This window comes from Colias philodice, chromosome 10 (assembly GCF_061535455.1).
Source record: "Colias philodice isolate Cphi_HAF_F1 chromosome 10, ilColPhil1 Martin Lab GWU primary, whole genome shotgun sequence".
Taxonomy (NCBI): domain Eukaryota; kingdom Metazoa; phylum Arthropoda; class Insecta; order Lepidoptera; family Pieridae; genus Colias; species Colias philodice.
This window is the reverse complement of record NC_143095.1, coordinates 11504450-11792807: the sequence shown is the minus strand read 5'-3', so window position 1 is coordinate 11792807 and position 288358 is coordinate 11504450. Positions and strand designations below refer to the sequence as shown.

The 288358-nt window shown below is 34.3% G+C and overlaps 14 protein-coding genes and 1 long non-coding RNA gene across 35 annotated transcripts in view; 8 read left to right on the top strand and 7 right to left on the bottom strand.

Moving 5' to 3' along the window:
- The window catches only part of LOC149485496 (flexible cuticle protein 12-like), a 1642-nt gene extending 1084 nt beyond the window's left edge, over positions 1 to 558 (top strand). The window contains exon 3 of the mRNA XM_089700328.1: positions 235 to 558. Coding sequence (XP_089556454.1) covers positions 235 to 430 — 196 coding nt within the window. The 3' untranslated portion in view covers positions 431 to 558. The remainder of the gene's footprint in view (positions 1 to 234) is intronic.
- Positions 559 to 81260: 80702 nt separating this feature from the next.
- Nrx-IV (neurexin-4) lies at positions 81261 to 104107 on the bottom strand. The gene is made up of 26 exons (XM_089700330.1): positions 103889 to 104107; positions 103625 to 103738; positions 101713 to 101909; positions 100106 to 100247; positions 99670 to 99873; positions 98138 to 98304; positions 96883 to 97059; positions 96460 to 96621; positions 95764 to 95980; positions 95086 to 95230; positions 94606 to 94712; positions 94096 to 94221; positions 93547 to 93750; positions 93176 to 93355; positions 91793 to 91930; positions 91428 to 91564; positions 90993 to 91144; positions 90588 to 90784; positions 90106 to 90246; positions 89182 to 89361; positions 88237 to 88370; positions 87259 to 87814; positions 86377 to 86514; positions 84987 to 85078; positions 83488 to 83941; positions 81261 to 83087 (listed from the first exon to the last, which is right to left on the bottom strand). Exons 1-25 carry the CDS (start codon positions 103953 to 103955, stop codon positions 83843 to 83845), a joined length of 4173 nt encoding a protein of 1390 aa, XP_089556456.1. The 5' UTR covers positions 103956 to 104107; the 3' UTR covers positions 81261 to 83087; positions 83488 to 83842.
- A 381-nt stretch (positions 104108 to 104488) lies between these two features.
- Positions 104489 to 128001, top strand: sw (cytoplasmic dynein 1 intermediate chain short wing). Of its 16 annotated transcripts, none has more exons than XM_089700284.1 (17): positions 104489 to 104816; positions 106865 to 106995; positions 107544 to 107734; positions 108900 to 109027; positions 110994 to 111026; positions 111856 to 111876; positions 112615 to 112662; positions 114804 to 114941; positions 115305 to 115461; positions 118615 to 118869; positions 119179 to 119296; positions 124325 to 124556; positions 124878 to 125038; positions 125256 to 125396; positions 125764 to 125889; positions 126443 to 126582; positions 126963 to 128001. In XM_089700284.1, the coding sequence occupies exons 2-17, from the start codon at positions 106873 to 106875 to the stop codon at positions 126964 to 126966; spliced, it is 2016 nt and encodes a 671-aa protein (XP_089556410.1). In that variant the 5' UTR covers positions 104489 to 104816; positions 106865 to 106872; the 3' UTR covers positions 126967 to 128001. The 16 variants fall into 16 exon arrangements, with proteins under 16 accessions (XP_089556410.1, XP_089556408.1, XP_089556407.1 ...); XM_089700282.1 differs by having other exon boundaries at positions 114783 to 114941; XM_089700281.1 differs by having other exon boundaries at positions 114771 to 114941.
- Positions 128002 to 128377: 376 nt separating this feature from the next.
- LOC149485493 (peptide deformylase, mitochondrial-like) lies at positions 128378 to 130655 on the bottom strand. Its single transcript, XM_089700259.1, has 3 exons — positions 130215 to 130655; positions 128966 to 129086; positions 128378 to 128591 (listed from the first exon to the last, which is right to left on the bottom strand). The coding sequence occupies exons 1-3, from the start codon at positions 130548 to 130550 to the stop codon at positions 128401 to 128403; spliced, it is 648 nt and encodes a 215-aa protein (XP_089556385.1). The 5' UTR covers positions 130551 to 130655; the 3' UTR covers positions 128378 to 128400.
- Positions 130656 to 131055: 400 nt separating this feature from the next.
- On the top strand, positions 131056 to 135407 carry Hibch (3-hydroxyisobutyryl-CoA hydrolase). 3 transcript variants are annotated; one of them, XM_089700257.1, is made up of 6 exons: positions 131056 to 131157; positions 131191 to 131211; positions 131601 to 132135; positions 133053 to 133327; positions 133910 to 134051; positions 134553 to 135407. In XM_089700257.1, exons 3-6 carry the CDS (start codon positions 131601 to 131603, stop codon positions 134696 to 134698), a joined length of 1098 nt encoding a protein of 365 aa, XP_089556383.1. In that variant the 5' UTR covers positions 131056 to 131157; positions 131191 to 131211; the 3' UTR covers positions 134699 to 135407. The 3 variants fall into 3 exon arrangements, with proteins under 3 accessions (XP_089556383.1, XP_089556382.1, XP_089556384.1); XM_089700256.1 differs by lacking the exon at positions 131056 to 131157 and having other exon boundaries at positions 131188 to 131211; positions 134553 to 135406; XM_089700258.1 differs by lacking the exons at positions 131056 to 131157; positions 131191 to 131211 and adding an exon at positions 131376 to 131398.
- A 228-nt stretch (positions 135408 to 135635) lies between these two features.
- Positions 135636 to 138241, bottom strand: LOC149485491 (uncharacterized). Of its 2 annotated transcripts, none has more exons than XM_089699641.1 (6): positions 137952 to 138241; positions 137497 to 137593; positions 136870 to 136977; positions 136570 to 136677; positions 135900 to 135959; positions 135636 to 135745 (listed from the first exon to the last, which is right to left on the bottom strand). In XM_089699641.1, exons 1-6 carry the CDS (start codon positions 138143 to 138145, stop codon positions 135704 to 135706), a joined length of 609 nt encoding a protein of 202 aa, XP_089555767.1. In that variant the 5' UTR covers positions 138146 to 138241; the 3' UTR covers positions 135636 to 135703. The 2 variants fall into 2 exon arrangements, with proteins under 2 accessions (XP_089555767.1, XP_089555766.1); XM_089699640.1 differs by having other exon boundaries at positions 135900 to 135956; positions 137952 to 138239.
- Positions 138242 to 142659: 4418 nt separating this feature from the next.
- LOC149485490 (uncharacterized) lies at positions 142660 to 145153 on the top strand. The gene is made up of 7 exons (XM_089699639.1): positions 142660 to 142969; positions 143265 to 143568; positions 143651 to 143747; positions 143850 to 143957; positions 144294 to 144401; positions 144818 to 144877; positions 144984 to 145153. The coding sequence occupies exons 1-7, from the start codon at positions 142660 to 142662 to the stop codon at positions 145023 to 145025; spliced, it is 1029 nt and encodes a 342-aa protein (XP_089555765.1). The 3' UTR covers positions 145026 to 145153.
- Positions 145154 to 145511: 358 nt separating this feature from the next.
- On the top strand, positions 145512 to 148840 carry LOC149485489 (uncharacterized). Its single transcript, XM_089700255.1, has 7 exons — positions 145512 to 145895; positions 146020 to 146373; positions 146483 to 146737; positions 146814 to 146926; positions 147058 to 147221; positions 147676 to 147828; positions 148207 to 148840. The coding sequence occupies exons 1-7, from the start codon at positions 145725 to 145727 to the stop codon at positions 148326 to 148328; spliced, it is 1332 nt and encodes a 443-aa protein (XP_089556381.1). The 5' UTR covers positions 145512 to 145724; the 3' UTR covers positions 148329 to 148840.
- Positions 148841 to 149260: 420 nt separating this feature from the next.
- Moe (moesin) lies at positions 149261 to 190030 on the bottom strand. Of its 3 annotated transcripts, XM_089700302.1 has the most exons (13): positions 189877 to 190030; positions 189038 to 189071; positions 171335 to 171514; positions 158093 to 158215; positions 156935 to 157105; positions 156039 to 156250; positions 155244 to 155504; positions 154845 to 154950; positions 153212 to 153346; positions 152619 to 152765; positions 151877 to 152101; positions 151008 to 151180; positions 149261 to 150576 (listed from the first exon to the last, which is right to left on the bottom strand). In XM_089700302.1, the coding sequence occupies exons 2-12, from the start codon at positions 189047 to 189049 to the stop codon at positions 151016 to 151018; spliced, it is 1737 nt and encodes a 578-aa protein (XP_089556428.1). In that variant the 5' UTR covers positions 189050 to 189071; positions 189877 to 190030; the 3' UTR covers positions 149261 to 150576; positions 151008 to 151015. The 3 variants fall into 3 exon arrangements, with proteins under 3 accessions (XP_089556428.1, XP_089556425.1, XP_089556427.1); XM_089700299.1 differs by lacking the exons at positions 189038 to 189071; positions 189877 to 190030 and adding an exon at positions 182984 to 183157; XM_089700301.1 differs by lacking the exons at positions 189038 to 189071; positions 189877 to 190030 and adding an exon at positions 182984 to 183157 and having other exon boundaries at positions 149261 to 150573.
- Positions 190031 to 192544: 2514 nt separating this feature from the next.
- LOC149485487 (palmitoyltransferase ZDHHC6-like) lies at positions 192545 to 197445 on the top strand. Its single transcript, XM_089700254.1, has 8 exons — positions 192545 to 192735; positions 193019 to 193200; positions 193482 to 193566; positions 194245 to 194372; positions 195054 to 195224; positions 195868 to 196074; positions 196573 to 196760; positions 197328 to 197445. Exons 1-8 carry the CDS (start codon positions 192681 to 192683, stop codon positions 197443 to 197445), a joined length of 1134 nt encoding a protein of 377 aa, XP_089556380.1. The 5' UTR covers positions 192545 to 192680.
- Positions 197446 to 202703: 5258 nt separating this feature from the next.
- LOC149485486 (tubulin alpha-1A chain-like) lies at positions 202704 to 229084 on the bottom strand. The gene is made up of 10 exons (XM_089700313.1): positions 229002 to 229084; positions 216147 to 216369; positions 207518 to 207690; positions 207136 to 207264; positions 206546 to 206716; positions 206001 to 206204; positions 205110 to 205165; positions 204800 to 204896; positions 204167 to 204279; positions 202704 to 203453 (listed from the first exon to the last, which is right to left on the bottom strand). Exons 1-10 carry the CDS (start codon positions 229002 to 229004, stop codon positions 203270 to 203272), a joined length of 1353 nt encoding a protein of 450 aa, XP_089556439.1. The 5' UTR covers positions 229005 to 229084; the 3' UTR covers positions 202704 to 203269.
- Positions 229085 to 233029: 3945 nt separating this feature from the next.
- On the bottom strand, positions 233030 to 265264 carry LOC149485485 (phospholipase B1, membrane-associated-like). The gene is made up of 7 exons (XM_089700317.1): positions 264880 to 265264; positions 242973 to 243228; positions 241172 to 241341; positions 236474 to 236690; positions 235756 to 235901; positions 235003 to 235171; positions 233030 to 234634 (listed from the first exon to the last, which is right to left on the bottom strand). Exons 1-7 carry the CDS (start codon positions 264958 to 264960, stop codon positions 234468 to 234470), a joined length of 1206 nt encoding a protein of 401 aa, XP_089556443.1. The 5' UTR covers positions 264961 to 265264; the 3' UTR covers positions 233030 to 234467.
- A 55-nt stretch (positions 265265 to 265319) lies between these two features.
- On the top strand, positions 265320 to 273111 carry LOC149485484 (uncharacterized). Its single transcript, XR_016316229.1, has 3 exons — positions 265320 to 265452; positions 266753 to 266905; positions 272751 to 273111. It is a non-coding gene; the product is annotated as an uncharacterized LOC149485484 (long non-coding RNA).
- A 3107-nt stretch (positions 273112 to 276218) lies between these two features.
- On the top strand, positions 276219 to 284656 carry DCTN4-p62 (dynactin subunit 4). Its single transcript, XM_089700309.1, has 8 exons — positions 276219 to 276446; positions 279214 to 279478; positions 280041 to 280195; positions 281771 to 281933; positions 282295 to 282478; positions 282900 to 283101; positions 283750 to 283892; positions 284195 to 284656. The coding sequence occupies exons 1-8, from the start codon at positions 276318 to 276320 to the stop codon at positions 284403 to 284405; spliced, it is 1452 nt and encodes a 483-aa protein (XP_089556435.1). The 5' UTR covers positions 276219 to 276317; the 3' UTR covers positions 284406 to 284656.
- Positions 284657 to 285636: 980 nt separating this feature from the next.
- Ppox (protoporphyrinogen oxidase) lies at positions 285637 to 287517 on the bottom strand. Its single transcript, XM_089700311.1, has one exon. It carries the CDS (start codon positions 287345 to 287347, stop codon positions 285920 to 285922), a length of 1428 nt encoding a protein of 475 aa, XP_089556437.1. The 5' UTR covers positions 287348 to 287517; the 3' UTR covers positions 285637 to 285919.
- Positions 287518 to 288358: the final 841 nt, after the last annotated feature.

The following is a 288358-nucleotide window of genomic DNA, read 5'->3' as shown; positions in this document are numbered from 1 at the left end:
ATCTATTTATTACATTATAATAATTCAGCTACTGCAATATAAATATTGAATCTTATTGGCACTATATTGACTGTTAGACATTTTAAATGGATTTTTAGACCTTTCTTAAACTTTATCATGCTAGAAACGCAGTATCAGGGCTTTGTCTAGAAGGATACTAATTAGTAATTATCAACTTATTTCAATATCCATAGTCTTTTCTAAAATGATACTAATTACCCATTTAAATTCCAGTGTAGAGACATCCAACGGCATCAACGCCCAAGAGAACGGCCAGGTGAAGAACATCGGAAGTGAGAATGAGGCTTTGGAAGTCCGTGGACAGTTCTCTTACCCCGGTCCCGACGGCGTCATCTACACCGTCACCTACATCGCCAACGAGAACGGTTTCCAGGCCTCCGGCGCCCACCTTCCCCAATCCCCCCAATAAACGACGACCTGAGCCTTCTTGATATCTAGTCCGATCGACCATCAAGTTGAAATGTCGACTGAAGTTTTTTTTTTAATTTGTTGGGCTATTGCACTAAGATAGACAATACATGTTTTTTTGATTCCACATTTGGTTGTTTTCTTTCCTCGTTTTGTGCATGAATGGCACACAAATTTTGACTACTTTAAGTAAGACGGATGTGAATTTAATATGAATATTAATTCTATCATTTATATTAACAAACGTCTTTGAAAATTGATAAGAACTTAAAACACACTGTAAATTTTGAAAATCATTGTGATTTTCTTCTTCTGAATGTATTAAACATTATAAATTTATTAATCTTGACATTGAAATTTGCTTTAAACCTTTCCAAGATTTTAATTAAAGTTTCAATTTTGAAACCCCTTTTTAACAATAGACGAGACCAATTATCTAAAAACCTAAGTGAAGCCAGATCAAGCCAGTCAGGTAGGTCTTTCAACAATCCATTAGTGCTACCTAGATCAAAGTTAATCGACGACACAAAGGGACCAAAAAGAATCCCATTGTGGTAAATAGTACTCTACAATGCGTTCATGTGGAACACACTCTACTTGATTATTCTAGAAATAATTCAATTTTCAGTTGTTAGATAGTTAATACCTTATTAATGAGAGAAATAACTTAGCTACTTAATTAGATGAATATTTTTTATGGCTATTAACTTTAACGGGACGTATCCATTCTTTCTCGGCATTCCTTTGTCATTAACAATATTCCATTAAAATCTTAAAATAAAACATGACAAGAAGTGATTACTTCTTAAAAATAGCACAAAAAATTGAAACGGTGCGGAAATCTTAGTAGACGCGCATTTTAGGAAAGCTAAAAAGCTTATTACTTATTAAAACATTCATACATACATTCTAGACCCAGTATAGAATGTTTGCATAATATGTATTAGAAATGTATTATATACCTATATTTCAGATTCCAAATTCTTCCATGAAACCCTACCATATAATTTCAAAGTTAAAGTAGAGTACCTTCCCCAACACAAGATTACATCTACGACATCAAAGCGACTTCTCTAGGTGTTAATGCACAGTGTTACTCGCACGGTGATAAGATATCACTCCCTTTGTTGTCTCTCTTCCCGAGGTACTTACACACAAACAAAATATTTCCAACCTCTTTGCTAAATGAAAGATGCTTTGTTAGAAACGGTACAGATAAATACTATTGTAATAATTGTAATGGCTTTTTCTATAATATACTGAAGAAATGTAACATATTCGGTATAATATGTATATCTACATATTTCTTAAGTATTTAAAAACTGTTTGTAGTGATTTTTGCAAAGTAAAAATCACTACAAACAGTTTTTAACACAAAACGCGACTAGCAAACTCTCATCATGCCAATACGCAATGGAGAGGAGCATGCTAAATGTGAAAAAATCAGACCGACTGAGAAATCGAGCCATAAGAAGCAAAACAAAGGTCATAGACATTACATGCAAAATTAGAAGGATGAAATGGCGATGGGCAGGACACACGGTAAGAGGAAAAGATAAATGGAGCAAAACTGTAACACAATGGTATCCTAGAGAAGGTAAGAGGAAAAGAGGTAGACCGCAAAAAAGGTGGGACGAAGAGATAAGAAAAGTGGCTGGCGTCACATGGAACAGAGTGGCCCAAGAAAGACATGAGTGGAAACGGTTGGAGGAGGCCTTTGTCGACTGGCAAACAGATCTACAAAAAATAAGCAAAATTCAAATAAGAGACTAGATTAACGTTTACATTAGATTTTAAGTTTTATTTGTATTAGAATCATATTATAATAATTGTAATGTGGATCTGAATAAAAGGCTTTTTATTTTATTTTTTTTATTTTATATTGTAGTGATTTTTAATTTTTAACTGATTTAAAACGTTTTTACAGTATAATGAGTAAAGCTAGCTGAGAGAAACCTTACGGAAAAAAAGAACAGATTAATTTCAATAATGTTATTACGGCTCTAAATCCAAAAATTTCAAACAATATGAGTGTTACTAGTAACACTTTCATGCTGAAAAAAAGTTTTCATTTCCAGATTTAGGTTAGATATTATCGTAACTAATATTTTCGTATTCACACGTATCTACATTGCTTTCGCGTTATCTCCAAATGGTTTTTTACGATACTTAGCGAACTTTTTGCAAGGAACGGCGCGAAACTTTCAATTTTCCTGTCATTAAGAGCGTATACGCACTCTGCGGGTAGCCGCATTGCGGGTAGCCGTCCGGCTGACCGCAAGCACAATTATGTACGTAATATTCATTTCTATGCGCACTGCGATGCGGCTACCGCAGACCGCACAGTGCGCATAGAAATGAATATTACGTACATAATTGTGCTTGCGGTCAGCCGGACGGCTACCCGCAATGCGGCTACCCGCATAGTGCGTATACGCTCTAAGTCGCTTAACACTCGGAGAGGGAAAAATTGTAAAGCAATGTAAAACACGTAAAAAGAGGGTGGATTTTGGAAGTTGTGTTAAATATATTTAGGAATTAATAGTATTTTGGAATTTTATTGACAGCGTTCTATTCAAGTAACTATAAGCTTTAGTGGATTTTTTGATAAAATTTAAAAATAACTGTATAATAATTATACTCCTTCTTTTTGACAACATTGCTATTACCTTAAAATTTTTAAAATACAATAATTGTATCGGCCGCGGACTGCCCAGGGCTGTATCTCTATAGTGCAGTCATGGGCAGGCTGCGGCTGGTGTCCCACAACACAGTAAAGTTCTCTAAAGGGCCTCTGCGTGTTGGATCCGTGTCCCCACGTAAGCCTTCCAAAGGACCGGGTGCATTCCTTATGATGGGACCCGAATATTGTCTAAGTGAGATACACGTAATAATCATAACTTACATAATAATATTATATCTACTACATCTACCATTTATAAAGTTCGTGAAATACTAAAATAAGATGTAAACTGAAGCTGAAATGCTGAAAAGCGACAATATTAAAACAAGTAAATCATTGTATCGACACGTTGGAGTTATTTTACACATATTCGTGTGTTCTCTGCTACGTTCACTTTCTGTGGTACAAGTTGGAAATACTTACTTATACATAATATTATAAATACAATAGTTCAGATTTTATGATATGACTAGCTGTGCCCTGCGGTTTTACCCGCATTGCTCCGCTCCTGCTGGTCTTAGCGTGATGATATAATATAGCCTATAGCCTGCCTAGACAAATTGGCTATGTAAAACCGAAAAGAATTTTTCAAATTGGACCAGTAGTTCCTGAGATTAGCGCGTTCAAACAAACAAACAAACTATTCAGCTTTATAATATTAGTATAGATTTTTGGGTGTGGGGATATTTAAGAAGTTAGAGGGACATAGCCTACTTTGCTGCGCCGGCCAAGTATGGATTACAAATGTCACAATTCGTCGAGCTTTTGAATTTTGATTCTCATGCATGCCATTTTCTTTTTCCAAAAGTAATATCCACAATACCTAAAAACAAATAAAAAACCCAATTGGAGATATGACAGTGTACACGGACATTGGTATTAACATGAGTTACCTTTAATTATTGAAAGGAAACTAGATTGCCATCGCTCTTAATGCCATCAAGTGGAATATATTCGCTAAAAATAACAAATTCTTGTTTCCACGATCAATAATTTTATATAATTGCCAGGCGATTTAGACCAATTAGAACATGATAGTAAAACAAAGTTTATAAGAAGTTACAAATAAAAAAATCATTTTCCGCTACCGCCTATACCCCGCACCACGCCACGTAGGAGCAATAGATCACAGGCACCTGTATTATTAACGCACTATCACTAACACATGGCGTTGCTTGCGCGTGGACCATGCTAATATTGCAAAAACGTTTTTCCCTATATTTGTGCGTGTAACTTGTCTTAAAGATTTTATGATTGGTGTGAAATGTATGGAGTAAAAACACGTGTTTTGGGTTCAAAGTTTCTAATTTTAAAGTTTTTAGTTAAAAGTATAGTCAATTAAGAAAATAAATATGCTTTGTAACGTTTTATAAATACAAGAGTATTTGCTACTCAATCACAGTTGAAAAGCTGAACAGATCAGGATGATATTTAGCACGAATGATTATTTTATGGAAAAGCACATAAGCTGCACTTTACTGGCGCTAATTCATATCTAACCACAAAACATGAATATCTCAGTCAAAACCGCAATACACAGTAAGTACAAAACTATTTAAAATCAAAATTAACTACATATCTGCCCGTGGCTTTGCTTGCGTAAACAAGCTGTTATATGTACAAATTCTCATCCCGAAGAATTTTCTTGTAAAATCAAATACAATAAAACTGTAATACATACTTATAACTAAAACTATATCACTATAATGCAGTAATAACGAACTCGCACACGAAAAATCGAACTACGTCTAACAAATTGAATAAGAAAATTTTATTTTTACCTTTTCGTCGAATAAACGAAAAAAATAGAGAGGACCCTTTTATTATACCTCTATTAGGATAGGAATGGGCATCGAATTGGCTAATAACCGTTCTATCAGGTGAACGGAATTTACTTTCTTACGCTCCTTTGTTGCTCGGGATGTTCTAGTTACGAGTATATCTATATAAATCTATCGATATGAATATTTTGGCACAATTTTTGTTAATAATTAAAAAGGCAACAGTGTTAAATTATGGATTTTTTTTATTTGGTAAAACACAGGAGAAAATTTATCTGAAAAGTTAAAAACGCTTAAGTATTAAGTATTATCTTTAGAATTCGCTCCAGAGGAAGTAAATCTTTTGAAGTGCTTTTTTTATGGAGATATATCCGTTCTATAAACAACGTACAGCCACAGGTACTGCAATGGAAATATATAATAATATTCAATAATTAACGAAGTTCAAATAATTTTTTTCTTATTAGTAATCAATGAATATCAATTTATCGATATCGCTATCCCATCACTACGCTATCTCCAGTACGCACAAGTTTGTCCACCTTGATCGCAGTTTTAGTGCTTTCCGCACTGTTTGTCGACACTCTGACACATTAGCACGCTTTTCGATAAAACTTTGAACAAATTCGTATTCTATCGATAGCTTTTATGGCACTTCGGAATAATTAAATAACGAACCTAATGCCTGTTTTTGTTGGATACTTATACGGGGAAAATATATTGTTATTTTTATAGGTAAAAAGATGTATTCTGTTTTGGAAGCAACTTTGCAAAAATTAGTGGACGGATGTTAGTTAATACTTTTACAAAAATGCTCAACCCCGTTTAAAATAAGAAGCAGCTTGTTTTTAAATTTTAGCCCTTGGCTTCCAATACTTTCATTCCAAGATAGGTAACAGAACGACTGTCGCATTTATCAAATTAATATGGACATTCAAATCTAGAAAAAAATAAGAAATAAAATTTCTTGCTCTTTTCAAATCTTTTACCTTTTCAATTTTATTTCAATGTTCCTGAACGAATTTTCTGGCGGTTAAGCATTCCGTTATCGAGAGACACCTGCACACTGTCGCAATTTGCATACAGATTCACAATACATGCCTCTCTGCTTGTAATGTGATTGTAGGTATCCGATTTTCCACCTTGTTAATAAAAATTGAAATTTAAAAGGTACATTAATTATTGTATTGAAGAAATATGATAAGTAAGAAACACACAAACTGAAAAGTAGCGTATGGATACAGAAATTAAAACAAAATAATGCATGGTCTATCTACGAGGCAATTACGACTCCTATTTTCACGATATCTTCTTATATATAAAAATGAATCGCAAAATGTGTTGGTAAGCGCATAACTCGAGAACGGCTGAACCGATTTCGATAATTCTTTTTTTATTATATTCCTTGAAGTACGAGGATGGTTTTTATGTAGAGAAAACGTAAATATGTACCACGGGCGAAGCCGGGGCGGACCGCTAGTCTTATATATAAAAATGAATCGCAAAATGTGTTGGTAAGCGCATAACTCGAGAACGGCTGAACCGATTTCGGTAATTCTTTTTTTATTATATTCCTGGAAGTACGAGGATGGTTCTTATGTAGAGAAAACGTAAACATGTACCACGGGCGAAGCCGGGGCGGACCGCTAGTAGCTAATAAAAATCAGAGATGTACATGTGTACATGATTATGACACTCCTAGCTATAGTATTGTTACGTAGCTTTTACATTAAAAGCTTTCATAAACCGTCAAGAAGCGCAATACATATTCTTTCTTTTTTCGTCTTTTCTCTTTTAAAATCCTAATACAAATTCAATAACGTCAAGAATGTTGTATCACACAAAAGCGTCACAAAGCCATTTAAACAATAATGCATAGTAAAATTCCACTACAACGTTTAGTCCGTGGAACGAAACGAATGGCGTAATAAAGCCAGCTGTACATCAGCGAACCAGGTGAGTGATTCAGAGGACAAATGAGGGCCTGAAATATGGTAATGGTTCTAGCGGTTATGGAACATTCTAGTAGCTTTTATGCATGTAATGGACACGATCACGCTGATATATGCTTTGGAACGGTAAATGTGTACTAATTTGTGTTGTTTAAATATGTTTAGTGTGATTGTTATGTTGTCCTGCGATTATAGTGATTGTAGAGATGATAGAGATAATACAAGGAGTAACTTAAAGAAATGTTACTTACTACAATTAGCCTCCTAGCTATGTTACAATTTGGATAGTAATTAATCTCTTTGCTACATTTATTTAGAGAGAAATTAAAATTAAACATAACCATCACACTAAACTATTAATTTTAAATTCAAATGATGTTAAAATATATCGATCTGATTATAACAGCTCCTTCGATATGATCACGGTAAAGGTTTTTCAGCCAAAAAACAGGCAATCGTTTAAAAAGCACTGTTTCTTCTGCTTCGTCACTTTCATTAAGTGCCTTTAATTTCATATGACCAATACAATTATTTATTTATACAACTGTTAGGTAAGATTGTTTATTATCTATAATATCATTTTTATCTCAAGTTGGCAACCCCACCTGAACAGCAAAGGGTATTTAGCTTATCTGTCTGCAATCAGTAAAGGGTGGAACAATTTATGCAGTAACATCTCGGCACAGATTAAAAATGTTAATTTAGGAATTATTCAACGCGATTTATTCTCAGGAGTGTACCTTTAGGCGATCCTCACACTGCCCCGCATCACGCTGCATGTTGCATGTCGAAGCACCTACGCGCGTTCCTGCGGGAGTGCAGATCTGCATCATCGTGCGGGTTTTTTGCGCACTCACGCGCGTAGGTGCGTTTGTAGATTCACGCACGGCGGCTCTCATTTATTCGCCGTTCTCTGTGGTGGTCGTACAATACTGAGCATCACGACGCGCGGCACTGCGGGATTCGGTGTGCCATACCTTGCGTCTCGCCCCGCACCTACGCGCGGGGATGCATGTTTCTCCGCGTGTATGCGCGTGATCCGCATGAACGCGCGTGGTTGCATTTTCAGTGTGTTGGACTGTGCGTGTTTTCTATACAAACGGAGATACTTACAAGTAACGTTAAACACGCAGTCACGCAACATGCAGCGTGGTGCGTGGCAGTGTGATAATCGCCTTAAGGTAGTATACAGGGTGTTGTTTAATACATTCAAACAGAATGGAATACGGAATGCTATAGAGTTTGACATAGTATAGTTTAAATAGGTTCGTGATAAACGAAACAACTGCTATGCATTATAATATATATACTGTAAATATAACTCAAACTCAATATATCAATATATTGTGTATATGCCCGTAATTACGTATTCGTGTTGCAGGCACTTGGCTAGTCTTCAAGTATCATAGAGATTACTCCTCGCGAGTAAGTTATGATCGTTAATACATTAGGATTTGATTATTGCAATAAATAGCGATTATCAAATAACCGTTTGCATAACCACACGGACAAAACGGACGAGATATATTTAATGATGACTAGCTGCACTTCGCGGTTTCACCCACGTGGCTCTGCTTCTGTTGGTCTTAGCGTGATGATATAATATAGCCTCTAGCCTTCTTCGATAAATGGACTATCTACCACCGAAAGAACTTTTCAAATCAGACCAGTAGTTCCTGAGATTAGCGCGTTGAAACAAACAAACAAACTCTTCAGCTTTATAATTATTTTAGTATAGATTACAAAGAAAAAACGGTATATAAACACAAATTATTATAGGACCGTAAACCTACCTTTATAAGCTTTGATAAACCTTCGATAATTATCATCCTGTATACAGATTGGCAAGCAAGAAGATATCTTCATTAATCGCACAGGATCCCTTAATTCATGCTAACTAATGCACCAGCCGATTTATTGGAACAACCCTTCACCTGCGGGCACAGCCGAGTAATTAAAATATATATTCGTTAATTTTAATTAAACTTATAGGAAGTCACCGTGTGACATCACAGTCATTAATTAGCAAAATTATAATTAATGATTTTACTGAAGAGGGCACTATTTTATATATGTATAATGTATTAATCCTGTTAGAATGAGAAGTTAACGGATTACAGAAGGAAATAAAGATGATACATTTAAGATGCCGAGAAAACTTTTGTACACAGTACAGCCGTACATATGACTAGCCGAAATAAAACTGATCGGTCTCGATTACGTCACATTAATTTTAATTGCATTTACTAATCGAGATCGCTGCACAAACACAATTTTTATTCAAAGCCAATACAATAACGCCCACTAAAAATCATTGTATATTACATGAAATGCCAAACATTCCTGTAATAAACCATATTCGAAAATCTCCACACATATACATCACCTTTTAAAATATTCGTCCCAAACACATCCCTACAAACTTTACAACCAAACGCAGCACGTAAATTATTAACAAACTTGCCCCATAAACTGGAAACAGATCATCAATCAGAAGAAAATCGAAATAAATCCGACAAACTATTGATAAACATCAGGTGCAGGGCAGATTTCGACCGCTGGGAATATTCTAATACAGTGCCGTGGACCCTTCGCAATCATTTTATTTTCATGGCCGGTCTCAAAGGCCCAAAGGGTCTACCTCGTGATTTGCCATTCAAAGTGTGAGACGTGACGACGCATCAGGTACAGGGTTAAGATAATGTTGGCGGACACTGGATTTAAGAATCAATTGCTTTTTATTTTGCGCTGGGTTTTCTGGTGGTTCTAGATAATGTACAGTTTTATTATTTATAATTTTTTTTGGTTTGTTACTGCTTTGTTGGGTTAACAAGTACAATATAGTATGCTGTTATAACTTTAACTTATATTTATAAGGACGAATTTTTATGAAAAGGTTAGATAGTTTATTACGTTTCTTTGGATATGTAAAAAAAACATTTGGGACGACAAGATTGAAAACATAATTAGAAAAAATTAAAATAAAGAGAACTTTATTTTACCTGAATCATCGAACTGTATAATCTTTTAAATAAACACAATAAAAAAGAAAAACAAAACAATTTTAGTAACGTTTCTTTGACCCAGTATAGTCATATTATAGTTGCTCATCAGTCCTGCTAAACATTACTTAACATTACTTCTCCATTGCAGCATCTCACAAGCCTTCAGCATCATAATACCGGAAATAAAACAAACCACAAAGCCCGATTTCAATATAGTTGGCGAGGGAAAACTTTATTTCAAAGGATACCGCTCAAATCTGGCCCTACCCTACGTGAGCGGACTTATAAAACTACCCGTAATAAATCGCAATTTTTTATATCACACCTTGCGACCGCTGTTTATGTAACCGGTGCGGACGGAATTTTGAAAATACCCGATTGTTTTTGTGTTATTGCTGTTTTGAATGTAGATAATACTAGCTGTGCCCCGTGATTTCACCCGCGTAGCTCCGCTCCTGTTGGTAATAGCGTGATGATATTATATAGCCTACAGCCTTCCTCGATAAATGGGCTATCTAACACCGAAATAATTTTTCAAATCGAACCAGTAGTTCTTCAGATTAGCGCGTTCAAACAAACAAAGAAACTCTGAACAACAGTTTTAATATAATATGAGTACCTATAGATTATTATAGTTGTACCTACTAGCTATGCCCCGCGGTGAACCCACATTGTACATGACATTATAAAGACTAGTCTCTCTTAATAAACGAACTATTAACATAATACGATTTTCTTTTTTCGAACCAGTAGTTTAGCGTGTTCAGGAATAAACTCTTGATCTTTATATTATTAATAAAGTTAACTTAAATGATTTTGGTATGCATGAACTTGAACTCGATGCAAAGAAAATAGAAAAAGTAATTTTTCTCGTTTTTCTTGCTGAAAATTTATACATTACTAGCTTCCGCCCACGACTTTGTACGTGCATCCCCGTTTTTCCCCGTTCCCGCAAGAATTTCGGGAAATCCTTTCTTAGCGGATGCCTACGTCCTAACATCTACCTGCATGCCAAATTTCAGCCCGATACGTCCAGTGGTTTGGGATGTGCGTTGATAGAATACTATATCAGTCACCTTTAAGTTTTATATATATAGAGATTTCTCGTATAACACTTATATGTGAAGAAAATAAATCAATTAGTATATTTTATTATCAATACGAGTATAATAATATATTTGGTTGCATCAAAATGACTAAAAGCCAAACAACTAATATCAAGGTAATCCAACCAAAAACAATTGTTATAAAAATTTTAATCGCGCTAATAAAACCCGATTGGACAATAAAATAAGATCAAAAACAAGATTCGAGGCAATCTTGTCGTGTACAGTCGTGAAGAAAATCCAATACAATAAAGTGCTTATATTATTATAGTGCGTACATCAGCAATCCCATTAAATTCGTCTAGACAAGTGATTTACGTATACCTGAGCGGACGCGAAATGTCGACGAAAAAATATTTTTGTACGATTTAATTTATTACACGACTGTACTTTTAGCTTTTAACGGGAAATTTATTACGTTTAATGTGAAAACTATGTTGGGGAAAGGGTTTAAATTTAACGGCTTCACTATTTTTCCACTGGTTTAAACTAAGCACGCCACTTGTGTATTAAAAAAACTATTAAAAATACTTCTGCATTTCTAATACCAGTATATACCAGATGTTTAATTAACTACTACTCAATATAAAGATTGCCCGTTGTTTAAAATTTAAATTTAAAGACTCACCTACGGTTTATTGAAAATATCGCGATGTAATAATATATTAGTTTATAGTTCTATAAATTCTGCAGAATATATAGAACTACTAGCGGTCCGCCCCGGCTTCGCCCGTGGTACATATGAAAAGTAGATGTTGGCCGATTCTCAGACTTACCCGATATGCACAGAAAATTTCATGAGAATCGGTCCGCCCGTTTCGGAGGAGTATGCAGACTAATAGTCTACTTAATAAGTTGAAAATGGCGTAAACTAGAGATAAGGCTCTTAAAAATACGTGCGATAGCTCATTTGATTCGGAATGACGTCTAGAAAAATGTATCGGAAATGTTTATTAGCACACAAAAAATTGCAAAAGTTATAGGCAAATTAAGTTTCAAAAAAATAGGTATTTCGTTTATTGTTAATAACTCCGAAATTATTAACATTTCAGAAATTTTGAAAAAAGATTCTTAAAGAGGAGGAAATTTCCAACGAAAAACTCCTGACTCCCGGAATTCTATCTCCATTATTTATAATTTTAATTTAACGCTGAAAATAGGCCTCCGCGCGGCATTTTTAGATAGCGCGCGCGGCTTCAAAACCGACCACGTCACACTAATTATTTTTTTTAAGGTATTAAATATTAATTTAAAAATTTATAAAAATTATGGTGTATTTCGAACACTTCAAAGAATTTGCTCCCGTTGGAAATTTTACTTAAAAATAATTTTTCAACAAATTAGACAAATGTTAACTAACGAAATTTTTTCGAACTTCCGTCCTTATTGCACATTAAAAAAAATGTTTAAATCATTGTCGGTAAAATTTTTCACTTCGTGGAGCCCTTCATATAAATATACTTAACAAGATCGCGCCATAAAATTAAAAACAATTTGATTACTTTGTTTATAATAATTTTTTCAATTTAAGTAAATTGATCAAAAAACTAGAAATTTCTAGTTTTTTGTTAACTTGAAAAAATTATTATAAACAAAGTATTAACATTTTTTAAACTTTTATGGCGCGATCTTGTTAAGTATATTTATATGAAGGGCTCCACGAAGTGAAAAATTTTACCGACAATTATTTAAACATTTTTTTTAATGTGCAATAAGGACGGAAGTTCAAAAAAATTTCGTTAGTTAACATTTGTCTAATTTGTTGAAAAATTAACTTTAAGTAAAATTTCCAACGGGAGCAAATTCTTTGAAGTGTTCGGAATACACCATAATTTTTTTAAATTTTTAAATTAATATTTAATACCTTAAAAAAAATAATTAGTGTGACGTGGTCGGTTTTGAAGCCGCGCGCGCTATCTAAAAATGCCGCGCGGAGGCCTATTTTCAGCGTTAAATTAAAATTATAAATAATGGAGATAGAATTCCGGGAGTCGGGAGTTTTTCGTTGGAAATTTCCTCCTCTTTAAGAATCTTTTTTCAAAATTTCTGAAATGTTAATAATTTCAGAGTTATTAACAATAAACGAAATACCTATTTTTTTGAAACTTAATTTGCCTATAACTTTTGCAATTTTTTGTGTGCTAATAAACATTTCCGATACATTTTTCTAGACGTCATTCCGAATCAAATGAGCTTTCGCACGTATTTTTAAGAGCCTTATCTCTAGTTTACGCCATTTTCAACTTATCAAGTAGACTATAACATTGTGACACGAGAATTTTATATATACCTAAGATAATGATGATATATAACGATGTAATATATTTATCACAGCGATATGTGGAGGGAACATGCGTGATACAGCAATACGGAGTGTATAAGATCGAAGGTAAAGATAAAAAAGAGATTTATTACATTTTAATAACATTTTTCTTTCAATACTGTAAATTCAATACTATATGCATTTTTATAAATTTCTTTATAAATATATCCAAATGTTTGTTCCAAGACAATTCGCAATACGAGTCATCTGGCCATCAACATAACGGTTTCAATTTGCGATTCGAGTTACAATCCAAACAAATCATAAAAACGTAAATATAAGGAATCTATCAGTACCAAGGTGTCGATATCTAAGAAACGGTCAGCGAGGTGCGACGGTCGTAAAGCGGCCCGGCGCGAGCAGATACGGGGCTCCAATATATATTATGTATAGGGTTGGGGTACACTGGGATTCTTAAATATATTGTTATTCAGTTATAAAATGGTTTAAAAATGAAAAGGGGAAATTATTATTTATAAACAGTATTACTCAATTTTTTTTTAATAAATAACGTGTATCGACTATTACTATGTTTTGTAACACCTGTAATAGTAAAATTATATACCTATACTAAGAATTTCAATCGAATTAAACCACAGATAACAGAAAATGAATTAAACATTATGGAATGATGATGAAAGATGACAGCAGCAAGTTGATGAACATGAAATTTTCTTATATCTACACAATTACAATTTACAACACCGTATCATTAGAATTACGCTTGAATCTGACTTAGATTCAACAATAATGTAATTATTAAAGCAAAACCTTTCATTACTCAATGTAGGTATCGTCCACACGCAAAGTAGAACAATCAAATCACCCGGTGTGTCCCAATATTTTCCGCTACCTTATTTTATGGGGATTATACGATCAGGCTCCACCTTGTCAACGTTCTTCCACATACCCAGGTTTGGACATTGCATTTACCACTATACTATTACATACGTAACATAACCCTTAACAACCTACTCATAGAGTTCACAATCGCGCACCTCAAAGAGAAACGCCAAGAATTCCCGTAGAGTGGGGAAAATTGACTTACCCTAGATAAGGACAGTAATAGGCAGGCAATGTTTTTTCTTCCCAAATTACGTTGAGACGTTAACCGTCCTCTTGTTTACCTTTATTTTGTAAGGTTTTATGATATTGCCTATAAGGAATTTTCTTTTATCGAAGGCATTTCGGTTGATATATTCAATCGTTTCGGCTAACTGAATACATTTTGGAGATAAAGTCAGTTATTTATAATCTCAGTAGTGTTATCTATACTTCTATACTAATATTATAAAGAGGAAAAGTTTGTAAGTATGTATGTAAGTATGTATGTATGTATGTATGGTTTTCACGCATAAACTACTGGACCGATTTCAAAAATTCTTTCACCATTAGAAAGCTGCATCTTTACTGAGCAACATAGGCTATATTGCATTTTCAAAAAAATTAGAGATCCTTACCAAAAATGCAATAATGTAACCCAAGGTGTAAAAAAATCCTCAATAAAACTTCTGTCATCGCGTGCGCTGCGGAATCTATTGAAGATAGAACAAAAAAATGTTCTACGATATTATAGAATGAATCAATATCTACAAGAAAGTCCGCGATACCATATGTCCATCTTCAGTAGTTAAGTTACTACAACAACTTTTTTACGTTTTCAAAGTAAATAGAAGTGCCGACAGTAATCAAACCATGTTATCCATACACATATATTAATCCTTATCCCATTAAATGATGTTTTACTATAGACTGTTTCAATACCAGCAAAATACTTTTTAAATGAAAAGAATTGGATATTCCATTCAAAAGATATAACGAATTTTTTAAAGTGTCAATCTACAGAAAATAGTAGGACGTAGGTATACTGTTCGAGCAGGCCGTAGTGCGGGGGTCACGGAGGAATTCTACCAATATGCGTCTTGACGGAACACAGTGGGGTTTTGGTCGGTAGGAATCCGACGTAACCCACGGCCCCTCCCCCGGAGGCCGAAGGTATCTATGAAAGATTTCCCCACTAAAACAAAAAAAAAGGCCGTAGTGCGGGACGGGGTAAAGGTGATTTTCATGTGATTAAAAATTAAACCTATAGTCCGACCTATAGTAGACTTTTCACTGTAACGATATCGCTATCTATGCGGGTGAAACCGCAGGGCATTGCTAGTGTGTTGATAATTTGTGCGTGTCATTCACAGCTTGCTTTATTATTAAAGGAAGAGCAAAACAAAAATGGCATTTCAGTCCTGTATTTAATTGTGTTTTGGGTATCTTAGTCCGTTCATATAATATTTATGTTTCAATGTAACACGTAATAAAATAAATAGTGACGACGCGGTTGGCGCAGTGGTAAAGTAACTGCCTACTGAGCCGACGGTCCCGGGTTCGATCCCCGGTCAGGGCAAATATTTGTGTGATGAACTCAATTATTTGTTCTTGGGTCTGGGTGTTATTATCTATATATGTATTTATTAAATATAATATTTATCGTCGCCTAGTATCTACTAGGCGACGATAAATATTGTGTTGTGGGTAGATACCCACAACACAAGCCTTAATTGAGCTTACTGTGGGACTAGGTCGATTTGTGTAATAATGTCCTATAATATTTATTTATTATTTATTTATTTAAAATGTGTACCAGTAGCAAGCAGAACTAGTGGCTTCACCTGAGTTCACCCGGGATAAAGATTCAACTTTTTAATCGTATAAAATGCAATTTTTCGAGTATTTTCCGAGTCAAATAGCAGAAAGATAGATATAGATATTTTCCCTTCAAAATATTAGTATTTCGTATAAAACCGCGTCGTTCAGTAAAAGCAGTAATTATAGCAAACTTGGCAAGTACCAGCCAAAAATTTCATCTAGCTATTGTCCATACCTGTTGTGTATTGAAACCCTCTGCCAAATGCGCACGCCAAATTAGATCGTAAAGGTTAATGCAGTCGCTTCTAATGGATTCTGTAGGCATTATAGTGTTATAACGAGTCTAGACTAGCGTTTGGAGATGAGGTGGTAATGTCCTGTGGTTTGTGTTGAATTAAGTTCGATTAATTGAAGTGAATATTAAAGGTACATCATTGGAGAAATTTTTTCACACTGGTGTATAATTAATCATTTATAAATCGTCATTATTGAAGTATTATTACTACGTATAGAGAGGACACCACGAACAAAATCTGTGCGACAAGCGCGGCGGCGAGGGGCGGCTATTGAGTCATACACTTTGTAGATATTCTGCCTCTTATTACTTATAAATTAAAACCAATCAATGTAACAAATAAATATTGATTATCTTATTAAAAAATATGAATAAACTTATTAATTAAAATGTTACCAAAAAATTGGTTTGAGACGATTGACTCGTGTTACAAATAGTGTAATAACTAATAGCGATGTCCTCTCTAGTACGTAGTACATAGTAACTCAATGATCGTCATTACTAAAAACAGGCAGAAGACCGGCAGTTATGCGCCTTGTGAATATAATGATACAATATTTAAAAATAAATGTTAATAAAACTTATTTGCTTATTGGCATTCCAAAATACGATATAAGTGCGTATTATGTAGAGCACATATATTGCATTTTTAATATTTATATAACCGTAAGTTTAACTGTTGTATTAAGTGTTATGTGAATATTGTATTGTTAGTGTAACAACCGAATTGTTAACTGATAAACTTATCGTGTCTTTTACCTCATTTTCCATTAAACTGTACCTTCATAGTCCGCATCCACATTAAAAAGAAATATTATGATACAGGGATACATTGCAGTAATCTTACAGGCGTCGAGCCAAAAGATAGCACACGTAGCCTAATGGCCTAGTACGTCTATGTAGGATTTTGTGATTACTAATTCTTGTTACCTAGTTCCTTAATGCAATTTGTAAAGGGTAAAGAAATCTTGCAATGCTAGTAGTTTCCGATTTGGATTTGGGTTTTTATTGCTCTCTCGGTATGTAAAGTTCTGGTTACGATTAAATCTATACTAATAATATAAAGCTGAAGAGTTTGTTTGTTTGTTTGAACGCGCTGATCTCAGGAACTACTTACTGGTCAGGTTTGAAAAATGATTACGGAGATAGCCCATGTATCGAGGAAGGCTAAAGGCTTGTATATCATTACGCAAAGACCAACAGGAGCGGAGTCATGCGGGTGAAACCGCGAAGCACAGCTAGTTACTAATAATAGAATGATGAAGAGCTTCTGTTAACGAATCTAACCAAGTTAGTACACAGTTGTACAAGCTTGGAATTATTTAAGCCCTTCGGGCATGACTTCGTATTATGCGCCAAAAAATATATATATGTCGGAGTATTGATTTATTCAGTTGGTAATAACGCCATCTACTGGTAAAGTTGTGAGTATTTTGAATATTGACATAGTAAGACTTGAAGTTTTAACGAATGAATTTATGACAATGACAAGTGACAATGACATTTTCCTTGAGTCAGTAGTTTGGCTGGTTGGGGGGTGTCAGTTCGACCGACACTTGCCGCCCGACAGCCAACCGCGCCAGTTGTGCGCACTGATTCTTTTTATTATTTACGATCATGGCGGACGTTGAAATTAATCGCGAGGAATCTCCGAAAGCAGCGGTGGGATCTGACCATCATTCCTCCAGTGTATTTAACCGACACCACACCCCGGACACTCCATACAAAATGATCGTTTTGACAGTCACACTGTAGAGACTGCAAATGTGTGTGTTAACGCTTTATGGTTGGCACATTTGTGACTAGCGTAAAAAAAAATTCGCGTTTTTCTGATGAAATACATCCGTAAACAGCACAATATCTAACCATTTTCTACGAAAAACGATAATCACAAATCCAAAATAATAAAATTACTTTAAGTCAATTTGATTAATGTTGTCAATCTTCGTTGCGTATCGTCCTTGCAGAAAAATATGGCCCATTTTATGTCTGATCGCGCGGGGGTGAGGTAAGTTTAATTTTGGCGGGAGGCGGAGAGTGTCCGTTCTGTAGCGTTTAGCTACTATTATGTATTCTGTGCCGACACCCTGCTACTACGAGCGAGACATATTTCCGAGAATCGGCGAACCAATCCGCCGAATCAAATACTCCACCAACTGCAGGCTACGTGCAATACTCCACCAACAAGCTGGCGATGATCGATCGACTGGAGACAGCGTGAGCGAGGCGAACGAGATCGAAGTCGTCATGTCAGGTATCTCTGACAAATCAGGTACGATCAGATTTATTAAAAAATACCGCCACGGACTTTGTAACATTAGATAGACACGTTAATTTGAGGGTAGGTATACCCTCAAATTAATAAAAATAATAAACGACCTTCAACTTCGAGCTCTTTTTGTAGTGACTTTAAGCAGCGTTAAATTGAAACAAATAACCATGTTATGTGCCACAATTGCGGCAAAATGGGGCACTATAAGCGAAGTTGTAAATTCCGTCCGCACACTAAGGTTTCACATTCGGAAACGTTTTAATTAAAATGTTCCCCGCCTGTCGATAAAAATGTTCAGTGCACTTATTGTTGCAAATTGCTGCATACAGAGCAGGTGTGTTTCTCTAAACAACGAGACGAAAAATTAAAAAAAAAAAGGTAATGATACAAAGTCCGTTAATATGTGTGTGTCTAGTCAGAATCGCCGCTTATTAAAATTATTGTTGTAAGATTACAATTACAAGCCGTCATAGATAGTGGATCTAACTGCTCGCTCATTCGTAAACCTATTGCTGACATTATGACCGGTGTACGAGATTTTTTTTTATTTACGCGTTTAACTGGCATTGGCTCCACTTTCACTCATTCTTTTTCCGTATTACTTTGCCTATAGAAATCGATGATGTTCACTTAGAGGTCGATGGTATTTTTTGATGGTAGACTCTCAGGCTTTACCTCATGACGTCATTGTGGGGTGGGATGTTTTTACGCGACTCGGGGTAAACTTAATAATTAAAAATAAAGACGTTCACGTTTCTCGCGATGTTCGTGCGCACGTTTGTGCTTTGCAAAGTGCCGATATAGAAGCAATCGATACCTACCTTACATACATCCAAGATATTGCTCGTTTACGTGCTATTATTGAAAATTTTAATGAGAACTTCGTAAAGGGGAACTCTCAGACGGTCGTAACAACAGGTGAGATGGAAATTAGATTATAAGATCCGAACAAAATAGCGCAGCGTCAACCTTATCGCCTGGCCCCGCGGAACGCAAGGCCAAGATTGACATAATAGTTGACCTCCAGTCTAAAAACATTATCAGCGAGAGTACGTCACCATTTTCAAGCCCGGCGATCCTCGTGAAGAAGGATGGCTCTGACAGGTTGTGTATTGATTTTCGTGAGCTGAATTCGAATACCGTGCGCAATATGTGTGTCATGAAAAGCTGAGTTAATATCCTACGAGTTTACCAGAAATGTCTAATCAATTTGATGATTTCTAATAAGAGTGAGTTTTATTTTTCTAATCGGCTTTAAAAATTAATTATTAAATATTGAGTTATGTCAAAATAAAATGATTAGTCGCCAAGTAAACGGCATTTGTTGAGATACACGATTGTATTTATTATGTCGACGGTTGCGATATGATGATTTTTCCATTATTTTTGTTGTTGGTGTTTTGGTTAGTAGAAATGTTTACAATTTATTTTGTTGATCAATGCTAATAAAGCATCTCTAGACGCTTGTTTCTTTTTCCTTTCCTAAGAGGAGCTGATGGCGTAAATTTAGCATTGGAAGCTCCGCGCTTCATGCGAAAGTTTAGCGTTGGAAGCCCTGCGCTTCACGCGTAAATTAAACATTGGAAGCTTCGCGCTTCGTGTGTTGGCCTTACATTGGAAGCTCCGCGCTTCATGTGTTGGCACTACATTGGAAGCTTTGCGCTTCATGTATTGGCTCTATTTACATTGGTACTACATTGGAAGCTCCGCGCTTCGTGTGTTGGCTCTATGTACATTGGAAGCTCCGCGCTTCATGTGTTTGCTCTAAATACATTGGAAGCTCCGCGCTTCGTGTGTTTGCTCTAACTACATTGGAAGCTCCGCGCTTCATGTATTGGCTCTATCTACATTGGAAGCTTCGCGCTTCGTGTGTTGACTTTACATTGGAAGCTCCGCGCTTCATGTGTTTGCTCTAAATACATTGGAAGCTCCGCGCTTCGTGTGTTTGCTCTAACTACATTGGAAGCTCCGAGCTTCATGTATTGGCTCTATCTACGTTGGAAGCTCCGCGCTTCATGTGTTGGCTGAATCTACATTGGAAGCTTCGCGCTTCATGTGTTGGCTCTATCTACATTGGAAGCTCCGCGCTTCATGTGTTTGCTCTAACTACATTGGAAGCTTCGCGCTTCATGTGTTTGCTCTAACTACATTGGAAGCTTCGCGCTTCATGTGTTTGCTCTATCTACATTGGAAGCTTCGCGCTTCATGTGTTGGCTCTATCTACATTGGAAGCTTCGCGCTTCATGTGTTGGCTCTATCTACATTGGAAGCTTCGCGCTTCATGTGTTTGCTCTAACTACATTGGAAGCTTCGCGCTTCATGTGTTTGCTCTAACTACATTGGAAGCTTCGCGCTTCATGTGTTTGCTCTAACTACATTGGAAGCTTCGCGCTTCATGTGTTGGCTCTATCTACATTGGAAGCTTCGCGCTTCATGTGTTTGCTCTATCTACATTGGAAGCTTCGCGCTTCATGTGTTGACTCTACATGGGAAGCTCCGCGCTTCATGTGTTGACTCTACATGGGAAGCTCCGCGCTTCATGTGTTGACTCTACATGGGAAGCTTCGCGCTTTGTGTAGGTTCTACGTTACAAACTTTGACGCAAAGTTGTGACCAGAGCTAAATAGGTTTAGAAATCGCGCGAGAACGCGCTATTTGTCAGAATGGCCGTGTCGGAGTATTGATTTATTCAGTTGGTAATAACGCCATCTACTGGTAAAGTTGTGAGTATTTTGAATATTGACATAGTAAGACTTGAAGTTTTAACGAATGAATTTATGACAATGACAAGTGACAATGACATTTTCCTTGAGTCAGTAGTTTGGCTGGTTGGGGGGTGTCAGTTCGACCGACACTTGCCGCCCGACAGCCAACCGCGCCAGTTGTGCGCACTGATTCTTTTTATTATTTACGATCATGGCGGACGTTGAAATTAATCGCGAGGAATCTCCGAAATATATATTTTGGATTTGCTTACAATTGAAATAATGCCATTTTTTACATGTGCATAACTCATTTCTCATCTCTGTGCTATCATACTACGATTAATTTTCAACTCAATACTGCTAACTACAGGTTTGATTGAAAATTATATACTTATTTAAAGAGTATTTAATAAAACATGCATTTAGTAGGATAGTGAAAATTAGAAAACCAAATAATTATCATAAAGCTTTATTCACACTATTTGAAATATTCGAAAGCCAAAAGCTGTGAAAATGATTAAACAATGAAACTTTTATTCGTAACATATTTTTTCTCTCGCAAGTTACGAGACAATAATCCTAGAGTATAAATTTCCTCGAGATTTCTTTATTTGCGTTGCAAGACAGTGCGTTGTGTAACAATCTGTGGACATACACATGAACTTAGCGATTTTTAATTAAATTATCGATGAATACATTGTTTTCTTTTATTTATAAGATACGGTCACATAGTTATAAATAATAAAAACTTACTAAAAATAGAGCCTGTCTATTATATACTTCACGAGTTTTCACATCAACATTTTCTATAGGTAACCTTTGGATTCATAATTCATATACAAGATGTACTTATTTATTATGACCATAAAGTTTCTATTTTTTTTACTTAAACCTGCATTATTATGAAATTAAACAGTACTTCAGCAGTATTTATTTAATAGTACATAGCATAATTTTTATCTGTAAAATAAATATCTACTTATACCTAAAAAACATTGAAGAGTTTTTAAATCGCTCTCACTTATTTCTGTAACCATAACCTCCGCGCACCTATCACGACGTGGGAACACTGCCAAAGTAACCTGCTATATACATACATACATACAAACATACCAACGCTCCACAACTTAGACTCACTTAGATTTATTCGCTCCGCCAAATTTTATTTTACAACAAAGGTTGACAATTGTAATTCAGGCTTTGTCTACGCCCTTATTTAAAGGTATCTGGAATAACACTAAGGCATTTTATTCGAGACTGAAATATTTTTTAAGCAAGGGGTGAAAATATTGTCTATGTGTAATACTGTTCTTATTTTATAGGGCTTCATTAGTAATCTTATCCAGGGCCTCTAAAATCTACGCTAAAAATGACTACTTAAAAAAGAAGTTCATGTTTAAATATTAAAGATTATTTTTCCGACCCAAATATCGACCAATAGAATTGCACCATTCGACGTCACGTGGTACAACCTACATGGTATTATACTGATAATTTTTTGGAAATTTTCTCTGGTCGTTGACGTCAAACTGACAGGTTCAATTTAATTGTGAAATTATTGGCCGACATTTGGGACGGAAAAATAATCTCCCGAATACCACACGAGCTTCAAAATTATCTGGCATTTCCCTCAAGGTTCCCTGCAAACAAATAAAGTCGTCAAGTTTTTCAGGAAAAATCATTTTTTAACCTTGACTAAAAACTTGACTCCTTCATTTGTTTGCAACGAACCTATCGGAAAATACCCGATAATTTTGAAGCTCTTGTGGTATTATAAGTGATAATTCATCAAATAGTGACATATTTAGTTTACTAATTCCAAAAAGATAACAAGTACCTACTTATACAAAACCTACAGAATAAAACATCTATAAATTTGGCCATTTTTATTAATTACGGTACCTTAATTCACTAATGCCAATAGCCAAAGACATAAACACAACACTTCAAACAAAGACTGGTGAAAAAACAATATAGCTACATCACCAAATAACTAACTTCTGAACAAAAACAAGCTTTCTTATTTATGTGTACATTTAACAAATTAATATTGAGGCTCTAGCTACCTTTGGAAAGAAATAAATCATGTCCATTAATTGTAATTCTTTCAGTACAACAGCAGTTTTATTTATTAAAAAAAATCATAACTTATCCGTATCACAGACTAATAATAATATACTACGTATACAATCAAGTAATAAGTACTATAAGTTGTCTTAAAACTTAAAGCATAATAATAACAGACGATTAAATTTGAAAATGAATTTCCAGATCATCAATACCAACACAGTTGCTATTCATTATTATTACACAATTCATTTCCCATAATAAACATCTTAACCCGCAAACGCTGCACTTCACAAAATAAATTATAACACGCAATTCATTCCACAAGCAACAGATAAGCATTCCGCTAAAATTGGCTAAATTAAGCGGCCGTGCAGCCAGAATTTAATTTAAATGTCACTTTAAAAATTGCTACCTGACGGCGGAGCACGTGACGCGAAGCACGTGACGCCGTGACAGCGTACAACGCAACGTTCTAAACGCGGTGTGTAATTGGATGAATTTGAATACGTGTGGTGTTTTGGTTAAAAGTGTGTGTAAGTGTAAGAGTTATGAGTACCTAATATTTGTCATAATGGTAGGCATAATTCGAGGAAAAGGTGCAGAGGCTTTAAACATTTTGTTTGCTAAACATTAATATGTATACATTTTTAAATTTCAGTCGATAAAACGACAGTCAATAAAACGAATATAGGTAAAATACAGTTAGAGGAAGCGATTTAACGAAAATAGTAAGCTTATTTTTTCTTAATTACGTATATAATATGTTTATGATTTTGATGCGACGTTAATCGTACCAAAATCATAAATAATGGAATAAATTTTAAATAACACATAAACATGACATCTTTATAACTCAAATCTTTACAGGGACAATGCAAAGCGAGCTTTTAATTTTTACTTTACATAAAAATTATCCCGTAAGCTCTCGAACAAAATACTCTTTTATTTTCCCAACAATAAATAAACTGCATAATCTATCAAGTCGAGAATAACTTTAAAATTCATCTAACAGAACACCTATCAAGCCCTTTTCCGCGCGGTTGGCTGCGTCAAATAAATTACGCCCCCTCGTCTATTGAGTTACGTTGTAATTTTTATTTTCTGCCATTCGTCACGTGATGTCACACTGTCACGTCGACACGTCAGGTAATGCGTGTCACTTGCGAATTAATGATACTCTACGTGTTTATTAGTTATTTGGGCATGCTTCTTTTGGGGATATTGTTCACGTATTTTCTTTATGTCTCATGTGTATTGATGTAAGAAAGTACATATTTGTACTTACCATATCTATTAATAGAGATATTTTAAGACACTATTGCATGAGTAAGGGTCGCGTTACTATACTATAAAGATACTATTATGATCAGATTATTATTTTATCAAATTAAACCTTTTTTAGAAACATATTTCTACTGAATTTAATTATTTGAATAAACAAAAAAAGTAAAATATGAAGGTGAAATTACTCCTTTTCACCACGAGACCAAATAATAATACTTGAAACACAGAACATAAGCAAATTATTTTATAATATCTATTATTAAGGTGATTCCTACGATCTGTTCCCAGCCAATGTCCCGCTAGATGGCGCTGAATTCTACATTTCTAGTTTATTTGAGTTTTTGCGTAATTGGAAAAGATTAAGGTCGTAGGAATAGTCATGGCGGTTACTGAATATTATATTTTATTGAAATATGTCATATCATTGCCTTAAAGTCCACCCAATTCGGTAAAAAAATGCATTATAACATCTGTCATTGCATACAGGGTCGTTTACACACACAGACGTATACAAAAATGATAAAGATTTAACTCTAGATGGCGTGAATGTAAAGCGCGTCACACACGGTGAAGATACTACCTATAATATTTTATCTAATCTAGTAATATTTTATATTACAGTATCTTAAGGTATCCGGTATCAGCGTTCTGACCATCATTTTTCTTTTTTCGCTGTAGAACCGCCATCCTGTTACAAATGACCCACAAAGGAGAATGACCACGGGTGGTATCGGTAAAATTTTAGTTGTGCCACGTATTCGTTATATTGTTAATTCCTATTTGTATTTATAATGATCATATGTATCAATATTAAGTCTTAATTAAACCGGATAAATTGAAATAATAGTAAAAGTAAAAGTTTTTCTTTTGAAACATGTATGAACTTTCGCATTAGTAGGAAGTAGGATTGTTATAAAAATAAAAGTTATATTTGTTGGCGTAAACTATTTTATTGTAATTTTGGGAAATAAATAATGTCAAAATTGATTACCTACAATAAAACGCAGTTTTATTTTATTACCTACATTACACTATTGTTTTTTTTTAATCAAAACATGTATTTGAAGTAGCAAATATGATATTATGCTGATCCAAGCATTTTCACTCAAAACTAATATCAGTAATGATTTGTAAAAGTAAATTATTTCAAAATACATTTCATAACCAACAAGTAAGAATAATTATTCATACAACAACAAATCAAAAACACTATTTACTATGGAAAAAAAACCAGGAAGGTGAAAAACATATTTACGATTTCGATGCACTCGACTTTTAGTAAAATAATAGGTAAAAATATTATTATGGTTTTGATCACAGACATATCTGTGGTTTTGATTTTAGCTACTAGTATCAGAAAGCTGCGTGTTCAATGCACGTCGGGGTCCCACAACTGTGGAGGAAGGAAGGTAGAATACCTCCATCGAATAAGTGAAGTTTCTCGACATACTCGATTTGCCGGCCGGCCTCAATGAAGATTGTCCGAAAGTTGTATATGTGCTCTGTAACGAAAAAATTTCGCTAGCGCGATTCAGAGTGAGGTGTCGTACAATATACCTAATGAAGTTTTTCATCTTTTTATTTTACTGCAAATACAAAATAAAAATTAAACAATGGTAATGTAAATTCTAAACAAACTACTACCAAAATACAATTAGAACAAAAATCATTTGACTTGTTTATTTCACCCAGAGGCCAGAGGCGGCTCGTGACAAAATTGTATACCTAGGTGTTCACTTGAAATAAAACAACGAAAATACAATAGCGTTCGGGATGATTTATTACAAAAAAATGAGCACCACATTTTATAAATGTCTATAACACTAAAAATTACAAAGTACAGGCTATTTCAAAACGAATTCAATGACTAGGTATCAATAATTAGTAAATCACCGAATTTGCATTCGCGAGCGTAGGTATCCATAGTGTTTGTCACTGACGGTCACTGACCTCTATAACTTATAGTTATAGAGGTCAGTGGTGTTTGTTGTGTAAACATGTATGTATTTGAGTAGTTAGTAGCATATTATATTCTGAATTTCTGATCCATGCCTATTCACTCAAAACTAATAACACTAATGATTTGTAACAGTAAATTATTTCAATAGGTAGGTATTTGAACATTTCCCAACAAGACGTAAGAATAATTATTCGTAGGTATACAAGATACAATAACAAATCTAATACACTATTTATTATTTTATTATTTACTAGCGGTCCGCCCCGGCTTCGCCCGTGGTACATGTTTACGTTTTCTCTCCATAAGAAGTAATAGCTAGAGAGCTAGCGCAAAGCTACCTGTATGTATTTGACCAGACCTGGATTTTTGTGTGTTGATTCCCCTATACCTACTATACATGAGATGAGGAGTCACTAAGCCCAGAGTGGTGGACGGGGCGCGCGCTTAGGTAAGACAGGTGGAAATTTTTGGCGAACTTTGAAACCATTTGACCACGTCTGCCATTTTGATATTTGAAAATAGATTATTATTACTATCGGAAAATAACAATGGCAGACCATTATCACGCGGATAACATTCTGGCAGACACTTATGAAAGTGCTGAAAAAAATACAATTTTGAAAGTATTTGACCAGATCTGCCATTATATATACATATATTTTATTTATTAGGGTCTTAAGGTTGATGTTCCGACCGTCCCTCCATACATTTTTGATTACCTCTAAACACTTAACACAGACACTATTTCTTTAAAACTAATCATTTTATCACTTCTCTATAATGAAATGTGTGCGCGTTCGACCTTTTTAATCAATAATTTACAATATTTACTTAGAAAAACAACAGTAAAATACCGGAAAAATTTGACACTTCTACAGTAGTGTGCGTGACTTTTGCCAAGCGAAACACGACATAAAGCACGACATCTAGCGCATAGACTATATACTTATTACAGATCTAGCGCGTCAATGTCTAAACGAAAGGCGATGTTTAGACATTGACGCGCTAGATGTCGTGCATTCGCGTTCGTTATCTTATGCATAATGAGCATAATTCTAATAAATCAAAGTTCTGTGTAAAAATTGAGTAATTTCATTTCCAATCGTTCAAAGAAAATAACAATAAAATAAAATAAAACTAATGACCTTAGAAACTATGTTTTTTTTTATTTATTACTCATTATTGTTCGTCCGTCGTAGGTCTGTAAACTGTATTGTACACTGAAGGTAAATGGTACTGTAGGTACTTTAGTTCGGCGTCGTCGCTCGTCGGCTTGATATAAAATTACATTCTTGATTTCATTGACACGCGCTATGATTTGCGCGCGGAATTTCTTGTGTTGTGAATTTATTTTTGTATGCTATGCATTTTAATTGATTCAAATTGCAATGTTTCTCTAGTATGCATTTGAGACTATATTGTAAATTGTAATAATTGATCGTGGGTATAGTAATTAATTATTCTAATATCGCAATTAGTAATATATGTATTTTCGGTGGGATTCAAAACAAAAAATTGGCCCGTGATTTTTATGAAATTTCACCACATTGCAAATCACATCAATCATAGTTCATACACATGTATGACGAAAGTGATTAGTATTGTGGCTAACATTGACTCATCAGTTCATCACTGAAACCAGTGATAAATCAGTACCTATATCATATTGTGTTTGAATATTTTTAAACAATGATATAAGTATACAATTATTATAAATCGGTAAACTATCAAAGTAATCACAAACTTGCAAACATTGGTAAAATGTCCAGTAGTTTATGAGCCTATTCATTACAATCAAACAAACAAACAAAGTTTTCCTCTTTATAATATTAGTGTAGACAAACACTATGAATACGATCACGAATGCAAATTCGGGGATTTTCTAATTATTGCTAAATAATAATTGAATTCGTTTTGAAATACTCTATAATTTTTAGTGTATAAATAGACATTTATAATGTGGTGCTCATTTTTTTTGTACTGCTAACGCTATTGTAGGTACCTATTTTCGTTGTTTTATTTCAAGTGAACACGGCCATACAATTTTGTCACGAGCCGCCTATGATTGTAGGTACTTTTGTTAGGCTCCTTCGTCGTCCGCGTCGGCTCGAAAGTTCTTGATTTCATTGTCACGCGCTATGATTTGCGCGCGGATTTTCTTGTGTTGTGAATTTATTTTTGTATTATTATTATTTTTTATTTTTTTTTTATTTTATTGATTCAAATAAAATATTTCACTAGTATGCATTTGAGACTATATTGTATTATGTATAATTTATCGTAGGTATAGTTATTCTTATAACGCAGTTATATTTTCGGTGGGACAATTTGACCCGTGATTTTTCTGAAATATCACCACGTTGCAAATCACATCAATCATACACACGTATGACGAAAGTATAGTGGCTATAATTGACTCATCAGTTCATCACTGAAACCAGTGATAAATCAGTATATCATATTTTATTGTGTTTGAATATTTTTTAAACAACGATATATACAATATTATTATAAATCGGTAAATTACCAAAGTACTTCCGAATTTTCAGACAGACAAACAAGTAGTTTGAACACGCAGTTTTCTTATACTAGTAGCAAAAATCAAAACCATAATATTATGTTTACCTACTATATTTTACTAAAAGTCGAGTGCGTCGAAATCGTAAATAATAATATGTTTTTCACCTTCCTGGTTATTTTCCCATAGTAAATAGTGTTTTAGGTTTGTTGTTGTAGGTAGGAATAATAATAATTATTCTTACATGTTGGTTATGAAATGTATATTGAAATAATTTACTTTTACAAATCATTAGTGATATAAGTTTTGAGTGAAAATGCTTGGATCAGCATAATATTATATGGTACTTCAAATACATGTTTTGATAAAAAAAACAATAGTGTAATAAAATAAAACTGCGTTTTATTGTAATCAATGTTGACAATTTTAAATTCCAAAATTATTGATCAATAAAATAGTTTACACCAACAAATATAACTTTTATTTTTATAACAATCGTTCATAATATAAACCGTAGCAGGTGGCGTTTTGAAGTTCTGTCTACTCATACAGAAAAATGGAAAACTTGTTTTTTTTGTAAACAATTTATTACTCATGTTGTTTGGCAACTCGAAGCGTGGTCGTCCGTCGTAGGTACTTTTGTTCGGCGTCGCGTCGTCGTCCGCGTCGGCTTGATATAAAACATTCTTGATTTCATTGACACGCGCTATGATTTGCGCGCGGAATTTCTTGTGTTGTGAATTTATTTTTGTATGCTATGCATTTTAATTGAATCAAATTGCAATATTTCTCTAGTATGCATTTGAGACTATATTGTAATAATTGATCGTGGGTAGGTATAGTAATTAATTATTCTAATAACGCAATTATATTTTCGGTGGGATTCAAAACAAAAAATTGGCCCGTGATTTTTATGAAATTTCACCACATTGCAAATTATATATTATACAATTACAATTACAATTATTATAAATCGGTAAACTATCAAAGTAATTACAAACTTGCAAAATATGCTTTTCCGAATTTTCAGACAGACACACAATTTTATTAGTTTGTTTTAGCAAAGTAGGTACCTATACCTATACGCTTACGTCGCGCGTCGCGTCGTCGAAAACGGTGCGCCCAGAAACAAACATACCTAATTCAGTTACAATCCTTTTTTTGTTCCGTAATTTATTGTATTTATTCTAATACGATTTTTTTTATTCGTCGGCCAGTTCTACTAGGTATAAAAAGATAAAATTGAAATATAATTATTGTAGCGACAGCCATATTATGTTACTATGTTTTCGTAAATATGTTTTTCACCTTCCTGGTTATTTTCACATAATCTTATCTTATATATAAAAATGAATCGCAAAATGTGTTGGTAAGCGCATAACTCGAGAACGGCTGAACCGATTTCGATCATTCTTTTTTTATTATATTCCTTGAAGTACGAGGATGGTTTTTATGTAGAGAAAACGTAAATATTATGTACCACGGGCGAAGCCGGGGCGGACCGCTAGTATATATATATAAATGAATCGCAAAATGTGTTGGTAAGCGCATAACTCGAGAACGGCTGAACCGATTTCGATAATTCTTTTTTTATTATATCCCTTGAAGTACGAGGATGGTTCTTATAGCTAGAGAGCTAGTTAGTTTAGTTTTAGTGCAGTGGCAGTGTAAATGTTGTTGTTGAGGTTACGTAAATTTAACACTTTAGTTAACTACCAAGATATAAAGAAATGAGGATAGGACACAATAACTATTGGTTGAGGTATTTATAAACTCATAATATACTTTTAAAAAAATCACGTTTTAATAAATTTCTAGAATTAAATTAGAACAGCTGATTCAAAATAGCCTAAAAAATCTTAATAATAATAATTACGCTTCACAGCAAGAAGAAATGTACCATATGTACCCGCACAAAGTCGATATTGTGTTGCCTACCGTTCGACTCAATGGCTAGGGTTGTAACTACCTTTAATAATTATTACCAAACTAATAAACCGAGTGATGCGAAATAACCATAATTCTTTTAGAGTTTGATAAAATGATCAGGCAGGTATTTTCTTTAATCCTCTGAATTCTCGGTTACTAAATTGTATCGTTGAAATTATTCTTAATCGCGTAAATTTAATAAATAATCATATGGAAAACACTTTTCATTTGTTTTTTTACTTTCACGCCCAACTACTATACAATAATTACGTTGTTTCGGTATTTTGACGAGAAAACGCAGGAAACATCCGTTGTATCATTTTAGATAGATTGTATATTTTGTATCTGTAGAATTGAAATCAAAGCTATGTATATGTTGTCTCCATTCTTTTCTTATCGGATTGTTGATCCCAATGCGAATGCGTCACTTAAATTTTATAAAAGACAATTAAGAACATCAAAAATAAAGTGATACGTAAATATTTCACAGTGCAATATATTATGTAATTAATAATAATTATATATTTATGAAAAAATAATTACATCAGATTTAATAATAGCAATTGTTTTGAATGTACATAATATGAATAAATGATTACATCATAATAGTAATAATCACAATTGTTTTATTTCCCATTTGTTGCAACCCTAGCATATTTTCATGTAGCAGCAGAAGTACCTACACTGGCGGCGCGGCGGCATCGTGCGACATCAAAGGCATTGCCTTACTAGGTAAGTTTATAATGACTCATTTCTTTTATTATATAATTTACGTTTTACTTTTACAGAATCCGATTCAATGGATTATGAAGACGAGTCACACAACGCCATACGATAGTGATGATGAATGAACATTTCAATAAATGCATGCGTGTTTTTTTATGTTGTTTTGTAATTGTTAATTGTTTCTTAAATAAAGAAATAAACTAAATATTTAAATGATGATTTGTTATTTGCAACACAACTTTATATTTGAGATTCTTTACAAATGTATATTTAGTTTTGTATCATCAAATTTATAAATTTTATTCCATAGTTTTCAAAATTGAATGTAAATGACCATAAAAACATTAATAAAGTAAATCATTGATGTAAGGTCAGGGAACGTAATACATATATACATCTGACCATGTAGAAGCTAAGTCTTGTTGACTGCTGAAGTCTGTAAAGTTTTGTTGTCTGCTGAAGTCTGTACGCAATGAAAATGTCTGCCGTTTCGAAAATAAGTTTTTAAGACCCTAATAAATAAAATATATGAATGGCAGATCTGGTCAAATACTTTCAAATTGTATTTTTTTCAGCACTTTCATAAGTGTCTGCCAGAATGTTATCCGCGTGATAATGGTCTGCCATTGTTATTTTCCGATAGTAATAATAATCTATTTTCAAATATCAAAATGGCAGACGTGGTCAAATGGTTTCAAAGTTCGCCAAAAATTTCCACCTGTCTTACCTAAGCGCGCGCCCCGTCCACCACTCTGGGCTTAGTGACTCCTCATCTCATGTATAGTAGGTATAGGGGAATCAACACACAAAAATCCAGGTCTGGTCAAATACATACAGGTAGCTTTGCGCTAGCTCTCTAGCTATTACTTCTTATGGAGAGAAAACGTAAACATGTACCACGGGCGAAGCCGGGGCGGACCGCTAGTAAATAATAAAATAATAAATAGTGTATTAGATTTGTTATTGTATCTTGTATACCTACGAATAATTATTCTTACGTCTTGTTGGGAAATGTTCAAATACCTACCTATTGAAATAATTTACTGTTACAAATCATTAGTGTTATTAGTTTTGAGTGAATAGGCATGGATCAGAAATTCAGAATATAATATGCTACTAACTACTCAAATACATACATGTTTACACAACAAACACCACTGACCTCTATAACTATAAGTTATAGAGGTCAGTGACCGTCAGTGACAAACACTATGGATACCTACGCTCGCGAATGCAAATTCGGTGATTTACTAATTATTGATACCTAGTCATTGAATTCGTTTTGAAATAGCCTGTACTTTGTAATTTTTAGTGTTATAGACATTTATAAAATGTGGTGCTCATTTTTTTGCAATAAATCATCCCGAACGCTATTGTATTTTCGTTGTTTTATTTCAAGTGAACACCTATACAATTTTGTCACGAGCCGCCTCTGGCCTCTGGGTGAAATAAACAAGTCAAATGATTTTTGTTCTAATTGTATTTTGGTAGTAATTTGTTTAGAATTTACATTACCATTGTTTAATTTTTATTTTGTATTTGCAGTAAAATAAAAAGATGAAAAACTTCATTAGGTATATTGTACGACACCTCACTCTGAATCGCGCTAGCGAAATTTTTTCGTTACAGAGCACATATACAACTTTCGGACAATCTTCATTGAGGCCGGCCGGCAAATCGAGTATGTCGAGAAACTTCACTTATTCGATGGAGGTATTCTACCTTCCTTCCTCCACAGTTGTGGGACCCCGACGTGCATTGAACACGCAGCTTTCTGATACTAGTAGCTAAAATCAAAACCACAGATATGTCTGTGATCAAAACCATAATAATATTTTTACCTATTATTTTACTAAAAGTCGAGTGCATCGAAATCGTAAATATGTTTTTCACCTTCCTGGTTTTTTTTCCATAGTAAATAGTGTTTTTGATTTGTTGTTGTATGAATAATTATTCTTACTTGTTGGTTATGAAATGTATTTTGAAATAATTTACTTTTACAAATCATTAGTGATATTAGTTTTGAGTGAAAATGCTTGGATCAGCATAATATCATATTTGCTACTTCAAATACATGTTTTGATAAAAAAAAAAACAATAGTGTAATGTAGGTAATAAAATAAAACTGCGTTTTATTGTAGGTAATCAATTTTGACATTATTTATTTCCCAAAATTACAATAAAATAGTTTACGCCAACAAATATAACTTTTATTTTTATAACAATCCTACTTCCTACTAATGCGAAAGTTTGTGAGGATGTGTATGTGTGTGTTTCACGCAAATACTACTGAACCGATTACAATGAAATTTAGCACACATATAGAACGTAACTTGGACACATTGAATAGGTTTTATCCCGGAAACCCCACGGGAACGGGAACTATACGGGTTTTTTTTTGAAAATGCGGGCGGAAAGCTAATCGTTCATAATAATATGAACGATTAGCTTTCGTAGCAGGTGGCGTTTTGAAGTTTTGTCTACCCATACAGAAAAATGAAAACCACAGGAGATTGCCCAAGTGACTATGGCACTTGGTATCGCAATCAAACTTATTGTGTCAAGATGAAATATAGCTCAATTTAAAGCTTGATGTTAGTACTTTTAGATATGATTAAAGTTTTTATGTAAATAAGCCGCAGTTCGCGACAATAAAAATAAAACAATAGTTTTATTCAACACTTCAAAAAACTACTTAATCGAGTTTAAACTAACGATGAACGTTAAGTTTTACATTTATTACATAGGTAATATTTTAATTTACAAGACAAATGTGAAAAGTAAATCGTAATTTAAACATTATTTCAAAATAACATCGAACAATGCGTCGAACACATTCATTTGACATTTCAAATAGAAACTATGACATATGACGTTTGCAAGAGAGATAGATATAGGTATGTGTCAAAACAAAACTTTTACTTTTATTTCTATTTATTCGGTATAATTACAACTTAATAGTGATAAATATGATCATTATAAATACAAATAGGAATTAACAATATCACGAACACGTGACACAACTAGTATTTTACCGATTCCATACGTAGTCATACATGTTTCAAAAGAAAAACTTTTACTTTTACTATTATTTCAATTTATCCGGTTTAATTAAGACTTAATATTGATACATATGATCATTACAAATACAAATAGGAATTAACAATATAACGAATACGTGGCACAACTAAAATTTTACCGATACCACCCGTGGTCATTCTCCTTTGTGGGTCATTTGTAACAGGATGGCGGTTCTACAGCGAAAAAAGAAAAATGATGGTCAGAACGCTGATACCGGATACCTTAAGATACTGTAATATAAAATATTACTAGATTAGATAAAATATTATAGGTAGTATCTTCACCGTGTGTGACGCGCTTTACATTCACGCCATCTAGAGTTAAATCTTTATCATTTTTGTATACGTCTGTGTGTGTAAACGACCCTGTATGCAATGACAGATGTTAAAACGCATAATTTTACCGAATTGGGTGGATTTTAAGGCAATGATATAACATATTTCAATAAAATATAATATTCAGTAACCGCCATGACTATTCCTAGGTTTGATGACTATTCCAATTACGCAAAAACTCAAATAAACTAGAAATGTAGAATTCAGCGCCATCTAGCGGGATATTGGCTGGGAACAGATCGTTGCAATCACCTTAAAAACTTATTTTCGAAACGGCAGACATTTTCATTGCGTACAGACTTCAGCAGACAACAAAACTTTACAGACTTCAGCAGTCAACAAGACTTAGCTTCTACATGGTCAGATGTATATATGTATTACGTTCCCTGACCTTACATCAATGATTTACTTTATTAATGTTTTTATGGTCATTTACATTTAATTTTGAAAACTATGGAATAAAATTTATAAATTTGATGATACAAAACTAAATATACATTTGTAAAGAATCTCAAATATAAAGTTGTGTTGCAAATAACAAATCATCATTTAAATATTTAGTTTATTTCTTTATTTAAGAAACAATTAACAATTACAAAACAACATAAAAAAACACGCATGCATTTATTGAAATGTTCATTCATCATCACTATCGTATGGCGTTGTGTGACTCGTCTTCATAATCCATTGAATCGGATTCTGTAAAAGTAAAACGTAAATTATATAATAAAAGAAATGAGTCATTATAAACTTACCTAGTAAGGCAATGCCTTTGATGTCGCACGATGCCGCCGCGCCGCCAGTGTAGGTACTTCTGCTGCTACATGAAGATATGCTAGGGTTGCAACAAATGGGAAATAAAACAATTGTAATTATTACTATTATGATGTAATCATTTATTCATATTATGTACATTCAAAACAATTGCTATTATTAAATCTGATGTAATTATTTTTTCATAAATATATAATTATTATTAATTATATAATATATTGCACTGTGAAATATTTACGTATCACTTTATTTTTGATGTTCTTAATTGTCTTTTATAAAATTTAAGTGACGCATTCGCATTGGGATCAACAATCCGATAAGAAAAGAATGGAGACAACATATACATAGCTTTGATTTCAATTCTACAGATACAAAATATACAATCTATCTAAAATGATACAACGGATGTTTCCTGCGTTTTCTCGTCAAAATACCGAAACAACGTAATTATTGTATAGTAGTTGGGCGTGAAAGTAAAAAAACAAATGAAAAGTGTTTTCCATATGATTATTTATTAAATTTACGCGATTAAGAATAATTTCAACGATACAATTTAGTAACCGAGAATTCAGAGGATTAAAGAAAATACCTGCCTGATCATTTTATCAAACTCTAAAAGAATTATGGTTATTTCGCATCACTCGGTTTATTAGTTTGGTAATAATTATTAAAGGTAGTTACAACCCTAGCCATTGAGTCGAACGGTAGGCAACACAATATCGACTTTGTGCGGGTACATATGGTACATTTCTTCTTGCTGTGAAGCGTAATTATTATTATTAAGATTTTTTAGGCTATTTTGAATCAGCTGTTCTAATTTAATTCTAGAAATTTATTAAAACGTGATTTTTTTAAAAGTATATTATGAGTTTATAAATACCTCAACCAATAGTTATTGTGTCCTATCCTCATTTCTTTATATCTTGGTAGTTAACTAAAGTGTTAAATTTACATAACCTCAACAACAACATTTACACTGCCACTGCACTAAAACTAAACTAACTAGCTATAAGAACCATCCTCGTACTTCAAGGGATATAATAAAAAAAGAATTATCGAAATCGGTTCAGCCGTTCTCGAGTTATGCGCTTACCAACACATTTTGCGATTCATTTTTATATATAAGAAGACTAGCGGTCCGCCCCGGCTTCGCCCGTGGTACATGTTTACGTTTTCTCTACATAAGAACCATCCTCGTACTTCAAGGAATATAATAAAAAAAGAATTATCGAAATCGGTTCAGCCGTTCTCGAGTTATGCGCTTACCAACACATTTTGCGATTCATTTATATATATATATACTAGCGGTCCCCCCCGGCTTCGCCCGTGGTACATAATATTTACGTTTTCTCTACATAAAAACCATCCTCGTACTTCAAGGAATATAATAAAAAAAGAATGATCGAAATCGGTTCAGCCGTTCTCGAGTTATGCGCTTACCAACACATTTTGCGATTCATTTTTATATATAAGATAAGATTATGTGAAAATAACCAGGAAGGTGAAAAACATATTTACGAAAACATAGTAACATAATATGGCTGTCGCTACAATAATTATATTTCAATTTTATCTTTTTATACCTAGTAGAACTGGCCGACGAATAAAAAAAAAAGTGTGTGCGTGTAACCTTTACGCGCGATTGAAGTAAAACTTCTTTGGCGTTGACGACATATATCACTGAAATGATTAAATATTAACTTAAATAAATAAATATTATATTATAATTTAATTATATTTATTATTCATGTGCTTTACAAAGATTATTTAAATGTTATATTAATATTATTCATTCGAAACAGGTAATTGAATGTCATCATAATTTCTTACGTACGAAATTATAGGTTTGTGGTAACTATAATGTGAAACATAAATTTTACTCTCTAAATTTGCTACTTTTCTTGAAAATACAGCATCTATCGTTGTACCGAAACGCGTTGTTGAATGAAGTCGAGAAGTATTCATAGATAAATCAAATTTTTCTTCTAAAAAATCAATTAACGGCTGAGATTCCTGAGAGCGAAAATTAACATTAAAATCTCCAGTTAGAATCATCGGTAATTCATGATAATTACTATTTAAAAGTCGAGAACCTTCAATTGTGAAGTGAAGTAATTGCTGATGAATAAATTTTATGATACCTATTTGTCAGGCTAGTATTTGTAGAAATATAAATAACAACTATAATCACAGGTTGGTCATTCGTATTAACACATCGAACCAAGGCGATGTCACCAATTTGTGAAACCTCATCGGAAATTTGTGATAATATAGTTGGTGAAATATTTTGAATTGGTGTTACATTGTTCAGTGTATCTGTAGATGAATGATATACAGCTACTCCACCAGCAGTTGAGTTGGGTCGTTTGTATTGGGTAACGCAATAAAAATTTTCAATAAGAATTTGTTCGTCATTTTTCATCCAAGTTTCGGAAAATAACAGCAATGTGGACCTTTTTAATACTTTATCATTCAGATCAGAAACATGAGCACGTAAACTTTGGCAGTTGAAGGAAAATAGTGTAATGTTACTCTCATTTACAAGGTTATATAATTCTTCCTGTTGTGTTATTAGGCGAGAATTTGAAAGTCTTTCAAATTCACACTGTAAATCAACTATTCCCCCTGGACGCTTTCTTCCATGATAAAATTTGTTGTCATCGGTGTTTGAGACAATGAACAATCCATTTATATCAGTTACTCGTGATAATGCTACATATAACAGCTGCTGACTGTGACTTTTATTGTATTCATAAACGATTTGATCAAAAGTACCACCTTGAGACTTATGTATTGTAAGCGCACAAGCAGACACTAATGGAAAGTGATTTCTCTTTGCAAATATTGTCTTATTTCTATTCATTGGTACAGATGACGATCTTCATAAAATTGGGACTGCTGTTCTACTAATGTTTAGAGTTTGAATATGATGGGCAGCTTTTTTCCTAATTTTCTCTCCTATCTTACCAGGAAACTCAAGCCATAAGCGTATGATGTTATCACTGTCATCACGTTCAATATACACTAACTTTCCAACACAACCGTTGGCTAAGCCATCAGATACATCAATATTGGTTGTAATAATGTAAAATTTGTTAAGAACTAATATGATTTCATAAGGCGATCCTCCTGTATCAATAACCATTTTATGAAATTGTTGGCGTACATATGCTTCTTGTTCAACTAAATGACAACCTATATACATATCTGTTGCTATGGATACTACTTTGTCTTCAGCAATATTTAAAATAGATTGATTATAATCCGCAACATGTTTATTTTTATTTTTAATTTACTTATTTTAAAAGTAATAAATAAACAAGTATATTTAGAGATTTTCAAAAAATTTTGCAATTTAAAATAATGTTTTTAAAACTGTTGAATTTTTCATTCACTTTGCTATTCACAATTGATCCGTTTGAAAATTTGAAAATAAATAATCCTAATTGATTATGATATTTGCCACTAGCTGGCGTATAAGTCAAGAAGCGTGTAGTATATGACATATACTTACAACCAATCAGAATTATTATTTTTAAATGGCGGAAACTACACAGACTATAGTAAGCGTTACTTCCGTCAGAAAAAAAATCTGAGTTACTCCCTAGTCGCGCCTAAAGAAGTTTTACTTCAAAAAATCGTATTAGAATAAATACAATAAATTACGGAACAAAAAAAGGATTGTAACTGAATTAGGTATGTTTGTTTCTGGGCGCACCGTTTTCGACGACGCGACGCGCGACGTAAGCGTATAGGTATAGGTACCTACTTTGCTAAAACAAACTAATAAAATTGTGTGTCTGTCTGAAAATTCGGAAAAGCATATTTTGCAAGTTTGTAATTACTTTGATAGTTTACCGATTTATAATAATTGTAATTGTAATTGTATAATATATAATTTGCAATGTGGTGAAATTTCATAAAAATCACGGGCCAATTTTTTGTTTTGAATCCCACCGAAAATATAATTGCGTTATTAGAATAATTAATTACTATACCTACCCACGATCAATTATTACAATATAGTCTCAAATGCATACTAGAGAAATATTGCAATTTGATTCAATTAAAATGCATAGCATACAAAAATAAATTCACAACACAAGAAATTCCGCGCGCAAATCATAGCGCGTGTCAATGAAATCAAGAATGTTTTATATCAAGCCGACGCGGACGACGACGCGACGCCGAACAAAAGTACCTACGACGGACGACCACGCTTCGAGTTGCCAAACAACATGAGTAATAAATTGTTTACAAAAAAAACAAGTTTTCCATTTTTCTGTATGAGTAGACAGAACTTCAAAACGCCACCTGCTACGGTTTATATTATGAACGATTGTTATAAAAATAAAAGTTATATTTGTTGGTGTAAACTATTTTATTGATCAATAATTTTGGAATTTAAAATTGTCAACATTGATTACAATAAAACGCAGTTTTATTTTATTACACTATTGTTTTTTTTATCAAAACATGTATTTGAAGTACCATATAATATTATGCTGATCCAAGCATTTTCACTCAAAACTTATATCACTAATGATTTGTAAAAGTAAATTATTTCAATATACATTTCATAACCAACATGTAAGAATAATTATTATTATTCCTACCTACAACAACAAACCTAAAACACTATTTACTATGGGAAAATAACCAGGAAGGTGAAAAACATATTATTATTTACGATTTCGACGCACTCGACTTTTAGTAAAATATAGTAGGGAAACATAATATTATGGTTTTGATTTTTGCTACTAGTATAAGAAAACTGCGTGTTCAAACTACTTGTTTGTCCGTCTGAAAATTCGGAAGTACTTTGGTAGTTTACCGATTTATAATAATATTGTATACCTATATCGTTGTTTAAAAAATATTCAAACACAATAAAATATGATATATGTACTGATTTATCACTGGTTTCAGTGATGAACTGATGAGTCAATTATAGCCACTATACTTTCGTCATACGTGTGTATGATTGATGTGATTTGCAACGTGGTGATATTTCAGAAAAATCACGGGTCAAATTGTCCCACCGAAAATATAACTGCGTTATAAGAATAACTATACCTACGATAAATTATACATAATACAATATAGTCTCAAATGCATACTAGTGAAATATTTTATTTGAATCAATAAAATAAAAAAATAAATAAAAAATAATAATAATACAAAAATAAATTCACAACACAAGAAAATCCGCGCGCAAATCATAGCGCGTGACAATGAAATCAAGAACTTTCGAGCCGACGCGGACGACGAAGGAGCCTAACAAAAGTACCTACAATCATAGGCGGCTCGTGACAAAATTGTATGGCCGTGTTCACTTGAAATAAAACAACGAAAATAGGTACCTACAATAGCGTTAGCAGTACAAAAAAAATGAGCACCACATTATAAATGTCTATTTATACACTAAAAATTATAGAGTATTTCAAAACGAATTCAATTATTATTTAGCAATAATTAGAAAATCCCCGAATTTGCATTAGTGATCGTATTCATAGTGTTTGTCTACACTAATATTATAAAGAGGAAAACTTTGTTTGTTTGTTTGATTGTAAATTGTAATGAATAGGCTCATAAACTACTGGACATTTTACCAATGTTTGCAAGTTTGTGATTACTTTGATAGTTTACCGATTTATAATAATTGTATACTTATATCATTGTTTAAAAATATTCAAACACAATATGATATAGGTACTGATTTATCACTGGTTTCAGTGATGAACTGATGAGTCAATGTTAGCCACAATACTAATCACTTTCGTCATACATGTGTATGAACTATGATTGATGTGATTTGCAATGTGGTGAAATTTCATAAAAATCACGGGCCAATTTTTTGTTTTGAATCCCACCGAAAATACATATATTACTAATTGCGTTATTAGAATAATTAATTACTATACCCACGATCAATTATTACAATTTACAATATAGTCTCAAATGCATACTAGAGAAACATTGCAATTTGAATCAATTAAAATGCATAGCATACAAAAATAAATTCACAACACAAGAAATTCCGCGCGCAAATCATAGCGCGTGTCAATGAAATCAAGAATGTAATTTTATATCAAGCCGACGAGCGACGACGCCGAACTAAAGTACCTACAGTACCATTTACCTTCAGTGTACAATACAGTTTACAGACCTACGACGGACGAACAATAATGAGTAATAAATAAAAAAAAACATAGTTTCTAAGGTCATTAGTTTTATTTTATTTTATTGTTATTTTCTTTGAACGATTGGAAATGAAATTACTCAATTTTTACACAGAACTTTGATTTATTAGAATTATGCTCATTATGCATAAGATAACGAACGCGAATGCACGACATCTAGCGCGTCAATGTCTAAACATCGCCTTTCGTTTAGACATTGACGCGCTAGATCTGTAATAAGTATATAGTCTATGCGCTAGATGTCGTGCTTTATGTCGTGTTTCGCTTGGCAAAAGTCACGCACACTACTGTAGAAGTGTCAAATTTTTCCGGTATTTTACTGTTGTTTTTCTAAGTAAATATTGTAAATTATTGATTAAAAAGGTCGAACGCGCACACATTTCATTATAGAGAAGTGATAAAATGATTAGTTTTAAAGAAATAGTGTCTGTGTTAAGTGTTTAGAGGTAATCAAAAATGTATGGAGGGACGGTCGGAACATCAACCTTAATTCGATTTTTCTCTTATTTCATAAACAACACGATTCCTTTAATCAAACTACAAGGACACTCAAAAGAAACCCCAAGGTACATGCAAACGTGCAAAGAGTGTAACTACATTAGTCTGAGACGTAATGATGTCTATCTAATTATCTGGAAACGTGAGACTCGTACTAACACCTGGAATGTGCTATTGTCAGCTAGAAGGGGAAGAATATAGATTGATACAGCTTTCGATGTTGATAATTTGCTTGAGATGTTCATGGTTATCATATAGATAATGTGAATAATAAATTGATAAGTAGGTATGTTATTTATATAATAAATAAATGAGTAATAATATTTTTTCAGTAATGTATTATAGTGTGTGTGGGTTTTTAGGGTTAATTGAATTTAGTTAATTGAACTAACTCGAATACTAAACTACAGGCCATGTTGAAAAAATTATGGGTCATTTGAACCACCAGGTGACATATCTAGAACGATATAGCAGCATAAAATAATAAGATTCAGCACTATACCGTCACTTGTATATACAGATGAGAATTCGAAAGTACAGGTAGAGATTTATTCCTCTTGTCTCCATGATTTTTGTACGGCGTTGCGGAATAATGGATTAAAAGCAGTATTGAAATAGTATGACACAGATGCCGTACAAAAATGGTGGTCCACAAAGTCGGAATTTATTTTTATTTTCCGACAATTGCCGGGGTAAAGGTCATTTGATTTTGTACGGCATCTGTGTCATACTATACGTAGTCTATACATAAGGAAATGTAAATTTAGTATTAAGTATGGGTATATTACTTTGAAAAGGAGTGACATTAATAATCATAAAATATTAGAATGTAAATGTTAGCGCGTGGGATAATTTATTGGACAGATTGTATAAAATGCATTTGTTTTTAATCAACCAGTTCTTTTTTAACAAAATATGCTTATTTGCTTTAATACGAATAGAACAAATAACGACTGGATATAACGAAGAAACGAATTATTATTCTAAATTTGAACTTTAATTAAACAGTTGGCTTTGAATTAAAGGATAGAAATTATTGAGCAAACATTTGAAATAGGCGAAAGGTTTTTGCAAAAGCTAATTACATAGTTTGATATCTACTGCAAATAAATTACTATTATTTATAACCCATTCACTTAATCACTTTGAACTTTGAAGGCTAGTCAGTCTTAAGAGGTAACATTTGAAAACGGGAAAAGCATATTATAATAATATGTATAAGGAACATCTTTACATGAATATACTTAATTAAGTATATTAAATTCTGCGTTTAACATAATATTTAAGTCATAAACAAAAAATGCCATCGAAATAAACAAAATTGTGTTCCAATTCGTCACACAAAATGCAGAATGGAATGTCTCTTCTTCACGCCTAAACTAATGAACCGATTTGGATGAAATTTGTTACAAAGATAGTTTGAGACCTGAGAAAGTATAACTGATATGATATATCCCGGAAAACCGAACGGGATTTAGTTTTCTATTGACTACGCCTGCGACCTGCGAAGCGGATGGAAAGCGATTGTAAAGAGATTTTTTTTAAGTTCAAACATTTTTTCTAATATATTACTGCGTGACATCCTCAAAAATGTCACGAAATGTGAAATAAAAACATGAACAAATACATTGTAACCAGCGAGTGCGGGCCGGGTCTCGGCGACCCCACGGGTGACGATAAATCAGCGCACCTGACCGAGGGCACTTGTCTAAACGCATAAATCTCAACTGCTTTTAGTGTTGGGCGGGTTGTCGATGAAAGTGTAACCTTTTAGGAGAAAATACTCGCGGTTTGAAAATTATAAACATAAATATATATTTGTTAATGTGTGTTGTGTATTACAGTTATCTTGTCCACATTAAAGCTGGTTGTAATTTTTATTGTAAAATGCACAATGCGCAAATGCACAGTGCTTTTAAAAAATAATGTTAACGATGGATTGGAAAGAAAATGCCCCTAATGGAGAGATATTTATAGAATTCAAACCAGTGAGCTTTGAATTCACAACACCATTTTAGTTTCATATTAAGTACCAATCATACTTACCAGTCATTTATAAAATATCAACAAAACAACTGTATTTTTCGTCTATTTTACAAGGCGTTCAGTATCGATATTCCATACATTAGATACCTTACGTGCCACCTCACTAGGGTCGATGAGACCCCTGAACTCGTAAATATTGAGGTATTGACTCCGCGACGGGTTAGTCGTCTGTCTGTTAATGATAGTGCGCTATTATCACTGATTTCCCGTTCTAGGATTTTCCCTTGAAATAAATTGTGTAAGCGAAGAATTTACGGGTTTGGTTTAGGAGATGTTTATAAAAGGTAGTATGATTTATGTGCATGTTTTATGATTGTAGAGTTAATTTTAATAGATTTCATTATAAACAAAAGCCTTAAGATTGTGTAGGTACCTACTGCAATAATTGACAATAACTCCACCGATTTGTGAATACTTATAATATGACTTCATTGCTAATAATGTTGTTTTTAGTTTATCTATGAACGTTAATACCTACTACAAACTACAAAGCTACAACTAGACGATTCAAATAGTATTATTCGTTATAAACACAAATGTTAATATAAACAGAAATTATTCTATCTTTACACTATCTAATATCTATACTAATTACTAATACATATTATGAAGTTGAAGAGTTTGTTTGTTTGAACGCTTTTATCTCAGGAACTACTGGTCGGATTTGAAAAATTCTTTCGGTGTTAGATAGCCCATTTATCGAGGAAGGCTATAGGCTATATATCATCACGCTAAGACCAACATAAGCGGAGCAATGCGGGTAAAACCGCAGGGCAAAAACAATAAACGACTCCGAAGTGTAAAGGTAGACTAAAATATCTAAAAACATAAAGCGAGAGACGCAATTAGATAGTACTTAACTACTTAGTAGTCCAGACGCAGGTCTCGTAATGCAGGCTATCCGCTGCACGCATATTAATACCTTTGTATTTATCCTCATAGTTCTTACTAGGAAATGTATTATGTACAATGAGATAAGATATTTGTGCACTTTAAGATCGCGTACAAAAAAATGAGAAAAGCCACTTTTAATTTTTGAAGTGAAACTTCTTTACGCGCGTTGAGAGTAAAATTTAAAGTCGCGTCAGTACAATACCGTCACACCATGGAGCAAGGCGACGATTTAGATTTTTTACAAATCTGTGTTCGAGTAGTTGTAGCGAATAAAAATGCCGAATTCTCCTCCCTCCTAATACACTTGCATTCCGCACCCGGATTCGCCTGATAGTGTTCAAAGCCTTATTCGCATGGGAAAGATTTTTCATCACTGTAAAAAGTAACCTACATTACTCTTTAGCCTCCTCACTATCTCTAGCCACAAAAATTATGCAATAAAATTCGCGAAAGAACGAAATTTTAGTTAACACTTTCGCATTTATAATATTAGTAAGGATTGAGCCATTTTAATTTACTTTTTCTATACAAGACTGTGTTGTATTAGAACTCGTCATTTTAATAATGCAAATTTTTTCCATCTCATGCTACTATGGAATTAGGGAGCGTAATACATAACTATGCATAACATGATCGTAATTCCATAAAAAGGGATTCAAATTTTCCTGTCTCCGTCCCGTCCGCGTCGCATCGTGTAGACCGTACATCATTCAGATAAGAATGACGTAATTAAAATAGGAGACAATAAATTTCTATAATTACTATGTACACCTTGTTCTTAATTGTTATTAGTGATTCATTTATCGATTTATTAACTTTACCTTGTGCTAATTATACATCATTTTATTATACACACCTTAAGAAAAGTAATTTACACGCTGTCTAAACATAAAGTTTCTGGATTCATTCCTTAACATATTCAAACAAAACATATAAAAAAAAAACACTATATATACAACATTGTGTACTTCAGACTACGCTTTATAATAGCCATACATACACACAAAAACCATAACCATCCGGGCTGCCCCAGTCGGATAAACACTCAAAACACCATTAAAATATGTAACCTAATCCACCTAAGACTCCGATCAAATTAATGACCCGTACCCCAGAGCAGTATAGAGTAGAAGAATATTGATTCAGTGATAGTTTGGCAGTGCTAACCGCCAATAAAAGTTTTTCGATTAGCACCTGATATTTGGCCCTTAACCAACCCTTCGGAAGCAATTTGTTTCATCTACACAAGCTAAGTTTATTAGTGATGCTTTTCGGTACTTTCAACTTTGTTTGCTATCTATGTAGTCACTCTACGTTAATAATAGAGAAAGATTTGGTGTTCTTGTGCGTGTTTTAGATTTAATTCAAAAACTAAGTAATCATTTTGTTAAATTCTATCACCAAAAAAATCGTCATACTTGGTTCACGTTGCAGACATGAATGAAAAGACGTGAAAAAGTTAATAAAAGACTTGTTATTATAAAAAGAAATACGTAGTGGAATTCGTATCCTCTTTTTTGGTGAAATAGTTATGTAATATAAAATTATCTTTATTTGATTCAAAGCCTAAAAAGCTGCAGACAATGCCAGCGTCACAAAATGCATCGACATACTAATCAAAAGAAGCCCAGAAGTTTCAGGCTAGGTGCAGTAAATCCCACTTTATAATAGGATTTCAGCGGTTCACCGACCAATGACAAAGATTAAAAATACGACCCTTCCAATTTACGACTGGTAACTTTAATTTAGTATCAAAGTCTGCGCCTAAGTCTGCCTAGCGTAGGTTGACTATACGTTAGAAATTTGTAAAAATATGATCTAAATTATTCATACCTTTAAAATCCCTCATTTCATTAAGTTGTTTCTGAAGCTTTTGCAAAGACAATACTCATCATTTCAACTAAAGATTTATTAGTATAAAATAATAGATAATTATGTGTTAACAAAAACAAAACAATCAGTTATATTCTTATTTGTTAAATTTGTTACGTAACGTGAAAGTGTGTCCCATTGTCTAGAATAAACATTTGTTTTGAACATGATACATTTACATTTTTATAGGATTTAATAACTAAAATTTAAGTTTATTGAAAACTGCGACATTTAAAAAGCCTTTTGATCTTCTAAATAAACTAGGTACGTTATTTAAGAATTATCCTTAACACTAGGTCACCCTACTCTAGGTGCCCTAAATCATACCTGGCTAGCAGATGCGGGAGCTAGTCAAGCGCGAACCTGATAGTAATAAATTTGTCCTTCCTTCAAGGTGAAAGCTATAAAAATAAAGGGATCAATGGACTGTGCTGTCGCGTTAGTAACAGTAAATATTGCTTTTCCCGTGTGTTTTGGCCAATTTAGATTTTGGACTACGTATTTAGTGTGATTATTTTTATTTCAAAACCCTTGGTACTTATCATCTCTATAGGTCAATTTTCGTGTCATAATGTTAGTTACCACACTCCTCCTATCTCAGCCTGCTCATCTTTTTGTTTTCCAGAAGAAACTTCATATGTGTCAAAGCTTTTATCGGGCTAACTTTTTTATCCAAGTTTCACTTCGTACTTGTATCGTTCTATGAAAATTCTTCATTAATTTCTATTCAATATGTGAATATTCGACATCAATTTTTCTTTACTCAACGTAGCGTCTTAAAATTGTTTATATTTAACCAGAAAAAATAACAAAAAGGTGATTTCCATTTTTGGGAGTAACTAATATTTTTTAACCAAATCATGTTCATTCATTTTGATCCATAATAAATAGGTATTTGAAAAGCCCTTCAGACGTGAATCAATTCCAACTGATCTAATAAAAAGTTCAAATTTTCTTGCTGCCCATCAAAAAAGGTATATTTCCATGACATGCATAATAATATATTATACGGAACCCCATTCCACGTAACATATTACTCACATGACCGCTGTCTTATTTCAGAAACCACGTGAGATTTCCAACATATTTTTAACGTAACCCCAAAATGAACTCTGTTCCTTTGCAACAGAGCCTAAAATGTCAATTTGTTGAACAAACTTATTTCCGCACAAAGTTGTGGAAAAGTGAACTTTATTACAAGAACAATAAGGATAGATATAGAACTAGTTTAAGTTGGTTAAAACTAGGGCTCATTTGCATGAGACAAGAATATTTGTCCGAATGTCACCTTGCTCAAACCTTTATTTATAAAACGTAAAGGGAATAAATTTTACAACTGTTAGGGGAATTGTAAATAGAATTTTTTAAAAGAAATTTAGTTAACTTGATTAAAACTGAAATGTAAATGAAAGCGTATTTATACAAAAACTTTAACAATTAATCAGTCTTAAAAAATGTAAAAATGCTAACTATAATATCTAATACTAGCTGTGCTCCGCGGATTAACCCGCAGTACTCCGCTCCTGTTAGCGTGATGATACATATATATAGCCTATAGCCTTCTCGATAAATGGGTTATCTAACAACGATAGGATAGTTCCCGAGATTAGCGCATTCAAACAGACAAACTCTTCACCTTTATAATATTAGTATAGATAATTATATAAAAAATAATTTGGAAAATCCAAAAGTGCACGCCTCATAATTTTTTTTTAATAAATATTTATTAATTATTATTTTTGTTTATTTTTTATCGCAGAACCGATGGCCGTTGGGGCAAAAAGGTTCTTGAGTGGCGACCACGTACAGGACGTCGCAGTGTGGGACGGCCTACAACGAGATGGACAGACGACCTGATCAAAGTGGCGGGGAGCCGCTGGATTCAGGTCGCTGGTGATCGGTCGTTTTGGAAATCTTTGGGGGAGGCCTATGTCCTGCAGTGGACGTCTTGAAAGGCTGGTATGATGATGATGATGATGATGATTTTTGTTTATTTAATAACAATTAAACCACATCGAATCAGACCCTGAAAAATGAAAGGGTTCTATTCCTGAGCATACTCAAGCGTAAGAGAAAAAAAAAGACTCGATTAGTATCTAAAGTATTTCGGTCGCTATCGTGTTAACAAGAAAAAGGATCCGCACATACAGACACACGGACGTCCAAGACAGAACTTTTTTAAACTGTTTTTTAACTAGTTTAAATAACAAAAATGACATCAAAAATATCATGAACGTTAAAAATAGTGTTTTTTCTTAATATGTGTGTGTATGTATTATCTTACAAGTGCAATGTATGATACATAAAGACATTTTAAGTTTGAAAAATCAGATGTTTTGCGCGAAGTGACAGTAGTACCCACCTCAACGCTTCGCTTATGAGGCGTGCAAAAGTAGGTACATTTACACGTTAGAAACAAAACTATACAATCAAACAAAACACCCAGGAAAATACCCAATAATTGTCCCCTACCTTTATCCAATATTATATGAATGCTGACTAAGCGATTCTCAAGCAGGGTGAAGACATAACATCGATGCTAGTCATCGCTGACACCGGCCCGGTGTGAAATATCGCTTTTGAATATACCTTATTTGTCTGTACCTTATGATATTGGCTCCTTTTTCTCACGTAGCTTTGAGAATTTTCTTTTAAAATGGAAATTTGAGTATTGAAATGTATCATATCTTTATATTCATTTAAATGGAAAATAAATACACAATCAATGTTGACTTTGTAAAATATTGGTTTTATTGGCGTTCGTTAACTTCGAAATTCGAATGTCTATTTTTTTCGTTTGTCTGGGTTGCCACCTTTCATATATTATGTTAATAACTTAAAAAAGTGTGACCAACGTAAATATTTCACTGAATAATTTAAAATAATGATATAACATACAATATTTGACGTGCGTATTGCATCTTAATTATTAAGAAAATTTCAGTAAAGTATTTCTCAATCGCAAAATGCAAGGTGATTCAAACAAACAGCCACGTCAGATAACGCAGCCACCGCAAGCATCACATAAGTATTGCCATAGATCTCCCAGATGAAAATGTGTCTGGACCGCAGCCTCCGGTATAGATCTCAGTCTACACGTCATATTTCAAGCTTACCTAGCTGATCAGTTTTCATATTTCTTCCCTTTATTTGCCACAGATAAAAGCATGGTGCAAACAATGTTCTCTTTTTAAATTCTAATTTTTTTTTCATTGATGCAAAAAGTTTTTAATCTATGCTCATAGGAGTTGACATGTCAAACTGGTTAGAGAAAAAGTTAAATTTTGAAAATCGAATCGCAATAATTATAACAGTGTTCTTTAAATTATAATAGCTAAGTAATATATTTAAAATACATGAAATAAAAGTATATTTCAACAGGTGTATTAGTTTCAAAGCATTTAACCAAAAGTTCAGAAAAGATCCAACGGTTCACCTCAACCTCTGAATTGTTTAAAAGTTACTGCAGCTATTTCCACGATTGTATTTTCTTGGCACGATCTCAAGAACTTAGAAAGTTTAATATTGGTACTTACCTGAAGACAACATAATTTAGGAGATAGACAATTTAGATTGCTGCTATTGTAAGTACACCAATGAATAGATTGTAACTTTTATAATGTCTCAAAATGTCTTCCACATTACTAATAGTTAGCTATAGACACTATTTGACTAGTATTTACTAGTGTAGTTAAGTGTAGTAGTGTGTTTTATTCATTAGAATAAGTACTTTTTTCTAGAGGATTCGTTTTATTTTAATTAGATAAACAGTGCATTATGTTACTTCATTTGTTTTTAATTAAAATTGGAAATATGTGTGATTAATAATGAATTTGGTGACACGTAATTCAAAATTATTTTAACCTAAAAATGGACAACAACTAAGGACAACAATGATAGCTGTAGGTAATAGTATTATAAAGTGTACACTATACATTTTAAAAAAATGTAAATATTCCACAACAATCCTTTTTAGAATTTTCCATCTTTGAATTTTTCATATATTTTTACGATACAATAAAAATGTGTAAAACTTCAAAACATTAACTGAAAAGTACACGTAACAGAATCTGTTAAAACAACGCTTAGGTAGACAAACACTAGCTATGTTTACCGACTGGACTCGGTTTAGAGTGTCCAAGTTCAAACATCGCGCGACTCTAAACGGTTTGTATTTATTTTAACTACCTACTAGTTGTGTGACCCGGTTTGACTAGTGGTTAAAAATATAGCCTACTAGCTTTCCGCCCGCGGCTTCGCCCGCGTTTTCAAAGAAAAACCCGTTCCCGTAGGATTTCCGGGATAAAACCTATCCTATGTCCTTTCTCGGGTATCAAAATATCTATATACCAAATTTAATGCAAATTGGTTCGGTAGTTAAGGCGTGATTGAGTAACAGACAGACAGACAGAGTTACTTTCGCATTTATAATATTAGTATGGATTAGCATGTACCTACGTTTGATGTAGCTGTCTAATGATTAGAGTGTTTTTTTCACCAATAATGTGCGGGTTTTCACCAATCCTATCGCTTCATTTAGTTCGAAATTTGAAGCGTTTAGCGTTTGAAGCGATACTATTGGTTATTTATAAACACATTTTTCGCTTTAAAAATCGCACATTATTGGAATCATTTCATTTTTTTTATGGCATCAACGTCGGCAACGGAGTAAGCCTGTCTGAAGAGATCGTAAGCAGACCTCACGCCTAAAAATGGATTGCTGGCGTTAAAGAAGCAGGGGATAGAGAAAGGATTGACGAAAGAAGGAAAGGATTGGGAAGGGTAAGAAAAAGGATATGGGCCTCATAATACAAACACTAACAAATTATATTTCATTCATAAATTTGTGATAGAGTAATTTACGAATTAACGAATATGTTAACATAAGAGTTCAAAATGATAGTAGTTTGTAAACTGTACATATATAAAATTTAAGTATCCTATCTACAGAGTGCTTCCGAATAATTTTAACTTCATTTTTTCTAAAATATTTATTTAATTTCTGCAAAAATTGTGCTATTAGTTTGTCATGTTTATAATAACAATGAATTATATAATACTGCGTCTAAATAAATTACGTATACGTAACAACTGTTCACGCTCATTTAACAACCAGCCACTTACTGAAAATTCGTTCAAGCACTCAGGTATAAAAATCACAACCGCAGAGGTCATAAATCGCAGTCGAGTATAAAAGCTTACAAATGATTTAGTGAAGTAAACCGATTACAGGCGAGTGTGAGCACGTAGCTCGATACCTGCTTCGGTTTTAGTAAGGTGTAATTCTGGGGAAATGTACTGTAATATAACATTGATAATATGAGGTCTAATGTCCTAATATTGTTAGTTTCAAAGAGCTACTCTTTACGCATAAGGTCGCTAATTCTAGCACTTTACTGTTCATTTTAATGTTCATAAAAAAAATTTGTTGTCTGTAAAGTTGGTTTACTGACGATAGTTGAACGTGACAACGTCCGATTGTGCTTCTTTGTCGCTCGTTCCGCGCTCTCGCTTGCACTTCAAGCCTTACATGGAACGCCTCAGAGCGAGGTAACGCCGCATGAGTCATGTTTTTTCGTGCGTGCAGCCGGCGCTATCGAATTATAATGTTGATTATTGCTTTTGTTCATAGAAAGGAAAAATGTTCATAATTTGTGATTACAGACGATAGAAAATTTCGTTAGCAGTAGAAGAACAAACACCTTTATAATATCTACATGTATTGACGATATTGTCAGTTCTATTAAAATTTTTGAGCGCATTTTATCGTATCTAGCTTCAACTAATATCTGTTCTATATAAATATACTTACACCACACAAAACAAGATCATTCGCAAAACTGCAGCTTTATTCCAATTTTAATAGAAACGCATCAGCAGATTTGTCAATAGCGTCGAACGGAACGCAGAGGTGAAAACATGTGGAAAATGGCGCGAAAACGTGGATTTATTGCGGTTCCTTTATGGCGGCTGATTGATCCGGATGGAGCTTTGTGCGCCATGATGGATTGCCGATGAATTTGTTCTAATTTAATTGCTTTTAACGGACCTTGGATGTTCAATGTTCATGTCAAAAGGAGTATAAAGAATGTACAAAATAAGAGGAATTTAAATTCCCCTTTTTATTTGTTTTTTATTCCATACAGTGGTTTCCATTCCAGACAGACAGACAGAGTTACTTTCGCATTTATAATATAAGTATGGATTGATACTTGAACTGCATTAAAAGAATCGTCTTCTGAGTATCTTACAACCACAACATTATCATTAATTACCTCCTTACAAATTATTAAGCCAATTTTCAAAAGAATTTTGGTCGTCCAGGATTTTTGAAGATTATTATAATGTCTACGATTCTTAAAGAACATTTAAACTGGACTTTCTTGCATAATTGTTTGTATCAGAATTTTTACATAAGTTTGTCATCACCATAGTTCAATGGGTTCTTTATTACTTCTTCGAATTAAAACACCAGAAACACTCCATGCCCATAAGAAATCCAATGCCAATTACAAACTAACAGAATCTAGCAATTTAAAAAGGGTCCGTATCATCAATCGTTAAAAATAAACGTGGAAACGGCTCTGTTGGTATTGATGGCGTCAATAAGCGCTCGAAGCTTTCAATTAGAGCTAAACACGACTTGATGAATGGAGGACGATTAAAAGCATTTGTTTTTCTAACAGAGAGGAGCATAATACATGCAGGAATAATGTTGTCCTAGTACGTTGTGTGAGGCAGACATTTGGCAACTAATTATGAAGATGAATCGTAATTAATTATTTAGAATTTTTATTTATTTCAGTAGTAAGAATTCAGCAAAGAAGATATTTTATATTTATAAAACAGCAATTACAATAAATACAAGAAATAAGTAAACAATTTGAACCAAACGTAAACTTTTATACAACGGAGGATAAAAGCAGGTAATTTTGATTTTTATGAAAGTAATACATGGTAATACATATTATATTATTATGTATCGTATATAGCATCATATCTATGCTTAAAAAGTACTATTTCCCATATCCTAGACAAAGCCTATTGTGTTACACCATTTATAATATTTCACATTATCCCACGGGATAAAACATCACAGATAACGTAAGTTTGATAGCAGGAAACGACCCACGAGTTCGTATTGTACCGAACAGAAGGCTCGATCATTTGTCTAGCACCTTTAAAAGCTATTCTCAACCATTACTCTTTTTAAAAACCTTTAGACATTCCCTTCGTTTTTCAATCGCCGCCCGTCCGAAGATATCCCGATAAATGCTTCTGTATTCGCAACGGATTTATATAGAGCTGCTAATTGATCGATTTATTTTGTTTTACAGATAATGAACTATGCAACGTTTATTCTATATGTGATTAAACATTCTGCTGTCCATAAATACAAAGAAATAATATTTTAAAACATACAGGAAAATAGAAAGAATTGTCCTGCAACATTAAAAGCTGTATCTAACCACACTCGGTGTATTTATTATAGGTAAAATTATAGTCATTTCATAATTAGTAAGTCGTAAATTTATCATCACATCCCTAAGTGACTAAAAACGTGCTTAGTATCAACCCCCTAGTAAATTTACAAAATCGTGCTTTAAAATAGCGCTATATAAAATAACCTTTCTAGCTAATAAATTGGTATAAACATCTCCATATAAATATTTTTGGTATTCGCAAAATGTTGAGCCATTCGGACAGGTGAATAAATGTTTCTCCCCTTTCGTGAAGAACTATCAGTCACAAGCTTCGCTGTGGATTAAAACAAATGCTTCATTTTCTATTTCATTTACTTTTACGACGAAATCTCAGAAACAAAAAAAAAGTTTTGTTTAATTAACTTTGGTAAGTAAATTTTATTAATTGTGGTAGCTTATTTATTACTGTGGTCATAGTAAATGTATATTAATTTAATACTTGATACTTACAAGGCAAGACAAATTGATTGGGTTAAATAACAATTCTAACAATTCATACCTAGTTATTTAGTTATCTGTAAAAATAAATTAAAGGCTTGTAAAGAGTATTTTATATTTTGTCACAGCATCCTTTTGAAAATACGTAGGCTCAAACTAAATAATATCTGGATTCTTTTCTATACCAGTATAAAGAATACCACAATATAAAAGCTATACATAATGAACAAAACAATTCTATGTAATCACAATCTCAATTATTACACAACGATCATTAACCTAAACCATTAAATCTATCCCGGTAAACCGTGTCGATAAATAATAAGCAATTGAAAACACATAAAAACACGCAATCAGGGGCAATGAACCGCTAGATAGGCAAGGGTTTGATCGTAAATCCGGTACAGGTGCCCGAAACTTCCAGATCGAGTTATTGAATCTCTAATCCCCTTTTATTACTTGCCAATAAAAGCCTCCGATTGTTCTCACTTGAAACTCTGATAATAGGGTATTAATTCGAGCTAAATTCCTTGTTTTTTTGTAGGACTTTGGAAACTTTGTAATAAGCTGGATGGATGGATGAAGGCTTGTGATTTAAATAGTATATCAGTGTTTTTGATACGCAGAATATTATAACAACAAACGGCCTATTACTCGTCTCCTATTTTCGAAAAAAAAATCTAGTTCAAGATAATATACGAAAGTATCTCTGTCTATCTATCCATTACATTTTACCTGCATGCTTTATTTCCTAATTTATTTAACGAGAAGTTTAAAATCTCTAGACTAAAAACAAAATGAAATATCCTCTCTAAAATGAATCGCTATTTCCAGAAATCAGATATCTAAATCCATATCACTGAATCATTCCAGACACACCTAGGTCCCAGCTCAAATTGAAAGTCCAACTTGTAGATAGGTCCAAGTTTTTAGTTTTCATTAGCCACCGCTCCGGTCGAGCGTTCAAGATAAGTTTTATTGCCAAAAACTTTTACCCCGTTCAACGGAATACTTTTTGTTCGTAACTTACCTTCTATTTAATTTAGTGTCTTTTAAAAATTGAAAATTTTACTGTAGTTATATAATAGACGTAATCTAGAAAATATTAGGACATAGCGAATTTTACTTTGTCTTCTTCAGTCTTCAAGATTCCTCCTACAATTTTCAGAAACTATGACTTAGTTCCTACATATAAAAAGACAACAAAGATCCAATAAACCAATATTTATCCAAACAAATTATTGAATCAAAACCCATTTCCCATACCTGACCATTGTTTGCGAAATACCGCGAACCAATCAATCGAACGGAAAAGAAAAAACGCATAACGCGTGCGGACGGTCGCGGTGGGGAAACCGCGCTTTTTGTGTGCACGGAATTATGGCTTTGACGTATTCGTCCTTTTTGCGTGCGTCCAGCTAATTGGCTCTGTTTGCGTTTACTCTACGTCTATTTCAGTATTGAATAATAGTTTCATAGCTGGAAAATGTTTGGTATTTTTGATGTTTAGAAGGCAACAAACTATCTATATATATATATATATATATATATATATATATATGCATAAGATAGGTACTAGTTACTACGTCATATTATAAAAATGGAAAATAAAAAAGTAGAATAACTGCAGCAAAAGTTGTTCGTTATTTTTGTAAGACAACAAACAAGGTGCTACCTTTTTGTAGTACTTATTTAAATAAATAAAACATTACAATTGAATTTAGACTTTCTTACCTCTAAGAAAACAACTGTTAAAGACGCACTAAACATTGAAGTCTCACCAAATCTATCCTTTTCTTTTCAGAAAGGGCTTACCTTACTAATTTGAAGTCTTATTGAGTAATCTACGTTTTACTCAAGAAATGAGGAACTTTTCAATGATAGAGTTCTACGAATAGTGATGAAGATCAGACCATTTTTAATTCAAACTCAGAGTAGTTAAGATTCAAGTGATAACTTCGTTTGATATTTTTATCTGTGAGGTTATCTAGGTAGCAATTGAACATTGAATATGGCTGAGTTCTTTTTTAACGAATGACTTTAAAGTAAGAGAAAGTACCTACTTTTGATTTTGTATTTTGTAAACGATAAAAAAATATCGGATTATTTAGTTTATAGATGAAAATACTCACACAGACAAATATAATATATCACTTAATTTAGAGGAAAAGGTACCTATACTTGAATGAATTTTTAATAGTTAACAAAGCTTTTTTTATTCTATGGTTTAAATCGACGCTAAACCACATTTAACAAATTCCACACAAACCTCACACATCCACATTAAAAGTATCATGAAATAACTACCAAATATTAAAACAATGTGTGGAAAGGAGCAATCCATAAAATAAAGCCCGAGTCGCATGGAGCGTGTAATAGTGCGTAACAGTCGTTCCACCTGCGACGGACGTATGGGGCGGAAATCGGAAAAAAATCACTTGTTAGGCGACGAACAGACTTTTGAACGGTTTGAACGGTAGGTGGGATGTGGGCCTTAGGATAGAATTGGTTGGTTTTGGGGTAGTTTTAATCTATCTTTAATATTGTAATGTATCTTTCTATTTATATATGAATTCATATTCATAAGTGATTGTAAAAATGTTTCAATTTTAACTGAAGTGATTAAAAAAAAATTTAAACATATCAGATTAAGCATTTTTAAATGATAAATATATTAATAAGGAAAAGGTATTGATTGTTTTTAATAAAGTTTATAACAAATATTAATACCTATAATTTATCTCATGTTCCCTTGAAGGAGAAACAAAATGTAGCTTATCACCAAGGAATGACAAAAGTGTCAAATTAAAAAAAAATATCATTAAAAATGTTAGACTTATTCATAAAAAACATCAGATAATGCATCTGAATAATTTCATATCTTAATAAAACTCTCAGTGTGAAAAACGCCAAGTATGTACCAGCCTTCTCGTAAAAAGTCCCGTCACGTCGCATCCAACGGAAGGTAGGGCCAATAAAAATGTATAGAGGGATTTGTTGGAACAAACTCCATATTCCAACCGCGGCATCGACAATTAATGAATTATTACGCTCTATGAATGCGAACGGCCTGCGAAAATCATGTAGGGGCTTATGGTATGGCTTATTTAATATTAATATAAGGTAAGGACTAAGGTCTTAATTTAGATTATAGATTGTACGATCAAAATACTTATAATACAAGACGGGGCACTGATTAAATTATTATTTAAATATACTTAAACATTGTACATAAATAACTTTTTAACGTACACATTTCCTTACCTTCATACGCAATTAGTTCACTTAAAAAATATTCAATTATGCATATAATTTGTAAATAAATTGCATTACAATAATTTTAGATGCATATTATTATATTGTACATGAAATTAAAATGAATACGAGCTGCTAACACATGATATTCTCTAATAACAAAGAATAATTCAGTCTACACAACCCTTTTGCCTTTCATGTACTTGTCAGATTACAGCTTTTGTTCATTAGTACCTCGGATTTAGCGACCAGCACAGGTAGTGTCCATTTTTCCGGATTTATTCATTTCTACATCGTTCTACATTAGTTGCTTACATTTGTTAGCTTTATTACTTGTACCTACATACCTGATTATTATAAAATATCATATTAATTCAACAAAGCTTAATACCTACCAAGCAAAATATATGAATTTGCTCTCGAAACATATATCGCACTCGCACAAAGTTGTATAAGGAATAGACATTAATAGTATATTTATAATTTACTACTGACAAGATTTATTAGAATCTATTTCTATATTTACAGAAAAATCATCATTGTAAGCCGTCAATTATTCATCTCAACACCAAAACAAGGCATTAAATTCACAGCTAATACCGTGTTGTTTAGTCACTCAAATAATCCGATTAGCTGTTTTGTTGCCTTTGAATAATTCATAGCGAACTTCAGGTACCCACGGTGCATCTTTCAGCTTGTTTTCTGTTTTATCTTAGTTAATTTTGGAGACACTTTTGATTAAATACGCGGGTGGGTAAAAACTTTAAAATTGTGCGACATGGTTGCATTGTAAAAATTATGTTTGAAATACCTAAATACCTACTGCGTTTAATAGCCATGATTTATTTTATTTTATTTTATTTTATTAAGGCTCATTAGCAGCTGTACATCGATTGTTTTACATGAAAAATACACAAAAAATATAAATACATGTTCCACAAGTGTGATGATCAATCAAATTGAAAACACTGGGAAATCCTTAAATAATGTTACTAAAAACACTAATTACGGACCACTTTGATAAACAAAGACAAAGACTTGAAAGGAGTCCAATATATTAGATTTTAAAAATATTCATAAAGAAAAAATACTGGTCAACAAATAAACTAACCTCTAACTATACGTAACTCTATTTGAAAAACCTAGCAGATCGTATCAAATAAATTATTGAAAGCACATTTCCTTGTCAAAGAAAGGTATATTGTAATGGAATCGATCAGATCCGAGTGAAGAGTTTGCTCTTACAAGCCAGACTCGGCCAATATAAATGTAAATGTTCGATGCCCACCGATGGCCATAGATTAACTTTCTTGAGTATTTATACTGAGTAGGAGTTAGCTCTGAGAGGCTAAGTTTTATATGAGAATGTATAATAAGTTACCGTTGCGTATAATTTCTGGTGAAGATTAATCATTATGAATATATGTAATATGCTTTCGTTTGGATAACTAATGTCGTGTGCCTGTTATTATATATTGGTTCAAAACTATAAATATCAGTGTTAATTTATTACACTAATACTATTTTTCGATTTAAATTTAATATTAATCGATTTATTTACCAAAACCCTGCCTTCCAACAAATGGTTTTATTACCTACATGCCTTCCTTTTCTGTATTCCACTATATATATATATATATCTTAGTCGAAACATCCTTCCACATCTATAACATAACTACTCTATGTTACAGGACGTGCGTCGGATCGCGTGTGCTCATGCATAAGGAACGCGACCGCAGCACGCCACCTGAACGTCATATTATATATTTCAGCTGCTACGTATGATTGTACTGTCCAGAAGAGGTTTTTTTTCTTCATCAAGAAGACATAAGAATAATAACTGTGAATGTATTTAATATACTTGTGTGTGTGAATGTATTTTACTGTGACAATCACAGTCACACCACGGATGTATTGGATCTCATCATCACTTCCTTAAATAGAATGAAAAATAAATTGAGAAAGGAAATTTGCTAAAAAAAGAAAAGGCTTTATGTGAAAACTTTGTTTTAAAATAGCTATGCATTTATTTATTATAATTTAATCACGTACACACAAGAATAAACGAGTCGAGTAATCATCATCTCATACTTAATACATATTCTTAGTTTGTAAATGTTGTATGACGTAGATATGTATTACCTACTTCACTTCACAAAAATACCATCCCATTATATTGCATACGCCTGTTATTCCGCTAGTTCCAAAATACAAATTCAAAACAGCAAATAAACATAATGCAGCTATAAACAAGGCTGGCTTCCCGCCAAACCGCATCGCAACTTACCTGTTAATTTTTTACTTTTTTACTCAATTTTAGCATTTTTATGATGCGAAAGTAGCATTGGCAAGCAACGAAGCTATTGATTTGCCATAATGTTGCCAGGGCAAAACGTGCTTCATGCATATGTAGGGAGCTAAGGCTTTTTATGCTCTATGTATTAGCTTAGTATACTCTGTGCTTTTACCAATATGGATTATAAGTATGAAAATGCAATGCAGTTCATAATACGGATAGGTCGGCATAGTCTTTGAAACACAAGTTTTTAAAATAGTTGGCGTACCATAAAATATTTAATTTAATTAAAATAAAAAGATAAATATTATAAGACTTTATGCTTGTTGCTTTTAAATAGAGATATAGCCAACAAAATAGTTTTAAGTATCCAATTTTTAAATATTGTATAATATTAAGCAATCGTTAGAAAACGTAACGTCGTCCGTCCGTCTATACCACTAAATATTGATAATTTAGCCAATATTATTTCTGAAATAAAATGCATAAATAAATATGTGTATTACTGTGTATAACAGTGAATAAACAGCATCCGTCACAAAGGTTATCAACAACACCAATCACTCGGAGGCAGCAGCAATTTTGGTACAAAACTAAAATTCATAGTTTAGGCCAGTGACACGCTGACACAACCAGTCGGCGTGCAATATGCACACGAATGATTTGTTTGACATAGATTAAGTGACAGATATGTCATTATTATAAATATAAATATAATGTCTTTTTGTTGTAGTTAATGAAAAAAATTAAGTCGCATGAAAGAAAAAGGTTTCCTGTATTTAAAGCTAACGTTTTATTTTAATTATAGGTAAGTATGTAAATTACTTAGTCAATTTGTAATAAAAATTTTCACAAATTATGTTTTTCTCATTTTCAGATGCAGGGAGGAAATTATAGCAAGACTGTTAATCATATTTTCGGAGTAAGCTTTTTTCCTCCATTTAGAGCACACTCGATTCTAAAATAGAGATCAATACCACCAATATAAGTATTCGTTTTCATATTATAAACTTATCGCGTTATATCTACCTATCTTATAGGTATCTCTTTAACACTGTAGTGATAACCAAGTTTCTATTGTTAATGAAATCTCTTATCAAACGACTGTCTACAGCAATGTCTACGGCAAAAATATCTAAAACTGACTTCAATCCTAAATTCTTAAAAGTAATCAAACTGACCACATCACTAATTACTTATCCAAATCTACAACCCAACATGATCTTTGGTACCAAACTGTAAATCAGTTGAGTGCGCCGACTCTCCGGCCGGCTGTCATATCCATAGCCCAGCGAGTATCAGCACACGAATGCACCTTTGGCCATTCCAACTAATTCAGTTCATTGTTTAATTCATGGTGTTTGCGATTTATTTTTATGGTAGTGGGTATCTAGTATCTACATTTAAATGATTACTGTAAAGCTGATCTATAACTAAATTAACAAAACTTAAACGAATTTTATAGCTTAATATTTAAACTCTAGTTTTTGACTATCTCAGATAAAAAATTTATGTACGATTAAATAACTTCTTGCAGGAGAACGACCAATAAAAAAAAATTTCAAGATATGGATCTAATGAAGCACAATGTTTTGAATTTTACATAATACTAGCGGTCCGCCCCGGCTTCGCCCGTGGTACCTACATGTTTACGTTTTTTTTTTCATAAGAACCAATAGATTCCGCAGCGCACGCGATGACAGAATTTTTAATAAGGAATTTTTTACACCTTGGGTTACATTATTGCATTTTTGGTAAGGATCTCTAATTTTTTGAAAATGCAATATGTTGCTCAGTGAAGATGCAGCTTTCCAATGGTGAAAGAATTTTTGAAATCGGTCCAGTAGTTTATGCGTGAAAATCATACATACATACATAGTTACAAACCTTTCCTCTTTATAATATTAGTATAGATTCTTTCAATATTTTTCCAGGAAATATTAAACATATTATAGAATATAGACTATAGAGCTTCCTCTTTTCAGGTGAAGTTTATAATAAAATTAATATACTACTTAATCGAATCTGTAGTTTTTGTACAAAATAACAAATAGCATCTTCAGATCCTAAAGTTCCGTAATATTTCTCACAAAAAGAAAAGAACTGTTCAATAGTCTTAAGACGCTAAGACAAACAAGACTTAGAAAAAGATAATTGAGTTCAGGTCGATGTCGTCTAGACCGAGTTAATTTTCTGAATACCTGCGTACAAAGGACATTTTTCACCACAATAGAATTCTTAGGTATGTGTTATATTTGAAGTTATTTGAAGCAGGTAGGTGGAAAATCTTTATTCCCAGAGAGGTATTGTGGAATTCACGAGTTCTTTTATAAAAAAAACTGTAATAATGAGATGAATTTGAAGAGAGTAAAATGTTATAAAAATGAAATTAAGTTGCTATTTTATAATTCTTTAAAATTGTTGGTTTATTAATTTGGTGTGAAAAAAAACTCGTGTTAATTGTAATGAATGTTTTATTTATTTTATCCAAAATCCTTACACTTATTGTAAAATAGAAAGTTCTTCCATTAGAAATGTATAAACAACCTATTACCACAGACAACGACGACCTTTTACCAGTTACCACAGATTAGTAAATATTTACTGCTATTACTGCAATGTTTGGAAATGTAAAGCCTAGTTTTATGTTGCCTGCAGCTTCGCCTACGTGGTAACTTGGTAAGAATAAATTTTCATAATGCTAAGCACATCCCCTTGAGGGATATAATGATGTATTAAAAAATTGGACAAAATCTTTTCTTAGCGGAAGCCTGCATTATAATGTAGTTTAGGCCGATACCTTTACGTTTTATATAATATGAAAGGATTTGTTATATCAACAAAAATAATGGCTTTTAGGTATTGTATCTCCATACCAATTTTCAGCAAATTAGTTTTTGTTTGGAAAAACATACGTGCCATACAGTCAGCCTGCTGTAGAAACTTTTTGAAGCTATTGCATAGCTTCTATCGCGGGCCTTGAGCGCGGCGACCGAATGTAAAAATTCCGTAACGAAAAAACCTAACACCCCCCACTCCAACCGGCACAGCGATGCGATGCTATGCAGTAGCTCTACCGCGGCAGTCCTCGAGTGCCACACGTATTTTTTTATTACAATACAGCAACAAATAACTAGCCAGGTTTAATTCAGGTTAACTTTACGGCTAACTCTTAACCCCATTCGCTGGGCTCAATCCGCTACACTAACCACTAGACCTGAGGTGCCGTTAAACGCTTGCTATCTTAAGGGGTGCGTTTCCATTGAAACACGAGAATTTTTTACATTGTGACATGAGTAATACACTAATAGAGAATGTACTACTGACACGAAAATTAACAATTCTTGCGAATATTTGTAGATACAATGAAAATGTAATCATAGAACTTTATTTCATACTTCTTACAAATCTCTACCAAACTTTTTGCAAATTGTTTAACAGATATGTATAGGTACACATTAATTTACTTATTTTCCAATATCATTATAGGCAAACAACGTTTTTTCATTCGAATCATTATTAATTTAATCCCCGTCCATGCCATCTCCATATAAGCATTTACATTAGTCCTACTGTTGGGAACATTAAATCAACAATCCTACTGTTAGGATAAAACAATATGTACCTACTTATCCTGTACTGCTATAAGGCAAGTAATCTTATCTATTATTTATTAAATATTACTTCCTACTTTCATTTGTACTTCTCCCTTACGTCTCGTCTCGTATACACAGTGACAATGGAAACGCAGCCCCGTCAAGTCGGATCGCCGTAAGACGGTAGCGAGCTAATAAAGCCTCCTTCATCGCTCCTCAGCGGCTAATCTCACTCGCGTGTGGCTACACCTTAATGTGACGGTGTAAGTTTGAAGCAGATGATGCCATATCACTTATCTTATTAATAAATTCAATTTAGATGGTTCCCTGGTTCTATGTGACGTGAGCGGGCAGACTTGGCATAAATATCATTGATCACTGATCAGTAAATAATTTTCTCGAATTGACAATGATATCTACCTAATCTTTCTGTTTTAATTGGTGATCATAGAATATTTTAAAACAGTAAAATTATTATACTATTTTACATAATTAAACTACTTACCTATATTAACAAGGTACCTTTGCTTTCTTAATGTCATATTTTTTCGACTTTTTTTTTACTTTCAATACAAGTTAGCTTTACACATCTCTATGATCATAATATAAAGTAGAAAATTATCATCAGCCCATATAAGTTCCCACGGGCACGGGCCTCTTATGAAGGTCATATCAAGGTACAGGCCATATTCCATCACGCTGGCCAAAGATGTCACATGGCGTCGTCCTTTTTGATTCTTCGACATGTCGGTTTCGTCACGTTTTCCTTCACCGTTTAGAATGTTATTATTTATATACTTACTATACTAATCTTCTTTATATAACATAAAAATTAATCACAAAATGTGTTGGTAAGCGCATAACTCGAGAAGGGCTGAAACGCTTTCGTTTTTTTTTTTAATAATATTCCTTGAAGTACGATGATGGTTCTTATGCAGAGAAAACGTAAACATGTACCAAGGGCGAAGCTGGGGCGGAGCAGTGTTTCATAAAATTGTTCAGTTCCGTGAAAAGTTTATAACTCAAATCGCTGGATAAAGGTTAGCCAGACGGACGGCTTTAACTAATCTTATTATAGCGGAGATCGGGAGCATTGTGCGGGTCAGGTGATGTGGATTACCTTCTGTTTGCTTATTGTTGCTTGGATCCTGATGTTTCGATAAACAACCGCATCTTTATAACTATAAGATACTAAGTTTTAACGGGACATTTGAGAGAAAGAATTTTCATTGAGCCAAAAACATTATTGGAGATATTAATTGAAATTAAATTGAACTTAAAGCTTAATTATATCCTTCAAACTGTTTGTAATTTAAATTTATAGATTGAAGAAGTTTGAGTCTATTTATTACAAAGAATTTTTATCATAAATAACATTAGTTGTTTATTGTACCTAAACGTAGTCACAATGCGTGCGTACAAATGTGTTTTAAAAATTGATGAATTATATACCTTATATTAAATATACATACTGAGACGTGCCAAAATATAATCTTAACCTTTTCAAAGCCCACATTTCCAAATATAGGTATACTTCAATAGAGGTACCTTATCAATCAACATAACCTCAAAATCGTGTATTTCCGTGCTCCACGCGCGTATAATAGCAATAATCCTGACTGATGATCATCACCTATCTCTCACTGGCGACAATTTATCACTCGCCAGAGACCGGGCAGATTTATACGCTTTCAATAGCAATTCAATGGAAATGTTCGTGTGAATTACGGTGTTACAAACGCTTATATAGACGTATATGCTTGAGTGTTGAAGTGGGAATTTTTCGAAATGTAAATCGCTGTAAAATTTAATTTGAATAAGCTATTTTTCTGGTCATTTATAAAAGGCCTAAGATGTGAAAGTTTTCATAATATTTTAACCATAAAATCAAATTTTAACACAAAATTCAAATTCATTTATTAATTGCTTGAACGTACATTACATGTTTGTCACAGTTGCCATTACTTAAAAAAATCTGGAATTGCTATCATTCAGTGTAACATGTCTACCTATTTTACAAAATGCATCATTTCTACAACTTTAAAACAAACTATCCACTAACATGAACATAAAAATCAAACACGAACCCTTTAAAAAGATTACCAAAGACATAAATCCTGTCAACAGTCCCAGTGGTAGTCCCATAAATAAGGCCATACCATAACCGTGCGTACCGTTTGCACAAAATATTTGCATGTAAAGCAGAAAGGCAATCCACTTAGAGACTCTTACCTGCACGACGCTCCACTTGAATATGCTGTTCTACGCACAGGAAATGCGTGGAGTCGCTGTTTTTCGGTGTTTTTTTTTTTCGAAAATGTAATTGTTGTACAAACTTATCGTACCTTCCTTATAAATAAAATAACCGAATGTTTCTAACCTATTTTCGAGTTAGCCGGGTATCCACTTAGGTTCGCCGTGGATTGCGAACACTGTGTGCTCCGCGAACGTGAACGTGTACAGTGTACACACTTAGGCTGCAACATCAGTGCTCCTGTCGGAGCGCTAAATTCCGCGCTCCGGTCTCTAGTAGACACAGACAGACGGTCGGTGCAAACATGCCGCGTCCAGAATTAGTAGGAAGTGCAGCTTATATTTTGATACATTATATTGTGATGGAATACAAACAACCTCCTCGATTTTGGCAAGCTAATATGTATAAGGGAAGAAGAAATAATGAAATAATGCATATAATCATCATTTCATCGGACCACTCCATGTTCGCGAACTTAACAAACACACGCTCGCGTCCACGAACAAACTGCGCTCCCCTTTAGCCGGGTATCCACTTAGGTTCGCCGTGGATCGCGAACAATGTGTGCTCCGCGAACGTGAACGTGTACAGTGTACACACTTAGGCTGCAACATCAGTGCTCCTGTCGGAGCGCTAAATTCCGCGCTCCGGTCTCCAGTAGACACACGACAGACGGTCGGTGCAAACATGCCGCCTCCAGAATTAGTAGGAAGTGCAGCTTATATTTTGATACATTATATTGTGATGGAATACAAACAACCTCCTCAATTTTGGCAAGGTAATATGAATAAGGGAAGAAGAAATAATGAAATAATGCATATATTCATCATTTCATCGGACCACTCCATGTTCGCGAACTTAACAAACACACGCTCGCGTCCACGAACAAACTGCGCTCCCCTTTGAGTTCGCGCAAAAAACCGCTTCCGGAGCGCTCCGCCGTGCTCCGATCGTGCTCCAGTCGCGCTCCGCGATCACGACGTATCCATAAAGCCGGGTATCCACTTAGGTTCGCCGTGGATTGCGAACAATGTGTGCTCCGCGAACGTGAACGTGTATAGTGTACACACTTAGGCTGCAACATCAGTGCTCCTGTCGGAGCGCTAAATTCCGCGCTCCGGTCTCCAGTAGACACACGACAGACGATCGGTGCAAACATGCCGCCTCCAGAATTAGTAGGAACTAGGAAGTGCAGCTTATATTTTGATACATAATATTGTGATGGAATACAAACAACCTCCTCAATTTTGGCAAGGTAATATGAATAAGGGAAGAAGAAATAATGAAATAATGCATATATTTATCATTTCATCGGACCACTCCATGTTCGCGAACTTAACAAACACACGCTCGCGTCCACGAACAAACTGCGCTCCCCTTTGAGTTCGCGCAAAAAACCGCTTCCGGAGCGCTCCGCCGTGCTCCGATCGTGCTCCAGTCGCGCTCCGCGATCACGACGTATCCATTATGTTTGGTTTGCGGAGCGGACGCGTTCGCAAACCACGGCGAACCTAAGTGGATACCCGGCTTTATGTTTGGTTTGCGGAGCGGGCGCGTTCGCAAACCACGGCGAACCTAAGTGGATACCCGGCTTTTGAGTTCGCGCAAAAAACCGCTTCCAGAGCGCTCCGCCGTGCTCCGATCGTGCTCCAGTCGCGCTCCGCGATCACGACGTATCCATTATGTTTGATTGCGGAGCGGGCGCGTTCGCAAACCACGGCGAACCTAAGTGGATACCCGGCTTTACGCTTGTAATAATAGGTATAATATACATATGTATATCGATTCTGAATATGTTTCTATTTCAGAAAAACATAATAATCAATATACTTGTAAACTAAAGCTCGACATTTTCATTAAAAAAGGCTAACAATAACACGCGACTCCACGCATTCTCGAGGACACAATTTGTCGAGGACTTACCTCTTCATAAAGGGGGTTGGAATTTTTCTTTATTGTGCGGATTATTGAGCAGCCCTGAGAGGTTTATCTGAAGATGGTCGATTTTACGACATTATCAAACTTCAGACGTTATTAAGTTATTGATATAAAAGCGGATGCCTTTGTAACCGGGATGTAGGGATCGATTTATTCTTTAAAATATTGCTTTCGGCTTTATGCTTATCAGATGTTATGCTAAATGGCCAAGTGCTTTTCAATTTAAATTTATAAAGGATATTTACCAATGATTTAAGTAATTTAGTAAGAAGGAGGATATTAAAAAACATGACTTATATAAGCACACTATATAGCAGCTTATATAGCAGCTATAATAACAGTAATAAAAAATAATTAGGTTAAAATTGGTTTTAATAATTGTGTGTTGAAATATAGATTCATAAATATTATGCACTTATCTTTAACGTGGCAATAATTTTAATAATTATTCTTCTTATTTCTGGCCATTGACATTAAGGCAATTTGTGATTTAAAAAGATAAAAGCGTAGGATTCGATTTTCAAAAACAAATTCAAATTTGAATCACAGACGGGGTAAACTACACATTAAATCTATAAACAATCTTATATTATTTAAAGTTGAAACGGAAAATTGTATTGTCCAGTAATAATATTAAGTGCAGACGAAAAACTAGACGTTAGATCGAGTTGCATTCTTGTAGAGGCGATGGCGAAAGAACAGATAAATTATCATTAGTGTACACGGGCAAGTCGGATGCTTTGTGTGATATACGAAGACTTTGGATATGGTACGTGAAATTGTGAATAAACTTTATATTTACAATTATGTTGATACGTAGTTAATGTATTTGATTTTGAGTGAGTTAGTGAGGGTAATTAAAATAATAATTAATTTAATTTCTGTAGTAATTCCATAAAGTAAAGTAGTAGTAGTACATATGACATATTATTCTTCAACTTATGGCTCACAGGAATAGTTGGATATAATAATAAGAATAAATGAAAGAACCTAACCAACAACTAGTGATTTTATATAATAATTAAATTCAATGTTTAACTAAACTTTTTTTGTATTATTTTTTTGTAATCGGCATTTTTATTTCTATCAATAATTTCGTAAAGCGTAGGCTTAACATAATTTCACATTAGTAATTAATTAATTAATTATTAGTAATTAAAACTTCTAATCTTTATGACAGGACAACATTTTGTAAAGACACACAAAACAGGAATACTAATGGAAAAAATTAAAATTCGTAATACATTCCGAGGAAGTCGGGGACAGCCTGATTGCATCCATTGTAGCCTAGTTGCTCCCACGAAGTTATTTTTTAAACAGAAATTGGCCACTTGTTTGTTGGTAATGTGAGCTAGCTTCATTACGAACATGGTTGTTCCGAATTGCATTTTTTAGTGCTATTTCTCATGTGAATGGATTAAAAATGTTTGTCTTTCCACTAGTGAACTATAGTTGCAAGTTGCAACCTACGCTTTTTTTAGGATTCACATAAAACACAAATACATTAACTCCGTTATAAGCCATATTTTAATATTCGAAGATGACCTGTAATAAAAATGTACACATTAGAAGAAAGCTTTACGTTGATGCGATGAGTATTGAGTTAAGAGGTGTACCTACATATAATATGTTATACATGTACTTACAAGAATTTCCTTCTAAAATTTTTAAGATTTCATCAATATAACATGCAGGTTAGAAATCTAAGAAACTACTAAATCTAAGTTTAAGTTATTTTAAACTTGTAAACCTTAAACCTAGTTCGTAGTTCCAGCACACGGCACTCATGGTGGGAGTGCACAAATGGAAAGCCAGCCGACGGTAAACACGCGTGACGTTGATTTGTCGACCGTTTTTATACACTAATACAATTGTTTCACTTTTCATTTAGTTAAAACTATTTAGTTAGAGACGATAAGTTGAAACGGTAGTTTTTGGAAATAGAATAGGTTCATAGTTCTCTAAAATAAATTCTGCGTTGCGTGACTTAATAACTGCAGAAACAGCAATTCTACAAAAGCATTTCTACAAAATAGGCTTATTTCATCATTTGTTAGATCTCAGGCTAAATGAAATATATAGGTCATAGGTATATTACGCCATTTAGTACATACTAAAGTACTAACTAATTACATTTCCCTAGTTCACATCATCATTAAAATAATGTATTCACGAGTATACACCGCTATGTAAGACCATAAATAAATTATCCCAAACCAATAATTTTTACACAATACAACACAATTCTGCCGATAAGACAGCGTCGTGACGGCACAAAAATAAGAAAAAAATATAAAAACAACATCAATCAAATCGAGAAAGCGGCCATCACTGCGAGTCATTAGGAGTTTCAGGTGTTTTTTTATCTGTAAGCCGAGAAGGCAAGTAATCGACAAGCGAAATTAATGTGGCGGCACTAACTCGGGAGTTCGGCTGCCACTTTTAAAAATCTCTCTTTTACTTAATTTTTACATCGTTGTAAGGTAACCTTTAGGGGTAGGGGTATGTCGATGTTTTATTTTTAACATGACATTATTTCAAAAAATTTTCAGTGTTGAAATAAGTTCTAATTTCTCAGTAAGCAAACTTTGTTTCTTTGTTTACATAAATGAAGTTTTTGCAGAACTTATATAATTATAGGTACATAGAAATACAGGAGATTTAATTTGTACACAAAAGTATATACATATTACATTTATTAGGTATCGATTGAATCATTGAAGTTAGATAAGGTACTTTAAATTGACGATCACTTCTCCATACAACCGCACTTTTGTTAATAGTTTTTCTCATTTCTTTAAAATTTTCCTGTCTTTTTGCCTCTATATCTTTATACCAAATTAACTACTATTTATTTCCACCGCTAACTTTTTATTTTATAACCGTAATACTATGTAAGTATTGCAAAATTTTCTTTATCTTAATAAAATAACATCCCTAAAAAACTATCGACATCTCCCCATCCCTAATCCGCGAAAACCTATTAATAACTTGCGGCTGTGAAAGTTTTAAAAGTGTTTTCCACCTTGTCGGGAGGTGTTGGACGTTTGAACCATTAATTATTTTCTCCAGCCACGGCCTGATGATATTGTTGAATTTTTTATTGAGGGGAAGAATGTATGTCGTGGTTTTGCTATGAGAATTTAGGGAATGGACTGGATTTTGGTTGTGAAATGGAGTTATTTATTGTAAAGAGGAGCTATCAATTTTTTTAATCGTTATCTGTAAACGTAGTTGTATACGATCTACTTGAACAATTTGTTTGAAATTAGTTTTAGTTTAGAAACAATTTTTGAAAACAAATTTTTTGTTTGATTATGACCTGAATCATGTTGATATTCCTAAGTATCTTAACATGTTACAGGTCATAAGCAATGCATGTCTTGCAGGATAAGGGCGAATTTGTAAAAATATAACATAAAATTTACTAAAAAGTAATGTAGAGTTTACCTACTCTATTAACATATCCTACCTACTCTATTCCTGATATTGTTAACATAATCACCATGGAGCACGGTAAAATTGTAATTAGGTGCAAAATATATTAAAATTTAAATTCTCGCGTAGCTAAAGCACCTACTTAGCAATAATTTTTTATTCGCAAATAATTTGCACACCCCAAAACAGGTGTGAGAATTATTTTGAAAACGTTTCCTTAATTTCCTCATTTACTTAATGTCACAAGCATTTCCTTGGAAGCGAAAATTAAATATACTACGGCAAATATTAAGAAGCTGTCTGATATAGGATTGTGAGCTTTATGTGAAGGGTGTAAGGGTGGTGTTATTGGTTTAAAGAATTGTAAGGGTGTTTTCAAGTGGGCGGTGATCGTGACAGGTTTGAGGTAGTGGTAGGTGATGGTACTTGAAATTCTAAGAAACTCTGTTTTTGCTTATTGTTCGCTGCGTGCTACTGAAACGGTGTAAAGTGTATGAATTCAATGAACCTTTTAAGGGGTGTGGTGAAATGGTTTTTCTTTTGGGCGGTTTTGTAATTTTGTGTACAAAATTATTTTAATGTGTGTGTGTGTGTGAAATTATTTAAAAAAAAAATGTTGTGTGGTTTTATAAAACCACGGTAAAAGTGAAACTGTTCGAACGGTTCCGAACACTGCTTTGTGTAGCGCATTTCGCGTGACGGTCGGCTGCCGAGTAGGTATACCTACTCGGCAGCCGCGATACACGCGACATGCGCTACACAGACCAAAAAGTTTGAGACAATGTAATAAAAGTTTCACTTTAATATAACAAAGCACTTATACCTACTGAATTAGCTATATTAATAAGCAAATTTAATTCTCTCATCAGCAATATATTATGTAAAAATTTAATAATAACTAACTAACTATAATAAAAAACTTAAAAAATCTTACAATACCTGTGGCTGTTCCTACAGCAAGCTAAAACAATGCACGCGTTATAAAATATAAAAGTGAAAAAGTTGTTCTAATCTATTGTCCTGACGTTAGGAGCAATTTCTCAGGCGACTTGCCACCAGCGTCCCATAAAGTAGTTGAAATAACGTCTCACAGGTCCTTAATGTTAGGATTATCTTACCTTACCTTGGAAAATACATATAAAAATACACTCGGGGTGGTTTCGCAATATTCTGCTGTGAATATAAAATAATGTGTAAAGATAGAATTTTATTAGACTGCAAAATTGGGAATACAAAATCGGTTCAATGGCTACATAATTAGTAAACACAGATTAGGCTAAAACATTTTCAATTTTAATACTTACCAAAAAGTCAGTGCTGCAAATTAAATTAAAACGTTTGTTTTGTAGAAAATCATATTTTTAAATATTTTTCTCGTTCAAAGTTTAATTACCATTAAAAACAAAGCTAAAACTTTCCATATAAACTACATTAGATCCGTTTTTTCAGATCCGTCAAAACAGGAAGTCGCCTAAAGCGCTTCCGGCCGATAACAACATCCTGCGCGAACTTTGCCGAAGTTTCGCGAAGTTTCGTAAACTTAGCGAAGCAGGTGCCTGTTTCTCGGATAAAAATTTCACCTTTGTTGAGTGGAAATCTTTTTATAAGATTCAGAATTATGTTGCTGACACCGTGTCGTCTGTCGTGACGAAGTTTTATCTCCGTTCCGTCACATTTATCCACTTTATAATGTGAAAAGGGTTCTTAACGATTTTTTATTATCTGTGTTTAAATCGTGTCACGGTCTGTATAGACTCTATAGAGGCTTGTGGAATAACTCTTAGTTTATATGAAGTTTTTTATATTCAGTTCAAATTAATCATATTACTATTCTATGTTCTTACTGATAGATTTTCTATATGGGCACGTCTTGGTATTTGTGCCTCAACAATATTTAATTCTATAACCTATTTTTTTATGGATTCTCATTATGAAAAGCTTAATCAAGAGTGGAGAAATGGTCATTAATTTTATGTGTGAAGTCACAAAATGATTGATAATATTTAGTTCATTATATAGGTAATCTGAAACTGTCCTCTACACAAAGAATTTAATAACAAACTGACGTAGAGTAATTGATTATATCACAATAAAATTAGCGAGATTAAGCATCTCTCATCTAATCTGTCCTACATTAAACAACAATCAAACAAGGCCGGTATTATAATAAATCTTCACAACTGCTTCAGGCCAACTCAATATTTCATGGGGCATACTTACAAAAACCATAAATGTGCCAATTTAGACTCTATGACTATGTTAATAAGGTGAGGGTAGTCGCAAAATGAGTGTAATTATAAAATAGCCGGCGGGTTAGCGAACACACGGCAGATATTAATCCGTCAGATCGTGATTAGATTCGGTAGCACGGAGTAATATATTCTGCAAGGTGTCAGGTGTAGGGAGGGTTATAACATCGATATTAAATAAAATTATATTAATGATGAACCTCTTTTATTTAATAGATATGTGTCATTGAGTCCCGATCACTTCAGAGTTGGATTGTTGCAAGAGAAATCTTCATTTCCGTCTCTAATATGCATTTACTGATAAAATAAATAGAGCCAGATAGCCAGGTAAAAATAAATAGATACAAATTCTCAATCAAATGTTCATGTAGGTATAATCGATATGTACTTCGGTAGGTATTCAGTAAGAAGTAGCCAAATCCCATTGTATGTTTAATAAATGATCTAGATATTAACATAATTTGATGTCAAGACAACAGAGATTCTGTCGATGAATTCATATTATTTTAATCAATTAATGTTAATAACTAGATCATAGCTATATTCATTTGTCCGATTGTATACTTTCAACATAAATTCTCTATAGTTTTATTCTCCCCACAGTAATAAATACAGCAACAATCGATAACCAGGTAACACTAAGCACATCACTAAACATCGTGGTGTCGATAGCCGAACGTGCCGCAGCAAGCGCCGCCCGTCTTAGCGCCACCTTCCGTCGATAACTTACACAACACTTACCGTTGTACCTATCGACAGTTCAAATGAATATTTTATTGACACAGGAGTTACCGGGAAATGTACTACTATGAACTTTATTGTAATGGTATTAAATAAATAAAGTTTAAAGATTTTAAATGTGTTTTATTTATTAAATTAGTATTGGCTGGTGCCCGATGCTTCGCTACTTTTAAAAACTAGTCTATGTGTTTATTCGAAAATTAGAGCTGAATTTCTTTTTTCATCTCTAGACGCAAATATATATCTTAAAGTAATCAACAACTTTCATTTATTTTACTGGATGCACTTTTTACGACCAAAAATTATTAAATGTTAATGTTCATTAACAATTTTGTTTGTATAGAAAATATCCATCTGTCCTCGCAATATACAGGTTTTAAACACATTTCAAAATCGTTTCGGTATATAAGTTTACGGGTTGGTAAGTATCCTAGATGTGGTATAGATTTTTAATCACCGAAATACCAACTCAAAAGGAAACCCTTCACCTGTAATACGTACCTACCTACAGCCTACGGGCTACGTAACTCATTTTAATAACGTAAATAGGCATTAAAAGGCTGTCAAAGTCTCCTTATAATCGGCTCAGACAGGTGCAGCGGGGGCGGGGGAGTAGGGGAGGGGGGTATTTTAATTTGCAACTAATTTCCAACGCTTAACAGTTTAAGCCGATTGCAAAGTTCATAATGAGGCGACTCTGGCTCGGCCAGTGTACGATTTTTGATTATTACGTTCAAAGGGTGGCTTGGCAGGTGGATATTGTCATTATGGTTGTTGGTTTTAATGTAGCGTAGTCAGAAACGTTTCAATCCTTTACTCCTTTCTGTATTCACTATTCTATAATGAAGACTCTTGAAACCAATATAGTACAAAAATACCTTCAAGATACCTACTCAATATTTTTCCTACGTAGGTAGCTTTTATTTCTAGAATGGAAAAAAAGTCAAGCTTATAAAAGGAGTTAAATACCTATGACTAACCAAAGGATAAATTAAAGTAATAATCACAAGCAATATTACGTACTTAATACTTATATTATTTTCATAATATTATCTATTAAATCTATGAATAGACTATAATAAAATTAGTGATCATACGGTAAATTGGCGTATCCACACCTCCAAAGTACAGATGATTACAAGATTACAGAGATCGTAACAAAATGATGATACCTCAGCGTAATAACAGGGCTTTGATTACAGGCAACATACCTTTGGGTTACGCACAATAGCCCAGTGATTGAATAGGTGTAGCTTTACGCAAATTCAGATAAACCTAGAATCAAAAACATCCTGGATGTATTTTGAATAAAAAATAACGTTCTAGAAATGGTGATTTTTAACACGATTATAAAAATACTAGCTTTCCGCCCGCGGCTTCGCCCGCGTTTTCAGAGAAAAACCCGTTCCCGTAGGATTTCCGGGATAAAACCTATCCTATGTCCTTTCTCGGGTATCAAAATATATCTATACCAAATTTCATGCAAATTGGTTCAGTAGTTCAGGCGTGATTGAGTAACAGACAGACAGACAGAGTTACTTTCGCATTTATAATCTACACTAATATTATAAAGAGGAAAACTTTGTTTGTTTGTTTGTTTGTTTGTTTGTTTGATTGTAATGAATAGGCTCATAAACTACTGGACTGATTTTAAAAATTCTTTCACCATTCGAAAGCTACATTATCCACGAGTAACATAGGCTAGGTTTTATCCCGGAAATCCCACGGGAACGGGAACTATGCGGGTTTTTCTTTGAAAACGCGGGCGAAGCCGCAGGCGGAAAGCTAGTATTAGTATAAAAATATATTCAGATGAAATCTGATAGTATTTATCTCGTTAAAAATTCTATCTACGAGACAAAACACTCTTGTTCTTAACAATTAATGGCCAATCACAAAATTTTTTAAATTTAATCGAGAGGAAATAATCCACTACAGGAACAGTCAACTGTAAATTATAGAGATAGTAATTCAGCAGCATGAATATAAATTCTTTGAAAATACGACGAATATAACTAATAATGACCTAACCTTTTTAGAAATACTGACCGACAGGTTGGCAACGATTATTACCCAAACATGACCCAAACCTAATTGTTTTAACTCAATTTTGATGCAGCCGAATGAATAAGAGGAGATGGATTTACAATAAATAAAAAATAACAAAATCAAGGCGAAAATATCCGTCAGAATTCATGTAGCTAATTATTTAACCAACACAAATGTAGATGCAGAATGGTATAGCTGCTATATTCTTTTACAAACGTAGGTATACCTATGTAGCAATATATTAATTACAGCATTTGATAAACATCGTAAACCGTACTCACATTCTACGTGAGTGATCAAACGTACCTACCATTTATATAACAATTGTCTCAATTCCCCTTTACCACGTCGTGGATTGTAACAATAAAAACAACGTCCCGGAGGAGTGATACGCTCCGACACAGGTGAAACAACAACTTTATTGGTGTAGGTACAACTCTCGCGAGCTTACGAAATTGTTAAATCTCAATTTTATCTGTCCGACTCTAACTTTTGAGATAGGTTTCACAATTCTTTGTTTCCACTAATTGTAAGAAATAAACTTTTTAATTTAATGCTCATTATGGAATGAGCACACAAAATTTCAGAGATCGGTTTTCAACTGTTTAAAAACAACACTACATATTATATCAAAAAAATACGCACGATACAAAATTCATCTCGAATAGTGATAGACCAAGATCAAGAATAAAATAGTCTATTAGACTACAGGCCCATGTTGAAAAAATTATGGGTCATTTGACCCACCACCTGACCTATCTAGAATGATATAAGAGCATAAAATAATAAGATTCAGCACTATGACGACACTCGTAAGCTGTCCACCTGAGTGCAGATGAGAATTCGAAAGTTCAGGTAGAGATTTTCTCCCCTTGTCTCCATGATTTTTGTACGGCGTTGCGGAATAATGGCTTAAAAGCAGTATAGAAATAGTATGACACAGATGCCGTACAAAAATGGTGGTCCACAAAGTCGGAATTTATTTTTATTTTTCGACAGTTGCCGGGGTAAATTTGGTCATTTGATTTTGTAAGGCATCTATGTCATACTATTTCTATACTACTTTTAATCAATTATTCCGCAACGCCGTACAAAAATCATGGAGACAAGGGGAGAAAATCTCTACCTGAACCTTCGAATTCTCATCTGCACTCAGGTGGACAGCTTACAAGTGACGTCATAGTGCTGAATCTTATTATTTTATGCTCTTATATCGTTCTAGATAGGTCACCTGGTGGGTCAAATGACCCATAATTTTTTCAACACGGGCCTGTAGTCTATATGTTTTAAATTATAAAATATAATTTTCTTCAATAGATAGATGGCCATCTGATAATTTTAAGATGATTTCTCTCCAACAACTAAGCATACTTGAATATTCGCACACGGTGTTAAAATTAACAACTATTCTCAACCTTTACAATATTAGAATCAAGATCACTTATGCTCTTGAAAAAATCAACCTTCTCATAATAAATCTTAAGAGCTCTATTATCTTATCAAATAAATGTTAAATCTCGAGTAGTAGTGATGTAAGAGAATGTATCGACATATATGTCAAGAACGTTGAAATTTTAGCGCAAGAAAGAACTCAAAGAGAGGCCGATTGAAAACCATTTAAGGCACAATCGGCCCGTTAAGCACCTGTACCACTTAACCCCTTTGCAAAGCGCTGACTGCCGACATTGGACGCTTTTACGTGAGAAACGTAGGCTTGGCCGCATCACTTGTCGATGCTTTTTATTTATGATCCTTGTAATGCAATATGCATTTTATGATACTTATTTCGTAACATTTTCTCAAGCAACATAATATTGTAGTTTTTAGGGAAAATATTTTTTAATATACCTATAAGGTTAAGGTCTACCTATTTTTATTCTACATCTAACTTGAATTTTAATTGGTTTGAATATCTGCTCAATATTAGTTATAATCGCTCTTTTCAATGAACTAACCAATAACACCTAATATTATGATAAAAAGTTAGAATTATTTATGTTCAAATTAATACAAAAACGGAAGGATTGTGGCAGGAAATGTTAGGTGGTCATCATTACAAACAATCACAGCAATGCTGGTGCTATACATAATTTCCCTGCCTTTTAACACAATATAATATCTATACTTTAATATTATAAAGCTGAAGAGTTTGTTTGTTTGTTTGAACGCGCTATTCTCAGGAACTACTGGTCCGATTTGAAAAATTATTTCGGTGTTAGATAGCCCATTTATCGAGGAAGGCTATAGGCTATATTATATCATCACGCTAAGACCAACAGGAGCGGAGCAATGCGGGTGAAACCGCGGAGAACAGCTAGTTACCTATAATCTATAAGCTTTCCACAACAAAGTCACCAAACTTAGCATAAAATCGAAATGCATCGACGCAGGCCATCCTTATGTATCGAGTGCATCGGTCTATCGGCTCTCGAGCACGCGCCGCCCCTCCACCTCGCGGGTCACTGGGCCAGGTGCTCGCGGCTTTGTTAGCGACCTAATTGTGGCTAATGCTTTCTATGAACTGTTGAAGGATGTATGAGTATGAAGCGGTGATTGGAATTAATATGTTGCTAATATGTCAAGCGCTTAAAGGTATACCTAGCCATAGGTGCATATAAGAATTACTCGATTTTATTGAGCTAATTATGAACCCTTAATTAAGAAGAATGTTGAAAATGCTCTATAGTAAACTAGATTTTCGCCCGCCTAGTCAAAGGAAAACTCGCATAGTTCCCGATCCCGTGGGATTTTCGGGATAAAATTTATGGATTAGTGTGTTTTCATTGACTTACCATGTAAATATTGTAATGAATTATTGAATAATCAATTTATAAAGTATTAATTGACCGTTACATAAACATGAAGAGTACCTAGCTTATGAAATATAGTTTCAAAGATGAAAATCGGTCAAGTCAATTAGAGGATTATCGTAGCATAGACTGTAGTCTGTATGTTGTATCTTTTGTAGGTTTTTATATACCTATATACATACTAAAGCACGTCCAAGGAGAAGCGATACCAAATGTAAACAAACCACAGTCAAGGTCATTCGGAATAGCAGGGGTGCGTAACCTTTTTAAAGTTGGATTTAAATATATTTTTATTAAATATCCGGCAAATTGTAATAATACAAAAAAGGATAGTCTTTTTTATAAATTTTATCATAATTTGAATTATTGTATAATGTAGATGTAAATTAAATAACGCGAATAATAATAATTTTCTGAATCTGTGTATGGCAACACACTTGCCCCCTGTTACGTATAGGGATTTGAAACAAATAGTCGAAATGTGAGTGTGTAATAATATACCATATAATATATATAATATGTAATAATAATACCTCTGCCTGCCCCTTATGGAATACAAGCGTGATGATATTATGTTGTTTATGGAAATAAGAAAACAATTTTTTTTAAAGAAATTAATATTTATTTAGTCAGACGCCGATTCTTCTAAGTCTGTAGTGTCAGAATCAGAGTCTGTAACACTTATAATAAATTTGTAAAACAGAATAAATCTTTTTAAAATGGCCGGCCGAATGTTGGCGAACCCGGCTTGACTTGTCATGTGAACAACCGGGAGAACGAGACATTACGGCAACTGCACAAGATGGAAAGAGATAGATATTAGTTTGTCAACGCCACAGTTGATTTCAAGGTGAATGACTTTTCGTATCGCTTCTCGTTGGACGTCCTTTAGTTTATGTACTTTAAAGGCGATTATCATATTATTTCTCGGTCGTGGGTACGATTCCCACCCGAGGCAAATATTTGTGTGATGAACATAGATGGTTGCTCTGTGTCTGGGTGTTAATTTATCTATACATATAAGTATTTATTTAAAATTATATAATATATTATGTATGTTTATCAGCCATCTGGTTTCCATAACACAAGCGAAAGCTTAGTATGGGATCAGATCGTGCCGTGTGTGAAAATTGTCCTGAAAATATTTATTTATTTATATTTCTTAACACTCCCTCCATAATAATTGTGCCTTTGAGCTACGCTTGTAAGAAACGTTAATACTGCTACCATAGATAGTAATATTTATGAATGTACTGGTTCAGTCTTCAGAATTACCTAATCAACTTCTTGTTTATTTTAATGGGAAGGTAATAAAATAAAACACCAAGTTTATTTATGAATTTATTGTGATTTCGTAGTAAAATAAAAACTCTACTAACACGCTACGTGACCTCCGTGCCGACTATAAGGCACCTATCTGTCGAATCCACAAGCGAATATCATCATTTTATAATATTTTAAGTATAGAAAAATGATACTTATTTGTAAAAAGTTAATTTTATATTAACAAAATCGCGTTATAATAATTTTATTAATGCGTACATAACAATGAATTTGGTTCATTTCACAATTTATTTGTTCTTAAAATGGTTAAGGAATTACAAAAATTGCCAACACTCGCTTGTGGATACCACAATGACAAACACACAACTAACCATGTTTATTGTATTTCATATAAAAATACTTTTTACATTAAAGTAGTTATTATCGTTTAGTGTGCAGTCATTTGCAAATAATATTGTACGATGGATACGTCTTTTGTTACATAAAATACGACAAAATTATACAAATACACATAAAAATACACTAAAATAAATCGAGATTCACAAATATTCTAAAACACTGTCATGCAAAATTATTCCCTACAATGTTGGTATTTCGACTCAATCACGCAATTAAAACGTTCAAAAATCGTTATAATCACAGAAAAAAAATACTTTTAAGTAGCGGTGACATTCGTTTCTGGACGGAAAATAAAAGAAAAGCTCAGCGAACCCTAAACAACTAAACCTAAACACAAAATATCGTGACGATACAAAATAAACTACGCTTATTATAATTTGTAATTCTATAAACTAATAATTTTATTGTAAATCTAATACATTCAAATATATAAATACGAAAGTAACTAAATATACATCGATACAAAAATGTGTTACAAAATACAAAAGATACAAAATGTCAAGCCAAATGGCACGTAACGGGAGAAATTTGAAAAAACCATACAAAAATGCTATTTGTGCTTTATTATAAGTAATTTGAACTTTTAGTGCCAATATTACTAATGATTATGATGATTATATTTTCATGATTTTTTAGAATACTATATGTTATGAATTAAACGCAATTCTTTAATATTAATGAAATGTTTATTAGAATTTTAATGATAATGTTTCGTCAATACAAAAAGGCACAAGCGACGGATTTTGCATAATGCAACTATGTATTTCATAATATAAAATGACCCATATTCTTAAAATAGGATCCCGAAAATACGTGTGGATAAAATACTTTTTAACGAGATTATGTTCTTAATTAAAAAAAAAAAATATTTTTTGGAATTGCGTCGTGTCGTTTACACGATCCTTGATATTAGAAAGAGATAGTAGATTTTTTTTTTAATTACATGATATTTATTTGCTTTTGATAATGATAAATGATAATATGATACTTATATAAATGTATGCGTGAAATAGTGATTTAAACTAATTAACAGAATATACTTGCTGTGCTTGGGTTTGTCTGTATTTTTAGATGATTTTTGGCTGTTTCTAATTCTAGGTGTTTTAATGCGTGTGTAGTAAATTATTTGTCTATATGTCAACTATGATGTCATATTCGGTAATACATAACAGTCTTATATTTTGAGATTATTGCTTATATAGAATTTAAACGATAAGCTTGATTCTCGTTGAAATGTTCTGTTCTTATTCATTTATATGTTAAAAAATATAAATGGAATATTAACTATGTGTCAGTTTGTGTTTAGATACTGTGTAAATACTGATTTTATAAATTCTGAAGTATATTGAGCAATACAACTGAATTTTATGAAGAAATACGAGAAATTGATGAATAATTAATATTTTTAACAGTATCAGGTATTCAGTGGTCTATGTTATTCGCTTTTTTAAATTGTGGTTTTTAATTTATCCCTAAATACAGGGTGTCACACTATTGGTATACTAAGCGCGAAGGGACTTATAGGTTTGCATACACTGATCATGAAAAAAATACTTAAACAACAAAATTACGTCAAAAATTTTTTGCTAAATTTTTCCTGAAAATCCATGTTTTCTTCTCTGGCTTCGCGCAGCCGGCAAATAACGCTTCTCTAATTTGAGCATTTTGTCAATGAAAACATAATCTTAAACGATAGCCCACGTGCTGGTGGCAAAGCTGGGCGGGTCGCTTGTTATGGGTGTACACATAGAGTTTTAAGATTTCATCTATTTGAAAAAAAAATGCGTCTGGAATTTTTTAAGTATTTTTTACGTACTCAGCGTATGCAAAACTATAACCTCCTTTGAGCTTAGTATACCAACAGTGGGACACCCTGTATAATTGCCCAAAGTGTTAATTGTTCTTCATTATCTATTGTAATAGTGTTATGTGTTTTCCTGTCCCTACATCCTTTGCGGTGCTGTCTATATCCCTTTCGCCTCCCCTCTTTTCTTTTTAGGCAAGGTCTTCATCCTTAGCTATATAAGTTATATATTATATAACTAAACAAGTATATTTCTCCCTCCTCCTACTCGAGTACAAGTAGTAACTCACTATACAAGTAAAGTTACATAATCCCCCCTCCCCACTTGTAGTAGTGTCGTGTCTAAATGAAGCACTCCCCCCATATTCCGCTGCTCTATACTATAACAAGCCCCCCACCCTAATCACTCTTGTATGATGTGCATTAAATGAAGAACTCCCTCCGCTTGGTGACCCTCGGCCCTGTAGCTGCGGCAAGCGCTGCTGCATCGGGTCCCTCCGCGCCCTCCGCACCGCGCTCCTCCTGCACACACACACACACACACATATATTATTTAGTGTGTCCCTTAGACACATAAAAACTGTAAGAATAGAAAAAAAGACGGGTTGCACTCCGGGAGTGCCGGCAGAAGTGAAAACTTGATTATTAACGTTGAGCATGTTTGATATTTTGGAATGGTATCCGTCTTACGCTTTTTCGATCAGGTCACGTGTCCTGACGCGAGTTTAAGATTTTATATACATTACAGAAAAAGTGCTCAACGCCGCTAAAGAAGTTTTCACTTCAATAAATTCGCTCTGGCGGGTCACGAGTGGCCGAGTTAGTCAGGCGTCCGCCCCGGTTTGGCGCGAAAGGATGCGGGTTCGAGTGATCGAATTTTTTCCTATTCCTTATAAATTTATACACATTATTTAGTTCAAACAATGCAATAAATACCCAATACCCGAATATAACGCCTGTGTCCCAGCAGAACGTATGAACGTATATGCACTGAGGATGATGACGGTGAATGCAATAATTTAGTTCAATTGCAAAAAACTTTATTAGTTACCGTAACACAAGTATTTTTACTTATCACGGACACCAGTCTCTCATAAATGTTAGTTTATTAATTTATTTATGATAAGGTACCTTACAGCTAGTGATATAATTTTTGAGATGAATAAATACTAAGCTACGCCAATTAAAAGGTACACCAATAGGTAGTAAAATAATATACGTATGTGAGCAAAGACTAGTGTTAACACATATAGATTAACAATGTATGTGTTGATTGTTCATTTGTGATGAGAAAATAAATAAATTTATATTAGTAGCCACTTCGAATAAATAGAAACATGCAACATGCTAACGTTCACAAGGCGGGATTTGAATGCGCAACTTCTTATCCCTCTAAATGACGGCAGACGCAAATACAAATCCCACCTAACAACCGATTTTTTTTATATTTATACAGCATTTGAATGTCATAAAACCAATTTTATATTTATAAAATTTTACATTTACATTGTTTATTTCAGGCATTCCTATATTATAAGTAAAAACAACATATTATACAACAACATACCTGAGTGAGATATTCTCCCTTGTGTCGAGATAGCGTTCGAACCAAGACAATGGCCACAACGATCAGTAGGAGGAAAATGAAGGCCAGCACCGCTAAAAACAAAAAAATTGCCTTTATCACTACCGAATCATAATCATACACTAACTTATTTCTATTTGTATCAATGTTGATTTTCTTTTCTTAAATACGAAAAGCTCATTGTGATATTATTATGTTTTTACGATATTCGAGGAAAATTTTTCAATCATTTTGAACTGATTAGAATAAGGGCCAATTTTTCAATGCTTGGATAAAACTTATCCGTCCAATAAAGTATTACACGATGATATTAAAATGTCACGTAAACTGTCAAATACAGGTAATAAGAATACGTTTTTAAAATGGTAGTTTAATACATTATTCGACGAATAAGTTTTATCCAAGCATTGAAAAATCGGCCCTAAGTGAATAAATTTTGATGTGAAACATCTATAGGTTCACTTGTAAACCGAACGATGTTTCACATCTGCCAGGCGTCCCATGACGGCTCACATTTTTTTTTATATCACTGACATAAAAAAAAAGTCATAAACCCCTGAAACCATGTTTAGTTTATACATGTCTTATTTTTATACTAGACTAATATTAGAACAGTGTTATAGTCATTTATCATGTTGAAATGTTATAATTAGACATATATCAGCGCTGTTTTTGTTCAGCATTTTGCTGAGGCTGTCATTTGCTTCATTTAATTTTAAGATAAACTATGTTGATGTGTTTTTGGCAATAAATTTATTTTCTTTCTTTCACATGCAATCTAGCAAGTATAGTTTACAAATTCCACATTGTTTTACATTATCTACGTCTACGATGTAAGAGCTAAAGGTCTTACTAATAAAATGTTACTCATTCGCTTTGCAATGGATTAGTTATTGCAATAACCTGTCTTGTTTTTATGATTGACGTTTCACGTGAGCAAGAGCAGGACATAGCTATGGTAGAAAATGGTAGAAATTTATCCATTGTTTAACTTTTTATTAGTAAGGCCGTATATATTTATATTTATATATTTATATATTGTATTTATATATTTGACTGGCCGGTTGGCTTGGTTGGTAGTGGCCCTGCCTTCCAAGACAGAGGTCGTGGGTTCGATCCCCACCCGGGGCAAATATTTGTGTGATGAACATAGATGTTTGCTCTGTGTCTGGGTGTTAATTATCTATATAAGTATTTATTTAAAATTATATAATATGTATGTTTATCAGCCATCTGGTTTCCATAACACAAGCGAAAGCTTAGTATGGGATCAGATTGAGCCGTGTGTGAAAATTGTCCTGAAATATTTATTTATTTATTTATTTACTATATTAGTATACGATTTAAGAGCTAAATAAATACAAATACAAACTAGCAAGTATGGCCTCATCCGTGCGATGGTAGTCGAGATCCGCGTCGCTGTCCACATAGGGCGGGGGGCGGGTCTCCAGCGGCGCGGGGGGGTGGGTCACGGGTTCGACGCCGCAGAAGTCCTCGTGGAGGATACCGCCTGGGGGGACATATGGGTCGTCATGTTTGAATTATTTATTATATTATTGAAGTGAAACTTCTTTATCGGGGTTGGAAAAAAATTTAGTGTAACATGTTTTCGTTACGCGTGACATTTTTCCGTAACGCGCCATCTTTTTCTTATCCCTACCACGCGTGATTCGACGTATTTCTGTAAAGTTGCATATAGTAAATTATTTTTGGAAAAATAAGGTCATAAAGAAGTTTCACTTCTTACGTGTTTACACATTTTTTGTTTTGTATTTATTACTAATTATAACGATTACACTGAATCCTGTTAATCCACCAGGAAGAGTTAGATAGAGCGAACTCAAGAAGCGCAACTCAGCGCATGATACAAGTTTTTCGCTAAGTTTAGAACCCACTGTCGTACATTATTTGTAAATCATGTAACAACTTACTGGAAAAATATGGGACAAAAAGCTATCGCGCACGTTACCGGCTAAAATGCTACAGGAGTTGTAGTAGAGATACATAGACCTACGTAGAGCTACGAATAGACAACACGAACAAATAGGAGTGCACATTAACAGGCGGGTCCGGCTACGGCACCGCTACATATACAATTGCGGCGGAGCTACGGCACGGCTACATAACGCTACCGTAGAGGTAAGTAGAGCTAGCGCGCACGTCGAGGGTGGATCCTACTGCGGCACCGCTACATGTTAAGCAGCAGTAGAGCTCCAATACAGATACCGTAGAGCCGGATAGCGCTACAACACACCGATAGAGCGCACGTTGGCGGGCGGGTCCTGCTGGAAGAGCAGCTTGAGCGGGTAGATGTCGTCGAACTCGACGCGGCTGACGCAGCCCGCGAAGCCCTCGCTCATGCTCTCGTTGCGCCGATGTAGAGCTGCGGTAGAGCACACAGAGCTGCGGTAGAGCACAGAGCACGCACCGATAGAGCGCACGTTGGCGGGCGGGTCCTGCTGGAAGAGCAGCTTGAGCGGGTAGATGTCGTCGAACTCGACGCGGCTGACGCAGCCCGCGAAGCCCTCGCTCATGCTCTCGTTGCGCCGATGTAGAGCTGCGGTAGAGCACACAGAGCTGCGGTAGAGCACAGAGCACGCACCGATAGAGCGCACGTTGGCGGGCGGGTCCTGCTGGAAGAGCAGCTTGAGCGGGTAGATGTCGTCGAACTCGACGCGGCTGACGCAGCCCGCGAAGCCCTCGCTCATGCTCTCGTTGCGCCCGATGTACATGTACTGGATGTTGTTGAACTGTGCGTCCGCGCTCTCGCGGATGTTGAAGTGGTACTCCTGCGTCTCGTAGTTGTCCACCTGCAAAAAAAAACCATAATACTATGTTAAAAGCACGAGATACGCCAATAAGCATGTCCAGTTAGGGCATGAGCCTACGAGAGGGTTTAACACGGCCCGGTTTACGTCCGGTAGTCGGTATCTAGGAGCCACTATCGGGGCGTGTGCAAATCGTCTTGTGTACTTTGAACGGTTTGTACACAGCGCTGCAGCTGGTAAAAAACCGAGCCGTGTGCCGTCTGCCTTATACAAATTCGACACTCATTAACACAGATATCCTAAATTTATTTAAATAATCATCAAACATGTCTCCTTATGTTGTAGTTTCAAAATTACAAGTTATTTTAAATTAAAAATAATTCCAATTTTAGTATAAACTATTTAAGAGGATAATTCTACGTTACCTGTATTTAGAGGGTAGTTAGTTACTAATAATACGTTACCTGCAGAACCATAGTAGCGCCGCTGTCCTTGCGCGAGAGCCGCACGTCGTGGTACTGGCCGAGCCCGAAGTGCTTGCCCTGGAATATTATCTCCTGCCGCTCGAACCCGAAGTCGAACACCACGCGGAGACTCCCTGGGGGGAAAAAAGACGTGTGGCACTCGGGGACTGCCGCGGTAAAGCTATTGCATGCTATGCCTTCAAGCCACACCTCCGCGCCCCTCGGAGTGGGGAGCGTGAGGTTTTTTCGTTACGGAATTTCTCGATTCGGTCCCCGCGCTCAAGGCCCGCGATAGAAGCTATGCAATAGCTTAAAAAATTGTTAAGAGAGAAAGAAACATTCTTTTTTTTTTAACAGATACAGCACTACGCGCTAAGGCAACAACAAGACAAAAATATAGAAATTAGCAATAATACATATTATCATCAAAAAAAAGGACAAAAAATAAAGATGCAGTAATTTCAATTTGAAGTGATCTATTTGATATATTCTTAAAGAGTGACATGTTCAAATATATAAATTAATTGCCATTCTAAAATTGTGTTAAAAGCTTTTTTATGTTTGTTCTGAACAAATGTTCAATTTTTAATTACAGTAAACTTTTTATTACAGTGATATAGTCACTTCACTACACAATCTATATATATATAACTCAAAGGTGACTGATATAGTGATCTATCAACGCACAGCCCAAACCACTGGACGTATCGGGCTGAAATTTGGCATGCAGGTAGATGTTAGGACGTAGGCATCCGCTAAGAAATGATTTCCCGAAATTCTTACGGGAACGGGGAAAAACGGGGATGCACGTACAAAGTCGTGAGCAGAAGCTAGTATATTATAAGAAAGTAACTGCCTAAAATTACCTATAACATTTTATTAAATTATATCAATTTTGCCATTCCTTTCTCTTTCTCAAACCTAAACACATAACCTTTAACTCACCCGAGTTAGACACCATGAGCGTGAGGTACTCCCCGGATATATTCGAGTAGAATCCCAGCAGGAATCCCCTGGGGTTCGTGGTGGTGAAACCCACGCGTATCTTCTCGTTGATCGTGGACCGCCATGAACCGAGGAAGTCGTATTTCACCATTAAGTTGGGACGCAGGTTTACACCGATTTCTGGAGAATAATTATAAATTAAAGTAAGTTTCCTTAGCTGTCAGCTACTGCGTTAGAAGATATAGATTAATTTGCTTTCACACGTATTAAAAATTTTAAGTATACAAGCAAGTTTACAAGCTGTAAGTCGTTTTTAGTTAAAAAAATTATAGATTCATTTTCTTTTACATGTTTTTTTTTTTTTAATTTGAAAACATTTCGCTGAATATTTTCCCGATTTCGCAACATTTTTCATTGCTGCTCCTACTACCATTGGTTTAACCAATATGTTCAGATTGTGTTATGGCAATTCTACATTGCCACAACGCTTTGTGAAAGTTTTCATTGGAGCCAGACAATTTTGCGATGTGGTTCTCTAACTCCAATGCATTATTAGCTATTTTTTTCTCAATGAACGCCTTTGCTCTTTGAGCGTAGCATATTATAAACCTTCTATAGCAACCATACAAAAAAAATAATTATCAATACGGAGTATATCCTGAGCACGTTTAACAACCAAACTGTTCAGCTATATAAAATTGACAGATTACATTTTTTTCTAAGGGCTGATTTATCAATGATTATAAAAACTTATTCGTCGAATAATGTATAAAACTACCATTTTAAAAACGTATTCTAATTGCCCGTATCAGACAGTTTACGTGACATTTTAATACTATCGTGTAATACTTTATTGGACGGATAAGTCAACTAAATCTGAAATGTATTTATCACATGAACAAATATAAGTGTATATTCACTTACCATCAGCACAAATAGGTCCTTTGAAGGCGGTCCATCGACAGTCACAAGAATACGTGTCGTACCGCTCGAGGCACGTGCCGTTGTTGAGACACGGGGACGATATGCACTTGCCCACACAGCCTTCCGATATTCCGTAAAGACCTGATGTATTAGATTTTTTTATTAAATTAACATGTTATTCGTATAGAACTGGTGGGAGAAATGTTTGTTAAATGTTAAAAAGTTAACTAACAGATTTGAGCAAGAGTACGTATACGAGTACGTGCGCGTTGATGGAATAAATAAATAAATTATTCGCTAAATGTAGTCAGATTTTGTCACGTTACGACTAACGGTAATCAAAGTGAGTGAGTGAGTGAGTGAGTGAGTGAGTGAGTGAGTGAGTGAGTGAGTGAGTGAGTGAGTGAGTGAGTGAGTGAGTGATTGATTGATTGATTGATTGATTGATTGATTGATTGATTGCCAAGCTAAACTGAACTCACCGCGTCTCGCAATAGAGCGCAAGTCGACGGGCTTGCCGTTGAGCAGCAGCGCCCGCATGCAGCCCACGAAGCCGTCCTTGCGCTCCAGCGTGGCGCCCAGCACCAGCGCGGTCGTGAGGTGTAGGGCTCGTACCGGCTCCTTGGCTGTGCGTATCTCGTTCTTTAACGCCCCGTCCACTACTACGCGAGCTTCTTTCCTACACATCAAATATATGTGTTCAAATATAAGTGAACCATGGAGTCGTTCATATACAATAGGCGATAAAACGTAAGGAAACGTGACGTTACGTTACGTTACGTGACGTGACGTAACGTTACGTGACGTGGCGTTTCAACAAACACGAATCCAGCTTATCCAGATCTAAGTGTTTTGTTCAAATGACTTAGTTGTTCTGATGCACATACCTGTTCCTCTCAATGGAGACGGAGTGCCAGTGGTCATCAGCGAGCCTGGAGCTGGTCTCCACGGAGACACCGAGCGGCGTGTCTCCCACTTGGAACTGGAATTGAAGCTGGTCTCCGCCGATGATGGACAGCTTTATGTAGTCTTGCGGACCCTGGGGAGAGATGTTTTCGATGTAGCATGTGTCTTAAATCTATATATTACTGGAGATGTAATATTAAGCCCGGATTTTTTATCTTTTGTGTTTATTATGCGGAAAACTATCAAAAAGATATGGGCGAACATAATAGCTTCAGTTTTTGTACACAGAATTTTATGAAGGTATAGGAAAAACCTTCGAAAAAATGCGTAAAAGTAACATACAAAAAAGAACCTCCTCCTTTTCGAAAATCAGCTAATTATGTATTTATTATTTGTAAAATAATAATAAATCTTACCTTAGCATGCAGCAAAACAGCATTTTCCTTGGTCGTTTTAAACTCAAAGTAGATGTCACCACTATGGCCGAGGTCGAAAGTGGGCAGAGTGACCACCGCGTCAGATATACGGAATGTTATCTCGTTGCTGAACAAATCTGAATAAGAAATATAAATTAGAAACATAAAACATTGTATAAATTTTTTTTAATTATTTGCAGAATTAGTTACTTTAGTTTTATTGCATTCAAATCCTTTATACATTTCTTAAGAATAGAAAAAAAATCAATCACACAGTCGAAAGATGCGAGTTCGAATCTGGCCTTTTTCCATTTTTTTTTTAGGTTTTATACTATTGATCGTTCCTTATTTTGATAAACACTTACCATCTCCTTCACACAAAAGAGGGCCAAGCGTGTACCGGCCTTCTTTTTCGTCCAGATGGCTGCCTGTATCTCCGAAACGCAACTGCTTGACCGGCAAGTACTCTTTCTCCGTTATATCGCCACCATCCATTTGGAACTCTAAAAAAAGATGAAATTTTTTTTCAGAAAAACTTGGAATGTGTTTGTTTGAAATTTTATCTTTCAATATACATATTATGTTTTCACTCGGGCGCGGAACTCGGTTCGACTAAAGTTCGATTCACTGCAAATGTTTAGTTCACAATGTGTCCCCACGCAGGAGGAATTTGCAAGTCATGTTGGTGTTTTTATAGCATCAGATGTTTCGCTCGTTGGATCTGCCTCGGGTGAACATATCATGCACGTCCCAAGTACCGCACATGCGCGAGCGCACCACTACAGCACACACATACCGTGCGCATCGTGCGGCGGCCGCTCCGCGTCGCAGTTGCACCACTTGCTGGGGTCCGCGCACGCGCCGAGCACGCCGCACGCGCACATGCGCGAGCGCACCACTACAGCACACACATACCGTGCGCATCGTGCGGCGGCCGCTCCGCGTCGCAGTTGCACCACTTGCTGGGGTCCGCGCACGCGCCGAGCACGCCGCACGCGCACATGCGCGAGCGCACCACTACAGCACACACATACCGTGCGCATCGTGCGGCGGCCGCTCCGCGTCGCAGTTGCACCACTTGCTGGGGTCCGCGCACGCGCCGAGCACGCCGCACGCGCACATGCGCGAGCGCACCACTACAGCACACACATACCGTGCGCATCGTGCGGCGGCCGCTCCGCGTCGCAGTTGCACCACTTGCTGGGGTCCGCGCACGCGCCGAGCACGCCGCACGCGCACATGCGCGAGCGCACCACTACAGCACACACATACCGTGCGCATCGTGCGGCGGCCGCTCCGCGTCGCAGTTGCACCACTTGCTGGGGTCCGCGCACGCGCCGAGCACGCCGCACGCGCACATGCGCGAGCGCACCACTACAGCACACACATACCGTGCGCATCGTGCGGCGGCCGCTCCGCGTCGCAGTTGCACCACTTGCTGGGGTCCGCGCACGCGCCGAGCACGCCGCACGCGCACATGCGCGAGCGCACCACTACAGCACACACATACCGTGCGCATCGTGCGGCGGCCGCTCCGCGTCGCAGTTGCACCACTTGCTGGGGTCCGCGCACGCGCCGAGCACGCCGCACGCGCACATGCGCGAGCGCACCACTACAGCACACACATACCGTGCGCATCGTGCGGCGGCCGCTCCGCGTCGCAGTTGCACCACTTGCTGGGGTCCGCGCACGCGCCGAGCACGCCGCACGCGCACATGCGCGAGCGCACCACTACAGCACACACATACCGTGCGCATCGTGCGGCGGCCGCTCCGCGTCGCAGTTGCACCACTTGCTGGGGTCCGCGCACGCGCCGAGCACGCCGCACGCGCACATGCGCGAGCCGGGCTGTGCGCCGGCCCAGTAGTCCATGCGCTGGCCCGTGCGCGACACCCACCACGCGAACGGGTGGAAGTTCGCCTCCTCGCCTGACATACACGAAAACAACAAAATTAGATTCAAAAATTTCAGATTAAAAAAAAATAATTTTCAAAAAATGGCAATTTTTTGTGAAATACGGTTCAAATGCACGACAAAATACATAGTACACAATTCATTAACTAAAAAAATCCATCCTCAAAGGACCAATCCCCCCTTTTGCCCCCAGACAAACACTCACTGGGCGAGTTGAGCAGTCTCGAATGCCGGCACATATAATCAAGCCGCTGTGAGCACGTGTGCGACCTGTTGAGCAGCGCCTCTAGCTGCGCCCGCGTCGCGTCGTACTCTATGTCCTGTCTGAAGCTGCCGGGCTCCTGGTACCCGTCGACTACAGACCCGCCAGCTGCCGCGTGACGCACCGCCGTTATGATTCGACCGTCCGCTGGAGGAAAGTAATAAAGTTATTTATTTTAGTAACAGTCATTTACAGAAAAAAATACGCAATAATAATGTAATTAGTTTCTAAAACAAATAAAGTTAAATAAATAAAATCAAAATGTATTTGACAGAAAATTGATGAAATAAAACAAGCGTGTGTGCTTAGCAAACGTGTCAGAAATTTATTTATTTTTTTCAGTTTCATATTATTTTTCACTGGTCGTTACGACTACCAAACGTAATCAGAACAAAGAAGTACTAACACAAAATAAAAGGACCTGACATAAGATTCAACTATAAAGTTTTTTTTTACTATAAAAAAGTATTTAAACACGTCCACAATACTCACAATAAGCCTGACAAGTGACCGGGAAGGCGGGCAGAGGTCCGGACCCGTCCACGTCCACGTGTATATCCGCGGAACGGGTCAGACCCGCTGCGTTCGCGTACGCTTGGCACGAGAGCGGGTGGACCGCTGCAAAATATACAAAATGATATAGAAATAGCAACTTAATAGAAATTAATAATATTAATCATCCAATTTCAACTGTTACACCGTTTAAATTTGATATAATGCGTGAAAAGGGATATATTATGTTAACGATATGCTATTCATCCATCCAATAGGTACATAAAAAAGTATATAATAGAACTTAAAAAGTATACTTTTGAAGAACTTTGTAATAATAATTAAAAAGGCAACCTTCAAAGTGTAAACTGCAACATATTACATTTGAAATATTACGTGCAATGTTCGCACACTTTTCCAATTTTATTGTTAGCATTATAATAAAGAAATAATATCTTTTTCGGTTCTCAACTGAACATTTAATCTATTAAAATATAACAGAATACATACAAGAATGGCAAACAGCGCCCGCGTATCCCGTAGCTGAACAATCGCACGTGAACTCGTCCGCGGTCTGCACGCACACGCCGCCGTGCTCGCACGGATTCGGGTTGCATCTGTACACATTATTCAATTGAAATCAATATTGCATTAAATCTATAAAAAACAAGAAATAATAGTAAAAGATGATTTATTTGTCCAATAAATATCATCGGAATTAAAAATTTTATTATGACCATGTCTTTTTTCTTCAAATATAACAATGAACATTCAGAATCCTACATCTGAAATGTATATTGTATCTGCATTGCCCTTTAATTTGTGTTATCTATGCGTCGAATCTATCCTATGTAATATTCTTTTCTTCTTTTTTCTAACCAAGGACACTTGGTTTTGTAAATTTAAAGAAGTATTGTAACAGCGAACACATAATATAACGTTTGCAAAACGGCTTTTTTGAGTCTTTCCCCGAGGTAACCCCATCCATACCTATCAATCATGTGGCAGGCATCGAACACGATCTCGTTGGGGCAGCAGAACTCCTCGGGCTTCCAGTCGGTGGGCAGGCGGTAGTTGCCGTCCAGGGCGATGCGCCGCATGCACCCCACGAACCCGCGCGGCGGCCCTTTGCCCCCTGCACACAACAAACATATGAATTTTATTTCGTGTTTCAATTATTTAACCTCTCAACCACCGAGCGGCCAGATCCGACCGCGACACAATAGATTTTCTATTGTGTCTGTGATTCCGGGGCCTGATGGACTAATACTAGTCGTGCCACGCGTATTCTGTAAAGTTTCAGCAAGTTTGACTTTTTGCACACATAGACGAAATAAAAATATTAGAAAGAACAAATTAGGAAAAAACATGCACTATCTATTTTTTTAAGACACAAGCTTGAGATATATAATATATTCACTCTGAGTTTGTACAAAAAACTATTGCCCCAATTCCACAGGCTGTGATAAAATGTGAAGTTTTCTACTTTCGTATGAAATTTATAAAAACTAATTTAGAAAAAAAAATTTACTAAGTATAGCAAAAGCCCAGCAACATAATACAACATTTTCTCAAAAATTAAATTTATTTTACAATACAAATAAACGAATTATACGTTCCACCTCCATAGTTCCACTCAAAAAAAATATTTTTTTGTTTTCAACTCACCAGCAATATAATAAGTGCTGCCTGTAAAGAACTTAAGTTTCTTCGTAGTCTTCACAGGTCTATAGTCGACCGCTAGCGTGAGCGTGTCTGGTGCCAGCGTGAGGACCAAGGCATGCCAACGTCCATCATTGTATGTGTCTGCGTAGTTATCTAGTTTGATTTTGGGCGAACCCTCTGTGAATAGCTCGACTTTCACTTTACCCTCTTCTAGGAATACCTGTAAGGATGAATTTATTAGTTGTTTTTTCCGTTAAGTGTTTTTTTAAATTTATAACAGTTATTATCCTAATACAAGGTGATAGATCTCTAAAAAGAAATATTTAAATCAATTCCGCCATTCTTGAGTTATAAAGTGTGTATCTTATATGATTTTCTTTTATTAAGATTAGTTACTATGCTAAGCTGGATATGATTATATAAAAAAAAATGGGTGACGTAGTTTCTCATCTATGACAAGAAAAATTTTAATGGTATATGATTAATAAAAAAATTGCAATTCTTCACACACACATAAAACAAAACTAGATAGAATGACAGCCTGAAATAACACAATCAATGTACCAATGAGTTAAATCACCATATAATTAGCACGTACCTATTTGTACCGCTTCATTGTTTGTGTATTATTTTTGTTTGATTTTGTTTTGTTTTGTGTGTGCAATAAAGTGTTTTTTTATTTTTATTTATTTATTTTACCTTAACATATCCTTCAGATTTAAACTTATGGTATATCAACAGTCCATGCATCTCATAGGTGCGGAACTCCAGAGACACGTTGAGTGTATTCCCTCCGGAGTAACCGCGTAATTTCGCGTAAGAACCCTCTTTTAGGAACGTCACTGGCACTATTGGTGGTTCCTGTGTAGAATTAATTATTTAGTTTTTTTTATAAGAAATATGAAAGAAACAATATTCAAATACATAGTTAAGTTACATAGTTAAGTTACATAAGTACATCTAAGTATATGTTACAGTCAAAGCTCATTGACAATCATAACCACTTTTGATTACAAAATATCTCAAAACGTTTTTGAGCAACCTCCTTAGTAAAAAGTTGTTTTGACTGTCTATGAGTTTTAACAGTAACATATACATATAATTTAATAATACTATACTCACAGGACAATTATACAGCGTGTTCACTTTCTGATACTTGAACGGCTCCCCTGTATCGTAGCCCTCCTTAAGTTGCGCTATAATGTTGGTAGCGTTCAGGTACATGTTCTCCACGCACCCTGTAAAGTTCTGCTTCACTACTAGACCCTCTTGCGAGTTGGGCACTCCTCCGATGTACATCTGGGAGTATAATAAATAGGGTTATTACCTATGATATATAAAAAAGCTAGATACGTTACCCGCTCTCTATTTTGGCAAGAAAAAACTCAGCTAAGTGCCCGAGTTTCACTTAGTCACGCACCATTCAGCGTCGTGGCTGGACGTTCTTTTTATATTTTAATCGGCAGTTGTTATTACGAAGTACATGAGTGAGACATGTATTATGTCTCGTGCGTGAGAGTGAAAGAGAGAACAACTGTATTGGTGATAATGCGTTAGTAAGTAGGTATGTATTAATTACGCTGTTTTTTAGTGCAATGATGTTGGCGTATGCCGCGTCTACTAGTATAATAGAGTCATTGGGTATTATAGTTTTTAACCGACTTCAAAAAAAAGGGGGTTATCAATTCGGGAGGTTACCACCGACATCAAACCTATTTAATAAATAGCACATCTAAATAATATGTAGTAATTAATAATATCATTGTTTATTATTTTTTACTTTTCCGTATTTGAAGTCAGTTTTTTTTAACGTAGTTATTTTTTTTTACCCTTAAAATGAAGCTTCAAGTTTGTTAGTCGACTAGACGCTCGTTCCGGCTCACACAGGACACGACACAGGTTAAAAACGAAGTAAAATATAGCCTATGTTACTTCGTGCTACTGTAGCTTTTTATTAGTGTAAAAAATTATTATTAATGGTGCAGTAGTTTTGGAGCCTATTCAATACAAAGAAACAAAAATATCTTTCTCTTTAGAATATTAGTTTAGATGTATTTAAGAAAAATTCACTAGGTAGCATGCACTTTGTAAAACACATTCATATGAGAAGTATATATTTGAGTATATATCTTTAATCTATGTTTATGCCAAATAAAAAAAATGTTTTTTATCCCAGAAGTTTAGGAGTTAACAGTAATCATCTTTTTCATAGTATTGTAGTTGAATTCATAGTAGTCGAATTCACATGCGATCGCGATTTGCACTGCAATCGTCCACTGCAATTCTAACCTTAAAAAAAGGTCCTTCGAGCCGGATTTTTCAGCAAAACTACCGTAATTTTATATATTTTTGTTAATTTATTCAATTTTCAACTCACCGCTCTATTAAGATTCAGTCTAGAGAACTCTCCTCTAATTCTGCCTTGCACAATAACTCGATCCACTGAGAATATGATGTTCCTTCTATTCCTGGAGATGACTACATCATGCCAAATGTTGTCGTCGAGCAGACTGCCTACAGAGAGAGATGTGGCTGCGCCGGAACCTACAAAACATATTTAATTTTAAAGTCAAACTTCTTTAGGCGCGTTGAGAGTAAAATTTCAAGCTCGCGTCATAATAATACCGTCACGTCATGTAGTAAGGCGATGATGATGATTGATGGTATCTTTGAATCTTGCCAAAGAAGTTTCACTTCTGACACGTGTGCTTCGCACACGCGCTCTATTATTTTTTTGTTTCCCAATTATTTACGGGACGACGTGGTCGCTAAGCGACAAAGTTTCTTGAGAGATAAATAAAATAAATGTTTCCCTATAATATACCCATGTAATTTTCCCTTACCCCTTAACCCTTTCCTAAACTCAGCAAATATTCTAAATATGAAAAGTAGACAAAAACTATTTATGGCTAGCTTTCTATTCGACCTCTTAAAGACCAAACGCCCAGCTTACTTATTTGAGAAGCTTATGTGGCGAAAAGATGGTGGTTCTAACCCAGTAAGACTCGGAACCAATATTTTCTGTATACCAAAACATAGAACTATGGCCTTCCGCGGCAGTTTCAAATACTTTGCAACAAAATGTTGGAACGACATTCCTCCACCCATGCGCAACATTAGTAGCAAATTAAGATTTAAAACTGTTTATCGGGAGTACCTTTTAGGTATCCAAAAATCTATTTAATAATAATTTTCAATAGTTTTTATTTTATTTATTTATTTTCCTCTTTTGCATAGTTCTGTTACTGCCGTGAACCATTAGTAACGTGTACCATCTGATTGATTATGTTTTTAATATTGTCTAAATTGCTATTTATTGATATTTTATATTTACTAAAATTGTTTTCGTTATTTTTCCTTTATCTCTCCATATATTTAACATTATTTATACTTGTTTATTTATTTAAGTTTTATTTTTTATTTTTCTGCCCTCTAGAGGCATTGGCAGAATATCAGCGTCGGGGTTTTTCAACCCTGACATATATGCTGAGCCAAGGCCTGTTCGTAGAACACTGTGCACATTAAATGTATCCGTTTCTTTTTTATACTGTGTTTTTTGTGTCTTTTGATTGATTTTATGTTTTGTGTTTGTAATATGTATATTTTCTTGTGTTCTATGAATAAACGTGTTATCTATCTATCTATCTATCTATCTAATTGATAAAGTCAAAACCTTCCAAACTGCTAGTAAATAACTTTATTCGGTATACGGTATATTCTATTATCTATATTATGACGGTCGAAATGGCTTCCATATGAAGTGTAATTAAATAAATGAACGTTTGAATTTGATTCAAGTATCAAGTATTTTCACAATACTTTTTTTGAGGAAAACATAGTATAACATCAATTCCCAAATAAAAAGAAACTATACGCCATTCATAACCTATTTTTTCCAATTTAACTTACCAAGATCAACATTAAGCACAAGTCGGTTATCCCTCAATTGCAGCGCTATATAATCCCCCTGAGTGCCTCTAGAGTACAGCAGAGCCCCGGAGGCGACACTAGTCTTGAACCGGAATCGAACTGTTTCCCGGGACGCTGATATGGGATCCCGGAGAAGGTCTATCTTCACTAGTGATGTACCGTTGAAGAATAGCGTATCGGCAACTAGAATATAAATAAATTATGTATTATTTGTCATTTTACAATAGTTGTCAGCGGCTGATTGGTGATTTAATAACTTTAACAGAAAATGGCAAAATACGTTTTATGTGAAGTCACAATTTAAAAAAACAAGTAGAAAAGAAAATTTGTTTTTAACCGATTCATCAGTGATCATCAAAAGTGTAATACTTTGGATGATCGCTTTAAAGATATATCCAAGACATTAAATACATACCATAATCACAGCCGTACAGTTCGACTCTCATCGATATCTTGTCCCGCCATCTCATGGGATTGATTCTTATATACTGAGCTATTATAGGCACTTCGAATTCGTTCTTCACTACCGTGTTACCGTCGTGGTTACCTTCGAACATCTGTAATTATTTATGCACACGTTTTAATGAGTGTATTGTTTTGCATAATCATTTGTTTTACAATACTTACGTACAATATACAGTGTTAAAGAGGGTATGGTTTGCTTTTAAAGTTATACAAATTTTATTTCCAATATTTCCTCAAAATAATAGTAATATGCTGAATTTATCAAAAGTATATGTTCCTCTTTTGACCACATAAATTTGTCTTCTCTCAAAAGGATACTCCGCTAGCGCTACTATTGGTCATTATGCTTTATATAGTGTGCCCACGTTCAGTATACTCAATAGAACTTATAAAAACGTGTTAGATAGCCCATTTATCGAGGAAGGCTATATATCATCACGCTAAGACCAACAGGAGCGGAACCACGTGGGTGAAACCGCGGAGCGCAGCTAGTCCTTTATCAATTACTACTTACTCAATAGATAATTTACCACAACTGAAACTTGGCAATTTATTTTATTTAAAAGGCACTTATTTTATTTAAACTTAGCACCAAATACCTATTTTTATATTCTACTTTTAGTTTTAGTGTTAATAGTGTTTACAAAAACAATAGTGTGCATATCTAAACTATGTTAGTTATACCAAAACTCATAGTACATGCTTAATATTAGAAAGGTCAAAGTTAATATTAAAAGTATTTACAAAAATCTACATTACTATACACATTGGATTTATACCAACAATGTTGAGTTATATTTTGTAGAATAACTATTCAAAAATGTAATTTAAAAACCTATGAGCTGCAAGTAGACACGTGTAGACATAGACAAGACAAGACACAGTATGAATGAGCTACTGTATTTAGAGAATTGATTGTTGTTATTATCTGTAAATTATGATTGAAAATATCTGCAAACTATATTGACCATAATGATACATTGAAACCAATCTTATACACCATTAAATAAGATTGCAAATCCAACAAAAAAACCCCTTCAACCTGCGCGTATCCTTCCGCGTCGGTCAGATCCCTCCAACTCTCGCCATCATCGCAGTACTGTATCATGTACTCGGAGACGAACTCGTCGGTAGCGAACCGGCCCCTCGTGGCCACCGCGCGCAACTCCCGCCGCTTGTGCAGGTTTATCGTCAAGTGCTGGTAATACGAGCTCTCTTTCGCCGTCCATGCTGATGTCCCTTCACCGTTTAGTGTTTGTTAGTAAGTTGTGATACAGTGCAAATGCAGCTTTATAACCGATTGGCTATGGTAAATAATGATTGCTGCATTTAAACTGTATGAAAGTACTGTTAATAGATTTAGTATTTGATATTACTGATAAGTTATAGTTAAAGAACTACTTCAAATGTTTAATTCTACATTCAAACTCTAATAGCGAAGCAAACTAAAGAAGGTACATAACCCATCACCTATACAAACATAAATCACTAACACAAGCATCTAAACGTGCAGATACAACCACCACGATTCTCGTTTTAGCCCCACCACCAAATTACCTTGACTTCACCCCCCGCCGCTTTATACTGCGCGTAGTCAAGTCCGTTACTACCATAGCTGATATGATACTCTTGGACGTATTCCTGCGAATGCGCTCGTCCCTGTGTCGATATTCGAGTGACATTCTTCACCGAACCCAAATCTATGACGAGTTGTTGGTCAAAGTCATTCTCGGACGCCGTCCACGCGTTCAAACCTTTTTCCAATTTTGCATTTTAGTCTTTACATCTAGTTTCGTGTCTGTTAGTATGTTTGGACGTTAGTGGAAATCAAATACGCAATTTTCATAACATTTTATTTAACCCATATACATGTTAGCCCTTTAACCTACGATCTACAAAACAAAACCACACACTAACACACACCTAATGAAAATAACATTTTAATAAGGTTTTGGCTTCTTTTTTAAGAAATCACTAGTAAATTTTGGGTCTGGTTCAACCAATGGTTTTGCATCCTCGAACAGTTCTTCTATAGTTAAGCATTTAAATGGAACAATTTCACTGTTTATCCCATCTTTAACTTTTATTGCAACGGCCACACTATATAAATCATTTAACAATGTTTCTTCAAAAGCATAATCTTCTATAAGTACATCATTCTCATATAAAACTGTGCTTGTAGTTATTTCACCAACTTTTAACTCTTCTTTTATGGAGAAACTAAGAGCTTCCAGAGAAGTTGTAATTCCCACACCAATGTTCTTCACATAACTTTCTTTCAAACACCAAATACGGTAAAAACATGCCATCTTTTGAAGATCAGAGTGATAACTATGAATTTTCTTCCATTCATGTTCAGATAGTTGCCTTCTCATTAGGCGAAAGAAATCTGGTATATCCTTGTTAACAGGAGATTCAATTGTCATAACATCAATACCAATATTTTGTGCAGTGTTACCAGCTAAGACAACAAAGTCACCTTGATGGGATACATTAAAATGTACTGATGTATCAGTGCCTAACAAATACGGTTTCCCATTTTCATCCCTACCAACTTGTATGGATTGATAGGGAATATCAGTTGCGATACTGAGATACTTCCTAATCATGAGTCGTCCAACTAAACTCGACTTAGCATCTTTGAGAAAGACAAATTTTGAGATTCTATGCTTTTCCTCAGGTTGAATGTAGCTTGAAGCAGCTAAAATCTGAGCTTCAGTAGGATTCCATTCGCTGGCATTAAATGCCCATCTTGTATTCTTTGCTGCCATTTTTATTTTGTGGATGGGAAGAATTATCTTGTATTCCTTATATGTGTTTACGTAATTAGTCAACAGGGATAGTTTTTTATACCATGTGTGAACCTGTTGACGAATTAATCCTGTTTCAGGGTTTATCTAGCACTCTCAAGCTAAAAACTTAAACGCAATAAAAAAGAAAACAAAATTTGCATGCACAATTTAAATTAAAACAATCTCATAAGGGGAAATAGCATAATATGACTGAAAGTTTATTTTCCCATAACCTTTTTGCTTTCATGTCAGGTTACATAAAAAGTTTAGGGCAAATCCATAATTTAAAATCTATTCAACCTGTAAAACATTAAGCTATAAAGGATTATGGGAAAATATGTATGTATGTGTAGGTAAATCCTATAAGATATTAAAAACAAGGATATTCTAAAACTACAATGAACAATGCTCAAACTACTCACACAATAGCAAATTAAATCAGTGACCTTGCACCTAACAAAACTATCAAATAATTGATTTTGAAATATCAAAAATACAAGTTCCAATAAGAGTTTTTCAATATTGTAATATTTTTAAGAACAGTATTCAGTCAGATATAAAACATTGGCTTTGTAATAATTCTTGAAACAATTATGTGTTATGAAGAAATATGAGGAACTACATAAACAAAATGCATATTGGTATTTGATTGGTAAAAGCTAGAGGTATAAACTTACCATGTAATTTAGCATTATCCGGTCCTCTTTCCCGTAAGCTAGAAGTAGCAGTCAATTTAGCGTAGTCTAACAGAGGTTCATTACATTCGTAGTCGTAATAATAACGGACTGAATCTGAAAATACGTACATTTATAACATGAAAACTGTTCATAAAAATTTGAAGACTCAAGTAAGAAATCAAGTGCAAGCAACATAATAATTTTCGATTTTAAATAGCAGTTAAATGAGTTAATTGTTTAAAGTTTATATTGATATGTACTAACCTGATTTTGTACTTGATATGCTAAAACAAAGCACCACAACAAAATAATACACAGGGCTGCTCATCATAACTTCATATTTAAACCAAATTGAAGCAATAAATACAAATTATGAGTTAGTCACAAATTCAAATAAAATTGTTTGATCATTAGATTCGGCGTTGTCAACTTGTCATATCGCTCACCAAAGGACAACACCCAACTCCGGTTTCACCGGTTTATAACGTTTTTACTGAATAAATCTGCGGATGCGATTGGTTAAAATTTGGTAACATGAAGTTTAACCAATAATAATTTACATTTATTACCATAGACAATTTTACATAGCATAATTTATTTCTGTTATTCACGAATACAATTGTTTAACTTATGGAGTGTGCATAATATGAATATAATATTGGAAATGGCAATTGGCAAATATTATGCTATGATATAATACGAACATCAGTTTCTTAGCTTCTAATTACCAATATTATTTTTTTGGACCAAGCGCAGCGGCTCAAGATAAAATCGATACGTGAATGGAATTTTTATGTATCTACTTTATAGATCGTAGAACCTCGTAGAACGCACTCGAGTTTTTTTATCTGTGTAAATGAAAACATCATGTATTTGATGACTTCATGTCTGATGTCAATAAAATTTTGAATTGGTTGATTGTAATTTTTTTCTAAATAAATTAGCAAGAATCAGTATTAATTTGAATTAATAGTATAATTATTTAAGATATTCACATTCAGTGCAAGCCCTTGTACTTCGTTTATCTAATTTTAAAGTGGGTGAACGCCCTTATCCCATAACAGGCTTTCGCGGCTCCATAAGAATTTCCATTTTCCCGTGACACAAGAAAGTTTTTTTGCCACGTTCTGTCGGCTTTTTTAAATCCCTGTTACATCAGAATGTTATATATTTAAAGGAAGCCAATAATCAGGTAAATAACAGTTCTTATTAAACTAATTTTTACAATATAAGTCAGATGTTGGTTGCGGTATCATGCAGTTGTCTAAAAATCAATACGAGTGCATGTCATGTATTGTGTTATTCAATAGTTCCTCTTTGATTATTATTCTGGTTTTGTTGCTGAAATAAATGTATTCGACGTTTTATATGTTTATTAATATACGCAGCGAATTATGTTTTTTTTATTGAGTTCAATATTTTTTTATATAAATAAACAATACCTTCTGCTATAATTCACATTTCTAAGGGCCGATTTTTCAATGCCCAGATAAACAGCTAGATAGACTTTATTCTTCAGTTAACAAAATATTCAATTTTTCAATAGACGAATAGGACTTATCTATCCAATAACTACGTTATTTGAGGAATAAATCTATTTGCCGCTCCAACGGCCAGATAGCGCGCTATTCGACTGTTAGGCGTTTGAGTTGACAACTGACGCGTCAAATTTGAGATATTTTCGTATGTCATAACATAGAGCGTAGAATTATTAACAATTAAACCTCTTTCTATATAATTATTATCAATTAAAATCATATTGAAATTGGTGTTTTTGATAGTATTGATGACCATGCCATTGAAAATTTGCCGAACGCTGCCTTTAAGTATGTCGTTTCCATCGTAAAATATATAAATTGAAACACAAATTTAACCAAACTCTTTACTCGAATCAAAACAACAATCAACAATCATAGAAGACAAGTGCACTCCTGACGTGAGTCATAATGACGGTTGTTGACAAATTGCAAGATTTGACTCTATCCCGCTCTAACTTGACTAATTTAATATGTTTGTTTCGCCACTCCGAGAGCAGTGCTGCCAATATGGAAATATTTGGTCAGATAGTTATTCATCAAATAAATCACGATTGAAAAATAGGCGAGCCGTAATGAGTTGGATAAATAATTGAATAAATCTATTCGATGGGTATTTATTAGACTGTTTATCTCGCGATTGAAAAATCGGCCCTAATTGGATTAAGGGTTTATCAAGCAAAAGAGGTGTCCAAAAAAAGACCCAGAATCGACAGTAATGAAATGTGTACCAATGGATTGACAATAAAATATAATATGATGTAGCTGTAGCAGCAATCCTGAAATCGTTATAGTATAGGAGCTAGGAGCAAAATAAAATAAGCAGGGAATTTGTTTCTAAAATAAAAAAATAAGTTTATTATCTAATCAAATGATATCTTCATTAGTCAGCTGACATCAGCTGACCATCATCATCATCAGATCAGTCATCAGCTGACCGCTCTAGCGTAAGGTCTTTGTCACTAGTAAGACGAGAGGAAAATGACCTCTTACGTTTTGAAATGTGATGTATGTAATATTGGAATTAATGAAGTGCTTGCGTTTGTTTATATCAAGATAAAAGTAATTGACAAGGATGCTCTATCAAGGATTTGTTTAATAGTTTCGTTTAACTGAAGATATTTTGAATGCAAATAACTGCTTTTTGAATCGGTTCAATTAAAGAGAATGGAACAAAGCAAGGATAATGTATCAGTGAGTGATGTGGAAGATATAACCAGGCTATTGAAACATACAGATGAAATAGATGCAGGATGAAATTGATATTTATTGTTTTATGGCATTCAAATGCTTTATAAATATAAATTTACAAAGAATAGAAAAAAATTGTGAGGTATCCGCCCCGGAATGGTGCGAAAGGATGCAGGTTCGAGTCCCGCCTCGTGATCGAATTTTTTCTATTCTTTATAAATTTATAGATGCAGGATGTTTGGCTATTGTTGTGGCAAGGGACCTTAATAGGTTGCCGTCTGTGACCATCAATGATGGTGTTAGCGTGAATAATATCATGAGGTGCGATGTAATGTGCTTCACCCTCGATTTGGAAAATGATAAATTACTAACATAGTTTTAAGAAAATGTCACCTGTTTTATTGTATAAATAAAAAATTTTATTATATTTAATCTTGTTTTTTGAAGATATCATCTGAACTTACTATCATACCAAATTACCAATTTTAAAGTGTAAACCGAATTTCGTTGGCAGATACAAAAATGTCGAGCATGTCAGACCGTAAAGCTGAGCTGGAGCGCAAGAAGGCCAAGCTCCAGGCGCTCCGCGAGGAGAAGGATCGCCGCAGGAGGGAGAAGGAGCAGAGGGATGCGGAGGAAGTGATGGTACATTCTTTTTATTTATTTTAATCAGAATAGAGACCGAACTATCATTTGCTTGGTACTGCATTACTCGCTATTGGTAACTTTGCAAGGCAAGACGATTATTGCATACAGATGATGAACGATAAGATATTTGATAAGCTGTTGGGTAAGTTTTAAATAAATAATTATTTAAAAAATATGTAGTAGTATGTGAAAGTTTCAAGTGTTAAAAAAAATATATTTTGGAGACATTCCACTCTGTTATAAAATTGATTGTTGTGACTTTAGTGTTCATTTTTTTCATCAATGCTTTCCCTTATGTTAATTCAGTGGTTGATGCATTAAGAAGACTGACAGACAGAGTTACTTTCGTTTTCTACTTTTATTTATTTAACTAGGTTTTGTTTAGAAACGCTTTTCAATTGTGAAAATACAGAAAAATCATAATTTACCACTAGTTCAGACAGTAGTTTGTATAGAGAAGAACCGGCAAGAAAAACCAAAGTTGCTCAAATAAAAATCATTAGTTTAGATGATTATTTCCCTTCAATTTTAAAAATCATCATCAGATACGTGCAGCGAACACGTCCAGCCTCGACAGCCGGCGGGATCTCGACGAGATGCTCTCTTCCCTGGGCGTGGCGCCTGTGAAAGATGTGCTGTCGTCACTATCTTCGATGACGTCACTAACCCCGCCGCAAACCGCTTCCCCGGACGCTAGTCTACCCCATACGGATAAAGCCAGCTTGCCACCGCATGGGTATGACTTATTTTTTTATCTTTTTGCACCATTTTTTATGTTAGCAGTTTCTGGAATAAGTTTCAATTTAAATTTCGTAAAAACGTTTAAATTTTAATACTAGTAGAAATGGAATACAATTAAAAAGTTGAATAGACTATACTACATTTTTTACCCATGCCTTTTTCGCTAATGAAACTTAAAAAATCACATACACATCTTCTTATATATAAAAATGAATCGGAAAATGTGTTGGTAAGCGCATAACTCGAGAACGGCTGAACCGATTTCGATAATTCTTCAAAAATATGGCAATTCCGTCACGTCATGGAGTAAAATGACGATTTCGGTATTTATTTATAAATCTTGTCACTTCTGTCACGTGTGCTTGGCACACGTTCTCTTTTTACTTGAGTACTTAAGTACAATCTAAGACACAAGTAAGGGCGTTTGTCCACTACAAGGAATTTTACGGTCCGGCATTCCGATTTTTTACGGTCCGGTATGGCACGCCATTAATCTATATACTAGCTTGTGCACTATACGTAATTTTACTGTCCGACATTTTACTTTTCCCTATTCCGGATGGTTTTTTGTGTCTACGAGTCGCTGTAGGTATAATTGTTTTCGAATGCCCACTTGCTTGGATTTTACTGTTTTTACTGCATATGCCAATTGAAAGCAAGCTCTTGTTTTACTTTCTTTTAGTTGGCAATGAGATTTGAGAAGTCGGTATTGTTATTTTATATACATTGACCTATAATTATTATCTAAGTAAGTGTTGGTAAGTTAAAGTTCAAGTGGGAATAGCTTATTAGCTCCTCGTCACCGATTAAAATAAATAAGTGAAACACGCATTTTAAATCTCTTACGGAACTTTACTTTTTATTATAACGAAGTAATATAATATTTCACCTTCTATATTTTTTACTCGTTTCTTGTAAAATGCAAAAACAATCATTTATGATAGCATTATACCGCCAAACTTCCTTGAACTGTACCGCACTGATCCGAGTAAAGACGGACAGGTGCACAAGCAATTCATCGGTTTTTTCATGCCACACCGGACCGTAAAAAATCGGAATGCCGGACAGTAAAATTCCTTGTAGTGCACAAGCGCCCTAACAGTTCAAAAAAGAGAAAACTTACATATTAAAATATTTACACCTCATTTTTTAATTTCTAGACTGGTGAAGAAATCGACGCAACTATTGGTTGTCTCGGTTCAGTCTACAGACATTCCCCCAAAAGAGAACGTCACATATGCGAAGCAGACCCAGACGACCACGTCGGGGGTCACTGAACTGCGTGATGGTAAGTTTCCTTCCATTTTTTATACTAGCCTATAGGTTTTTTTCCCTCCATTTTTTTACTATCCTTGATTATCGTAATTTTTTTTTAATTTGTGTTTTTTTCGTTAGTGAAAAGAATATGGCAATACAATTTTGCATTTCTGTGCAAAACATTTTTTTTTCTCTTGGTTTTGTTTATAAAAAGTTAACATATATTTCTAAAACTATTGCAGTACAATTTAATATTCCTTAAATATTTATGAAATAGGCAAATATGTATAAGTACAATTAATGATTATTTGCAATAATTTAATACTTTGATTCCTATAAATGTGTGTACAATAAGTATGATTGCATTAACATGCCTCTGATTGTCAAATGATGTACATATTTTGATTTTCAAAGGCGGGGACCAATTCTCAAATTACTAATTCCTGTCCAAATTTTACTAATACTTTTTAAAAAACATACTAACATAATATTATACAGATAAAAAATACTATGCATGAGTGATATAGATACCTACATAAATGTATTCTATTATATATTTTCTATAAAAGCAATTAATTTGAGAATTGGTCTGATATGAATTTGACTTAACTGTGATGTCTGGGTGATGGTTTTGTTGTTTTCATTTGCAAATGTAACTTGTGTGTCTGTCACTAATCGAATGAATTAAATCACATTCATTTAACTCATATTTGAACAATTAGTGCAAAACTAAATCTATCAGAATTTGCATTTTGTGTACATCTGTCTCTTTCTCTCATATGGAAATTACTTTTACTAGAGTGAGATGGATTGCTTATAAGTTGTAAATCATTGTTGGCATATAAGCAGTCCTTCTCGCTTAGTGTAAAGCATTATTTTGTGATAGAAAGAGATGTCATTATAGTGAAATGCAAATTTATTTGTATAGATTTGGCTTAGCTATTAATTTATAGTTCCACTATAGTTATTAATTTTTATCTTTTTGCTTTTTATGACAAAATGTTGTCAATCTATTGTTCATATGTTGTCAATCTATTGTTCATTAGTAATTAATTAATTATCTTAGTAATGGAACTATTAATTATGAAAATAATGATATTTAATACAATAACAGAATAAGCAATGATCATATTATATCGTAGACATCGCTTATAATTTTGTGTATAGTCTCGTGTTTGCAAATGAAACCTTGTCGAATAACCAGCGACGTTGTAGTTACAAAGCAGTATTTACTTTTCACACTTCTTGCCTCAGTAGTCTGAATTTGTTAGAAGAAATTATTAGAAATGACATTTTTAGAAACTTAGTCGCATCATTGTTGATTTTTTTGTTGCGTCAATAAATTCCGACTACACGTACTCACGCAATTCTGGAAAAGCTTTCGTGCTATTTTTTTATATTAGAAAATTTACCGTATATAAATGCAGTCAAGGTTCAAATTTGAATAAAAAGTTTCAACATTTGTGTTCAAGCTTCATTGCAATAGCTTTAATGTGTTTAGCTGTTTTTTTTGTTTATGTCACATTTTTTAGGACAATAACATTTTTGTACAGTCTATCAGATAGTTATTTTATTTGGTAGGTTTAAAAAAAATATTTGTTCAGTTTACACTTATTTCTCATCACATCACACTAGTCTGTAAAAATCTAAGAAATCAATGCGAATGCCAAATCCTTGTTTAAACAAATTTCTCCCAGTAAATTCTCTGAATATATGCATCTACCCTCAAAACTTGTCTATTCACAAAAATTTATTCAAGTAAAGTTTCATATTGTATTTTTACAAAATATGTGTTATTCCTTTTTTTCTGGTGAATTATTTAATAATACTGTCTCCAAAAAATTAACAATGGCTGCATTTATAAATCGAACTACCCGACGTGGTGACGTCACAGTACTATGAGTACAACAAAAGTAAATACTGTATGAGTGTCTGGTGCTGTTTGTGTTTGTGCTACCATAAAAAAGGCTGCTCTTCCAATGCATCACCGCTTGCAGGATACATGGAGGACTGGTGGCGGCCACGGAAAGGTAATGTACACTTTATTAACACACTATTACATGGGATCGTGGTTGTGTTTTGCTTGAACTGTGTTAAAACACAGTTCAATCTAAAGATTGAAGAAATTTTTGGTATAAATTATTATGGGTCATTATTTATTAGGTATGTCAGATTCTATGACAGTTATGATGACAGTTCAATAATTAATTTTTTGTTTGAGTGAAGTACTAAGAAAAATAAAAGATTTTTAAAATACATACTTATTCATTTAATATAATATTTTTATAAATAAAAAAGGGCGTTTAGATTTGCAAAAATACAACCACCATTCCTTAACTAAATAACACTACACAGTGACATGGTACATCCATTAAATGGTATTCAAAATTATCCATCTTATCAACACACTAATTTTCCTCATAACGTGGTGATTAGAATGTAAAATTTATTCTAATATTCATTGAGGCAGAAAAATTTGATATATTGTAAAACGTAAATGGGGAAAAAAATTGGTTGTAAGTATTTTCCATAATAATAGGCAGAACTGTATAATCATTATTAGTAACATTTTATATTTTAAATGTAAAATATCAGGAGGAATTCTAAAAATACAGTCACCACCTCTTATCACTTGAAAACTGCATGAGAATCTAAATTAGTGATCAGTTATTTTGGAAAAATAATAATTTCATCTGAATGTTTCGATTGGGCATGTTGAATCAATGTTGGGAGTTGCATGGTCTAACACTACCAGAAGTTAGTTAATACGATTATGATTAATGGATAATTATAAAATATTTTACTATTTAGAATCCTAAAGCTATTTACTGATTTTATTGTTAATTTTTGTCCCAATAGCCCACGCGACAGACTACTACGGTAAGTCATTATTCCTCCTGTACGCTTCCGTAACACATTACTCTATCTGTCGGTGAATAACATGGTGCCGGTCTAGTCTAGATCTCATCGGATCTGTATATAGAACTACTATCACGCTTTTAGACTCTTACTAACATTTCCCGTACACCAAAGTGCTCGAATCGAAGTTCGGAAGTTTCGAGAAGTTTGGTGTCCCACAGGGGTCGATATTTGGACTAATGATGTGGTAATTACCAACCAGAGTGGCCTTCCAGAGTTCTCCACGTGGTCTCTGAACCACAGGCCACAGTATATAGCACAGGAATATTATATGTCTATTATGGTGGTGGTATGGGGATCGCCATATCATTTCACTCACACTTCCAATTATACTAACAATACATTGCACAGGTTTAACGCATTCGGACCCATTTTATTCAACTTTCAGACTGGATTGGTATTTAGTGATCACAATTATAATTATACTTTGCGTTTCAATAAGGATTGGTTCAACCAAATTTTTATCAACTACATTCACCATAGTCCATAACTATATGTTTTGTTCACGCGCGTAATTCTTCTTGAAATGCATCCGAATGGATTGTTCTTAAATATGCAGTCTCAGAGTTACATCAAATGGAGTCAAAGACCATGCTGTATATTACATAGCAATTGTTATTACGCTCCTATGTGTAGTCATTTAATATTGTTTTTGGTCGAAAGATACTGACATGATTTATTTTTTCCTCCCTTTTCAAGACGAGTACAATCTAAACCCGGGTTTAGAGTGGGAGGACGAGTTCACAGGTAGGTCTCAAATCCGAACCACAGACGACCTTAGCCTGTGCCACTGTCACCTTAGCATGTATGTTCGACTTACCCCTCTTCGTATATGTAACGCTATTTATCAGTAGTTGCTAACATAACATGGCATTATACTCTTAAGTGTCAATATATACAGGTTCTATATACAGGTTATAGTTTTAGGGAGATTATTTTTTGTGAATTAGTAACTGTATTCGGAAGAAAAACTTGGTGGGCGCGAAAGAAATCTTAATTTACAGGCTTTTCAAATCGATTTTGCCTCATTACAAATTCTTATGGTAAAATTATAATAAAAACTGACTATAATATGCTAGATTATACCTGTATGTATTGGCATTTGGTGACAATTCTTAATTATACATTATATTTATCTAATATACAAGTATAATGTTTTGATTAATATGCATGCAACAAAAATAATATATTTTTTATGCATGACATTTATGTCATTGTCTCATGTTTAGGTATTTTTATATTTTATTTATTTATTAAATATATCTCTCAGTGGAGAGCTCGGGAAGTTTTTTTTTTTCATTATTTTAAGATAATATTAAGGCTTTCTGTTACAATTTGCTTTTTAAATCCCGTGTGTGAACTTTTTTCTAGATATTCATTAAAATTTGAAATCTACATTTTATACACTCTTGACACGTATCAAGAATGAATCTGCCTGCTTTTTGCATTAGCCACATTTTTTTTATATTTTTTCAAATGTTATTATTGCATACTATACCCGTTGTAAAACATCTAAGTTACTAGCAGAATGATTCTAAGAGAGGTGATGATAAATCAAAACTAATTTAAAAGATGTTGTTGATAATTGTGAACCGACTCAGGTCCTGTTTTTTAAATTTATTTCTATATAAAATTCTTCAAGAATTTTCATGAATCGACATTCAACGCTACTAATCTGCCCCTTAGCTTAGAGTGTACGAAAGAATACTTTCTGTTATTTTTTTATCAAGAAAAAATACAAAAAAATGTACACTCGAAACGTTGTAAAAATTTAGTGCTTCATGTGTTAACAAAACGCAGGGGTTCATGCTGAATGATCTATTTGGGACATCTTCTTCAAAATTCAAAATTCTTTCTTATTTATAACTTGAATCATTAAAGAACAAAAATAATTGAATCATCAAAGATAAAAACACTGGATTTAAATATAATTATTGGCTTGGTGTTTTGGCTACTTAATCCTAGCAACTATAATAGGAAGTACATATAAAGATTTCACTAAATACTTTAATGACTCATGTTATAAATTACTTTTGGATTAGGTCAAGCTTTCAAATAGTTACATATCACAGCTAAATTTCTTACCAGTTTGAAGTCTACGTCCATTCCATGGTTTTGGAGATAGAATTGATATAATGTTTGTAATAAAATGAGAATAAATGAAGGAAAAGAGTAAAGTTATATCTGTCATCAATTCATTGAATCTTAATGGATAATTAATTGGAAGAGACGTAGACTTTGCAGTTTATATTATTCGTAAATCGATTCCACTATATATTATTTATAGGCAAATTAAAATGAATAATGACAGAAGTTTTCTACTTTTCGTAGATACGTAAAAGTTGCCATAAATAATGTATGCTTTCTTTATATTGAATTTATTAAAAATTATAATATAAACTGCACCAAATGTTTTGATTTATTAAAATCTTTCATTTCGCTAGTAGTTAAAAGTAGAGCTATCTTCATATGCATTTTATGACACAGTTATTCACATATTATAACACGTTGTTTCGTGAAGTTTGTCCTAATAAAGATAATAATCGCTTACCGTTCAACAAACAGTTAAAATGATTATAAGAAAACTTTATTAAACTTCACGAAGCATACACCCCTGGCTGACATACTCTTGACGGCATCGAAAGGTGTCTAATCCTTGTCAATCGGTTGAATACTAAAATTTTAAACATGCGGGTAGTCGTAACATTAACAATCAAACTACCCACTAAAATTGAAAAAAATAAAATAAACGTAAGACGAGGTAGAACCGGCAAAGAGGTAAAGTAAGTCAGCCAGCGCATGGCACAAGGCCGCAGCCCGCCCGCCGCAAAGGGCCATTCTTATTCACCGTCCAGTGCTTACATTCGACGGGGACGGCGCGCGGCAAGGTGACGAAGAGGACGCGGCGTTCCACGGCAAGCTGCCGCCGGGCATCCTGCCGCACGGCCTGCCCACCGTCAAGGAGGTGCAGCCGGCCGTCACCGCCGCGCCGCAGGACAAGAAGGAGGAGGAGAAGGAGAAGAAGAGTGAGTCCGATGTATAAAATAATAACAGTTTATTAATCTAAAGACGATAATGATTCAGCGTTTTCTGTTCGGGGTCTAAATTTGGAATCTTTTTTATCAAACTTTCTAAAACCATTCTTAGTTATAATTACAAAATTTCTACTTTTTTAAAAGTTATATATTTTATAGAAGTCTTTATAAATTAAGAGTTCGTAAGACTTTTAATTTACGAAACAAGAAATATTACTCTTCGTAAATTAAAGGTATCATCTTGGTTCTATAGCACTGTACCATTTTTAGCAGCCTATTTACGGAACAATATTAGTAAATCTACTACTATGATTTACCCTTAAATATTATCATTAGCATTGTATTCACTCCCAGTCCGCGAGCTGAGCAACGACGAGAAACAGACGATAATGCTGTCGGCGGAGTTCCAGAAGTTCGTGAGTCGCGCCGGCCGCGTCATCGAGCGCGCGCTCGCGGAGAGCGTCGACATCTACACGGACTACACCGGCGGGGGGGATAACGAGAATGCGCAGTTAGTTGCTCACTACCCTTGCTTGTTTGAAAAATATAAGCTACTTGTTTTTAGGGTTCCGAACCTTAAAAGGAATAAATGTAACCCGACACTATGTTGTCCGTTTGTCACTTGGCCGCTTTTATTTTTATTGTAATAATTGCTTTTTCAAAATATTGACTTTCATTTTATATTGTTTGAGTTAAAAAAATCGTATAAGTAATAGGGTAAACCACCCAAATATTGGCACTTTAAGCAGCTACTTCACAAAACCGGTGTTTGCATGAACAATTATGTTTTAATTAAGAAAAAACATTTATACTGATATTCTAATCTATGGAGAATATTATAATGTACTTTTCAATTCAGACTAAAAAATATTTACTAGATCTTAAGTAGGGCTTTCAAAGTGTATACTATGACATTTTAAAGTTAATTTGTACCCAAGAAGCTTATATCTTATACACTGGAGATTTCGGTATGAACATTTGACGTGTAACAAGAAAATTGTTGTGTTCTATCACTTTCACACCTAACTTGGTATTGCCACTGTTAATACGAAGTTTTCCCAAGGCTACTATGTATGCTGTAATATTCTGTGCAAAAGGTTAGTTTTTGTACATGAGTTTGTTGATAAATTGCCAACAACGTCATTCAGAATCATTGTTGGATGTGACAATTATTATTTTTGCTAAATAAAATAAATATCTGAACCAATTATTAAAAAGCGATATTCCCTGATTATGGGTAGTTACCATAATAAAATTGTAGCAACTCTCACTTTGACAATATGACATAAGTGTCAAAAAAATTGCGTCGCTTCGAATATTTAAGTTAATAATTAATATTGTTGCGTATTTAATAAATATTTTCCGAATATTAATAATGTATTGCATTGTGAAAAATTGCAGAAGTTTTTGGACACCAAATTCTGGCCTATAATTTCACAGGCAAGTGTATATTTACGTTATTTACAATATTCCTCAATACTCATGCATTTACCTGTTTAGAATCATTTTAATGGCAAAAATCGTCAAATTTATCATCATTTTACTAAGCAATCATGTTAAATTAGTTCTTTTCCTAATACTTTCATCATTTTTCAACAAGTTTTCAACAAACAAATTTAACAAGTAAGGTAACCATGATGATGGGTTTTTACGGATAGCGACGATAATATATTGCTAAACAATATTATGATGAACATTTAGAACACCATTTTAAAAAATTTTATACAAGTAATGAAACAACACACGACATCGGTATTGCACTCACATATTGTGGTTTGTTCTTTTTTACATTGAAATTTATAATTTTTAACCTAATATTTTTTGTTTTACGTATTTCAGCTTTCCAAAAATGAAATAAAAAGAAATAAATGGCTGTCCATAGTGCCTATCAAGGGTAAAATTTATCAACATGCCAGAATATGCAGTTTGCATTTTAAGCCTGAGGATTAAGGTCCAGAAAAAAAATACCTTTTGAAAAGTGCTATACCTTTTTATTTACCACATTCTTGTTACTGCGTCTCAACTGATAAAGTAATTTTAATTATATTATAATTAACCACCATGAAACCATTAGTAACCGTAAGTACAGCTCCTGAAAGACATACGAATTTCTGAGAACTGTAATATCGCATCGTTACCACACATCAACACTAGCGATGCAACTCTCCCTTTGGAATATTGAAAAGTTTTAGACTGAAGCTTGAGTAACCAAAACGATGTTTTAATGTATGTAGCACTCATATTCTTCTTCTTATATATAAAAATGAATCGCAAAATGTGTTGGTAAGCGCATAACTCGAGAACGGCTGAACCGATTTCGATAATTCTTTTTTTATTATATTCCTTGAAGTACGATGATGGTTTTTATGTAGAGAAAACGTAAATATGTACCACGGGCGAAGCCGGGGCGGACCGCTAGTTTTAATTAAAAAATCGTAGTATGAGATCAAAAGTTATCAAGCGTTATTTAAAACTATCATTCTCTACCAATTAAAATGGTATGTACCTATAAAGATGATAATTATTCATGTAAGTTGACCAGTAATATTATAATATAAATACTGTTAAAAATATATGTCGTTATTATTTATAGACCATGATTTTTAGTTTTTTTTTTATTTCGAAAAATCCTGAATATACAAACCAGTGTGGTCACCTACAGAAAGAGACAAAAAACAACACTGACGTCATTCAAGGTTATATTTTCTTGTGACAAGTTAATGGTCATAGTGCAATCTCCAGTGTATTAGATATAAGCTTCTTGTTTGTACCATTCATAAATTGACAGAAATTAATTTTGAAATAAACAAAACAAAAGACTTTGTTAAAAGAAATGTCACATTTATTTGTAGAGGAACATACCATTCCAGTTGGAACGCTTATTTTTAAATATGGTTTTAGACAACCAAAAAACCTACTTAAATAAAACATAGAACAATTTTAGCTTACGATTATCTTACATTTAATTAAATCACAGCTCTGGTTGAATGAGATCATAAGTAATTTTTAAGTTTCAATTAACATTTTTGTGTGCCAATAAAATGGATAAACAGATTTTTAACAGCCCAATTGTTGGCATACCACAAATAACTAAAAGTTGGCGGTTAAATTTTAAAATAATGTTTAAAAAAGGCAGTTCATACATTCAATAATATGACAAAATGAATATGCATACGAAAAACACAACGGAATTGCAATTTCTTTTGAGTTCATGATAGCTCTTACCTTAGTAAAAAACGAATATTTTGAATATTGTTGCCACACAAGTCCCGGCTTGTCAAACAGATGGTTGATACGCCGCAATATTTTAAGAAATAAAGAACATTGTTTGCTAGTTGAGTAAAGAATGATACGCTACTTATTAATTTCTACTACAAAATTTATACTGGCTATAAAAAAATCTTAATTTTCTTAAAAAACTGGAGCCTGCCAATAAATTGGTAGAGTGCCAATAATAGGGTGGTTTACCCTATACGGGCATTTCTCCGCAACTCGACGTCAAGCGCCTAATCGTATTAGTATTCTAATATGTCATTCATAGGGGGAGATACTTTAATAATAATTTTTCGTACAATATCCCATTCGGTATTGATTTATTAAAGATTTTTTATCAAACTAATTTCTTCAAATAAAAAAAAGTGTTAAGAATGTTAATGTTAACCAGGGACGACAAGTCGGACGCGCGTCTGTCCCTGGTGCGCACGTTCCACGACGAGCGCTGGTCGCGCGGGCGCTGCGTCACGTGCGTGGACTGGTCCTCCGCGCACCCGGAGCTGCTGCTGGCCGCGTACCACAACAGTGACGACGCGCCGCACGACCCGGACGGGGTCTGCCTCGTGTGGAACACCAAGTTCAAGAAGTCCACCCCGGAGGATATCTTCCACTGCCAGTCGCCGGTCATGAGCGCCACTTTCGCCAGGTATGTATCAAGGAACTATTGTAATGGTGATTATGAACCACATATAAAAGAATAGCATTATATAATGGTAATTATTATGTAATGCTATTACAATAAATATGGAGAACTGTAGCAAAAAGAGATGCTTTGCAGGTTTCAAAATAAGGTATTCGAACATAATAATTATTAAAGAATTATTGACAACATAAGTATACAGTCATGGTTCTGTAATAGAGAAATTCCTATTGTTTTCTGCAACTATCAGCAGCTTACAAATACATTTCTTACCAAATCAACCTTATTTATTAACTTATTTCTAATTTTCTGTAGGTTCCACCCCAATCTAATCCTGGGGGGTACATACTCTGGTCAAATCGTGCTGTGGGACAACCGTGTGCAGAAGCGAACGCCTATACAAAGGTCGCCACTATCTTCATTAGCACATACTGTAAGTATTTCAAAATTACTTGAATTTTATGTGATAAATCAAATACAACTTGACCATTGACTCGTCTCGACCCTTGTGCATTTTTTATTTTCAAGTTGGCAAGTTGGTTCATTGGCTGGCAACTCTTTAACTACTACACTTCAGCTCCCAACTCAAAGTATTATTTTCATAGTAAAAGTTTAAAAATTTAAAGTGATTGTGTTTGCACAGTGTTTTTAAACTCACAAGGAATCACATCAGTTGTTTTTCAAACAATACTCGAACTGCAAATACGGATTTTCGTACGAAGATAAGTTACATTTATATACCCACTTTTGAAAAGTGCTGTAAAGAAGAACCAGAACTACCCTCGAAATTAATTCTAACACATTTGTCAAACTCAACTGACACTGTCTTTGTCAAATCCATCTGACAACGTCATTTCTTGTCTCTGATAGAGCGGTGGGGTTGCCATCTTGTAAAAATTTACCAAGTTTTTGGGAATATTTGAAAAATGAGCACCTGCAAAAAATGCACAAAACAAATTAAAACTAGTGACCTCAAAACTTGTTCGAAGTGCAAAGCTGCATTCCACTACCAATGCTTAGGAGTAACTGCAGAAAATTTCGCCAAAGAATCGAAGTCCTATAAATCTGCGTGGAAGTGTACTGACTGCAAGATAATTGACAGGCCTGGCGAGGGTCCCCTCACCAGCCCCTCACTCGCCGCTAATCTAACCAGTGCTAGCTCTCCTATTGCATGTAGCTTCGAAGATATAAAACAGTACTTTAATTGCAAACTTGAAGAAACCCTGAAAAAACACCACTGTGATATTCGCCGCGATCTCTCTGCTGAAATCTCTGATACCCGTTTGAAGATTCAGGAGCTTACAGAAAGTGTCAACTTTATGTCTGCTAAGTACGAACAATTGAGGGAAGCTTTGGAAAGTAAAACTAGAACTATTGAGGAATTGCAATCGGAAAATAAGGAGTTGCACCTTGAAGTTGGAGGCCTGCGCACTCAAGTTGGGGATCTATCTTCCCGACTGGAACAATTTGAGCAACAATCACGTGACTGCAACTTAGAAGTCCAGTGTGTCCCTGAACACAGATCAGAAAATCTTAAGACTGTGGTTTATCAACTCGCTGCCACTGTGGGACACAACCTGACTGAAAACCAAATAGTTAACTTTCACCGAGTTGCAAAACTTAACAAGGACTCCGCTAGGCCCAGGTCTATAATAGTAAAGCTCTCTAGCCCCCTGGTTCGCGATTCATTTATAGCTGCTGTCAAGACATTCAATAAAGTCCACACTGACGATAAGTTGAACTCATCTCACTTGGGTATTGCCACCGATGAAAAAAAGCCCATCTACGTGTGTGAACATCTAACCCCTGCTGGCAAACAACTACATGCCGCTGCTAGAAAGGTTGCTAGAGAAAAGAAGTTCGACTTCGTGTGGGTGCGTAACGGCAAAATTTTTATGCGTAAAAACACAACCTCTAAGAGCTTTATCGTTAAGGACTTAAGCTCTTTAAATTCAATTTGATTTATCTTCTTTGCTTTTATTTTCACATATTTCGATGGTTTTATTAATCAACGATAATAATAAAAAGTGTAACCTTAAAATATTGTACCAAAATGTCAGAGGACTCAGGACTAAGACCGATGTTGTACTGACCAATGCATTAAAACAGGACACTGACATCATAATATTAACGGAAACGTGGTTGAATGATTCAGTGTACGACCATGAATTATTGGACAATAGGTATTCCATATTTAGACGTGACAGATCATCCACCAGCAGTATTAAACAAGAGGGGGGAGGGGTTCTTGTCGCTATTTTAAGTAAGTATGAACCAGTTCGCTATTTTAAATGGGAAACAACTGATGAAGATCTCTGGGTAATCATTAAATTTAAAGACGGCGGTATTACTCGTACTCTATGCATAAATGCATTATATATACCTCCTCCCGCTAATTACGAACGCTTCGACAGGATTTTAACTAATATTTCACACATTATTCAGCATAAGCTGCCCTCTCACTGTCTTCTTCTGTTAGCTGGTGATTTTAATCTACCAAATTTGTCATGGCACTTCGACCACAGTACTCATTCACTTTCACCAAGTTGTAATAATTCATCAATAGAAAATCTTTTTGTAGATACTCTCTCGTTTAATAATCTTCACCAAGTAAACTCTGTTCCTAACATAAACGGAAAGACGTTAGATCTTATTATAACGAATGTCACCAACGTTTTCATTGTTCGACAATGTGATGATCCTCTTGTAGGTACTGACAGATACCACCCTGCTCTAAGTATTACCATGAAATTTAAGCCGCCAAAACGAGTTAAGATTAAAGCATTACCATTTCTTAATTATTCCAAAGCTAATTTTTCACGCATCCTCCAAGAGTTGGATACTGTAGACTGGAATACGCATCTTAAATCTAATTATTCGGTTGATGACTCTGTTGATAATTTCTACTCTGTCCTAAACAACATTATACAAAAACATACTCCATTATCTAATCCAAGGAAAAATAACTACCCTTCATGGTTTAGCCTTCCCTTAATTAAAGCCTTAAAAGAAAAGGCCAAATTTCATAAGAGATTTAAGGCGTATGGAAATCCCAGAGACCACGTCACATTCAAAATGTTGCGCAAGCGATGTGACGATATGCTTTCTCATTGTTTATCTCAATTCAAAGCAAATGCTAAATCCCACATTAAAAATAACCCTAAATATTTTTGGACATATATAAAATCTTTGAGATCCAATAGCAATGAAATTCCGGATGAGATGTATCACAATAGTCAAGTGGCTAGGGGCGGGCAGCAGATTTGTGATTTATTTGCGAAATACTTCCTAACAATTTACAACAATAATGCCAATAACTCTTCAGTACGTGTCAATTCTCCTAGTCTTGTGGGTTCCCTTGGCTCCTGTACCCTTGCTAAATCTGAGATTTTAAAGTCCCTGAAGAATATCGACGCTAGTAAGGGTCCTGGACCCGACGCTATACCACCTATGTTCATAAAAAATTGTGCCTCCCAGTTAGTTACTCCTCTGCATATAATTTTTAACAAGTCACTAGATGTCGGTGTTTTTCCAAGTAAATGGAAAACAGCTTACGTCAAACCGACCCACAAGCATGGCGACCACAGTGATGTGACTAACTATAGACCGATTTCTATTCTCTCCTCCTTTGGCAAAGTTTTCGAATCAATGATCCAAAAAATATTATATTCCCACTTCAAGTCCCAAATTAGCTGTCATCAACACGGGTTTCTACCAGGGAGGTCCACTGCTTCGAACCTTATGGCGTACGTCACTCATATTTACAGAGCTCTTGAAAGCAAATTTGAAACACATGCGATTTATACAGATTTCTCGAAAGCGTTCGACGTTGTCAACCATGAGATCCTCTTAGATAAACTTGGTCGGGCTGGCATTTGCGGTTCTCTCCTCAGGTGGTGTGAGTCCTACCTGCGAAATCGCTCCCAACTTATTGCCATTCGAGGCTATACTTCACAGCCTATTTTAGTTCCCTCTGGCGTACCGCAGGGATCCCACCTCGGACCTCTTTTCTTTATTGTATTTATTGATGACCTTTGCTCTGTAATAAACTCTGAGTACAAACTTTATGCAGACGATTTAAAGATCTATAGAACCATTCGTGATAGCGAGGATGTTAATGCTTTGCAGAACGATATTGATAATGTTACTAAATGGTGCGAATCAAATAAAATGATTCTTAATGCCTCCAAGTGTTACCACATCAAGTTCACTAGAAGCTCAAAATTGAATAGTGTTTCTTATAAAATAAACGACGCTCAAGTAAAAGAGGTCTCGAGTTTACGAGACTTGGGTGTTATAGTTGATAAAAAATTGGATTTCAGAGAGCATATTGATCACATAACCCGTAAAGGGGCAAGATTTGCGGGATTTGTGATCCGACAAACTAAAGCCTTCAAGGATCCAGAAATTCCCGTCATACTCTTCAATTGTTACGTTCGCTGTCTGCTTGAATATTGTAGTCAGGTCTGGTGCCCATCTTACACAGTCCATGTCAATAGAATTGAAAAACTTCAAAAGAAATTCCTATACCATCTTACGTATACCAATAACCTCTGCCGACGCTTAACCACCTATAATTCTAGGCTTGAACACTATAATATGACTTCCCTAGTTATAAGGCGTAAGTCAGCGGACATGGTCTTCTTATACAAGGTTCTTCATGGTTTGGTGGACAGTCCTGATCTGCTTGGTCTCCTAAATTTTAACGCGCCAAGAATTGGTTCCCGTATCCACAATCATAAGACCTTTAACTTAAATCTATGTCGCACTAAATACGGCCAAAATTCACCTATCAACCGTATGTGTACCACTTATAACACTGTCTGCCATGATCTCGACTTGTTTAATGCATCGGTCAGTACAATCAAAAAATTTTTCTTTTCTCTACCAAATATGTAACTAATATTATGTTTTAATTGTTATTTTTAATTATTATTATTATAAGTGTATATAAACCTATATAATTGTTGCATGTTGTATTCGCTCTTAGAAGGCCGTCCAACTAAAAGTCACAAAGATTATGATTGTATTTTCACTATTTCTTAATGTTGGAACGTCCAGTTAGCGGACCGAATAAAAAAAAAAAAAAAAAAAAAAAAAAAGTTGGGTTGTAATTTAAAAAAAAATACTTATTTAGTTTAACTTGTTTGTGGCGCTACAATTTTTATGTTATTGTGTAATAATTTTATGATATTCAAACATGATTTCCGGGATAAAACCTATCCTATGTCCTTTCTCGGGTATCAAAATATCTCTATACCAAATTTCATGCAAATTGGTTCAGTAGTTTAGGCGTGATTGAGTAATAGACAGACAGAGTTACTTTCGCATTTATAATATTATTTATTTATTTAGAATTTCCAACAGAGGATACAGATTACATTAGTATGGATTTTTACAATTCTATACTACAAATACTATAATTTTACAACTGTGCATTACTATCATATCTATTCCTCAGCACCCAGTCTACTGCCTCTCCGTGGTAGGCAGTCAGAACGCACACAACCTGATCTCCGTGTCCACGGACGGGCGCATGTGCTCCTGGTCCCTGGACATGCTGTCACAGCCGCAGGAGACCCTGGAGCTGCAGCACCGCCAGAGCAAGGCGGTAGCGGTCACCTCCATGGGCTTCCCGCATGGGGATGTGAACAATTTCGTGCTGGGCAGTGAAGACGGGAATGTGTATACGGGTGAGTTGTAGAAAATTTAAAAAGTTTTGTGACAAGCGTTTGATATGGTTACTCTACCTTTTGTCGATATGAAATTACGTAGGAATGTTGATTGCGAGGCGTGTATTTATAAAACTGTTGTTTGGCAGTTGCTTGTCATATTTTAACCAATAAATCGTTTAAACAACTTTTTGGATATTAATTTAATTTGGGGTCCCTCAAGGGTCAGTATAAGGTCCTCTGAATTTTTTTTTTGTGAATTTGTTATTAATGTGTGCACCCCGGTCGTGGAGCGGATTATTGGCCGTTCTAAACATCTAAATATCACAAATGTCGCGTCAGGTTGCCGCCACGGGCAGCGCGCGGGCGTGACGGAGTGCGTGGAGGCGCACGCGGGCGCGGTGACGGCGGTGTCGTGCCACGCGGCCGCCGGCCCGCTCGACCTCTCGCACCTCTACCTCACCGCCTCCGTCGACTGGAGCGTCAAGCTGTGGAGCCTCAAGGTACACCACTCTGCATTTATGACGTCATCAACATCGTCATGATTGTCTTCAACATCAGCTTCAACATCCTTGTTATTTTTATCATAATCATCAGTAATTTATCACAATTGCTCTACGTTATAAGCTGATGAGATGTCTGATGTGCTACTGTGGACTAAAACAACACATAAACTAATAAAAAAACACTTCTATTTAAACAAACGTTTGTCCCCTGCAGGAGTCGAAAGCGCTGTACTCGTTCGAGGACAGCGGAGACTATGTGTCGGACGCGCGCTGGTCGCCCGTGCACCCGGCGCTGTTCGCCGCCGTGGACGCGGCGGGCCGGTTGGACCTGTGGAACCTGAACCGGGATACTGAGGTGAGTGGCCAGGGGACTGACGGGAGAAGATACGTGGATATAGTGACAGGGGACTGTTGAAAGGAATTGTAGGAATGATGCCAGGGGACTGATGAATGCTGTACGCAGCTGTGAGCTCGCGGTGATAGTACCAGGGGACTGGTGAATGTTGAGTGCAGCTTTGGACACGTGGGAATGATGACAGGGGACTGACGATTGTTGAACGCAGCTGTATACATAGCTAGAAAACTCTTTTTAGCTTCAGACAAATCTGGATACATAATGCTAATTGCTATAGCAAATTTCTTTTAATCAACGAAACCAATGACAAACGAATTAAATGTACACTGTACACAGATTATTATAAATCTTTGAATGTACGTGGCAGGTGCCGATAGCGTCCATAAACGCGGAGGAAGGTGCTGCGTTCAACCGCGTGTCGTGGTCGCCGAGCGGCTCGCTGCTCACCGCCGGGGACGACGCCGGCAAAATATGGGTCTACGAGCTCGCTGAGGTGAGATTTTAGCGTCTACCTGCCCTTTTAGCAAAAAAACACGCCTTTTTTCTATTGAAAATAAATAAATAACACCCGCCTGTCCCTTCACGTAGTCGTGGGAGCAACTTGACTTGCCTATCTTCTAAACTCACCCCCTTTATATTGAAAAGAAATAGATAAATAACCCCCCCTCCTTCCCTTTCCCGTAATCATGGAAGTTGTTAAGAGCTTGTCGTCCTAGCAATTTTAACACCCCCGATCTATTTAGTACTATTTATAGTAATAACAGCTTGATTATTGGTCGTTTTGTGACTTTTTTTCATAAAAAAATTGTTTGTCTGTAAAGTCGGTTTACTGACGATAGTTGAACGTTACAACGTCCGATTGTGTTTCTTTGTCGCTCGTTCCGCGCTCTCGCTTGCACTTCAAGCCTTACACGGAACGCCTCAGAACGAGGTAACGCCGCATGAGTCATGTTTTTTCGTGCGTGCAGCCGGCTCTATCGAATTATAAGACGTTGTCACGTCAAAAATCTTCCTATTCATATATTATGTGTGTCTCACGCTCGCAGCAAGTGTACCAGCCGCGTCACGACGAGTGGACGAAGCTCGTGTACACGCTGCAGGAGCTGCGCAACAACCAGATGGACGAGGAGACCGACCGGCTCAGCGTCGCCAGCGGCCCGCCCTCGCTCGGTGCCAACCCGCTCAGGTGCAATCACACAGACATACACGCACACACACATATAACAAGCAACATGCGACACACACACACACACACACATACGGCACGCACCCGTACGTATACAAACACATGATATAACACACGCACATGCACGTATACACGCACGTGATATAACTCACACACATACAACAACAAACATACGACACGCACAAATACACACACACACACGCATCACGCATCCGCGTGTGTCCAAACACATGATATAACACACGCACATGCACGTATACACGCACGTGATTTAACTCACACATACAACACGCACCCGCGCGTATACAAACACATGATATAACACACACACACACACAACAAGAATCCACGTAAATATGGATTAACTTAAATGATTCCAGATAACTGATGCGCTGGGACATTCGCTGCGGGTGGAAACTATAGGGCACAGGAATGACTGATTGATACGAATGAGACTAAACAGAGACGGTCGGATTTTGTTCATTTTCTAGCAGCTCGTACGTTTACTTCGTTTTTTAAGTCTGAAATATTCTTTTGGTGCGAATATTTTAAGTTTTATTTAATTAGATTTAAGTGTATGTTTTGCAATCTTTGAGATTAAGTTTTTTGTATAATTTGGGAAGTAAAAATTTGGCTACGCTTGTGTGTCATTTTCAATGTGAATTGATTGATGTGTCGATATTTCATTGTTGATTATAGTTTATACCTATATAGCATATCTATCGTGTCGTAGAATTTTAAATTTTTAATAAAAAGACAGTAAATTATTTTTATATAAATGAATAATTAATAATGAATTGTTGACATTGCAAGACGAGTCACCCCAGTAATGGATGAAAATAAAATCTACTCAAGTATTAAATACTATAATATTCTTATTAGTAAATGTTAAAATTATTGTCTCCAATCTATCTCAAATTATGCTGCAAAGGTTAACACAAATAATCTATAAACTAGTGAATATTTCATGTGCTATTATTAATAATGCAAGCAACTGTTTTTAAGTAGACCATAGACGTTACTACTATAACAATCCATTTAAGTAATAAACCATAAAAGTCGATAAATTTACGTAAAAAATACACGCATATTAAACAACTATCACCATCTAATCGTTAATTATTGAATATGCATAATTAATAGACAATTTGTATTCTGTTATTTGTCTATACCATAAGCACAAGATCTTACAAATTTTACGAATCATAGACAATATAATAATACTATCGTACTCTCTATTGGATATCCTTCAATGATAATAAAATCCTAGTTTAGAACAATGTTTATAAAAAGATGTAATTATTGTTAACAAACATGTTATATGTGTAAAATTATTTATTTTAAACAGGTATAAGTTTAGTTGATCTAATACTGTATTAGTACTTATGCTTGGAACAGAATAAATGTATTGCTTATGCATTTGGTATTTTATTTAGCACCTCAGTTTCCTGCACAATTTTTATCCTGTCTGTTTTTTAAAGATTAATATTAAATAGATTTTCTGTGGTTCAGTGATCTATTTACTACCAGCGGTCCGCCTCGGCTTCGCCCGTGGTACATATTTACGTTTTCTCTCCATAAGAACCATCCTCGTACTTCAAAGAATATAATAAAAAAAGAATTATCGAAATCGGTCCACCCGTTCACGCGTGATGCCGTGACCAAGGAAAACGGGTTTCATTTTTAATATACATATAATATAGATTTTAAAATTATTTACGGACTTTATTAGGGCAATACAAAATAAAATTAACTTAACAAGTAGGTAGTTACAGATTGAATAAATAAAACACCCTTTTAACATAATAATTTATTATTCTATGGGCTATAAGGTATAGCAACCTTTCCTTTACTCAAGTTGATTTCCTCCCAACATACACACTGTAGCGTCTTTCTGTCCATAATATCAGTATATAGTTTGCCGTTCAAGTGATCCATTTCATGCTGAACTATTCTGGCCGGCCAGCCACTGTACTGTTGTGTGTTTTGTTCGCCAACTTCATTGTAACCTATGAACATGAATTATTATGAAGTTAAAAAATATAGCATATGAAGAGTAGTTTTCTGATGATTGGTGAAAGAATTTTCAATATCACATTTTAGAACTTATATGTTACAAGAACACAGTACCTATCTTAGATTCTAAAATTCTGATTTATACCTAAGCAAATAAGTTTGTAATATTGTTGGAGTACAAATAAGGTGTTAGAAGGAGAATTTAAAATCTTAAGAAATTTTTCATCCAATAAGTAAATGCACGTATTGCTTTAGAAACTGTATTTAATAGGTAATGTTTGTTTATAAGTTGGGATTTTGAATGGTATTTGGTACTACTTACTGCAAATCAAATATTAATTTTACATGAACCAGATAAATTAATTACCTGTTACTTCTACAGATTGATGTCTTGCAACATCTGCTTGAAATGATTTAATACTTTCACATCCTTCAGGAAGAATTACTTTATTATAGACCAGTACTTTGACAACTGGATTAATGAAAACCTGAAACAATGACATAATATGTGAAATTCAACCTTATATTGTACAGCATAAAAGTTAAATTGACCACAGACACATTTAACCCTTATTAAAACGCTGGGAGCTATACTTCCCACGTCTCAGATTGAAGTAAATCGTGTTTTATTTTTATATGCTTAAACCTAATGCAGTGTAATATTTATCTACGCAATCTTAACATTTTAGAGAACTTTTTTTCATGGAAACACTTTTCAGAAAATTATTACATGTCATGGTAAACACACGTCAAAGTCAGGTGACGTGATTTTGCAGCCGAAAACGACCGTTATTTTTTAGTTTTTGGTGTAGTGCTCAAAAAAAATTAGATAAGTAGATTTGAGTTCTAGCTATGTAAACTAGACTATATTACGGTTGCGTGAAACGTAAAAATATGCCCAGAATCTTTCTTTTATACCTTGGTAGAGTCGATTGAAATTAAGTCTTTAAGTGGGAAGATATCATCCCAGTGTTCGTCACTGCACACGACATTCGGAAATTCTATATATAAAATCTGTGTGTCTAAAAAATCTTTTTTAGTTGGTATAAGCAACTTATTTATTGTTATTCGTTATTTCCTGATCAGATAATTAGAAATCTTAACTCAATACATTAGTATTTACCTATTGTTTTTATTTTGTTGTAGAAAAATGCCATTTTTATGTTGAAGTCATTCATTTTTCAATTCCCGAATTCTTCCCTCAGTAAAAGAAACTTGCATTGATGAGTACTTTCACCTCCTTTATTAAAAAACTTGATCTTTATAATTTTTTACGATAACATTAAATTCACAAGTGGAGTCAGGGCAACTAACTAGTGTTTTAAAATATTGATGTCTGGAGTGGACACTGGGAGCTATAGTTCCCACCTTTCCAAACTTTTTACAAGAGAGAACAGATGACGGGATATATACTTCCCACCGAAAAAAGGGTACTTCCCCCCCACTAACCCCTTTTTTGTGTGTATTTTTGAAATCTACGACCCAAAATTACCCAGGAACGTATCTTACTTTTATGTTAGCTCCTCCACAGGCTCGCGTTTGAATAAGGGTTAAAATCAGTTTTTATGAGAGAAAATTATGATCAATTACTGTTTTCTTTAAGTGTACTTACTCACAGTAAATGGTACTTCGTACATATTTCTGCTTTTCACAATTTCTGGTAGTTCGGATTTAATTTGCTTCGCAGTGTGTCTCATGACGAAAATTCTTTTATTGATGCCCACCTGAGGAGCTGACATTCCTACACTTCCATACTTATTAAGCATATGTTCCAATATAATAATTAATTTTTGTATTTCATTAGTTTTTATAGCCTCAATAGGAACTTCTTCGCATATTTTACGTAACCTAGGGTCGCCTATCTGCACAATGTGTTCATATGGAGGATTTACTTTACCGCGACTGGGTGATAATTTAGCATACCAATTTAATGTTTTTCTTAGTATCCCCATTTTTTAAACTAACAATTGATTTTCTCTATTTTGGTGCTAGGTTTTCTACACCCTCAAATTTTCGGATAAATTTTCATACAAGACGATAACATTAATTATGACAATTGACAGGCGACCCGCGACAGCTGATAGATTGACAACTGGCCCAGTTGTCAATCAGAAGGGCACTGGCATTATTTGTACAGATTATATGCCCTCGCCATTGTTCTCGCTGACAAATTTTCATGGAATTTGTTATAAACTGTGTATTGTTATTTTAGTTATTTTATGTACTTCCAAGCAAATATTAACGCATAAATCAGTCTTATAATGGAGAGTGGGGATAACGCGGTAATAACTTATTCTATATTTTAAATGCAACATGTGTACATGAAAATGTTAATGAATTACAGGCACGTATATTTAAATCGCCAGAATGTTAAATACATAATCAATCTAACTTATCCTCTGTGCATATCCTAATATTTAAAAGCGCCAATTAAAACAATAGACAATAGACGTTAAACAATTTGAACTTTGAAATTCGGAGATCAAATTCGCATTTTGAAATGTTTCTTTGACACTTGACAGATGACATTTTACCTACTGTAGCTACGCAAGTCACAAATACTCGTACTAATACCTAATCTGTGGTCACAAAGTTTTAAAGTTCGATTTCAAGGTAATGAATTTTAATTAATTAATCTAAATACTTTTTATATTTGCAGCAAATTTGTCTTCTTATAAATGTAAACTCATTCTAAATTTTTTATAATATCTTATATAAAGTACATTTTTATTTTGTGCACATAAATATGGTTGCCGCACGCATTATTTTTGTCAAGTAGTGTTTTATTTATAACTGAGAGGTCTGTTAGTATAAACTTCATCGGTTAATTAAAGCTTAAAGTAATTGAAACACAAAAATTAAAGTTGGTGATTAATATAGTCTTTGGGTTTTGTTATATTTATTTGTAAAGTTTGAACTTTACCATAAAAGACGATTTAAGTTATTATGTATATCTAATAATAGTTGGACACCCATGTTAAGATAAAAATATTGTATTCCAGATGTTAAAACTAAGAATAATACCGCAAACCACATCGATTTTAAAACGAGCGATGTGCACACAGGAACAAGACGTTCTATTTGAAAATCTCAATAATGCTGGCATTATCACATTAAACAGGCCAAAGGCATTAAACTCCCTCAATTCTTCCATGGTAACTAAATTACTACAGCAACTACAAGAATGGATGAATACAAAGAGTCTAGTCATAATAAAAGGTGCAGGCGAGAAGGCCTTCTGTGCGGGCGGAGATGTCAAAGCAGCTATAGACAAAGTTGAAGGGCCCAAATTCTTTTACACGGAATACAATGTTAACTACCTAATTGGGAAGTACAAGGTGCCTTATATTGCGTTTATGAATGGGATCACTATGGGTGGGGGTTTGGGATTGTCGGTACATGGTCGGTACAGGGTCGCTACAGAGAAGACAATGATAGCTATGCCAGAAACTAAGATTGGATTGTACCCAGATGTCGGAGGATCATATTTCCTGCCAAGGCTTCCAGTCAACCTTGGATTGTATTTGGGCTTAACTGGTAAGTTAATAACAATAATATTATTTTATGTGCTGTGATTGGTTTAAATAATTTTGAACTGACTTCATTTATTACTCTGAAGAATACTATATTGTAAAATAGTTTTTAACCTGGCAATAAAAGTAAAAAATTACATTTATAAATATTATTTTATTTTAATTTAATTAAATTTAGTGATTTGGACAGAAGATGGCTTTTAAAAAATTATGTAATTTGCATATCATATCAACAATTATTTGGTTATGTTTGTTTTCTTATCTCAAATAATGTTATCTAAAAGAGAAACATGTGACGCGATGTGTTATCTTTTTTCAACATTCTAAATAAATATTATTTGACAAAGTCCAGGATTCCATTTGCAAATTATTATTTTATATCTTCACAAAATTTTATGAGATAATTTTATCAAAAATATATAACAATTTTAACAATGTTTAAAAATACCCTTACAATTAGTTAAATAAAATACATAATACATTATGTTATCTTATACTAAATTGCTAATTAATGCTGTCAACATTTTATATTTCAATTGGCTCATCACACTAATGGTGACTTTCTCCAACAAATGCTGAATTAAAGGTTCTTCACAAAAATATCTCACAATACACTTATTGTGATGTGAAAAATGGATGTTTAGTTTATCTAATAAATGAAATAAACGGTAATATTGATTACCATTACCCATCAAACATGAAACAATTTTTTTTTTGACGTGACAATGTCTTATAATTCGATAGCCGGCTGCACGCACGAAAAACCATGACTCATGCGGCGTTACCTCGCTCTGAGGCGTTCCATGTAGGCTTGAAGTGCAAGCGAGAGCGTGGAACAAGCGACAAAGAAGCACAATAGGCCATTGTCACGTTCAACTATCGTCAGTAAACCGACTTTTCAGACAACCAATTTTATTACAGGTGACAGATTAAAAGGTAAAGATGTAGTAAAGTCCGGTATTGCCACCCACTTTGTACCCAGCAAGCGTCTCTATGAACTAGAGAAGCTACTCTCTCGGTGTGCGAGCGAGGTGGAAGTCCAGTCCCTCCTGAACAAGTTCCATGAACCAGCGGAGGATTTCACACTCGCACCGAACATAAAACACATCAATTACTGCTTCGCCGCGTCCACTGTGGAGGAGATTATTGAGAGACTGGAGAAGGTGCAGAATGAGTGGTCTGTGAAGACTATTGAGGTGAGATTTCTGTTACTAAGTACTATTACATAATTTTAATTTATCCTAGAGTCTAGGACCTAGACCTTCAAAAAGAGCACCTATAAATACCTAAAAAACCGGCTGTTAGCTAAGGCTTCTCAAAATTATCCCTAACGATTTCCCTCTCTTTTATATCCTTCTTCTTTCCTGAGGACAGCAACACATCCACTTCCCAGTGGAGTGGATGCTTATGGGCGGCGTGTTTCGCTTAACACCAGGCGACGCGTCTGCTCGTTTGCTATCCTATAGCATAAAAAAATATACTTATGAATAGGTACTATAATTTCTATATGAATGTCCTATGAACATAACAGGGTCTGTTTTCTATGGAATACCAAATTTGAGTAATCGGTAGTATGACGATTATTGAAATATAAATACTTTTGTTAATAATATTTAAGCATTTATTTCCTAATACATAATACGGATATCATTGGTTACACTGTGTATGAAAAGTAACAGTAATACAACAAATTAGTTAAAATTGTTATCAACTTTAAAATTGATATCGTTCATTTTTACGTCCATTTTTTTTTAATACATATAACATCTTTCCATCAGACATTACACCAAATGTGCCCGGGTTCGCTCAAGATAACCCTCCGAGCGCTACAACGCGGCGCTCAGCTCGATTTACCACAGTGCTTGCGCATGGAGTACCGTCTCTCCTGCCGACACACAACCGGACATGACTTCCCTGAAGGTATACAATATACATGCACACACAGACACAAAGAAACGTGACAAAACACGCACACACAGACATGTGATAGCACACACAAAAAATACACTTTACACAAACACAGATATTTGGCGGCTCACACACACACGGACATGTGATAGCATACACAAACACTGACATTTGACACACACATGACAACGCGTTATACGTACACGTACGCATATGCACGTTCACTGCACACACAAAACACAAACACAGATATGTGAAAACAGTCACAGACATATTGTGATAGCACACACACACACACACGTATGCATACACACGTTCACACACGCACAAATACACGATAAGACGCGTAAAAGTAAACGCACACATACGTACGCGCGCATGTTCGTTGTAAACTTATGACAAAAATATGTAACAACACAGCAATTTTAATAATGTCCCTGTAAATACAATTTTTTTTGCATTTAACATATATTATGACTCATGAAAATAAAACTAAAAACTTAATACTTCCAGGTGTGAGAGCTCTACTTATAGACAAGGACAACAGTCCAAAATGGCAGCACAAATCCCTAGCCGAGGTTGACGAAGATTACGTCGAGGAGTACTTCAAGAAACTGCCTCAAGATCAAGAATTGCAGTTCTTTGATTCTAAATTATAGGCATTACATATTATAAAAAAAAACCTTCCAAATATGCATAAACTCAATTGTTACTCATTAAATGCCCTTATAGGTCATTAAAGAAAAATATCATTAAAACTAATGAAAAGTTTTATAAGCTTATCGCGAGTATCTGCCTCAATAAAACTTCCAAACGGATGGACCAATTTAAGTAAGATTTTTTCCAATCGAAAGTCAGTTGTAAAATTCAGCTCTTGTTTAAGTACAAATGAAACTTTTGTCTCGAAAAAAGATTGGGCCTAATAGCAGTGATCTCAGGCAATATCTATGAACTACAATGTTTTTTTTTCGCTATATAGTCGTAAAAATCAATAAAACGACAGATTTTTCACATTTAAATATTAAACAAAAATGCAGCTTTGATACAATGAATTTAATTATAGGTACTTAAATACAATTATATTAAATATTTTCATATTTTTTTAATTTAGTTCCTAATATTGTTGGTATACGAACAATTATTGCACATTAACCTTAAAAACGTTAATCATATAGAAATAAGCATATTAAAAAATCAGACAATAAAAGACAATAAAATATTTTTATATCAATTTTTGTATACAATGTAATTTGCCTAAAAATTAGAATTGTTATGTATTTGAAAAATTTATTGGCTGTTTTTTGGAATTTATTGTATATATTGTATATCGTGTTTGCATTTATATTTTATAGATATAGTAATGAAGCCATATAATCAGTTGGACTGATCTATTAAATGTTTTTTACGTATTCAATGGTGTTTTATTTTTTAACAGAAGTTCATGGTTATCTGTATATTTTTTTTTTCATATAACTTTAGGGATGAAAGCGAAGTATATTGTATCAAGTTAAAAGGCATAAAATAAATACACATTCTTATAAAGATATTTTATTTCACTATACATACTCTACTATACTATTACCACAGACTAATAATAATATACTACGTATACAACTATTACGATAGAAAGTAGGTACTTATTAATTGCCGGAGCTACGTTCATATTAGTAAAACAAAGAGAAAACACTATATGACGATTTGACGAGCTGAAACAAAAACATAATGGTTCAATTAAATTATGCATAAAATACATAGTTCAGTAAAAACCCCACTCTGGCCTATGGGCATAGGCTCCCCTCCCTATATGCTTCAACTTTGCAACTATTAAATTAATAGCAAGCAATTTCATATACTATTTACCGTTACATAAGATGCGTAGGAAAGCTCGACAACCCCCAAAGCTCGTAAGGCCACATTCTTCTGAAAATATTTAGAATTTTATTAAAAATTATCGTAATGAACACATACGCGTATATATAGACGCATGTGGTAAATCTATGACTAGATATTCTCAACAAAAAAGGTGATTACAAGGTGATTACGCTCGAGCTCTCACAAAAAAAAAGACGGGTTGCACTCCGGAGTCCGGGAGTGCCGGCAGAAGGATTTTATACCCAACGCCGCTAAAGAAGTTTTCACTTCAAAACTACGTAGGTAGTTAACTAATAATTAAATTATGAAAAAATAAAATGAATAGAAGCATAGACTAATAATAATATACTACGTAGAACGTATTACGTTTAAGTAGGTAGTTAGTGTTACACGGATCATTTGGCACTTGTCTAAATTGGGAACTCCGAACTAGTGCCGTCATCTTGTAAAAATCTGTTTCATGAATTCCCTGAAACGAAAGAGATTTTTTCAATTCAATTCAATTTATTTTATGAATGGCAGTGCTGCAGCCGCGTTGCCACAATAGATTTTTTGCATCGGCAAACTTTGTTTCACTCGTCCGTCATTTGACAGTTTTATCCACAGTTTTATTTAAATCCAAGTGCCAAAAGATCCTTGCGCTACCATAGGCTGTTACCTGCCCTTGCGCGATAGAGAAAGAGATGAGGTGTCGCACGCGAGCCGACGAGCCTCTGGTACAGTTTTCCCACCCAGAACTGTAGATAGCTGTAGGAACCTTGCTTGCCTTGAACAATTGTATTTGTAAATTAGTGTAACGATTAGGGCATTATAAGAATGTGACCAACCTAATTACTCCTAAATTCATTATAGGAAGGTGCTTATTAGTGAATTTTAATATTGGTTTAATATGTATTAAAATTCACTATTTTGCACCTTCCTATAATGAATTTCAATATGCCCGCTATATTGAAATTACCTCAACAGTGACATCTCCCATGTTCCACATGAAGAAACCAGTCCCTATCAGCATGGCGGACCCCATCACGCCCGAAGCTAGAATGTTCATGGGTGTGTGCTCTGATGTCTGGAAATTATAAACATCACTATGGAACATGGATGGATACCAAATATTTAGTAGTTCAAGCCTTTATTATAGCTTTAATTAATTATATACCGGGAAAATTCCCGCGAGATTACAAATTATCAAAAATTTAGGATTCGTAATTTTTACTTGCAATGTAATGAATTATTTTTCGCGAAACCGTAAAGTTGTAAAATTGGTTGGTTGAACGAATATGATAGTTTTTATTTATTTTAAAAACTACACAGCAAATATAGATCTCCGTCGGCTCAACCTGCGCTTGATGAGCGTTTGGGGAAAATCTCAGTTTAACGAGCATTTGTATCCGTTGAATCAGTGAATGTCATTTCACAATTTTACAAGCTTACGGCGATATTTAAAAATACGACTAAGTAGTAGGTAAATCCCCATTGGAACCTAACTACCTATATTACAATTTGGGCTTGCCATACTTAAAAATATTTGACCAGAGCACAAATTCTATAACTATTCCGCTTAGCTATTCCGGGGCCTTATGTTTACCATAACGCGAATCATGACCAGGACGATAGTCATCATATTTATCATTAGCTGGAGACTTAACACTACGTAGAACGCTTGCTGGATATCATCCGTGCATCTAAAACAATTGAATCATTATATTTTAATTATATCCTCTAACAATATGAGTAAAGTTAGACAAATACATTTTATAAAGTTTTCTCCGGAAATTCTTGTTTCAGCGCTCGATTCGCAATTTATTTTACTTATCAGGTTCACACATTTTTAATTTTTTACCGAAATAAAAATGAGCGCTATTTTTAAAATGCAATTTCTACTTGTGTTGTGTTGTGAGTTGTAAGTTGTGACTTTTGAGTTAAGTAGATTGTGCCGGACAGGTTATATCTATTACCATTCTGCCTTTTTTTTCTCAATTATTAGAGATCAAACGTTTAAATAATTATAAAAAATATTAAATTTAAGTAATTAACTACTACCTTAATGTATCTATATGCAACTGTATGCCAGTCTTAAGAGCTTGCTCGTATTTCATCTCCTTTTCAGACTGACTTATGTCTTCCTCAAATATCGTGGTGAGACTGTAAAAGTAGCTTTGTAGATTTGTATACTGATAACTCAAATAAATAATTGATGTTATGACCACGAGAAACAAGGCCATAACTCGCACCATAAAGAACCACCAAAATATATAAAATACAACTCTCCATATATTCCCAGCAACGTTGTCGTCTTCAACATCTGGAAAGGCTGTGACCACGGTGATGAATTTTCCATCTAAAAAAACAAAATAAATAAAAAAACAAAATAAGGTGATAGTTAATATGTACCTACCTAACTAGTTATAATATTATATGACATGGACTAAATCGAGATTTTTCATGCTCGCACTTTATGAATACGGACTACTTACCTAGTAGCAAATAATTATTATAAGAAAAAAAAATCATCAGATTTAGTTTAAACAGTGAAATATAGTTAGAAGGTACATATGTTTATCTGCGTATATCGTATTTAGGTGGAGTCAAGAATTAACTAATAATAATTAAAAAATAATAAACCTCCAAGTATAACCAAAACCAAAGCTTCCAACCCGTAAGAGAAAAGAGCTCCCGAGCACAATGCAAGGAACAGCACCGCGTATAATTTGGACCTTTTTATAGCGGCATTCTCTACATTCTCATTATTGTAATGTTTCTTCAAAGATATCATCAATGTATATGCTATTTGCTTCACAGTATCCCTATTCAGGTACAAACTAATATAGTAGAAACTAAGCATGAAGTGAGAAACGCCCAAAGTCAACAAATCGTTCTTCTGCTTTGGCGAAAGATTTTTCTGTGTGATAAACGACAAGTTTTCTATAACGACGAAAATAAGTAACATGATATTTATTATTTTCACGTATATTGTATTGAAGCGGACAAGGAAGGGCGGTAAATTGTAATCATTATTGTCAAAGTTTGGTAGCCCACAAATGTAGGCAAATTTGTTGATTGAAGAAAAAAAGGTCGCTAGTTTAGTTGTTTCAGGAGTTTGGTCCCCCATTGTGCTTTAATTTCTATAGGTTATAACAATAGAAATATGTACGCGGAAAGTGTAAAATAAATACATTTTCCGCTCTATTTATATACGGAAGAATTCAATACACAGGGCTGTAATCGATTATATCCAAAATTATATCTGCTTGAGGTTGTATATGTTTTTCGTACCAATGTACCAAACGCATCCGCTAGGCTCGTTTACGCAAAGGCATAGTACCATTATGTATAATCAAGGGTATACGGTATACCTAATGCTTCTGTTGTCTCTTGAATAAAAATTTAACAAATTTCGAATTTTAAATGAATTTTAAAAACAAATTTAACAATTTTACGGCTAATCGGCGTTAGTACTTATGCCGTTTTTGAAGATCGAATGTTGTATTTGTATTGCACCTTTTTCTTATAACATTATTGAATACTACCAGGGTTGTGGTATATCTAAGTAATTGGTATGTAGCACATTAACATCATTTTTTTATTATGAATAAAACAATGTTAAATACGTCCACTTGCTTATTGAATTACTTAGTACTTAATTCAGTAAATAGATATTTGATTACTTAATGTTTATTTGCAATATTCGATTTTAAAAACAACTAAGTAGCAATTATTTTAATTGTGAAAGCTTTTTAAATGATTTAACTATGTGTTATAGCAACTTGCTTGTAATCTAATTACCACCTGAAAGCTCGTCGATGAGCTACCTACTATTGACTACCTACCTATATTTTGTTTTACAGTAGTTAAGCCTATTTATTGGCTAGAGATAGATAGATAATATTACATTTTTTACCTATTAAATTAATATTTCATTTTTAATCGGTTTTGAGTTTTTGAGTTTAACAAAAAAATAATAAGAAAAATCAATCCTCTTTTGATCACAAGTTTAGGTAATTTTCATGACGGCAGTAGCAGTGTAAAATGTAGATATTATACCGTAGATATTTATTGATTACTTACATTTTTTCCTCAATAATTATTAATTTTGATTATGATAAAAGAAGGCAGCAACAAATAATTAGTAGCGTAGCTAAATAGATAAGTCCGGTTTACACATCCATGGTCGTACCTTGAAAGTCTTATCCTATCATATTATCCTATCCTACCTACTAATATTATAAATGCGAACGTTTGTGAGGATGTGTGTGTGTTTGTTACGTACTCTTTCACGCAAATACTACTGAACCGATATAGAGGGTAACTTGGATTAACACATAGGATAGGTTTTATCCCGGAAACTCCACGGGAACGGGAACTATGCGGGTTTTCCTTTGAAAACGCGGGCGAAGCCGCGGGCGGAAATCTAGTAGGTATTATAAATGCGAAACTTTGTGGAAAAAAGAGGTGTGAGGTGTAGAATTTGTACATGTTCCATGATCTTGCGTCTGAATATCTAAATTCAAACTAATACAAGTACTCCTGTGTCATATTATGGGTTCAACAAAGCAGAACGCTGTCTTTTGTTATCGGCTGCGCGATTCTCTCAATAGACAGACTTAGAAAATGAAATGATTAAAGCGCGTCACACACGGTGAAGATACTATAATATTTTATCTTAAGATACTGTTATATTTTATATTACAGTATCTTAACGCATCCGGTATCAGCGTTCGGACCATCATTTTTCTTTTTGTCATTGCGTACTAAGACCCCTGTAGAACCGCCATCCTGTTACAAATTACGCGAAATTTTGTGGGTCATTTGTAACAGCTGGTGGCGGTTCTACAGGAGTCTTAGTACGCAATGACAAAAAGAAAAATGATGGTCCGAACGCTGATACCGGATGCGTTAAGATACTGTAATATAAAATATAACAGTATCTTAAGATAAAATATTATAGTATCTTCACCGTGTGTGACGCGCTTAAGTATGGGTTAAATCGATCTCATTCAAGAGATCAATAAATCGACCGAGAAAAATAAATATTTATTAACACAATACATTGTAACATAAACAATATATAGAAGAATTCAGCACATGCTATAATTATATAATACCGATACGCCGTCGCAGTATTTTATATACTTAATAATATGTCTTTAAGTTAGTCCATTTGTTTGTCAGTTTATATCCATTATTTTTTGCTCAACGTGGTTATTTAAGCCTCGGGTTATTTGAAAACACAATTTTAACCCTATAGAAGGCGCTGCTGATTGCTCTGTATGCATATCACCAAATTTTATTATTATGCCAAGTACCTAGCTATTCTACTTTCTAGGTTGTAACGTATGCCATGTCTGCTAGTCTCAATTTATAGCATTATAACTTAAAAGTTATATAATATAATGAAGTAGGTACATGCTTAGGTAATTATAATTCTAATAGCGAGCGTATACCCATTGATCAGTACTGTATATTTAATACTTTAACTCCGTTAATTTCTGCTAAATTATATGATTTTATAGTCATAATTACTACGTTAATCGGTATTTATTTGAAAGCTTATCTAGTATCTACCTAGTACACTTGTGACAGAGATTTAAACTGATTTTTTTTTCCTTTTTGGCAAAAAATATTCTTATCTAAATAGTTAATAAAAAACTGAAAAGTTTTTTCGGTTTGTTTGCACGCGTCAAGAAGCTTATAATATTATCTAGATCGCGCGGCCAATCTCTTATACGGAATTATCTAGATCCTGTAATAATTTCAAAATTGTTGCCACTGCTGAATATGTACATGACATACAATTCATGAATAAAATATTTTAGTATTTACAATTTCCTATTCAAACGTGGCATAAAAAGATTCTATTAAATGTGGTAGGTACATATTTAAAATTGATATTAAAATAAATATACAAACGGTCTGATGAAGCACCCTTTGAAATTGACTGCTTATAAATAATTAAGAAAATTAATTATACAGTAACCAGCTAATTATGAAGTACTGTCTAGGATCATGCTCGTCAATTACTACCAATTAGCTAAATTAACGTTATTCAACGAAGTGTGTAATTACTTGTTATATTTTATCCTTTAATAATGTATAGAAACAGGGCAGGCGGCAACGTTTGATTTTAAAGAATATTATGTAGTTGAAAACCAGCAGTAGCTAGCAGATACAAAAATTCAATATCAAAATTATTGAAGATGATTCATGAATGTTGTAAAACTATGCTTTGGATTATTTACCTACCTATAGGCTATTCTATAATTTAGTTTCAGAATACCTAACCCACATCCCACAACCACATAAAAATATTTATACAAATACATAAGTTATCATTCATTCCGCTGGCACAAGCTAGTAATAAATAGAAGAGCAAGGCAAGAATTAAAGTAAATTTCTTTCTTCTTGCCTTTCTGTGTCAGAACTCAGTTCAGATTTCAGAAGTTTTGAGTATGTAACTATAGAAATGCTTAATATCGAAATCGGTTATTCTCAAACTTTCGTTTGAAATACATCTCTGGCTTTAAATCCACATAAATAATCGCTCATAAATAACCTAATCCAAAATTTTCGTGGTTTTAAAACTGTCAAGATGTCTGAAGTACAATATAGAAAGAATAAAACGTCTGAATTCTTTTCCAACTCAAGTATCCTAATGTACAAATGTGGATTATCGTATTTATGGGTGGATAAAGTTTCGTTAAAATATTTTACATTGTTCAACAGGATTTCAACGTTTTTCATGCTTACGTTGATGACCTCTGAATACATAGCGTTTTTCACTCAAAAAAATCTAAGTGATAAGCAGGCATCTGATCAAATAATGTTTGCTATTTCTCATCCAATACTCATGTCATATTCCTTCAGCATTTTATATTACAGGAAGGATATTAGGAAGCTGTTATTCAAGCTCTCTGTGGTTTTAAAAGAGGGATACAACGATTTGGAGATAGAGACACAAATGATTAGAAAGGCGAAGTTGTATTCGACATTTTATGTTATGAGCTTTAGCGCTGCTTTGTTTTTTTACGCTTTTGATGGTATTATCATGTATTATGCAGGTTGTTAAAAAAGGTATTATGTAGTCGTAATTCGTAAATTGTATCCTCTATTTCTTACTAAAAAGAAAACTTAACCATTTTAACAAGGAATAAGCATTTGAAGACTGAAATTATTAATTGGTGACAAAAATATTGAAAACGTGTAAATTTTAGTGTGGCTATCATACATTGAATCCATATATTTTTTTAATGCTTAAAAGGTGTGCTACGAAGTATCTATAGGTATATCGCCACCGCCACAAATAACAATGCAACCGCTTTTCAATTAAATAATTTTCAGAGAAATTAAATTTTTTAGGCGACACTTTCACAACGGTAATTTTGGCATGGCCGGATGTACAACAAAGGGGAATATTGCCAGATTTTATAAGGATTGCCGTGTATTTCCTGTGGTGGCTTTTCATGTTCCGTGTATCGGCCGTCTATGTATTAGTTATTTCTTTAACGATAACGTTGAGTTATCAGTATAAGAATTTACAAAGCTATTTTTACAAACTTGAAGATATTTTTAAAGATGGCAATGTGGGAAATTTTGAACAAAAGGAGAAGGAATATGAACGTGCATTGAAAGTTGGTATTTCATTGCATTCTGATACTATTTGGTACGTAGAACTTCGATTAGAATTACAGCTTCAAAGCTTAAAAGCTTTGACCATGCTTTGATTGGTTTTATTCCATTTTTAGGTGTGTGAGGGAGTGTCAACGAATTTGCAGCTGGGTGTTCAGTGGCCAAATTACTTTCAATTTTACTGTATTTTGCATGCTTATGCTCCAAATGGTGGTAAGCTGAATTCATAGTTTCATGGGACAACTTTTTCACATATATTTTCATACTTTTTTGTGTTACGTAGCTACACTTTTTTGTTAATCTTTGTTCTTTAAGAATTCTGAGCGTACACTAATGGGTGTCTTGGCGACCTTGTCAACGAGCGCATCTCTCTTGATGGCTACTGGTTTCTTCATGTGTAATGCTGGCGATATTACCGTTGAAGTTAGTGTAATATTTCCTCTTTTAATGTACCTACATATTATATATAATCTTTCTATACGAAATATAAGTATAATAATCATAAAAAAATCCATCAAAATTGGATGTGTTGTGAAGTAAATAACTTGGCATACTTATTTATTATTACTTATTATTTATTTACAAACGCTACTTGGAAAAATCGGCTCATTTTCCATGCTATATGTTTCCAAAATAGCATACGAGATATTTTAGATATATTTTTATACCATGGGTAATGTTATAGTGATTAATTTATGTAATTGCCAATTGTTAACTCAAAACGTACGTTTTTATTCTGATATAATTTTAAAATTTTAGGCAGCTGCATTGCCAACGGCTATTTTCTTTTCGGGCTGGCAACATTGCCGCGGCGCCACTTCTGTTCGCATCAGGAATTTATTAGTTGTTGCCATTTGTCAAAGCCAGGTAATTCAATTAAAAATAAATTAAGTTTCTCTACTCAAGGGTGAGATAATGGAGGGCTTCGGTTATCGCATTTCTCTTATTTTTATCTTATTCTATTAATATTATTTAATATTTTTATGAAAAACTTTCAGGGGGAGGTCGGGTAGAGTGAACACCATAAGATATTTAAGGCTCTCGCAAAAAGTAATGTATAAGATACAAAAATCAAATAACTATCAGAAATCAGTATTTAATCATTGCTCATATTATAATAATTAATACCATCATCAGTTGCCATTAATTAGTAAAGATACATTTACGGCAAATTAAATTGAAAATTGCATGAAAAAACCTACTACCGGACTTCCCCTATATTTAATAAAATTTATATTGATAAATCCCAAATTATATTATTTAACTCAGTTCTTTCATTACAGAAACCCGTGGAGATACAATGTTTCAATGTTATTAAAATGTCGTACCAGTCATTTGTTTCGGTAATTTTTTTTTGTTTATTTAATTTTTGAGATTGGGCCATTGACTTAATACATACCTATAGCTTTTATGTAACTACATATTATGTAATATCTCTTCATTTTTCAGATTGTTAAAGCTTCGTATTCAGTATTCTCAATTTTATATTGAAGAGAGCGACGAAAACATGAAGAATATAATACATAAAGCATTCATAACATTTGTATCTATAACCTTTAGATTAGATAATTAAGTAACATGCTTTCATTCTACAAATCTCTATTAAAATCTACAATTTATCCGTAAGAGCCAAGAGGAAACTGATAAAATACATAATATGTAGAAATTCATGCACAGCCACGGCTGCGGCTATAAACTGTGTCTATAAACATATAGCTTCGTATTATAATTTATTATGCATTAAATAAAATACAATAGTTTCGTCACTGTCTTTTTATTTTCAGTAATTTTTTCCTAGTTTATAATAGAATAAAAATTTAAGAAGAGCTGTTTTTTCTAAGTAATAAGATTAAAATATATCGATCCCACAATCCCGTGATTAGCAGTAGTGAGCAATGAGCATGGAAAATGGAACGTTATGATTGACATTTGATAGCTATAGGCCTATAGCCTATATGACGGAAATTGTCATTCAAAGTTCAAACATTGTCAATATTATTGATTGCATTACTATATTTTATTTTAATTAAAATATAAATTGAATTAGTACATTTGGGATAAAATGTTTATACATTAAGATTAAAATCTACGTGCTTCGGTTATAATTAAACCGATGTTGTTTTTAATTTTTCCCTTGCGAGGTTATTTTTTATTTTCATTTATTATAAACAAAGTATAATTAATAAAAGAATGCGAACATATTCACGGAAACCTCCGGACCATCAACTCATCGACGGTGTGCTGGAGTTGTGTCGTCTCTGTCTTCGAAAACCCATTAATCCTATGACGATTTTCGATAATGACGACAGAAAGTTTTGTGGATCCCTGCCTATGAGGATAATGATATGTCTTGGTTTGGAGGTTTGTATGCTTTTATTAATTAATCCAACGTAAGTAAGCGGGGTATCTGTTGAAGTAGATTCAACGGTGAAGGACTAATCAATAAAACAAACATGCTATTACGAAATCCCAAATCATTTTGCAGATTACCAATGAAGAGTGTTTACCTAACATGATATGTTCACATTGCTGCAGGGACTTAGATAATTATTATGATTTCAAAAAGAAATGTATGCTATCCTATAGAAAACTCAAATCACATCTTATAGCTGTAAAAGAAGTAGAGGTTAAAAAAGCAGCCGAATTAAAGTTAAAATTGGAAAATTATTGTAATTTCAAATCTGATTTACCAGAAATTGATGGGGAGGAGGGGGTGAACGATCTTAGTGATGAGGACAATGAGATTATATTGTCGTTGACTGACGAGGATGCCTTGGAAGTTATTAACATATTCAATGAGACGACGGCTTGTGCTGGAGACCAGCCTGAGGATGAGCAGGTATTTATAACATATTTATTTAATCTAGATATTAATATCAAAGAAAATTTGTTGAATTTTATTTCATACAAGAAAACTATGATAAATTTATGTTTAACCAATGCTTTAGGTACAGGAGCCAAGCGTCACAACTTCCTACAACATAAATGATAGTCTAGACTTTCTCAATTCAGTCAGTTCTGAACCCATTCCGCCTATACCTGAAGATGTTACCAGTTTCCTCTCAACAATCCTCGTTCAACTGGGAGTGCTGATAAAAGATAGTACAAACGAAAAGATAGTGGTCATTGACCGTACATTCAAGAATGTGAGATTGGAAACTAGCGATGGTCCTGTTATCCTGGAGCTTTTTGAGGAGGATGAGGTGATAAATAATATTTAATTAACAAAAATAATTAATTAACAATGGATCACAGATAATAATTTTAGTTTTTCAATAGGAACCAAAAAAGGAACCTAAAAAAGAAGAACCGGAGGAACCAGAACCGGAAAGGGAAATTGATAAAAACAGCACAGTTGAATTTGTTTATAATGCCACCAATGGGATACTGAGGTATGTTATGGAAAGATTTTTAAGAATTTTCTTTGTCAGTTAATCATTTTTAACAGCTTTTGTAATGTCATATAATTTTCTAAGACAAATATACAAATTGTGTGTATATAATATAAAAAAATAATTTGCAGTGGCAAGGCGATGTGCGTAACATGCGGCAAACACTTCGCGACGCGCGCGGCTATGGCACGCCACGAGCGGACGCACTCGGGCGTGCGGCCCTTCGCTTGCGACGTGTGTCAACGTGCCTTCACACAGAAGGAGGTGTTACGCCGCCACCAGCTCACACACCAAGGTACACACACACACACATAAACACACAGCGCTAAAGAACTAAATAAGAGGAAAAAAATAAAAAAAAAGCCCCATACACGCAGTGACACACACACGCGCGCTAACTATTGGAGTTTCTTGCCGGTTGTTCTCCATAGATACTGCTTTTCGAATCGGTGGTAAATGTTAAAAATATAATGACGATTCGAAAGTGCTTGTAAAAGAAGTCTAATTGAATAAAAAAATTGGTTGTCTGTAAAGTCGGTTTACTGACGATAGTTGAACGTGACAACGTCTGATTGTGCTTCTTTGTCTGTCGTTCCGCGCTCTCGCTTGCACTTCAAGCCTTACGGAACGCCTCAGAGCGAGGTAACGCCGCATGAGTCATGTTTTTTCGTGCGTGCAACCGGCTCTATCGAATTATAAGACGTTGTCAAAAATGTTTGAGTTTGAGTTGAACACCACGCTCTGTACAGCGGAGCGGCCGTTCAAGTGCGCGCGCTGCCCCAAGGGCTTCACGCAGCGCGCGGCGCTCCGCTCGCACGAGCTGACGCAGCACACGCCGCACCTGCGCCCGCTGGCCCTGCACCGCTGCAAGCAGTGCCCCAAGGTGTTCCTGCACCCCTCTGGTATGTGCCAACACTCATTTTATTCATATCTTCAAATATAGTCATTGTGATAAGCTATTTTTTATCATTAGAGCGCATTGGGAATCTTATAAACAACCTATTCACAATAATTAGTAAGTAAAAAAATAAAAGTTGATAAAATAAATTGATTTTCAATCTAATCAAATTCACAAATTTCAATATTGAGATAGACAAAAATAAATTGGTGTCTTCATAAAACATTATCATTCCATTCTCAGCATTGAATAGCTATTATCCGTCTGTATTTATCTAAATTATCTTTATCTATGACATATTATATGCGTGTCAAAAGCTATTTCGATGAAATTAAATTGGTTTTTTCATGTAACTTTAAATTAAATTTATTAATTTCATCAGGTTTAAGCCGGCACATGGTAGCTCACACGGATCGCTACTACGCATGTAACATGTGTGCACGCGCCTTTAAAGATAAAAGCTCGCTCCTAAGGCACCTCAAGACGATCAAACACACCACCTAGCCTCTACTTCACAGCGATCTGCTGTTTACATACGGGATTATAGAACGTTCTAGATAATAATAGACAATTAGAGGGACAATTATTAGTTATGCATGGAATGGTGCTGGATTTGAACTTTTAGCTTTTCATAAATTTTTGGCGGGAAAAATGACAGCTCGGAGACGCTGAAGATGGAATTATATCAATACAATTTTTAAATGAAATAATTATGTATTAGTGATATTAAATTTATTTTGTATCCAAAAATTTTAGAATAGAATATTCTCGATGTTGTGCTAATTAAAATAATGTCTGTGAATTGTACAAAGGTAATAAAGGAATTTCATTGTAGTGGATGTTTGATACTCAACTGTATATTTTTCATATGTATTTATGCAGTAGCCATTTCGTGATAAATGTTCAGTAAATGTAAAATAGATTAAAGTAGATATTGATATTTGTAATTTGCCAAAATATATTCCACTTTTGTCGATATGGTATCGAATTCAGTATTGAATAAAATGTGAAACTAATTTTTGGTATTTTATTTTAAAATCCATTTATTAACAACTCGTCCCCACTCAACGTTTTCTATAGCATGAGTAGATAGACACATTTATTACTTCCCTTAAAGTTAAACATACGTATTTTTTAGTTATATTTTCTCACCTCAATATGTACTACGAATTGGTTAGGTATCTTACCAAATTAGATAAACACTAGATTATGCTCCACACTGCCCTTTAAAAAAAAGTAAGGCGGTGGCATCACTACGCGGATATTTTTTTGTCCAGCGAACATTCACAATGGCGCGTATTGACGTTTTGGTGAGAGAAGTGAGAAGGAAATATTGCTAATATTTCGTTTTCTCTCTTTCGTATGTATGTATTGTTAAGGTTGTCTTTAATCAGGATAAAAAGAGGCATTTCAGTTAGTAGTTAAATAAAACACAATTTGTTATACTTAAACATTTTATTGGAAAAATTTTCGTCCTAGACTGAAAGGCAACGTGGTTTTGTATAATTTAGTATGAAGATTAGTCTTTAACTCATATTTAGGCGAGGGCAAAGTACGAATCCATTAATAATTTTCTTTTATAAAATATATTCCAAATGTTAAGTAGGTAAAGTTTTACAAAATGTATATGATTATAAATATGTATAGAATGGTCGATGTATCTAAAATTTAAGTATATCGTTTTTATAAATCCAAAATATTAAAATTCGTACTTTGCCTCCAGAGAACTGACATCAACGGATGGCACTTAAAAACAAACAAAATATTGCAACTATTTTCACAATAAAACGCCACCGCATAGTTACTTATTGGAATGCCTTTTACTCACTTAAATTAAAACATTATACACATCATATAAGCATACAATTAAATATAGTTTCGCTATCTTCAATTTTGTTCAAGAATTAACGGAAACGGGCCGATTTCACACCAACAATAAACTGAACGAATATACAACACATACTATTGTATATAATATCAGAAACTCGGAACGATAATTACACTTGAAGCTAAACTCCTATATCTAAAATATAAATGATTATAAAAATAAATAAGGGACATCGCCTCCCCCCCATCTCCGGGCACTCGTAACACTTTTGAGCAATACTAACGTACAAATTTTATATATCCACAAAAATAACTGTGTCTGACACGTTACGAATTTGAATATAAACACAGCGATAAGATATGAAAGTGTCAAGTGTTCCCGCAGCTCGCAGGGTCCCATATTCGCACACGCACTACACCTAACCAACGGCCGGAGCGACGAGTCGCTCAACAATTAATCATTAAAATAAAAACAAAAAGTGTGTGCCTCGATTTTCATATTTGAATACGATATAGTCGTCGGTAGATATTCGGTTATTATAGCACATTATAGTCTAAAATAAAATTACTATTAAGTAATAATCAATATTTACAAGCCCTAAGGCGACGGCTCAGTGAGCGGCGAGCACCAACGGTCCCCCCCCCACTCTGTGCGCATTCGCTGAACGTTCGTCACAATAATACTCGATGCGTTATCGTTTGGACGAGTGGCGACATTCTATATTCGGGAGGCCAGTGAGAGTTATTTATGTATTTATTATCTTTGACGAGCCATCGTAACCCATGTAATATGTATATGAAGCGATGTATCTGTGTGTCTGTTCGTGGTTCGGATCGGTTTGGCACTACAAGTGGACAACTATACTCTTAGCCAAAGACTATAATTGACGAACGCCGTCGGTGACTTGTTGGGCCGATCGCGCTGCTGGAACACAAATTACAATGTTATTATTATCACAAATATCATCATTTTCATTTTAAATATGTTATTCAAACTAAAAGTAACAAGGAACTTCTAATTCAAATCAAATAAGTGTCACAAGTGTACGAGTAAGTCGTACAAACATATTCATAGTAAACAATAAAGTATGTAACCGTTAACTGTATACAATTTGTTTCTTCTGAAAAGTTCCTAGTCACCAAGACCTCGTACATTTAGTGGTCCTTCGAGCCGTATTTTACAAGTGTACTTGAAAGGTTGTTAACAATTCCACAAATGACGTTATGCGTCATGTCTGATGAATGGCGAGTGGTGACTCAAGAGTTAGTGAGTGTTGATCGGTGACCCATTTTGTTTAAAATGCAGCGTCTTGCACTTGTTGCCAGGTGACCGATGAGCTGCGATCTGTCACTCACCACTCCGGTTACATGTTCTCGAACTGATCGACGCGACGCTTGGTGTTGCCCTTGCGGATCTCGCGCAGAGTCTTGTACTTGTCGCGTCCCTGGCGCACGTTCTCGCGGTGGATCTTGTCCATTGCCGTTTCCTTTGTTTCGTCCCGGGATTGCGCCAGGTCTTGCTTCAGCGCCTGAGTAATGTATAACATTATGTTAATTAAGTGTCATTTTGGATACGATAGTGGTAGGTGTAAATTGTTATTCTGTTATAATAAGTATGTTTGGTAGAAGTAGTATATTTGAGGAATTTGTAAAGATATGTTTGCTACTTCGTGTTTGGGGAAAATGTTAAGGATATACTTGAAAAGTGCATGTTGCATGTTTAGTGCAGTTTATAGTGTCTTATAGAAGGCTGATCACCTACTTGTCCCTAAAAAAAATCGATCAGTGAAACAGATGTATGAATAATGCATCTGCCCCTTACCCCACTATGGGGACACGGGACTTCACACATAGTGTCTTATGATATATTTGGCGGCTATGTAGCGTTTGTATACCTTGTAAATGAAATGTATTGCAATTTAGTATTGTATATAGTGTCTGGTGTATAATATGTAGGGTGTTAGTGTACCTTATTAATGGAATGTTAGTTAACTGTGCTTTTGAGTCTAGCGGCGCACACGTTAGTGTTATAGCGAGTGTTCCTGTCGTGTCCCGTGTACTTTTGCCGCGTGCACGTTAGTGTTGTATCGTGTTCCTGTCATGTCCCGTGTTGTGCCCGTTAGTGTCGTATCGTGTCCCTGTCACGTCCCGTGTTGTGTCGTATCGCGTCCCTGTCACGTCCCGTGTTGTGCCGTATCGCGTCCCTGTCACGTCCCGGCGCACACCTTGAGCTGGTTGTGCAGGCGCTCGGAGCGCTCGGCCAGCGTGCGGCGCTCCTCCAGCGGGTCGACCAGGTCGTCGGGCGCGCGCGAGAGCTCCCCGCCGCCCGACTCCGAGCCGCCGTCCGAGCCGTCGCCCGAGCCGCCCTCCGCGCCCTCGCCCGCGCCCGCCTCCGACACGTGGTGGTGCTGCGGCGTCGTCGCCGCCAGCAGCAGTGCCGCCGCCTCGTCCTGTAAGCAGATATACGATATAGTACTGACACACACATACATATAGTGCTGTAGCGACGAGTGCCGCCGCCTCGTCCTACAAGCAGATACAATGTATATGGTCTAAGATCCGAACATAAGCCGATCTGCAACGGCGTGATAATAGAATGAGACCAATTCTATAATAAACTAGCGGTCCGCCCCGGCTTCGCCCGTGGTACATATTTACGTTTTCTCTACATAAGAACCATCCTCGTACTTCAAGGAATATAATAAAAAAAGAATTATCGAAATCGGTCCACCCGTTCTCGAGTTATGCGCTTACCAACACATTTTGCGATTCATTTTTATATTATAGATTTAGTATATTAAAAATGTATTAAAAATGGGTTGACTGGGAAAATCCTGGACAGGATACTTGTTTTTTACTTATGTATAAATTCGTTGAAACTAACACCTTTAACATTACAAAAATGGCTTAAAATCGATCCTTTTCCCAATGAAACCGTAAACAAATACACAAGTTTGTCCCTTGTACCTGCTTGCGGCGGGCCTCCTCCACCTCCTCCTGCAGGCGGCGCGTCTCCGTGTCCTTCAGCTCCACCTCCTGCTGGATGCGGGACACCTCCTCCTGCTTCGCGCGGATCTCGTCCTCCAGCTTCTGCCGCTCCGCTGCTTCCATGTTCTGGGGATAACATTATGTTATGTTATTATAAAATCTATTCGAAAAATGTATTCTGCAAAAATAATAGTATTGTGCAGGTCGTTAAATGACCGCTACAAATTACCAACATAAATATCCACTTGATTTAAATGCCAGCAATGGACCCAGTGTCATAATTTAAGAAAACTATAAATTTACAAAAAAAAAAGGTATCCTTTCGAAGACCATTATTTTACTACGCACAAATAATTAATCAATGTACACAAAAACGAGAGTATTCAAAAATTAAATATCAAACAGAACATTTTTTTTCTACATGGCCACATTATTTCTGCACCTAAAAATGTCCATAAACACATCTGTACAATACCCCAAAAATCATCCCACTGATCCCTTTAATTTCGTACATTTTGCTTCTCGAAGCGTCAATCTTCGTTGTCTTTTAATTCTAGAAGCTTGTTACATACCTTGGTCTCCTCGAGGCGCTGCATCATATTGTGCAGCTCGTTCTGGCGCTGCTCCAGCTCGTCCTTGGCGGCCTGCAGCTGCTTCAGCTGCTCCTCCAGCCGTCGGATCATCTCTTGCGCTTCGATTAGATTCGCCTGAAAATTGGGGACAGTTAAAGCATATTGTAATTCTAATCTATCTTACCAGAAAAAAGACGGGTTGCACTGGGGGAGTGCCGGCAGAAGTGAAAACTTGATTATTAACGTTGAGCATGTTTGATATCCATCCGTCTTACGCTTTTTCGATCAGGTCACGTGTCCTGACGCGAGTTTAAGATTTTATACCCATTACAGAAAAAGTGCTCAACGCCGCTAAAGAAGTTTTCACTTCAAAAACTCTAGACAGGGTTTATCTTTAAGCGCGGGTTCTCTGGTTTTGTCGTATTTCACATAGACAAAGTGACAGATCCCTGGTTTAAAGTTAGACTGAGTTTAAATTGTTTTGTGGTAATACGATATAAGTTTATGTAGGAAAATAGAGAAAAATAACCTTTATTGATCCAATAATTAGGACGTGAAAAAAAAATTGGCATGTTTAATAAAACCTAAGACATATATTTAAAACGACATTTCTTTAAATTATAACACTATCAAATTATAATAGTCTATCTATAAAAAGGAAATTTTTGGTATGCTATTGTAACATTTCCAATTATTTTTTAAACTTTTATACATAAACTAGCCCCGGCCCGTGGTACATATTTACGTTTTCTCTACATAAGAACCATCCTCGTACTTCAAGGAATATAATAAAAAAAGAATTATCGAAATCGGTTCAGCCGTTCTCGAGTTATGCGCTTACCAACACATTTTGCGATTCATTTTTATATATAAGATTATTATCATTGAAAATTTAAGAAACTAAATCTCATTTCTTTTAAGGAAAATTATTTGCTTAAAAAAATTACTTTTCCCAAAAATCATGATGATTTTTCATATATTTATAGTTATATACTTCCTAGTATAGCATTGATTAATAATCGTTAATATTACGCAAGCAGCTATCTGATATCGCCGTTATTAGCAATGATTAAAAACATATCAGATTCAATAAATATTTTTACGATGATATTAAATTTGGACGAAATTTATTTTTAATCAAATTGGCATATTTGATAACAGTACACATGCACGCATGTAGATGTGTTTAATTTGTGTTAAAGTTTATGTTATACGATCTAAGTTAAAATTGATGACGATGGAATTTCCATCACAAAAATCAATATTTTAAAATAATGAATTATTTCTCTTTTATTTGTAATGCGGCACCCAACAACTTTTTATTTGTCTGTTATTTGAAATTCCGTACCATAGACTATTTTCTCTTACTCCTTTCATTCCATATATAAACTATAATCTATACTAATATTATAAAGCTGAAGAGTTTGTTTATTTGAACGCGCTAATCTCACGAACTACTGGTCCGATTTCAAAAATTCTTTCGGTGTTAGATAGCCCATTTATCGAGGAAGGCTATTATATAGGCTATACATATATCATTACGCTAAGACCAACAGGAGTGGAGCAATGCGGGTGCAACCGCGGAGCGCAGCTAGTATAAAATAATATAAAATATAATGTAAAATATTTATACCTGTGAGCGCTCCATCTCCTCTTGCATTTGCCGCAAGCGGTCTTCGTACTCTTGTTGTTTCTTCTCGGCTCTTTCGCGTGCTGCGATCTCCAGTTGTAACTTCTCTCTGGAATTACGAGTCAATGTTATAATTTTTTCAATTCATATATTCATTTTTATAATCGTTTGAGATGTAAAATTACATCCTAAAATAAGTAAAAATTTATTTGTAAAAAGCGACACTTAAAAATATTCTCGAAGGTTGCTTTTACAAAACACATAAATGATACATTACTAATTCATAAGATTAAATTATATATTATCGTTTTAGTTGGTTGTTTACACGTGGATGGTGTCGGGCTTGCGGCGCCGCATGTACAGCTCGTGGTTGCGTGTGTCTGTGCGTCTGTCCGCGCTCACCTCTGCGCCTGCTTGGCCAGCTTCTCCTCGCGCGCCTGCGCCTTCATCTGCTGCACGTCGATGGTGTCGGGCTTGCGGCGCCGCATGTACAGCTCGTGGTTGCCCATGCACAGCGCCAGAATGCGCTTGTTGACGCGCACTCGGGGCGCGAAGAACACGAAGTCCGGCGCCTTCTTGTCGATCGGCTTGATAATGAACTTGCGGTCGTTGAACGAGATGTTGCGGATCTCCGACCACGGGAAACCGATCTTCGGCGTCAGTCTGTGGACGAGGTGAAGGGTTATTTATTGTTGTTAAATCATAATTGCATTACATTCGATGGTAATTGGACAATTATCTACTATATAAAAATAAGTCGGGTTTTCCTTCCTGACGCTATAACTCCAGAATGCACGAACCGATTTCCACGGTTTTGCATTCGTTGGAAAGGTCACGGGCTCTGTGAGGTTTATAGCAAAGAAAAGGTGTCTCTGGTGGCGAAACGGAGTTCGCCCGGTTTGCTAGTTATTTATATACATAATAGCTTGCCCTGTTTTGAATTTAAATAAGGTCATACAATGTTAAAAAAATTGTCCACCACCAGACCGAGGTAGGACACAGAAGGCTGATCACCTACTTGTCCCTAGAGAAAATCGATCAGTGAAACAGATGTATAACGCATTTGCCCCTTACCCCACTAGGGGACATAGGACTTCCCTTTTTTATACAATGTTATAGGTCAAAAAATAGGTCAGTAATGTTTTGTGCCTTTTTGCGGAGCACAATAATTGGGTATATGGGATAAAAGACACTCACTTATCATCCTTCTCGTATATATTCAAGCCCAACGCGTCAACACCCAACCACAGTTCAGTATTCTTCTTGTTGCGTATCTCGAAGTAGTTGACGCCGTACATCTCCAGGTCTTGGGCGATCTTGAGGTACTCCATCATGGCGTCCTCGCGCAGCATCCCGCGGTGCTCCTGCCACCAGTTCGTGATGCTCTGCTCCCACTCCTCGCGGGACATCTGGTGGGATGGAATTACAAGTTTTATATACGTAGAGGTATAAAAGAGGTAAAGGATTTTATTATTCATGCGAACTTGAAGATTTGGATAAACTACAAACGAAAATCGTATTTTCTCCTAAGAAAGAGACTTAACTTATCAAAAAAGGTAGATAGATAGGTAAATCTTTTAGAAATTTGATAACTTATCTGAAATCAATGTATGTAGACAATAAATTACATTCAAATTCATTTGTTTGACACCAAAACAAAAATACCGTAAAAAATTAAAGAGGTAAAATACAAATTTTAAATTCAACGAAAAATAAAATGCTTTTGATTTTTAATAACAGTGTATCCAGTTGTATTTACAATTGTCATATAAGTTTTAATCATAACTTTAAAATTCCCTTAAAAGACACTGCAACGACCTTACTTTGCATTCAAATCAACTCTTCATCATATAGTATATTACTAGCTTTCCGCCCGCGGCTTCACCCGCGTTTTCAGAGAAAACCCCGCATAGTTCCCTTTCCCGTGGGATTTCCGGGATATAACCTATCCTATCTCTCAAGTTGGATCGAACTGCACATGGTGTGCGAATTTTATTATAATCGGTTAAGTGGTTTAGGAGTCCATTGAGGACAAACATTGTGACACGAGATTTATATATATTAAGATTATTATTCTATTATTCCAAACCCACCTTATGCTGGTCAGTGACACGCTGCGGCAGCAGACGATCATTGGCCAAGAACCCAGGGCCGTGTATCGACGAGTTGTGATCCCCGTGCCTTGCCTGCACTGCGTAGGATGCTAGCAGTACTGACGTCTCCGGCGGGCAGTAGATCTCGTCTGACAGGATTGCATTCTTCACCTGGAATGGGGGTATTATATCTGGTTTAGATGAGGAAAATATGGTATATTGTCTTTAGAAAAACGATGCAGTAACAAGAATTAGACTTTAAGACGGTGACGAAAACTTAATGGTCTTCAGTAACCTATGCTTCACGGTTTGGTCTTTAGGAAAATGATGCACAAACCTACAAGGATTAGACATTAGGACCGTGACCAAAACTAACTGATTTTATCTTGAGGCAATTAGTGACATAACCTATATAGTTTTTTAGTCTTTGGAAAATGATGAGCTAACTTTCAGAGTGCCTGGTAAAAGTACAACTAACGTAACATGGGAAAGATGGACCATTCAACGGAAGGTAGCTAGCTCGATATTGTAAGAGATATGCATTTTTGATAATTATGTAAACTGTGGTATAATTTGGTCATGAAGCCCAAAAATTTTGTCGAGTCGTGTTGAACCATGGCTTTTTTCTTAATATTCATAACGATTACAACTTCACAGCAAAAAACAACAAAATTATTTACTTACCGTTATTAATTATTTACCGTTAGCTCTACCAGAATTTAATTAATTATTCGTTTACCAGAACGCAACAACAATAAATACCCACACAAAATTCCTTTGCGGTTGAAAATTCCATTAGTTATGCAAATATGCAGAGTATCCAAATATGGATGGGCAATTAAGCTATTTGGCTCTAAATATCGTGCAATCGTATCATTAGTAAACTAACATAAGAAGTCTCCGTAATTTTAAAACTTATCGGTTTGTATGCGGTTTTTAATTAAAACCCCATCAGTAAACTTTTAATTACTTGTTATGAAAAATAATATTGTAAATCTGCAAAACTGATCTAAGATTTCCAATAAATTAAACTGATCTGAGATCTTATTTACGGTACGGTAAGGTGGAGCTATTTGTTAGTTACTCTATTTTCTGCCAGAATATTTGTAATTTATACGTCAGTAATTATTAACTTATATATTTTATCTGTGCATATACCTGCAGGTAGAAGAGTTTCAACGTGATCTCCTGTATGAGCTCGTCGGCGACATCCTCGGGGTAGAATTTGGCGCGGAACTTGAACTGTAGCGGGTTCTCCTTCTTGACGTCCTGTTGCATCACCTGGAAACAATACGTGAAATATTAACATTTTTGTATAATTATTGTATTTATTGCTTACTGAAATATAACAGGGTTTATTAAAAGGAGAGACAGAGGAGACTACTACACGGGATTAATGAAATAAAATAGTAATAGAAATTAAATAGTCAAAAAATCAGGAAGTAAACCAATACTCTGCATTTTCATTTATGTCATAAGATTATTTGTATAAGTTCTTATCGGAGATGAAATCTACAATGTCTCCGTTTATGCGCATAGGAGCTAAATTGTAATAAAAAAGTTTGTATGAAAAAAAAAGTATAGGTATAGGCTACAACAAAACTTCGAATTAATTTCGCTTTGTCAGCTCATTGGTCAGATAGTTAATGTTACAATGAAGTGAGATTAGTTAAATTGAATTAATTGACCACATTGTGATACGACTTAAGACTTGGTCTTGCTTGCTCTTATCGCAACAATGACAAAACAAGAATATTGAACTAGATTTAGAAAGCATTTTGAACTACAAACACATTCGACTCGAAGGATCAGAAATCCTATAAATGAAATGTAATCAATATACATTCAATGAAATAAAATATAATGATCAAGTATCATTTATAGAACCCAAAACAATAGCAGCGGGAAAATTATAACAATAATTTTATTATATAAAATAAAAAGTACATTTCTTATAATAACTCTTACCCATCTGGAGAACGGTAGCGACCCTGACTTCGTTGCGTGCCCAAGTGATCCAGGGTGAGCGTTAAAAAGGCAACAATTAATTACAATTCAGCGTCAGTTTTATAATCGTCCAAGAACATAAAAAAATAACCATTTTACGATGCACATAATTACTTTAACGAAGTTCTTGATGACGCCAACGATTATAGCAGATACCATCGTGGAAGATAAGTACATATTTATTGTTTTTCGTTATTAATGTACTCAAGTTTAATTTAATGTTTGACGACAGTAGTTTTTGTAAGACATAAGTAGCTACTTATATCGCTGTTAACAAGCAATAGTTGCTATTATAGTGTAAGATATATTCGTTCTTCATTTCCGTATAGTCACAATTACATAATCTCTGGAAATTTTAACCGTCAACCAATAAAATGTCCGTTTGAAAGGTAGAGGAAAAAATCAATGTGTTTTACGATCATGTATGAATAAACTTAAAGTTAGTACCGACTTGCCTTTTAGGGGTTTGTTCGTATAGATAATGTACTGTATAAATGACTACTAACTACAATTATAACTTAGCCTACAGAGGAAGCTATTAAACTCGTGAGTCATGACCAATTCTTTAGACATTCATATGAGGTACATAACAAGCATACAGCAAATATGTATTGCCTGTTATCTAATAAAGTAATAAAGATACATCCATCGTGTCATGATTGCTTTTCTTAATTTTACCGATGACGTGCGCAAAACATAATGTTATTTTAAAACGTATCATTAGTAGGCAGATTTCACTTTCGTTTGCGTAGCACTATCAAAATATTCTGGTCATGTGGTATATGACAATACTATATTGCTTGACGCAAATTGCGTCAATTGATGTGAATTGAATGGAAACGAAACTTTTATTTTTGGTAGTAAGAAACTCTGTATTACATAATAATCACATATTACCAATAACGATAAGAGCTAGCGCGCACGAGCAACTTTGTCTCCGCAACTATTTTGTCTCTCCCATCAATTTGTATAGGGAGTTGCGTCGCTACGTGCGCGCACTTTCATACTAGCCCATAGGTGGGAGAGACAAAATAGTTGCGGAGACAAAATAGTTGTGGAGACAAAGTTGCTCGTGCGCGCTAGCTCTAATAGCAATCTGCTGATAGAACTTGGCCCATGACTATTTTATATTTTATCCAATATGTTGTACATTAGCTTATCCAATTGATAACGATTTCCTATGCGGTAATTCATATATTCCTAAGAACTGCTTATTATATTTTCTAATAGGTTTTCCCTTAGTCTAGACTTAATCTCAGATTATAACAGATACAGAAGAATATAATCGAAATAAGCGTACATAACATATTGATCAAAATTACTAGTGTCATTGTAATGACTTCATCGGATCGTTTTTTAATTTTTACGTAAAACATAAATAACCGGTATTCGTGTGCTCAGTCACGCCTCGATACCGTGGCGTAAGGCCATGTACCATAGTTCGATGAATTAATTACTCAAAACATATCCTGCCATTACAGTTTTTAAATGGTCCCAATAGATAAAGATGATATAACCAATCATACAAATAATCCAACTGCCTTAAATAAATTAGCAGTCATATAAAACAAGGAAAATCAAATAGGTACTCTTTAAACATATAGCATAAGACAGCCACAATTCGGATATACAACCTTGTGTCCTTGCTTCGGAATGGCAAGAATTCAAGCCCATACTTTCGAGAGGTGTTTTCGAACGACCAAATCACTTAGTAAAACCACACTAGCCAATCAAAATTCACCTCTATCACGTTGTATTAAGATCTAGCGATACACCAAACTAGCCCGCTACCATGTCTTACCATATCGTCGGCGCGGTCATACGCAGCCTCTTCATCATCCTCCTCCGGGGTTACCAACTTCTTTACTGCGGTCGTTACGCATTTGACCGTCTTCTCCGCTATCGTTTCCGGCTTTAACATGTATCATTATTTATTTTATGGTTGGATAAATGCCTTAAAGTTTTGGGTAAAAATAGCGATTACTTTCAGATCTATTAGTGCTTTCAGAATGATATTGCTATATTTTATCATAAAACGGTTATCTACAATTGATAATAATTAATAGTGCTTTAATAATGGCTTTCAAAGTTGATAATAGAAACTTTGAGGGCCGAAGAGCTATCTTAGAATTACCAAAACCTATTTTAATAGTTTTGGATTAATATTTTGATCCTTGCATTGCTCTTAAAGCGGTATACGTCCTAGAGCGTGTACCTAGCGCAACAAGGAATGTGTATACTCTACGTCCTAGAGCCTAACCCAACAAGGAATGTCCCGACCACGTTCCTGATCAGCTCGTAGTGGAAAACGAATTAGCGTGTCTCAGGCAGCATTGAGCAACGCCAACGTCGCAGCTCACTGTGGCTCGTGGGAGCGAAAGTACGGTCAACGAACCCGCGACCGCGTTAGCACAATCAGCTGTTCTGTGCGAACATTCCTAAACATGGGCCTGTATCATCTGTACCCTATGTCCTATATACATACATCAGTTTGTACTTGGGACGTTGCTTCTGACACTTTTATATTATGCATTTTCGCGGTTTTTTGTCGAACTGGTAGCTGAGGTAATTGTGTAGTGTTTATTTCTTCTAAATCCTGTATTCATTGTATAGTGTGTCGGTTTTTTATATCTGTATAGCTTTGAGAATATTTTAAGCAATTGGTTCTTATAAAAATATGCACAAGAGTTCAACGATACATCTGATAAGCTGTGCACTCATGATTGATTGACTTTTTCATTGGTCATAGAATATAAATATAATGCTATCTATTGGGAATTATCAAAGCCATTTTAATTAAACGTATCGAACAGTGCAATCACCTGTTCTTGTGCTCATTGCAAAATGTTATTTCGTATATTGAATGGGAATTATCTAACAAGCACTCATTTAATATGTAAAAACAATACAATTTATATGAAAAAAATCAGTTATTTTCTTGTTCAGAAGACAATAACATTTAACATTTTGCGGAATAACCATACTTTGAGAGTAAAATATTTTTTCTATTGAAGTCGAACAAGAATCTATTGACCTCGCCCTCATTATAGGAAACATGCAAGATGCACTATAAACAGCTATAATCGGTATTTACACATTACTTTGTTTCTTTCTACCTCAGGTCAAATAACTTGAAAGTGAAAGAAGCACTATAATTAAATTCATAATAATTAATGCCCAATTACTTTTACTAATTACAAGGGATTGATTTATAAGTATTCATTAGATGAGTCTTAGAAAAATAAGATAACTGCAGTTTATACATTTAATGCGCTAAAAACAACATGGTGTATAACATCAAACGGAACAGTAAAAGAAACGAGGAAATCATCAACTTGCAGCCCAAACAATGCGCCAGACACACTTTCCACAAAACTGCGTAAATTCCATTGCGTATGTCAATACCGAGAGAAACTCGTCAACGATACACTTTGCACGTCGCAGCGCGCGCGCCGCATCCGACCGCCGCCGGACGGACGCAGCTGCGAAAACTATCGCCGTCTCGCTCGCCCACCCACTATCTCCATCGTATCGCACCTGACGCACTTACCGCAATTACTTCATTCATTTATCAATCGTTTTCCTTGAAGGAATCTAATCCCGCAACCATCTCATGGGTTGGAATGACGCGCATATGGTATTTTGTTTTCTCTTGAATGAAACGAGAAATGCACTTTCACGGTGTCCTAGTGTTGAATGAAAGTACATAAAAACACGATTGCTATCTATGATATGGCTGTAGCGGCAGAGGCTGCGTGACCTTCGCGTGACCTTTCGCCGATTTCATCGATAGAAGGCAGTCAAGGACGCGTAAACCAAAAGCTGGTCGGGGTCACCACCGCCACCTGGTGGTGACTCGTGGGAACGGGGTTACGCGGACGCATCGTCTCGCCTCGCTGCCCGCGCATCGTATGAAACCAACAAATGAATGAACATGGGCTTCAGCTAATTAGTTTCGATGTTTGCATCATGAGACGGATGGATAGAGGAATTTATATAAAAAAACGATAGATGTACCTTGAAGGTGATGACATAATCGCGCGTCACCTGAGATATGATGATATGATATCTACGAGAAATATACCTAATTTAAGTCATCACAGTTTAATTATAAAAAATAAAACCGTCGCTCTTGTACATGTGGTATGTGACCCATCATCACAAGTTTGACTCATATAAAAACTACGTCATCTGTAAGTGATGAAATCTAAACCGACTATTAGTCCTGACCGTTATGATCTAAGCATTTACAACAACATTACAACAATTAAGAATGGGACAAAAAGTATCATTTCGTGTGCGCGCTCGCGTGCCAGCAAACGACATCTTATTCTATGAAGGCTTATAGAAAACAGTTTTGTACCATTCAAATTCTGTTTTCATTTTATAACACTTGTAAGAAATAACATACACGCTATACTCGTGTTTCGAGATTTGCGATTGCGGTGCAAGGGAAAGTAATGGACCCCGCTGGTCCGGTGGTTAATGACCCGGCCTGCTGCGTCAGGTTGTGCAGGTTCAGTTTACATTGATGGAAAAGTATTGACTATCATGTATTATTTTTATATGATGTAGATAAATTTACGAAATTAATGTTTTAATATTTTATTACTTATCTAGTTAAGTTACAAAGCAACATTTATTCATTCATTATATCAAGTTAGCATAGCAACAATTTTAATTAACATGTTTTGAAAACAACAAAAAATATCTTAATTTATGCCAAAAAATTTAATCTACGAACTCGAAAAGACGATACGTAACCACTTACTTAGCAACAACAACCATTCTGAATCAAGTATTATATCACGTATTAAAATATACTCTCTTTACTATTATACTGTTTCCAATTACCATTTGTTACCTATTTCTCCATACCTACAAGAAACACTCCATGAGTCAGCCAATAAATACGTGTCAAACTAGATTCCTTATCTGCATTAATAAATAAATCATATCGGGCCTCATCCATCTATAAATATTAACAATCCGAGCGCTATAATCTGACTAGCTAGAATCGAAAACTAGTTTCACTTATGGCAGAGGAAAAACCAAGTGTAACACATGTTCTATATAACACAGTTCTATGGAAATATGCTTTTAAAATATACCAAACCACATTGAAACGGTCGGAACTGGAAATTTTTTTTCAAAAAAAACCAACCAAAAGGCTCTAGCTTTCAAATAAAAAATAATCATCAAAATCAGGACGAAAGTATTTAAGGTAACCCAAAAAAATGCAGTGAATTCCGAATCTCCTTTTTTGAAGTCGGTTGAAAAATAGGACATTCAAGCAGTGATCTCATCAAGCCACATGCGTCAATTAGTCAACAATTGTTATAAATTTCGTCGGCTCTCCGAGATAATCTTGATAATTAATACTATTATAAAGGCGAAAGTTTGTATGGATGTATGGATGTATGGATGTTTGTTACTCTTTCACGTAAAAACTACTGAACCGATTACAATGAAATTTAGCACACATATAGAGGGTAACTTGGATTAACACATAGGATAGGTTTTATCCCGGAAATCCCGCGGGAACGGGAACTATGCGGGTTTTCCTTTGAAAATGCGGGCGAAGCCGCGGGCGGAAATCTAGTCTTGATATATTATAATATGATGTAAGCGCACTTTTTATACTGTATTGTCCTCGAGAATCTCATATTGACAAAAATTATAGGTATATTTTTGATAACTTATTAATAATTCGTCTTTCTATTTAATTGAAGTCAACTAAACAATGCCAAAATAATGATTGCAATTTGTTTAACTACAAATTATATACTTCGGAAAAATCCTATCCTTGGTTCGCCCAAATCTTTCGATTGTCCCTTTGGAGACTTATTAATAGATGCCCTCCCACGTGCACTGTCTATTACAGAAGAAGTTATATTAGGATTGCCGTAAATAAATTATTATTAAGGAAAGAAAATAAAAAAACATATTTGAGTGCATTTTGTTTTTGTTATTTCTTTCCAAGGTAGTGGAAATTTGGTGAGCCAAATAATTGTATTTTATTCTTGTTTTATTAATGAAAACATGCATTTCTTCATTATCATAATAAAACCGTAACTAGGTAAAAACATAGCCAATAGCATGTCTTTACGTGGAACTGTTATATATTGAACGGTGTCGTTGCGATTTGGCCTACATAATAATGCAACCTTGCAACGCCTGCAAGATATCGATACAAGACTTCTATTGATATTCTTATTGAGAATTTATCAATATTCATGTAAAATATTAGCATTGTGCTGATTTTTCTTTGCTATCTCCTTGATAATCGGTTTCAAAAATTGTGTTAGAGATAGACAAATTTGGAAGAATTTTTCTAAGGAATTAGGTTATCTTAATCTAAAACATATGCAAATCAGTTTACAGATTAAACAGACATAGAATAGACTATTTTATCGTCCTTTATCATAACTTTCCCTCCTCAACAAGATAATATTCAAACACCGAATACAGAATATCAAACGAACAACCTACACCAACCGTCCCAAGGTGTCCTGATCGAAAATTAACTGGATCAAGGTGAACCATAATTCCAACCGCCATATATATTACATACATTGACTCATTTCAAGAGAATCCGATAAAGTTAATTATTAAAGTTAAGCATGCGTTATGTTTAAAAATAAATTCGCTTATCGAAAACGTCATTATTCAGTCATTCCGGAACTATTCCGATGAATCATGTGTTTTAACATTTATATGAACAAGAATGTATCGAGTGTGCATAGAGAAATGGCGTAATTCTATTCAAGTTTTGGATTTAGTTATAAATGTTTGTAAACTAGAACAATCGACTTAAACGCGGAGGCTTTCCTTTTTATAATTCACATGAGTCAGAACTAAATGTTTTCTTAGAAATATAATCAGAAAAAGCGAAATAACTACGTGAGGTTCAATATTCAACAGATTCAAAGATCAAAGAGTAGCAGATTCTGCCATAAGTTAACAACAACAAGCTTATGGTCTGACTTGATCTGTCAAGAATTATAGTAGAACTATATATGTAGTTATATGCATTCAAACAGCCACAATAATATCAATTAGGTATAACTATGTTATATTGAAACGTGTTAGGACGACGGTGACATAAGGCAGCAAAGATTGCGTAAGTGCGATGTGTTTAGCACTTTGATACTGGGAGGACGTTATGCCTCGTTGACAATTATCATCACATTATGTTTCAATATTACCCAATATGTAGATACAGTTTAGTATTGTATCCTATCAATTAGATTGGATCTCCGGCTTCCAAATGATGATATAATTAATTTGGAATATACTATAATTCCGAGACCGATCTTGTGCAGCATGTCTCACGCTATTAATATCATTTACGTGGAAATCTACACAGATGACTATTTTACTGAAGACAAAATTCCCAATTGCCCCTCTTTAGTGGAACTTAGAACATGTTTGCTGGTTGCGAATTCTATTGACGTCACAACGACATAGTCTTTGACGCCAAGTCATAAAAACCTGACGTCCACAATATCAGAGCCTCTTTAGGTTAAGTGTCAGCGTTGACAATCGGTCGTCATAACACGAAACGATTACACAATAAATAATAAAAGTTTAATAGTAAAACTACAGAGGACAGTTAACGTTTTAAAAGTTTAAACAACGTTCGATGGCCTTATCGAGTTAATTACAGGATGTCCTAATGCCATATAAAGCTGATTGAAAGTAACGACTAATGAAAGGAAATTTAAGTGATTGATGTATTAAATTGAAGCCAGGTTAGTTGTAGACCCAAAGAGTCCGTTAACAAAGTGTATCTATTCTCGTTTACGTTTGCAGATAAATAAAAAGATGAAAATATAGCAAGTACCAATATTAAGGATAAATAGCTGACGAAATACTATGAATAAAATCAGAAGGCCCAACAATAGCTACCATATCTTGTAAACATAAAATTTCATTGCGATCCACATTCAAACACCCGCATCATATTGCATAGTCCTTAGATTACAGACCAATATTCTGCAAACGCGATTCCCGAGAGTCAAAACGTTACTCAATCATAGCAACCGTGTACTTATCAAAATATTCATATGCATGTAAATCGTATCGTGTGCGACAGGGGACATAGTTGCACGTCCACCGTCGCGTAACACGCCAGAGGACTTACGGTGTCGGATATCATAATCGGCAGCGTCATACGATGATATCTATCAACCGTTGTGAATGATACACGGAATACTCACAAATGTTGTGAATGAATCGTCTTGGGCTGTGGATTTGGGATTCGTTGGACAATTCGAAGTAGGGAATGAGGGCGAATGAATATTTATCAAAACAAAGACGAAACTTAATAGGCAATAAAACATAACCAACCGGTATTTTCTTTTCAAATTACGAAATGTCGTCACAGTTCCCATAGCTATATTTAAAGAAATGGAATTGATGAAATTGAAAAATATTGTTATAACCAATAGAATATGTTGTATGATAGAAGATTAATCTTAGATCGATGTCCAAGAGAAACTTTTGAACATTTTTATCTGAAACGCATTCAAATAACTCAAGTAAAAATTATACTGAATAAATCGCTTTTTGGATCAGTCATTTTGTTTCGTTTAATTAAAAAAATATGAAAGTGTTTAAAATTAGCATTTAAATTAATACTCTAGTGAGCGAACCTTGTACACTCACATTGGCACCACATGCTTCATAAATATGTAAGATTTTTAGTGCACGCCATCTGGTACATTATAAGATAAACACAACTTCTTAGTTTCGATTTCATGTTCATTTTCGTAAACTTTTGAAAACTAGTTATCTCATCGTTTAAAATTTTCAATGCGCACACTCATTAATTGATTTCTTTAATTCAAGTAATGGAAAACCTTATATAATATCTGACTTGAAAGTTGAAATTGACTTAAAACAAGGTAGTGAGCATTCTTACTTTCAACGATTTTCTTAGAACTTTTCCCTAATAAATTTACTGTTCTTCAACAATATCTTTACCCTACAATAAATTATCTTTAACGTTTCATACGATTCCGTTACACGACAAAAATTGAAACATTATTTCCAAATGAAATGTTGAGTTTCTTAAAATTCACGTGCGACAAAAAGCGGAATAAATAATACCACGACACACGCCGAAGAAAGTTATAAATACAGTGTATCGCAGCTGAGCGGTGAAATGTGTATGCACTTATAAATTCGGGGGATATAAATGAATCAACCACTTGCACTTTATAACATTTTGAGCGATTGCGTGAAAATTGCGTTTATCGTATCGCGTTTATCTGATTTTAAGATTCTGCTGATTTATATGACTCAATTCAAGAACCAGTGGGTTAAAGACTTTCTGCCTAAATGAAAGTAAGCACGATTCTTTTGCACTATACACGTAGCAAGGAGCAGCAGGACCTGCTTGCCGGAGGCTTCATAGTTCTTTTAAATATTCCAAGGTTAAGTCAAACCAAACCATTCCTACTACTGCTTTATTATAGGTTCGCATGCTCTTTTGTCTTCAACATTCCCAAACTTTTCTAATAATAACCCATTAACTAGAACTATTTCCTTTACGTCTATGAAACAACAACGCAAACGGTCTCGTGCTCTCGCATTTGTCAACTTTATAGCATTATTAGCAGTGATTGGCGACCATTATGAACGCGTAACAAATCGCAAACAGAGCTAGTACGTAATAAAAATAGGACCGTTGGAGTTGAAACATGATAAGCCGAGTTGGATGTGATTAGCATCTGGTTAGTAGCTGCTCGTGACTCATGACTCGATACACTTGTACAATGTGGGAATTCTGATTAATAGAGTCCGTTGATTACGTTATTTCAAATTTTATTAGACATGTGCTTACAGAAACTATGAACGGGTATTCAGGATTAAATCAAATATTTTTTTCTTCAATTCACTACGCTTTGCCGTTCCTACGCTTGAGTCGCCTGACATACCAAGGGAGAAGAAATTTCAAAGGCATTGATTATCATCGGTCTAGACTAGGTTTTCTTTAAAAGTTATTTCGTTACTTCCTACGAGCCCATGATTTTTTAAAGATTATATTTGCTGGGAGTGATAACCAGTTACAAATTTCAAAATTTTCATCCTCGTTAATTTTAATGTTTTCGAAAACTATACTTAATGGACGGTAGTTCATCTAATCTATTGTATTAGTTACGTATAAGCCGATAGTTTTACACGTAGATAACACGTCATTACGATATGGCTAATACCTTCAATTAAGATAGAAAATGTACTATTAAGCGTGACATTACATTTTAACTCTAATTTTTCGCAACAAGTATAAAAAATGAATGCTAAATATATTTAAATTACACCCGAGCCACTTTCATCTTTCATTGTTGAGTGCATGACCGGAAAATTTCGAGAATCAAGAAGTGGACTATCGAATGAATAGATCTCCATTTGAACACGTACATCCACTCGGTTCGATTTGACAAAAACGAGTAATATGCCATTTCAGTTTTTGCTATCGATTGTCGTCATTGTCTTCTCGAGAGCCTTTTTGTTGGAAACTGGTTTTATTTTTATTCAAATCGTGCAATTTATGTTGATTATTCCGTAGATTTCTGATAAATTAATTCAAATTACATTAACCATAAAAGCGTGCCTTTCCAATGAAGCCGCATTAAAGTAGATTGAAGGAAAGTGCATGAATAGAATTATAGTAAAATATGTCAATAAGTGTTTACTATACTCTACGAGTACGTTCATTTACCTGATTATTGCTTTTGCATTGCATGTCAGTCAAACGGCGATTGATAATAATAACTCTTGGCATATCCCGTTATCCTATGCATATGTATAATAAACCAGAGTCGTAGAAACTTGCAGCAAATATATATTTGGCCGGTGAATATCGATGAAGACTTAAATAAGTAAATGGTTTGAAAAATTGGTAATTTTATCAAAAATGTTTGTGAAATATGATAAACGTACACACCTAAATCCGGTTTCTAATCATTAAAACATTCAACAGATACAAAATTGAATAAATAATTCGTCGTTATTCGTTTGAAGATTGAAAGTTTTATGTACAATATACAGAAATAAAATTTATCCGAACGGCCAAAAACTAGTTTGGTAACGTTACACCTGTTTATCCATTCACTGCTGCTGGTGCTTATTTAAAAACCGCTAGACGACTCAATACTTTCTACAAGCCGACGGTAGAAGTACTCTCAGCGGAGTTATATAACGCTTAAGAAGGTCAAGGATATTTTGTAACGAAACTAATTGGAATTGCAAAGAAATCACAAATGCGGCCATCGATAGACGGTAAAATAGTACCGGCGTGTTTTCACGAAGACAGAGGTGTATAGTATATGGTGATTAAAAAGTGGACGTCCTCAATGCAAGAGGCCGTATGAGGGTAAATTAACTTTTGGTATCAACGCGGCGACATTGGTTTAGCGGGTCAATGCCACGTGATAAGTACGAAAGGAAAACAATTTCACAAATACTTCAGGCGAAAACAATAAACACCACGCGGTGAATATCAATCGACAAAATGGTTCTGAGATTCAATCGACGTAGCAACAGCGACGACGGACATTTGAATATTAGCATCATTGATTTATGGGTCGACACAAATGGCGAGAACACTTGAATTTGTCACGTTGGTTATATAACATGGTGACTTCCATAATGAAGGTTGAATCTCAGACGTTTCGTTATTAATGAAAATTATCTGAGGGAACTTCTCGATGTGTGTTGTACACAATGGCATACGCTTATACAACGTCACCATTATTTTATGTGACGAATGATGCTGTGAGAAATAGAACCGCGATATGAACACATGTCTGAAGATTGTTCTTTTGTTAAGGAATCCCTAATAGAAATAAATTGCAGAACTTTTCACATTGATTTACTTTATAGTGATACATATTTAATCAATTAACTATAAGATATACTATAGTAATGGAGAGAAAACCTAATAAATCATAAACGTTACTGTAGCAAAATGAACATTTTGGCAACGATAACGCGGTCGGTGCTTCGAGCCTTGATCTTGATGGATCAGACTAAAATAAACTTCTCACGTGTGTTTAAACTGCCGTTTACATTAACTAGATTAATTTCTACAACACACATCATATAAATGGAATGGTATCGAATAAATTACCCCTGTGTATGCGTGTTATGCAACCATACGATTCTGAGAATCTACATTTTAAAGTGGCCTTAATTTACTTAAAAAATTGCCTATTAACTATATTTAACAATACTGCATACTGCTTTCAATCGCAGTATTTGTATGTGAATATCGATTCAACGAATTATAAACGCCCTTTGTTTTGAAGACGTCGCATCTTTTCCCGCCAGTCCAACATCCCTGAAAAGAAAAAGTAATTCACACATTCCGAAAGCCAACCGTACCTTCTTATACAGCTTGATCCATGTCAGGTCACCCTTCGAGTCGGTGTACTGGAGGCCGAAGAACCAGACCTCCCGCAGGCCGATGGTCTTCACCACCTGATCGAAGAGCTGTTTGCCGGTCGTCGTCTGCTGGATCGCGAACTCCAGCTCCGCGTCCATCGTCGTCACCCGGACGTTCATCTGTAAATGTTACATATTTTATTTCTGCTACCATTTTATTGTCCAGTTCTATCTACTTTTGGAGCGTGTTCATCCAGGGTAAGTGATGGATATACTAATTGATGGTATAGGGTGAAATTCAAATCGAGCATTGAACGAAGAGAATTCTATGAGCACATGCTTTTAATGAGAACAAGTACCTATTTAATGATCCAGGAATTGTATGACATATAAATGTGTTGCATAAAATAAAGATGTGTAAAATGTGTGATGTGTGTGAAATACAATAGAGCATCTACACAACATGTGTGTGGAAAACAATTGTTCCTATTCATGTAATGGCTGTTTGTGACGTGTGTTAGTTAAAAACCTATCATTTAATCTATTACAATTTCTCAATTGGATGTCATGCGGGATTGAAATAAAACAGGAACAAAATAATAAACAAGACGAAGGAACTATTTTCTTTGAAGAATATATAAATAAATTTCGATGTTTTATGATTTAAGAAAATGAAAGTATAAACTTGAAAATAGTTGTTATCGTTACAAGTTTCAGCCTTGATAGCTGCAGAGGAACCTTATGCAAAGTAGGAAATAAATATTTTACAAATTTGCTTTATTCAACTCTCATTATATTACAGCACGTACTTTTGATCAATACTTTTACGTTCACAGTGTAACTTGCATAGGTATGGAAGACTGATACATTCATTATTATTGCATAGACCTAAGGCAATTAACCTTTTTACAAGATATTGTCTTAGTAGGGTACGTTTTTTTATCCTTTCACTCTCATTCATACGTATCATGATGGAAATTTCTTAAGCAACGTTCAGAAACATGTAACAGGAAAACGGATTTCAGTTTGAACATCATAGTTAACTATAGGCTCATAAATAATTATACGAGGTACGTACGTTAAATACTTCAGCAATAGCATAGACTAATAAAGAAGTCAACATATAAGAGGCTGTAAATATAAATGGGCATTCTTCTCTTTGCAAGAAATATGTGCTATTATTCATAAGATGTTTTTCTTGGTATCGTCGCTTTGTAGCTAAGCGATATCAATCTACTGAATTTATTCGCATGTACAATTTATCTCAGGATTAATGATTATCTTTCAACATCAGCCGTGTTTTTTACTATTAGAATGATTACTAGGAATACTATAACTGATCATAGCATGTTTTTAGATTATCACTGATGCGCAACCGGCTAAACGATAACGATATCGATGTACACCATGAATTTTCTAATTGTATAATTTTGCAAAGGCAAAACTATATTCCCAAGGGACTACTAAGATCTGATAATAAATTTAAAGAAGTTACCGCATGCATTCGCTTTACACCCCAAATAAAAAAAAGTTTTTAATTTGGAGTTTCTTCTATATACAAAGTTTGCCCTCTTAACCCTAAATAAATAACATTGTAATGAACTCTAAGCTTTTGCTTATAAAATATTTATTTTCATCATTCAGTATTTGTTCAATCAATTTCACTGAACTGAAAGGGTTATTAATATCTTTTAATTTCCTACTATAGCGAACAAACATACTTCCCAGTCAGTGATATAAACCTATTAAAAGAACTAAACGAGACGCAAGTGAACTGAACTTAGACGATAGTATATAAATAGTATTATCCGACTATATTTAAAAGTTGAGATCGCGCCAAGCGGATGTGATCTTCCGGAGGCGATTGTGTCATCGTTTACAATTATATTGTGTTTTGATGTTACTAGTGCATTCGCTTTTCGTACTATATGATCAAATACATCAATTTCTGTTAGGACATCTCACCATCTCTTTATATAATATTCTGGAGTCACAATGTTTGTTACCACACACCGCCTAATGTGTGTAGGTAATGTGGGTAGATCTGAGAATCGGCCAACATCTATTTTTCATACCCCTAAGTGATAAGAGTAAGGCAGAACAAAGTTTGCCGGAACAGCTAGTCTTAGTCTAAAATTTGCTCGTTTAATCTCCCGACTGTATAAACTTAAGAAATATCAGAGAATCAACAATAGCGCCCAGCTACAATCGATACATTATCTTATCAAGTATTTGGTAATTGCTTGCGCGCATTTCTAGACGTATAATGTAATCGTTCACCTTGGTACACGCCGCTGATAAGCGCCAGTACATTTCATAGCAATGGATCTGAAACTATGTTCTGCTGAAAGCGAACTCTACTACTAAATAAAGATAAATTCGATGTAAGATATTCATAGACAGTTGAATCTATCAAAATTATTAGCAGTTTAGTTTTGATAAAAACAATATTTTATTATTGCTTAATAATAAAATATTATAAAAACAATATTTTATTATTAAGCAGTAATTCCGAATTTGGTCATAAATTCCAATCTAATTGCCTCATCACGATAGCGTTCAAATCAAAATAAAATTCTAACATAAATCGATCTAAACTTGGCCATATATTTTATGTATAAATAATTGAGTATCGTCCTAAACATTCGTTTAGCTATTTATATGATCATAAATTCACTCACAATAGTTTAGATATATGATCTGTGGGCTGGCAACAATGCATCAGTCCATTCATCGAATACATTTCGAGGTCGACTCAGCCTTGATTCCTCTTGTTATTTTCTGCATAACTCAGTACCCGCATCTACTTATCATGTAGATTGAGTTCTTGCCGTTTGTTAACATCCATTTGGAAATTATTTTTCTAATTAGACTATATTACGAATATTATACTACATATATAATACAGAATCAATCTGTATTTACGACTGTGACTACTGAGTAGTGACTGATAAGGCTTAATTTTGCTGTACCACTTTGTAAAAACTTTCGATATATTGAATTAAGAATTAAAGAAGAATATTCAACAATATTTTTACGTCTTTCAACATTGCTATTATGAGTATCAGTCGAAAGAGATAAATTGTTCACTACACTATTAGAAAAGAATAAAGAATTTGTAACACTACAGATACAGTCGATAATATCATTGCATTTGTTTAGATAAGAGATAAATGAGGACACTGACATGACAATGTTTCATAATAGGATGGAACAAACATGTGAAAGAAAACAGATAAGTTATTGGAAAGATGGAACATCAAACGCACTTGTAAAATAATTGAGAACAAAACCCATTAAAGGTACTTTATAAAAATATACTTATTCATTTATTATACAAAATTCTTTAAGGTCTTAAATGTAATACAGCCATACAATAACTAAAATCAATCAATAATTGTCATAAATCCAATCTCAGATGAGAGAGACATTCGACGAGACATTCTGTCTGTCTGTTACTCAATCACGCCTAAACTACTGAACCAATTTTCATGAAATTTGGTATGGAGATATTTTGATACCCGAGAAAGGACATAGGCTATTTTTTATCCCGGGTAAATGACGCAATCCCGGAAATCCTCTGGGAACGAGAACTATGCGGGTTTTTCTTTGACTGCGCGGGCGAAGCCACGGGCGGAAACCTAGTACAAAATATGTTTTCAATGGAAGGTTTTCAAGAAAATAAAATTGACGTCAACAGTTCCAACAAAGGACACAGGTGACAGTCTGATATATTATTGAATGAAAAACATCATACTTCACTGCCATCAAAAAAGGCAGCGCTCATAACATCGTCAATGAAAACAATATTTACACTGCCTCATAATCCAGGAGAATTAAGACTCACACTTTCGGCAATCCATTAATTAGATTTACAGGCGATACAATAATACAGACTACAAATCATATTCAACAGAAGAAACTATACGACGTCACGTTACACCGTACACGCGATGATTCAGTAGTTGGAATCGAGAACGCCTCGAGATAACGCCAATCTAGCGTTATCGGTGTAAACGGCGGATGTTTATGCAAGCCCAGCAATTTGCCTTTACATGCTGAATGTTTAACAGCAATTGTTCCACGAGTACATAGTGACCGGGTCGAGGTGGCGCAATTTATTCGTGATTCCCATCAACATTACCTTACCGATTTGACATTAGGGTGCAAGGTTGATGATGACATCTTCTAGTGAAAATGAAAGTTGATTTTACTCGTAAATATAAGTATGAGAGTTGGTTGTTTGTAAAATTAAATTTGTTTTAAGCAAAATGTAAACGTTAAAAATAGAATGATAAATACTTTGTCATTTTAATGTGATAAAACGTATAAAATATATGCTCAATATGAAGTAATGAAAAAGCAGAGATGATTAAGCAAGGAAAATTACAGACCTAAGGATGTACGTACAAGAGGAAATATTAAACGTTATTTATAATAATTTGACTTTTACATAACTCACGAGTCGTGTCAAGGGATTTTGTGGAGGTCAAGAATGTTCAGAATGTACCAGAAAAAGAACTTTAATGTGACGTTATTGAAATATCGAAGACCTTGCTGAAAACAGCAGAGGCGGAAGGAAAACGAAAAAGCGATCGACACAGACATCGAGGTCTGCATCAATCGATTTTCGAATTCTAGTGAAAGACCTTGGTACTTGTATATCCTACTTTTACATGAACATTGCAGAGGTTATAAATAGCAGTATAACTAGAAGCAAACACACATGTTTGAGTGCATCTCAGCCTCGGCAAACATTAAAGATACGATGACATCACCGTGCTTGCTTTATGGTGATAAGATCCTATATTTGTAACGCGTTTTGCTATAACGCGCCTGAATTATGGGTGTTACAATATTGGAAGTACTAGTTGAAACACTTGCGATATATTTGAGAATAATAAGTACGTGTATGGAGTTAAATTTAATTTTTTCCTATGTGCTGCACTATCCAAAGTTGATAACATAGTTCGATAATTTTTTTTCATAAAACCTATTAGCTCACTGGTCGGTTGACAAATTGTCAAAGATAAGGACTTAGGCCCTCAACAAGCCCTTCACGTTTTAATTGTAGGATTACATTTATTTTTATTAAATGAGGCATTATATACGGTTGTAATTAACCTTCATCGCTATACCATAACCACAATATAATAAGGCATTGCGCAGTTATCAACTAGTCTTATTATAGTGTTTAATAACAAGGAAACAAGTAAAAGCTGAGAATACGAACACAATGCTATTGGTTATCAAAAAAATGGCGACATGAGCAAATACAGATGACGTAATATTTTAGTTACAGCACGTATTTAGCGGAAAATACCTTGGCAACCGTTTGATATGTGGAAAATCTGAAAATGTTATTTATTCAATCGCAATTATGGTACTATGTATCGTATTGAATGTGTCAGTAATCAGTATAGGCATGTGTACAATTTTATTAAGAATGTTAATTGATTTTTAGTTGATGCTTTTAAGATGACATGATTCTGATCTCTATCGATATAATTTTGTTGGAATTCTACTACATTGACTCTAATCTATCGAATACAAACGATTATCAGAATATCGCGAAATCTTCAGATAAGCAATCGAACCATCACCATTAAGGACTCTTACATAATACTGCCACGATTCGGCACAATATTATCAACAATAAACTGGCGACCCTGAATACTGTGTGGCGATTCTCCACGGCCATTGTGTGGACCACAAGCAATGACTCTTGTATCGGAAACGAGACGGTATTGGTACTTTTATTGACTTTATTATTGCCCTGTTAGCCTAATAGAGTTAATAGTGAGCAAGTCTTGGATGTTATGATCTTCAGGTTCTATGTTATAATCTATGGCATGAAATCTGTGATACGCGGCGGAATCAGGAAGATTGTGCATGTACTTTTTGGCTATATGTATTTGAATTTATATTTAGCTTAAATTGGTATAAGTACCACGTTCATGCAAATATTTCTTTCATTACCATTATGTCTTTTGAAAGTTGCAAATGTAAATAAAGTTGAAAACACTTAATTAAATACACTTAATTTATAGCGTATACATTTAATAACTAAACTTAAGAAAACCGTTGTGATTTTATACATCTAATTACTTTACATTATTGAAATAAATGGTAGATAATACATTTTCCTGTCTATAAATGAATCATTAGTTTATTAATTAAACAATCAAACAACTATTTACTTTAAACGTGTCCTACAGAAACAAAGAAAATACCATTTATTATTCTCTCAACAATATTATTTATTATACATGATTTTATATGTATGTATGTTATTAAAACTTACTTCACAAAAAACCACGGAAATAAATACAACAAAAATCATTATAAGGGGTGGGATTCAAAATGCCGGGACAGGTGCAAAAAGAGGCAGATGGTGACGCCACGTGGTTACCGTGTATCGGGAACAAGGGTAAAAGGTGCATGCACATTAACTTATTGCATTAGAAATAAAAGCCGAAGGAAGTCAAAAATGTACAGGAGTATAAATGCTATGGTTTTATAGGAATTGAATGGATGCGCACAGCGCAACTCTATAGATGGGGATGTTTATTTTGATTTGATCAGTATTTCGAGTTAAAACGTTTTATGAATGTCATTACAGATATCAATACAATTTTAACTGAACCAGATTTTTAGCAGCATAAAACTTTAATGTAATACAATTTTTTTTTTATGCCATAGGATAGCAAACGAGCAGACGCGTCGCCTGGTGTTAAGCGATACACGCCGTCCATAAGCATCCACTCCACTAGGAAGTGGATGTGTTGCTGTCCTCAAAGGGATTTGGAAGGAGTTAGGTAGAAGGGGCGAGGATGGGAGGGAATGAGGATAGGGAAGGAGAGGATGGGTAGGGGATGGGAAGGGATGTGGGCCTCCGGACCCCCTTAGGATATTAGGAATTTGATATCATCCGCTCCAGTTGCAATTATGGAACATTTCAATTGAAAGCTTTGATAAAAACTTTAACTCTTTTATATAATGCCGTCTCCATTCCCATGATGTGTATGAAATTACGGGCCGTTTATAATATGTAATTCTCTGACAATTCACAGGTGAGAACTGCTGCCTTACATCATCCTCTACAAAAACTAACATGACGTAAATATACCTACGTTAGTCTTTCGTATTTTTTATTACCGCCGTTCATGTATTGAACATAAAATTTACTTAAATACCCAATATATTATATTTATTGAATAATTATAGGTACGTGTATATGAAGGTATATTTTTTGCCTAACTCATAATTTGAATGTGTGATCAATGGTTAATGTTATGCATAAATTTTGAACTTGTCATTGAATAGGTAAATAGGTACTAACGAAATTATTTGTCTTTTTATTTTTATTTTATTTTATTTTATTTTGGTACAGTAACAGATTGCAGAACAATTCCTTATATCTAGCTCTTATCTAATAATACATATAAATTCTACAACCCAATAAATACCGTACACAGCTTTGAACCAAAAAACAAAAACCGTTTACATTATGACCATGTTTTTGTTCCTAATCCATATCTATACCAAGCTATAGCCAGGAACAAACATAAACCGAGAAAAAAAAAATTCTAACAGAGAGAAAAAAAAAAGCTACTATTTAAAATACAAAAAAAAATAAAATACAATACGTTGTTACAGCAATTTGTGAACATTACTTCTAAAAACATCCAAACTACCCAAGAATAAGTCACAATCCGGATCTAAATTATTATACAGGCGGCACATTCTGTGTACAGGATTGTTATGCGAAACATTGTTTTTGGTAGGTGGTATGCTGAATAGACGTGGGGTGCGTGAAGGGCGGGTAGGAGCTCTAAAGTTAAGGCTAGCCAAAAGCTCGTTCCCTAATAACCCATTGGCTATTTTATGCAGATTGCACAAATCAGTCAGGGTCCTACGGCTTTCTAAATTCATTAGGTGGAATTTACGCAAACGCTGATCATATTCAGGTATTTTACGCCGTAAACCTAATTTACCACATAATGTACGTAAGAAACGCCTCTGCACAGCTTCAATGCGGTCTTTGTGATTATTGTATATTGGAAGCCACACCGATGAACAATATTCCAATATACTTCTTACTAGGGTTAAATATAATATTATCCACGACTTCGGATTTTTGAATGGTGAGGCAGTACGTAAAACAAAGCTCAAACTTTTATTGGCCTTACTGACAATGTAATCGTAGTGCGGTCTAAATGATAGTGAAGAATCGAACATCACACCTAAGTCTCTAACGACCTTGACTCGTTCCAGTGTTACATGACTAATGTTATAATTAAAAATGATCGGCCTTTTACTTTTAGTAAAACACATTACTTGGCATTTTTTAACATTGAGGGTCATACGATTGGTATTGCACCATTCACTGACGACATCTAAATCCCTTTGTAAGGTCTGACAGTCACTATAATCTTGTATTCTGTGGAAAATTTTGACGTCATCCGCGTACGCAAGAGTATTACATGAGATTAATTCAAGAAGATCGTTAATATATATCAAGAATAGCAGTGGCCCCAAATTGGAACCCTGCGGTACACCGGAAGGGGATAAGAATGGAACAGAGTCATAGCCATACAATGCAACCAATTGTGATCTATTAGCTAAATATGAACTCATCCACCTATACAGACTACCATGTATGCCAAGATGATTGAGTTTTGAAAGAAGGATAGTGTGATTTACAGTATCAAATGCTTTGGAAAAGTCTGTATAAACCGAATCCACCTGTAATTTACTATCAAATGATTCTGTCAGATAATTAGTATAAATGAGTAAGTTTGAATTTGTTGAGCGACCAGCTACAAACCCATGTTGTTTGTCGTTTAATCTATGTTTGATATGACTATACATATGTTCGTATATAATGCTTTCAAATACTTTAGCAAAGCAGTTCAAAATACTAATTGGTCGATAATTTTCGACATTTCTCTTATCACCGGATTTGAAAATTGGTGTCACTTTGGCTAGCTTCCATAAAGACGGAAATGTTCCTTCGATTAAAGACTTGTTAAATAACAGAGTTAACGGTTTAACGAGAGATGAGGAACATAAACGTATAAAGACTGGTGGTATGCCATCGGGCCCAGTGCTCTTGGTTAAGTCGATTTTCTTTAGATAAGATAATACTACGCTCTCAGATATGTGTATGTTGTTTAGTGTGTAGTTTGATGAAGCAAATTTGGGAATGTAGGCAACTTTGCAATTTTGCTTATAAACCGAAGAAAAGTATGTAGCGAACAAATTGGCTATATCATGTCCTGTGTCAGCAACTTGATTTTTGTAGTACATACTGCGAGGAATGTCGTTTGTAATTTTCTTGTTTTTTGTATATCGCCAGAAAGACTTCAAATCTTTAGTGAGACTGGATTCGATATTACCAATATAATAACCTTAATAGCGGAAACCCACTATTGGACGACGACGTATCGAAATTTAACAAAACAACAAATGCCAGCAAAATTCCCAAATTCATACAACAGAAATAATAATAGAATCCACTGCACGTCACAACTATCATCAAGAAACCATTCTTACAAATATTATAATTAACAAAAAAATCTGCATACAAAAAATATAAAAGTTACAATATTATGCTGTAGCTATATAAATGTAAAAGTACGAAATGAATAAAGAAATGCCTCAGAAATTTACCAACGAAATAAATTTTATTCAATTATGATGATGCCCGAGATCTTAAGATCAGATAGAGGAAGCATTTCTAAAGTGCGGATGAAAATATTCTGCTTTGCCAAAGGACCTATTGAAAAATTATCAGTTAGGTGTCCTATCGACAGTGGAGTTTAGTCGGTAGGACCCTGCACTCAGCAGGGTGAGTCCGACATAACCCAGGGCTCTTCCCGCGAGTGCCCTGGGTATGCCTAAATGCATTCTCCACTATAAAAAAAAAGGTATGATTCCAATAATTGTAATGTATATCTCGTAACACCAATAGAAACTAGGACAGTAAAGAAAATTACAAATCCATGTTATTATATTCAGGTCGTATTCCATGTAGTTTATTTTTAATACGATAAAAGATTAGCTAAGTATAGTTTATTTCATAAGTTCGCATATACATGCATGTATTTTATTGGGACACAGATAAAAATATAGATGATTAATGAGTCTCCTTTTTTTGTTTGTTTTGGTAAGTATTAAGATAATATTTAAATTTAAACTACAATTTACTATAGAACTAGGAAATCTAAGTTCACTCAAAAAACATAATAACGAATAAATTACCAAAAAAAATATTTATATTTCAACATACTGAGAACCATCAAAATTCTCACTAAACCTTCGCATAGATTCTCACATTATCTCATTATTATAATAGAAAGCAAAAAATAAGGAAGTGGAGACTGATTTATTATAATCACATGTGACCATGATAAGAGGTATGACACACACAGTATTTAGAGGAAAATAAGCACATCCCTGTGGTATTTCTCAGAAGGCTGCTATGTATTGATGCGAAGTAAATAAATCATTCGCGATCCATACTGCATCAAACATAACCATTGTAAGACCTAGAACATGTATCTCACATGACGATAAATACTATACATTACATCAAGGTACCAGAAAAATAATCATGTAACATAACGACACTAATAATAATATATAATTAGTGAGGTTGTATTCTGATCTCTGTAACCTTTGAACAAATAAGGAACATCCTTGGGATTGACGAGCGGTAAGAAATAATTAATAATTCAGAAGTAACAGAAGTTTTTGTAGCCAGGTACCTACGTCTACACCGAGACGACTTTTTTTAATAAGGATTAACCTGAATTGTGCCAGGCTTCGAAGCGATAGTGAGGCTAAATATAGAAACGCGGGCTACTGTCCACATCGTCGTCGTCCATAATTATTTTCCATATCAACGTAGATTATTTTATTTCATCATAATTACGATCCGATTAGATAAGATTAATTTATTTTCCTAAACGTTCGTCGAAAGCGTGTGCGTACGCATACATGAATTATATGAATATGATAATGATAAAAGGCGTTTTCGCCTCGCGAATTGCTCCTCAATCCGGTAACTAAATATAACCGAAGAAATCGAAAGCGAGGGAACATTGGCGAAACAGGAAACCTTCTGTCCCTTTTTTGTGACCGCAGTAGACAGGGACAGGGTATAAGACGGTTAAAACCGTTTGTGGCCAACAAAATAAATAATAAAAGCTGAGCGTCTTGGATGAGGCTCAAAGGCTGCTCGATGACATCATCGCGACTTATGTATTGTGTCTACATGTAACACGCTCGTCAATTCACTTGACGACCACTATTTATTGTTGCTACGTGAAACTGAAAATCGTGAGCTGTAAAATCGATAAGACGTGGCAATGAAATTAAATATTTACGCCCAACGTTACAATTCAAAAGAATCCAATTATATTTTGGATAAAGCCTGTATGAAATTCTATATCAGTTCTCTATCAGTTTTTATTAAGTTCAGTCCAAACCCTGACAATTTGTATACCTTTACAGAGCTCAAGTAGTAATTAATTTGTTATCAATGTTCAGTGAATTATCATAAAATCATAATCATAAAAATCATTACCGGTCAAAGTACATAAACCAGCCTATTGACATTGAATGAGTTATATAACAATCTACCTGTTTTCCGCCCGCTACCATTTTGCCGGCTTTCGGGTTACACTTGTTAATGTCACGGCCACAATCACTTGTATAAATATTGGGGGCTACTTAAAATATGTAAATTATTTTCGGGGGTGAGTTAGCACTGGCCGCGTCTGCCGATCGCGGCGGTAGAGTTAAAACTGATCCGACGGCTTTTGCGGGGATGCGCCGGCGTTCCGCCCTGAGGACGAAGCCTGCACACCTTACTGAATTAGCGACTGCAGTCACCGCTCAGTGTACATTGAAGTCGCGGTACTGAACGAATTAACTGTGATTGAACCGCGCGTTCAATGAATTCGTCACGTTACGTTCAAACTGTCTAACCGCCGCAGACGGCCACCTACATGTTTTTCCTATAATGAGTCGATCCTAAATTGAATAGTGATGGCATCGATCCAATGTGTCATGGCTAAAAGTTATGCTAAACGTTGCAAGGGTATTTATTTATTTCCTTTGTGGCTTTAGGTTTATAAAGTGATCAAAACACACTCACTTGTACAATAGTGATTGAATGAAAAGGATTATTCTCGACACAACTTATAGGTGTTCTGCACCGTTAAGTGTGGTCTAGACAGCTTTTTGTTTTCTTATAAGGACTTGAATCCTTGTGCCTTTTCTAGTGACTGATCGTTCAATTCCAGACAAACGGTCGAGCATTGGCATCTAGTATATATTTAAACCTGTTTTTATCCCTAATGGGTCCCAGAATAGAGTTTATAGATTTAATTCAGGTTTTAATGTTTTGTTCGTCTATTTTTTTAACTGTAATGTCGAATGGTTTCCATTACGTTCTTAAACTACACCTATTCCTAAAGAATACAAGTCAATAAATTGCTTTAACCATTTAGAAGATTTTAATAACTTTTACATAATGGATTTTTTAAATATATTACATACTCCATATCAAAATATTTCCAATACTGCCAAATATAGATTCAAATACAAGTTCCATAAAACGAAAAAACATTACGACTTATTTGACCTTAATGTAATTCTCGCCTTGTTGAGCTATCTCTAGGAAATGCTATTAAAAGTTTAAGCTCATGTTACAAATAATAGGAACTTGACAGCATCGTTTTTTTTAACTTTCATAAAAAATTGTATGGATGATCAGGAAAAAGATGAATTATTGAGCTAGTGTATTTTTATTTTATTGTTACTCTGTGGCTAATTTAATTTAAAGAAACAACATTTATTTCGCATAGATACCAAATTAGGAGGTGCTATTTTATGGATATTTGCTTCAAAGAATATTATTATTTATTACTAGCTTTCCGCCCTCGGCTTCGCCCGCGTTTTCAAAGAAAAACCCGTTCCCGTAGGATTTCCGGGATAAAACCTATCCTATGTCCTTTCTCGGGTATCAAATTATCTCTATACCAAATTTCATGCAAATTGGTTCAGTAGTTAAGGCGTGATTGAGTAACAGACAGACAGACAGAGTTACTTTCGCATTTATAATATTAGTATGGATAGTATGGATTGTCCTCGCGGAAATTTTTGGTTTTGCTTTCAACAACAAAAGCGAAAAATTTTGCAGTTAAAATTAGGCCAAAATTTTTCATTGATCTAAATAATAATAAAATATTATGAGCCGTCACTATATTTACATGCGATATGCAAATTTTCACTTGCTTAAAGCCAACCAGAAATTTGTTAAGTACCTATATGTTATATTTTTTGAAATGATCTACCGCAATGCGTAAGCACTATTTTGTACTCACATACCTAATTAAAACAAATAAAATAAATTTTAATTGAAGAGTTCGTACTTTTACTATCTTTTTAAATGCCTACAATTTAAAATAAACCCTCTAAGGGTCCTCTAGTTCTCTCGTAGACCATGTCAAATCACATGACAAAGCGATCACGCATCACAAACTACAAGCAAACCCCGGCGCGTCCACTTGCAAATGAATACATAAATAAAACAACCATGTAACGTCGTCCACTGTCCACTAAGCTGATAACGTGTGCCCCACTTTCGCGTTTCCTTCCTTCACGAGCCACTTTAAGGCATTTCACTGGCAATTTTATAAATTATTCTAGTTTCTTTAAACGCTTCGTAATTATGTGAATGCAGCAAAATTAGGCATTTAGCGATATCACTAGAGGTCCGCCCCGGCTTCGCCCGTGGTACATATTTCGCAATAAAAGGTAGCCTATGTCCTTTCTCGGGTATCAAAATATCTCCATACCAAATTTCATGCAAATTGGTTCAGTAGTTTAGGCGTGATTGAGTAACAGACAGACAGACAGAGTTACTTTCGCATTTATAATATTAGTATGAATTTGACATGGAAAAAATAATTGAATTGTAATATTTATGTCCCTTACAGCAACAAACCCTTCTGCTATCACGAAATGGCACATTTATTATTCAACTCTAATTTCAAGCTATTATTGTTTCTCTTATCGATCAAATTCGAATGTTTTATATTTATAGCATTGAAGCGAAAGCATTTTTATTGTTTTTATAACTATATTGAACAGCTAGTTGGCTAAAATGTCAAGTTTATCGTTTCTAACTTAATCATGTAATTCGTCCTTTACAAAAAAGGCTCAATTTTCACTGATTTTATTTAGTATTACATGTCTATAACATGCTGTAATATAAAAGAGAGCTTAATTAACCTAACGAGATGTTGAAATTAGTGATAATTATTGATTAATCAATTGAAAACTATCTTTCATTAACATGGTTTCACAAAAAATAGATCCACCAGCACAAATCTTCTACTTTATCTCGAATGTCTTGTAGAGGCTGTTGAAGCGCATACTTGTGTTGACGTCATATACACAGACTTCTGCAAGGCATTCGATAAAGTTGATCACAATATATTGATCCAAAAGTTACACAACATTGGTATTGGCGGTAGTCTGTTGGGATGGTTTTCGAGTTATCTTTTGGGTCGCTATTCTAGAGTAGTGGTAAACGGTTTTACCTCTGAGCCCTTTTCAACTAAATCCGGAGTTCCACAAGGGTCGCACTTAGGTCCCATTTTATTTAATATATTCATAAATGACCTCCCACTTAACTTAAAGCACTCAAAAATATTTTTATTTGCAGATGACCTTAAAATTCTGAGAACAATTAAATCAACCACTGATAGTACTCTTCTCCAAAAGGACATAAATTCTTTGGCAGAATGGTGTAAAATCAATAAAATGAAACTTAACTCAGAAAAATGTTACCATATACGATTTAGCAGACATAGAAGTAGAGGTATTATTGCACCCAGTTATCAGATTAATAATCATATCTTAGCAACAGTAGACAAAATAAAAGACTTAGGTGTTTATTTCGATGCAAAACTTAGTTTTCACGCTCACTTCAACCATATAATTAATAGCGGTTTCAAATTGTTAGGTTTTTTACTGAGAACTTGTAAAAATTTTAGGAACCCTCTCACAAAAATTACCCTCTTTAATGCCCTTGTTAGAAGCAAATTAGAATATTGCAGCGTAATATGGAATCCAAAATACAATATTCATATTAACAATATTGAACGCATTCAAAAAAGATTTTTGTGGCATCTTGCGTATAGTTGCAACGTAGCCAAAAAAATTCCTAGTTACTCAGAACGTCTTGATTATTTTAAAATACGAACACTTTATCAGAGGAGGAAGGTTTTGGATCAGGTCTTTTTACATAAATTGGTGAATGGTTCAATCGATTGTGTGTCATTGGTATCTCAGCTTAATTTTAAAGTTCCAGTCAGATTGCCTAGACATTCTAATAATATGCCGTTCCACACAAAATTCCACAAAAGTAATCTAGGCCATTATTCAGGCATTTCTCGCCTTACCAAAGAATATAATAATATAGTTTCTGGCAATAACAAGACTATTGACATTTTCTCAAACACTGTACATAAATTTAAAAAGGAATTGCTCTCGATTGAACCTTTACCAAAACCCAGTTGATCAAATGTAGTTTTATTTTAACATTAATTGATTATTTTGCCGTCAAAATTGGATTTATGTATTATGTATATGTATACTTTTTACCTAATCTGCAGCTAGCTGCAGACTGTGTGTCTTTGATTTAATGTTATATTAATTGTTAGTGGTGGTTGCCTATAATTGTGACAGCACTATGTCTACGATTGTTATTACTTTAATGCTTTTATCTATGTATCAGTGTATGTCATGTTGGTGATCCTTAATGAAATAAATAAATAAATAAATTAATTAGCAGTAATTTTGCATAAATATCATGTTTCCATGAATGTCTTAATACACACATACATTACCTAATCTTTCGAAAAAAAAAAAAACTATAGAAAGTGAAAAGTATTAAAGAGTGAAAAACTGTGAAATAACTTCTTTAAGTAAATATAATCCTGTTGTTCAAATAAATATAGTTTTAAATTAATATTCATTCTATAAATTAGATGAATTTCACAACATTCAGACATTCCAATTAATTAAGACTTTCCGAAGTTAGGGTGGGAATGGGATACAGAAACTCACAAACATACATATGACTATGATATATACACTCCTGAATTGAGAATTTGGATAAAAATAAGGTTATTGATATGAGGATGGGCAAATGTTCAGAGAGTTTAAATTAGGCTATTATATGTACATATACAAAGTCAAAAGAATCTATGTCTTTAGCGACAAACAGTGTATAATTTTTTGAATATAATTTACAAGTTTAGCAATATTGTGAAACTGATAAAACAGAAAAATTGTGAGGTATCCATACACCAGGGTTTTATTTACAAGAAAAACAAAACTCGAGCAAAGATCTAATCTATTAAAGGATAGCATTTCAGGGGTATACAGAGGAATTTCAAACGAAAACAGACCAATTTAACTAACCAAGTGATTTTCACTTGAACCACCTATTGCTTTATTTATATATGCTAATATCTGAAAAAATAAGATAAATGAAAATGAGTATACACATATATTATCTTAATATTTCTAAATATATGGAGTGGAACTTTGTACTTTCTTTTCCCATAGTAAAATGTGCGTGTACTTGTGTTTGTCAAAAAACTAATAGAAAGAAATTGGAAATATACTTTTTCTAAATTATTAAATTGTAATGTAAATTATTATTGTTAACTTCCATATATTTGTATCAATGATACTACTACTTACTTAAATCATATAAATTAAATCAAGACTCATTCATTTATAAATAAATAAAAGGTATTTCTATAAATATGGAAAATGCACATCTATTTAAATTGTGCAGTTTAATGAAAATACTTTAATAATATTTGAATATTTGAGCATAATTTCCAGTTTTAAATTATAATCACTTAAACGGTGAAAGTAAGGAATATAATCCACTTAATTAATGTTATCAAATAAATTACAATAGCATTTTCACACTTTTGGTAGTAATTGTGGTACAAAATATTTATACTAAAACTTGTGAACATGAAATTTTTCATACTGTGTAGTTCATTTTTATTTATTGCCCTCATATCATTGATAATATGTTTTTGATCTACGATATACAGTTAAAATTATATTACTTGTAAAACATTTGTGAATGAAAACTATGTGTATATTATAGAAATGAACTACTTATTCCATTACTCTATGTGAATCTACTTTTTTATTACAAAAATATATATTTATAAATAATATGATAGTATGATGGTTTTATTGTATAGCAAGTGTTTTCCAAGTAGAATAAATTTCTTATATGAATCATTTTGCCAACACTGGCAGTTTCCATTAAACATTAAGTATAGAAATATGTTTCTTAAGCTATTATGAGTCATATAATCTCTTATCAGTAAGAATGTAAGTTATGTGAGAGTAAATCTAAAAAAAGTATTTGATTCTACTCAAATGGATACTATTCGGGCATTTACTTAAACTAAGAATTGCGCAAAAGTTACATTCAATATTTGTTCAGTTATTTAACATGCTGTTTGATGCTTGTGGTGAAATCAGAAATACGCGCTTTTCAGAATATCATATTCCATCATTAAAACGTGTTCTTAACTAACAACCTGTTGTAATATTGACATTTATATGTTATAAAAAAGTACTTACCGATTTTGGCATGTTTGCGGTTTAGGATTGCAATCTGAAACGGAAAAACAAGTGTAAGAGATTCGCACGCAAACACCACATCGTAAGGGGCCATTGACAAGTCGTTCCAGTCTAAGATTATGTTTTCATATCCTCAATGAGAAATTATAAGTACTGAAAATCTCATGCTGCTTATTTCATTTATTGTATTTGTTGAACTGGTGACGACGGTCTTTAGATAGTGGGAACCTACCTAGGTACTCACCGGCGGGGATTATACCCACTAATGCGGCGATTACACCTAACGAGTACAGTGGCGAGTCAGTGTCCTCGGCCGAGTGCTCGGTTGGTATAAACACTTCAACGAGTGCTCGGCCGAGTACTCGGCCGAGAAGAGCGGCGAGACAGTCACTAGAATCCCAATTTGTTTACTCGGCCGAGTACCCACTCGCTATCCCGCTCGGCAGGTATAAACACGCACTCGTCGCGTCACTCGGCCACTCGCCACTCGTTCGTGTCGTCATTGTATTTTTTCAAAGAATTATTATTTTTATTTATTATTTCTAATAAATCCCACAATTCGTTAATAATATCTGGTAACAGCCGATTTAAAACCCGTTTAAATTCTTTTTTTTTTCGATCCATTGCAGACGTCCGCGTCGTGATCAAAACTGAACTGACTCGCCACTAGTGAAATACGTGTAAACACCCACTCGGTTCGGCAACTGTCTCGGCCGAGAACGTATTTACTGACTCGCCACTGTACTCGTTAGGTGTAATCAGCGCATAAGCTATATACAGTTACCACCTTTAATCACTTGAAAATTAATTATCACAGTTGAGTTTTTATTAAAACTTACCCGGTAAAAGAAGAATATCACCTAATAATCCACATAAGTAGCAAAACACACATGAAGAAAGCACACACCCAAAAGAGTCACAAAAATATCGCGATATGATGTGACAACTGCGTGACGTGGTACGCCGGGTTACCACATTTTATCAATTTTCAAATAAAAACTTGACAAAACTGGTAATGTCTTCTAAATTTCTATTACAGATTATGAATAATCAAATAGATTAAATATTCCATTTATGAATTAATAATCAAGTACTACAAAAGTTAACTTCGTTTACATACTTATAAATTATATTGGTATAGAATGTCGTAAAATTAAATTTCTAAATATTAATATTTGTGATCATGTGTCATAGCCAAGAAGCTTATATCTAATACACTGGAGATTGCACTATGACCATTAACTTGTAACAAGAAAATATGACCTTGAATGACGCCTGTATGTTTTTTTTATCCCTTTCACACCAACTTGCCAAGTTAGGTGTGAAAAGGATAAAAAAACATACAGGCGTCATTCAACGTCATATTTTCTTGTTACAAGTTAAATGGTCATAGTGCAATCTCCAGTGTATTAGATATAAGCTTCTTGGTCGTAGCTCTTGAAACACGCATATATTTCACTGACATTACATTGAATATTGTTTTTAATATGATAATAAAACTAAAAATATGGAATTGAATTTTTATATAACATTAATAAATAAAACTCAAACTATTGTGGTCAAACATTATTGCGTAAAATGACTTTTATGTTTTGATAAAAATATTTCCGAGTAAAATTTGAGCCGATTTGAGCCGAGATTTGAGCGCTATCTGTCGCCTGTCGTGAGTCGTCATTCGTCAACTGTCAAATTCACGTCAAGTTGTCGTCCGGATCGGATGTTGAGTGACAGCTGATTATTATTCAGAGTTCACTAAACACGTAGTATTTGTATACTCTTTGTTAAACACCAGTCTGTCGCAACTTCATAGAATTTTTTTTTTATATGAAACGGGGCAAAATTTTCATGGCGACTATATTTGTTTCGCTCACTCCCAGTGTGTTTCACTCTTCATCATTGTCTTTTGTCACAGTGACATTACTCCATATTGTAATTTATTTTATGGTTACCGGTAAACATTTTGTAATGCGAAATAAGTTTATTTACGTATAGTCACTACATAGTATAAAACAAAGTCGCTTTCCCTGTCCCTATGTCCCTATGTCCCTTTGTACGCTTAAATCTTTGAAACTACCCAACGGATTTTGATGCGGTTTTTTTTAATAGATAGAGTGATTCAAGAGGAAGGTTTATATGTATAATAATATCCATTAATAGTGGAAAAGTACTGTTATTTTTGAGGTTTCTAATGTGATGTCGTAAAAAATTACATTTTTTCCGCTTACATTGCAAACGCAGGCTGAACCCTACGAGTTTTATCAAAATAATGTACTAAGTATTATACACATTGAAAAGGTCTACAGAAAAGTCCGCGACGGTATATGTCTATCTCTTATGGATAACCCACAATAACTTTTTTTTGTCATTTACTTTTTACGACAAATAATGGCTAATTTTCGATGCGATTTTAACCAATACAGCATTAATCCTTTACCAATTAAATACCTAGAATACATTGTTCATTTAATATAGATCTATATGGCCCTTTACACCGTATGATTTAAGTGAATATTTTCGAAGATATTACAGATTTAAAAATTGCGGGACGTAGCGTTTGCGGCGGTACCGGCCGGCCGCCCGGCTATCTATTTTATACCCGTGCGAAGCCGGAGCGGGCCGCTATGTTTTTATATACAACGTACACAGTTTTTCTGTAGTGTATTTAGTATCAGCATTGCACCCGTGCGAAGCCGGGGCGGGTCGCTAGTTTATTATAATAAGTAAGTGTTTAAAAGCTTTTTTGTGCAGCTTGTGATATTCTGGACCTTTAGTTGCTAAGAATGGCGTACAGAAAATGTGAAATATGTGGTTTGAGATCGGAGCGTAAAGACGGGATAAAACGCTATTTTATGGCTAGATTTCCTCTAGATGAACTGCGGTCAGTAGAAATTTCTTTATGCAACAGCGTTATCTTTGTATTTTCATTCATATAACTAATTATATTTCACTTTATCAGATAACTTGTTATAATTTTGAATCGGGGATTTACAGTGTTGGGACACGGAATACCTAATTCATAATTGTCTACATTTCATTTTCAGGTGTGAAGAATGGGTTAAAATGACAGGAAAATAGGATCTTGCTTATTTATCTATTGAAAAACTACATCAGTTGAAATTTGAGAGTGGAAAGCATTTCAAAGACAGTAATTCCTGTTATGATTATCTGGACTGATTGGTATTTATAATGAATAAATAAATAAATGGTTGTTTGTACGCGTTTCTTTTATTTCACATTTAATTAAACGACAATAACAAATTTCTTAAACGAAAGTGCAAGTAAAATTATTATCGATGTCGAGGTAGGTACCTACCTTGTACCTACATTATGCCATTATTCTTATGTTGGTAGCTCTGTCAGACACTAGTTGTTATGTTGGCTATTCTAATCTAGCCTTGTTTTGACGTTTAACTGAAGTTTATTTTTATCTATGGGAGTCATAGACTATATACTTAATATGGGAGTCCCGTCTCTTCTTACGTAGTATTTGTATACTCTTTGTTAAACACAAGCATACAATGATTTTATAGTGAATAGCCATATATTATAAGTGAAACTATTGCGTTTAAGTAGAGCATAATGATAAGGAATAATGTATAGTTGATAATTGAATATTGGATGGTAAAATAAGAAGAATATAATCATGCACGTATCGCCTTTTAGACGTTTGTTACATTGGGGTCCAATTTCGGTTTTAGGTACGTTTAAATATTAAATATTTGTTTTTTCTAAGAAACCGGCGTTTTGATAAGTATTTCACGCAATTTTTTACCTCTTTGTTCGCTCGTTTTTCGATTTAAGATAACTTGGTTCTGTATGTAAATTGATTATCTGGAGACTGGAAGGTTATATTCAGAACAACAAAGGAAGGTTCGTGTAAACCTTTACTAGGATTAACTATATGCAACCTTCATCACCACTACTGTTTTTATAGTGCACAGAGGGAAATAATAAATTTATATGTCTTATTATAATTTGCAGCTATAATTAAACTAATAACATGGGCTATGGTCCATCTGATGAGCATGTGGTGGCCCCCACATGTCTCCTTGGCGGCAGCTCTCCACTCCCTCATGTTTCTGAGCCTTGCAGCCCTTACCCTGTATTATTTTCTACAAGCATTACTTGAGGGACCAGGATATGTTCCGATGGGATGGAAACCTGTGAGTGTTGTTATTATTATTAAATTTGGTAATTAGAGTATTTCAGATTTTTGGACAATTTTTTCATGAATCACTAAAGTTTAGTTTACTGTAGAGTAAAGTGAAGTGATGAATCGATTTCGAAATCGAAACTTATTTTATTATGGAGAAGATATATACTTTTTCTTTTATTTATTTAAGTGCAAGTACATGACTTCTTGTTTTTTAATAAGTATTGACAATAATAAATGTTATGTACTTAAACAAATAATAATCTTAATTGATTGATTTTAAAATTGCAGGAAAATGAAGAGGATGTAGAATATTTGCAATATTGTGTTGTGTGTGAGGGTTACAAAGCACCCAGGTCACATCACTGTAAAAAGTGTGAGTATTAAATTTTAACCATTACATCAGTTATACATAAAATCTACTTCTACTAATATTATAAAGCTAAAGAGTTTGTTTGTAAAACTGCAGGGTAAACCACTGCGGGTAAAACCGCAGGGCATAGCTAGTTAGTTATAAAATTACAAATTACAAACATGGTTGTTTGTTTTAATTTTGTGCAGCAAAAGCATTGTGAATGAATCTAAGTTTTTTTCAAAATAAAGTCCTAGGACTCCATATTCTAAATCCTTACTAACATTCTACTAGTCTTTGTAGTAATCTTGTAAAAACTAGCCTGGTCAAATTATGAGGTTCAATAAGTTGTTTGATTTGTGTAAATAATTATATTATTCAAATTAAAAAAGTCATATTTTTAATAAACATTGTTCTATAAGGGAAAATAAAACAATTGAATTTTCAGTTCACCTAAGAATTTTATACATCTTTGTAAATAAATTTCTGGGCTGTCTACAGAACTTGGCACACATATAGATCTCAATTCTTTTTTCGGCAAAGTCAACGGTTGACCTTAGCTCCCATTTTTACATTTATGTTTTTGATAGGATACCAATAAATACATTGAATCAATCAAATTTAAACCAACTAGCTTTAAAGTTTAAACACATTTTCTAAATGGTAATATCACATAAAACAGTCACTTTTGAACTATTTCAGGTGGTAGGTGTATAAAGAAAATGGATCACCACTGCCCGTGGATCAACTGCTGTGTAGGATATGCTAATCATGGTTACTTCATTACATTCCTTATGTTTGCCGTGCTTGGATGTCTGCATGCATCTATTGTAAGTAATAATACAAGAATAATAGGATATAATATGTGATAGTGAAACTCATTTGTTTTTAGCCACTTTTATTTTATGATACTTTTAAATTTAAATATTTTTCTATTTTTTATGTCCAAATTGGTTAGGCATAACCAAACAGTTTACAGATTTAACAGCCTGTTCTTTGATACATGTATAATGTACATAGTATTTACTGCGCCGCGCGCTTTCACCCGAAATTCACGAACGAACCCGTACGCAAAATCAAGTGTTTCTATAGTGTATGTGTTATTCTGATGTACAGACTATATTCCGATGTAGTTTCACCCAAATCCGTCCATTTCTTTTTACAAGAAAGAGTAACAAACATCCATCATCCATACTTGCAAACTTTCGAATTTAATATTAGTTCAATAGTTGATACTATCAAATTGATATTTAATAGTATCAATACCACTCCTTATAGTTCTAGATCCCACAGCAGGATAAGTGCGTTCTTAGTTTTTTTGATAAAACCAAAATTTTAGGTATAATAACAAGTGCTCGAAATATTTTCCCAAAAATCGATTAGAAAAAATTTAATTAAACATGCTTGAGGCCGCGGCTGGTACATGTACCACGGCACGGGCCTAGAGCCGCTGATCTTCCTCACTCTGACAACCTGCGCATACCGCACTATTCAGATCGGTCTACCCGCAGGTGTTAATAATCTGCCTGTACCACGCGATCAACCGCGGCTGGTACATGTACCACGGCACGGGCCAAGAGCCGCTGATCTTCCTCACGCTGACCACGTTACTGCTGACACTGCTGGCTATTGGACTGGCTGTGGGTGTTGTGTTAGCGGTTGGAGCGCTGTTGTATTTGCAGGTGGGTTTTATGCTAATGAAAAAGTTGTGTCAAAGTAAATTGAAAAGGAATCGGAAAAATCAGTGCGGAAAAATCAAAAATGCAGTTTATTTCATTTGAAAACTAAAAGAATATATTCTTTGTGTAAAATTTTCTAGCTACAGTATTAAGAGTATTTTCCTCCAGGTGGCACAATAAATTCCACCTATATATTGACAAATTGACATTATAGTTACCGACATAAAAAAAGAAATTGAATTGATGTATTGCATAGTATCTTCTTTCTTCTTATATATAAAATTCTCGTGTCACAATGTTAGTCTGCATACTCCTCCAAAACGGTTGGACCGATTCTCATGAAATTTTCTGTGCATATCGGGTAAGTCTGAGAATCGCCAACATCTATTTTTCATATGTACCACGGGCGAAGCCGGGGCGGACCGCTAGTAAATATATAAATTTATAAAGAATAGAAAAAATTCGATCACGAGGCGGGACTCGAACCCGCATCCTTTCACGCCAATCCGTATTGCAAGCAAATTAAAGCTGGAAGTTAATATACCTACCTTTTTTCGAAGTCTAGTGATAATTCGAGGACACAGTTATCTGTTTTTTTAGCTATTTATAATGAAAACTTCTAACAAAAACATGATTTCATACCTAGATCCGCGGGCTACTCCGCAACCGCACAACTATAGAGGACTGGATAGTAGAGAAGGCAGCGAGTCGACGTGAAGAGCGGGGCTTACCACCCTTCGTGTACCCCTACACGTACCACTGGGCGGATAGTTTGCGCTCGGCCTTCGCCCCCGGGTTAGGGGACGGGCTGCACTGGCATGTGGTCGAGGGAACTGGGCCTTATGATCTTACTGTGAGTGAATTTGGAGAATTTTTGGTCAAAGCAATTTAAATATTATGCTAATTATACAGAGGAAGAAGCAGGCAGTCCTATTATGGACCTAGCGATTTCTTTCAGACAATTTGGCGGTAAATAATAGTGGTGTAATAATTTGTACATTGTAAATTACTCCATTAAGAACACAAGTCTAATAATAATTTGTACTTCTCTTTCTTAAATTATAAGATCTTGAATTTGGGAGTGACAATAAGTTTTAAACTTTTTTCGTTTCACTCACCTGCAATTTACGAGATCTTATGAATTTTTATCTGTATTTTAAATTTTTTGGAACAAATGTTGTGAAGACTACATAAAAACGATTTTAATATTATTGAAAGTTTAGTTTTATATCATACAAATGCTCTATAAATGATAAATTTTTAAAGTATTGGATTGAAAGAATTGAAAGTCATCCATAATGATCACAATCAAACATGATTTTATTATTATTATTTATAATTCTTCACGCAGATGGAGCAAAAAGCCCAAAAGATAGATAAACAACTCCGCTCCCGTCTATTCACGGCGACCAGTAATTACTCCGGCCACTGGGTACCCATCCTCACCCGGCCGCGCGCAGCCATCGCAGCACCTTGTACTGATGAAGCTAGACTGCCGTTGAAGCCTGGAGATCTTATAAGGGCTACTAGGCAGAGAAGGTGCGGGTCTTAATTTTATTACATTAACATGCTTTTTTATAAATATTATAAAGAAATAAAAAAAGACGTATGGCACTCGGGGACTGCCGCAGTAAAGCTATTGCATGCTATGCCTTCAAGCCACACCTCCGCGCCCGTCCCCGTGGGGAGCGTGAGGTTTTTTCGTTACGGAATTTCTCGATTCGGTCCCCGCGCTCAAGGCCCGCGATAGAAGCTATGCAATTGCTTAAAAATCGCGTTATATTTCCGGCGCCTATTAATAATGCGTTTTGATTGATTTTTTAAATACTATGCGAAATAACATAAAATACTGTTCAACGTCATTTTTTAACTATGGTTTTTTTACATTAAAACATGGGTTTTTCCCTTATGTTAAATGTTATTTCTTAACTAAGATAAATATGTTGCAATAAACGTACTTACCTAAATATTAAATGTTATTTCTGAAATAGTATTGTTAATTAGTTAGAAAATGTGACGTTCAATATGGCGCAAGTCGCTCCTAAGATCAAATAGTATTTTATTCAATTATCCTCCTTTTTACTCAATAAATTATTTTTTTTTCAGGCATTGGCTCTTCGGCGAGAAACTAGTTGGTTTCGACGAATCAAGCCGAGGGCCGCGGGGTTGGTTCCCGCGAGACGCAGTAGTGCCAACAGATCAAATAAAAAGTAAACCCGATTAGTACTATGGTTAGGGAGCCAGGTGCAAATTTGGTTAACTATTTCCTCTCAAGAGATAATTCGTCAGACGCATGAGAGTATAGTATTATAAAGCCTCGTGAACGTCAGCTGGCGCTCGGTTGTGGGGTGAGCCTCCCACGCACATAGGAAAAAAAATACATTCATTCATTCATTTCCTCTCAGCTAAAAATTTGTCAAATTGTAGCTAACCCAATATCTCAACGAAAAAAAATAGTCAGCTGGTTACAACATGGTGTATTATACGTCAGCTGGTGTCTCGAACATGAAAGTTAAATTTAAAGAAAAATTTATTTTCCGTTATTTCCTCTCAAACAAAAATTTACCTGATGATAGCTTATATGTAACTGTGGATAAATATATATGTCAGCTGGCTGTATCTTGGTGGAAAAACCGTCAGCTGATACGGGAGGCTACAACCGCTCTTCCCCCCAACCGAGCTCCAGCTGACGTTCACGAGGCTTCATAATACTATACTTTGATGCATTTTACTAATTACCGCTTGAGAGGAACTTGGTCATAAAATCTGCTGCTGGCTCCCGGACCACTAGGTTATATCTTCATTTAAATGTATTTATATATAATAAATTAGTTTTTAGACTGTGTAGTCAAAGGAAATTCCCATGAAAATGAGCGCAGTAAAATATAGGCTATAATATCACTCTAGCCTTCCAACTGTCTCCAGACACAAAAAAAAGACGTGTGTCACTCGGGGACTGCCGCGGTAAAGCTATTGCATGCTATGCCTTCAAGCCACACCTCCGCGCCCGTCCCCGTGGGGAGCGTGAGGTTTTTCGTTACGCAATTTCTGGATTCGGTCCCAGCGCTCAAGGCCCGCGATAGAAGCTATGCAATAGCTTAAAATCATATCTTTGTCTCCATAAGGCCACATATATCTGAGTGGACCAATAATTGAGGTTACCCTTCACTTCTAAAAGGTAGTCTTGTCTGCTTACCTTACAGGTGACACATGTCAGATTTTATGAATTTGCTGAGAAAGTTACATGTTCTGTGTTATCAGACATTTTCTTTAGGGCCGATTTTTCAATGCTTGGATAAAACTTATCCGTCCAATAAAGTATTACACGATAATATTAAAATGTCACGTAAAGTGTCAAATACGGGCAACTTAATACGTTAATACGTTTTTAAAATGGTAGTTTTATACATTATTCGACGAATAAGTTTTATCCAAGCATTGAAAAATCGGCCCTTAGACTGTTTAAATTAAGGTGTCCCATTCGTTGGTGCCATAGAAAGATATCGTTTTTTCCCGGACATGCATGCATAGCCTTCTCCAGGCATGTTCAGCCGGTTGTTGATAATACTAGTTATTGCTACTATCTGATTTTCATTGTTCATAATAACACAGCCAGTTTTGTCAAATCTTACTTGGCCTCCACTGCGAATAATCTAACTTACAGATAGTAAATCCAGGAACATGTAATACATTTGTAAACAGTACCTTATTTTCTTGACCTTTTTCATTGTAAGTATTTAAGCTCACTTGCCCTGAACACTGCACTGATAATACTTTGTTATCTACCTTATATTATTTATAACGGAAGTAGTCTCATTCTGAAGCAAACTCTTGTCTTTGACCATATGTGAGGTTGCGCCTGAGTCTACATACCAGGCATCACATTTGTTTATTTATACTTTATTGCTCTGAAAAAATTACACATTGAGACTTAATCTAGGATACATTATAACCAACGGCGGCCTTATCGCTAAATAGCGATTTCTTCCAGACAACCGGTTGTACAGAGAAAAATTAAGTAAAGGATAGGAGTAGGGCAAAGCAAAAATAAGTTGTCGCAATAAATACAGCAGCATATGATGAACTACTGGAATTTTGTGTTGCTTCTTTATTTTTCGATTTGCATTCTGGGCTTTTGTGTCCATATTTATTACAGGTGTAGCACCTAGGTACTTTAGAATGCCTCTTGAAATTTTTCTGCAATTTTTTGTTAACTGCGAATGCTTTTGACTCATTTTCACATGGTCCGACATCCTGTCATAATTTTGCCTTTACAGAATCTGAAGTAATAGTCATGCCTGAGCTTTCAATGGCCATTATCATTGGTTTATAGCTTTCGGGCAGACCTGAGAGCGACATAGTACCTCACTCGTCGTCCACTTTAAAACCAATGTTTCTGAGTTTATGAGCTGTGCTCATTATTCTGCTTACGTACTTTTCTACATTTTGACATTCAGTTAGTGACGTATAACACAAATCACGCAGTAGCCCAACTCTGCGTGTGCCGTGTCAGCCCAGAGTCATCAAATGATGAGGACAATTTATCCCAAACTTCTTTGGCGGTGCGAGACTCTTGGATATGCACATAGTTTGTGGGATCAACTGAAAGGATTATTATCTTTGTTCTCGCCTTCCTTAGTATCTCGTTTTGGATCTGGTTCCATGTTAGATTCTATGCAGTCACATAAATCCTCATGTTGTAGATATGTTTGCATTGCAAACCGCCAAGTTGCATAGTTTTCCCGACCGGATAGCTTTTCAATTAATGCCAATTGGTTGTTTGTTGCCATTTTGTTTGAATTTATTCACTTTCAACACAAAAGTTTGTATTAAAAAGTCACGTTGCCGGTTTGAGGTTATGTTCACTTATAATGTTTTGATCACTGTTTTCACAACGAGATTTCACACTTTTCTTGTTTCTGAGCTAATTGAGCCCATAACCTGATAGATTAATGAGTCACAAATACTGTTTATTTCAATATTAACTTTATTTTAAGTAAAAATACCGGGAACACATACAGTCACTATAATGTCACCACAGAGTAGAGAGAGACGGTCAAGCGTGAGCTGGTGTTGCAAGGCGCAAAGTTCAAAATTACAAAATTATAGGTATTAAACACACTTATTTAGTGATACCGGAATTTTGAAATCAGCGCCATGTAGCGGTTAGTTATAGGTACTATACATGATGGAAAATTGTATGGGCGTTGGAGGAAAAGCACTTAGAACTTTTAGTAAGTTCGATTCCCGGGCATGGTTCTATTTCTTTTTAAAAATAAAGAAATGTTTCCTTTCAGCAATATACCTGGATAGTAATATCGCGTATTTCAAGTACTTTTCCTCCAGTAAACAAACAGGCAACTTTCCACATTTAAATTAGATTGTAGTTGATAAAATGAAAAAGATAATCAAAAGTGATCTAGTTGTTACGATTTTTTTAATTAAATACACATGTTGAAATCATATTATGCTGATATAGTAAATAGTAATATGAGTCAATTTCGTTTACAATACGATATGATTTTAACGCCAGCGATAATATATTTTTTCCTAATAAGTGCCCTAAATAATGATATTATCACTACATCTCTATATATAAAAACTAGATTTCCGCCCGCGGCTTCGCCCGCGTTTGCAAAGGAAAACCCGCATAGTTCCCGTTCCCGTGGGATTTCCGGGATAAAAACTATCCTATGTGTTAATCCAAGTTACCCTCTATATGTGTGCTAAATTTCATTGTAATCGGTTCAGTAGTTTTTACGTGAAAGTGTAACAAACATCCATACATCCATACATCCATACATCCATACATCCATACATCCTTACAAACTTTCGCCTTTATAATAATATATAAGAATATATAAGAATATAAGATGAAACCCTTTTTCCTTGGTCACGGCATCACGCAGAGAAGGTTATTTTTTAAACATTAAGAACATATTTTTCGCTAAAAACGCTTTTCAGAAATTCATAAAGTGCCTGAGTCTTAGTTTAAAAATATTAACATGATTCTGTGCCTGCTAATTAAGTTAACATTTGGAATAAACGTTATTTATATATTTTATACATTTTAAATACAGCGTAGAAAGTTGGTAGTGTACTTTGAAGGGAAATAATGAAATCTGTAGAACAAAATATGTTGTTACTTATGATGTTAGCTATCTTGTCCTGCGAGGTTGCTGGTGTTTTACAAGTAACCCTGTATTTTAGTCATAATAAGAATAACCGCATTTATTACGAAGGGAATTTTTAAGAACATTTTGTATATGTTTATTTATAAAGAACTGCTATACATAACATTACAATGGCATTTGTACTAAATATTGTTAGTCAAGATCTCTTTTTGTACAGTCAAATATTATACTTACTGTTATTTTAGGTAATTATTTTATAAAACCTTTTTTTTGTGAGGTGTCAAGTAATATTACAGGTTCAAGTATTATATATTTTTTATGGAATTTTTTTGTGCTATTGACGAGACGGAAGGCAGTTTTTAAATGTGAATGTTTGTAAATGTAAGGTGACAGAATAAACAATCGTTTTTTTTTAACTTTTTTACAGGTTTTATAACTAAGTAATATTAATAAACATGAATAAATCATAATATAAAAAAATCGATCGAATTGAACTTAAATTTTGTGCGATTTTTCGTGTCGTCTAGTTAATCTAGTTAATCGAATTTTATTATAGTTTAATTACCTTCTATGTACTTTTTGCAAAATTTTTTTGTACTTTTAATAACTTAGATAGGTTTCTATATTTTATTTTTTAAATAAAATACAACTTGTATAAGTACTAAGAAATGTTTAAGTCACAATTATCATTCCTAACTACGATTTTTTTATTCTGACCCAAGTGTTTTTAATTTTAATGTATAATTTACATATTTTGTAAAGATTTATTTTTTACTAAAAGTTTATTTGCTGCTATTTTTTACTGTTAAACTGTTTAAAGTTCTTTATTTTTTTAACATATACTCGAAAATAGATTTATTGCATATATTCATTTGTAACTATATACAATAATATATAGAAGTCATTTTGTTAGTGTTATACATTGCAATAAAGTTTTTATAAAGGCTTATTAATTTTCTTTTAATTTTAAGACATTTGTGTAGTTCAAATAAACTTTGTAAATAAATTAGGAAATTTTAATATTTATATGTGTTTTCTTTCTCATTCCATAATAATTCACCCTTAATCCTTCTTATAAAAAATATTTTTTGAATGAGTATTTTGAATATCTGTGGCACGCACGAAATTGTTGAACTAGTTTTGCTGAAGTTTGCTATGAAGATAAACTGCTCTAGATCTTTGGAATAACCCCTAGTAATAATATAGTCATAGTCCCCATAGTCCATAAAAGGGAATGAAAATAAAACAACGAAATTTAAAGTGTAAATTTTTATTGTGCATTTAAAATAAATTAATATTGATACAATATTGTAGTACATAAAAAATCTATAAGTTAGCTTGATAAAAATTAAAAAGCTAAATCTAATCATTATCACGATCTCTATAATTAATAAATGCATACCGCAAATAAATTCACACAATGTTACAGTTATACAAACTTTGTATTTCAAATGGAAATTATATTTCAAAAGTTTGTACTGTTAATAAGCATTCTTACAAGCTCATATTACCCTTATTATTATTTGTTACTTATTTAGTAGAAAATTGATAAAACATTTTATTGCTGGCAACATTGATGGTGGATGTCAGACGTCAAACTTGTAGTGATGTGCGATTTATTGATTTTAATCGATAATATTTCATATTGGTAGTGGTGGTATCTTAAAAAAAGACACTTAAGAAACGGAATCTATGAAAACCACTCTACACTTCAAATGTATCTTGAAACGTTTGGAATCGACAATGCAATAATGATATATAAAACATACGATACTATAAAAGACCTAGAGACAGACTACCGCAGTTTCTTTGTAGACAGCTTTTAAGATCTCTACCACAAGTCCGATAGACACGATTTTCTCTACGAAACATTCCTTTATCTTCTCATATAAATCGCACATCACACCCTCCCCTCTAATACTCATTATCCTCATCAAGTTCCCCCTCAGTGGAATCGACCCCGACCTCCTCATAGTCCTTCTCTAACGCTGCGAGATCCTCTCTAGCCTCAGAGAACTCTCCCTCCTCCATACCTTCACCAACGTACCAGTGGACGAACGCGCGCTTTGCGTACATTAGATCGAACTTGTGGTCGAGCCTGTGGAAAAGACATTGTTTTAATACACAGATTTGAGTATCTAGGTATAAGATATAATAAAACTGGAAGTCTGTTTGTTATCCAATTATCATGCAAAAATTACTGGACGCATTTTGATGAAACTTTTTCGTTATATAGCTTTGAATCTTATTAATTAATGTGAACATATGCACGCGCGATCCAAGTCATGGGCACTCCTATAATGAGAAGGCATTTATTTTATACCAATACCATGTGGAATTTGTAATTGTAATAATTGTATATCTAATAAAGTTGTTTAAAACCATTTTGTCGAGCTTTTATTTACACTACACCATAAAGCTTTTTTCAATAATTCTAGTTATATTTTTGAATGAAAAGTGGTAAATTTTTAATCAGAATAAAACTTTACCACGACAATCTGACATTTACTTCACAACCATACTTCTAAATATATGTACATAATTAGTAATTACATTGCATTACATCGTCATTTCATACATTAAAAAAAAGTACGAAGAGCAACAGATATCTTGGCCTATAAATAAAAAAAGACGTGTGGCACTCGGGGACTGCCGCGGTAAAGCTATTGCATGCTATGCCTTCAAGCCACACCTCCGCGCCCGTCGGAGTGGGGAGCGTGAGGTTTTTTCGTTACGGAATTTCTGGATTCGGTCCCCGCGCTCAAGGCCCGCGATAGAAGCTATGCAATAGCTTAAAAAATGTAAACATACCTGGCCCAAGCCTCCGCGATGGCGGTGGTGTTGGACAACATGCACACAGCGCGCTGCACCTTGGCCAGGTCGCCGCCCGGCACCACGGTCGGTGGCTGGTAGTTGATGCCCACCTATATGATAATTATATGAATATGAAATTAATTCAGGAAAAATATTTTTGAAGTGAAACTTCTTTATCGGATTTGGAAAAAAATTTAGTGTAACATTTTTTCGTTACGCGTGACATTTTTTCGTTACGCGCTATGTTTTTCTTATCCCTACCACGCGTGATTCAACGTATTTCTGTAAAGTTGCATATAGTAAATTATTTTTTGAAAAATAAGGTCATAAAGAAGTTTCACTTCTTACGTGTGTACACTAGTACACGCACACATTTTTTTAATTACCTAATTGATAATGGTACCTAACATTATCTACTATCGATGGTAGATCTGTATATATAACTTTATGTAATGCCTTCGTTTTACTTTTGAAAAGAATAAATATATTCTAGTAAAAAAAAAGGCGTTTTAATATAAGATAAACTCATGAAATATTTGTCCAATTACATCAATTCTTGATAAGTGTACCTACAAAATTTGAATGTTCGATATATTTTCACAAATTACATGAGAATTAAAAAACACTCACTTTGAAGCCAGTGGGACACCAGTCCACAAACTGTATGGACCGTTTGGTCTTGATGGTCGCGATGGCTGCGTTCACGTCCTTTGGTACTACGTCACCTCTGTTGAAAATCATTTTATTACAGTTAAATAATATACTAATTAAAGTGGCTGAAGATAAAAATCTTTCCTTAAGTTCGAAATTAGCAAAGTTAATTTAAGCATACAGTTGTCATTATGAAATAACAAAACATACTCCATAATATATTGTTAAACATTTCATAGTTATAAAATTAGTTAATCAATATTTATTCAATAAGGATTAGGGTACAAACCTGTATAACATGCAGCACGCCATGTATTTGCCGTGACGTGGGTCGCATTTTACCATCTGCGATTACAAAACAAAATTGAATCAAATCTAATAGACATACAAAGAATCTAATTACACAACAAACATGAGTTTTCAATCAGTACCTTTTAATTTTATAGCCAATATCAATTTATTATTTCAGGATAAAGTTACTTATTTCAAACTATATTAGGTACGATACAAAACTAATCTAACTAAGTCGTATTCTATTCATACATAGGTCGACTGAATAAATTATCCATTAAATTTCCTTTTACCGCAGTTATATTCCGAGCTAAATTAAATTTCTAAAGCATCATTAAAGTACAAGTACAAGGCTCGAAATCTGGAGAACGTCATAAAAGTTATGAGGGACGCTTTGGATCCCCGCCAGCGGAATTAATATTGCATAAGGATCTACCTGCATTGCGCATATTTTATTCCAAGCTTAGGTATATTGAATGTTTTTGTAGCTTTCTCATAGAGTATGGTATTCTTGAGAAAATGACTTCTTTGTTATTTTATCATCGTTTAAAAAAAAAAGATCTACCTATTGCACAATCGTATGGTGAGCTTCTAGCTTCATTTGTGAAAAATAAAAGTATAATTTTAAAGCAATTTTGCTAAGATATTGATGGTCTCGACAGACTTATAGGTCTTGAGGCTATTATCAATGTGAAAGAATAAAAAGGGTTCAAAGCTTATCTGCTTCCTATTATTTAATAGAGTCGCAGTTTGTTTGCTTAGTAAGCCAGCTCGAACTAAACTTTCAAGCTATCAATCTTTCTATCTTTTGACTATCCTGGTAATCGCAATTCAAATAACAATTCAATTGTTTTTGACAATAAGTACTTGTTTTCTGTATATGACTTACCTGGTTAGCGGGCTCGAAGCACGCGTTAGTAATCTCAGCGACGGTGAGCTGCTCGTGGTACGCTTTCTCCGCGGAGATGACGGGCGCGTACGTGGCGAGAGGGAAGTGTATCCGCGGGTAGGGAACGAGGTTCGTTTGGAACTCCGTGAGGTCCACGTTGAGGGCGCCGTCGAAGCGGAGGGACGCGGTTATGGAGGACACGATCTGAGGAATAGTGGTGTAAATTTGTTAAGGAATTGTAACAAGGCATACTCAGTAATGTAATCGAATTATAATACGATTCCAATGTTTATGTTTAAAGAGTAATGATAAAAGCTAACCTAAGGTGTCATGTGAAAAAAAGAAGATTTTTGTTATGACAATTATCAATAAAAACGATAAGAGACAAATTTAGTCTAATGATGGATAGAGAGCTTTTAATGAGATTGAGAGATTCCAATAGTTTTAACAACACTAAAAACTCGATGAATTGCTCTAAAACAAAAATCTCTACCTTTTAAATATTTTATTTTTCACACAACATGTACATCATCATATTATCTTACCTGTCCAATAAGCCTATTCAAATTGGTGTACGTCGGCCTCTCAATATCCAAGTTCCGTCTGCAGATGTCATAGATGGCTTCGTTGTCGACCATGAAGGCGCAGTCTGAGTGCTCCAGAGTTGTGTGCGTGGTGAGAATGGAGTTGTAGGGCTCTACCACTGCTGTTGATACCTGGAGTAAAATATATGACGTTAATTTCGAAGTAAATAAAATTTTTTGGGTGTGATTTTCTAGGGTAATGTGGAAATAAGAAGACGGCCGTCTGCTCCTAACCGTCTTCTTGTGGATGCTGGGAAAAAGTAAATTCCGTCGTCTTTCAATGAACACGCTAGTCATTCAACAACATGCCGAGCGTTATATCCGCTCTGTTCAAAGGGCTATGTTACAATCCAACAAATGAGTGATACTTGTTAATTTAATGTTCGAACTAGTCATTCAATTTAATGTCGTCATTCAATTTACACACTAGTCTTTCAATCAAATAGCAGATCCAACTAGATGAAGGTGACAAGACGGGGACATATTCAAAATTAACTATCTTCAAAATTAAATTAACAAATTATATTCACAATACAAATTATTACACTTACTTGTGGTGCAGGGTAGATGGAGAACTCCAGCTTGGACTTCTTCCCATAGTCCACGGAGAGGCGCTCCATCAGCAGGGACGTGAACCCGGAGCCGGTGCCTCCACCGAACGAGTGGAACACCAGGAATCCCTAGACACAGAGATAATACATTAGTTACTAGTTTCCGCCCACGGATTTACTCGCGTTGTCAAAAACAAAATAATATAATATTCTTATTTCCACGACAACGGCGGAGGACTCTACGTTATATGTAATAGGTATATGTATGTGTTATGTTACAAAATTTGAAATCCACGACAATATTCGATACCATTTGAATGCAGAAACAATTAATTAACAAATCAACTTAGCTTTAAGGATTATAATAGGTAAATTAAAAAACCTGAAGTCCAGTGCACTGGTCAGCGAGTTTCCTGAGCCTATCCAACACGACGTCAACGATCTCCTTGCCAATGGTGTAGTGTCCCCTCGCATAGTTGTTGGCGGCGTCTTCCTTGCCAGTGATAAGCTGTTCTGGGTGAAACAACTGGCGATAGGTGCCCGTGCGGACCTCGTCTAGACGTGGGAAAAATTGTGTGTAAGAAAGAAACGGTTTTTAAAGGGGTCTATATTTTAGAGAGCGATCTGGTATGATGATGATAATATTATGATGATTAGTTGTCGTTTTTACGTGAAGCTGAATAAAAAATGAAATAGAACGTATACCTAAAAAGAATACGCCTTAAACATGTTGTCAATATTAATGAGTGTCTGTGTGTGTGAATTAATGGTAGCTCTACATTCTTAAAGAAATTTCATTATTAGGTACATCAGACATAACTATGCAAAATCTGAAGGATAGCAAGCATAATGCGAAGGTTAATTAAGTATTGCACTCAATCAATGCAATTAAACTTCATTAGAATGTCTGTACACAAATCAATCAGAAAGCCAAGTTACTGCATTTCTAAATTAAACTTTCATCACAGATCTAACTTCCCTTCAGAAATTGCACCAACTAGGTACTTAAACAATAGCTTGAATATATCACAGACTAGGCTCTCGTCCCGGATCCGCACGAGTTGACCCGGGATAAAAACATCACAAAATAAAGCCTATGTTATTCAGGGATAATGTAGGATTATCATGATAAAGATTTTTTAAATCGGTCCAGTAGTTTCGGAGCCTTTTCAATACAAGCAATCAAATCTTTTGTCTGTATAATATTAGTATAGATATATCTATAACCCTTCTAGCAAATACCAGGAATAACTAACGACCAGCACATGTGGGCAAAGCGACCAAAACAGTGATTCCATCAGAAAGTCAAGTGGCAGTTAATGAGGTGGAATGTTCTGCAGACTGCGTAATTGGATTTGTCGGGCCTGTGTTGATTACCTACTGGCTTTTAGTGCATTTTTATTTGCAATTCTTTTATTGATTTAGAAACAGGGAAAGCAACATTTAATTATCCATGTTATAATTAATAACTAATATAAAGTGTAGAGGCGCTACCATAAACATTTAAAAGTCTAGCAGTCTTTCGTTGTTTCGTTCAAGTGTGTTTCAAATTATTATTCGATAGGCGTATAACTAAAAGCTCATCGATTATATCATATAATAATAAAAACTAAGACAGCAGAAATTGTTAATATGTATCTGACGGTCTTACATATTGAGTCTTGTTAATTAACAATCATTATTCATTACATTCCTTTTCATAATATTAGTTAGATTGCATAAGTTGAAAAAAAAAAAACAGTTTATTAATTTCTTTGTGTATTGTCATGATGTTTGTCTATGTCTAGTCTCCCCTATCTGGAGGGTAGCTTTTCGTTTTATGTTTCAGCCCTTGAGACGATTCATTATTTTTGGGACTCGGTACTTAGTCATGTATAAATAAAATAGGGGTCCCTAAATTAAAGGGATGATTTTAATGAAAGTTCTTGTTTTTATTGTGTTTCTATATTGAAATGTTATATATATCTATGTTTAAAAAAATATGTGATCTTCTGATTCTAAAATTATGGAAGTTTGGAGAGACAGAATTTTCTTTATAGTTATCTACCAAAGGAGACCGAATATTTTGCTTCTATGTAAACATTAATTTATCTACAAAGTCAGGCTACTATATATAAGTACAATATAAGCCACTATAAAGTCCTATCCTTCAATACAAAGTCAAACAAAACCATCTTATTAAGAACAAGGCAATTTTTTTTTTTTTTTTTTTTTGTGTCTCTCAATGTTAGCCAGAAGGGCTTCTACATTTTAACGCGGACGCGGGGGTGAACTGAAGGTTCACCCTGGTAGCGACATGCACAAGGGCGTCCCCCCTTGACGGGGACCACGAACCTCGGCTTGAGCTGTCGCTTGAGTGGAGGAGGCCAGAAGGGCCCTAATCGGACGGGGAACAAGGCAAGTTTGATTTCATCTCATGAAAATTTAAGTTCTTTGAGCTTGTATTCGCTCTGCCCCGCAGGCATGTTCCCGTTTCTGTGAATTTTCAATCTAGACTGAAATGAGTAAAGTAACCTAAATAGCTGGGAATGAGGTCTTGAACAATGTGAAGTTAAATAAGCTATGTAAGTTCGTAATGTTTCGGTATTCTACTTTGTGTTTGTGATAAAATACATTTAAAATGCTATTCGAAAGAGTTTCAAAGCGCCTTCAAAAACTTATTTATTATTAAAACATTGAATGGAGGCTGCAGCTAGTATTCTTAGTTTCAACTATCAACTTATATTATTTAATATAAAACATTTTTAAACGTTAAGTATAAAAAAATCGCGTTTTAAAGAATTTTCTTCAGACGTCTGCAAAATCTCATCGTCTTACCATGTAACGGGTAGACGGGCGGCAGAACAATAGAACATAGCATTAGATATCCTGTATGTGTGCAAATTATTTGATACATAGCCGCATGATATTGTATGAAATGAAGCAAATACAGTCGTAATTGTTATTGGTCATCTATTTTTTTGTAGGCGTAATCTGACACGCAAGTATTTGTATTGTTATTTGTTGCTTCTGAGAATCTTAGGCGTGGGTTGGTATAATGCCGACGCGACGTTAGAACTAGTGTTAAATTAAATACCTATAATTACAAAAAATCGCACTTCTTAATGTGTAATGTAATGTTATGTTCATGTCAATAATCTAACAATCAATGTGAACAACTTTTTTCTATATACATAAGTAAATTGTGAAGAAATAAAGTATGTGAAACTGAAAGTTGGCCGAAATAAACGTGGATTGAAAGCTTTCTTAAAAGCTTTTTTATAACTGTTTCAAACTAGAAATAATATAATTTATTCAAATATATAGGTAATATTATTGGAAACGAATACAGCCTGACGAAATTGGATGGAAAATCGTTCCTGAATATATATACCTACCTTAGTTCATGAACGACATTTTTATTCAGGCAAACATCGTAATACATTTCGTCTAGACGGTTTATGCCGCCATAGATATTAGATAATAGTCCTTTATTATTATTTCATATTGAATTATAATCTATATTAATTCTATAACAATTACGCCTGAATAGCCATACATTGATCGTTTTTATAGGTGATGATTAACCACAGTCAATAGTGAATACTGAATAATAATGCGTAGGTAGGTACCACAGACTTAAGACTATATGTACATACTTACTATGCCATATACCAAACCAAGGCACCATAGCCCATAGGTTCCGTACCATGTTATTTTGAAATAGAAAAATATCCTACATTTTACCTACTGGAATAAAACTGGATATTGTTTCAAATGTATATGATAAAAATATATTTTTTTTTTGAAAAAAAGAGTGAAAATAATTCTTTTCTATTTGATTTTAAACGCCTTTAAACGGACTTAGTATAAGTAATAACGCCATCACCACTAAAACAATTTTCCCTGTAACTGTAGTAGCAAAACATTGTAATTTGATCGTTAATTGTGAACATTTTCAATGTTTCGATCGACAGGATTATATTTGTGCTTCGAGTGATGGAAATAGCAATTTGATGAGTTATAACGTGGCTATAGGGTTGTCACCATTAATATATAATAAGTATATATAATAAGTATTGTTTTTTAGAGCTGTTTTCATGTAGAAGTTGACTATTTGGCGAAATTAAATAGCTAATGATACAATTATTGAATTTAAGTCTTTAAACAGCAAATTACTTTAAATAATTCCTTTTTATAAAATTCAGTAAATTATTAATATGTGGTTTTATGTACATAATACCTACATAGCAAATGAAACGTTTAAAACATAAAAATGTTTTCGAATAAAACATATTTTTGGAAGCTTTTTCATGTTCCTTCTCAAAAACTTTATTTTGGCAGCCCTATCAGCCAGATTGTCGATTTAGGTAAGTACAGTGCGGAATATAGACGTAATGACACGTTACTCTAATAGCCGCTCTTGAAAGAGTTCAATGGTCGTCTTATCTAACTTATAAGTTCTTACTTCAAGAGCACACTCGTGTGATTCGAGCTTCAAGCTTCGGACTATTTTAGGAAATGTGAATCGAATATTATTATTAGGGTAGGTACTTAAATATGAGCAAATAACAATTTACATTTAATAATAATAATTTAATACCGAATGATTGATGTTACTAAAAAACCAATCATATCTGTAAATTCGCTAAACAATTTATTAAAAAAATTCTGGACAGAGAGACATTAGTAGTTCCCCCCGCGCGCTTGCAAGGGTTAACGCATTCGCTCAGCTGTTACTTTAAAAAATAAAATCTGTAAATATGTCGTACAAAACTTTGGAAAATGTTATTCGTGAGTTGAATAAGACTGTGTTACATCTGCAAGATAAAGTAACTTCACTAGAAACGCTTATTCTAGAACAGAATTTGATTATAAAAGATTTTGTTGAAAGTAAACAAATGCGAGAACCGACGGTACATTTGAGTTCACCAAATAAAAAGTGTGATGATGAAGAGGGTAACTCTAAGCTGCGGCCACTTCGCGATGCTCGTCTTCGTGCGCTTACGACTATCAACGTCGCGAAGCCCAAGGTGCGAGCAGGGAAGAAGACATTGCCGCTCGCATCTCCGTCCCCGCCGAGCGGCACTGACGGCGAGATCACCCCTACTACGTGTGCTACGCAAGTCACGCAGAACTCGCAAGACGCGTTCGTAGATGCCAATGGTTCGGACGACCGTAACGGAGTCGGGGCTACAACGGAATGGGTCGACGTGAGGCCTCGTCGAGTTCGACGTGAGGCGAGAAATGTAGCTCGTGGTACGGCCGCGCCCGGTTCGACGTCATTGGAGGCGTCCGAACGTAAAAGTTACTTGCATATCTATTATTTAAAAAAAGGTACTACAGTCGAACAAATTATAAAACATTTGTTATGTATTTGCCCAAATGATAAATGTTTGGTGGAACAATTGAATTCGCGTGGTGACTATGCATCCTTTAAGTTGACAGTTCCCACAAAAAATTTGGACACTTATATGTCGCCTATTCATTGGGCGGAGGATGTGCACATAAAGCCATGGCGTAGTGGATTTCGCAACCGTAAAACGACACAAAACTCCTAAATTAAAAACTATTTGTATGTTTTATCAAAACGTGCGTGGTTTGCGCACAAAATTAGATGTATGTAAGAATTCTATATTAAGTGAACAATACGATGTTTATGCTTTAACTGAAACTTTTTTAAATAGTAGTGTGTGTGACTCAGAGTTGTTTCCAAACGATTATGTTGTATTGCGTAAAGATCGGTGTAATGATTCAGGTTGGGGTGGTGTATTGTTAGCTATTCGAAATTGTTATAATATAAAAAATATTTGTGTTAAAAATTACATAAGTAGTTGTACTGATTGTCTCGAAATTACAGTAGCCACGGTAAAACGCAATGGCATTAAAATGTTATTGTGTGTGTTGTATATACCACCTGGTTCTAATGAGGACATTTATTATGATATTTTTAAAATATTAGAAGAATTAAGTACACGTTTCTCATCATATAAAATTGTAATATTTGGCGATTTTAACTTAAATTCAGCATCAAAAAATGTTATTTATAAATATAATAATATGATTTCCTTCAGTAAGTTGCATCAGTATAATACTATTAAGAATAAGATGGGTGGAATTCTTGACCTTGTATTAAGTAATGCCAGTAGCAGGGAATTACAGGTAAGTAGTGACACACCACCACTTGTCCCCATTGACAGTTATCATCCGTCTCTGTTGGTGAAATTAGCATATTTAAGGACTTACAATATAAACGATTCATGTGTACGGTCTGGTAGTAAATTAAATGAATGGAATTTCCGTAAAGCAGATTATAATGAATTATATGCGTGCATACAATCATTGCGTTGGGATGACGTTTATTCCTGTACTAGTGTAAATAGTGCCGTAGATAGATTGTACACACAATTATTTAATTGTTTCAATAAATGCGTCCCAAAAAAGAGACATGCTATGAATAGTTCACGATATACTTATCCGACGTGGTTCACTACGGAAGTTGTTACTAATATAAAAATTAAATATTTTAATTTAAAAAAATATAAGCAGTTTGGTCTACAGTATAACCTTGAAATGTTTAAATACTATAGAAGTAAAGTAAAAATACTTATCAATCAGGCTTATCAGAACCATATAAAAAAAATTGAAACCAACATTAAAGACGATCCCAAGAAATTCTGGGCATCTGTAAAGGAGCAGCGGTCATCTAGTAAGTTGCGTATCGAATATGACTATGATGGTGTTAAAGTAAGTGGTATGGACGCCGCAAATGCATTCGCTAAATATTTTCAATCAGTATTTTTAAATGAAAAACCAAAACTTGATTATAAGGAGGCTTCGCTTGTATCCGGCGTCGCTTCATCACGTATTTCTATAGATTACATTTCAAAATCTGATATAAAGCTTGCAATTCGGCGCCTTAAACCGCATTCGGCAGCAGGTCCGGATAATATACCGCCGTTCATTATTAAAGACTGTATATCAATTTTTATTGAACCTCTTCACTACATATTTAATTTGTCACTCCAAACAGATACGTATCCTACCGTATGGAAAACTTCGCGTGTTACACCGGTTCCAAAGAGTGGCTCCAAAGTGAGCATTGAGAACTATAGACCTATCGCGGTGCTATCTACTTTTGCTAAACTACTAGAAATTATTTTAAATAATCACGTCTCACAACAAATAAGATGTCGATTATCGGATTGTCAGCACGGTTTTCGTGCCCGTAGATCAACATCAACAAATTTAATTAATTTCGTCGACTACGCTTCTAAAAACTTAGATCGGAAAAAACAAATCGATGTCAGTTATTTCGACTTTAAGAAAGCGTTCGATCGCGTAGATAATGACGTCCTTTTGCGCAAATTTTCTATGATTGGTTTCACTCCCAGGCTGGTAAAATATTTTGCAGACTACCTCCGGGATCGTTTTCAATTTGTACAACTTGGTAGTTATCGTTCAGATCCATATGCCATCAATTCTGGTATCAGTCAAGGCAGTACCCTCGGACCTACTCAATTTCTGGTAATGATCAACGATCTTCCAGATGTTATTAGTTCTTCCCAGTGTCTTATGTTTGCCGACGATCTAAAATTATATTTGGCTGTAGGAAGTATTGAGGATTGTCAGGCATTACAAAACGATATAAATAGCGTCTGCGAATGGAGTAAAATGAACCGTTTAGATCTTAATGAGGCAAAATGTAAAGTAATGACTTTTACTAGGAGTAAATCCCCACATCTCTATGACTATAAAGTTTTGGATAAGATTGTAGCTAGAGAGAATTCGATTCGTGATTTAGGCGTATTATTCGATCGTTCCTTAAGTTTTAATGACCACATAATTGATTTATGCCATAATGCATATAAAGCCCTTGGATTTATTTTTAGGCAGACTGCTCGTTTTAATGACAAAACTGTTATCACTAGCCTTTATTATGCGTTTGTACGTAGTAAGCTTGAATATAACGCTATCGTGTGGAGCCCGCATGAAAAAATTTACACGTTAATGATTGAAAAAATTCAACGTAAGTTCTCAAGATGCCTTTTCCGGAAGATGTATGGATATTATCCCTACTTATATCCATCCTTGTACGTTACGGGGATGGTTGGAATGGATACACTCGAGCTACGACGCGAGCGCGCGCTTATGGTTCATTATTATCTGCTGTTAAATAGCAAAATTGACAATCCCGTGGCACTGGGGGCCTGTGGTGTGTGGGCACCGAGCTGCTCCGTGCAGTGGCGCTCGCGTCCGCTGTTCGCGGAGAGCCTGCTCCGGACGCGAGCCGCTTGGAGTGCACCCACCCATCATGCACTCAATTTGTTAAATAAATTTTTACGTGCTAAATCTGAAGTGGACCTATTTAATGTTAATATTGTATCGTTTGTCTCTAATTGTACCTTATTTTTAAGTCAAACTTTGTAATAATTGTTATCTTTGTGCGTTTTGGTATGTTTTGTACTGTAAGTCAAAGATGTATAAATAAATAAATAAATAAATTTGCTTATTTATTTTTGTAGATTGTTAAGACTTGATTCAGATTTTTTGATTATATTTTGTTGTACCAGGATAAACTATAAAAACTACAGAATAGCAAGTTATTTGTGGTCATGATTATTACAGCGCACTCAGCTTAGAAAGCTAATTTTATTCTGAGTTTTTGTTACATTCGATTTACAAATCATTATTCATGATGATGCGTATTTTTTTTTTCATTTAGATGATTGTAGATGATAATTTATAGTCAACTTAAACTGGTTTATTTTATTTTACTAGAGACTTATAAAATTGTGTCAAATCGTAAAAAGAAAAAGGCTCCAATGACCGAACACGTAAGTACAAAATCTAAATTTTTTATATGCCAATTTTTAACTGATTTTCTTTTATAAGAACCCTTTTTAAAACCGTCAATAGCAAAATATTGCTCTATAAAATCATGTCTCTCTGAAGAACGTGTTTCAACACGTCGAAACACGTGGAGTCGCCCCCGCCGCCCAGCGTCTTGTCGGAGGGCATCTGTCACTTACCGACTACAGTAGGCTCCAGGTCCACAAACACAGCTCTGGGCACGTGCTTGCCCGCGCCCGTCTCGCTGAAGAAAGTGTTGAAGGAGTCGTCCCCGCCGCCCAGCGTCTTGTCGGAGGGCATCTGCCCGTCCGGCTGGATGCCGTGCTCCAGGCAGTACAGCTCCCAGCAGGCGTTGCCGATCTGCACGCCGGCTTGCCCGATGTGGACTGAGATGCATTCCCTCTATGGGCAAATAATATTTTGTTGTATTGAGGAGGCTCTTTTTTATTGTTGGTGATATGTGAACAAGATTTGTTGTAGTTGAAAAGGTTGTCGTAATAGGTATTAGTTATAGTATTGTGAAAAATGTAAGGCGACAGTAATTTTGATTCATACATAATTTCATAATTATTAATTGAAGATTGTAAATCTGTATAATAGATAATATTATATTTAATTAAATTAATCATATTACTTGTATCTCTCCGTTATTATTATTAACTATATTATCCTATTTAGGGCCGATTTTTCAATCCATGGTTAAAACTTATCCGCCCAATAAAGTATTACACGATAATATTGAAATGTCACCCATAAACTGTCAAATACGGCCAAAGAATACATTTTTGAAATGGTAGTTTTGTATGTTATTCGACGAATAAGTATTAACCAAGAATTGAAAAATCAGCCCTTATAGGATAGAAACTAAAGTCATAGATATCGGCCAAGCTATACCTTATTTAACAAACTGACTATAGGCTACACACATACATTTCACACCGAACTATATTCCCATGTGTACAAACAATTATATACTTTATAAATGAAAATATTCAAAGTGAAATAGTAAAGTGGAATAGAATGCAAATGCATTTAGCATGAAATGGGGCGGAAAACGTGCAGACCATAAGAATATGTTAATCACGTTAATGCACAAACACTTTCATTGGAAATATTTTATATTTACATTTTATAGCAGTTTCTCCGGATTTAATACGGTATGTGTATGTTGAATGTAATTATAATTAATCCTATTGAATTATCTTAAACTATAGGATTAAGTGTATCAATTTTCAATAGAGCTTATAAGGACAATATATTCTAAAGCTTTCTTTAGTTATTATTTTTGTAATCTATAACTTTGTATGTAATCCCGAATTTGAAATCTGAAAATTCGGGTTAACTAAATAATTAAGCGTTGACTAAAATACCGAGGTAAATTTTAGATACAAATCGTCCATAATTAAGTAAAGACCTAACAACTTAGTACATGAACTTTGACATAAAAACGGGTCATTCTATGTCATTACACGCAATAACTTTACAGAAAATATCTATACATCAGCTGTTCAAAGCTAATCGTTCCGTGCGTGACGGTAATTTGTAAAGCACAAAATTAGGGTTAAGTTCAATGAACTTCCATTACAGGACTGAAAAACGCCGTGTCAGCCACGAATTGCCTGTCATGATATGTTTATGATTATCATAAATGTGGAATGGAGTGAATACGGTATTAGTTTGCGTGTAAGTATGGGAAAGATGATAATAATTGTAAAGCCTTAAAACTGGCATTTTGTTTTATTTTATTGTTAGGTGTCTATACAGGGTGTCCCAGCAACGGTATACTAAGCCCCAAGTAGGTTATAGTTTTGCATACGCTGAGTACGTAAAAAATACTTATAAAATTCCAGACGAATTTTTTTGACCAATAGATGAATTTTTAAAACTCTATGTGTACACCCCTAACAAGCAACCCGATCAACTTTGCCACCCGAACGTGAGCTATCGTTTAAGATTATGTTTTCATAGACAAAATGTTCACATTAGCGAAGCGGTATATGCCGGCTGCGCGAAGCTAGAGAAGAAAGCATGGATTATAAGGAAAAATTAAGCAAAAAATTTTTGGCGTAATTTTGTTGTTTAAGTATTTTTTACGTGATCAGTGTATGCAAAACTACAAGTCCCTTCGCGCTTAGTATACCAATAGTGGGACACCCTGTATATTAAAGCGATGAACTTATTGTGATGAAAAATAACCTTAAAGGTATTTTCAAAACTTATGTTCAGTGCTGACGTACCAAAGTTTGCATATATTCGTCATAGAGCAAGTCTCACTCTATGTACCTTTCTATGTACGTATCTTTTAAGTAATGACATTCAGACATAACAAAAGGAAGTTTCAATTTCAGAAGAAAAAAAAAGACGAGGCACTCGGGGACTGCTGCGGTAAAGCTATTGCATAGCATGCCTTCAAGCCACACCTCCGAGCCCGTCGGAGTGGGGAGCGTGAGGTTCTTTCGTTACGGAATTTCTCGATTCGGTCCCCACGCTCAAGGCCCGCGATAGAAGCTATGCAATAGCTTAAAAACAATTAAAACGGAGAAAGGTCGGTACCAAAGACTTTACAAACTAAAAGCGAAGGACAAAAATATTCATCAGTATGACGCATATTTCTCAGATTTTCGAAGATAATCTCAAATGGATGCAGTCTGGTCGAGCTATTAATGTAACAACATCATTCGTTACACATGAACACACGGACATGCTTGGTGAAGCAGCTGGTTATCTGGTTTCATATCACATGTATCAATAGTTACCTGCGACTTATTTCTATCTTCTGATAAGCGTACAGCGTTAATAAGCTATCTAAAAGAATAACACGTCTTCTCATTGAAATAATATAAGTACATATTTTATTTAGAATAAAAAAAATCTAAAATTAGATTTCTAAACGAATAATACCCACAATTTTGTTAAACATCATATCGAAAAAAAAATGTGTGCGTGTACTAGTGTACACACGTAAGAAGTGAAACTTCTTTATGACCTTATTTTTCAAAAAATAATTTACTATATGCAACTTTACATAAATACGTCGAATCACGCGTGGTAGGGATAAGAAAAAATGGCGCGACGGAAAAATGTCACGCGTAACTAAAAAATGTTACACTATTTTTTTTTCCAACCCCGATAAAGAAGTTTCACTTCAAAAATAAAAACAAACTTTCAAGTTGTTTGGATAAATGCTTACATTTTTTGAATACAATGAATACCAATAGATGGGAATCTATGAAATCTATACTAATATTATAAAGAGGAAAAGTTTGTATGTATGTAAGTATGTATGTATGTATGGTTTTCACACATAAACTACTGGACCGATTTTGATAAAATTTGGCACAGATAATCTTTAGACCCTGAGAAAGAACATAGGCTACCTTTTATTGCGAAATATGTACCACGGGCGAAGCCGGGGCGGACCGCTAGTTATTCATATGAAGCATATATACTTTGTTTTTCTGTTTCCAGGGATTTTCCCCTTTCATGTCATACGATAATTTTGTTACTGATGCACGCAAAGATGGTAGGAGTGGAGTTATTTTCAATTATAGTGCAGTATCGATTACTTTGATATGGATATTTTCAGTAATACATCCTCATTTTAAAGTATTACGTGCATTTTTTAGTTAGCAGGTATTGAAAATAGGAATTAAAAAATGCTTATACCTTATTTTTCTATAATTATTCAGAACTTATGAGATTGTGCAAATATCTAAGTAATAAAAAATGCATTATCTCTTTTTGATATTTTCATTTACTCATAACCCAAGTCCCAATGTTACTGTAACAAGTATGATAAATTGATACATACCAATCGACCTAGACAACATTAAGCCATTTTTACGTAGGTCGCTTTATAAGCTAAAATCTTTAAAACTACGCAAGATTGATTGTACGTAATTTATTAGGGTTTAGACAAAGCGGGCGAATACCTATAATTCCATACATATATCAAACACTCCTTCTAGCTCCTTTTAAAAGAACATTAGAAGAATACAATTGAAAGGAAATGGCCCAATATTATGGGAATGCTTCATTGACTGCGCAGGCGCAACAAGCGGCCTGCTAAATCCGTCTTTGTTTATACCCGCTCAAGTGGAACTCCTTCTGTATTACTTGGAGATTTATTGATCTGAATTAAACATTTGTAATGATATTAAAATCATCTTTGAAAAGTTTAGTCATCTGTTTCATAAATATACTTCCAAAACCATTACGATATTAGGTATACTAAAAGCTTCAAAGATAACATCTGAACTGAAACTAAAAAGGTCACACTGAAAACTAAACTAAAACTTTACCAAGTCAGTTAACAAACGAAACATAAATTTACATTAGAAACAAATTGTTTAACAATTTTAATGCAGATCAATCGATTTATTTCCAAAAAGGAAACACCCACACTTGTTCAATTAAGAAAACGATTACACACTTAAAAATACATCTTTATTGTCAATTGTTTCACAATTAATGACATCAATTTTCTTTAACAACTCTACTTTTTGGAAGGCATTATTTTGAGAGTTCTTATTTGGAAAAACTATTTTGTTTACCATGACATAAAATGGACGTTAAAGTCAATAGATACCGGTCTAGGTATTCTACTAGTTTTCCGCCCGCGGCTTCGCCCGCGTTTCAGAGAAAACCCCGCATATTTCCCTTTCCCGTGGGATTTCCGGGATAAAACCTATCCTATCTCTCAAGTTAGATCGAACTGCACATGGTGTGCGAATTTTATTATAATCGGTTAAGTGGTTTAGGAGTCCATTGAGGACAAACATTGTGACACGAGATTTATAATATGTATAATATGTATACATATATAATTCTATTTCCAAATATTTCGGTGAAATGAACTTCCAAAATAGCATAATTTACCACAATTTTGACACTAGATCGTAAGAATCAAATTAACCTAGATCCAGGTATTAATTTGGCACAGTAACTTAGCCTATTATGTTTCTACATTGATTGATGATATCCGTGGTACCACACCGTGCTATGTACAAGAGCGATTTTTTAAATCAGACATTATCGGAAGGCAGTTTCATTATGAGAAGTTTACTTTTTTTTCTTGGATAAAATATAACTTGTGAAGAAAATTAGTTTATTACTATTATATTGCTATTATAGTCATATTTAGGAAACTATTTTTTTATAAATTTATAAAGAATAGAAAAAAAGCAAAAATATCATTGCCATAAAACCAAAAATATCAATTTCAACTTTTTTTTTATAACAAGAAATTATAAATGATTTAAAGACCAGAGAGACCTTAAAGTTTAAGTATAATTTAAGTAAATTTGAAGTCTTATTAGTATGAATGATACATAATCACGGTTATAATATTTTAATAACAAGTAAGATAATTGAAAAAAGAGGATAAAGTTTATAATGTTGACATGCTGCGTGAACATTATAATCGTAGGTAGGTACACTTAAAATCAAATTACATTCGTGGTAGGTACTAAAACATATAATATTTATATCTAATGGCCTATGTAAAATGACTACGATGACTAGAAATTTCTGGAAATCGTTTTTAACTTTTTACCACTTTAAGGCGCCAATACAAATAAGATTAATGGTAAATGAAATTCACGAAACAAAAAATCATTTTAAAGGTTTCTATGGCAACAAATTACGAATTTATTCTGTATAAAATATCATAAAATAATGACTGTAGAGCTAACGCTGTTATAAATGAGTCTGAGTCAGCACATTTTTTCTCTAAAGGAGTAAAAACTTGGCTTTGCTTTTATTAAATGAATGGCAAGTATATTAACAAAGCGACCCTTGACTCGATTTAAACGACTGAAAACACGTCATTGAAGTTGTGTTCATTAATTATATCTGAAAGATTTTTAGTGTAGTATCGAATATTGGGTTTGTGAATTAACATGATTAGTGACTTTTCTAATCGTAACAATTAATCGTGTAATCGTTTTTTATGATGTGTGTGATTGATTTAATAGCAACAATAAAGTAGGATATAACAAATATATTAATTTGACTTTATATTTTAATTACTCTGCTAATAAATTAATTATCGTATGCATTGAGAAGGGCTGTCAAAAATTCATTTCATCCTACCTAGACTCATTACAAAGCCCTTCATGTAATAAGAGCACTCCCTAGGTCTAACAGTGTACTTAGTACATACGCTTCCGATGCCCTAAAAGCCCTTTCCGCTGGGGCGAAGCACCCTACATAGAGGTAGGGTTACAAACCCTTACGTAAGCAAATATTACGGCTTTTTATTTGGGAACGGAGAGTGTAGTTTTTGGATGCCTAGAATGTCTGAAGTAAGGGAATTTTTGCATAAATCTAGTAGGTATTTGATAACATAATGGTATAATTTTTAAATTTATATTGCTAGTTTAGAGATAGATTTTGTTTTATAATTTACTAGCTGCTCCGCGCGGTTTCACCCCCGTGGCTCCACTCCTGTTGGTCGTAGGGTGATGATATATAGCCTATAACCTTCCTCGATAAATGGCCTTAGATAGGCCATTTATCCGAAAGTTTTTCAAATCGGACCAGTAGTTCCCGAGATAAGCGCGTTCAAACAAACAAACAAACAATCTCTTCAGCTTTATAATATTAGTAGATTTTAACTGTTTAGTTACTGATTAGCAATATTCGTTTTCAATGTGATTCGAATCAGGATATTATTATGTAAGTACCTATTTAATAATTATTATTGAAACAAAATACCTATATAAAATACTATATTACAATCTGGAATACAGTAAGTATTATTATAATATCCTAGATTAAAACAAGGCTAGTAAATACTAAATAGCATGTTAGACAGCAGTGACTTAAATCCAGTGTTTCCTGTAGGTGCCCTGAAAACGTCCAGCCAACCAGGTTATCGGTATACCTATTTACACGAAATTAATGGTCTTCCCTAGTGCTAGTTGTATTTTTTACATGAGTATTTCTACGCTCTTTAAAACATACTTATTTTTTGCAATAGTTAGACTACTAGCACAGACTAATAATAATATACTACGTATACACTACTAGTATAGTATTTATATTATTATATGTGTTAAGACGAATATTATTTCGTATAATTATAAACACTAAGGGAGAGCGCTATAAAACTTTAAGCTCGATTCAATGTTACTAACTTTGACGATACATCAAGAAATATAGTGGAAACTCAAACTCAAACTCAAACATTTATTTATTCAATTAGACTTCTTATAGAAGCACTTTCGAATCGTCATTACATATTTTTAACATTTACCACCGATTCGGAAAGCAGTATATATATGGAGAAGAACCGGTAAGAAAATCCATAGTTGCTCTTTTTGTATACCTACTGATTAAGTTTTATCGCAATATAGAGACATTGAGATAATATTAATATGGAGATGACACCGCCTACATCACTTATGTTCCACTCAACATACGTCATGTGACGTATGTTGAGCGGTATTTTTTAATGGTTTTAAAGTGAAACGCATCAAACATGCCTTCGTGTGTATTACGATATTGCACAAATAATACAAATAATACGGAAAAGTGCAAAGGAATAACTTTCATCGTTAAGTACCTAACTAGATAATAATTTTTAAAACTTAGTTAGAGCAAAAAAATGGCGCACAGATTTTGTTCGTGGTGTCTACTCCATACGTAGTATATATATATCTCAATGTATAGAGATAATTTTATTATATTTTTATCTGCATATCTATCTGAGACGAAAAGTTTATATTCGTATTACCTAAAGCAACTTAACTAGCACTTATCCAGATAAATTAAAATAATAAATCACGTTTATTTATCTATAATTAAATCGACACATCATTGTTTTATGCAGAAATGTCTAGGAACAAATCGCTATCAAAATCTACATTACTGCAAGCCAAGTTATAGAGGCGAGTTCAATGTACTCAGTTAATTCCGACGTCGGAGTAACAATACAAAAAACTTAATAAAAACCTACAATAGTGAATCGAACTTTACACTTTATTTGGTGGATTACAGGAATGTTATAAATAGATACTCTTGATTTGTACTAAAAATAGTTCATTGTTGATCAGTTACAAGTTAACTTATTTAATGAGTAATTGTTCATTGTGGATGGGCAAGAGATCTTTAAGCTTTCGTATTATTTACGTAAATTTGATAAATTATTTATTTTTACTCAATCTGCAGTAGATTTTAATAACGCAGTGCTTGTACAAATACTGAATTGATTTTATTACAGCTAATAACTACCTAATTATTAGAAGTGTTTATGAGTTCCCTAGTAATGTCTAAGTCTCTACTGTGTGAACCTATTTTCATAATTACAGTAACAAAGTTTAGTTTGACATACATTAGGTACCTAGAGTCGTAATATATCAATACACTTATTGATCTCCTATGAGACAAAATGTTATTAAGATAAAAATAATAAAATATTATTGTGAAAAAGAGGATAATGATATAAGGCTACTATTTCAGTGGTATAAATACTTCATAACAACGTTGCTACCAACACCCATTGTGGTTTTTGTCCGGCACGAGACGCCTGCTAACAAAAACGGCAAAAACATTTCATAATAACAATTGTGCGATTTGGCCTGCCGTGAACATTTTGATTCTAACGCTATGTAGTTTTTTTACACAGTAGTCATAGGCGAGTGAAAAAAATTACAATTTTTGGAACGCAAGAGTTATTTCTGGTCGCTAAAATATTATTTTCAACTTGTTTTATTTTATGAAAAAATAATGTTATGTTTATGTAAATTTTGCTGTAATTTCTGAAATATATGAAGGTGTAAAAACTAAAAAGGTATAAGGTAGTAGGTTGTACATATATATAACGATAGGTTCGTAGGTTTATGTATTTTCAGTCACTTTTTTCTCCAAGATCCATCGATGAATCGAATGATCAATCTATGCAATAGGAAGCTATATCATTATCCAATAGATTCTAATCTAAATGTTAAAATGATCCCGATTTATAAAAAACTGACATATTGTTTAATACCTACCTATAAGTAAAGTAGGTATTAAACATTATGTCATATTTACCTACCAAGAAGATACACAATGAAATAATGGTTTAAAAATAAATAAAATACAATGGTTACCGTCTGTTTACATTGTATAATAATGAAAATGAATCAAATAACGCAGAATATCAAAACAAAGTGAATAAGGATTTCTTCGTAAGACTAAATTTAATTTGAGACATTGATTTCTTGAAACTCTGAATCATTGTAACAAAAAACATCTATATTTTGCCTACACTACATACGGCTGATCAAATTAACTTGTTCACTTGCAAATAATACGTAACAATATGTTACTAATTATGTATATAGTTAGTTCAAATTTTAATATTGTCTCTAGTTTTCTGCAATATACTGTTACTAAATTTTAAAATATCATCTTATCGAGAAGATTTTTTGATATTTACGAGAACATGTCTTTTAATTCTATTTATAAAAATATAGATAAACTAAAAAGTTGCTTATCAGATGATATAACATAAATAAAAACGCTAGCATTTAAAAATAATTAAAAACTTTTCAATAATTCAGTATACCAATAACATATCCCAACTATCCAGAGGTTAAAAACCTCGTAAAGTGGATACAACGGATAACCACTGAATAAATATGTGGAATTGTAACTGAATCCCGAGTGACATGCAAATAGGGATGAGTCACAGGGAGGGGCTGGTGACGTCACTCGAAGCTTCCAAAAACTAATTACATACATATTAAAATACATACGAGGTATGTATTAGTAGATGTTAATTCAAGCTTGCATCTGCATTTTTTATTACAATTTAATTACTACACAGTACAAATTAAAGTAGCTTCTCGCTATCGACAGATATGTACGATATCGTACCTATACCTATGTGTAAAAGATCTCTTGATTCTAGACAAATCGCGAAGATAGAGTAAAAAAATAAGAGCTAATAACGTACTTTATTATCACATTTAATGTTAGCAGGTCTTACATATATTTTATTACTAGCGGTCCGCCCCGGCTTCGCCCGTGGTACATGTTTACGTTTTCTCTACATAAGAACCATCCTCGTACTTCAAGGAATATAATAAAAAAAGAATTATCGAAATCGGTTCAGCCGTTCTCGAGTTATGCGCTTACCAACACATTTTGCGATTCATTTTTATATATAAGAAGATAAAGGCACGGTTTATGATATTAACTATTAAGTCACGCAAAATACGACCTTGTTGATATTTTGGCGATAGCTCTACTGTGATGTGATGAGCTTTCAGTGGAATCACTAGTAAACTTGTTCAAATAATTACACACAATTTTTAGAAAAATATTAAATTGAAAAAATGTAACAGATATTTCACGTTATTTTAATGTGATTATAATAAAATAATAATCTCTTAAAAAAGGACAGCATTTTAATTGATCGATATTATTTCCCAGTCTCAATTATTTTGGCAAATAACTTGACGCAATATAAAAGCTTATTTGTAGTAAATTAAACACTTTATCGATATTTCTTTGACACCTAATTCAATATCAATAATAGTAATGTATTATGTAGGAACGTCCATAATATTATATTGAAGTTTTCTATGGACAAAGTCGTGCTACTGTAATAGTTAATAATAATAACTTAGCCTCTTAGGTATGGATAATCTAATAAGCTCACACCCACGTATTGTCTGTGGTGTACGTATTATGTGTATTTATATATCTATTTAATTGATTAAAATAGCTGAATATAAAAGCTGGTACGGCTACCAGAGAGTTTGTTTTAATTGTATCGCATGTATTTAAAAATATCTATAAACAGCATAAAAATTTGTTTTCTATGATATAGCTTAACCTACCCTAAATGTATTTTTTAATATTTTTACCTCTTTCTTTTCCCTACTGGAATCAGAATAATGAAGAATGAAGATAGAGTTTTTTTTTCTATAATATTTCGGAACGATTCGAAAGTTGGAAGCTGTTTCCGAACAATAAAATTGTCAAATATTTTCCTGCCAATTCTTCGTTCAAAGGTCACTGCACTGACCGAAAACGTGTTGTATACAACTTATATCGATGTGTCGATGTCTTGCAAAAACTGATTAAATGCTTTCACGCGACAATAAATTATTGTAAAGTACAGTTAGGTTTTATCTGTGGTGAGATACTGAAATTACATTTTTATTTCTTTTTTATTGCAGGAAGTTGAATAATGTTGCCAGTATAAAAATAACACCACTAAAATGATTTACGCTTTGCATGGGACACTATCTAATAATTTTGACCTGTGATTTCGACTCTACATAATAATAATCTGGATGGAAAGACAAATGTATTGGGAATACAGCATCAATAAGTTTAGTTGTTAATTTTTTTTTAAGTGATGATGGATAAATAATTAATAGATAATTAGTTATTGCATGAAAGTTCTTCCTAACGACTGAAAAATAATTCGGTAAACTTTTTGATGTGTTACCTTATAATATCAAGCGGCATAAAAAAGTACTGAGTACAAACATGAATTCGAAAAAAAAGATTTTTCTATTCTTTATAATGATTTTTTATTTTATTTTCTCCACTCTATATGTATACCGATTTATTGTACATAGGTATATAGTGAACCCCTCAATAAGGCGGTTGGATAAACAATAGCTGCATTGTTTGTCACGAAGTCTGTCTGTATGCATTGTGTGTTCGGGAACTAATTGCTTATTCCCGATCTAATATTTATCGGCTTGAATAAAACATGCTTCAAGGAACAAAGGATCAAGGAATTGGTAAGAGTTGTTCTAGGATGAATGGACTTTAAAAACTTGGCAAAGCTTCAGGGACAGACTTTGAACTTTTTTTAAGCTATTGCATAGCTTCTATCGCGCGCCTTGAGCGCGGGGACCGAATCGAGAAATTCCGTAACGGAAAAACCTCATGCTGCCCACTCCGACGGGCTCGGAGGTGTGGCTGGAAGGCATGCCGCATGCTATGCTTTACCGCGGCAGTCCCCGAGTACCACACGTCTTTTTTTTTAATAGATATAACACTTGTAATGTCAAAATTAAAACCAAAACATTAATCTGTAAATCGGTACAGAAAATAAAAGTAGATAAAATAAATTAAACGAACGAGCGAGGATATCAAAATTAAATCGCGGGTATTAAATTGGTTAAAATAATTAATTAACATGTATTTAATTAAATAAACTTCGTTTATAAACGCTGTTGAATTGACAGATACAATAACAAAGTTATTTTCACTGCTTTAGTGATTTATTTCCTTATTTTAATAATTTTAGGCTAAAAATAAGAAAATAAAATTACTAACTCAAAATAATTTTTACCGTGCCTTCATTCCAACTACGGTCGGCAACTAATATTGTTTTTCAATTGGCATCAAATAAAACTAACATCTTAGTATAAGTAATAAACTTATTAAGCTTTACGGCTGGTTGAAATTAGTTTGATCAGTCAAACGCGAAATTGGTATTGAGATTCCGATGTAAATGACAGAATAAAATAGTGAAGTTTTGCAAATTAAATGAATATTATTTCATTGATTTACGAATCGATTGAAATCGATCGATAATATTATTAATTATTATACATATTACCTACCTATTGCGGAATTTAATTCATAAGGTGAAGTTACTATAGCACATACATATTCTAAGATACAAATGATACAAGTACATAGTTTAATATTTTAGATGAATTTAGTTAATGATATAGGTAAGGTCAATAAGAAAGGAAAATATTTTTTTTCTTATAAATAAAATTAAAAGGTAGAGCATAGTAGAGCACCTAAATATTACTTTAAATCTACACTATAATATAAGTAATGATAAAACATTTTTTTAAGCTTTTCTCAATTAAAGAGAAAATTAATTTATGGATACGGATTTATTATAATTATTTCGCCAGTTTTATAGTTTTCCTATATAAGTCTGCTCTAGATTTTGAAAAATTTAAAAGACTCGTTAAGTAATATTATTTAATAAATAAATATTTTTTTGAACCCTATTTTCATATATTTTTTTTTATCAACCCTAACTAAAAAAAATAACTTACCATGTTGCTAAAGTAAAGTCTTGTCAAGTCTTGAACGATAAGAGCGGTTTTGGCGTGGCGAGTTCGCTAGGCAACGCACCGGGCCGGACTGGTGGTGGTGCGTGGTATTCACCGCTTTTATATAACGTGGGATAAGCGCCGGGACTATTCTGGAATTGTGGGTTTGTATGGACTTTGAAGAGTATAAGGATTTAGAGGATTGGGAATGAGATAAGTCATTAAAAACGAAAGATAGATAGAGGTAAAAGAAAAGATACGGTTTCACAGGTAAAAAGGCGTTTGATTCTACTAGGCACTGTAGTTTTATTTGTATCTATGGTATGGGCAAAGTATTGTATAGTTTATTATGTGGGAAGTAAAGACCGATTGAGAAATTGGAGGCCAATTTTTATTAGGTTTTATTTGGGTTTGGTTAACTATATCTATACTCAATCGTCACCCTTAAAATTATCTAAGTTAATATTATGTAGGTATACAATTAAGGAGTGTGATAATTATTAATTAGACAAAAATAAAATTTTAATAAAATTGAAAGAATACCAAGAAAAAAACAAACTACATCTCAAAATATATAGTTTTTCCTGAAATAACGCTGAAAAGTGATATAATAAGCTGTTTATCGAAACGATATCGAGGTGATATCGCACCTAAGTTAGGTCTAGATTCAGAATAACACCGTATCGTGTAGCTTTATGCACTAGTGTGTCCAGACTACAGACAGGGCTTGTCTTTCGGCTCAGTTTGTTGGGAACAATGAGTAATATAAGGAAATTAATGTTATTAATAGATTCATTACACATTGTATGGTTACATCTGATTTAGATCTGTATATTTTCAATCTTTTGCTTCCTAAGTATAAATTGGTCATATATTATAATTATTAATGTACGGATGTGAAAATTCTATTTTAAGGAAAATTTTTGGAGATTTTCTTTGATGAATGAAAAAATGAATATTAATAATTGAAAAAGTTTCATTAAAAAAGTGATATTAATATTAATATTTTAGCCCTTTGTTAAAAATATTCGCCTTTATTCAAAATATGGTCACAATGAAAGGGTTGACTGTAAGCCCGTAGGGAGATTCAGATGAATGGGGATGCTGATTCCCCAACCTTGACCCTCTGCAATCGATAGCGTGTGTTTACATGAGGGAACATGCATTTTTTACCGACTTTACAAAAAGGAGGATGCTTTTTGTCCGGCGTTGCTAATTGAACTGGATTCGATTTTTTTATTATAATTAGCGATGTACTCTGTGATTACGTTCATTGCCATAATACAATTAAATATTTCTTAATTTTTTTACCTAACGAATTTCTTCATTTTCTTAATATTAGAGAAAATTGCTTCAATATTAGTTCATCAATAAATAGTCAAAATAATGGATACAAACAAAATAATATTACACTTTAGAGGCGACAAATTTTAAAAGTATATCTTGCTATTTGAAATATTGTCTCTATATACAGCTTATTTTTGCTAACAAAATTAGAGTTGTCGTCAAAAGCGCGAATTAAATATGAGCGTCTACTTGCTGTAGGTCTTTCTAATGAAAACATTTTGATTTTCCACCTTCCCATATAAAAATGCATTAACAAGAAATTTCATTGACTATTTATGAAAACTATCGTACTATTGCACTCATTATAGCACCTCGTTTACCCCGCATTGTTATCAACACCGAGGAATGCGGGCTTCCATCAACCGAGGACACTAATGACTTACATTTATTTATAAAAGCCTACAAAATTAAATTACTATAACAAAAGTGAAAATTACACGATCTCCATGAAAACAAATATTATTTTTTCACAATCAAAACCGCCTTCAATTAATGGTTAGAACTGAAAAAAATTAAACGGGGCGGACGAAATCATCAAAATCGGTTCACTGAGTCGAAAGTTCTACGTTAACAAAACAACAAAATACAGTAAAATTGGGAACATCCTCTTTTTCATCCTCTCATCCTTTTTTTTAAGTCGGTTAAAAATAGGAAACTGTCTATGCGTCTGTTACATTGTTACGCATAATAGAAGTTAGAATATAGATATAAAGAAAGTTGGAACGTCGAAAAAGCCTTTGTCCTGAAAAAAACGCGGAAGGATGGAATAGCTGGGATGGAATTTTATATGATCAACGGCTGTCGCGAAGAGCAATGAATATAAGCTAGCACGGAATGTTAATGAAGCAATAGGCTCAGTACATATTTATAGTTTGGCCCTTTTTAAGGCAAAAGTGAATAGGCAATATCTCTATAGGCAAGAATGTTAGACTTTCGAGTTTCGACCGCATCTATGCTTAGTGCTTACCATCAGGCCTGATGGTGGTCAAATGACTGCATTGTAAATGGAAAAAAAATGTTAACACTTGAGTTTAATCCTTACTTCACCTATATAATATTAAATGATACTAAGCTAGTAGAATACCAATAATGTTACCTACATTATTTTTTAAGCTCATGACTTACTCTACGTTTCACTATCCACCTTCATTTATAAAAGCATAAATTCGACAAATTGGCATTGTTGTATGGAAACAATAATTATACTTATAATATCTCACTCAGAAGAGCTGCCAAGAGCATTAGGTAATACAGAATACTATAGTAAAGTATATTATGATTATCTACTACAATATAGTGGAAAATTGTCGTCTTCTCTTACATAAGGTTACACTAGTGGAACATTTGGCGGTCGCTGTTCTTATATGGGAAATGTTCTAGTTTCAATGGAATATATTATCGTATTCGATTTCTATGACTCACAGATTGTCTGATCATTTGAGTATGGGATAATGGGATGTCTTTTAGGAATACTACACAGTTTTCTATTTATATAGTAGATAATATAATATTCTTCATTATAATTAACATGTGGCTTATTGAACGTCGCGCGTCGTTTAAAATCATTGGTTAAACGCTAAGGTTCAACGCCTAAGTTAAATGTTAAACCTTAACAAGCGTGGAAAAATAGGAAACAAAATTACATCAGGTATTTTATCCAAATAAAAATAAGGCTTGTTATTTTCCAATCCAATAGAGTGCATTTTATTATAAGAGACATAAGATCATGGCCTTTATATATTAACATAATTATTTATAAACCAAAATTGCCTCCAATTGTTTGTTAAAACATCACGTCATGTCAGTCATCGATTGAACTCTTGTACCTAATAATTACATGATATTGTACCATATGGTGCACAATATCAAGCGAATCAGTACTCTATTTCAACAAAATAACGTTGAAAATGCAGTGAATTTAGAAGCTTTTCTAGGCTTAAAGCCTTGTAAAGAAAATGGCGGCTGTACATTTTAATTACGATAAATTACGAGCAATTATAACGCATGTTCGATAGAATTGTTTGTCTTTCTTTCGCATAGTACTGGAACATTGAATTGAAATGAATTTATTAGAACAAGAAAAGTCTTGTTACAAGACTTTTTATAAGTAGAGTATGTATCTAGGTATGGTGTTGTGGAATGTCATTGAAATACTTAATAGAAATTAAAAATACTTAAATAAAGTGAAAAATTCGCAGTGGGTTTCTAAAAAACAACCTAATGAAGTTTGTGAACGATTTTCTATTCCCGCCAGCGCTAGTAGGTACACCATTTAAAACAAGCAATTAAGTACAATTATTATTCATTTTAAGGAATAGTGCAACAGACAGTTATTGAATATTATTTTTAAATTAAATTAGTATTCAATTCAAGAGATAAAAATTTTCCTATTGAAATCGCATTTGTATATTTGCTTGATATTTTGACAAGGAGTATTGAAATCTCTCATTTATCGTACTTTTATTTATTTATTCATTTCTTTAATTTTTGTTAATATGTTTTAAGTAATTCTATAAGATACCTGGAAATCAATATATTTCATTTTTATGAATATACATTTATAAGTCTAGACTCTAGAAATTACATCATGCCGACTTACCAGTTACCTATTCCAATTTCCACACTCTCTTGTCGAACGCTCATTTCTAAACAAATAAATATAGGCCACGAATAAAACAAGAGAATATAAAAATAACTTTATTACTGTAACATTGAACCATTCTAAACTAAACATACCTGTATTCCAACAAAAAAATTAAACACAATGGCACTAACTGAGCACCTAATACTAAATGAAAATCCAGATTTAACAAAAATATGAATTTTTAAACGAAACAAAACAAGGACTAGCCTTAGACTAGGCCTTCGAATTGAGCTAGAAATATTTAGTCTATCTATAGCTTAACTTTGGTAAATATTAAACGTACTGACAATAAATTATTTACATAGATTATATAAAACTTACATGGAAGGACATGGGAAGATGTTCTAAGATTCATATGGAAAATTAAAGATATGATTTTACTACGGCAACTTCGAAATAGGTATTTAATACTTAAAAATATAAATTTATTATAAGGAATTAAAATACGGTAAAAAAAAACTTCTATACCCAGCGGAATTCTATAACTATGCCATACATTTCCTTGTTTCAAATATTACATGAGCACAGAATTAGGTTTTTATACAAATACTAGCGGTCCGCCCCGGCTTCGCCCGTGGTACATATGAAAAATAGATGTTGGCCGATTCTCAGACTTACCCGATATGCACAGAAAATTTCATGAGAATCGGTCCACCCGTTTCGGAGGAGTATGCAGACTAACATTGTGACACGAGAATTTTATATATATATACAATATACAAATATGGTATCGGTACCTAGGTAATTTTTTTCAGATTAATTTAAAATATAATTACCATTTTAACAATTTAAAAAATTCGAATGGTTCTCAAACATATTTTTAATTAAATTAAATATACTATGTACATTATATTACATATGTTTTATTAAGTCCAATCTAATAGAAAGAAAACTTAATACTTAGTAACAATGTTATACAATTAATTAAATTAATGCAAATGATAAAATTGATTTCTTAAGGAAGTAATGAGGTATTTGCACTTAATATATTATTAGAAAATTTTATTTACAAAATTTAATATTTTTTACTCATAAATAATTTCAAAATATATTTTTTTCTATTTTTGTACTTTTTTGTTGTAATAAATATATAGAATATTATGTACCTATCATAAAAATATCAATATTTTTTAAGTACGTGGCCTTTATTTGTAACTGTATTTTGCATAAACTCATTTATATACAATTTAACGGTACTATATTTTTTTATTACAAAAACAATTGGCGGCCAATTAGGTACTGGCCATCAAAAATCTATACATATTTGACTCATTCTTCCGCCATAACATCATTGTAGAAAAAAAATTAATGCCATAGACAATGGATTCTTTTTTCTTGGCGACCATCATCGAAAAAAAAACAAAATGTCATCGAATGTCAAGACTTTTTTTTCTTTGCGGCCAGTTGCCATGTAAATTAAATACTGTTTTTTTTATTCTTCTTGGCGGCCAGTTGCCATATTTATGAAACAATTTTTTTTATTCTTCTTGGCGGCCGGTAGCCATGTAAATTTGCGAGTTCTTATGAGTAAAGATGTATGGAGCGTTCTTAGAGGGGCATTTGAAGGAATGCATGAGTACGGGAGGCACGTTGTCCGACTTGTTGCCGACTGGCTCTAGAAGGTTGTTCCAGAGGAGGTTCGCAGCTGAAAAAAAATATAGTTAATAAATATTTAAAATATCTACACTATAAAGCATTTGATGATGTTAAAATGTTTTCATAAAATTATCTTAACTATTAGCAATACAATTTTTTGAATATTTTAAGTCTATGTACTGGGGAACTGAAAAATTATATGAATACTGTTCGCTGAATTTATCTTTGATTAATCACAAATATAATATATTTGTAAGTGACGTTTGCTATTTTGGTAAATAAATCTAATGAAAAAAAAATCTATTGAAAAAAAAACTAAAAATATTTTTTGATATTTAACAATAACATGAGATAGATTATAATATTATCAGTATTAAAAAATTTTCAACAACACACACAATATATGAAAACACATACCCAGCGCATGTCCCTTCTGCGAGAAATGAAAACAATCATGTGTAATATAGGACTGGTGTATCACCAATGGGAGCGGTTCCCGAGGTGGGAGTGGTGCGTTGAACAAACGCATGAACGGTTGGACCACTACTGTGAAGTCGTCACGCGTGTCGTAGCGGCCGCTGTCCACCTGGAACACGGTTAGAAAAAGAAATTAAAATTAAAATAAATAAATCACGTTTGATATCCGTTAAAAAGTCTTTACTTTCTTATGTGGATATATATCTTTTTTATGGCGCACAGATTCTAGGCATCGCCACATGGTTGACGTTCCATGTACCCGGACTAAGCGGTTCGGATCGTCATTCTTTATTCGAACCGCTAGGGACTGGAACAAGTTTCCTGAATCTGTGTTCCCCGATGAGTACAATATCTTCAAGAGGAGAGTGAACAGGTACATTCTAGGGAAGCGCGCTCCATCTTAGGCCACATCTCAGCTTACCACCAGGAGATCGTGGCCAAGCGCTCCCCTATTGCAGCGTAAAAAATAAAAGACGGGTTGCACTCCGGGAGTGCTGGCAGAAGTGAAAACTTGATTATTAACGTTCAGCATGTTTGATATTTTGGAATGGTATCCGTCTTACGCATGGAATATAAGGGCTTAAAAAAAATCCGTCTTACGCTTTTTCGATCAGGCCACGTGTTCTGACGTGAGTTTAAGATTTTATACCCAAATCCCGCTAAAGAAGTTTTCACTAATAAGTAATCACTCACGAGCGCCATCTCGGCGGCCTGGTAGCGGCGCGCCTGCCGCACGAGCGCGGGCAGCTCGCCGCCGCCGCGGTGGAAGCACGCGCAGAACAGCGGGTGCATCAGCCGGCACATCAGCGGCCGCTGCACGCGCACTGACACTGACACGTCTGGAAGAATATGTAGTTAATCAATAGGTAGCTTAGAAAAGGTATCTTAGTAGAATGTGATATGTCTGTAAGATAGAAATATTCTCCAATTTTTTTGACTGGGCTAATGTTAGACGCGAGCCGATGCATATCAAGGTGATATTTTGTCTGTAGTACCAGTGATTAGAGATGTTTCATCCTCGGTGTGTCGTGATTGGTGTGGTACGATATATCGTGATATATGATCATTATGTGGTGTGTTGTCTAGAAGACTGAAAGTACATGTTGTCAGGTGTGCCGTGTGTGGTGTGATAATATGTTTGCAAGTTTATATTATAACAATTTTTTTTATATCATAGAACGGGAAAAGAAATTGGTAGGTCGCTTGATGGTAAGCATCCACTATCCATGAACATTTGCAATGGCTTGACGCCTTGCTATCTTTCTGCTTGACTCGCACATTTAAAATGTTTTAGAAAGTGTGATTTGCCTTAGGATGGTCCAATTGTTTACGTTCGAACGATAAAAAGATAATATCAAAGTAGAATTTCATACAAAAAAGCAATTGGGCTTTAACATGCTAATAAACATACCCAAAACCGGAATCAAATTCACAATCGTCCGTGGCAAGTGCTCATGAAAGTAATCCAGCGCTCTGGCGAGTTTCCTGGCGTGTGCCGTGGGCGACCAGGACACGGGCGAGAGGCAGGACGCGGAGCACAGGTCGTTGGCGCCAATGAACACCGTGACCATCTTCCAGTCGCGCAACAGGTCGATGTCGGGCGAGGAGCGGATGCGGGCCACCAGGATCTGCAAAAAAAAATGTATGCGTGTACTAGAGTAGGTACACACGTAAGAAGTGAAACTTCTTTATGACCTTAAAAATGTCACGAGTATGGCGTAACGCAAAAATGTCACGCGTACGGCGTAACGCAAAAATGTCACGCGTACGGCGTAACGCAAAAATGTTACACAAAATTTTTGTCCAACCCCGATAAAGAAGTTTCACTTCAAAAACGGACTTTTTATGTTGGATATGGCACATAAACATTTACATGTAAGGTTAAGCACATTGTTAAGGTCTTTTTTGTGTTGTATTAAGTATATAGATGTATCTTACATGTTTTTCTCTTTTCTTTTTATTTTCTTCTGTATGTGTGTGTTAAATAAAGAATTTTGTATTGTATATATGAAATTATTTATATCTAGTACCTATATGACCTTTTTATTTTTTACATGGACAGAAAAACAACATGTGACATCCACAAAACAACCTCTACCCTGTAACCAAGAAACCTGTAGGCTGTAACACTGAAGATAAAACGAAGCTTAACATTATTAACGAAGATTTAAAAAATAAAAGCTTAAATACCTAAACGTTCAAAAAATATTATTTATAAATTTTATTATTAACGAACTTTTAAATTAAATAAATAAAAAGAGCCTACGTGCTTTAAACATAATTGTATCATTTAGACATTAGTCATTCATGCGTATATTCACATTGCATTGTCGAATCTAGGCTTAACTTTTACCTACAAAATTAAATTCTCACGCCATTTAATTAATATTCCCACGTAATTTTTTAATTATTTCAATCATTAATATTTCCCACATTATCAACTACTAATGAACCAAGCCATAAGCATAATTGTTTTTTATTTGATACAAAAAAGTGTGTTTCTACGCAAATTTTTAATCTAAGAATATTTTTATTTACACGAAATACTTAAATTATGAGATTGAAAAATTATTTACAACACAAAAATAAAAAATATAATATCATCGTAAAAAATTTACCTATTTCTTAACCACAAAATGCCTATAATCTCCTCATTATCAATGCTCATAATGTATTTCCAAATGCGAATGATGAATAAATATTAACAAATACTAAATCCATAATAAAATACATATGCAATAGTTAAAAACCCAAGTTTCATACGACACAATGTCGTGTCGGTCCCGTCACGTTCCCATGTCTCCGGTTCAACAAGTTGCGCAAACGATTTGTAAACGACTGTGTAAGCTTGAACAATTTCCCAAAACCATTGACTCAGAGCTTTTAAGCATTTAACTATTTTCCTGTTAGAGCATTTTAGTTAGCAGATAATAATTTTATAATAGTTACTTCAGCGGTAATGGTATATAAGGATCGATTTGGTTCAAAATTTCAAGTAGGTTTATACTATGGTTTATACCATAATATGCAGTATAACTCTACATACATAAATATTAAAAATTGTTAAAGCTACTAAAAATATGTAGTAGGTACGAATGCCGAGATAAAATATGTAGGTACAAATGTACTTAAGTACTGTATTCGTAAAAATGGATAGAACAATTAACTATTTTTATCGATTTGTATCGATGTCTACAATGTTGATGAGTCTGATTTCGGTAGTTGACAAACTAAGTTACTATTATAGGCCGCTGCTCTTATTTTACCCTTCAGCCAGATTCTTTATATTTTAGCCGAATACCTACTGCATCAGTATAGTTTTATAGAGTTTTATATATCAGAAATTACGCTAATGAATTTGTGAATAATATAATGAAGAAATATGTGTGGGATAAAACTACTGAAATCTAGTTATATATCACCCCTCTAAAGATTTTATTATATTACTAGCGGTCCGCCCCGGCTTCGCCCGTGGTACATATGAAAAATAGATGTTGGCCGATTCTCAGACTTACCCGATATGCACAGAAAATTTCATGAGAATCGGTCCACCCGTTTCGGAGGAGTATGCAGACTAACATTGTGACACGAGAATTTTATATATAAGATGTTACACCACATATATTTTAAAAAGATTGATGGTCTTAATGCCGCATGTTATAAAAATTGATTGCTACCGATATTAATAATTACACTTAATGTTATAATGAGCGAATGATACTGATTTATATGCCACATAAAAGCTATAAGAAATGATGACTGAGTAATTATTATAATCGCTCATAATTGCATAGTGCACCGGCGAAAGCAGTCGTTATGCAAATTTGTGCGCATTTTGCGAAGTATATAGATTTTACATTATTTTTGGACGTCAGAAATTCTAGGAACACGTTTATTATGTGGAAATACCGCTTACAAAAAACTACAATGAAACTTAAAAAAATACGGAAATCCCCTAATTTACAATAAAAAAAAACATACAAAACTATTTTTCATTGTCCTTTAATTATTTTACACTTGACTGCAATTTACTTCTTTCTCTTCTATTTCGTTTCAAAAAAAAATGTTTTTTTTTCTATTTTTCACTACTCTTTACTCTTCAGAGGGTTAAATTTTAAAATCTAGGCCTATAGACCTCCATTTACATAGTAACCACAGTAGGTCATAGGTTCAAACCTGGCATGTTTATTCATTTAGTTATTTACGACATAACCACACATAACTATCATGCTTATCGTCACATGTAACTAAATTAGTAATTATGCAGGAATCCGCGAGAAAATACATAGTTAAAAATGTTGTGATTATGACATCAACCGCCATGCGGGTACATAATGTTAATGTCACAGATAATATAATAGTGTATTGTTCATATTTTCATCTAATATAGTTATTAAAAAAGTTATATTCTGCACCTACTGGTGATGGAGGGTTAAAAGGACCAATAATTTTTTCTATATAAACTACTGGTGTAAATGTTAATTAACTTCAATAAGTTTTGTTGTGACATTAAATTATTATTTAAAAATGTAGGTATATACTATTTAGGTACTTTGGAATAATCGAGTATTAAGACCACGCCAATTAATCTCAAAATTTTTCACATAATCAAAAACATAGTTTCATATGTCATGTCGCATTTTTTCATCTTTTATGTTCATCTTGGGCTGTACTTAATTTCAATGATACAAATCTACACACATTAAAATCACTTTTACGTATTGCATAACCGCTATTTTCTCGTTAATTCAAATAAAACGTACAAAACGGTTATATTATACGCATAACCTGTCATTATGTGGTTATAAGTTATTCAAGAATTTATTTCCTGCATTTTTAACATCAAAGAAGGTTTATGAGACTGTATTTTTATGGTGATAAATAAATAATTCAAGCAGATGACACACTTAAATCAAATAAGTAAGATACGTTGAATGTTTAATGTTGATCTAAATTACCTTTTACAGTAAAAAATAAAAACAAATTATTTTGAGTTATCGCAAAATAAAAATTCCCGGCAGGAAAGAAAGGAAATGAAATAAGTAGGTACTATATAGTAAAAATGGAACGCTTCACGCTTCACGTTGTGTGGCGTGCAAAAAGTCGGGCAAAGGCGGAGTCGCGGTTCTAAATTTTATTCATAGTTAAAAATATAACATTCTTATTTTAAGGTAAAGTAAAGTAACCAAATCATTATCAGAAAAAATGTGTGCGTGTACTAGTGTACACACGTAAGAAGTGAAACTTCTTTATAACCTTATTTTTTCAAAAAATAATTTACTATATGCAACTTTACAGAAATACGTCGAATCACGCGTGGTAGGGATAAGAAAAAGATGGCGCGTAACGGAAAAATGTCACGCGTAACGAAAAAATGTTACACTAAATTTTTTTCCAACCCCGATAAAGAAGTTTCACTTCAAAAAACTGTAAAAAATTGAAATGATTTAACGAGTCAGGATATTTCTGACGCAAACCGAAATTTTTAATCTACATCTACAGAACAACCTGTGTTATTACTGGAAAGTCGTTGGCCTTCAGTCGTTTCAGAATCAGAGCAAAATATTCGGCGGATGTCTAAATGAGTTCACGTTCATTTTGCGAACATTAATTTATAATAATTGATGTGATAATGCAATTCTAATTATCAACTTAATAATAAGTAAACACGTGCAATACATAGTATGAATGTAGTTTGCTTCGTTGCGTTATCAAGATCAAAATGTAAACTTTGGCGTTTGGCAAAATATGGCAAAAATCTTACAAAAAAAAGCAAGAAAAACAATTAAATACAAAACATAGTTTAAATTAAATCTATTCGTTTTATAGGTGGGTCAAAATAGAGTGTTAAGGATCCGGTTACATAAAAATATACAGGTGAAGTTAATTTTCTGTTTTCCCTGAATTTATAAAAAGTTAAGATTTTAAATCATGAAATATGTGTGTGAAATAGGTGTAAATACGCGACCACAGAAATTCGCTATCGGTTTATTAAACGAATATTTTCATATCTGCAAGACCGCAGTTTCAGAAACCCTTTGCTTTTTTCTTTATTAATCTACCACCACTAAGCCACTACAGAATAAATAACATAAGTGTAGGATCTTACCTTAGCCTGTTTATACGCATCTTGATCAGACGCAACGGGAAAAGCGACATTCAGTTTGGAATTCTTGGCCAGCCATTCCCCGGTGCCTGTCGAATAGCCGCGCAAGTTGGGGTTGTACTCTTTGAGGATGTTCGGCAGTGTTAGATACTCCCGCCAAGTGCTGTCTCCACCTGGAATGATTTAAAAATAAGCCTAATAATGTTATCTATACTAATGTTATAAAGCTGAATAGTTTGTTTGTTTGAATGTGCTAATCTCAGGAACTACTGGTCCCATTTGAAAAATTATTTACTGGTAGGTACCAGTAAAGAATTTTTCAACAACGCCAAAAAGCACTAGGTAGAATAAAAAATTCTCTATTAAATGTCAAATATTATTTTATACACATTTCGATAATATCACCGAAATTCGTTCAGGATAATTATTTTTGCTCATTTTGTGATATTATGCCAGAGATGTTAGAATTGAACAAAAACATCAATAATTAGTGATAAATGCCATGTTATTGGTTAACCAGTAAACGTTCAATGATCTTTGGATCTAACAGGTTTCAAATGTATGTGTGGTGAAATAATATTGATTGGCGATGAGTATTATTATTGCAATATTACTGTTTGTTGCCGTGACTTTGCTTGGTGCATTTTATTAAAATATTTTTAGTTTATTAAACAAACTTTCATACCAATTTTCATGTTTTGATTTTTGGGCAATAATGTTTGTTATCTTAATACTATTATAAAGGCGAAAGTTTGTATGGATGTTTGTTACTCTTTCACGTAAAAACTACTGAACCGATTACAATGAAATTTAGCACACATATAGAGGGTAACTTGGATTAACACATAGGATAGGTTTTATCCCGGAAATCCCACGGGAACGGGAACTATGCGGGTTTTCCTTTGAAAACGCGGGCGAAGCCGCAGGCGGAAATCTAGTTCTAGATATAAAACGTATCATTACTAGAAATATTCGGATAGAATATTTGTTATTCAGATAATTGATGAACTGATGTCTCTATAGTTACTATTATAATATGTATAATATAGTCTATGTTTAAAGAGAGCATTTAGGTAGATCGTGATCTAGATTTTGATAAATGACAATAATAATGTTCTTATATTTTCAATTAATAATCTAAAAAAAATAGGAAGATTACAACGGATGGTTAAAAGTTGACCAAAGATATAATTAAATATACTTTCTTCCAAGAATTCAAAATTAAAATAAAACATATGGACAGACTTAATCAGTTAACAACGGTATAATTAGTACGGATATTAATTAAAGCAAGACATTCATAATTTCTTACGATTGCATGAAAACACGCGGTCAAGCAATGATATTTGACTTTTATCGTCTCGTTACTACAAAAACATGGTGAAATATGGAATTGAGGTCAAAAAACCACTTGTAATTTTTTAAATCAGTTTTTGATATGGATTGTAAAATATTTTGGAATTAAAGAGCTATTTATTTTTCAGAGATACTTACTTATTAAATCATGTTGAGCCGTGAGCGTATCAATTTTATGTTTCTAAAACATCTGTATTGTTTTATTTGTTTTTCCCTATTATTAGAATGTATAATTGTATAATTTATTAACATAGCCAGTTCGATACCTTATTTATTTGGTTATAGAGACATCCAAATAACATTTCGAAATAGCACACAATACATTAATTATGTACCTATCTACTAATCTAATTATTCATTCCATGTAATCACCCCACATAATAGCCTTATATTCCGTACATTTTTAGAACAATAAAATTAACAACAATCAAAATTCAAAGCAACTAACCAGCACACCAGGATACACCTCTATACTCCACTATCGCTCCCAGCGCGAACTCCTCTAGCGCTCCACTCCCCGCCACGAGGGAGTCTCCAATAGCCGCCACCACATCTATATCCCCTGGACGCAGCTTGTGTACGGACGTGGGGACCTGCTTACTCCTCCCCCAGGCAAGGGAGTCTTGGCAGGGAAAGGGAGTGGAGGAGGGGAACGCGCGCTGTCGGCGGACTTGTGACTTGAAGCCAGGGTAGTGCAGGGACCACTGAAAGGAGAAATAATTGTTAATATTGATGTGCTGTGATAGTACGTAAATTATTATAAAACTTATAACGGAACCTATTCAATTATTAAGATTATCATTATATATTACCTTATATCTTAAGAATAACATTAAGATCAATACTTAATTATAAACTATTCTTAAAGCTCTGTTTGTCTGTTACACTCTTTTTAGCTTTTGCTACACAAACTCTTTTTTTGCACGCCTCATAAGCGAAGCGTTGAGGTGGTTACTACTGTCACTTCGCGCAAAACATCTGATTTTTCAAACTTAAAATGTCTTTATGTATCATACATTGCACTTGTAAGATAATACATACACACACATATTAAGAAAAAACACTATTTTTAACATTCATGATATTTTTGATGTCATTTTTGTTATTTAAACTAGTTAAAAAACAGTTTAAAAAAGTTCTGTCTTGGACGTCCGTGTGTCTGTATGTGCGGAGGATTTTCTTGTTAACACGATAGCGACCGAAATACTTTACTAATCGAGTCTTTTTTTTTCTCTTACGCTTGAGTATGCTCAGGAATAGAACCCTTTCATTTTTCAGGGTCTGATTCGATGTGGTTTAATTGCTATTAAATAAACAAAAATAATAATTAATAAATAATTATTAAAAAAAATTATTTTGGATTTTCCAAATTATTTGGTTTTATTATAAGTTAAATATTTTTAACGAATTCGAAATACAGTAATAATATTTATCCGAGACATCACAAGAAGTTTCATAAGTAAGATAAGAATATGATATATATAGATAATGTAGCTTAGCTTCGTCATGAAAGTGAGAAAGAAAAAAACACCAGAATATAAATTTAAATTAGTAAACATAATATTTAAGATAGACTAGTTACTCCAAACTATACGTATTAAGTGTAGAGCAAAACTAACCAAGATTCAGTTTTTTCGTACACGGAAACAAGACCAGTCGCAGCAAAGAATAAACATTTATTTAAATCTATTTGATATCTCGTTATGTACAAGTGTTTGTGCCGTTCATGTTATACAACACTCATTTATATTCAAGTGGTGTATGAGAGCAATGCAAACTGGCAGGAAGAGAAGATCTGTCGCTTGGCCCAGAACACTTGATATCATTTAGGCGCACATGAGGCAAAGATGAAATGGACAATGTCGTATAGCGGGCAGAGGAAATGGTTGTTTATGCCAAATCATTAGAGAAGATGAAGAATAGTGAAGAATGAAGAATAATGATCATGATGTTTATCAATATATGTTGCGACGTTAATTTTGATTCATACATTCTGTTTTTATAACAGATTTTATAACGAAAAGAAAACGAAAAAAGTTATCAGAATTCATAACCCAATGCTTACGCGTTGCGGTCTGATAACACAAATACCTAGGAGAAGTGCATATAAATGTGTTTTAATTTTATAAATTAATTAGTACTAGCTGTTATACAGTATTTACACTTGGCATGTTAAAAACCGTTGATAACAACTTTCTCTTTATTACCGTTTTAAAAGCGATCAGGCTTTATTTCGTTTAACCTTATAAGGGTACATTCGTTACTTAATAATTGGTCTTCATTGCAACTTTTACAACGCATTTAACGTACTTGATGTTCTATGACTTTATTTTTCTTAGGATGTTTTTTTTTTAATTCATAGGACATAATATCTATTATTATCTACCTTTTAAACATTTAACGAGCTTTCAAGATGAGCTTCAGAAAAGTTAATAATCAGGTAGATTAGGACCATATATTATACTACTCAATTTCCGAATAACCATAGTTACTTATATTAGGGGCAAAATTCTAGATTTTTAAACATTACGAACGAAAGCTAAGGAAACTTGTGTTCAAACTATTAATATAATTAGATGCGGAGATGTTATCTCAAAAAAAGCACGACTAAAGCAAATAAAGATGTCTTCATTAATTAATTTACACCCATATGACTCGTATATCGATTATCTCATAGTTACATATTACGACAAAAACATTTTGTCATTTCGTGCAGGTTTTTCCCATTGAATCTGGGACAGTCGTGCTTTGTAAATATCTATAATTGTAGTGTTTTGCAAAAAGTTGAATTATCGCCCAATTAACTGGTATGGGAATTATAAGTATATGTCTCATCAATAAAGTATTGTATGCTTAGAAGTTTATCCACACTGCTTTTCTGATTCTGAATATTTGCTTATACTATGTAACTATTTGAACTTAATTCAGTAAAAGCCTCTTTTACTCAACGATTTGTTGTTCTTAATAAAAAGCTTTCGATTTTTTGAGACTTTTTCAAAAAAGCTTTCGATGGTCAAATTCTTGCTATGTGTTTAACTTCTGAATCTAAAATTAATGGTTTCCTCATCACTATTTATTTCAATGTTTATGCTCAGAGAACAGACATAGGTATATCAGCTTGTACACTCGCAATAAATCTACAAAAACCAAAAAAAATTGACATTGAGTCTTAATTTTAAAAAGAGTATCCAAACACCAATTTATCCACATACACGCTAGAACACAGTCCGGCAGGAACTATAGACTACAATAAATGACTATTACTATAACAAATACACCTCATTACTGACAAATACGCGCGTAACGTAATTGCGTGAATCATTAGTGCATAGGCGGGACCGCGGCACAAAACAAAAGTTTAAGTAACCATTATAGCGACAGTAACAAGTGAATACGCGAATCCAAAGCGACTTTGACCCACTTGGGGGCTATTAGATCACGATGCGCAAGCGCCGAACGCCTGTCGCATACAAACGTATCGAGAAAGCGCGTGCGCACCAGAATTGCGCGCAACCGCTGTTCGTAACCTCGTTCGCCTTTTAGGTTAAGTTAATTATAATTTTTAATTTCATCTTCACTCTTTACGTGGGTCCGGTTTTGTAATGTCCGCTATATAATTTAGATAACGTGAGCAATGTATCGTGGATAATATACGGGCGAACGCTTTTATGGCTTACTCATAGATTGGTCTATACTCTGTAGTAATTTTCTGGTCACGCGCATTCCACAATCGAACATTTACAGCACGTTTATTTATTTAATGTCTTTTTTATTTAAATATCGTTGGAACTGCTAAACTTTGATATATACATATTCACCTCTGAACTTTGTATGTATCCGGTTGGAAGCTCCATTAACATTACAGAATACGACTTGAAAGCTTTCTTTTTGGATTGTAAATGTCTACAATTATATGACACCAAATATATCACAAAACAAGATCATCTATAGAGAAATTCTCCACAAACTCATGACCTTTCCTTAAAAGGGCGAATCCAATCAAATTATATAGATATCAAAGATGATATATCTTCAATACCATCATCTACTTTTAATTATATCAAAATGGCTCCGCCCAAGCGTCTTGTTATAATATAACGACTTGTTAAAGCTATGAATGAGAGTCATCAATCAACTTGCGGTCAAATTCCACGACGGGTTCCGTAGAATAATAATAAAATAATTTAAAATGCTTCTGTGAAATAGACTTTGTATTTTTTGACCTATTTTCCTATGTCCTGTCCTGTCCATATACAGTCCTGACTAGAGAACTTTTTGCAGGGAGGATTTGAGACCGATATGTTTGTCATCCTTTTTACTGATTTAATTTATTTATTAGCAAGTAGGTCATCAGTTTCTTATGAAGTTTTATAATCACACTACATCAATTATCTCATTGGAAGCTCATAACAGACTTTCCGTTCAGAAATAAGGAAGCAGAACATTCACATCCTTTGACACTCTTTTCCTGCTACATAATCTCAATTCTCAATCCAACCTGAGTTTGGAACATATTATACAGACACGAAAAATGGTTTCCCTATTGTCCTGTATAACTTTGTATCAATTACCAGAAGATTTTAACTCATAGATATATCTTACGAAAAGAACATTGATCGAAAGACTTCCAAAATATGTCCATTTGACAAATTACGGAAAATATTCTTGTGCGTAAAATGGTCCGGGAGCCAGCAGCAGATTTTATGACCAAGTTCCTCTCAAGCGGTAATTAGTAAAATGCATCAAAGTATAGTATTATGAAGCCTCGTGAACGTCAGCTGGAGCTCGGTTGGGGGGAAGAGCGGTTGTAGCCTCCCGTATCAGCTGACGGTTTTTCCACCAAGATACAGCCAGCTGACATATATATTTATCCACAGTTACATATAAGCTATCGTCAGGTAAATTTTTGTTTGAGAGGAAATAACGGAAAATAAATTTTTCTTTAAATTTAACTTTCATGTTCAAGACACCAGCTGACGTATAATACACCATGTTGTAACCAGCTGACTATTTTTTTTCGTTGAGATATTGGGTTAGCTACAATTTGACAAATTTTTAGCTGAGAGGAAATGAATGAATGAATGTATTTTTTTTCCTATGTGCGTGGGAGGCTACAACCGCTCACCCCCCCAACAGAGCGCCAGCTGACGTTCACGAGGCTTTATAATACTATACTCTCATGCGTCTGACGAATTATCTCTTGAGAGGAAATAGTTAACCAAATTTGCACCTGGCTCCCTAACCAAAATAAATCAATAGAACATTTGAACTAAACAATCGATGTTACCTATATTTTGTTAATTTTCTGAAGAACCCAAAAAGCAAAGTTCGGTAAATGTAACCCGGTTCCCATCGGTAAAAACGGAAGTTTACCAGCGCCTTCGTTAGATAAGCTTTCTAAATATTTATTATTGGACACACCATTTCGGATTAACGATATTGGTCAATATGTCGATATTTACGGTTAACCTATGGTTATGGTTATGTATCTTAAGTATTGGAATTCGGAAAGTCTAGCTGTAATTTGTGTACTTTTTTAAATTATTTAGAAGTGTATTGACTAAGCCAATTTTTTTACTCTTTATTACACGTAGTTTCTTCTGATATTAACACTTGGTCTGTTATTTTATATTCGTGAAGATTATTTGCCAACTTTCATATTTTTTGACGTAACTACAGCACTAATAAAGTTTATATAAACGCAATATAAATGATATAACATAAAATACAATGCTATCAATATTTCAATAATCAAGAGACTACTTAGGTACTATTCAATCATAAGTTATAACAAAAATACATAAATTCATGGAAAATATTGAAATCGTATACCTACCCTTATTACTATTTCCAATCAAAAAAATACAAGTCCTACTATTAGAGGAAAGAGGGAGGTAAACTGTTCATCCGGTTCCTGCTCCATTTTCAACAATACTTCTATAAATTAATAAAGTGACAAAAGAGCATTTTTATTATGATCTTCAAAATCATATCGAAGAAATAAATAAAATAGGTACTATAGAAGTGAAACAGGAAAGTTTAACTAGCCCAAAAACAACTTTATCATACAAAAGCTTCTTTACAATTACCATCAAAAATTTTTAAGATCACCTAGGTACACTTTTCAAAGAATGTGGTTTTAAAACGAGTACGTTAATAAATCTCGATACTAAACCTTAATAAATTGATCAATAGACCCTTCAGCCCATATTTATTGCCAGTACCTAAATCATGTTTTGTAAGGTTAATTTCTTAAGGATCTCCATACAATCAAGTCGGGAATACTTCCAACTTAGATGACCACCTGCTTGAACATCGCACAGCACAGAAGACATGTCAAACGGGACATAATTGACGGGGTCACACGACACTGGTTAAAACAACATTACCAAAACATTACGAATCGAATTGCGTAATAATCAACCGGTCGGAAAAATGTACAGCATAATTCGTACCCGGTTACCTACATACCTTGTGTTGTTTGTTGGATTTGAGGTAGAATGCTTATCTGTGACTCGAATACTTTAGATTCATAGTAATTAAAGTAATATTGGGAGCCGTTTACAGAGAAGTTAAACGGTGAGAGTTACAATGTGTTAGGTTCCTTTTCCTTTTTGACTTATTGTAAGATTAAATAATAATTTGCATATTCTAAATACTATTTAAATGTCATTAATGCTGAAGTACCAATAAATAGGTAATCATTAAAACAAAGTACCTAGGTAGTATTCTAATATCATTTCCACAAAGTTTCCACACAAAATTTACACAAAAACATTCCAAATATCCGAATTTACGCATATTTTCATAAAAACAATACACATATAATAAATTATAGTTGCAGCATCCGAATTTAAAGTCTCCGGCGACGGAATGTCTGTTGAGACTGATGACATAGATAGAATAATGACCATACAATTTGCATAACGCGTTTTTTATGGTTTAATATGATATGTTAATTGAATAATACGATGGCTTATGAAACTCGGATGTAGCGGTAATATTTATACGAGTTACAGAGAAAATCTTGGTGTGTGTAATCTTTATCTAGGTGTTAGTTCGGTCGTTCGTATTTCATTAATAAAAATTGTGTTTCCTCCAAGTAATTTTTCTTCGAAAATTATAATAACCAAACTAAGAGTTAGTTACGAGTAATAAATAAAGAACACAAGAAATGTAGCTATATTTGAGTACTTATTAATTTTAAGTAGATATATGTATATTGTATATAAAATACACATTGCAAATTATATAATATATTATTATTAGTGATATCCAACATAAATAAAAGAAACGATAGTTCAAATTGACAATCTAATTAAATAATATGATTGATTATAAAAATATTATGCTTTTACATGTTAAAGTATCAAAGTTACTCGGTCGTATTATTATTGCATGACTAATTATTAGGTATGATTAGCACACAACATGAAATATTGGTATTTAAAGAAACCATCCAAGCAACAAATAATCTAATTTAGCATATTACTAAGTAATTATTATTGAACATTTCATTAAGTTTTTAGAGTGGACATAATTTCGCTCGGATTTAAATTATTCTGGTGACACACAAAGGTTTTATGTCCCTGTATTTCTAATTGATGATTGTTTAAATTAAGGTTTTTGGTTATTTCTTAAATATCTTTTCACTTTGAAGACTTGAGGGTATGTTTTAACCTATGAAATCAACAAGGTATTAGGTAGTCAGTAGTCACGGCTGCCCAAATTAAATTGTAGATATATGCACCATATTGTTATCAGATGGCCAGCATGATTTGCTGTCATATCACAATGAGCCCCCAAGCCCTTTGTCACGATGTTGCTAATGACAGCAAAAGACAGATTATATGGGCATACCCATATATTAGATTGATGGACTTTTTAGTTACTAAGAATTTGATTCAAGACATTCGTCTAACTCACAGTCTAACTAATCGAATGTCTTGAATCAAATTGTAGTTTAGTTACGCGTTTTGCTTACCTATGAAGATTCTGAAGTAAAGAACTTGTTTATAAAAAATTCAGTTATTTTAGCCTGTCAAATATTCTCAATCGATACTCTCTACTATTAGTCATTATATAAAGTGGGTTTAACCTAAAATTAATCAATACCTAGCCTAAATAGAGAGAGGAAATTTACATACAACAGCAGTTATATTCGTCATAATGTGCAATACAACCTTCGAATCGTTAATATTAAATTTCATTGCTTCGCGTGCATCTTTTTCAACATTACTACTAATGTCTCGAATGTCGAAAAAACATTTCTCAGTCGCATGCTAGTTACCTCATCTAGACATTAACAAAAACTGTTAATACTTAGTAATTTAACGTTTTTATGCAATACTGTTTTTGCACATTCGTATATTCATAGTTAATTATTAATAGATTAATTATCAGAAAAAACTATTACACAAAAACTGTACATATGTACCTATTAATTCATGAGTTTATTTTTGAAATATTAATAAATTCCCTGAAAATTTATTATGACGTAATACATCTTACGTCATAAAAAATTTTCAGGGAATTGTAGGGTTTCCTTTTATTATGTATTCATAACTATATGAAGTCTGAACTTCTTGCTTGTCCCGCGCGATTTTTCCAATATTTTCCCCGCTTTTTACTAAACTTTATTAGGTTTTTGAACCAAAGCCTAAGATTTTACCGTGTTACGCCATATTTAATGAGCAATTTCGACATAGTTTCTGAATAAGAGGCAATAAAACTAAACTGTAAGAGATTTACGACGCCACACACTTCCCATTCAATACAAAGGCGGTGAAAACCCATAAAACATGGCTTTAAGTTGACGAGTGAACCAGAATAATAATAATAATGCTCTCGGTAGTAGAATTGCTTGTATGAACGTTGTATAAACGTAACCGACGGATGCGTTAGTGCGTTTGGTTTATTTAAACTGTGTTTTGCATATTGTATGGGCTGATTCGTAAAGATGGTATTTTTACGGTAATGTGATTGGATCGTGTAAATCGCTGACTCAGGATGTACGGCTAGCCCGTACACATATATTGTATTGTTTGTTACATTTTTCATAAACAATGATTATTGATATGTTCTTAGGATACATTTCATTAAAAATATAGAAAGAAACGTTAATACATTACACGTTTTGCTTTGCAGTAATTTATACTTGTAGAGTCTATCTCTATGACCACAAATGACGGCCGTCTGCGCCCCGTGGTCACTTTGTTTTTTCATGCATTTGTTCTCATTCATTCATAACTATTCTTAAAAACTTCAATTTTATCTGCACAAGTACTCAATCATATATTATTTGCAAGTAGGTAATATAAAGCTTTATTTACACACGTGCTCAAAAGCTTAGGACAAACGCGAGGCTAGATCGAGGTAAAAGGTAAAAGGTTTCATAATGGTGAATTTATCGGTATAATAAATCATTATTCGAGCATACTTGTGAAATGTACTGCAATCCTAAAAGTTAAGATCTCCATAAACTTGAGTGAACTAAGTTTACTTTAGTGTTTTGTATTTTATTCACTAACCAAAGTAAAAATTAATAGAAACTAGTGGTTAAATCATTTTTAAAATTGTTCGTCAAATTTTTGAGATCGTAACAAATATACAATATAGTAGGTTGCCTTGCCTGGAAGAGATCACTCTTAAGTGATAAGGCCGCCTTCTGTGCTGGACTAGTTATAAGTTTTCATTTTACGGATTTATTTGTATGCCAGCACAAGGCCAGCACAATAAAGTGTAAATAAATAAATACAATAAAATATTTTCTTATTTTTATTAATACTAAAATGTATAGATAACTAATTTATTCAGAGCTATAAGGACGAATTTATTAAATAATAATATAAATTAACTAGCGGTCCGCCCCGGCTTCGCCCGTGGTACATATGAAAAATAGATGTTGGCCGATTCTCAGACTTACCCGATATGCACAGAAAATTTCATGAGAATCGGTCCACCCGTTTCGGAGGAGTATATATGCAGACTAACATTGTGACACGAGAATTTTATATATAAGATTATGATCTTCAAAATGCGATCTCATGTTGATTGACACTTTTACGAAAAAGCTTTGAATTTAAATATGTATAGAATAGATTTTAAATATTGAAACCGAGGCCTTGGGGTTTTGTTAACATTTGCCTTATCGAATTTCAATCTTGGCATTTTACCTATATTTAGTTTAGTATTTATTTGTACTGAACTAAATATTGCGTTGTTACCTACGTTGTGATTAATAAATCATTTAAACTTTAGTGCATTGCAATTATTCGCTAACCTTTAGATAATTCTTTAAAAGCTGCAATAAGTATCGTTAATTTAAAAATACCGGACCGTGGAAGTTTCCGTTCGGTTCCGAAAGAAAGAGCATTTTTATTATTTTCCTGATTGCTGTATGCCGTACTAGATTTCCGCCCGTGGCTTTGCCCGCCTTGTCTAAAACCTAATAAATTATATACTTAAACCTTCCTCGAGAATCACTCTTTAAAAAAAAACCGCATCAAAACCCTTTGCGTAGTTTTGAAGATTTAAGCATACATAGGGATATAGAGACAGAGTAAGAGCCTTTGTTTCATAGTAGGTAATGGAGTGATGATGTTAACTGGGATAAATACCTATTTATATTAAATTAAGACATAAAATGTAAATTTATTTAATTTTTCCTATATATAGGTATGTCGTTTGCATATTAGTTTGCCATTCGGTGTTAATGCAATGCCTTATGTGTATATTATTGAAAGGTTTAAGATAAAATGGTCCAAAATAAGAATTTTTAAACCAAATCACCATTTAGTAAACTTCGAAGCCCTAGCCGGTTGGTAAACAGGTTTGAGCTGGTGGTAGGTCTGTGATGTAATTCTCGTAAGTGGAGCAGAAGCTTTTTGTATTCACTTCATTTTTGAATTATTTATATAAACTTTATACAGCTTGACATTTTCTTTAATTTTATCGTTATGGCATTATTGTATTGAAATATCAATGTTTGTGCCAATGAATGGTTCATAAATCTCGATTGTTTATTCTGTATATTTTAAAGCACTGTACTTTCTGAATTAAAAAGTATGAAAATATTTGGATTGTGGGTACATATAGTACAGATAATAAATAGCTACTGTTACGTAACTTATAGCGTATTAAGGAATAAGGATATTCGCAAGTGTAATTGAATATCTGGATACCAGAAAAACTGAAAGTACATGATGGCTAATATAGCTTTGCTCTTCAAGGTAACGTTTATGAAACACTGAAATTCTTGATTTACTTTTAAAGTGTGGCAATTTTGTATTTTAAATAAAATAGGCTCGTTTGTCCCACTTTTGAATTTCAAAGCTATATAAGAGATTTTATGTTAATTGATACATATGTAAATACCTCACGAGTGAGATTGCGAAAAACCTGCAATAAACGAACACTTAAAAATATAGTGAAATAATTTCGTAAACTTCAAACTGTTATAACAATATTCAGTTACTAAGTTACGAGTTTCGGCACGTTTTCATTCATAAATTATTTCGTAAATTTCAAGAATCGACGATAGCTCTATATCTTTTTTGATTTTACACAACTGTATGTTAACCGCTAAAATTATACAGATACGGCCTGAAACCTTGAATGGATTGAATTAAATTATATCCTAATCTACATTGGTATTAAAAATTCGAAAGTGAATAGGCTCCTTGTTCTGACTTACGATGTCATGGCTATATTAACAAACCTGTGTTGTAATGAAGCTTAAAAACAAAATAAAAATAATCGTAAATAAAATATCTCGTCAACGGTCAACATACGTAGGTGTTTCCAAATATGGATAATATTTTGTTTCTCTTACTGTTATGGAAGAAGATTCGAAGTAAAATGGGTAAATGAAAGTCTAATCTGAAGGTACTGGAAGTTTTTAAAGAACAATGCCGCCTAAGGAAAATCCAGCCCTACAGAGCTTTAGCCTACAAGTGCTAGGTACCTTCCTGTTTCCGAACTATTTACTTTATCAATTATTCTTTACTAATTAAATGAAGATAATAAAAATAAAAAAAGAAATCGATAGTTTTTTTCTTCCACTAATGCATATAATGAGAGAAGCCATGTCTCTACTCTACATAGACTGCACCATCTTTTACAGTATATAAAATGAAAGAAAAAGCTGCATCATACGTACATCTCTTTATACTATGATATGTAGATACATAATATAACATGACACTTCTACATTACTTCTATGACGGTGCATATCAACCCCACTATAACAATTTTTAAAGTGAAACTTTTATTACATCGTCTCAAACTTTTTGGTCTGTGTAGCGCATGTCGCGTGTATCGCGGCTGCCGAGTAGGTAGGTATACCTACTCGGCAGCCGACCGACACGCGACATGCGCTACACAAAGCAGTGTTCGGAACCGTTCGAACAGTTTCACTTTTACCGTGGTTTCATAAAACCACACAACATTTTTTTTTAGTGTGTTTACACTACAAAACCTGTTTAGGTTTAGAGCATTCTTTCGTTGTTCTTAGTGCGTTCGAAAGATTATATGCAATGTTCTAATAATGAACAACACTGAATACGAGTTTTCGTTTACACTAAAAGATCACGAAAGAATTCTCTTGCTCTAGCTCTAGCTCTATGTTCGTTTAATTTAAATTCACCGTGAGATATTACTCATCTCTGTACAAAACTTACAAGTGTTGCGATAACGAATCTTATTTTAAGCAGCACATATGTATAATTACATAATATTTGTTATTTGTTAATTGTCCCCAACAAATCTATACGTAGGTATATCGACATACTTTCTAAATGCCGATTTTTTGCGTTCATACTTCAATATTACAAAAGTTCACAGAGATTTTGAAGAAATAATTATACGCTTAACCTTATTGTTTTGTTATTGGTCAAATTACATTCAAAGCCAAGCAGGAAGTAGAGAACTGCATATACGATTTTTCCTTATAACATGTTGTAACAAAAAAATAATTTAAGTAAAATGTGAACATTTTCCAGTTACTTACATACATTTTAATATTTTAGAAAGAAAAATTAGCAAAAGAACAAATACTTTTTAGTTCTATATTATAATTTTATAATCTGATTGAATAAGGGTAGTTTGCAATAAATGAGAAGCTGCGTGATAACGTAGCGTCTTTCCAAACTATACAAGGCCAGTACGCAACGGTGTGAAACTAATCACGTATAGTTTGGAAATAACTTTTTCACAAAGTTCTTCCAATCTATACAACAGCAGTACGCAAGTACTCGCGTATACTTTGTAGTGAAGTAAGTAAGAATAGCGCTCCAAAATATACAGCGCCAGTACGCATGCGGACTAATCGTGTATGTTTCGGAGTAAGCGCGGCGTCTTTCCATTGCTCGCGCTTATACATATTATTGTATTGCTGTTTTGAAATCTAGTCCATTGAATAAAAAGTTCTAGAGTGCGTGAGTTAGTAACGTAAGATGTTTCTTCGGAAACATGTCAAGAGTCCCTAGGTAATAAACATACTAAAACCCCGGGCCACTAGGAGGAGCCCCGGAGTGGGGGGAGGGGGAAAATGGGTCCATTTTTTCATTTTTCGCTTAAATCTCAAAAACGGTACATGTTAGAGAAAAACTTTCAAGGAAAAGTTGAAAGGCCATAAAATTATCTACAAGTTGTACCTGAATCATTTTTTCCTATATCCTACCGTTTCTGAGTTATACGCAGTAAAACATGATTTTGGCTCAAACAATTTCCACATCAATCGATCAAAAAATATTTCTTTCTTCCAAAAAACTCAAAAGTGCAACTTGTGACCGGTACTGATAGATTGCTCTTAATTAGGTCTATAATTGGTAAAATAAACACATTCCTCCATGGAAGCCTTTAGGAGGAATCGATTGTCAAAATATTATATTATGGTAGTTTGAGTTACTGAACTTGATCTTTTTATTTTTTTCTTCCAAAAAACTCATAAGTGCAACTTGTGACTGGTACAGATAGATTGCTCATAATTGGGTCTATCATTGATAAAAATACCAGATTCCAACACGGAGGCGTTTACGGGGAATTGAATTTTATTAGGGTAGTTACGATACTTGAACTTTTTATTTTTTTTCTCCAAAAAAACTCAAAAGTGCAACTTGTGACCGATACTGATAGATTGCTCTTAATTAGGTCTATAATTAGTAAAATAAACACATTCCTCCATGGAAGCCTTTAGGAGGAAACGATTTTCAAAATACTATATTAGGGTAGTTTGAGTTACTGAACTTGATCTTTTTATTTTTTTCTTCCAAAAAACTCAAAAGTGCAACTTGTGACTGGTACTGTTAGATTGCTCTTAATTAGGTCTATAATTGGTAAAATAAACACATTCCTCCATGGAAGCCTTTAGGAGGAATCGATTGTCAAAATACTATATTAGGGTAGTTTGAGTTACTGAACTTGATCTTTTTATTTTTTTCTTCCAAAAAACTCAAAAGTGCAACTTGTGACCGGTACAGATAGATTGCTCATAATTAGGTCTATCATTGATAAAAATACTAGATTCCACCATGGAGGCGTTTACGGGGAATTGAATTTTATTAGGGTAGATACGATACTTGAACTTTTTATTTTTTTTCTTCCAAAAAAACTCAAAAGTGCAACTTGTGACCGGTACCAATAGATTGCTCATAATTAGGTCTATCATTCATAAAAAAACCAGATTCCACCATGGAGGCCTTTAGGAGGTATTGAATTTTATTAGGGTAGTTACGATACATGAACTTTTTAACTAACTACCCTAATAAAATTCAATTCCCCGTAAACGCCTCCATGGTGGAATCTGGTATTTTTATCAATGATAGACCTAATTATGAGCAATCTATCTGTACCGGTCACAAGTTGCACTTTTGAGCTTTTTGGAAGAAAAAAAATAAAAAGTTCATGTATCGTAACTACCCTGATAAAATTCAATTCCCCGTAAACGCCTCCGTGGTGGAATCTGGTATTTTTAGCAATGATAGACCTAATTATGAGCAATCTATCTGTACCGGTCTCAAGTTGCACTTTTGAGTTTTTTGGAAGAAAAAAATTAAAAAGATCAAGTTCAGTAACTCAAACTGCCCTAATATAATATTTTGACAATCGATTCCTCCTAAAGGCTTCCATGGAGGAATGTGTTTATTTTACCAATTATAGAACTAATTAAGAGCAATCTATCAGTACTGGTCACAAGTTGCACATTTGAGTTTTTTGGAAGAAAGAAATATTTTTTGATCGATTGATATTGAAATTGTTTGAGCCAAAATCATGTTTTACTGCGTATAACTAGAAACGGTAGGATATAGGAAAAAATGATTCAGGTACAACTTGTAGATAATTTTATGGCCTTTCAATTTTTCCTTGAAAGTTTTTCTCTAACATGTACCGTTTTTGAGATTTAAGCGAAAAATGAAAAAATGGACCCATTTCCCCCCTCCCCCCACTCCGGGGCTCCTCCTAGTGGCCCGGGGTTTTAGTATGTTTATTACCTAGGGACTCTTGACATGTTTCCGAAGAAACATCTTACGTTACTAACTCACGCACTCTAGACCCCCCTTGGAGGGACTCATTCAATGGACTAATCTATTATTAAAATGCATGTGTATTGTGTATGTAATGTTGCGTACTGATCGTATATTTTTTGTATCGAGGATGCTTGTGTCTTCGTTCCCGACTATACTGCACGACTTACAATTGACAATAGTGCTAAAATGTAAGAATCTAATAAGTCCAGAAGAAGACGGTTGCGAGGCGACGGCTATTTTTGTGTAGTTAAAAAAACACGAACCTAACCTAACTCATAGGTAACCCTTATATCTGTTACCTATTTATTTTTCTAAGCTCACCTAATAATATTTTTATTCCATATTTTACTGAATCAATCAAGAAGAATAAAAGTAGATAGATATAGCTTTACAAGTCTTTGATTGCCTACGCCTATTTATTATTTCGCTCAAGCGTAAGTGGTGTAGTAGTAGGTATATTTAGTTATATTTTGCGTACTGATCGTGTATAGTTTGGAACGAAGAAGCAAGCATCCGCGTTACAAAGTATACACGATCAGTACGCAAACTTCGTGTATATTTTGTAATAACAAATTTAAAAACAGCATTACAAAGTATACACGAGCAGTTTCCTATGGTTGCGTTCTGGCTATGTATAGTTTGTAAATACGCGATAACGTAAGCAGATAGTTTTTATAAATAGTGACACAAGAGACTTATGCAGATGAAATAAAAGATAGTATCAAACAAAATAAAATGATAATTACATGTACGCCATAAATGTAGAGTAGGTAGGTAACACAGCAGCGCATAAATTTGATACAAACTAAGATAACGTAATTTTAACTGCATATAAATGGTTTAATTCGTCAAAATCTCAAATTAAGCGTTGTTCTTGATTAAATTCAAAATTTTATTTCATGTAATTTTTATGTAAGAGATGCAACAAGCAGCCGTCAAATGTCATTATTAACAAATTTTGTTATCTATTATATACTTCCGTATTAATAATTATTAATATGTATCTGTAAATTTTAGATTTATGCAAAAATGATTTAAGTAATATTTACAGATAATTAAGTCAATAAAGTAATTTTTCAGCGAGTTAATATTATTAACTCGAACACTGTTTGTTTAGTTAATGTTGCTGCTACATAAAACAATTCATTTATGAAATGTAACCTATAAAGCTTGGAAAGCCTTGTTCAATAAAATTTTCATGCACAAAGCTATATATTGCTATATTATATTATTATATTTTTGGGGTGCAATGGCCGTATACCATCTAACGGCCAAAGCCAACCTCACCTGCTCGTGGTGCACCCTGCCGATCAACGGACGAGGCTCTGGCGAAAAATTTTCTAGAGTGGTAGGACTACAGCTACATATAATAGTCCTCTTTTGTATGTAGCACGAATGGGCTGTAGTCCGTCCGGCGCGATACCACTATCTCACGGAAAACCGGCGTAAAGCGTCTAGCGTTTCGCATTGGTGAGTGAGACATACCGGAAGCCCACTTCCCCCCATCCCCTTTTCTAATATGGCAGCGGAATTACAAATATTACTACCCCAGGAGGGTACCAACACTTTTAGTGCTGGAGAATCCCTCCCTGAGCACTCACGTTCAGGCTGCCCTGCGTATTCTGGGGAGGGCAAAATCCCGCTCGTTACTCATACCCGGGGCAACAAGAGAAAAAAGACCGCTGCACCCCTTTACACGCACTGCGTGAATTTCTGTAATGTAAGGGGCTTACACTCTAACATCAACGCCGTCCATCACCATCTTGAGACGGCGAAACCGGCCATGCTCTTTTTAACCGAAACGCAGATATCTTCCCCTTCTAATACATCATATCTCAATTACCCAGGATACAACCTGGAGCACAATTTTATACCCCGCGCTGGTGTTTGCGCATTCATCCGGAACGATATCTGCTTTCGGCGCCTCGGTTATCTTGAAGGTAGGGATCTATCCATCCTTTGGTTACGCGTAGATTGCGATGACCACCCCCGCGTCTATGCGTGCCTCTACAGATCCCACAGCGGTAATGATGAAACCGACCGACTCTTTGAACATATACAATCCGCTGCTGATACCATGCTCCTACAGATTCCTTCCGCTGAAATTGTGGTCCTTGGTGATTTCAACGCTCATCATGTTGAATGGCTCCAGTCTCGTACCACTGATCATGCGGGTAAGTCTGTCCACGACTTTGCTCTTGCATATGGTCTTACTCAACTGGTAGCATCGCCCACGCGAATTCCAGATGTAGAGGATCATACACCTTCACTGTTGGACCTTCTGCTGACTTCTCATCCGGATGGCTATCAGGTCAATGTTGATGCTCCTTTAGGTTCATCTGACCACTGCCTAATACGGAGTGTGGTGCCAATCCTGCGATATCCACGACCTCAGTGTAATGGCCGCCGTCGCGTTTGGCACTACAAGTCAGCAGACTGGGATGGGATGCGTACATTCTTTTCATCCTATCCCTGGGGCCGTGTTTGCTTCTCGGCAGATGATCCTAGCACGTGTGCAGACTCTGTTGCTGATGTGATACTTCAGGGGATGGAGCTTTTTATTCCAAACTCTGTTGTGCCCGTCGGTGGCAAGTCCCAGCCTTGGTTTGGTAGCTCTTGTAAAACGGCGTCGCGCCGAAAACAAGACTGTTACCAGGCCTGGGCCAATGCGCTCGTGTCTAGTGATCCAAACGCCTGTACACTCAAGAGAGAACTAAACTCAGCCTCTAGGTCTCTCAAAAGAGCAATAGCGAAAGCAAAGTCAGAGCATATTGCTAAGCTTGGTGAGAAACTTGCCCGACTTCCTTCGGGAACACGAGCTTTTTGGGCACTCGCCAAAGCTGTGCAAGGAAACTTCTGTCAGCCGTCCCTACCATCTCTGCGCATGGAGAATGACCAGTTGGCCCACACGGCAAAAGAGAAAGCTGATCTCCTTAGCTCCCTCTTCGCCGCAAACTCGACTTTAGATGACATGGGGAACTCACCACCTATCATCCCACGGCTTGAGGGCTCTATGCCGGACATCCGATTTACCCAGAGTGCTGTGCGTAAGGCACTGTTCGCTCTAGATGTCCACAAGTCGAGTGGCCCCGATGGTATTCCTCCAATTGTGCTGAAGATGTGTGCACCAGAGTTGGCACCGGTCCTCGTGCGCCTTTTCCGGCACTCCTACTCCACATGCGTTTTCCCGAATTCATGGAAGAAAGCATTAGTGCATCCCATCCCGAAAAAGGGCGATCGCTCGGATCCGTCCAACTATCGACCCATAGCCATCACTTCCTTGCTCTCCAAGATAATGGAAACCGTTATCAATCGCCAGCTGTTGAATTATCTGGAGGAGCACCAGCTGATCAGTGACCGACAGTACGGTTTCCGTCGCGGTCGCTCAGCTGGTGATCTTCTTGTATATTTAACTCATCGATGGGCAACGGCGATCGAGAGCAAGGGTGAAGGCTTAGCAGTCAGCTTGGACATAGCGAAAGCCTTTGACCGGGTATGGCACAAAGCGCTTCTTGCGAAGCTTCCTTCCTATGGGCTTCCTGAGAAACTTTGCCAGTGGGTCGCCAGTTTCCTCACAGAGCGTAGCATGAGTGTCGTAGTCGACGGTTCCTGCTCTGATCCTAAGCTTGTGAATGCTGGTGTCCCACAAGGCTGTGTCTTGTCTCCCACTCTGTTCCTTCTGCATATCAATGATATGCTGCTCAACGGCAGCATTCATTGCTATGCAGATGACAGTACTGGTGATGCAGTATATACCGGCCGCAGCAATATTTCTCAGGAGCGCATCATCGAGTGCCGGAACAACCTCGTGTCTGAGATTGAAACTTCTTTACAAGAGGTTTCAGAATGGGGCCGACTAAACCTAGTCCAATTTAACCCCAAAAAGACACAGGTATGCGCCTTTACCGCTAAAAAGCTCCCCTTCGTCATAGCTCCTACTTTTCAGGGTACTCCTCTCTCAGCCGCAGCCAGTATCGGAATCCTTGGTCTCGAAATCTCGAGTAACGTACAGTTTTCTTGTCACTTGGAAGGAAAAGCCAAGTTGGCTTCACAAAAACTTGGTGTGCTCTGTAGAGCGGGGCAGTATTTCACGTCGCACCATCGCCTCAAGTTATATAAGGCGCAAGTCAGGCCGCACATGGAATACTGCTCCCACATCTGGGCCGGGGCACCCCAACAATACCTCCTTCCATTTGACCGTATTCAAAGGAGAGCTGTACGACTTGTTAACGAGCCAAGTCTCACCGATCGGCTTGATACTTTGGCGCTGCGAAGAGATGTCGCTTCCTTATGCGTTCTCTATCGCATTTACTATGGGGAGTGCTCTGAAGAGTTGTTTGGAACATTACCCGCCGCCGAGTTCCATCACCGTACAGCACGACATCGTCAACAATACCACCCTCACCACCTTGACTGTTGGCAATCTACAACTGTGCGCTTTAAAAGATCTTTCTTCCCGCGCACTACAGAAATCTGGAACAAACTCCCTCATGCGGCTTTTCCAAACGGCTATGAACTGGGGACCTTCAAGAAAAGAGCATATTCCTACTTGAAAGGCCGGCAACATACTCACAATGTCTCTGACACTGTGCGTACATATGGGCGACGTGGAGCACTTACCACCAGGTGACGCGTCTGCTCTGTTGCCCCCTATTGCATAAAAAAAAAAAAAAAAAAAAAAAAATATTATTTTATACTACCTAAGTATAAGTATGTAACTATAGTGTGAGGTAAACCTCTATATCTGGGATTTGTTCTTTCGATTTATCATCATAGTTACCTCTATAACTGAGACAGCGAGTAAATTTTATATGCATAAACCTCTGTAACTGAGATAACATTGTTTGTTTACTCATTCTTATTCAACCCACAAATTCCACTCGTAATTCCAAGTAGGTACGTAAGTACAAATTTTGAGCTTCAATTACCTTCAGTTTTAGTTTCGCTTTACTATCATACAGATGTTTATGTGAAAAATGTCAAAACGAAAGCTACAATCGTTATCACCCCTCTGTAAATGAGACAGATATTTATTTATACCTGTATATCTGAGACACTGGGTAAGTGGAATACCTCTATAAGTGAAACGACATTGCAGGTCCCTTGATGTCTCACTTAACCAGGTTTCACTGTACCTATTATATTTTATACATTTAGCAATGCCACTTCTGTAAAATTGTGCACAAAATAAATGTAAATTCAAAACGTGTCTAGAGACAAAACAAGTGTCCAAATTGGGCAATTGTTTGTCCCACAATTAGCCTTTTATAATCACGAATATGTTTCAACATTTTTCGTTAAAGGCTAAAGACTACACATGATATATTATCTCCATTTGCATCACACGTATAAAACTTTCTGTAACCTTGAGCAGGTGATTTCAAAATCGTTTCGCAGTCAGGACCATAAGCGGCCAAAAAGCTTTTAAAGATTGCCAATTCCCTATAATCGAACCATGGAAAATTTCCGAATTGTGAAGGTTAAAAGCAATACATAACCAGAAACAAGAGGCATTATGACAGTACATAAATATGACCTCCTATGGGAGGTCGGTGCAGAGGAAGCATAATATTTGAACTTATGCTGATGATGATAATTATTATAACACACTAAAAATGTAGTAGTTGATGATTCATGTAATACAAAGGTAAAAGAAAGTATTTTCTCATTTTTGATCTTACACGAAAAATTAATCGCATTAATTCCTGGTAAATAGTGTTTAACATAAATACTGTGTGTGTGTGTTTGTCACTGTAATCCTCGTAAACGGCTGGACCGATTTTAGTTAGTGTAGAAGCAAAAGTTAGTATGTAGAAGTATAAACATATCTTAGCTTTCGCCCTCTTTCGAATCATGTACTAAAAGCCTCCTCAAGACGATTCTATCTAATAACCGCATCAAAATCCGTTGCGTTATTTCAAAGATCAAAGCACAGACAGCTGCAGCGGGAAGCGACTTTGATACTTTTAAATGATGTTAAAACTTAAAGTTTATATGTAAGCTGTCGTTCAAAATGATTGTTTTTTGTAGCACACAGCTATAAACAGAAACTAGGCATTAGCGAAATAAGAATCGCTATTATTGATCGTTATTATTCTGCATGATTTGTGATAAATACCAGTTAGTTAGATAATCCATTTTGTAAAAACATCTCGATTGATTCGGAAGCTAGACATTTTAATTTTAAAAATAACGATTTATTTCTAGTGACTTAACCGGACAGCGTTCTTTTGAAAAGCCTCATCGAAAACTCGACATATTTTTAATATTTCCGTATTCACTAAAATCGGGTTTAAAAACAAATAGTTGATTAATAGCTTATTTACGAAAAATTATATCTAAATATCAATTAATAGTCATATTATGTGTGTTTGTATGTGTGTATCCTGTATAAATACATTTGTTATGTGAAATAAAATTATTACAATTTCTTACCGGCATTTTATGTAAGTTCATAGATTTCTCCGCCAACAGCTGTCGACTGATTTTAAAATTTTCTTAGCTCGTATTCTAAACAATAAAAGATCACGAATCTACGATTTACCACTTTCAGGTTTCGTGAATACATATTATTTTATTGTTATTTGACCCTCAATTTCGGAGATAAATCAAAAAACTTTTATAAATGTTGCCGACATAATTATTATTTGGTGACCGAACAAAAACTTTAATTTTAAAAATGGAAAACCCATTTTTTTTTTTCTTTCTTCGTGTCAAGCACAATATGCCTATGTATATTTGGTGTACTTTATAAATAATATGGTATGCCTCTTACATTTGTTTTTGTTAAAAAATAGATTTAACCTATTTATTTAAAAAATATCTTACCGCATCTTCAAGCCTAGTGGTAAGGGTGGAGTTGTATGCAACAGCCTCGTTCATCAACAACAACAGCCCGATGAGCCACATTTTATGAACATCACGTAAAGCACACACCACAATTAACACTCGATAAATTTCGTCATAACATTCAATTAGTGTCAATTAAGAAATCCCTGCACATATTATTAAATTGTCTGTAAATTAATCTAGATATTTTTTTAATTCATAAAACATAGACATGCATGTTATTTAATCTGTGCGTTTATCCTGGACGCGCGTGTATCTGTGCCGTTTGGCGGGAAATGGCAGCGCATGCGCGCGACTGCGCCGCACGCGGCTCGTTGCTCAACAGTATCGGTTTATCGCGACCTTAACGTATGTGCGATGCGTATCCCCGCCGTGTAATTAGTGACGGTTAATCAATCAGCAAATCAAACAGTCGAGTCGACCCTTCAACAGCCGGATTTAATAGTTGATTTAGAAAGTGTCAACTTAGCAAACCAGCTTGAAGCTCTAGAATATGGATTAGTTTTGTTTCAGGGTTACACGCGGCGTATTATTTTGAAGACATCATTTCAGGTAAGATTTCAGGTATCTAGTAGATATTTCTTTTATGTTTAGGAAAATCGAAATTTTATAACGCACCCCGATGAAGTTTTCCTCATATGATCCAGCCTCTATGCTCTAGCGCATTTTTATTAGCCGGCCTCCGCCGTCAGTCTTTCATGATATTTTACAAATAATAACTAATACCTATTTTCTGAACAGTGCACTTCTCAAACCTAGCTATATTTGATATAAAATTATATAATAATACCGGAATATGTAGGTACATACCTACATTTTTTATTTTTTACCGCTCATTGCGTAATGCCGTAAATAAATAATAGGCAATAAACTTGACTTTTGTCCACACTTTCATTTTTTCGGACGAACCTATTGCATGATTAAATGACACCTTTCCCAATTCAACAAGTTTAAAATTAAAATAATTATCAATTATGTAAAAAAAATGTGCTAATGACATGTTAACAGTAGGCACCTAGGTATTTCAGAAAATTTTTGCCAGAAAACACTCACAAACCAAGGATATATTCGTGTATCTGTACCCATGGTTTCAGAAGCCGATAGGCGGTAGGCATTTTCAGACAACCATTTGAAAAGTTTAATGACACTTTATGTTTTTTTTTATAACTCCACCAGATATCAATTAATTACGAATATCTTTTTTTATGTTTAGTTCAACTTCAGACTGATTCAAAAAAGAATGAAATATCAAATAATCCAGAGCTTTTAGAAAAAAAATCGTGGCCGTTTTTTGGGTCCTTCTATGTTAGAACAAGTACCTATCTTCATCGGAACTTGTTATTTTCTAAGAAAACAACATTATAAAATTATGCCTACATTATGTACAATACATCGTCGACCTCATATAATTTTATAAACATTACATCATCTTGAGATACTTTCACAGACACTGAAACTGATGTAATGTGAAAGAAAAATGTCTAGTTAAGGTTGTACTACAATGTTTGGACACTAACATTATATAAAATAATAAGATTTAAACAAAAATAACTGCCACTTCCTGTCGTAGATGTGCCCGTCATGTAATCTATTCTTTTCACTGGTCATCAACCTGACTACTACACTAACTAGAGCCTTAATATTATTTAGCTGTATTTTGCCGAAATGAGTAAAAAAACAAAGGTAGTTTGTATTGAGATAATCTTTGTCTGTTTATAGTCCTTGGTATCTTATGGTGCTACAATCTTCGTCGTTGGCCTTTAAGCCTTTTACAGACAATTTATGGTGTGCCGTCTGACCAATGTTTTGATGTCGAAACAATTCAAGATGGGAGTGGCAAATTCTTCCGCAGGTTGGAGAAAGAAAGCAAGTTCAGAGTCACCTAGATGGCATTTCCTTCTGTTTGAATTATCTGCAAACCAGGATTCGTCGAAAGATCTCCAAATATCTGAAAAAAGTTTGAGAATGAAAACCTTCTGACATTCGCTACGTGTCCGCTACCCGGGTTAGTTCAATTTAATTCTAAATATATATTTAAGTACCTAATCTTTATATATAAAAATGAATCGCAAAATGTGTTGGTAAGCGCATAACTCGAGAACGGCTGAATCGATTTCGATAATTCTTTTTTTATTATATTCCTTGAAGTACGAGGATGGTTTTTATGTAGAGAAAACGTAAAAATGTACCACGGGCGAAGCCGGGGCGGACTGCTAGTCTTATATATAAAAATGAATCGCAAAATGTGTTGGTAAGCGCATAACTCGAGAACGGGTGGACCGATTTCGATAATTCTTTTTTTATTATATTCTTTGAAGTACGAGGATGGTTCTTATGTAGAGAAAACGTAAACATGTACCACGGGCGAAGCCGGGGCGGACCGCTAGTGCTTTATATATCTACGTCAGCGAATCTGCTTATAATATAAACAATAATCTCTACTGTTAAGAATTTCTAAATGCAACGGCACATCACCGCTCGTCTAAATTGTGTACACTGTTCCTCCACATGTCACAGTAAAAAAAGCGAAATATATTTTATTTTCGTTCTAAAAATTAAAACAAATTGTCTACATTATGATAATATAATTCGTGTCTCTTGTGCGCATCCGACACAGATTTTTTCTTAATTTATGTAATGAGTAATGTAATCGTTGAATAATTGTGAAGAGCCTCAAAATACATAACATTACCTATATAATATTTACAAGTAGGCTTTCATTAATAGCGGCAATTTTGCAACGCCATTAGTTTCAATTTTTACATAGGGCTGCCACTTGTACGTTTATACAATGTTATTTTTTATTACACATGTGCATTGGGCAATTTTTGTATTTATTTATTTATTTATTTACTCTTTATTGTACAACAGTCTTATAAAATAAAAGTACAACAAAACTATTCAAAATGTACAAATGGCGGCCTTATGGCTCTAAGCCATCTAAGTTTGTAATAAACATAAATACATATTTTTTGCCCACAATAAAATATATCCAAAACAAAGTATACTCCTACGCTGCAAAACGCATGGTTAATTACAATGCTCTTAAAAAGATAAGTTCGTTTGTCGATAGCGCAGATTAGTAAACAGTTACTACGTACTATGATTATGATCATAGTCGCAAGGGAATCGCATCATAATATGATAATCTAATGTAAAGTGAACCATGTCCTGGGGGGCTTAACATAACGGGAAGGGAAATCAGGAAGTAGACTGTAGTTATTAATTATTACTAGTTAATCAACAGTTTATTATAGAACATAATATGCATTACAATTTATAAGATACATATGCTACAGAAAATAACATATTTTAATCAATAAGAACATAATTGTGACTAAATATATAAAGTGGTAACCCTAGCAATAAATAATGATAAATCAGATAATTTTGCACTTTGGCAAAATTCGCAATTAAATTGACCCCAAGCATTTCCGATCATGTTAAGTGAACATCACTAATCACTTTTTTATGGAAATTATTTTTATGTCATCATTTATTTGCAACTATTTAGCTAGAGCGCGCACTGCGCAGCATCACTTGTGGGTTTGGTTGTATACGAAGAAAAAGATAATAATTATGTAAGTAGGTACTAATCGAGACTAGATAATTAACATATCTATCTATAGGTAGGTACCAATTTCATACAGATCCGATGACATTTTTTGCGTGAAATGAAACATACATACATCCAACTTAAACAAAAAAACAGTACGAGCTTTCACTCATTTAACACGTAGTGTATTTAGGTAGTAATAAAAAGTTATAGAATTTAATAGTAGAAGCGAAGTGTATGAAATTAGTGATTATAGTGCAATCTCTACCATGCAAGCGATGCCGCGGTCATAAGATAGTTTATATGAACAACATCCAGGTGATAATCCACTTCAAAACCGGGTCAAGGTTAAATGTCAGATATTTTAGAAAATCCAAAAGTGCACGCCTCATATTTTTTTTTAATAATTATTTATTAATTATTATTTTTGTTTATTTAACCCATTGACCACCGTAAGCCCCGATCGGGGCGCGACACAATAGATTTTCTATTGTGTCTGTGATTCCGAGGACTGATGGATTAATAACAATTAAACCACATCGAATCAGACCCTGAAAAATGAAAGGGTTCTATTCCTGAGCATACTCAAGCGTAAGAGAAAAAAAAGACTCGATTAGTAAAGTATTTCGGTCGCTATCGTGTTAACAAGAAAATCCTCCGCACATACAGACACACGGACGTCCAAGACAGAACTTTTTTAAACTGTTTTTTAACTAGTTTAAATAACAAAAATGACATCAAAAATATCATGAATGTTAAAAATAGTGTTTTTTCTTAATATGTGTGTATATGTATTATCCACAGGTATTATCTTACAAGTGCAATGTATGATACATAAAGACATTTTAAGTTTGAAAAATCAGATGTTTTGCGCGAAGTGACAGTAGTACCCACCTCAGTCCTCAACGCTTCGCTTATGAGGCGTGCAATATAATATATGCAGAGGCCGTATTTTTATTACGAGCACGTGACGTCATTAATAGATACTTAATAGTATAATAGAAGAAAGATATTTTATTTATTTGTGGTCGTGACCTCTTGCTGGCTTAGATAATATGGCATAACATTAATTTCCCTTGCAAAATACCATCCCCATTTCAACCCCATGTTTTATTTTCATACAAAACAGCAAATTATCAAGGGGTCATCCATCTGTTGTCATCTGTCAAAATTCATCCTTATTCATTCAGCTGTTTATACGTGATGTGAATTAACAACTATTATTATTTTAAGTAACGACATATTATATATTACGTCTACGTTTAGTAATATACTTTTGTAGATCTATATGATAATGAGTTGATATGTAAATAGACTCTAATATAATGTGCATAGGGGCCGTTCAAGTATTACGTGAGCAGATTTCTTACCATTTTTTACCCCCCCGCCCCCCTTGTCATCAAAAGTAAGCAAAGCACTTACCCCCTCCCCCTATGCTTACGTAAACATTTTTAGTAATAAATGTTTTTTTTTATAGCTATTGTTATTTTTAAAATAGGAAAATTCATGAAAATATTAGGTTTAACTGATACACATAGAGTAAATGACAAAAAAATATAATCAGAAAATATAAAGAACATAACTAACATAAAGAATATTTTCGGAACAGTTTTTGGTATAACTTGGATTTGTCTATATGATATGACATTCTAATAAGATATTTAAATTGAAATAATTAAAACGTTAAACTTTGGCTAATTGCATCAACATAAACACAAATGATAACTTTCAATGCTTACAAATTACAATACGTTTAGAATCCAAACAAAACAATACTGATAGATGCGCACTTGCAGCTGGCCGGCACGAGAGTGAATTATTAGACAAATGAATAGCGCACGGTAATTTCCCTAATGCGCGGTAATTCCCCTAATCAGTTCTCAAAGCGAGTGCCTACGGCCTACGCATATGTATTATTTGCGGGAATTCCCGAAAAAACTTAAATAACTAACGATGACGTAATCATCATCTAGACCCCCCCACCCCCCATGTCATCCAAAATAAGCAAAACAGAGACCCCCCCCACCCCCCCTTGGTGCTTACGTAATACTTGAACGGCCCCATAGGCAATAGCTTTAATAGTAAGTATTATATAATATGTGGCTATTCGTTATTTTTTTTAAAGAATACTGCAAGAGCAAAAGGTAATGTAGAATTACAAAACTATAGATACGCAGGCTAAAGAATAATATATAAAATATTAGCTTTCCGCCCGCGCCTTAACCCGCTTTGTCTAAAACCTAATAAATTTTACACAAAAATCTTCTTATCGTATCACTCTATCTATTTAGAAAAACCGCATCAATCCGTTGCGTAGTTTTAAAGATTTAAGCATACATAGGGACAGAGAAAGCGACTTTGTTTTATACTATGTATTGACTCTTCAATAATCTCATAACAATTAATTGTCAATCGTTAATAGATGGGAACATTGCAACACTGCAACACATTACAATACTAAGAAGTGAAACCGTATAATTTAAATTAATTTAAATATTTAATACAAGGTTACGCGACTTCAACCGTATTTAATTTTTTCCCATCAGTTTTTTTTTTAATAATTGTAGACAGCCAGTGAAAGTGTAAAAACAAACATTTTTGTTTTGTTTTCAGCAGTATCGTTTAATTATTTTGTAATAAATATATAAAATAATTAAACGATACTGAAAATTGTTTGGTGACTGGACCGGAACTTTTTTCAAGAAAATAGCAATCGAGTAACCATTGAATTTTCTATTTTTATTGCAACGTATAACAAAAAATAGACTTGTTGCAGTGAAAAGGTGAGTTAATAGCATGTTATAGCAACCCGAGCAAGCGCCACTTGATTGATTTTAATTTATTTATTCAGGAAAAACTATACCAAACAACTGAAAAGTACACTTAAAAACTCAAATTACGATATCCTGATAAGATGAGGTATAAAATATTGACTCCTGAGTCCTGGTATATAAACCATCTCTAGTATCGTGTTTCAAAGGTTATGAATGAAGCATGGAATGAAGTGAGTACAAGGTGAGTACCACAGACATATATTATATGTCTGTGGTGAGTACCTACTGTTTTTAGACGGCAGTTAGACATCAAGGCCTCAGGCTTTATTAACTTTGACAACTATACTAAGTTGGCTTATAACCAAATAATTAACAAAACTTTTTATTATGCAGCAAATTTAACTGAACTATAAATATGCAGAATTAAGCTATGCAGATATTTTTGCGAGTAAACCATTTTCGGATGCTCTACCGCAGTGTTTCTAAAAATGGTTGGTGTATTTCCAAGCATCAATCATCATCAGCAGCGTTTAATTTACTGAACGAGTTTCTTTTCTATACTTACATTATTTTCTATATTATAGTATTATTAATAAATAAATATTTTCATGTGATCCACCGAAAGTAGTTTTTTTTTTGTTTTAACCTAGTTATACTTTTCCATTAAATCAGGTTGATACGTTCCTAATTCCAAAAATACAAAATACACTTAGGTATGATTATCAGAAATAAACTTCAAAAATTTTATTCTTGAATTGTAGTATTCACTGCCATTACCAATAAAATACCAAATCAATTTTATTTATACTTATATAAATGAAAAAATAAAATAAAATAATTAACATTGAATTTCAAATGGTCACTAGATATTTTTCAGTTCCTTGTTACGTAAACATCACACTTTTTGCTGCACATTGCTCTATTTATTTAAAAATATTTTGAAATTTGGTTTCGTTGCGTATAGTTATATTCATTTTCTTTATTTTATCTATAATTATTATTAATACAGATAACGTGTGCGTTAACTCAATTAAGTACGATTAATTTAGAAATTATAAAAAACGTAACTTCAAACAATAGCTGATTTAAAAGTTTGTGAATTTTAAATTAATTAGGTGTAAAAATTATAATTATTTTAACATGTTCATGCACATGAAAGCATTCTAATGTTCTTTTTTATAATTAAATTTTAATACATATAATAATATTATGTGAATCTTTGTTCGTATGATGAACTACCAACTAGGTACCTACCATTGACACAAGTGCACAATAAGAATTTAAAACAAAATAGTTATGTAATTTCAGACACGTCTGAAGCTTGGGTTATTAAATAATTAATTATATAGTGTGCGACGTGCGTATATTTTCTTAATAATGCACAAAACACAGATAATTAATACTATACTAATAATACGTAGTATATTATTATTAGTCTGTGCTAATACCTACCTATATACTTTATGTTACTGACAAAATGCTCTTTTTTATTTGTTTATAAATTTTCATGTTTGTTTCAGCCAAAGATCGAATCGAGGACCTCTTTTCTCTACATTCATGCAGTGACCACTTTACAATGGCGGTCAAATGGCCTGCACCGACTTAAATATACAGCTCCTATTGATTAAATCGTCTCTTCTTCAAACAGTAGAATACATTACTGATACGCAATACAATTAACATATTTTTTTATCTTTCAGGCTCAAGATCTCATTTAAATGGATGACGTATCAAACAAAATCAATTAATTAAATCATTGAGTAACACAGGATTACGTGACATCTATAAAAACTTGATAAAAACGCATTTGACTCGTCAATGTATCCACATATCTTAATCTATAGCGAATAGCGGGTAATTAATACAGGTGACATAAGTATATCCCTTTCGCAACACATTACGGCATTAGAAAGCAGTGACCATGGTTCCTGTTAACATGCCATAAAAGAAATAAAGCTGGAGTGTTGCCAAATGCGTCGAAAAAACTCCAATAAAGTGTAAAATCAAATGTCACTCTCGACTGGAGAAGAGCTACAGACGAACACGTTATATATATTGGCTAAACAGCCAAAATATTCTGTAATTATATGTATTATGATCTAGTAGGCATTATTCATAATATTTAGCGTGAAAGAGTCCATGTACAAGTAAGTACCTTTGACTTAACTCGAGAAAAAATCTATGAGAGATGTACCAATTCTTATTGGTATTTGAAACAATACTTATCATGAAAACAAACCTTATCAAATTAAGTACATTATTCGGGAAAAATATAAGCCTGGTAACACCAAATTAAGACTTTTTAATATTCCTACCAGAATGTAACGTGCGAAGAATAAAGGTGTTAATTTTGCGCAGAAATCACTTGACAGGATTGGGTCAAGCGTGGTTTGCATGGAATATTTAGTTCAACCCTACTCGGTTTGATTTATGATGTATACCTACTTATTTATTAAAAGCCTCACTGTTTTGCATCCTATTTGCACAACAATTAATAAAGATAACCTACAGACGATGACCGATGTTACTTCACTACATAGTATAAAACAAAGTCGCTTTCCCTGTCCCTATGTCCCTATGTCCCTATGTCCCTTTGTACGCTTAAATCTTTGAAACTACGCAATGGATTTTGATGCGGTTTTTTTTAATAGATAGAGTGATTCAAGAGGAAGGTTTATATGTATAATAAGATCCATTAAGTAGTGGAGAAGTACTGTTATTTTTGAGGTTTCTAATGTGATGTCGTAAAAAATTACATTTATTCCGCTTACATTGCAAACGCAGGCTGAACCCTACGAGTTTTATCAAAATAATGTACTAAGTATTATACACATTGAAAAGATCTACAGAAAAGTCCGCGATGGTATATGTCTATCTCTTATGGATAACCCACAATAACTTTTTTTTGTCATTTACTTTTTACGACAAATAATGGCTAATTTTCGAAGCGATTTTAACCAATACAGCATTAATCCTTAACCAATTAAATACCATGGATACATTGTTCATTTAATATAGATCTATATGGCCCTTTACACCGTATGATTTAAGTGAATATTTTCGAAGATATTACAGATTTAAAAATTGCGGGACGTAGCGTTTGCGGCCGCCCGGCTATGTATTTTATACCCGTGCGATGCCGGAGCGGGCTATATTTTTATACCTATACAACGTTCACAATTTTTCTGTAGTGTATTTAGTATCAGCATTGCACCCGTGCGAAGCCGGGGCGGGTCGCTAGTTTGGTATATTTTAAAGTTATCATCCCTGATCAACGATCACCACCGCCCGTGTCGTGACCATTTGCAGAGATATGAACTCGGCAAAAGCGTTCCCTTTTCAATGAGTAGGTATAGGATAAAAGATTTTAAACGAGAATAAAGGAAGGGACTGTGATTGGAGAAGAAACGGATACAGGTGCCCGACTCTCCCATTCGTGAATTCGTGATAAGCAATTCAGTAGTATGGTACTATTTCATGTTCATCTTCTGTGGGGATGACGGATGTAGTACCTTCCCCGGTGCGAGCTGGCTCAATTCCTACCGAAGCGTGCTCGACTCTTGTACATGTATTAGCATGACTGAAATAACTTATTTTTAAAAAAATGTAATCATTCTTTTTAAAGAAATAACTAAACGTTTTACGTTTTCGGCACCGAAATCGAATTCACTTCGTTGTTTTCTTATTATCATATACTATAGCTGCTCCGCGCGGTTTCACCCTCATGGCTCCACTCCTGTTGGTCGTAGCGTGATGATATATTATAGCCTTCCTCGATAAAAGGGCTATCTAACACCGAAATAATTTTTCAAATCGGACCAGTAGTTCCCGAGATTAGCGCGTTCAAACAAACAAACTCTTCAGCTTTATAATATTATTCAGCTTTATAATATTAGTATAGATAAGGGGGGAAGGGGTACTTATATACCTATTTAGTGTAAAATTTTAGATCCTGTGCTTTTACCTGACCTTACCTTTTCATTGGACCATACATAAAAAATCTCATTAGAAACAAAAAATAAGAATCAAAAATCAAAATCAATGCATAAACGAAAAAGTTATTCGCAAGACCATCGTGTACCGTGAACTTATTGAGAAATCTTATTTTTGGAAGACGGTTAAAGAATATATTCCCCATAATCGGCATTAGGTAATTGCATAATTCATTATTCAAATTAGTGGAATACCTTCTAAATTATATTACTTATTATAAACTATCTGTGCCGTGCGGTTTCACCTGCGGACGAACCCGCGTGAAAAATCAAGTATTCATCCTATGGCTATAAATTATCCTGTAAACTGTTATCCAAATCCGTCCAGTAGTTTTTACGTGAAAGATTAACAAAGTCCAAGTCAAATTTGTAGGCTACAAACTTTCGCGTCTATACAAATAGTACGATGATTATGAACGACTTATTATATAATGCAATTTTTAAGGATGGGTACGGGGTACCTACATGCGTAGGTACATAATAATATTAGGTATATCAATTTTAACTTTTAAGAAACCTAATTTTTTTCCAAATTTCAGCGACGTGAATCATATTAGAAAATATTCTAAGTGCATCCCTCATACTCAATTAAAATGTGGATCCATATACTCGTAATAAATAAAAAACCGCCTAGTTAAAAATTTACGCAAATTTGTACATATTGAGAATTGAGATATTAAAATGCAAGAAATACAATTAAAACAAATATTTAACAAGTAGTGTAATACAATCAAAATAATATTATCTATATCCATTATTAAAATTTAAATCAGATGTGCGCGTGGCGCTTTTTAATAAAAAGCTAAGATAAAAATTATGCAACGGACGTTTTAAATAAGTTTCAAACGGTTGACTGTGGAATTTACACATATCTCAAATCTCAATATAAAACATACCTTCAAAAAATCAATTTATGGGAGCTTATTTTAGGTTTTTATGATGGTATTTGAGAAATTGGAACGCAGCCGTTCTTATTGACATTTCTGATTTCTATCGTAAAACGTCATTTGTTGTGTTGAGTCAGCTGTCAAATCCCAATTTGTATTCAAATTACAGATATTTTTTCCAATTATATTCTCTTCTAAATCTTTAAATATGGCTTATTTAACTCAACCCGATTATGTGAAATATGTCTGTACGTGTGGACAGCTAAAGCCTATAACGAATTTATATTTTTGTCGACATTGCTTGAAAATAAGATGCGGTTTTTGCATCTGTCATGAGGTAAGTCTATTTTTTACGAAATAATACTAGTTTTATAAGAATAAATAAATAAAGCTTTTATTAAGATACATTCTATTCTACAGATCTATTCGTAATAGTTCTTTCCAATTGTATCCATGGTCTGCAGTTTCTATGACCCACTGTTGCCCCTCCTACTTACCTAAATTGTATTCTGTTCCCATTGCTATTCAACTCAATAATCTGAATGATATAAGAGGTATCATGATTGTAGAGTAGCACTTCTTTGTCCAAGGTTTTCAAATAAAAAGCCTTATTTGATTATATTTTTAATGCTTTTCACAAACATATGACTTACGCCCATCGAGATATATGTACTACTAGAGGGGTTATTCCAAACAAAAACATTGCGCGCGGCCGATGTGGTGGGGTACATGTGGAACGAGCGAGGCGTGGCTTCAAGTTCAAAGATTAAGCAATGCGTGCAGATGCGACACATTGTGCAATCTGTTTACTCGGTACTATCTGGTGGTACTGATACTAGGGAATTAATAAAACGAGGATTTTATATTAAACTATGTATTTTAATTTCCTTTAAATAATATCAATTTAGTAAGCTTTTGTCGTTTTGTGTAGTAATCAATAGTTTTATCAGTTTTTGCTTCATGATGTAATCGAATTTTGGAGTATTGGTTTATAATAGCCCTAATTAAATGGATACGATGATTCAATGTTGATGGCGTTTACGTATAAGAAACTCACATTTTGAAAAATCTCACGTGAGATTCGAGGATGGGGGAGGGGTTGAATAAATTCTCACGACATCTCACCAGGGGGGGAGGGAGGTGCAGAAAATTTTAAAAAACACCTCACAGTCACGTAATTTATGAACGCCCCCTTACTCGATCACAATTTTTGTAACTTTACTATAAACGGAACTACATTTAAAAATATACTTTATTTATTGAGTTATAAGGTTGCTTCCATTCTGTTTATTTACATTCTCAAAAACATCAATCGCCGCAGAGGTGGCTTGCGACAAAGGCGGCTTGTGTCAAAGGCCTTGGCGATATCATTTAAGAACATAATATTATGTACTTTAGGCAAACTTGTAATAAGATCTATTTTACTTTCTTATTAGTCCATTTGACAAGGATATTGGGTAAGATACCTATTGGAATAATTTTATTATTATAGTATGTACTTATTAAATCCGCGAATAAAAAAAATTTTTAGCCGTGAATATAGAAATTGGGTCGCATTTTTTTAATCCGCGAATAGTGAAAACACGAATAAAGGAAGCGCGATTAAGGAACTTTTACTGTATTAGTTTCTGTGAATGTTGTGTTTATTTGTAATTGTTGTGCATAATAATTTATAAATCCTATTGGAACAACTGTTGATTAACCTTTTTTTAATAAATAAAAATAGGTAAATAAATAAATATTACTTAATATAACCTACCGTTTTACTTTGCGTAGTCGGGTAAAAGTATAAATATTTAGGTACTACACCACGGTAATCTTTCCTAGTAGATATTGTACATACATAATTAAAAAAATCCAGTTACATTTTTTTAACAGACTCATCGATAGTGTCACGTCTGTGCTGTTAGTCTATGAAAAATGGCGCGAAACGCAGAACGCGTGGTGATTTTTCGCAAAATGATAACAATATTAGTAAAATGCATGACTTATTCATAATAAGGAAACTTACTGGTGAAAAGTCACTCCTCGGGCTTTGTTTGTATTATGGGAACTGTTAAAACAATATCTAAGCAAACACGAAGGCATTTTGAACAGAGCAATAACACGTGTTGACGCGGCAAGCGGGGGGCACAGTCCGACACAGACTAAAGAGACTTGTGATTCTTACCTCTAGCTCGTGTTAAAGAGAGTGTAGTAGCGATCGCCTCTCTAGTACGTAGTACATTCTATCTCGATGCTTACGCCTGATTCCCACGGCATGTTTGCTTCACAAATCCGACCGCGCCACACCACACCACATGCCATGGGAATCGGTGCGCCTGTGGACGTCTGCCGAGGCCCGTGCTATCCATTGGAAGTCGGTAAGATCAAAGGTGCGGCGTGGCGCGTGCCGTCTGTAGCGCGTATGCGTCGGTTGTAATCATTCATTTCACCTGCGGCCGCGTATGCGAGTACACGTGCTGATAGAGTGGACGAACGAACTTATTTTCGAGTTTTTAACTCTGTACGAAAATGAACCAGCTCTATGGAATTGTTCAAAGCCTCAATATAAAAATAGAAATGATGTTAATGATGCCTGGTTACGAATAAAAACCCACTTAACACATGGAAATATACCTATCGTTGAATTAAAAAAAAAGAAAATTTATTAGGTATTTGTAGGAATGACCGTCCACCGTGCTCGCCAGTGCTTGCCATACGCACACATGCCGTGGGAACGCTCAGTTCAAATCGCGACGGATGGCGACTAGCGCTTGTCGTCTGCCAATGCTTGTGAAGCAAACATGCCATGGGAATCCACCTTTAGGCTAACGGTTAAGCGCTACTGAATAAAATATGATTTATTATAAAGTAAATGCGGCGGGGTAACTATTTGGATACATACATTTACAAATAGGTTTGATCAGCATATTTCATATGTGTCCCTACATTAGTCCCTACAATCATTTTACAATTTATATACTTATTACTGTAATTAAAATATATGTTTGCATCTATTCAATATAACTTTTAGACTTGTATAATTGACAATGGCATTGAAATCGTAACAAATGGTTATTACAGCGTTGTACATCAATATCATTTCTTTCTATGCATTTAAGGTGGATTCACACTATTGTGCGAACTGTCTGGAAAATATGCCATCATCAGAAGCTCGGTTGAAGAAGAACCGATGTAGCAGCTGTTTCGACTGCCCCAGCTGTTTCCATACCCTGTCCACTAGAGCGACAATCGCTCAACCTCGCCAAGATCCAGCTGGTGGGGACGCCAAGGTTGAGAACAAACAACCGAAGAAGATGTATTATTTGTCGTGTTTTAATTGCCGTTGGACGTCTCGTGATGTAGGCATTCCAGATCAACCTGTTGGTAAGGGAAAAGTATATTCATAAACCAAAAACACATCATTCTGTACTCATAAGTTTGCCTTTTCTGCAATTGTAAATCTATACTTCTATACTAATATTATAAAGAGGAAAGGTTTGTGTGTATGTATGTATGTATGTATGTATGGTTTTCACGCATAAACTTCTGGACCGATTTTGATGAAATTTGGCACAAATAATCTTTAGACCCTGAGAAAGAACATAGGCTACCTTTTATTGCGAAATATGTACCACGGGCGAAGCCGGGGCGGACCGCTAGTTATGTATATTAATAATTAATTAATACTTGTTTAGGTGGATACATTAAAGAATATTCATTCATATACTTAATATATTTGATAATTTATTTATTACACATGGCTGCAGATTACAGTGTTAAGAAATTACCGGACTCTTGCCCTCTGAAATGAAATAAAAAATATTAAAATATTATGTTTCCTATATGTAAAAGAAACACTAAAAGATTGTTAAAATCTTACAAACATGACAATAATTATATTAACCAAAAACAACTTGATATATTTCTGTTACTATTTATGTTTTAGCTTCAGGTGGATGGCCAGAAAGGACAAATCCTTTTGCGCACCGCTTTGGCCAACTGCTCGAGTATTACAAAGCAATCGCCCAGCAAGAGAAGCAGGAGAAACTTGATAGGGAAAGAAAGAAGTTTGCTATTCGTGGCAAATATATTACTCTTACGGTATGTCCTTTTACACGTCTTATCAAAGGTTATTACTAGACATCGGATTATATGCACTAACTTTTAAATTATTTCATTTCATTTCATTTCATTTCATAACAAAATGCCAAAATATGCATGCAAATATGCACTAAAAAAGGCCGAAATATGCACTAAAAACGACTGATATGCCTAAAATATGCACAATACAAAATCAAAAAACCTTTATTATTTTTATATATTTAAATCAAAGATTGTACAAAAACAGTGAAATTTCTTGAAATTAAGTATAGTTTTTGTGCCAATATACAATTAAGCATTTTTACCAAATTTTCGAGCGCAAATTTGTGACGTTTATCACCCGCGAGCCCAGTGTTGCCACTTTAGACTTTTCCGGGCTAAATCTAGCCCTTTTTTGGAATTCAACCCGTGTTTTAAGTTTTTAGCCCCAAAAGGGTAATCTAGCCCTATTTTGAATGGCTCATAATTTACTTAAAATGGAGCCCATTTTGTAATTTTTTGCCATTTTACCATGCCAAAATAGGGTTTTTTTACTCGCTGAGCGTTCTGATTGGCTAATAAAGGTTAGTCGACCAATCAAAACTCCCGCTACTTAACGAAATATGCACGATTGGGGAAAAAGGCTAAAATATGCACTAACGCCGTAATTGTAGAGTTTTATGCATTTGCATATGCAAATGCATATAATCCGATGTCTAGTTATTACCATATGTACATTAATATTCTAAGGTGACCTATTTAATAAAATTGTTTTTATTTTTGTACTGTATAAAATAAAATCTCAGTCAATTTTTAAAATTAATATACCATAGGGCAGGTGCATATTTTTTACACAAATGGGGATAAAACAAAAGCTTAGTAATTTTTTTCATTAATTCTCCTTTATACAGGTGCATAATTTTTACATGACTGGTAGGTGAAATACATAAAAAATTTGTAAGAAGTAGTTAACCATTTTTATAAAATAATCATGAATTCCGTATAAATAAGGTGAAACATGTTTGTTAACAGTTCTCAGTGTTTAAATTTTTTCCTATTCACTCACACTTAACAAATCAGGCTTTTGCACGACTCATGATGCGAAGCATCAGAGAGTGCTTTACGATCGAAAAATTTTTTTCGCCTCATTTTTGCAGCTATTCTTATTATTATAGCCTTGTTAGTTCACGGAATCAAGATATTTTGCATACTATTGTCGAGATAATTTAATGGAGATTAATCCCATACTTTTTAAAAATTGATTTACTTCAATAGAATTGGAAAAAAACACCGAAATAGGTCAAAAAATTTTCCTGTCCGTCATGTGTGAAACCTGAAAACACTATAACTTGTGAAAAAATCCATCATTTGAGTTAATTTTTTTTTTAAATATTCTAATCGACGATTGTAGGTCACTGAATGCGAATGATTAATTAATTCAGTGTCGTTTAATTGCAATTAATAAAAAACGAAAACTACAATAAGTTTTTTTTTTTTATATATTTCATAATTAAATGAGCATTATGAGTCGTGCACTTTTGGATTTTCCAAACTTTATATTATTAATTATTATCAGTAATATAATGTTTATTTTAGGATAAAACCGGTCTAACGGGCGCCATGGCGCGCAACATCGCCGGTCTCCCGTCCAGTGAGAGTTCATCGTCAGCGATAGCCAACTTCATTCCGAGTGAAGCTACGGAGGACGTAGAGGAGCTTCCGGAAGATTACCACACTAGGGAGGTGAATTTGAAGCAGAGTAAGAGTTTTTGATAGTAATTTTGTGAATTTTTTATTTGATAAAATGATAAATCAAAACTATCTTGTCTGATAAAATTAAAATTAAATATTGCTAATACAGGTGAATCAATGAAGATAATTTATTATTATTTTCTAATGAGCAGCACTATGCTTTATCACCCATTATAATTTTTATTATTTAAAAAGCATCTGATGAAATGCCAAAAATATTGAACTTCCATTTCCAGTTTGGTTACTATTTATTATGTAATTAAATGTATGTTTGATTACATTTAAATGCATAATAAATCGTATGTATACATTGTATACAATAATTGTTACTAAACTACAGTTTATTTATGTTATTTAACACTTTGCAGTAACAACAATGCCGCAACGTCTCGCCGCACCGGAATGGCAAGCGCAACTGGTATCCCGTCTGCAGCCGCTGGCCCGCCCGCTGAGCGTGAAGCGCAGTCAGCGCTGCCGGCGCTGCGACCACAACCTCACCAAGCCGGAGTACAACCCCGGCTCCATCAAGTTCAAGATCGAGCTGCTGGCCTAGTGAGTGTGAAGCGCTGTTAGTGCTGTGTGAGAAGCGTTAAAGCGGTATACGTGTTACATAGTTTGCGGACGCTGAGCGTGCAGCGTTTTAAACGCTTTATGTGTGATTCAGGTTGCAGCCGCTGAATTTGAAAAACTGCTGAATGTCAAGCAGTCGGTATTCCGGCTCCACCCTATCTTACCCAGGTTTAAAACGAAATATAATATGTTACTTTCTAATAACGCAGCTATCTAGTGAAAAATTCATTAAAATTGGTCTCAACTGCTCAAACCACATCATGATGTGGCCAATAGACATTCAACCATTTCATGAAATGTGACCATTTCGTGAAATGATCAATCATTTCATGAAATGAGCAAACAATATGGCCACGACATATATGTATACGCAAAATAAAACTAAAACAAACCTTTCTTCCAGTTACCACGTCCCCGAAGTGAAAATCATATCCTATGAGACAATAAAACCCGGCGGTACCACCGCATTACTGCTAAAGCTGACGAACCCCACGGCCCACGAGATGCAACTGCGGCTGATCCGAGCTGATGATGTACCGGAGACGCAGGACGAGGAGCCCAAGAGCATCGAGAAGAGTTTGGAGAAGTCGCTCAGTTTGGAAAAGGTAAGATGACCATAGAAAATTTAAAAATATCTTTTTTCCTTTAAGAAAAAAAATTATGAAGTATTTTTGTTGTTAATGTTGTTATTTTGGTAAAGGGATGTTTTTTAAGTTACTAGTTTGTGTTCTTAATGCTCTGACTAGATTTTACTTCACTACATAGTATAAAACAAAGTCGCTTTCTCTGACCCTATGTCCCTTTGTATGCTTAAATCTTTAAAACTACGCAACGGATTTTGATGCGGTATTTTTAATAGATAGAGTGATTCAAGAGGAAGGTTTTAGTATATAATTTATTAGGTTTTAGACAAAGTGGGCGAAGCCGCGGTTGGTAAGCTAGTATATTATAAAAAAATAACAGAAAGTAAATATTGTAATACCTATATAAATTTATCATATGGTAATTAATAATGGTATCAGATCATGGTTTCGATCATTTATGCACTGTGCTATGCTTAATTTGTATAAAAAAAACGACGTGTGGCACTCGGACTGCCGCGGTAAAGCTATTGCATGCTATGCCTTCAAGCCACACCTCCGCGCCCGTCGGAGTGGGGAGCGTGAAGTTACGGAATTTCTCGATTCGGTCACCGCGCTCAAGGCCCGCGATAGAAGCTATGCAATAGCTTAATAATTTCTTTTTTTCTCCAGGACACATCATGGCGCCAAGTGGTAGAACGCAAGCCGGTGTTGCCAGCGCTGATAAAGGTGAACAATCCGGAGCAAACGCTTACTCTAGCGCAGAGGGATGACGCGGCGGAATACGATGATGACTCCCATCATGATACTAATGAGTGAGTTTGATCGAATTTGATAAGATATTTAAGTATAAAAGAAAAAAAAATCGTGTTTTGTTTTGTTTTTCATAAAAATAACATCATTTGGAAAGCTATGAAAGCATGAAGCGCTTTTTATTTCCAAAGATATTATTAATTAATGATGGCAACATTGTTGTTGGTAACATTTGCAAATATGCAGTCATTACTCATAAAATTATTGGAGCATGCACCATAATTCAATATACCGCATTGTACGCAATGTAGCTGAATTTCTTACAGTTCATTAGAACATTAGGCTACATAAAAAAAACTTTCAGCGTAATCCTCTGGCGGAAATCGAACAAACTCGCGCTCCGCTTACAACTGGAAACAGATGAAAACGCAAAAGTCGGAGAACCGGCGCAAGCCGTGATCGCGATCGAATACTCGTACCGAAACACCGTGCCGCCTTCTGCTACGTCCACACAACATCGCGACCATACGCTATATACAACTGTGTTAATCGATCTTGGCCTTGTTTCTGAATAAATGATCTCGAATATTCGTTTTTTATTTACACATATGAAGCATAAAGCCTTTTCAGCTTTTTATAGTTTTATTTCCATTGGAATTCTGCTCATTTATCATCTGTGGATGCGTGTTTATGAATTTATTTAATTGTGTATAGCAGCATGGTTTAGTCTGTGGTTGAATTTAAAAACGCGGGAAATTTTAACCTAAATGAAATTAAGACTGGAAAGTGTGCTTTTCGCTTGATATTTTAGTTTTATATAATTCTTTATTAAATTCTGTAGAAAATAAATTTAAATTAAGAGAAATATGGTAAAAATGTACTTATACAGATTTGAACGACAGTTATGTCTTCAAATGAAATAACATATGAAATTTAACACACTAATCAATTATTAAAGTTGTTGTGTATCAAGGTGCGTGATTGTTTATTTATTATCAGAGAAATAAAACGTAACATGAATCATCAACATTGTTAGCGGATAAGAAATGTATTAAAACACTCAGGTGCGAATTTATTCTAGGTGTAATTTTATTTTTTGTAGAAAACGTCTAATTTATTTTAAACATGTGCTTTTTATCATAGCAACAAATACCAGAAAAAGCGGTTTTTCTGGACCTAATTTGCAAAATGTTAGCAAGCTAGAACCAGTTTCTATTGTAACCTTGGCATAAAAATATATACATTGTATAAGTATTGGAATTCTATCATAGAATCTATTCACATGATGAATTATTTATATTATGTAGTCGAAGAATTCTTGTATAAACCATACATGTATCGTTAATTAAGAATGTATGAATACTCCTTGCTTATGTTAATATAAAACTTTTTTTAAATAGCTTCAAGTTAAAACATGATAAGTAAAATGTATTAAAAACTCTTAGGTCAATCATTTGACCCAAGATATCTTTATCACTATTACTGTTCAGTTATTACCTAAGTATTATTTATAAGGGAAATTTAAAGAGATTTATTTATTACTGCATTGTACTGCTTATGTAACACATAACACTTGAAAATTAAACGAAATGAAAAAATTGTTGTTGTTTTATTCAACTCTATATCCACTCATTAGGAGTCCATAAATTATTAGGATGTACCTTCTAAGGGAATCATTAAGAAAGTTAACAGTTACATATTAAATTGTTATAGAAATGATTAGAATAATTTGTTGCTCTTTTTAATAAAGATGCCTCACATGTATATTTTGTAAAATCACCTGTTGTTTCAAATAAATAAGGCACATATATTTTTTGTTTTATTAAAAATCCAATATAAAATTTACATACTGATATGTAATAGAATCTATTTAACCATACAAAAAGACAGTCAGTTTATATAGTTACTATTTATTAAACATTGCACAAGTTATCACAGTATGCATTTGAATATGTCAAACATAAAAAATCAATGGCACCAAAATAAACAGCATTGTTTCCATATAAAAACATTATAAATAACTTATATTATTTGTACAATTTCCCATTCGCGATAATAAAATTATACTATTTTGTTAAGGCTAATTATATTACTTAGAATTAACACAGTCTTCTTCAACTTGAGTTTTAGCAGAAAATATAACATCATTGACCCCTACACCATCATAACTGCTGCCTACTAAAGATATTGGTAAATTATTTTTCTGAATGTATTGCCTAATTTTATCTACCCTTTCATAGTGACCAATCACATATTGAGGTATACATTTATCTAATATGCTAACATGAGATGCAGCTGGGACATCATCTATCTTAAGAATTGTCTTAATTTCTTTCAATGCAATATTTAAAAGCCTTTCATTTTTAACTCCTTCTCCAAATTTTTCTTTAAACCATCTTCCTCCAAGCATGACAGTTAAAACGGTTCCTTTTTGATCAGGTATGCAACAGGAGTCAAATACTACTCCTAAAATTGGAGAATTCTCTATTGGTGGTATGAGGAAACCAAAAGCTGGGGTAATAAGAGGTTTGTCAGTAGCAAAATATAGATTTACAATTCCAACAGTCACAAATGGTATCTGTTTTAGGTTCTGTGACAACTCAGGATGTTGTTTGTCGATAAGTTTTGCCAACACATGGGCTGGAATTGTAGAATATACATGGTTTGCTGTAAGCACTTCTCCATCACTCTTCCTTAACTTTACTAGACTGGAATCAACAAACTCTATTTCTTCTACTTTAGTATTTAATTGCATATTTACATCATTGTCTTTAAGGTAGGTTTTAAGTATTGTGGGGAATGTTTCCAAGCCACCTTTTATAGTGTACACACTCCATTTTTCATCTTTAGCTGCTTTTGCTAAGTCAGTCAATTCAAGATCATTTGAGGCTTTGGCACTAAACATTGACTTCATCCAACCTTTCATGACTCCTCCATGGTTCTGTTCATACTCAAATAATGTTTTCATCAGGAATTTAACAGATATTTCTTTAGCATCTCCAGCACAAATACCACATATCATAGGTGATATTGCATAGTCTGCTATTTCCTTACCAAATCTACGCTCTACGAAATTGTAAATAGAATCGTCTTTTAGTTCCTTATGTGGCTGTTTCAAATCATTAAATAATGCATAAATAAGAGGTTTTGAAAATGGTCCATTGGTTTGAAAGACACCTTTTAAACTAGATGGAAGAAGATGTAATGAATTATTTACATAAATCATTCTATTTCTCGCGGCAGGGTGGTCGGGTTTTATTGGCGATATGTGCTCACTAAGACCCAAATCCTGCATCATGTTTAGTGTATTCAAACCAATTACACCCTTGGGCCTGATGGTTCTCGGACCTTGTTCAAATACGTAGTCTTTCGTCCTAATGGTTTTTATCCATCCTCCACACTGATTCGTAGCTTCTAGTAGAAATATCTTCAAATTATTATTATGGCTTAAGTTATTTTTTAATAAATAATAACCTGTTGATAATCCTCCTAGACCGCCTCCTAATATTGCCGCCATGACGTGTCACTTATTTTATATACTAATACTGAATTTAATAAATTGTTTTTTTAACTTTCACCGCCGTCTCAGGTGTTTGAGATTGAGAGCAAAGAGATCACAAAAGAGAATAAGAGTTTTGTAATTTTTGTTTTGAAAATTTGAATGTGACAGGCTGACAGCAAATGTCATACACCATTCCTCGTCATTTATGTCTTAAAATCATAAACAAAAAAGAAGAAGAAGTCTTAAAATTTAAGACTTTAATCATGGGAACACCTACATTGATATTCGCCACTTAAGTACCTATTAAATGAAAAGTAAAATATTTGATTTGATTAAAATATTAATTATTAAGTAATTTCGAATTTTACAATTATTATGAACAATACATGACATGAATAATTTAGTATGTACCTAGTTCTTACAAATGCTTGACAAACGGTTCTGTGTTATCACTTTTAATTGGTAAAATGTTACCGCAATACACTCGTTGGTTAGCTTTCAACTTACAACTTCCATCTACAAGCTTTACAAGCTACAACTCTGTACCTACATACTCTAGTTGTGTCATTAAACAACATGCATTTCATTAGAACTTTCGGCTCTACCTAGAAGTTAGAACATAGGTAGAATTATTAGTACTGGACCAAATTACGTTAGTCTACAGTTCCAAAACATACAAGTTACAACGTCGAACATCCACAGAATATTCACTATAAGCACTTAGCTTAAATCACAGCTTAAATGGAGCCAATTTTTTGTTTGTTAAATGTTATTGATACTCAACTAAAGTCCGGTCGCGGAGCAGAAAGAATTTCGTACAATGACCTCTTTACCTACTGACAGTGGTCACAAACATTTTTGAATGAAGTGCAGTTTACATGAAATATTTGGAGGAGAAAATGTTTTTTACTAATTTATTAAATAAATGTCCTTTATTCATTTACAATACTTATTAGTTAGTTACATTTTAACTTTTTCAATAACAACGATATATTATATAAAAAAAGTGTGAGTGTACACACATAA

Bases quoted from the DNA above. Each gene is read 5' to 3' on its own strand.
- LOC149485487 (XM_089700254.1), top strand. From the start codon at position 192,681: ATGCACGTATCGCCTTTTAGACGTTTGTTACATTGGGGTCCAATTTCG. The intron at 194,373-195,053 runs GTAAGTAATAAT...GTCTACCCGCAG, and splicing joins GATGTCTGCATGCATCTATT to GTGTTAATAATCTGCCTGTA. The intron at 196,075-196,572 runs GTGAGTGAATTT...TTCTTCACGCAG, and splicing joins CTGGGCCTTATGATCTTACT to ATGGAGCAAAAAGCCCAAAA.
- LOC149485493 (XM_089700259.1), bottom strand. From the start codon at position 130,550: ATGGGGATACTAAGAAAAACATTAAATTGGTATGCTAAATTATCACCC. The intron at 129,087-130,214 runs GTGAGTAAGTAC...TCATTGTTTCAG, and splicing joins TGTACGAAGTACCATTTACT to GTTTTCATTAATCCAGTTGT. The intron at 128,592-128,965 runs GTAATTAATTTA...TCATGTTCATAG, and splicing joins TCAATCTGTAGAAGTAACAG to GTTACAATGAAGTTGGCGAA.
- LOC149485485 (XM_089700317.1), bottom strand. From the start codon at position 264,960: ATGTGGCTCATCGGGCTGTTGTTGTTGATGAACGAGGCTGTTGCATAC. The intron at 241,342-242,972 runs GTTAGTTGCTTT...AAATCATTCCAG, and splicing joins AGGTGTATCCTGGTGTGCTG to GTGGAGACAGCACTTGGCGG. The intron at 234,635-235,002 runs GTATGTGTTTTC...ATTTTTTTTCAG, and splicing joins GCAGAAGGGACATGCGCTGG to CTGCGAACCTCCTCTGGAAC.
- Moe (XM_089700299.1), bottom strand. From the start codon at position 183,004: ATGGTAGCGGGCGGAAAACAG. The intron at 158,216-171,334 runs GTACGGTTGGCT...TATTGTTTCCAG, and splicing joins GGATCAAGCTGTATAAGAAG to GTGATGCAACAGGACGTCAA. The intron at 151,181-151,876 runs GTGTGCGCCGGG...TACATTACTCAG, and splicing joins GCCTGCACAACCAGCTCAAG to GCGCTGAAGCAAGACCTGGC.
- sw (XM_089700281.1), top strand. From the start codon at position 106,873: ATGTCGAGCATGTCAGACCGTAAAGCTGAGCTGGAGCGCAAGAAGGCC. The intron at 109,028-110,993 runs GTAAGTTTCCTT...CACCGCTTGCAG, and splicing joins GGTCACTGAACTGCGTGATG to GATACATGGAGGACTGGTGG. The intron at 111,877-112,614 runs GTAAGTCATTAT...TCCCTTTTCAAG, and splicing joins CCACGCGACAGACTACTACG to ACGAGTACAATCTAAACCCG.
- LOC149485491 (XM_089699641.1), bottom strand. From the start codon at position 138,145: ATGGTGCGAGTTATGGCCTTGTTTCTCGTGGTCATAACATCAATTATT. The intron at 136,978-137,496 runs GTAAACATAAGG...TATAATTTCCAG, and splicing joins TGGTCATGATTCGCGTTATG to ACATCAGAGCACACACCCAT. The intron at 135,746-135,899 runs GTAAATAGTATA...TTTTTGTTTCAG, and splicing joins CCTACGCATCTTATGTAACG to CTCGTCAAATCGTCATATAG.
- LOC149485490 (XM_089699639.1), top strand. From the start codon at position 142,660: ATGACCTCTGAATACATAGCGTTTTTCACTCAAAAAAATCTAAGTGAT. The intron at 143,958-144,293 runs GTTAGTGTAATA...TTAAAATTTTAG, and splicing joins CTGGCGATATTACCGTTGAA to GCAGCTGCATTGCCAACGGC. The intron at 144,878-144,983 runs GTAATTTTTTTT...TTCATTTTTCAG, and splicing joins CGTACCAGTCATTTGTTTCG to ATTGTTAAAGCTTCGTATTC.
- Nrx-IV (XM_089700330.1), bottom strand. From the start codon at position 103,955: ATGATGAGCAGCCCTGTGTATTATTTTGTTGTGGTGCTTTGTTTTAGC. The intron at 90,785-90,992 runs GTATGTGCATCA...TTTGATGTGTAG, and splicing joins GTCTCCATTGAGAGGAACAG to GAAAGAAGCTCGCGTAGTAG. The intron at 90,247-90,587 runs GTGAGTTCAGTT...CTAATACATCAG, and splicing joins GCGCTCTATTGCGAGACGCG to GTCTTTACGGAATATCGGAA.
- Hibch (XM_089700257.1), top strand. From the start codon at position 131,601: ATGTTAAAACTAAGAATAATACCGCAAACCACATCGATTTTAAAACGA. The intron at 132,136-133,052 runs GTAAGTTAATAA...ATTTTATTACAG, and splicing joins ATTGTATTTGGGCTTAACTG to GTGACAGATTAAAAGGTAAA. The intron at 134,052-134,552 runs GTATACAATATA...TAATACTTCCAG, and splicing joins CGGACATGACTTCCCTGAAG to GTGTGAGAGCTCTACTTATA.
- LOC149485486 (XM_089700313.1), bottom strand. The intron at 207,265-207,517 runs GTTTTTTAATTT...CTCTGTGTCTAG, and splicing joins ACCAGTGCACTGGACTTCAG to GGATTCCTGGTGTTCCACTC. The intron at 204,897-205,109 runs GTTTGTACCCTA...GATTTTCAACAG, and splicing joins GCGTGCTGCATGTTATACAG to AGGTGACGTAGTACCAAAGG.
- Ppox (XM_089700311.1), bottom strand. From the start codon at position 287,347: ATGGCGGCAATATTAGGAGGCGGTCTAGGAGGATTATCAACAGGTTAT.
- DCTN4-p62 (XM_089700309.1), top strand. From the start codon at position 276,318: ATGGCTTATTTAACTCAACCCGATTATGTGAAATATGTCTGTACGTGT. The intron at 276,447-279,213 runs GTAAGTCTATTT...TATGCATTTAAG, and splicing joins GTTTTTGCATCTGTCATGAG to GTGGATTCACACTATTGTGC. The intron at 283,893-284,194 runs GTGAGTTTGATC...AAAAACTTTCAG, and splicing joins TCCCATCATGATACTAATGA to CGTAATCCTCTGGCGGAAAT.
- LOC149485489 (XM_089700255.1), top strand. From the start codon at position 145,725: ATGCGAACATATTCACGGAAACCTCCGGACCATCAACTCATCGACGGT. The intron at 146,374-146,482 runs GTATTTATAACA...CCAATGCTTTAG, and splicing joins ACCAGCCTGAGGATGAGCAG to GTACAGGAGCCAAGCGTCAC. The intron at 147,829-148,206 runs GTATGTGCCAAC...TAATTTCATCAG, and splicing joins GGTGTTCCTGCACCCCTCTG to GTTTAAGCCGGCACATGGTA.